General features: G+C 46.9%; 3 protein-coding genes and 1 long non-coding RNA gene across 12 annotated transcripts; 1 reads left to right on the forward strand and 3 right to left on the reverse strand.

Moving 5' to 3' along the window:
* Positions 1-34,331: 34,331 nt before the first annotated feature.
* RPL37A (ribosomal protein L37a) lies at positions 34,332-36,355 on the reverse strand. The gene is made up of 4 exons (XM_072741712.1): positions 36,064-36,355; positions 35,778-35,906; positions 35,496-35,578; positions 34,332-34,471 (listed from the first exon to the last, which is right to left on the reverse strand). The coding sequence occupies exons 1-4, from the start codon at positions 36,265-36,267 to the stop codon at positions 34,408-34,410; spliced, it is 480 nt and encodes a 159-aa protein (XP_072597813.1). The 5' UTR covers positions 36,268-36,355; the 3' UTR covers positions 34,332-34,407.
* Positions 36,356-38,571: 2,216 nt separating this feature from the next.
* SMARCAL1 (SNF2 related chromatin remodeling annealing helicase 1) lies at positions 38,572-101,113 on the reverse strand. 9 transcript variants are annotated; one of them, XR_011997863.1, is made up of 18 exons: positions 99,287-99,534; positions 96,525-97,414; positions 95,504-95,554; positions 91,572-91,805; positions 89,178-89,228; positions 84,157-84,343; positions 80,773-80,923; positions 79,011-79,169; positions 75,156-75,221; positions 68,405-68,545; positions 64,511-64,729; positions 58,570-58,640; positions 55,172-55,274; positions 49,982-50,164; positions 48,709-48,809; positions 47,659-47,755; positions 44,523-45,207; positions 38,572-41,896 (listed from the first exon to the last, which is right to left on the reverse strand). XR_011997863.1 is itself a non-coding variant. In XM_072741709.1 (18 exons), the coding sequence occupies exons 3-18, from the start codon at positions 97,354-97,356 to the stop codon at positions 44,968-44,970; spliced, it is 2,886 nt and encodes a 961-aa protein (XP_072597810.1). In that variant the 5' UTR covers positions 97,357-97,414; positions 97,821-97,855; positions 99,287-99,541; the 3' UTR covers positions 44,005-44,967. The 9 variants fall into 9 exon arrangements, 7 of the variants coding, with proteins under 7 accessions (XP_072597810.1, XP_072597811.1, XP_072597812.1 ...); XR_011997864.1 differs by having other exon boundaries at positions 38,572-41,907; XM_072741709.1 differs by lacking the exon at positions 38,572-41,896 and adding an exon at positions 97,821-97,855 and having other exon boundaries at positions 44,005-45,207; positions 99,287-99,541.
* A 22,493-nt stretch (positions 101,114-123,606) lies between these two features.
* Positions 123,607-133,224, reverse strand: LOC112922576 (uncharacterized). The gene is made up of 3 exons (XR_011997865.1): positions 132,963-133,224; positions 131,644-131,860; positions 123,607-128,275 (listed from the first exon to the last, which is right to left on the reverse strand). It is a non-coding gene; the product is annotated as an uncharacterized lncRNA (long non-coding RNA).
* Positions 133,225-134,372: 1,148 nt separating this feature from the next.
* On the forward strand, positions 134,373-243,236 carry MARCHF4 (membrane associated ring-CH-type finger 4). The gene is made up of 4 exons (XM_026002195.2): positions 134,373-135,246; positions 215,832-215,987; positions 222,177-222,369; positions 242,831-243,236. The coding sequence occupies exons 1-4, from the start codon at positions 134,719-134,721 to the stop codon at positions 243,196-243,198; spliced, it is 1,245 nt and encodes a 414-aa protein (XP_025857980.2). The 5' UTR covers positions 134,373-134,718; the 3' UTR covers positions 243,199-243,236.
* The last annotated feature ends 17,709 nt before the right edge of the window (positions 243,237-260,945 follow it).

Raw genomic sequence — 260,945 nt, forward strand, 5'->3', positions numbered from 1 at the left:
ATGTGCATGTTGGCCACGTCTGTGTCTTCCTCTGTGAGATTTCTGTGTCCATGTCTTTTGTACAGCTGCATAAAATTCCATTTGGACTGGAGAGGCTTTGGGAAAGACTCCTTCGGATGCCCACATCCATCTGCCTAAAATCTCACTGTAAGGAGGGCTGTGATGTTGCATTTTCATCTAGAAGCTCCAGGCCACCTTTCCTTTGACCCAGTCTCTTGAGATCTGTCAAGGTTGGGCAGGAAAAGTTTTAGAAAGGAGCTATTAAAAACTCAACCTCCAGTTGAATTCCAGTTGGAATCCAGACTTCAACACTCAGTAGCTGGTTAATCTAGGCAAATCCTTCAACCTCCCCATCTTTAAAATGGAGCCGTGGATATCTATCAGGCTGTTCCGATCAAACGCGTGAACCACTTAGCACCATGCCTGGCATGTAGCAAGAGCTCACCAGGCAGGAGCTAGGCTTTCTATTCTGTTTATAAAGATTATTAGGAGAAACTTGAAGAACCTAATTCTTGCTCCTTTCCAGCCCTTGAGCAGCTAGGAGTCTTGGAAAAAGAAGGAGACCTGGGTTCCAGGCCTAGCGCTAGCACCATAAACGGTGTGCTCTTTTTGGTTATCCCATTCCTCTCTGGGTTTCCGTTTTCCTGGTCTATACAGTGATGGAGGCTGCATGGGGATGAGCTGGGAGGCCTCTTCTTACATAGATGCTCATGAGTTTCTTTGTGTGGCTCCCAAGGTCTTCCACGACAAGACTTTCAGAGTCTCCTCCTATCGATCTGATTTTCAAAACTGGTTCCTGGGACAGTCCATACACCCAGGCATTTGCTGGGGTAGGGGTGGGGCCTCCTCACCGTTTCTGGGCATGGACACTTCATCTCCAGATGGGTGCTGCTGCCACCCCTTCACTTCCATCTAGGGCTCTTCCTGGGTTTCCCCAAATGCCATCCCTCCCGTGCTCCAGCCCCCCTCTGCCCTGACCCCTGATCGGTGTCTTCTCAGGTTTTTGTCTGCTGCCAAAATTCCTGGCTGCCTCAGCCAGGTAGAGAAGCAGTTTAGTTTGACCCGATCTGGCACTTTCTTAGAACCTCCCCTGTCTTTGGCACATTCCTTGTGTTTGGGCAGGACCCAGAGAGCTAGAGAATTCCTCTCCCTCCTTAGCGTGGGTCCTCGTGTTGGCATGCCAACAGCCCCAAATATTTAAAGCAATCATGAAAATGAGCTCAGAGTCCCATGCCAGCTCCTTGAAAGGAATTAGGCTAAAAACAGGACAAAGGAAGAGGTGAGGCCAAACGGAAAATGCCATGAAAGGCACTGCCCAACACGGCCAGGGCCCAGAACCCAGAACTCACAGGCTCCATTCATCTGCAGCCAGGCACTGTGCTAGGCACTGGGGAGGCAAAGCTAAATGAATTGTCATGCCCAACTTCAAGGAGCTTCCAGTCCAGCCGGGGAGGCTGCCCAAACAGGACATCATGGCACAGGATGGTAAGGACGGCCAAGATGCCACCAGAGATACAGTGGAGCCATCAAGGAGGGGGATTGGCCCAACTGGGGACGGTCAGCAATGCATCTCTATCCCTTGGCCGAGGCCTGACTTAGGACAGGCTTCCACCAGGGGTCAGGGCAGAGGACATGCTTCCAGGCAAAGGGGAAACAACAGACCCAAAAAGCGCAGAGCGAGAAACAGGGTGGAGAGAGGGATAAAGTGCTCATGCATAACTGCTTTGTAAACTGTGGAGTCCCAGCCTCTCTACCGGGCATGTTTATGCACATGTAACACACAGGACAGAGAATGGAATTAGACCCAGCCCTACAATTTAAGAGGTGAAAAAATGTTGACAGAGATGGACACTTGGATACACATAAACAGAAAGTCTGGAGCAGAAGGCCTTTATGAGCAGGGGCTTTGAGTGCGAGCCAATCCTCGCATGTGCAGGGGAGGGTGGTGGGGCTGAGTGCTCATACGGGAGCACCTTTCCTGTGATCCATCTTGCTGGATTGCTGGAGGGGAGATGGGATTTCCCAGGTCACTTGAGTGATGGAAGAGAGTCAGCTTGGCAGGCTGGGAGGGCTGGCAGTGCCCCAGGCACCTGGCACGGCTCAGGGGAAGGTGCCGAGGTCAAAGGCAGATGCCTGAGTGAGTTGTGATTAAGGGAGCCCCGGGGCCTCCTGGTTACTAGGAGGAGATGGGAGAGCTGGGGCGGGCCCGGTGCTCCTCCTGCCAGCACCTCAAAGTCCTCACAGGAGGAGTGGGGAGTGCCTTGGACCTGAATCTTGGGATGCTGGGTAGCCACAGGGCAGCCTCTTTTCGAAAGAAATGAGCAAAAGGGGGGGGGGGAGCCTGAGTGGCTCAGTTGGTTACGCATTTGACTCTTGGTTTTGGCTCCGGCGGTGATCTCAGGGTCATGAGCTTGAGCCTCAGGTCAGGCTCTGTGCTCAGCGGAGTCTACTTCTCCGTCTCCCTCTGTCCCTCCCCCTGCTGAGTGCTCTCTCTCTCTCTCTCTCTCTTTCTCTGACAAATAAATAAGTCTTAAAAAAGAAAAGAAATGAGCAGAATGCTCGTCAAGGGCTATAAAAAGGAAATCTATTATGACCAAGACATCCGCTAATAACAGTGGTGTTATCAGCATCATTGTCACCTTTATTTAGTGAAATGGCTCCAGCATTTGCTAAGCACCTACTGTACGCCCACCTCCAACAAGCCTCATAGGCACCTCATCTTCATGGGAACTTTAAGAGGTCACTATCCTTACCAACCCCCTTTGACAGAGGAGGAATGTCTTCTCGGGAGCCTGAAGGTCCAGGATTCCCTAAAACCCAGCAGTGTGTATTTAAAAAGTGGAAGGTGTTAGGGGCTGCATTGTGTCCCCCCAAATTCACGAGCTGAAGCTCTAAACCCTGGTACCTCAGAATGTCGCTGTATTTGGAGATAGAGTCTTGATCCAACGTTACTGGGTCCTAACAAGAGAATATTTGGATGCAGACAGCTGCAGAGGGTGGGCCCTATGAAGACGCAGAGACAAGCCCAGGGAGGAGTCCTCAGAGAAGCCAACCCTGTCAACACTTTGATCCCAGGCTTCCCGCCTCTGGAATAAGAGCCAGTGATTTCTGCAGTTGACGCACCCCCAGTCCCTGGTACTGGTTACGGTGCCCCGTGTGCAGTGGCCTGAGAAAGCCTCAGAGAAACTAGGAGAATCAAGTCCGGGACGAGCACGTGGTGCCCACACAGAGGAGCTGACCACCGTTGCCTTGTCCGTGGCCATGGGGACCCTGAGGACCCTTCAGCCTCCCCAGCTCTGAGGCCCCAGATGGTTTGGAGTCGGGCAGCGCAGCGCAATCAGTGGTTTCTTCCTTTACAAGATGCAGGTTTAACATCAAGGGGATCAAATATGAGACTTTAAAGAGATTAAAACATGAGACCTAAACAAAAATTAAAAAAAAAAAAGTAAGTAAATAAAAAAATAAAACACGAGACCTAACGCAAAGCCAAGCCATTATCATCTTGCCACTCCAGAGCCTTTATACAGCAAACCTCAATGAGACGTGGGGTCTACGGGGTCGATCAATATTTCTCAAAAAAGTCCATCATTGAAGGAAAAGGCAATGGGGTGCCTGGCTGGCTCAGTCAAGAGAACATCTGATGCTTGATCTTGGGGTTGTGGGTTCCAGTCCCATGTGGGGGGTAGAGATGACTTTAAAAAAAAATAAAAGCTTTAAAGGAAAAGCATAAACAGAGTCTTAAGTTTCCAGAAATTGATATAAGGCGAGTCAGAGCTTGGACCGGAAAGAGGGTTTTGAGAGTTCCGGTCAGGCCCTGACATAGGGCCAGTGGAGACTCAAGTCACCCTGGAGTCTGCAGTCAGCATGGAACTCACCAGACGTGCAGAGGCGTGAGGGCTCCACGTTACAGGACCGGGAGGCCTAGAGATGGGGGGACGCAGGGGCGGCTTCCTGAGTCTTTAAGAAAGTTGGGTTTCTGTGTGGAGAGCAGACTTTGAAATAGGTCTGGGCTACTGGGACAAAGAGGAGGCTAGTCAAAGACGGGGATCTGAGATGCTCTTGGAGGGGGTGCCCCGCGAGCTGGGCTCTTGAAGGAGGAAGGAGATGGACCCCAGAGGACAGAGGAAGGTGCCTTTTCCCAAGAAAAGTGGAGAGAGAAACTCAAGAAGGTTCAGTGGACAGGAGGCAGGAAATCTTCAACCAAGAGTTAAAGCTGGGACGGGGGACACCTGGGTGGCTCAGTGGTTGAGCATCTGCCTTCGGTTCAGGGGGTAATCCTGGGGTCCTGGGATCAAGTCCCACCATCAGGCTCCCTGCATGGAGCCTGCTTCTCCCTCCACCTGTGTTTCTGCCTATCTCTGTCTCTCATGAATAAATAAATAAAATCTTTAAGAAAAATTTATTAAAACTTAAAAGGAAGCTGGGAGGGAGCCCTGGGCAGCTCCGGAGTGGGGTGCGTGCACCTATGCACACATGTGGGAGTCCTGGGACTTGCAATGGCTTAGGGGGGGGTCACCTGGTCACACGTCTCCTGGGAGGAGGAGGGCTAAGGGATCCAGAGCTGACAGCAGCAGGATCTGGGGAGAGCGGGAGGGGACGGGGCCCCCCACAGGCACCTGCCGTGGGGACCGGGGAGCAGGGATAAAGGGTCGGGAGACAGAAGCCTGCTGGACTTTCCATCAGACCTACAGTGCCAAGTTGGGCCTCCAGCGATATCCACATGTCTCGTGTTGCTATTTTATCATTTCCACAGTGGGTGCCCTAAGCGGAGCACCCCATCTGCTCGCCGTGGGCCGAGGAAGGCAGGCCCGGTAGGCCCGGGCAGCAGCTGAGACCCACGCGCCCCGCCTTGTCCGAGCCTCACACCCTGATCCGTCCTGGGCTGGCCTTTCCCTTTTGCTTGGGCAGACAGGCAGTTCCAGGGTGACCGCGGAGGTCTTCGGGTCCCCCCCCACCCCCCCGCCGCCCTGGTCACCGCCAACGGTCCTCGTGTGTTGACAGGTTATGCAGTTCAAGGCAAGACGGCAGCAGGAGTCCGGGTCTCCACCCCGAGCTGGATGTTCAGTGACAGGGTTAGGAGGTGTCCCCCACACCCCGGCTCCCTCTGCACCTCCCAGGGGGCCGTGTCACGTAGGGAAAGCTCCTGACTCGGTGCCTGGCGCACAACAGCCACTCAAGAGACACTTTCAACAATAATCCTAAGGGTAGGGGGTGCCTGGTGGGCTGTCGGTGGTGCCTGCTGCTCTCCACCTCGGGGCCTCGAGGTCAAGCCCCCCGTGGGGGCGAAGAGCTGAGGTCAAGTAATCATGGTGATGGGGAACACCTCCAGCAGGCCAGGGTGATTGTAAGCACTTCCTGCGGATGACTGATTGAATCCTTCACGCCCCGTAAGGCAAATTCCCTGCTGCACGGAGGAGGCCACTGAGGCACGGGGAGGTTTGGTTACGCGCCCAGGGTCTGGAAGTGGGCAGATCTGGGATTCACACTCTGGCTCCAGAGGAGAGTTGAACTAATTGCTAATAAATGAACTAATTAAAAAGTTGATGTGTTGGTGGATGGATGGATGGCTGAGGGACCGGGATATGGAAACCACCAGAAATGCAGACCGAGTGACCCGATTATCAGTGGGGCAGGGACACCTAAGCGGCCCACTGACCACCTGAAGGCTGAGGGGTCTCCTCCGAGGGGCTGCCCCACACAGCCTACTCTCCCCTGACCCCGAAGGCCGCCTCCCCGGGACGCAGGGAGAGGGTATGGAAGGTCAGGGACTGGACAGGACCTAGAGATCACCAGCCCCTAATTTTATGTTTGAGGGAATTGAGACGAGAGCAGGGGTGTGAGCAGCTCAGGGTCCCACGGTGACCTCAGAGACACCCGCGTCCAGGCCAGCATCCCAAGAGCCTGGGGCCTCGGCCCCAGAAAGTCAAGTCTGGAGGTGGGAAGAGAAAGGGCAGGTGAAAAAGCAGGTGTGAAGAACTGAATACATCTCGTGGCAGATGTTTTACAACCGAGAGGGTCTTCCTTCGTCGCAAGGGAAGTTCCCAGTTCCCCGAGCCTAGGGCCGGCCCAGGCGTGTCCCTCCTCAGTCCTGCAGGAAGACATAGAGAGATCTCGGAGGGGACAGGACCCGTGTACGGAACGCACTCGCCGCGGGCCCAGCAGGCCACGGGCTGTTCCCCAAGCATGCCTGGAGCAGTCCACGTTCCCACCAATGGACATTTGCACCCCCACCCCTGCTCCTGCGCCCCCAACAGCACCTGGGGAAAGCCTCCCAGCTTCTCTCCGTGAAGCCACCGACCGTCACAGCCAGAATGGCCTTTCTGGGCTCCAGGGGATGCATCCTGGCTCCCGCACCAGCCAGGCCTGGTTATGAGTCTCCGTTCCAGGGCCTCCACACTCCCCATCTCCATATCCCCACTTATCAACGGGGGTGAATCCCAGCCCTCTCCTTGAGGGGTTCCAAACGTGGGATTAATGTAAGGACATGGAGAAGTTAGTGCAGTGCCTGGCACTTAGGAAATGGGGGGGCCTCAAGGGGCTGACAGCCAAAGGCTCTTGGACCCCAGCCCTGGAAGCAAGGACAGTGTCCTTCCCTTGAGAAAAGGGAGGGCTCTGGTCGGTGCACCTGGCATCCAGCACAGGGGTTTAGAGAGATAAAAAAGTGGAAGGGGTCACGGGAAACGAGGGGAGACCAGAACAATAACCCACCAGCTGAAGCCGGAGCCCATGTAATTAATTCATGGGCTACCCGTTCAGAATGGAATCGCTCTACCTTTATTTCCTTACCTGGTAGAATTAGGTTTGGCGATGAATTGTAGGAACTCCAAAATAACACTGGCTTAAACACAATAGATTTTTATTTATTTATTTATTTATTTATTTATTTATTTATTTATTTATTTATTTTAGTAAATAAAACTGGAATTACACCAAAAAAAAAGAAAGGAAAAAAAAAAAAGAAATGGGGTGGGGGGAGGGCCTGATTGCCTCCCTGGGCGGTCTTGCTCCTCATGCGGTTGTGATTTGTGGTTCCTTGGGTCTGCATCCTATCTCCCCTCCTAAGGAGATACCTACCCTGTTGGCGGGAACTGGGCCCAGTTCATCTTCCCACACCCGATTTGCCCTAAGCTCTGCCTGAAGTCGGCACCTGGTGAGCATGTGCTCAGTTGAAGTAAACTAGACACAAACAGGATTTCAACGTAGCCAAGAGCAGAGGCCTATAGCTTTTGGGAGAGGCCTGTGGTGCTGCCTTTCCACGTAGGCCTCAGAGGCTCTGGGTAGAAAGGGAGAGCGGGATATCACTGTTGGCTCCATTACGACTTCTCTTAGGGATGGTAAAAGCAGGAGCCACCACCTCCACCGAGGAAGGACTTCAAACCGTGCATGTCAGGTGCTTTGCACTCGCCGTCTCATTCAACGCTTACCAAAACCCTGTGAGGTAGACGCTATTACCCCTATTTACAGACGGGGAAATTGAGACTCAGAGAGCCTGTCACCTGACAAAGGTCAGGTGGCACACATGTGGCTGAGCTGGGCCTCAAACCTCAGGCTGTCTGACCCCCAAGTCCATAGTCTTCATGCCAGGGCCCCGAAAACTCCCTCTCCATGTGCCATGTGCCTGTCTCTGTAGGCTCAAGCTGAGAAGGGTTTTTACCCTCTGAAATAGTTGGGGGGTGTGGGGGAGGGCAAAAAAATCAAAAGGAGACTAATATTTTGTGACAGGCGAAAAGTATATGAAATTCAAATCTCAGTGTCTATAAATAAAGCTTTATTGCAATGCAGCTACATCTGTCCCCGTACGCATTCCCTGGCTGCCTTTGTGCTTTCACAGGAGACCTGGAATATTCGCAGGAGAGATTGCATGGGGCCTCCACGCCTGAAATGTTTACGATCCGGGTCTCTGCAGGAAAAGTCTGCCGACCCCTGTTCACTGCCACGCTGCCTCTTACAGGCAAACTTCCCGCAAGGGAAATGTCCCTTCCAGAAAAGTCGTGCTCCAGAAAGGCGCTCATCCCTGCGGCAGTCCAGCCTGTTTCTGCCTTGCCCTGTGCGTGCTGAGCCCGCCACGGGCTCCTATCACCCGGCTCCCAGCGCGACCTGCGAGGCAGAGCTGAGGGCAGCCTCCAGACTCCGCCAAGCAGGGACAGGCCGGAGCAAGCTTGCAGGAGAGGGAGAGGGATTTAGACTCAGAAGTCAGCTCCACGTCGTTAATGCCTTCACCCCCTCCCCTTGATTCATGGTTTCCTGTCACATCTTGTTCAGCTGTGAACATGCCCGGGCCCCACGCAGGGACAGGCAGGCCGGAACGCATGAAAGCTCGGGGGCCCCATGCCCGGGGGTGCTTGTCGGGCTTTGCCCTGGCCAGCCGGCAGAGGCCCATCAGCAGAGCCCTCCCTGGGGGCGCCTCAGGCCATCCCCTCCTGCTCCGAGCCTCAGTCTCCTCATCTGTAGCATGAGAGGGTAGCTTGGCTGCTCTCTTTTCCACCGGCCCCGCACACCTGCAGAAAGCAGGCCCTCCCCTTCACATTGCACAGACACTCCAGGACACCATTTGCCCCTCCATTCCCCCCACCCCCACGGGATTTTGCTGTTTGTGACATTCCTTCGTTCGGCAAGAATTTTTGAGCGCTGTGTGTCCAGCTCTGCAGGGCGTAGAGGAAGCGGGAGTAACGGAGAAGCTTTCCATTGGTTTCAGGACACAGAAAGTATGTACCAGGGGAGAAGCTACAGAACAATCCCAGAGGATTCAGGTTCCTTGGACAAAGGCCGAGTGCCAGTTATCTCTTCGGAATGTTCCAGGTGCTTTCGTATCCCTGCTTCTACTTAAGCCGAAACACGCCCCTGTGGCCCGAGCAACCTTAGACCCATTTTACAGATAAGGAAACGGAGACTGTGACGGGTTGCTTGAAATTAAGTGGCTGTTAAGGGGTGAGGCTAGGCTTTCAGTGCTGCTTCCAAAGCCTGTGTAGCTTGGAAGAACAGAGCTGCCCTCCTCCACCAGAGTGCAGTGGGTGCCTCGACGGATGCAGGGTGGGGACGTTAAGACAGGGGCAGAGGGAGAGGGAGACAGATGTTCATGCCCAGCATGGAGCTCAGCATGGGACTCGATCTCACAACCCTGAGATCATGACCTGAGCTAAAATCAGGAATCCGATGCCTGACCGACTGAGCCACCCAGGCGCCCCAAGAAGAAAAATCTTAACTGAGCCCTTACTCAGCAGTGGAAAGATCACTGGACCAGCGATCAAAAATTCTTCTAGACTCAGCTCTGCCTTTGAATGAACTACCCAGCCCTGGGTGGGATTTGCTTCCTCCCTGAGTCTCAGGTTCGCCGTGTGTAAAACTACGGTGGAGAAGCTGGATGAAGTGCTCCCAAGGTACCGCTCACCTTCCCCGCTTCCGCACAGATGCTGCTCTCAGGCGCGGGTTTCACTGTTCAGCCCTGGCTCTGAATCGCAAAGCTCAGCCCCGATGCATGTATCAGAACCTTAAAAAGGCAGAGAAACCCTGATAAAGCTCGGCTAGTGGAGCTCTGTGGGTTCAAACCGCAGACCAAGGTTTAAGGAAAGAATGGAGCCTAAACGTGTCCTCCCCTCCTAGCCCATCCTGCTTGGGCTCCGTGGAATTTGTTTTCCAAGAATAACTTGGGCTTCTGTTGAACTTGAGTTTTCTGAGCCAGGAACCAAGACAGGCATGTGGAAAAGGAGGCTGGGGTGGGGGGTGGTGGCAGAGGGCTGAGGCACGAAGGATGGGAAGGAAGGATTTAGGCAAAGCAGGGACCACAGCTCAAAAGAAGAAAGGAGGGCACCTGGCCAGCTCAGTGGGTAGAGCATGCGACTCTTGACCTTGGGGTGGTGGGCTTGAGCCATATGCTGGGTGTAGAGATTACTTAACAACAAAATCTTTAAAAAATAAAGAAAGAAAAGAAGAAAAGGAGGAAAGGAGGAAGGAAAAGAGGGAGGGAGGGGGAAAAGGGGAGGGGGGTCCCAAGGCCTTTTGAGGAAACAGTGAGGTCATCAGTTGACTTTGATGGGCATTAGCCAGCGGTGAAGAGGAAGACCCTGAGCATCTAAGCGTCCTGAATGCTGTCAGTGAATTAAAAATGTGACTTGACCCTCCAGGGGCTACAAACCACCTAACACCCAGATCTTGATTTCTTTTTCTTTTTCCTTTTTTTAAAATTTAAATGCAATTTGCCAACATATAGTATAACACCCAGTGCTCATCATGTCACGTGCCCTCCTTCCGCAGTGCCCATCACCCAGTCACCCCATCCCCTCACCCTCCTCCCCTTCTGCAACCCTTTGTTTGTTTCCCAGGGTCAGGAGTCTCTCATGGTTTGCCTTCCTCTCTAATTTTTTCCCACTCAGAAAATCTTGACTTCTAGATCTTGATTTCTGATATCATCCTCCAACACAAGGAACCAGGGCTCTTTGGAGAAATGGCTGATTCTAGGACTGTAGCAAAAATACATATATACACATTATGAACCTGGAACATCTTATAATGCCAAAAAATAAGGAAGTGCTAAAAAAAATATGTTTTAGAAATTTAAAAACCCGGGCAGTCCCGGTAGCTCAGCGGTTTAGCATCACCTTCAGCCCAGGGCATGATCCTGGAGACCCAGGATTGAGTCCCATGTCAAGCTCCCTGCTTGGAGCCTGCTTCTCCCTCTGCCTGTGTCTCTGCCTCTCTCTCTCTCTCTGTCCCTAATAAATAAATAAAATCTTAAAAAAAAAAAGTTTAAAAACCTGCATTCATAAGAGTATGTCAAAGGGACACAGGAACCACCTAAAAGAGTTCCCAATGGACAAAGCTGGAAAAACCTGAACAGCAATGTAAAGTGATAATGAGGTTCTCACCCAAACTGTAAAACAGCCACAAATCCAATCAGATATCAATATATATGGTATAAATATACAAATAAATACTTAAATGGGGAAGAAGAGAAAAATCTCTCTTAGAGAAGAATTCCAAGTGATTTTTGTAGATAATCCTCTCTCAAGAAGAGGGCAGCAGGGCCCCCACTCTGTAGGTGTGGGCTGTGCATAGTGACCTCCTTCCAAAGAGCACAGCACGCAAAAGGGGGAAAAGAGTAAGTGGAGAGTGAAGAAACTTGACACAGGCGGCTGCCTCGTCCCCGTGTCCTCACACGTCTCTTTCTCTTCCTATTAGGGCACTTGCTCTGTTGGATCAAGGTACAACCTCAGTTAACTTTCACCACCTTTTCAAAGCCCCTGTCTCGACATTCCCATCCCGGGCAGACACACGCGTCCAGTCCGTAGCACTTAGGTACCAACCCAACGACCTATGTTAAGTCTTGTGGGCTGGAAAATGAAGTGATGCCAGAAGGAAAAACCAGCAAGATACAGATTTTTAGGCAGAGATAAATTCGGGATAACACGACTGCAACAGCAAAGCATTGGAATAAAACCAAAGATTCATCAATAGGCTGTCTGGTTTAAATAAATTCTGGTAGATGCGTACGATGAAAACACCCCGCAGCTCTTACACAGCAGGAATGAGGGCGCTGTCTGTGTCATGCCGGGGAAATATTGCTGCGCTGTCTGGCTAAGTAAAGCATGTAGGTGAGCAGCTATTTAACTTGCAAAACTTTTGTGTAAAAAAGAAAAGGCGGAAAAAGTGTCTTCGCATTTTGTCATCTGTGCACAGAAAGTCTTGGGAAGGTTGTACAAGAAACTGACCTGTTGGCAGTTGAGAAGGGAGCGGAAATGGGGTGATGGGGAGCAGGGCAGGGGGGGAGGAATTCTGTTTCTCTGCTTCTGTCGCTTTATTATTTTATTTTATTTTATTTTATTTTATTTTATTTTATTTTATTTATTTTTTTAAAGATCTTATTTATTTATTCATGAGAGACACAGAGAGAGAGGCAGAGACACAGGCAGAGGGAGAAGCAGGCTCCACGCTGGGAGCCCGACTTGAGACCCATCCCAGGTCTCCAGGATCACACCCCTGGCTGCAGGCAGCACTGAACCACTGAGCCACCCGGGCTGCCCTGTCGCTTTACTTTTGAATCATGTGAATGTTGTACTTATTCAAAAAATAAATTGGGAAAGAAACCACCAAAAAACAAAATGAGATGATCTACAGAAAATTATTAACTTGAATAATAGTGAGATGCTATGTGGCGATGACGAAAGTCAAAGGCGCTGGGCAGATAATTAGAGTAGAAAAACGTCGCCAACCTCATTCAACTGCCTCCCACGAAGTAGAGCCGCGGTCGGGTTCCTACTGATTGATTGATTATTGGTCGCCCTTTAAATCTTACGGGCTGACAAGTGTTCTGATTTACTAAGTCTTGGTCTTGTTCTTAGTGACTCACTTGGGGTGGGACTTTTTCTTTTTACCTGTAGCCTTATTTCCGTTTGGTAGATCCTTCCTGTTCCTCTGCTCTTTTCCCCAGAATCTTTACTGATTATTTTGATTGCTGTGGGTGGGTTCTAGAAATGGCTTTTCTGGATTGAGGTGATTATCTGCATGGTTATATGTAATGTGAAGTTTTTTTTAATAAGCTCTACCTCCTGGTTTTTCTATGCATGGGTCACAGTGAATTTGCTTAATGATTTCTGTGGTTTGGGGAGGATACCTGGAAAGACTTGGATTTAAGTGGCTTCAAATAACCCACAGGAAACCAACAACTCTTCATGTTCTGTTCTGAGTATGAATTTGTTTGAATGACAGGTCTATATGCCCATCTGGACTTTTGTATTTTAAAATGTTCTTTAAAATTCCTGCGTGCTGTCTTTTATTATATATACTTCATCTGGTACCCAAATTTAATTGTACCCTTCTAAAAATTATTAGAATTGCCCTTGTCAAAAAATAAAATAAAAAATAAATCTTAAGGGCTGAGAAATAAAGTAATAATGGAGGGAAAAAAAACCAGCAGAACTATTCACAGATTTTTAGATGGAGAAGACACTGAAGGAGCTTCAGGCTCACCAAGCAAAAAGGAAGAGTCAGGGAAGGAGAGCGACTCGTGCAGGCTTGTTGGCAGGGCGGCCTGAAAGCTCCCAGGCCCCGGGCATTTGTGTTTTCGGAGCCTCTCCATCACGGCCCACATGTGCATCCGGATGCACCCACGCGGAGGAAATTCTGTCCACACAATCTCTACAGCATATTTCTAACTTTGCTTTTGAAGTGGTTTGACTACTAGTAACTTACTGAATGTACGTACGGTTGCTTCTGATTCCAGGGTATTTTGATAGTCCCGGGATTCCTGCGAAGTCAAAAAACCTCTGCTAAAAATTATTTGCGCAGGAAATCTGTGAATTCTACGTTTAATAGCTAATGGAGGTGACATAAGGAGAAGTTGTAATTAAACATGTAGGGGATCCCTGGGTGGCTCAGTGGTTTAGCACCTGCCTTTGGCCCAGGGTGCGATCCTGGAGTCCCGGGATCGAGTCCCACGTCGGGCTCCCTGCATGGAGCCTGCTTCTCCCTCCTCCTGTGTCTCTGTCTCTCTCTCTCTATATATATATATATGTCTATCATAAATAAATAAATAAATCTTTAAAAAAATAAAAAATAAACATGTATTAGTTTTGATCTTGCAGTTTCCTTTGCTATCATTTCTTCCTGAGACTTAGAAGTTCCCTAACCCCTGCGCAGCTCATAAGCAACAGGCCCTGTGAGCTAGTGGTGGAGGAGGTGGGAACCCACACTTATATCCCCCCAAACCAACGGGCCCCACGAACACCAGTCTCCCCTACTCTGACCACAGCCCCCCGAGCATTGGTTCGGTCAGACAGAGAAGTGGTTTCCTGCCTGCTTCCACTTACACAGATGCCGCTTGTGGGTGGCGGTGATGGGAGCCCAGGAGGCCCGGCCCCCTGCCCAGCCCTTCCCGAAAGAACCTGCCTCTGTCAGTGCCTCCCACCAAGCCTCCCGTGGACTCCACACATCACCCAGACCGCACAGAGCCCCCTTCCAAGGTTTCTCAGAAAGAATCACTGCTAAGTGAGACAAATGGGCAAGGGTGGTGCTCCTTAGGGGCTGACCCGGGCCCGGGTGGAAGGACGCTGAGAGTGTAAGCTGGGGACACAGAGCGGCCGCAAGCAAGCGGAGGCCAGCCAGGCCCTGGTTCTCAATGACAGCAAACCCAGCTCTCCTGCAGCCTCATTTTCATTTCCGCTGAGATTGGGGGTTGGGGAAGGGGGAGCACTTTGGACTAGGGGTGCAGTGCTGTGATATACTTGCAGATGAAGACGAGGCAGGATGGAAGCAGCCAGATGGCCAGGATGCAAAGCCTCCTAGGCATAGGGTCACAACTTCTTTCGCCCTTTAGGGACCTGAGAGAAGACTGCAAGGCAAGACACGGAGTCGGATTCTGTCTGTTGTACAGGATGTGGCAGAACAGGGATGGCCACGTGACGGCCTGTACTCCTACATCTCAGGGAGCACACAGGAGACAGAGCCACCCAGGCAGATGGGCACTGACCCCGGCCTTGGTACATACTAGCGTCAACACATTATTCATTGACCGCATCCACCATCCGTTTAATTAATTCCTGCATTTGCTCGATGCTTAGCCCATGGCTCCCAGACCTCTCCAGCGCAGGCCCCATGAGCGAGCAGAAAGCACGGGCCTTCGCTTAGCGCTCTAGTCAAGTACAACAACGGTGTTCCCAGCTAACACTTGTGGCTTCTCTCTGGCGCCAGGTATTTTGCTAAGCATCCACTCTTGTGTCATTGAAAATCTCTGAGCACCTCGCTGAGATGGGGATTGTTATTATCTGCATTTCGGAGATGCGGACGCTGAGGCCAGGAACGTTAAATATCTCCCCAACATCACACAGAGTCACAAAAACCCAGGTGGTGGGGTTTAAGCCACCCTCTGAGCCAGTGCCTCCTGCTGCCTTCTGACTTGTGATTGGTCTCACAGGCTAGCTGGGACCCGTGCTGATGCCCACCGTAGGATGAGAGAAGAACCTTCCAAAAAAAAAAAACCCCAAAAACAAAAAAACAAACAAACAAAAGAACCTTCCACTGGACTCGGAGTGTCGTTCATAAAGCACCTGTCCTCAGGGACACCCCGTCTCCATTCCAACCCGCTACCACTCACGCCCCCGTGGCGCCTTGGTACCGTGCAGCTGGCACTAACCTACTTACATCCTCCCCTTTGAGTCTCGCGACCACCCGATGAGGAGGCCGGGGCAGTCCTTTCCATCCTCTCTCAACACCATGGGGGAGATGAGCGTAACAGGAGGGAGGAGACTTGCCAAAGTCACTGCAAGCATTTGGGGGAGTTGGCGTTCTGGCCCAGTTGTCTAAAGCCAAAGCCATCAGCGATGTCATCACGGGGAGGGGAGGGAGACCTTCCAGGGTCGCTGGCTCTGTGGCTGGTCCTTCTCTCACCAGAGGTCGGGCAACAGCTCTCAGGGATGCTCCGTCCTGCCCGACGACAGCCATTCCTCCCCAGCCGAGACTCTCTCGTGGATCATCGGTTCCTTCTGGTCTTGCAGTTCCCACTATTGCCCTGATGCTCAAAGCACCAACATGCCCGTGGGGGGAGTGACCTGCCAGCCCCCTAATTCCTTCATCTTGAGAAAGTTCACTGTCTCTTTGGGACAGAAAGGAGACCACGGATGGGGGTGAGGGGCGGAGGGGGACTGCAGGCCGTCCAAAACTTCGTTATGGATCTGCAAGGTCGGTCCAGGGTGCTGCAGACAGACAGCGTGATGCCTTCAGGAAGTGGGAGGAGGAGGCCTCCATCTGCTGACATTTTCTTTGACATTCTCTTCTGCTTCCTGTCCCCCACCCTCGCCTGGACCACCTCATTCTTGTTGGTCTAGCAGTGTGAGAAGGACGCCAGGATTCAAGAGGGGGCATCCCGTGACCAGGGCGGGCTGCACGGGGCTTTCTTGACGGAGCGAGGTCCCTGTTGGAGGCAGTGGGGCTGCAAACGAGGCCAACTCTGCACCCAGGTCCTGAGAGTCAAAGGAATAATCCCAAAGGCTAAAACCTCAAAGAAGTCCATCAGTTTCCGGCACAGCTAGCTTGCCAGCTACCCGAAGTGACCGCCGGCAGATCGTGTATCCTCCCCAGATTCAGTGTCTTCAACTGCAAAATGAGGCTGGTGAGAGACCTACGTCCGCAGTATTGAGTGAAGACCCAATGAGACCATCAGAGTTCCTGTGAACTCCAAGCCAACAGAGAGATATCACTCCCCAGTCTCTAATCACCTGCACCCCTAATTGGCTGTTACACACAGATTGAGTATTAGATTCTACCCACAAATTGTTTTATTGGGAGAGACAAAAAGGCAACCCAAATTTTAAAGAAACCCAACGAAATATTAGCATGGAGAGCTGGCTGGGAGAGCCAGGGGCGCACTGAAGCCAACAGCAGTCTTGACAAAGAAATGCCAAGGTCTCTAACCTTTGCGCCCCACTTCAAGGGGCATTGGCCCCTGACCCACAGGTAACACAAATATTTTTTATTCCAATGTATTTCTTAGTTCAGTACACTCATCCATTTTCCCCGGGTCCTCTGCACATTTATCAGTATTGTGGCTGCCTTTTCAGCAGGAACCCTCGAATCTGAAGTCCGATGAAAATATCAGAGGCATTTGTTTAAAATGCCAGTTACTGGGTTCTAAGTCCAGAGACTCCGGCGTGGACCCTGCAAGTCTGCCCCTGTGGATGACCCCAGATCCATTCCTTCAGAAGCCCAGCTTCAGGTTCTGTTCGTCCCAAGGAGCTGAGCCTGTGCCATTTAACTGTATCACCAACGCCCAACACCAGGAAGATATTTGCCAATAAATCAGAAATACTGGTAAGGCTGACCAATTACTTCTTGAAGGATAGACTCCTTTGTCCCCACTATCATTGCACAACTTCAAGCTGTTGCAATATTCCAACCCCTCCTTAAGAATAAAATTCTGGCAATATCAGCCTTCCCATATTGGGTTTTTCTGACACCCTCAGGCTACGGTGAGTGACCCTTCTTTGTGGTTCTACAGCTTGCAGACCATGCCAGCCTTATCTTATATTCTATCTGTTGACTTTACTGTTAGTCTCCCCTGACTTGGAGGAGGCTTGCCCCTTTTCCTGAGGATGAGGGACTATGTCCCTCCTCTTCGTGTTGCCATCTGGACCAGTGATCAGTGCTAAATCAGCAGTGGGTAATGAATGAACCACAAAGGGTACTCAGGGGGATGGGTGGTAAACACTCTGGGATGGGAGAGGGAAGTGGGCCCTCTGTGATGTCCTATTACAAGCACCCTCTTGTTCTAGGATGAGCCACATAGCTGCAGGTGGTTGGTTTTCAAGGGATGGAGATTCTTTTTTAATTTACTTATTTACCTTAGAGGAGGGGAGCAGGGAGGGGGGCAGAGGGAGAAGGAAAGAGAGAATCTCAAGCAGACTCCCTCCTGAGCATGGAGCCTCACATGGGGCTCGATCTCACCACCTTGAGATCATGGCCTGAGCCAAAACTGAGAGTTAGATGCTTAATTTGACTGAGTCACCCAGGCGCCCCAAGGAATGGAGATTTTTTTACCTTGGCCATGGTCTAGGGATTTTGAGAAATTATTTCAAGGAGTGGGCATCAATAGATGTTCCTTTTGATGCCTAGTGAAGGGTCATTTCGTTCTTCATAACAATTTTGACATCTTAGAGCAGGTGTTTCAATTGGCTCATGTCAGAGGATCACTCACACTAAGATTAAATTTGTTTATGTAGCAGATCATCATGAGCTGTATTACTCCACCAATATCTGGTTACCTCCTGTAAGAGGATCGCGCTTACCCACATTGCTCAGCTGCCATATGGCCATGTGGCTTGCATTGGCCAGAAACAGAAATACGGGCAGAAATGATCAGAGTCACTTCCAGATGGATGCCGTAAGAGTAGGTTTGTGCTCCAAATGCCCAGGTCCAGAACAAGGATGATGATAGGAGCAGAGCCCCAAGCCAACCCACAATGGACAGAGTATGAGCAAGCAATGAACGTTTGTGCTGAGAGCCCTGGGAATTTGGGAGTTGTTACTGCCATGTAACCTGGATGCCCGCATGTCCCCCTTTTTTTTTTAATCAATGAAAATATTCACACACAACTAATCTGGTTTTGCGATTTTTAGGAAAAGAAAAGAGCTTTCTTAAAATATGCCTCCGGGGGCCTCAGTTTCTGTAAAGTGAGGAGGGAAATATAGCAAAATAATAACAACAATATAAAACGTTAATTGAATGCTTATCGTGTCAGGCTGAGCACTTTAGGTAAAGTATCTCATTTTGTCCTCACAACAAACCTAAGAGGTGGGTATTGGTATTTTCATTGTCCTCATTTATAGACAAGGGAACAGAGCTCTGGAGAACTTAGGAAGCTGCCCAGGGGAGTAAGGATACCAAGGATAATTAGAGATGTAATGCAAATGGTCTAGCACAACAGCCTGGTCTTTTAACCTCTATGTCACATCTGTGGGGTTCTGGTCTCTTAGCCTCTGTGTCATATCTGTGGGGTTGTTTCTAAGATCCTGTCCATTTGGACGTGCGCAGAGTCTGTGACATCACCATATGGTAACGGCTGTCGCCCTAGGTCTTCGATTTTGAAACCAAGACCCATTTTCACCACTGCCTGAATCTTAGAGTTAAGAAAATCATTTGTGCTGTGCTCTGAACGTCTTCAAGGGAAGCACAGGGTAAATGAAGTGGGTGCCCCAGTCCACAGAGGAGGAGGAGCCTCCCCCGGGGAGCAGGAGGTCCAGACGCTCTCCTGTCCAAAGCCACTGCCTTGCCGTGGGAGAAATGTGCTGCCAATACAGAGAGCCTTTCTGCTCTTGCTGCACTTTTATAGAGAATGAAATCACCAGAGAAGTGGTGGCCGGTTGGGGGGGGGGGTGGTGTCTCTCTTGGGAAGGCTAGGGCAGAGCCGGGTGGCCTCATCATGTGGCTCTGGACTCAGGTTTGCAGCCTCTTGTCCCAGGGAATTTTGTTCATTATATCCTACTAATCCTCACAATGGGCACTTCTCAGCCCCCTAAGGAGGGGACATGGGATAAGAATTTTCCCAAGAATGGAAGCCCCACTATTTTCATAGAATGGCATTGAGAGAACACACGCAAACTTCCCACGTCCTGTGTCCAGGTAGATCTAGTAAAAAACCAGACCTTCCTGCATCAATCTCTCTTCTTCTGTTAAACGAAAAGACTGTCTTTGGGAAGACATTCTTACTCTCCATGGCCCTTTCTCCTGATGATCTGGCTTTTGAGAGTTCAACTGATCTGAATAGAGACTAGTTCCTTCAGTGGGGTAGAAAGGTCAAACCAAGGGCATCTAGGGTCTCTCAGCCCCTGGGCACACATAAACAGCCACAAATAAACATTGTGATAAACAAATGTTTAGAGTTTAACATTTAAACAAATGTCTCTTCAATTTCTGTCCCTCTACTCAGCCACAACCAACTCTCCTCCTGCCCCCACTGTCAGTGTATACAACCTATGTAGGGATGAAGATGCCACCAAGTGTCATCAGCCACTTCGTTTTGACCCTCAGCAGCTCGGGCAAAAAGACACGGCTGAATTGCCATTGGGGTTTATCTCAGAATTTCCCTCTTCTGCTTTCTTCTCATCTTCCATTAGCTGAGTTCATGGAGGCTTGGTTCCATTTTGCCATCTCTAAAAGAGTAAAAATGTAAGAGGGACAAGATTGGAAATTTTTAGGGCCCTAAGCAATATAATTTGAGTAACCTGTGCTTTTCTGTGAGAAAGCGATCCACCAACAGCTGATGGCCAATGACATCAGCAGGTCAGCTCCCTCTCGGGCTCCTCGGACCACAACCCCAGTGCCCTCCATTCAGATGCTCCTTGTGATGCCTTCCTTTGGGCCACTAAATTTGTATTCCCTTCCCAGTGTCCTGCAGTGCTCCCCAGGACCCCCAGCTGATCTTGGCCCTGACTCATTGGTGCTGACTCAACAAAGAAAAGCAGACCCCTCAGGCAGCCGGATGGTGGACCTGGGCCAGAGCCTGCAGGAGTGGGCGGGAGGGCAAGCAGAGGCGGGAAACCCATCAATCAGCCTGTCACCAAGTCTTTGCCGAGCCCCCCTACCCCGCCCCAGGACTTGGTCCCATGCCGACCTGCACGGTGGGGTCCCACAAGAGGAAGGGGAGAAGACAGGAGTCTTTATTTTATTGCAACTAAAGATGCAAAGTTGGAGCTCTTCCCTTTTGGGGGTACCCAAGTAGACAACCCACCGTAGCTCCCAGGAGCAGGGTGTGAGGACTGCTCAGTAGAGCTGCGCAGTGGAGCTGTGGGGAAGGCTGGAGTGGGGCAGCCAGGGTAGGGCTTTGAAGCTGTGTTTGCGAGCTTTGGATGTAGGATTAAGATAATGTCTTTAGTGTCTGCTGTTCAGAAGAAAGAGAGAGGAAGCAAATGGAAATCATGGAGGGATTATAAAGCCCCCAAACTCACCCCCTTGGGATTGCTGTTGCCACCAGCCCACACTTCTCTCCAGCTGGGTGTGGACTCACCTCCTTTGAGTTAAACCATTGTCTTTAAATTGTCCCTGCTAAACTGAACCGACTCTGTCATTCTGAGAGTGACTCCTGAGCTCCATCTGTTCCCGGGATGGCACATACACAGAGGGGGGACACAGGCCGTGCGGGGCAAAGGGGCATGGGGGATGGCAGATACGGGAGGCTGTGCTTTAGAATCCAGAGCCCTGGGGCCTGGAATCCTGTCTCAACTACCAGTTGGGTAACTGAACTGGGGGCAGTGATTCAGTCCCTCGGAGGCCTGGTCTCCTCGTCTAGCCAAGAGGGATGCAGCAGTCCCGTCCCAGACCTTGCCAGAACGTCCCATGCACTTCCATTGGGGGACACTCAGTGGGCACCGAGTGCGGGAGAAAGGGAAGGAGCAAGCTGGCAGTGGGACGGCACCGGGCCATGTCGCTTTCTCTTTCTCCTGCTGCCGGACTGGAGCAAACCCCACCGCGGGCTCCCTCTGCCGTCCGTTCTCTGCGCTCACCGTCCTATAGAAACTAGGACAGGACAGGCCTCGGGTGGGGGTCGGGGCGCAGGAGGCGTGTGCCCTAACCTCATCACTGCAGGCCTGTTTGCTAACATTCCCTCCTGAAAGCGGTCTTTCCTCCCCTAGCTCCCCCGAAGGCTATGCTTTTGTCTCGTGCCCGGGTTGGGCCTCCCATCAGCACAGTCCTTCGCAGTCGGCTGCTCTCAGAGAAGCTGGCTCTTTATCTGAAAAAAAAAAAAAAAAATCCTCTGCAGTTCAGTTCAAGCCAGTAAACAACGGAGGGAAAGGTGGATAAGACCATTTCTAGGTCCAAAGCTCATCCCTCTTCTGCATATCATCCCTGTCTGAAGCGAGACGTAACCCGGACTTCTGGAAGCGTCTGCCTGGCCGTCTGTAAGATGGGAGAAACAATCGTCTGAAGCCCATGAGGCTGGTGTGGGAAGGCGGGGGGCCATGCAGGGGGAGACGAGGATCGACCATAGAAAGAGCAGGGTCAACACTAGCTTTGATCTGAAAGCACAGTGTATTCGAGTGACTGGAGGAAGTTCCGCACAGCTGGTGCTTAGAGAGGACACGGGACATGGCAATCGATTAGGCTGGAAAGGTAATCAGGGGTCGAGCCCCGGAGAGCCTCGTGACATCCGGTCCCACGGTTCCAGGGGGGCAGCACCGTCGCGAGGACTAACTGAGCTTCGGGCAGGCCGAGCCCCTAGAACACAGCCGGGCCCCAGCCAGGTGCGGCCTAGGCATTCCTAGCAGAGCCCCCCCCCCCTCCCCGCCCCATCACAACTTAGGAACTGAGGCAGGGACATTGACGAGTGGATGAGTTAAAGAAACAGGTGCTTGGGGCAAAGGAACATCAGGAAAGAGAAGAGCCTCATGTTACCCATATAATTGCAGCCTTTGCATCGTAGCAGATTACACCACTGCTTGTGTGTGCGTGCAACATGCACATGCACGTGCACACACACACGCACGTCCCTCTCCAGACGAAGTCCCTCTCCTGCTGGCTCCCTTCCAAGTCATACTTGCACCAAGCATCCCATTGGCTCTGCCCAGTGGTGGTGCCATTAGGGTGTCTCCCTGCATCACTGTAACCTTTTGACCCACTTTTTGGGGGGCCGCGCTCTCACTTAGCTTCCCGCATTGGTTCACATCTTCATTGCTCTAGTTACTCAATTACGAAGCCCGGTGTTTTGTGACAGTGTACTTCATACTACCCTCCTTTAAAAAGGACTGAACTTTTTAAAAGGACGAAAGAGTTCTCGGAGATTCTGAAAATGTGGTAGGAGACCTGCACCCCGCAGATTGAGGAGTGCCTGCTAAATTGAATCGCATTCATTGAAACATAGCTTAATGATGCATTACCAATGAAGAAATTTTGTTCTTACAAATGGTAAAAATAATTTTTAGAATAATTAGCAAAATGAAAATGCTAACATTTTCTCTTCAAGCTAGCAAATCCTAGAAAATACACCCAAGTCCATCTTAATTTTATATTAGTGGGTTGTGTGTCCCAAAAGACCTGTGATTATTAACTCCTTTTGGTTCTCTCTCTCTCTTGCTCTCTCTTTTTTTTTTTTTTTTTCTTTTTTTACCTTAGTCTGCTTGGTCACATTATGGCGTTCTGGAAATTTAAAAATAACTTGGTGCTTACTAAACGATAATTTTACACAAGCTCTTAACCATTTTTATATATGCCCTCAAGTCGAATCTTCCAAACCTTGCTTACTTGTCCGGGTATGGTCCTTTCTTCTCTACATTGCATCGCCCTCTAGCGCTATGTTCGATGCTTTGCAGACAATATGGGCTGACCAATTTGAAGGAATTTATATTATTTGTAGATGAGTACTTTTCTGGTTTACAGATTAGGTTCCCAAAGAATATATGGAAATCCTTGGGTTCCAGTGGCAAAGTGCACTATATAAACCTTCGAAAATATCTAAAGAACTATACATGACACCTTATGAAGGTTGTTTTCCACTCAAGACACAAAACAAATCATGAATATGGCTATATACATGCCAAATGATTAGTTTTCTCCCTGTTGACATTTGTAGGGATCTGTCAATGTTTAAAGAGAAACCAGAAAAAAAAATGGGACGTCAGGCTTTTAATACCAGAAAACAAACCATAGACCAAGGGGGTGGTTCTAGTTCAGACTGATCTTTTTCCTTAAATGATTAGCATCTATTTTACTTCGAGCTACTGAAACATTAGTGGTTTTATGTTTTTGCTTCATAGAAATATCTACTATTTAGAAATTAACTATTTTTTATATACTTTCTAGCTTATGTTGATTCCAACTTGAGGGGTCTTTTTGGTCAATTGGCATTGGCTTTGCGGAATTTATCAGTTCTTAATTTTCTCTGGTCAGTGTTTCTTTAAGTTCTTCAATTTTCTTCAATTTGTTCCTCAAGAAATTCGGAGCATCATCACCTAATTATGTAGTGTTTTGTATCTTCTCAATGGCCCAGAAATGCTGAAAAAATGCACACTTTTTTTTTTCTATACATTTAATGATACAGTAGTCTCTCCTTATCTGAAGTTTGGCTTCCCAGTTACCCAGGGTCAGCTGTGGTCTGGATGCAGCTCATCCTCCTCCTGACACAGGGTCAGAAGGTCAGTAGTAGCCTCGTGCTACCTCACAATACCTACGTCCTTCCCCTCACTGCCTCTCGTCAGGTAGACGTTTTAGCATCTTTTAGCATCTCACATCATCACAAGAAGGGTGAGTGCAGTGACCACATTCATCTAACTTTTATTACAGTGTATTGTTATAATTTTTCTATTTTATTGTTGTTAATCTCTTACTGTGTCTAATTTAGAAATTAAACTGAATTGCAGGTACAAACGTGTAGGAAGACAATTTATATAAGGCCCAGTACTACCCATGGTTTCAGGCACCCACTGGGGAGGAGGATCTTGTAAAGTGTCCCCCGCGGGCAAGGGGGGACTACTGTATACATGTCCCCCTTTGTCCCTAGCAATGCTTTCCCGCCTTCAAGTCCACTCTGTCAAATATTAATAAAGCTTTCGCTCCACCGATTAGTGTTTGCAAGTGATCTCTTTTTTCAACCCTTCTGTACCTTTAGTCTCTGTGTCTGTATCCTTGTACTACTTACGATTTCTTATTCTTTAGATCTGTCTTTCCTTGATCTTGTGTATGTAAACCAACTTGACCAACTTTAACTTTCAACTGAAGCATTTGGACTATTTTATGTGCTGTTATTACTGATGTATGTACAATGTATGCACATATATATGCTGCCTATGTGTAAACACTTAATCTACCGCCTTACTGTGTACTATTTGTCCTTCTAGTTCTTTCTTATCCCCCCATTGAGTGCCTTTTAATTGATTCCACAGTACTGTTAGTTATACATTATTTTCTATTCTTTTAATGATTACCGGAGATTACAACACATATTTGATTTGTAGTTTGACCCCTTCCCAAACAATGCAAGAACTGCATGACATTTTAACACTATTTACCCTCTTTCTTGACCTATATGCTGTTGCTCTGATACATTTTACTACTACCCCCAAATTATTATTATTATTATAATATATATATAAACAGTCTGTAGTTACTTGTATTTACTTACCGTTTTCCTTTTTGTTGACTTTCAGCCCTTCCTGCGTCTTCAAGTCTCCTCCTTTGATTATTACTTTCTGTCCAATGGGTGGGTCTGCAGTAATAAGAGCTCTGTGGTTTTTTTTTGTTTGAAATTGTATTTTATCTTCATATTTTAAGGATATGGATGCTGGATACAGAATTTGATGAACTTTGAAGATATAAATTGTCTTGTAGAGTCTGTTGTTAAGAAGTCAACTGCCTTAGGGACACCTGGATGGCTCGGTTGGTGGAGGACCCAACTCTTGATCTCAGCGTTGTGGGTTCAAGCCCTATGATGGGTGTAGAGATTTCTTAAAAAAAAAAAAAAGTCAGTTGCCTTAGTGCTTCTTCTCTCCTAGCTTCTTTTAAGATATTCCTTTTGTCTTTGGTATTCATAACACTGTGATAGTCTTAGGTGTGATTTTCTTTGTATTTATTTTGCCTAAGGCTTACAGGAATTCTTAAATCTGTGGCTTTCTATTTGTTTTTTATTGTTTTTGGAAAATTCTTAGCCATTATCGTCCCTGCTCTCTTTCTCCTTCTGGGACTCCAATTACACATGTATTAGAATTCTTCATTGCATTTCCTATGTCTCTTACACTTATTTGTTCCTTTCCTTTTTTTGTCCTCCTTTCTGGATATTTTCTTTTATCTTTCTAGTCACTGATTGTCTCTTAACCTGTATCTCATTTGCTGTTAAATCCATCCATGGAATTCTAATTTTAGTTATTAAAGAATAGTCTTTTTCTGTGATGGAATTCTTAATCTTGTCTCCTACTTCCTTGTCTATTATTAAGCAGTTGTTTTTAAGTTAGTGTCTAACAACTCTGTTATTTGGATACCCTCTGTATCTTTCTCAGTTTTCTATTGTTTCTCTTGATTTTTCTTTTCTTTTCTTTTCTTTTTTAATTATCTATACACTCAACTTTGGTCTCAAAATCACAACTGAGATCAAGAGCTACATGTTCTTCCAACTGAGCCAGCCAGGCGCCTCTTTTGGTTTTTTAAATGAAACTGTTTTGTCTCCTTGGTTATTTTTACGTGGGTGCCAGACACCATATATAAAAATGTATAGAGATAACTTTAAGTTTAGAGTATCTTTTCTTTCCCAGAGAGGATTTACATTTGCTTCTTGTAGGCAGCTAGGACACTAGTAATTCTAACTAACTAAATCTGATCATTAAGATGATTTGGAACTCATCTTCAATTCCCGTGAGGGCTTGTTTATTTCTTGTTCACTTGTCTCAGAGTGTCAGCTGCTGGGAGTCTTACTCCATAGTGGGATCTCACCAAATCAAAGGAAGAGCTAATACCAAGGCAAGAACCAGGGCAACTTGAGGAAATCTTAGAGATAGCAATTCGTAATCTGTTCCTTAGGACGCTTCCACCAAAAGACTCAATTCCAACTAGCCACCTCTCTGTGTGTTATGCTGCACAATCTATAAATTCCCAGAAGAAACAATTTGATCAGTTGTATCAGTTTGCATCATGTGACCATCTTTTGTGGTCAAAGAGGCCAGTTATTGGTAACTCCACTATAACCAACCCTGAATGGCAGAGGTAAGTTGCTCAAAAAAGGAGATTTGGGGAAACAAAAAAACCCACATCTTATTATAGAACATAAGAGGAAGGAATAATAGATGACAAAAAGACAGGGAACAGATTTGGAGGAGTATATGATTTCAGCTCAGGAAATGTCAGAACAGGTTATTGTGAAACATCTGATTTGGTCAGGGTCCTGGCACAAAACAGATGGGATACTCAAATCGGGTAATTGAGGGGAGCTGAATAAAGGGACCAAGGTCAACAATGTGGGCAAGGGTATGAGAAATCAGTAATAGATGAAGCCCTCCGTTAATAATGGGGAGCCAAAACCACCGTAGGCCTGCAGGAGAAAGGAGAGAAAAGAAGGTACTAAATCTCACAAAGAGTAGCTATAGACAGGGGAAAGAGCCACCTAACAGAGTTGTACTCTTCTTTCTAAGATTTTATTTATTTATTTGAAAGAGAGAGTGCACAAGTTGGGTAGGGGGAAAGGGCAGGGGGAGAAGAGGGCACCCTGTTGAGCAGAGAGCCCTACATGGGCCTCGATCCCAGCTTAATCCCAGCTTGATCCCAGGACCCTGGGATCATGAGCTGAGCAGAAGGCAGACTCTTAATGGCTCCCCATTATTATCGGTCCTAGAGAGCTCCATCTATTATTGATTTCTCGTAACCCGGCCCACATTGTTGACCTTGGTCCCTTTATTCACCAGGACCCCCAAGCTCTACTCTTCAGGCCATTATATTTGAAGCAACTCTGCAAGGAGCAGGGGAAATAGCAGGACTCCACTTTCTTCCCATCTGCCAAGTCTTCTGCTGGTGCCTCCCATTTACTGGACCTACCCAGAAGCCAGAAAAGGGAACCCATTGCTACAGCCCCTTTATGGCAGGGAGTCTCCTGGAGCACAGAGCTGGGTGGCAAAGGTGATATTTCTGGAGAAACTCCTTTCTAGTTTGTTGGTTCAATGGCATAAAGAGCCCAAAATGATCAGAGAACGATCTCAGGATTTCAATTTCAGTAGAATTAAGGTTGTGTCCCTGGAAGAAACATTACTTCCTTAGGCACTAAGACCTCCAAACTCAAGGTCACCAGCAAGAGGAGCAAAAATGCTTTCAGTAGGTCAATTGGCCTAATTCTCAGTGGTGTGAGTCTCACTCTCATCTCTTCATTTCTTTTCTTTTCTTTTTTTTTTTTTTTTTCCATCTCTTCATTTCTTGATCCATACATCCCGATTAAGGGAAAAAGCACCATATACTGTGTCTTTTAGGACAGTATCTAGCTTCATAATGAATTAACTCCCAGCTGGTTCTATAGCTAAGCCTTTGGCAAACGTAAGTCTATTAAGCAAGCTCTCTCTGGATAATGGGGCACATGGTAAAAATTATTTCCGTACGTGTGAGCCAGTTGATGTACTTTCTTTCCTTCCTTCACTGTCAAGAGACTAAACAATATGGGATACAGTGATGGATGAGGCTTTCTGCCAAGTCCGTGAATGGTGATGCTGGCAGACATACTGCAGGCAGGAAAGACAAATCCACACCCATAATACACATCTTTCCCTAAGAAGACAAAACCGCTGACTTTTGCATAATGGAAGGCAACTAATGTAATCACTTGGCTGAATGGTACCCCTAAGGAACCGGGCCACAGTAGGGCTCAGCACTAGCCTCCCTGGTTGCGGTTTGGTCCTCCAGCAGAGGCAGTAGCCGGGTCACCCTTGGTAAGGGGAGGTCCAGCTTTTCTGAGCTCAAACACAGGATCAATCTCTGTTATGATTTTGCTTCTGTGCCTAACGAACAAGCGTCAAGGTAGTGGCTGGGGAAAATAGAGGATAGACTGCACGGAAAGGGTTATCTATTTATCTGGCCTAGTGAGAGCAATATCCATATTTTCTGGTGGGCATTTACGTGGGATACAGATATCACCAACTCTACTTGTTCTACGAATTCTATCCACGTATCTTTTCCCTTAACATCTTTGTCACCAATCCTCGATTTTTGTTTTTCCCAGCTCTCTGACTAGGTGGCCACTGACCAAGTCCATTGTCTAGAGAAAGAAGACTCTGGAACGGGTTTAAGTTGTGGCCCAACTTGTTCTGCTACTCTTAGTCTCTATGACCTCGCAAATCTGAAAATTCCATTTGAAAATAGAATGCCATTGCATGCATCTGATTTTATTATTTTATAGATCAGGTGACGTCAAATCTATAATGGGAAGTTTCAGGTGCACAGAATATCTAGGATCTATGTTCAGGCGACCAGGGTCCAGTGGCAAACAAGAGGTACTTTTCAAATGGATAAGAGATGTTAGCAGAAATCACTAATCCCAAACTACTCGTGTACTCTCTTATCCTGCAGCATCCTGGGACATCTCTGCCTGCCATTAGCCCTCCCAGTATATTCAAATTTGAGAAGTTATAGACTAAGTAGCAAAGTGACTTGGACCTGCTCCAAAGTCCTTGCTTTCTCCAATATCCCCTCAAAACTGATAGCCTTACAGGTTACCTGGCACATGGGACAGAGAAGCACATCCAAATGTACTGTTTTGCCTCTGAAATCCAAACAGATCCAACATTATGTCCCTTTCTTAATTAGGGGTGTCTAAGGTGATGAAATTTGTCCATCACTTTAGAAAGGATATCCCAATGACCTTAACCACTATATGCATGTCTACTAAGGTCATCTTTGGTGATGATGTATGGTGACCACACTTCCTGCCTGACCTCTTAGTCCAATTACATCCTTACTGTAATGACAGGGAATATCTGAAATATCTGACTTGACAGTCCCAAAGTAAAATAATTAAAGGTTCCATACTACTATCGCAGGGTGCCTGCATGGCTCAGTTGCTTGGTTAAGCATCTGCCTTCAGCTCAGGTCATGATCCTTGGGTCCTGGGATGGAGCCCCACGTCGGCTCCCTGCTTAGTGGGGTGCCTGCCTTCTCCCTCTCCCTCTGACCCCACTTGTGTGCTCTCTCAAATAAATAAAATCTTTTAAAAAAAAGATTAAAAAAATACTGTTGTCCCTGTAATGTGAAGATAAGCTAATTTTGAGTACATTAGAATTAGGAATGATGGGAAACATTACTAGGTTAACAGCAGTATGTCAGGGCCAGACGTATTGAATTTCCTCCAATATAGACTATATTCAGAATCATAACCGAGATTGGTTATGATCATGAGACCGTTGCTCTTGACATTTTCAGTTGTTTGGTGGTACCATTAATCTGTGATTCCTGTTTTACTATCTTGGTGTATGTGCTGAAGTTCAATCTCTAGAGGTTTGCACCATTTGACACTTCCAAACCTAAGAGCCCTTCCTCTACTGGCCAAAGGACCACTGAAGGGACTTCACAAGTTACTAAGTGTATCTATCTCATTTATATCCCAAGTGGGTGTAAAAACCACAGGATGGGAGTCATCATCTCTTTTCCACGGATGGCTCCAGTCAAGACATCATCTAACATCTGGCCTCCATTCGCTCCTACCCTGAGCAAGACCAGAGGCCTCAGGTTTCCACGGGGGAAGAACTAGAGAACAACTTGCAGTATGTACTGTGGCCATGTCATCGTGTTCTCCCACGAGCTGCAATTTGCAAGGTGGTTTAGAGACAAAATCCCGTTGCTTTTAAATTAGATGGTTAAGACACAATCCAAATGATAATTCAAGTTTGATTTAAAGATACTTTTCCTCCTCAAATTATAGCCACTCCCATTTCCTCTCGGATTTCCCTGTTGTGTGTCATCTTCGTGGGACTGTCTACACAGGTGCCAGGGGATGGAAACGTAACCCCAATTAGGTCAATTAGAGGTTTTCTTCAGGTTATTCACTCGTAGTGTCAAAAAGAAAGAGAGACGTGATCTCCCCGCTGGGGAGATCTTAAGACTGTCTCTCAGCATCTGCCACTGATAACTGAAGAAAAGATGCCCTGGTTTCCTTCCCTTACCTAGTTGGTCTTTTTCTTCTATGAAGCACTCTATTACCCTCCAGTAAGATCTCTTGTGCTTTAATTAGCCTGAGTCAGTCTGTATTGCACACAAAGAGCTATAGCTGAAACAAGTTAGGAATTGGGGCAGCCCTGTGATCTGGGCAGCAGGGAGTCCATGAAATTTTCTGAAGCTTAGTGCTCCGCCTCAGTGTAACTCAGCTGCTGTATCTGAAGAGTTGACTGGTTCCGTTTACTCTGTCAGTTGTCCGTCCCTTTTTCTGTAGTGCTTGGGGCGATCCTTTTACGGTTCCTGTGCAAATGCAGTCAACCCTGAATTTATTTTCCCCACAGCCTGGAGTAAGCTGAAGAGCGGCTATAATTAAATTAACATATCTGTGTAAAGTTACTGCTTGAAACTTAGTGCAAACGTGCTACATACAACTTGACCCGTGTGATATGGGCCCACATGACAAGTTTGCGGGGACAATACAAACAGTACAAGTGGACTGAAGACAAAAGAGCAAAATAAACCTTGCCCCTACGTGGAGTATCACAAGAGCCTCCAAAAATGTAATCCTAAGGGAGCTCCAGGTTATGGGCACGTCATGTGGCCACACACACACACACACACACAGCGTGACATTGGCTTCCTATTTTCAAAGGTCCTGCTTTAGTCTTTCCTCTAGGACCCAGACTGTACCTTATGAGATTCCCCAGCCTGAAGCTCACGTCTTTTCCTCCTTCTACCGCAGGCAGTGTCCCTCCTGGGTCCTCCTGACCTAACATCCTCACTGAAACAGCATCGCTATCCTGGCACTCATCCCCTCTCCGAGATCCAGGATTCTACTTATCCTGGGTTTCTGGACCTTACCATTAATGAGTGTTCTGGAACCAAAATTACCTCACTTGTTTGAAAGAAACACTGTTGTTATCTATTTTACCAATGAAGAAAGTTGTCCAAGGTCACTCACTGGCTAGTAAGAAATCGAAACTCCTGCTTCTGACCCTAGCCCATGTCTTTAATCACTAAACGACACTGACTTCCTTGTTCTTATCCTTTCTACTTATTCCCAAATAAATGTTAGAAACATTCTGCTAAGCCCTGAAGACAAGTTAGCATACTGACTGGAACTGCCATACACATACAACCACATGTATACATTAGGTTACTTTGAAATACTCTTACCATATACTTTTCCAAACCAGGAATTTGTAAGTGTGATGAGGCATGTTGTCTCACCCGCTAGTGAGCTAGGACTGGCAATCACGTCTTGTCCCTAGTGCAGGGAGTGTTCAAGGTATGCTGATAAAATGAGTTCTCTCCCCCTACCCTCCTTCATTAGCTGAACCACAAAAATACCTGTGGTGTCAGCCATACCACCACGGTCCTGACACCACTCTCAGAGGCTCAGGCCTACAGGACTGACCATGGCATGACATGTATTTGACCTTTCACTTATTTTGGCTGATGTATCCCAAAACACACAATCCGTTTTCCTGCCCTGCTGTTCGATTTTGGCCCAAAGTGCTAGCCACAAGATAGCTTTTGGTTTTCCTGAGGAAGGTAGTAAAATAAAACAAAAAAACCCCAAAACTTTAACTTTGTACAGACTGCTTGGTCCGGCTGCTACATTTCAAAACTGCTGTCACAAATGCATTTCTTTTTTTTTATATAATAAATTTATTATTGGTGTTCAATTTACCAACATACAGAACACCTGGTGCTCATCCCGTCAAGTGCCCCCCTCAGTGCCCGTCACCCAGTCACCCCCACCCCCCGCCCTCCTCCCTTCCACCACCCCTAGTTCGTTTCCCAGTTAGGAGTCTTTATGTTCTGTCTCCCTTTCTGATATTTCCCAACATTTCTTTTCCCTTCCTTTATATTCCCTTTCACTATTATTTATATTCCCCAAATGAATGAGAACATACACTGTTTGTCCTTCTCCAATTGACTTACTGCACTCAGCATAATACCCTCCAGTTCCATCCACGTTGAAGCAAATGGTGGGTACACAAATGCATTTCTAATCTTAGTGGGGCCCTCCTAAAATCCCTTCCACCCCCAGATCTTGGTTCAGGCAGGATTTGATCTCTAGTCCTGTAAGTAGTGCCCATCCCTCATCTCCAGGCCCAAAATAGAACTTGCAATTAGATACGCTGTTTTGGCTTTCTGGCTATCTGCATTGATCACAGCACGGACAAAAAATATTCATGGTACAAGGAGACAACCCATCTACTGAGGAACACATGTCTTACTCACCTTTGAATCCTGACAGTCAAATGACTTAAAAACCAAAGGCTCTGAAAACAAGCCAGGGTTGCTACATAAGAGTAAAATGAAGGTGGGGATCTTTAGTCTATAAAGAGGCAAATTAAGAAACGTATCCTTGAGCTCATTAGAAGGCAGTCTAGCCAAGCGGGAAAAGCATGGACTAAGGAATGAGAAATCTAATTTCCAGTCTTACCCTCACCACCTACCATAACCTTGAGAAAGTCAGTATTTCCTACCCACAAAATATTTACTATTTTCATTAGCCTTCTAACTGGCCTCTATATCCCCCACTTACTCTTTTAACTATCATAAAAAAAAAAAAAAAAAAGGTTAAAATAGCAAAAATTTCTAGTATTATCAACCCTGCAGCCAACAATGCACGAGTTCAAATCCCAGCTCCATCGCATGTTATGTAACTTTCTCAGGTGTGTAAAGGGGGATATTATCTACATTTCATAAAGTTGTTGTGGGATTAAATGATACTCCGTGCTTGCACTGCTCATGCTCAACAAATGTTAATTACCCCACTTGCACAATTCTAATGGTTCTTTACCTACAGAATCACATCCAAATTCTTTAACAAAGCAACACAGACATCTTCCAAATAAGATCCCCAATTAGTAACCCTGGCTCCCATCACATACTCCATTTTACTATTGGGCATTCTTCTGCCACTGGAGCATGGGTAAAGCTGAACCACCTAACTACAGAGGCAGTTTGGCAAAGTTGGTACCTCTTAACCCCAGACACCTAATGTTTAACTCCCTGTGCGGATGCAACATCTAGGGATTCTGAAGCTCTATCAAGTATTTCCATGAAGCTGGAAATTGACAGTTTGTCAATCCTGGGCCTATTCCTACTACGTCATGACCCACAGTACTCACTGAGGTTTCACAGTACAGAATCGTTTACAGGCACCATTTTGTGACAAAAACGAGAGCCACACTTACTCATCGGATATTTAAGGAATCACACTAGGTACTGGGGATACATAATAAGCACAATTGTTTGGGGCAACAATAATACAAACCTAGTTACTGCTATGGGTCTAATAAGGGCTTGACACAGAACATGACCCTGAGGTAATGTTTGTGCCAGAGTCAATGTGGAAGTGAAGGGCAAAATGTGTGCACAGATGTTAAGCTAGTAACAGGCCAAAGAGTTATGGAAGAGAAGGGCAGCCCATGAAGACCCACAAAGGTTTTTACTATAAGAGCATAAGAAATCCAGGCTTTCATAAAAAATAAATAAATAAATAAAATCCATGTTTTCATACTAGATTTGCATTCCTAAAGAATTCCTTATCTTTGGAGTGTAGACATACCTGTTAGGAGGTTCCTAAGGATTCCTTAACCGTAGACTGTCAGAGAAAAGGTGAAATGGGAATTCAGAATACAGTCCTATTAAGTGGACTGAATAAAGGTAAAAAAATGTTCACCATCACCATTAACTATTCACAACTGGAATTCCTCCATGGAACCTCATGTTAAGTGCAACTGACCATCTATTATCAACTTGAGTAATTCAATCCTGCCCATCCTTCTGTGCAAACTGAAAAATGGGAGAATGGGGTAGACAATCTGCAAAATTTGTCCTAAAATTCTAATTGTTTCATATGATTTCCTGAAAATGCAGATAAAACGTGTAATCAAGACAAAACACCTGAATCTTAGGAGACTGTACAAATTATCCTATCTTTAGAAACAAATTAAGCATGATTTAAAAACAAAAGTCCTCACGGTATGAACTAATTTATCTCAAAAAAGTTGAATTGGCAAGGATACACCTATAGAAAGTGAAGACACGTACCAACCTCTAAGTCTTAAACTCTATGTCACTTATCATTGGACTACAAGCAAAAAAAAAAGTGTATTAGGATAACCCATCTCAGCATGCTTTTCCAAAAAAATTAGGATTTTTCATTTTCAAGTCTTTTGAGAAAGCAGAATGTGACGCAAATTGAAGTTCTAATTAAGAAATCTAACAAGCCCAAGTAATTTTATTATATAAATTAACCCATTTATTGTTTGCGAGCCATGTTTCAAATGGTGGAGCTTCTACTGGTCTTTCAACTCCTTCAGTCTTCTGATGGCAGACTTCACTGTGACAGCAGAAGTGGTGCTAGAAAGAAAAACAAAGTTGGTACCAACATAATTAGCTACACTAACATGTGAAATGGCAAATGAGTAAATCCTGCCTTATTTTTATGTCACAATCTTAACGATGACGGATGGCCTCTTTGAACAATTAGAGCCGCGTCTTCAGGCTCTTGCAGAATTAGGGAAGACCCATCTCATACATCTGATTTCTCAAACGGCATTGAAAATATGAGCAGGGAGGAATGAATGGTTCCAAGAGGCTGACCGAACCTCCTTAAAAGGGAATGGACAGGAGGTCGGAGAAACTGATGCATTCTCAGATGCTGTAATAAATGACAGGTATCGAAAAGGCAGTGTCAAAATAGATTAAGACTCAAGTATATTTTGGGAAAACAGCTACTAAAACGACTAGGGGGATCCCTGGGTGGCGCAGCGGTTTGACGCCTGCCTTTGGCCCAGGGCATGATCCTGAAGACCCGGGATCGAGTCCTGCATCAGGCTCCTTGCGTGGAGCCCGCTTCTCCCTCTGCCTGTGTCTCCCTGATGAAAAAATAAAATCTTAAAAAAAAAAATTCATATCAAAAGATTCAGGAACCTGGAAAACCCACAACCATCACGTATGGCGGGTTCGGGAGCCAGTTCACTGGACCAACACAACCGAGAGCGCAGGCTTGGGGGTCTGCTGCTCCCACCTCGCCCGTCCCAAGGCACATACCACGCACGGACCGAGGACCTCAACGCTCCCCGTGATCTTGCCCTGCTGCAGTTTTAAATCGACTAAAACTCCCAGTCTTCACCGCAGTAGCCTCACACGGGGGGGCTCGCACGCGGCACGGCGCACGCCTAGACCCCGGCCAGACCCCGGCCTAGACCCCAGCCTAGACCCCGGCCGCAGCAAGGCCGCCTCCGCCTTCCGGCTCGGCCAGGAGCCCCAGGATCAGAGCCCTTGGAGGCTTCAATTTCCAGAACTGGATGCCCCGTGGTCTGATGCTGATGGAGCGGACGTCCCCGCCCCCGCCCCAGGCCGCCCCCAGGCAGGGACTCACTTGTAGGTCCAGGCGCCCCCGGCCACGGTCTTCATGCACGAGCCGCAGTGCCAGATGCCCACCGCCCGCCTCTTCATCTTGGTCTGCAAAAGAGCAGCGGCGTCCGCCCGAGAACCTCCTGCCTCGGCCCCGGGGGGGGGGGGGGGGGGGGGCGGCGGGGCCGGCATCGTCGCGCGGCCAGTGGCCGGGGAGGTCCGAGGTCCGACGCCCCCGCCCGCCCCCGCCGGCTCCCCCTCGGCTCCCCCCGGGCTCCCCGACGGCCTCCGGGCCCCGAGGCCCCACCTTGCCGCAGAAGGAGCAGGTGTACTTGGCGTGCTGGCTGATCTCGATCTTCTTCACCATCTTCCTGAGCGAGGCCCCGTAGCGCGTCCCGTATTTGCCCACGATCCCGACCTTCTTGGTGCGCTTGGCCTGTTGGGCGGCGAGACACAAGCGGCGTCACCGGGACCAGCACCCGGGCCCACCCGGCTCCCGCCCGGGACGCGCCCCGCGCCGCCCCCGCCCCAAGAAAGGTCGGATGCGGCCGGATAGACCCGCAGGCCTCGCCCGCACCAAGGCGCGCGCTCACCATGTCGCCGCCAGCCAGGTCGCAGCCCAGAGAGGAAGAGACTCCGTGCGCAAGCGCGGTTGAGGCGGGCGGGCGGAAGCGGCGGACCGGAAACCCAGCTAGGCCCCGAGCTCTATGCTCCGGAGGCCTCCTCGCCCCGCGGCCTGCTGGGGAATGTAGTTTTTCGTTTGTTTGTTTGTGGGCGTTCGGAGCTGACGCTTTCATTGTTTAAGCAATAGGGGTTTGCACGGGGTTGCTGCTAGGGATGCAGGAAGGTCAGGCTCTTTCTCGACTCGCTGGCTTCTCGTACGATGAATGCTAAAAGGTGGAAATAGCAGACCAGTGTTTCTCGAAATTTAGTCACTCCAACACTGCGTTTCCAGTGTTTGCAGCTTTGGCCATTATCGACTGTTTTAGCATTTATTTTAAAAACTGAGTCACTTTTTTGAAAGACTTCACAAAAACGAAGCGTGGTCCTAAGCCAAGTCTATGGAGTCCGGGTCGAATGTGCTACGTGGGTGTTTTTCCTAATAGGCATTAAAACCCACACCTAAATACCCAAGTGAAAAATGTCCATCGATGAAGCTATGGATATTGACCCCCACAGAACATTTTAAAGACATTACAGAAATTCTCAAATATAGACAAAAGTAGAAAAAGCAATAAGATCTACAAAAGCACATCTTTTAAGGCATAATAACTACATCTTAGCTTTAAGAAATGCTTTATAAACTGACTTGGGGAGATTGCTTTTATGTACGAATTAAATTTTAAAAATATGCTCATTTTGGGACACCTGCGTGGCTCAGGGTGTGACCCCGGGGTCCCGGGATCGAGTCCCACGTCTGGCTCCCTGCATGGAGCCTCTGCGTGTGTCTCTGCCTCTCTGTGTCTCATGAATAAATGAATAAAATCTTAAAAATAAATATACATTTTCAGCAATTAAATTATATATTGTACTCCTTGGCATTACAGTCTTGCTTTTATATATTGAAAAAAATTAACCTCTCGTTAAAAACTGCAACAAGAATGACGCCTAGAAACACAGCGGTAAGTACCTTGTTTCACACACCACTGCAACTGTGCAAACACATCTCCCCACTGGGGGAATAGGATGTGCTCAAAATCTTCCAGTTCCACCACAGCCTCCATGTACCCTCTGCCCCTTTAGGGTGAAGAATGGTTCACCCTAAAGGGCTGAGGGAGCAAGTCTGTCCTCCCTCAGGAGAGAAGTGCACTGCATTTTGGGGATGATTTCTGGACACCTTTCCACCAGACTATGCCCTGCTTCTAGAAAACTATAAATTAAAGCGAAACATATTCCTACTGGTGCAAACAAATGGGACTGGTGGAAGAAGAGTTCAGAAACAAGCACTCCCGTGGTCCTCCTGTTCCTGTCTGTGCCTGCAGGCTGAGCAGGAGTGAGGTTCACTTGCCCCGGGTGACTGTACAAACACGGCCAGCGTTGCACTCACTGAAGTGAGTGCTTCTGGGCTGGCTAGAGCCTAGTTCAGATCATTTAGCAAATTTACCGCCTCCCACCCCATCCCCTGTGTAGCCGCTTACGTCTCTGCCCTTCAGGGAGTCTGAGAAAGAGCAAGGTAGAAAGCATGAGTAAGAAATGCAGTAGAGTGGCTGAAAATGAGACACTCCATAATAGGAAGAAATTGTTCATGCCCAGAGCAATTTTGTAAAGACTGAACAATTCTCTCTAAATGGCAAGCTTGAGGATGTACAAATAGCACTCATGAAATCAGCTCTGAGTGGCTTCAGAGAACTGTGCTTTACAAAGTTTCAATTTGTCTTATCTGTGGGCTAATAAATCTCCACCCCCATTAGAGGACCATCAGGTGTAGAGATTAACTGTAATATGTACCCATAAAAGTCTCGGCAAAAATCTCTGCTGAGTCACCCCTGCTCATCAGGAGCAATCAAAACTCACTTTCGCTCTCAGAAAAAGAAGTTGAAAGTTGCATCTAGAGGAGAGTTCTTTTAGCTGTTGAGCCAACCAGTTGTCTTTGGGGCATATGGAACACTTGATTCTTGAAAGAAATCTGAGGTGCAAGCATCATCCCCAATTTATCTCATGCTGGAGACCAAAAGGGCTTATCGTGGAGTCCCAGGCTCCATTGCTGTTCCTTCACTTTGTGCCCAAAGAGTTCTTGCTTGCCCTACACTGAAGTGCCTGGTGGCCAGACAAGAGTAAAGTTGCACACAATTTTAAGAGCCCTGCGGGCCAACCTCCACAAAAGGCAGTGGACCCAGCAAGGGGAAGGTGAACCCTGCCAAGGCCAAGTCCTAAACACCTACGAAAAATCAGGTGTCCAAAATAGATTCAATGCGTGGATTCATTCCTTCTTCTCTTCTCTCCACAAATTTACTTTAAATTCATCTTTCTAGTTGTTTGCTTTTTGTTTTAATGAACATTTCGCTGGGCACTGACACGGTAATGCATCCATCAGGATGGGAGCTGCTAAGTAACTCTTAGAAGAGATAGGGTCGATCAGTATGAAGCAATGGCCAAATATATTATGTAAAATGAATCATTTTTAATATAAAGAGTTTGATACAATTTTTGTAAGAACAATTCAATGTAAATTTATATGCGTTGGGAATAAAGTACAAAGGCTCCCTCCCAAATTGTTTATATTAGTTATTACCTGTAGGAAGTAGGGCTAGGAATAGGAAAGATGAGAATGTAGGGCTTTTATTTTTTTTACTTATACATCTTTTTTTATTTTTATTATCTTTAAACATTTTATTTGAGAGAGAATGAGAGAGTGCATGAGCATGAGCGGGAGGAGGGGCAGAAGGAGAGGGTCAAGGCACTCTGCCCCGAGCACAGAGACTGATGTGGGGTGCCAACCCAAGACCCTGAGATAAAATCAAGAGTCATCAGATGCTTAACTGCTTAACCAATGGAGCCACCGAGGCACTCTGATTAGTTAATTTTTACATCAAATTTTAATAGTGAAACGAAGGCACTTCAGAGCACTGGATGAAGCGACAATCTTTTCAGTAAGTGATGCTGAGAAACTGCATATTCATATGGAAAAAAAATTCACCTTGACCTTATCTCACTCCATGTACAAAAATAATCTGCAATTGGGTTGTAAATCTAAACATTAAAAGCAAACCAATAAAGCTTCTAGAACATATTCGCAATCTTGGAGTTATGGTTACGTGTTTATTTTGTAATATTTGTTAAGCTGTAATTGTGTTTTATGAACTCTCTTATGTCTGATATTTCACACTAAAAGGGAGGGTTGAAAACAAAGAAGAGAAGTGCCTGGCACTCCATAAATCAGATGAATGGGTTGGTGGGGGGGATGTGGGCAGAGGGTGTTACAAAATCAAGTAACTGTTGGCTGTCATAATATCCCAAGCACTGTGAGTCACAGGCTTCTCAATGTTTTCTGCTACGATTAGGAATCCACTTCCTTTGCTGGGACCTCACAGGAAAACACAAAACCAAAATACACAGGTATGAGAGAGGCTCCAACAAATTCTCTTTAAGCTTCCATGCCATTTTTTTTTAACCTTGTAATCCTCCACACAGTAAGAAGTGAGAGGATAAAGCAGGAAATAAGGTGGGACTTGTTTTCATCCCTTTTGCAGTTTAAATTTCACCTAAAAAAAGCTTCAGAGAGCATCAAGGTTCTGGGGCATCTGGGTGGCTCAGGTTGTGATCCCAGGGTCCTGGCTCAGTGGGGAGTCTGCTTCTCCCTCTGCCCCTCCACTTGCTCGTGCTCTAAGTAAATAAAGGCTTAGGAAGAAAGAGAGAGAGAAAGAAAGAGAGCAAGCAAGCATCAGGGTTCCAATAGGCAAGAATGCACAGACGAGGCAAAACCTAAGAGCCAGCAGTGAGGAGACGGCACCGCCAGCTCTGTTTCTTAGCTCTCCCTCTGACCTAGAAAAAGGCTTGTGGGAAGCCAAGAAGGAAAAGACATGATTTATTCAAGTACAAATGGATCAAGGCTAACAGGATCACTGTTCCCTCTAGGAGTCTTCCTGGTGCCAGCCCTAGAGGCAGGAATTAACCAGGGTCATTCAGGGAACGATGACCCTGGTGACGGCGGGGACCAGAAGTGGGATGAGATAGGCCCAGATTCCCAGAAAATACACTGGATGGTGGCAGGTGTGTGTCTGGACTGAGATATGAAGAAAAGAAGGTAAAGGAGTTAGTGCAGAAATCCTTCCTTAAGCCCAAAGGCATTCACTCTTGATAAGTAAGTCCCAGGGTCTTCTCTGAATCACACAGAAATGGTTGGGTGGTTCTCAACAAATTCTAGAGGTATATTTGGGATGGTATAACTTGGCATATACAGGCTTCGTGGTATAAATAAAATTTGCTTTGGAGGACCTCAAGGACATCTCAGAGAGAGCGAGTCTTTCTCCAAAGCAGCTGAAACTGAGGTTTAAGCAGAAGCTTCAGACGAAGGTTCAACAGGCCATATTTACTAAGACTACAGACGAATTGTGGTTTCAAATGTGCACACCGAGTCGCAAGGACCAAGGGCAAAGTCTCCCAATGGCAGACAAGGATCTGACACCTTGCTGATAGCAAGGGCCACTCTGTGTGGCAGGCCACGCAGTAAATACAGCAGAGATTTATTAATTCAACAATGGTCGGTGAGTCTCCTAAGCAACCCTGGATATATGTCTCAAAATCACTTGCACATTTTCCTTTATTATCCCTAGGGTAAGGAGGAACTATTAAGAGAAGTTAAGGAATGAGATGCTACGATCTCATTCTCTGAGACTCTAAAGAACTTGACCAAAGTCCAGCGGAGCCCATGACAAAGCTGTACCCAATCTTCTTTGCATGAGCAACAGGCAGGTGGCAGTCTCCGGAGAAGTCCACAGACTCACAGAAGAGGGCTTCCTAATGCTTCTCAAGCCATGTGATACGAGCAATGGGAGCAGAGGCTGTGCACAGGCTCTGGGGCAGGTGAGGAAGAGATGCTCCTTTCTATACCTCTCTCAGCATCTAAGGGTGATCCAAAACCTTTCTGCTTCCTGGGCCTTAACTCATTCCGCAGATTTTCCCCTAATGAAGTGATTGTATTGTTTCCATGAACGAGCCACCAAGATTGCAAAAATCATTACAAAAACCTCATGAGTAACGTTGAGGTAGGATTTTAGCATTTCTTTTCCTACAGATTCTGTCCCCGATTCTGTCCCCATTGGGGCCCCTCCCAGTAGGCCACCCAGTGCACAATCGACTGTGTCCTTTTCCGGATCTATGCTGATTGCTGTGTCCATTGCAGATTGATTTTGGAACTCCAAGGGCAGCAACCATCAAGTGATGTAGTTGGCTTTCCAGAGCACCCACTCCTGAGGGGACTTGGTACAACTTACTTGATGACACAGCAGCCATTGCTCTTAATTACTCTTAGACAAATATTTAAGTGGCTGTTTGGGACAAAGTTAGAGTAAACTTTAGAAGGACCCAATTACTTGTCCTCTGGAAGCTTCTGACAAGTCATAGCCACTATTATAAACAAACTGGTACAGCTAACAAAATTTAAAAATAAAACAGAGAGCTGAAGGTAATAAGACAGTGTAAGATGACTTCAGGTGACCTAGAGAGCCCAGGTGAGTACTCTCTCTCAGGCCTTTGACTGTTGATTTTCTCTAGGTATCACTTGTTCTTGTTTCAGGAGGTAATAGAGGAAAGCAAAGGCCTAGTCATGGAGATGTGGCACCACAGCAGAGCTCCTCACGGCAGGGCACACTGGCGGAATGCAGGCTCAGCTGCTCATCTCCACAATCCTTTCCAGAAAGCCAGGAGAAGCAACTCTTGCCCTTTAGATGTGGGTGTTCAGGCTGGATTTCCTGAGGAGCTCCGACCCTGCAGAGAAACTCACAGCAGATCGATACAGTGATTAATAGGAAGCTCAGTAACCAAATGCCAGGTTTGAGTGAGGAAGGCAGAGAGTCAGCCAGTTATGTCCCAAGGCCTAGGCTTCATACAGGACACGGCCCCAGGGTCCAGATCATACAAAGATGTCAGGATGCCCGACGGCTCCTGAGCAGCAGTGAAGGGGGTCGGGTGGCTCTCAGAGATTCCTCTCTCAGTTGGAGCTATCCAGAAGTCCAAGAGAGGAGACCGAAAGGCACAAGCAAATGGTGTGTTCCAGAGTCTCGTTCTGGTTTGAACAGTTAGCTGGGAGCCTGCAGGGAAGCCAGCTCAGGGTGACAGCCAGGGCCGAGCCCCTGAGGAAGGCAGGCACGAAATAAACTGCTCACAGACCCGCCAAAGCACCACGGAGCCTCGTGGTGTAGAAGTGTGTGCCTACCCTAGAGTGGGCTCTGGAGCGGTGGCCTGGCTGTAGTCCTGCAGTAGGTCCACTTCCTAGGTCAGACTCCCTTGGCTCGGGGTCTGCATCTGCACAATGAAGACCTGCCTACCTTCCTCCGAGATGCGGCTCACTGCATCAGTACATGTACAGTGTTTGGCCCGGTGCCTGGCACCTAGTCAACAGTACAAGAGTGAAAACCATCCAAGTCTAACAAACAAATGCACACACAGTCGTGCTGGAACGCAGACATGCTGCACTGCTGCCAGGAAAATTGGGCTACCTCTAAACCTTTGCTTAAACCCGGCCCACGGTCTATTGACAATACCAAGAAAGCAGCACCGCTTTCCTTTTTGAAACACTTTTTTAAAAAAATCCCCCTCCTGGACACCCATTTTGGTTTTCTTCTTCTCCTCCTTTACTGTTTGGTCTCCTTTTTCTCTTCCCAATCCTAAATGGTAGAGTGCCCTGGGGTCAGTTCGTTCAGCTTTCTTCCCCACCCCATGCCACCTTACCTGCTCAAGCTCCTCCAGCCCCATGACTATAAACACCGTTTATAACAGGTGAGGGCAAAATTCGCAGCTCTCGGTGTGACCTTCTCCTGCTGGAGACCCAAATCCTACAGCCTGTGGACTGAGACCAACTGGAAGATGTGGCCAAGTAGAAGCTATTTGCCTCCTGAAGCTGGGCAGGAAGCTTCAGTCCTTGACGGGGGAGCTGGGTGGGTTGCCTCCATCTCCAACCCAACGAGTCCATAACCAAACCCTTGATTTTGGCCTGATGCCCAACCCATCTACCCTTCCCCATCTTTTCATTTTTATTATTATTTTTTTTAATATCTCAGTCAATGGCACTACAGCTTTGCTCAAGCCAAATCCTAGGTCTAAGTATTGACTCCTCCGTCCTCTTCTCAAATGCCTCTTGGTCAATCCATCTCAAACTCACTCAGCTCTACAATCATCACGTACCCAATCCAAGCGCTTCTCACCTCCTTCACACTGCTGCTCCACTGGGCCACACCCCAGCATCACCCCATGGTCAGCTACAATGGCTCACCAGCCTCCTCTCAAACTATTCCCCCGACTACCCCTCCTGATCTATTTTCTACACATGAATGGGAGTGATCTTGGATTTTTAAATTCATTTTTTGAAGTGTTTTTTTTTTTTTTTTTAAAGAGAGAGCATGAACGACGGCAGGAGGAGCTAAAGGAGAAGGAGAATCTCAAGCGGACTCCATGCCAGTGTGGGGCCCAATGACAGGCTTGATCTCAGGACCTTGAGGTCACGACCTGAGCCAAAATCGAGAGTCAGACGCTTAACCGCCTGAGCCACCCAGGTGCCCCTGGAGGAATCTTTTAAAAATATAATCAGGTTGCCTCATATCCCTGTTCAAAACCAGTCAGCGGCTTCATATTCAAAATTAAATCATTCCTTACATGACCTCAGGGGTCCACATCATCTGGCCTCTGTCTGTCTCTTCAGTGACATCACCTCTAACGATGCCCCTCACCCCTCACCATTCTTTAGACCCGTGCTGCCCAACACAGGAGCCACCAGCCACAAGTGCACCTGAAACAAGCACGTGAGGTGTGCTCTCAGCATCAATACACACTGGGTTTTAAAGACTTAGCAGGGAAGGAAAAAAAGGGAGAACATAATAGCAAGTTTCTCAGGAAGTTTTTAATAGTGATTGTATGCTGAACTGAGTATTTTGAAGAAACTGAGTTGAAGAAAATATTACTAATTTCCATCCTTCATTTTTTAACACTTTTAGAAAATTAAAATCATGTCCATGGCTTGTGTCAGATTTCTACTGGGTGGTGCTGCTCTAAGCTAGGAGTTAGCCAATCATGCTTCTCAGGCCAAATCCTGCCCACTGCCTGCTTCTGGACGGCCGGTGGACTAAGCAGTTTTTACATGTTTTAGTGACTCAAAATGAATCAAAAGAATAAGGTTTTGTGACACACGAAAATTGTATGAATTTGAATTTCAGTGTCCGTAACAGAGTTTTACGGGAAAACAGCCATAATCATTTGTTTCTGGATTACCTACGGTTGTTTCTGCCCTACAGCAACAGAGTCGAGTCATTCCTACACAGACAACCTGGCCCGTAAAGTCAGATATGACTGCCTGACTATTTACAGAAAAAGCTTGCCCCCTCCCGCTCCAAACCCTTACCTCCGTAACTGCTCTCTTCTTCTTAGGATGTGTAACTATGACTTTTCCTACAGATAGAACTTCTGCAGAGGTACAAGCTTTCTTCTCTTTTGTTTGGTGAATGGCTGCCGGCACCTAGAACGCTGCCTGGCACATATCAGGTGCTCTATAAATATTTGTTGAACCAACAAATTTAAAAATCCGGATTTCAGAGGCTGCGTGGGAAGCATCTCGGTACTTAAAACGCCCCAACTGTCACTACTGCAGCCTGCTGTCTCTAGTCCTCAGCCAGAGAAGCCAAGGATAAGACCCTGCACACCCGCGCGGAAAGGCCAGAGAGGCAACTCCGACCCCCAGCCTGGTAACAGACGCCAGCACTGCTGTAACGTCGAGGATGGTGCAAGTAGAAACCAACACCTTATGTTAACGAGTTCCATGATTTTTAAATGCCTTTTTCCTCCCCCTCTTACAGGGGAAAGGTAAAGCTGTCAAAGTTATCAAAAAACTCAAATCTCCTTTTCTTCACGGGGCTGCCGGTCAACATGGTCCCGTCCGGCGTGTCTCCCAGGTCCTGGGAATCATTTCCAGGCGCACCCGAAGCACTTCTGGGGTCAGAGGATTCCGCGGCCTCCAGGAGCTCCAGGTCGCTTCCATCTTCCTCGAAGGACTGCTGGAAGAGGTCATAGATCTGCTGCTGCTTTGGGTCCTTCATCAGGGAGGGGAAACAAAAGGTGAAAGTTGGAGCGCGGCTCCAGCACCGACTCTTGCTCTGCCCGAGGCTGGGGTTGTGGGAGGACACAGACGGCTGCACATTGCACATCACTGGGTGCCCACGACTGCGCGTGCAGCCCACGCGGCCTTACCGCCTGGTGTCGTTTCTTCTCTGCTGCTCATGGGGTGAAGGAAAACCCCTTATGTTGGAAATGGCTTCTTCCTTCTAGCTTTCCAAATCGATACTGAACCAGCTCCCAAGCCCCCACTTCCTACAAAGCCCTTCTGTACTGAGGGTTTAGGTTGCAGTTCAACTGCCAACCCACATGCTCCACCACCGCTTGCACCTAATTTTCATAGTTAAGAAAACATGCACATACGTGACACACTGAGTAGAGTCCCCTGCCTGTTTCTGGCTACCTGAAATCTGCCAATGATCCAAAGGCCCATGAGCTGCCTCTGTGCTCTAAGGCCACGGTGTACTGTGAAAATCAGGCCCAGCAGTTCCAACTACAGCCCGTCATGGGCTCGCTATCACCCCTTAGCTGATCTGTCCCAAATGTGTATTCCCAACCTGACCATCTTTCATTCCTGGTGGGTTTTCAAACATCTCCATGGCCATCTTGGTTCCACTAAACTAAAGCTGTTTAGAAACCCAAACCATCTTTCCTCTCAATCCTACATCCTCAAGCCAGTAACTCTTTTCCAAAAGCCTAGTTTTGATGGTCTACCAAACATTCTTCTCCTCGTCTCCCTGGCTTGCCATCCCCAGGGCGTCCTATCTCCACACATCAACCTCACAGCAAGTCGGCCTCGCCCGTCTGTTCCCTCCACAATGTTCCACAGGCACAGTCTTTATTACCTGGGTCACAGCACCTGGTACCTGCATGGATTTGCAACGGCTCTCCTGTGCTTCCCACTGCGGGCCTCTTTCTGTTTCAGTCCCTGGCAGCTCTCTGCCTCGATGATTTCTGCCCCCTGGCTGTCCTTTAACAGGATTTTCTTGTCACATCTCACAATCCCCCCCCCCCCGCCCCCCCCCCGCCCCCCCCCCCCCCCGCCCCCGTATCTACCTCATCAGAGCTCCTCCCTGGCTTTTCAGCTCCTTCATCATCGGGTCTCAACCCAGCTGGTCTGTTTCCTCACTGCTCCTAACAGAAGCCTCCACGCATTGGTGACATGAGGCCTTTGAAACCTGGCCTGGGGAGCAGTCTTTTGAGAGCTCAATTACCCAATGAACCTGCACCTTACATTCCCTTGCCTTTCAGGATGCCAGCCTTCCTGACCAGACAAGGAGTGACATTAAAGGTCATTAAGGTCAACCTCACATGATCTTCACATCTTCCTCTAGAAATCTCATCAGCCTCTATCTGAACAACTGCAGGGTTAAGGAAATGCCTCCCCACAAGGCAGCCTGTTCCAAGTAAAATAACTGTTAACCTGCATTTGAGTATTTGAGTATGGTGGTGGCAATACTGTGCGCTAACGTGGAGCATGCTTGATTAATGGAAGCAAGGTCCAAGATCTGATTAGGATTTCACTTCCCCTCTGGGAAGGCATGCTGTCTTAGCGAGAATAACCTCTTGCTTTAATCTCCTGTTAGGAGGCAGCATTTTCTTTTTCTAATAGTTGATGAAATTTTCAGCTCTATTTTAATAAAAAAATAGATATTAATCAAAATAAATATTGATAAACTGCATTCATATTATCTTGTACTTTAGGCAGAAATTCTTAACTAAGAGTAAGTGAAGGTAAAGGCAGTAGGAATAAATGAGTTAGTTCTAAATAGACTCATTATTGAGTTTGAGAAGGTTAAGAATCCCTTAAAATTAAGTCTCCTTCTTTTCAAAGGGCATATAATAACAAAGTCTCTGTGAAAATATTTACCATTCAAGTGAATTAGAGTTCTTTAAAAAGCTTAAAAATAAGGTTGTTTCAAGTTAGCTTATTAACTGTTTATGAGGATAATTTATACTCTACATTTAAAAATATGATATTTGGGGTTTCTGGCTCAGCCAGAGGAGCATGCCAACTCTTGATCTGGGTGTCATGAGTTTAAGCCCCATGTTGGGTGTAGAGGTTACTTAAAATATGAATTAAAAAAAATAAAAATATGATCTCTAAGACTTATTTATCTCGATCATTACATTTGAAAGGAAGCATTTAGTTACTATATCAATGTAAATGAAAGATCAAATCCTCAGACTCTCTAGTCTTCCTGTCACTCAAAGATATTGCTGATTTTACTCAGACTCTGATTTTGGGCAGTTCCATGAGAAGGAGAAGACACTTGGTTTTCAGAGGAGCTACCTGAAGGCCACCATTCTGCATGAGGCTGAGTGAAATCCCCAGGAGTGATCCACTTCTCTTTCAGGACCCAAGGGCTGAGGAGACAACTCAACAGCTCCCCCCACCCCAGTGGCAAGGAGCCATTTGCTGGTGTTACCTTGTAGAAGTAATTAGTAGCTTCTGTCATTTCTGAAAAATTGGTCTCAGAAAGTCCGGCTTCACCCAGAACTCTAATCTTCTCTTGAATTAGGGGCCTGTTGGGGAGAAAAGAGCTGCGGTGAATACAAGCTGCACAGAACCAGCGGGATTAAAAACAGATCACCCTCCTAGTTTTTATGGGACTGAGGCATGCTGTTTCACTTCTTTGGAGCGCTCAAGGTACAAACACCCAACCTAAAATATTTCTCTCTTCTGTAAACCAATTTAGCGTTTGCATCATTAGGTTCAAAATTCTTTCTACTGGAAGATGTGGAGAAAATAGATGTCTCATTACAACAAAATTCTGAACCTGGTGCTGAAAATGGCCCCGCGGTTATGAGCTACCCAATGATCAAATCAACAAATCCAAAGATGTAGGAGTAGGGACAACCTACACGTGTGACAAAGGTAAGATCCCTTAGTCACAAGGCTGGAAACAGAAATGAGTAGTAGAAACTAATGAGGTAATCAAGAAACTTAGTATTAGGAAAGGGGTAAGTATGACTAGGAAGGAGCATTTGGATACTTTCTGCTTAGGTAACAGACATGAACCCCAGGGTTGAAAAATTTTACCCTAGTTCTAAGGAAGCCCCATGTGGCCCAGGGTGAGCCACTTCCTCCCAGTGGTCAGCTGCAGCACTGTATGATGGCCTTATTTTACCGATACGTGCCATGAAGGAGCAGAGGGCAGTATGACCATGTCTCAGCAGAGTCTTCATAGCTGGGACGGAGTGTCTTACAAGCAAACCTGCACATATACTTCTTCCCCCCTCCCTTGTCTCAGGACACTGGGAAAGGAGCCACATCCCCTTATCCCTCATGCACCCAGCAAGTCATGAGTGAATGCTGTGAAGAAGGCCCGACATGGTCATGGTGGAAGTGGGAGGGCATTACTCCTGGGTCTTCTGCATGGGTCTCTGAAGACATCAGCAAGAGCAGAAGCAGTTAGGGAGCGAAGGAAATACATCACAGGCGTCAACCCTTGCTTAACCCCAGTGGCCAGCCATACCAGAGGTAGTCATCAGCTGTGCCTTTCGCCACGAGGTAGTGGATGCTCACAGAGCTCGACTGTCCGATTCGGTGCACCCGGTCCTCAGCCTGAAGCAGCACCTGTGAGGTACAGGGATCAGGATGTGTGCAGGCCAAGGCCTGAAGGGGCTCAGTCCACCACAGTAGGCAGTCCCCTGCCTCCGAGCCCACCACACCCCTCTTCCGAAAGGACTTCACTCCATGACCCAAGTCAGCAGGCTGAGAACCTCTACCTTCAAGGAAGCTGTCACCTTACATAAGAGAGAATCAAACAAAACTAAAGTTCTGGGGTAATCTAGAATCTATAGCCAGACAGCTAGGGGCCGCAAGGAACGAACGGCAAGCTCTGACCTGCCAGGAGGCTATGCTGAAGGGCAAATGAAGGAAGCCTGGCACATTTCCATTCTTCTTGCCATGTAAGAAACCATTACCTTGTAAATAAGCAAACATATCACAACCAAGGGAGAGGCCCTATATGATTAAGGGTAGTGTGGTTCTTTAATATGGCGGTAAGCCCTACAATAGAGAGGCCCTATATGATTAGGGGTAGTGTGGTTCTTTAATATGTAGGTAAGCCCTACAAAGCCCAAAAGCATTGTTTCCATCCCATATGCTTTCAGCCTAGAAGTCTACGTGCCCTATGTGTGGCCAGTGACATATATCTGCTATCACAGCTCTCTGCTCATCAGATGAGGCCAGTGGACACAAAGACCACGTTCAGGGAACACCCAGAAAGGTCGCCTGTCATGGCTGCATCGACTAAGCAGCTTGCAATGATGGCTAACAGATGGCACAGGCTGGAAGCCCAGAGGCCTGGGCTGGGGTTGCTGTAGCTGCAGGCTCCCCTTTGGGGATAGCTGTGCATGTGAGCTCTCTGTGCCCCAATTTCCCCTCAGAGGGAGGACTCCTAAGATTCCTTCCAGCCTTCTAAAACTTCAATATTTCCTTCCATAACATGGAGTCGATACTCCTACTACTTAGGAGACTGCTGTGAAGATCTAATAAGTAGCCAACAGATATGCAAGGCTTCACTTCTTTTAAGACTGGTAACTGGGGGAAAAAAAAAAAAAAAAGACTGGTAATTGGGAAGTATAAAACATGTTTCTGAGGCCTAACAGAAATGGATGGAAGAAGACAAAACTGGTGCTAGGGAGAGCGCCCAGAGACCTACTCTGCCCAGACTGACGCTCTCGCTCCTTCTGCCCCACAGCCACACGCACACCCGGGGAATTCGAGTCCCCTGTGTCCCTTACCCCTGGATTCCAAAAGAGCTCAGCAAACACCACCAGGTCAGCCGAGGTGAAGGTGAGGCCCATGTTGGCAGCGGTGATGGACAGCACGGCCACAGCGTGCTTCTCGAACAGCTGGAACTGCTGGCACAGGTCCTCTCGGTCCGCCGAGGAGGTGGAGCCATCTATGTGGATGTGTGGCACGTGCTGCAGGGACAAGGGCGGGAAGTGAGGTGGGCTGCACCAGTGCCCGGGGCTCGGCAGCCGCGGCTCTGAGGACAGAGCCACGCTGCTGTTCTAAATCAGATCACAGGTCTGTCACTGCTTTCATAGCTTCTTGTCTTTTTGTTTCACACTGAGTTTTGTGTTGATGGGATTGTAGATGCACATTAGTTGAAGCAAAAATACAGAGATTCCTTGAACATCTGGCCCACTTTCTCCCAGTGGTAATATTTTGTTAAACTATAGTAAATCACAACCAGGATGCTGACTTTGATACAATGTACTGATCTCATGCCCATGTCCTCAGTTTTACTTAAACTCGCATGTGTGTGTTCTACAGTGTTATCACTGTGGGTTTCCACGTTATCTCCTTCATAGTCAAGACACTGAACAGCTACAGGAGCCTGGCAGGCTTGGTCGGTACAACAAGCGACCTGATCTTGGGGTTGCGAGTTCAAGACCCATGTTTGGCATAGGGCTTACTTGAAAGAAACAGGAAAAAAACAGACACTGAACAGTTCTAACACCACAGGGATCCTTATAGCCACACCCACCTCCCTTTGCTTCCTGCCCCACTCCCAGGTCCCTTTCACTTTAAGAATGTTGTATCAAAAACAACAACAACAACAAAAGAATGTTGTATCAATGGAGTCATAGAGTGGGCGACCTTTTGGGATGGGCTTTTTTTCACTCAGCATCATTCCCTGGAGATCTAACCAGGGCACTGCAAGTGGTGGTGGCTCATTCCTTTCTTACTCCTGAGTAGTATTCTGTGGTGTGGATGTACCACAGCGTGGCCTTTCACCTCTGGAAGGACACGTGGGTCGGTCCAGTTGGGGCTACAACAAATCAACCTGCGATGAACATTTGTATACAAGTTTCCATGTAAACACAAGTTTTCATGCCTCTGAGATGAATGCCAAGGAGCTGACTGCTGGGCTACATCTTCCTTACGTGTCCGATTTTTATTTTCTTTTAAGGGGCAATTATCTATTTTTTTCCCCCTAATGATAAAGACAAGCATTACAAAGGAAATACAAATATGGGGACTATTACCAATCTATTTTTGCGAGGCGCTCTCTTCTCGATGTGTACAATAACATTTATTTATTTTTATTTTTTGAATTTTTATTTATTTATTTATTTATTTTTATTTATTTATTTTTAAAAAGATTTTATTTATTTATTCATGAGAGACAGAGAGCAAGGCAGAGACACAGGCAGAGGGAGAAGCAGGCTCCCTGCAGGGAGCCTGATGTGGGACTCGATCCCAGGACCCCGGGATCACGACCTGGGCCGAAGGTAAATGCTCAACCACTGAGCCACCCAGGTGACCCGTTTATGATAATTTTTAAACACAAAGTTTTATATCCTGCTTTTCTCCAATAAACATTATATTGTAAATAAACTAAACTATTAAAGTTTTCTAAAACATCATTTTTAATGTCCAAATAATATTTCATTATGTGGCAATAGTATAATTTATCCATTCAAGTATTTCTTCATATTTGGGAGATTCTTTTTGGTTTTTTAAAGATTTACTTATTTATTTGCCAGAGAGAGAGGGAATATGAGGGGGGAGAGGGGCAGAAGGAAAGGGAAAGAGAATCTTCAAGCAGACTCCTTGCTGAGAGCAGAGACCAACACAGGGCTGGATCTCACCACCCTGAGATCATGACCTGAGCCGAAACCAAGAGTCAGACACTTAACTGACTGAGCCACGCAGGCACCCCTGAGGGAGTCTTCATCTTCACTGATAAAGGATGGGCTGGCGAATGTCCACCAATGGGTGAAAGGATAAAAACCATGGTATATGCATACAACAGAGTACTTACTCAGCAGTAGGAAGGAATGTACTGATGATACTTCAATAACATATATGAATCTCAAAATATGTTGAGAGAAACCAAATTAAAAAAAAAAAAGAGTACACACTGAATCATTCCTCATTTATATAAAGTTCTAAAAATGGAAATTAGAGTGACAGAGAACAGGTCTGTGGTGGCCTGGAGGTGGGTGGGCAGCGAGAAACAGGAGGGATTACAAAGGCACAAGGAAACCCCTGGGGCCAACAGCCATATTCACTATGAGCTCAAACTCACGACCCTGAAATCACAACCAGAGCTGAGACCAAGAGTCAGATGCTTACCGACTGTGCCACCTGGGCGCACCTTTGAGGTCTCGATTCTTTTTTTTTTTTTCCAAAGATTTTACTTATTTATTCATGTGAGACACAGAGAGAGAGAGGCAGAGACATAGGCAGAGGCAGAAGCAGGCTCCCTGCTATATTCAAGAGATCCGAGGCAATTAATTGGAGAACTATCAAAGCATTAGAGTCTGTACTCTAACCCTACTGTTAGGGTGCTTAAATTCCATATAAGTATACTAAAATAAGTTGCTATTTTTATGTACCAGCTATAATTAGTAAATACACAATGGGAAAAAGATCAAGTTCAAAGCAACATAGAAAGTACCTAATAGTAACGTCATCAAGAAGAGCATAGAAACCAATGAAGAACTGGAGAGACTTGGCCATGCTCCAGTGCAAAAACTGTAAACATTGTGATCCTTCCCAAATGAATTTGTAGGTTTAGCTCAGTTCAAATAAAACTCCCAATTGGGCATTTTAAGGGAACTTCATATTATTATGCTACAGGAGTTTCAAAAAATAATCAGGAGAGATATCTAAGGCAACTTGAAAAAAGAACAAAGTTGATAGACTTGTACCTCCAGATATTAAAATCTATTATAAAACTCAGCCATGCAGGTCCAAAAACTGGTAGTCAGATGGGTGGAATAGAATGGATAGCTCTCTTTAGTATTAATAACTCTTTTTATATTCTCTTGAATATAGTGACAGCTCTGATTTTTCCTTTTCAATAATTATAGCTTTTAATTCCATTGGCTGGCAACCTGCATGACATCATATACAAAATTCAAACCCAGGCGGATTAATGAACCACCTCTAAAATTTTCAGGACAAAAAATTATAGGAGAAAATCTTTATGACCTTGAGGAGGGACAGATTTTTTAAATCATTCATAAAAATTAAAAACCACATAGGAAAAACTAATAAGCTGGAAATGTGTTTCAGTTGTAACAAGTAAAAATTAAACATTATGTTCACTAAAACTTCAACAAAATGAAAAAAAGTTAGCTAATATCCATAATTTCAAAAGAGTATTTCCAAAGTGGTAAGAAAGAAACAAACCATCTAACAGAGAAACAGGCAAAATATTTACAGAAGAGAGCCAGAAATCACCCATAAATATATTAAAGGATACAACTGTTAGTGGCAGTCAGGGAAATGCAAATTAAAATAAGAAAGAGCACAGATTTCATTTCACTATATTGGCAAAAGTTTAAAGTCTGATAATACTAAGTGTTAATGAGCATGCAGAAGAGCAGAAATTCCCAAATGCTGCTGGTGGGATTATAAATTTGAATTGCCAGCGTGGGGAGAAATATGGCAATACCTGGTAGAGTTGAAGATGGGACTATCCAATGGTTATGCAAGATCATGCCTGGACATGTCCACACATGCATATGCATATCTGTACTCATATAATAGCAAAACTGTAAATGAAATCCCATATCCATCACCAGGAGAATGGATAAACTGTGCCACAGTGACCCAGTGAGATACTATTCTGCAGTTATGGTGAATGAGCTAATAGCCGTAATACTACATGGAAAAATCTCAAAAATAACATTGAGCGAAAAGGTAAATTTCAGGATACTCCCATATGCTGCCATTTCTGTAAGTTAAAATATACATCTAAGAGAAGACCATATATGAAGAATATGTACTTTTTTTTTTTTTTTTTTTTTTTTTTTAAGAATATGTACTTTTGAAGTAAAGTATGACAACGTGGAGGGAAGGACTGGGGACAGTGGTTACATCCGGGGAGGAGGACAGAGAATGAATTCAAGGGCTGCTGAGGGGCCTAAGTATGGTATTACTTAAAATATACACTTTGAAATAAATACAGCAAAATATTTAATTTATTTTATATAAAAATTAAAATAAGGTGCCTGCTGTATGTTTCTCTGTCCTCATCTCTATGTTTGAAATGTGACAGGGGTGCCTGGGTGGCTCAGTTGGTGAAATGAACAGTTCTTGATTTTGGCTTGAGCCATGACCTCAGAGTAATGGGATGGAGCCCTGTCTCAGGCTCTGTGCTCAGATTCTATTTCTCTCTCTCCCTCTGCCCCTCCCCCACTGCTCATATGCATGCTCTCTCTCTCTTAAAAAAAAAAAAAAAAAGAATCATTACATAAAATGTAATAAAAGATGAAGAAAGTCAAAAAGCAATTTATGGTCCAACTTTAACCAAAAATGAAAAGGGAGATGAAAATATGTGTTTCACTTTTCTAATTCTACAAGCTAGTGATGATTGGGCAGCATTTCCATGTGACGCGTTACAACTTCACAAGTTTTGTTTCTTAATTTGATGTGTTTAGTTTTAATGAACATCCTTGGAAATCTTTCTAGGTATTTTTCTAATAATAATAATAATAATAATATAATAATAATAATAATAGTAGTAGTAATAATGGCCATAAAACTCCGTACTGAAGTCTACACACTGCCAGGTATGATTATTAAAGCCACTTTGACGGTAATAAGGAAGAACAAAGGAAGAGAGGAGATATCCATATAAATACTTGTTTCCACACAAGAGAATTTCTGCTATTTCCTCTCTTGACCATCTTGTAATTACTACTTAGAGTCAGGAAAGATCCACTGGGAGATGTTGTTAAAGCGAGGCTCCGGGGTTATCTATAGGGACCAGGGAAGAAGTTAAAGGACACTGCTGGGAAGTATTTGGACTCCACTGTGCTTTTACAAGCAAGACAGCTTCTTTGGAAAGTCTGGAAACATCGTCTCACTTCTTTGGTTCAGATCTGTCCTCAACCTGCTCAGAACAACTCAGCAGCCGCCACACAAACTACAGAAGCATTGTATGTTGAATTTCGAAGGGAGCTTACCTTTTTCTCAAGCTCTCTTGTTACTGCACTCAGGACAACCTTATGGTGTGCGAACACCAGAAACTTCTCTCTTCCACTTTCCAGGAGGTCCAGGATATATTCACTGCATTTGACAACAACAGCACAATAAATTAAACATCTGCTTACCCAGCTGAAAGGACTCCATTGCATCTTTAGAAGACTCCTTTGAGGCAGCCCCCCCCCCCCATTTCCCTCCCTTTCTCTGAAAGCTGACCTCTGGCCTACCCCTCAGGCTAGGTCACCTGAATAGAAGGAGCAAAATTAGGAGCTGCGGGGAAGCCACCTGGTGCCGCCTCCAAGAAGAGTTCTTCCATTTTTTAAGTCCTCTCCCATAAGCAAATAAATCCAAGTATCGTTACGTTTTATGTGTCTCTGATATGTTACTGAGACTTTCTTACTCTCGGGGATCACAGAAGATAATTAACAGTTTTCACTTTTGCTGTAATGTGTTTTCAATACGAACCGAAATGCCGTCTAAGATCTGAAAATGCCTAGGCAGGGGATTAGGAGATTCCTGACAGTAATCAAATTTCTGGAAGTGTATTACTGAAACATTAAGTAATAGTACTGAAGAGACAGTCTGGGAACGCTCCCCAGGTCCCTCACACAGTAGACAGCAAGGACCCACGGTTATGTCAGTAGTAAGGGAATTTTTTTTTTCTGAGGCAAGGGAAGATGGAGTGAAGAGCCTTATTTGCTTGCTCTTTATTCTCCCCTTGATTTACTTTTCTCCTCCATCACTGTTTTTTCTTGATTTCCCACCCCCACCGTTAGCCATGGCCCAGAAGGCTGGCAGCTACCCCGGGAGCTGTTGGAGGTGGAGGGTATCACCCCAGCAGCAGCCTCTGTGGCTTCCCGGAGATTTATGCCCTGCAGAGGGTTCACAAGCCCAGGACAGGTCACTGTTCCCACAGGTGAAAACGGGAAGGTGAGTCTCCCTAGACACAAACAGTAGGTCCAGGATATATTCACTGCATTTGGCAAAAAGGACTTATTCTGCCTGAGGCCACCCTCACCCATGGGGGTGTCTGGGCATCAGAGAGACACTGCCCTCCTTGGAGAAGGACAAATCTCAAAGGTTTCCTGTCAGGCAGGTGGTGACCTGGCCTCTAAGCATCTAAGAATTATTTTCAAGCACCACTATGGCCAACCAGGGAATGGATTTGAGTTCAACTTGTGAATAGCTGGTACTAATAGAATCTACTTTAATTAGTTTGAGAGACATAAAATTTGCCATGATATAAGCAAGAAAGTTTATTGCTACAGCATCAGAAAGTCACGAGGCCATAAAATCAAGTTGGACAGCTCATTAACAACTGCGGGTCCTGGTTTTCCTAATTCCTCTCTTCCCTCTACATCTCAGATGTGGTTTTTTTTATTTCTATCCTTTCCATGTCCCTACGTTACCAGGCTGGAAATAATCTGCCTACCACAATACCACTGGCTTTTATATCAAAAGATGCCCATTAAAATTAAAACAAACAAACAGCAGCAAAAAAGGGAAGAAAAACAATTAGCAGAGGAAATTTGGGTTTCAAGATTTATAATCTAATTTCCACTTACTAGTTGTGTGACTCTGAGACCCAGAGATATACATGAGATTTACCCCATTACTGAATTTTAAAAATGAGGCCAATTTGACTTACTTGACTGATCTTACAAAGAGGCTGTAAGTGTGAAATGAGTTAGCAGATGTCAAAACTGGTTGGAAATTAGAAAGCACTATAGATTTATTACGGAATCTTGAAAAAGTATGCAGGCGCCCCTCCCCCGCCAAATATGGTTGAAATAATAACCCCCGAGGGGAGGTTGTCATGAGATGAGACTTTGGGAAGTGATAAGGTCACACAGGCAGAGTCCCCATGAATGAAATCAACATCCTGATCAGAGGACCCCCCCGACCCCCACAAAGAGCACCCTCGCCCCTCTGTCACGGGAGGACACGGAGAAGACGGCTGTCTGCAAGCCAGGAAGTGGGCCCTCACCAGACGCTACATTTGCTGGTGCCTTGATCTTGGGACTTCTGAGCCTCTAGAAGCGTAAGAAATAAACTTCTGTTGTTCAAGCCACCCTATCTAAAACGAGGCAGTACCAAAGTCTGCTTATGAGGTGGTGGAATGGCCAGATTTAACATTTCTAAGCAAATGGATGGTTCTGGGCCCAGCACTCCACAGACCCTGAATTTTGTAGGTTATGAGCGGAGAAGAGCGAGGGAAAAGGATCACACCCTTGCCATCTGTTACTCAGCAGCTTGTGAGAAATGGGCTGGTGGGGGCAATTCTGAGGAGTTTCTGAGAGGTAAGTTTCCAGGTTGTAAAACCACATCTGGAGTTCATTAGTCTCCTAACAGTCTCATAAATGAAAAGGGCAGCGCCCCGAGGGTGAGGAGAGCTGGCCAACATTCAGCAGTCTTTCTGGGGTGAGTAGGGGAAATCTTAGGTTGGAAGAATGTGGGGAACTCACTCTCTTACCGCATTTCGGGGTACAGAGGGAGAGGCCGGAGAGACTGGGGGGTCTGGAGGCTGAGTGAGAGGGTGGGGTAGCCTGTGTATATCTCAATTTATCCACAGATCTTGGTCCTCACAGCCAAGCTGGCACCGCTCAACCCACGCTAAATTCATTTTCATTGTAATTAAATCACTTGGACCATTATCCTGCCAGAGTCTCACATGAATGTTAAACAATAAAAAATCAGGCAAATGCACGTCATGAGAATTGCCTCAAGTTTCTACCACAGTGAATATGTGAACATGAGTGGGTTTTTCCTTTCTTTAAGAAAGGCAGACAATTTTTCAAGCCACTGAATACATTTAAGAATAGGAATTATGACTTCAGCCTTAGTTTATAAGACGGAAGGAAAACTAAGTGTGACAATGGCCACTTGCCCATATCTTTTGAACAAACTTTGACAGTTGCCTTTTTATGTAGGTGAATAATGGCTGAGACTTCATGTCTTTGGAAAATACCAGAGAATCCCCATAGGGCAGCCTTCCTGGTCTTCTGTGAAACCCCGACCTTGTGTCTACAGGCAAGTGACCAAAGGTTTCCTACTAAGGGGAAAAGTTCCCTTTAGCGTTTGGTCAGTCCTGCCCTCCTCATAAGTGGCAGCAGTGCCAGCTTACTTGGTTAAGACAGAATCTCTCGAGGACCGCACACTCAGGCTAGCAGTGCCCCAGTGACCGGCCTGCTTATGCCCCACGGGTGATGAGGCTACGCTGCCCTGAACTCTGTACTGAAGGCAGCTGTAATCCTAGTCTCTGATCATTTCTTGCAGAGCACTGAAGCTGTTCTGGTGGATTAAGGTAACAGGTGCTTCTTTTTAAAGATGAGAGAGAGACAGAGTGGGAGAGAGAAGTCGACACTTGGTGGCCACTTACATGACAGATGGGATTTTAGCTTCAGCTGTTCTGTTGAAGAAGAGAAGCAGAGCTTCTTTCTGCTGCTGTTTCTGTGGAAAGAGAAGTTTGGGGTTTAATGTCTCCCACTCTGTGAACCCTGGGATAAGCTGACATAATTACCACCGCTCTGAGCTCGACAAATCCTAACACCCGTTTTCAGAGCTGGGAGGCCCTGACTCATCCACTCAGTTTGGCCAAGCTGTGGGAACTGTAGAGACTCCATAGTCTGTCATCGGACACGTGGCATGGTAGGTACCCTATCACCTCCCAGGAACCGCCGTGAACAGCCAGTGAGACCAGGAACGTGAGAGCCCCCGGGAAAGGTGTCAGGCAGGGTTCCCCCATCCACACAGGCTCACATGATCAGCTGAAATGCACCGCCCCCCTTGGGAAGCTGTGTGAACCACGTCCTACAGTCTGCTTACAACTTGTTCCTTTTTGCCTCCCCCTTTTCCTCTGCCACATTGTGTCCATACCCAGATGACCAAGCTTACTCTGGTCCAAGACTTACTGAATCAATTCCAACTGACCCCAACTAGTCTATTCTAGTATCATCTCAAAACGGCCATTCACATGTTTTTTGGCCTCACTCCCACATAAGGTCACCGACCTCCTAGGAGAAGAAACCATGTTTTCTTTATAGTTGGCATCTAAAGAAATATTAATCGAGAATGCTAGCACAGGAGAGGCACAATATAGTTTCATCATATTATGAGATAACATTTACCATCACTCTGGGTCCCCAGAGATGACAGACACTCTTACCATCACTCTGGGGTGGCCCTCTCCTTCCACTGGCTAGAATGGATTACAGATGCTCCTAGATTTTTTTGTGCCCAGGCCCCGTGAGGCCAGTGACCGACACAATAGCTTCTTCAGGTAACAAAGAAGTGACCCCACAGTAATAACATCCATGGCCCTGACTTGTTAGTAACTCAGGAAAGCGGCCACAGCCTGGCTGTACCTCAAACAATCGACACCACAGACGGTGGGACAACCTGCCTGGTCAAAACAGCTTCCTGCCCCTTATCAGTATCTTTCCTCTAGGGCTTGATGAGAAAGAAGGACGATAACCTGGGGATGGGGGGGTTGGGCACTGACAGGGGAGCAGGGCCATGTCACTGTTGTGGCAGTGGTGGCCACCGTCCCTTCTGCCTTGTGACACAGGTCCAACTGAACCAACTTCCTGAGAACTCTTGTTGGAGATGCGACTCCAAGATGGTGTGTCTTCAACCTTCTCAGCTATAGACCCAGTGTAGACTCTGATGAAGCTCTGGACACACACCTTTCGCTTCTGGACAAAGAGCTCACGGCGTCCTGAGGTCCATTCACATCCCCTCAAAGGGTCCCTTGCGGCAGGCCAAGCCCTCTAACATAATGTAGACCCTGGCAGGATACGCCAAAGGGACAGAGCCGGACTTCCAGGCGCTGACCACCTCACCTGCTGTGGGCCTGCCTCAAGCAGAAGGCACCCTAGTTGTCCTGGCTTCACGCTGACTCCCGTGCCCTTTGGAGACCCCCACTGCTCCTGTCAGGTCCTTCCTTCCATTCCCACTCACTCACTCCACACCTGCTAAGCAGAGGGGGGAGGGCAGAACATGGACATGTGGCAGGGAGCACTCTGAGAAACCTTGCCTATTTGAGACTGGCCACCAGGAGCTGATGAGGTGTGGGGAGCAAACATTTTTATCACACTTGGTTTTGGGGGTTGGTCCACTGGGCACCTGCAGGGATGACCACCCATGCGCCCCAAAGCCTGCCAAGGGCGCCTATCCATCCCCATGTCCCAACGACTCACTCCTTCACATCCACCAAAGCCCTACGTAAACTGCTTTCTCAGTGTCGTTACTTAGAAGACTGAGCTGAAATAACCCAAACCTCCAACTCAAAATGATGCAAAATTGTAATACGGCCTTGGGACAATAACACCTACAGTGCTTTAAAACAACACTTAAGGGCAGCCCGGGTGGCTCAGCAGTTTAGTGCTGCCTTCGGCCCGGGGTGTGATCCTGGAGGCCTGGGATCGAGTCCCACGTTGGGCATCCTGCATGGAGCCTGCTTCTTCCTCTGCCTGTGTCTCTGCGCCTTTCTCTCTGTGTGTCCCTCATAAATAAATAAATAAATAAATAAATAAATAAATAAATAAATAAATAAATAAATAAAATCTTAAAAAAAAAATAAAAAATAAAACAACACTTAACAGCACAGAAAAATGTTCATGATGTGGTTTTGTAAACTGTTTTCTTCCCTACCTGACAGATGTTTACAGGGTACCCATTCATCTTTTAAAAATGTTATTTATATCTGTAAATGATATATATATTTATATGTATGTATACATAAATATTTTCAAGCAAAATACATGTACATTTTACAGAAAAATGACTCAAATGATACATGCCAACATTTTATGATATAAAAGATGAGTAATTCTTCTTTACAGCATAGTACTAAGAAACACTAAATTGATGTTATTTTTAAGAACTTTTCTACAGTATTTTTAATGCAGGAGAGATCAAGAGTTTGATCTTAAGAAAAGCCCAAACCTCTCCAAAACGGAGTAGACACAATACTAGTCCATTAATGATCTTCCTTCTTTTGCCGGTCGTGGGCCAGGAAATTTTAAATAACCTGCATTCTTTGTTCCTGGACTTTTACTAAATTAGATCCACTGGGGTTTTGAATTTATTATTTTTTTTAATGTTGGAATTGGAATGTATTGTCAAACGGCAGAAGGGTGAACTGATACTGTCACCAGGAAGTCTGCACGGACTTGTTCCATTTTTCTGCTCCTGGTCTTGCTGATCAAAAAATTACTATAGACAAAAGAGGATTAGAGTCAGCTTTTCTTAGCCTGTGAAGAGATATCTATTATTTCAGCTGAAAATAAGAAAAAGCTTTCCTTGTACATTATATTTTATAAATGGGCTGCTTCGCCTTGGCTTCTGTGATTTAAAGCTTTTTAAAAAATGGCTTCTCCCACAGGGGAAGACGTGAGGGAGCAAAGAATCACTTCTTGACAGGTTGGCAGTGCTTTGCTGGAACCACCATAATGCACAGCATGCAGGGAAACTTCGTGCTACAAGTAACTTAAAAGTGGGAGGGGCGACGTTCTTAGACTCACAGGCCATCCTTACTTGCCTAAGACCATAAAACCACAATCCCCCATTTTAACTTTTTCAACTCAGGATTTGGAAGAGATGTCAATGGCCACCTGGTCCCACTCCCGGCTGACACTGGCTCCCCTTCCTGAATTAAGGGAGGGTATTGCCTTGGATCAGATCCACAGTTGCCAGATGTACCACATAAGTGGCTTTGGAGTAAGAAAGCTTCTGGCAGACTAAAGGGCCAAGCTCCTAAGTTCATTTTCTTCTTGAATGTTCCATCATAAAAATGAATTTACGTTAAAGAACAGAAAAGGGAACCAATTTATCAAGGATTTATCTTGTTATGGGAAAGAATCTAGTATCTGGCCTCAGCGTCTTACTGCAGGTCATCTGTACCAACTCAATTTCTCTCTTTTAGGGACAAACTCCTAATTTTCCTAAGATGCCAAGGAAACAAAGCAACTCCCAAGCACTGGACCTGAGAAGAGCTCTAGGTTCTTTCTCTGCTGGATTCTTGAATTACACTGCAGCCTAGGTTTTGCATAATTTGCACAACAGTGTTAAGACTCTGGGGTGAAGAAGTAGGGAGACCAATCACCCAACAGGATGGACTCAGAGCAACTGACACAGCCCTTAGGTACATTTCCAGCACCAGGCATATGAGGCAAGTCATGACTCCCCTCTTTAGGCAAGAAGATATTAAAACATCCCAAAGAACTTAAGGGATTTACACAGCTACTGCAAGTTATAAAAATACCCAACATTCCTGATTTCCATAGTTTAGCCTACTAAATTTCACATTATTGCCTGTGAACTCAGAAATCAAAACTCCAAGCTGCATCTGAAATCATCTTTAGAAAGAGCCCCCTAAAGTAAGGCGAGGGACTACATAACCTGGCAAAAAAATTCCCAAATGTTATTAAATCTTGCTGCACTAAGTTAAAAATTCCCATACTTCTTTTTCTTTTTAGCCATATTGCACAATTTACAGTTGCCCCTTGGCCACTCAATGCGCTGTCCCTCCTCGATTCAAATGCCCACTGACCACTTTTTCTGTTGTCTACATGGGCTGTTCTCTGCCTGGTTTGGGAGGGGGACCAGGTACAGGTGAAGAGGTTCTCCGGGAGAATTCCACAAAATACCGATAGGCTTACTTCCACCACACACACGAGGAACTAAAACGCAAAACATAAACACTCAGATCTTTGCACCTAAAAACATCCTACATCTGAATTTTCCCATTAATATATTTGCCATACTTGTTCATTGGTTTTCTTGCTGGCAGAATTCACTCGTGGGCAGCAGTTAGTAGACATTAAAGATTTAAGAGAATTGTAAGAAAAAGCTTAAAACTGAGAAAGAGAATTTCCACTTAGGGGTGCCTGGGTGGCTCAGTCTGTTGAGCAGCTGACTCTTGATTTTGGCTCAGGTCTTGTGAGATCAAGCTCCATGATGGGCTCTGCACTCAGTGAGTCTGCTTCCAATTCTCATTCTACTTCTCCCTCTGTGCCTGCCCCCAGCATGCTCTCCTTCTCTAATAAGTAAATAAATAAATAATAAATAAATCTTAAAAAAGGGGGGGGGAGATTTCCATTCACTGAATTAAAGCTAACTGACAGTGATTTTAGTAACAGAGCATCTGCTTCTGCTCATGTTCCGCTGAAATACAGGTGGAGGACCATTGGTCTGTATGTGTATCCACATCGATGTTAGAGAACTTTGTTGGAAAATCCACAGCAAAAAGATTATGGCTGCTCATTTCCTCCAGACTACCCAGATTATTACATACATGTACAGCAGAAATTAAATACAGCTCAACAACATACTACACTCTTGTTTCTTAAGAGTTACCCACTGGTCTTACTCTTAATGTGGTAAAATAACACACACACAAAAAAACATGCATCGGTCTCTTGTCATTCCTATTTATTTTGTGCTCTCCCAGAAGGCTGGGATCTCATCTTGATCTAAGTTTCTTTATGCAGGATAATAACAAGCCCAGATAATGCTTTATGATAATGTCAAAAAATGTCAACGACTGTTATTTTCTTGGCAATGAAAACTGCAGGGTTTTATCCCAAAAGGACAGAAGTGGAGCTGGTGTAAATTATTTTACAGCACTTAGCGCAGTGTGACACTAAAGGCAGATAGGAAAGTGTTTTGAAAAGATAAAACCAACATAGTGGAAAGACCTTAAAATATAGGGGTAACAGGCTCGGTTACAGCCTCAGGTCTGCCATGGAGCCACTGTAAGACTGAGTAAATCACATTCTCTGCGGGCCTTAGTTTCCCTTTCTGTAAAATGGGGATGCCAACTTCTTGCCAACCGTAAGTAACTGTTAATAAGGATTAAGGGTTAAGAGGATTTGAAAACTCTACTTTTGTCATATGTCAATTTGTTATTTGGACTAAAAGAGGGTTAACATACGCATCAAATACACCTAGAACTAGCTTCTGTTACTAGACTAACAGTTACTAGACATTCTCAAAATATACTAAATAAATATAAATCCCAACTCTCTTTGAGGTATTCAGAACATACATCACCATTCTGCAGTTGCCATGGGGTTTATTTTTATGACCAACTGTCAACAGTGATCTGATCTACACGTGTATAAAACCACAAATTAGTAAGAGATTTTGGAAGCAGACAAGGTAGGCTGAGAAATGGCATGGGCTCAGCGTCCTTGCCCAGGAGCGTGGGAAGAGGTCACAGCCCAGCAAGCTCAGAGAACCCTGGGTAACCCCTGCAGGCCCACTCCCGAGAAGGAACAGCTCAAATTCCCAATCCCCATCTCAAGCCCCAGACTCACAGTTTTGTCCATGGTGGTCATTTCCTTGGCCGCGGCGTCCAGGGCGGCTCTGGCCCTGGTGCTGATCCGGCCGGGGACAATGATGACCATCTTGCGCTGCTTGGGTGGGAGCTGAGCGAGGACATCACACTTGAGGCGTCGCAGCATGACCGCTTCCTCCAGCAGGAGCTTCAGCTCGCCCAGGTTGGAGGAGCCCGAATAGTCCCATCCCCAGGGCTGCTGTGGAGAGAGAACCAGGCCACAGTGCCCGTTAGGTTCTCCCAGGGTCACGTTAACCAGGGTGGGACCTCAACCTGCTCACAACTTTCTCTTCCCGTGGCTTTGCTCAGAGAACTTCAAGTGGCTCTAAAGGATGAATAAAACCTCATAGGATAGAGATGGGAACAAAGAAGGAAAAGAGAAAAAGAAAGTCAGGAATAAAGCAACTAAAAACCACTATCTCGGCATTCTACATGCCAAACTTCCGAGCAGCAAATGCAAGATGCTGAGAGGGCTGGTGTCCGTTACATTTAAAATCAAACAAGACACTCAGCTTGTCAGACTATTCCTGTATTCTAAACAATGAAATCACATCTTCCCTGGGGCTTATCCTAGAGTCCACTGCACATTGTAACAAGTCCCGTGTTCAGTAATATCTCTGCTTGAGGAGATGCATTGAGATTTAAGAGGCTGCTGTTCATTTAAAACAGGCTATCCCGGCACGGCCGGGAGCAGTGAGATGAACGCAGCGTTGCTGCAGTTGGTGGAACTAAAGGGAGGAATCCAAAGCACAAGCTTTTGCCAGCCTGGCTGAGACCAGAGGCAGGTTTCATGGTACCCAAGCGGTCCTTCATAAAAATGGTTTCTTCAGTTTGTAGTTCATGGGAGGCAATGAGCAAGAATATCTATTCCCGGTCCCACAACTAGAGAAGATGTCAAAATGAAAACCGTACCCTTCACTAACACTTACTCGAAATAGAACTGACATCTACAGTCCCGCAGAAAATGCAGGAACCAGGGTGTCTGCTGCCTTATGTTTCCTAGCTGCTTGTCTCCCTTCCTGCCTCAACCTCCCCTGGGTCATGAGCCACCTTAGGTAGAAGGTAGGCTTGTTCATTTTCAAGGGCCAGTGGACCTAGTCTCTGATTGTAAAGACGTGGCGGGTGTCCTATAAACCTCTACTAAATACAGAATAGGAAGAGATGGTCAAAGGCAGAGAAGTAAAATGATCAAAAACGGCTTCTTCTTTAAAAAAAATACTCTGAAATCAACTGGCAGTTCTCGGCAAATGCCTTCATGCAATGGGGTTGAAAATTAACTCAGCAAGGGGCATTTTCTTCAGTGGCTTTTCTCAATGCAAGAAGCTGGTCAGTTTAAAAAAAAAAAAAAAAGAAAAAGAAAAAGAAAAGAAAAGCAGCCCTACCCTATGGGCTGCATTAAATGAAAATCATGCTGGGAACAAGCAGATACCATAATTAATTTGGATATCATGCTCCTGTGCCAGCTTTTAAGCTTGTAGGTTAAAATCAGTAATACCAAAGATTTAAAATCCAAAAATTATGGAAAATTGTGGAAAATTAACAATCCAACGAGCTTTTATTGAAAATTTACCAAGGAGCAGGCCCTAGACGAGGTGAAAGGATAAGAAGGCATGGTCTATGTTTGTCTTCTCGGGTGTTAGTGGGTGGGGGGCACAGTGAGAAGGAGAGAAAGGATGAATTTAATAAGGATGGCATGAGGACTGGGGAGATGGTGGATGGAGACTGGGGACACAAGAAGGGGCAGCCTAGGGGTAAAGCTGACGAATTCTGTCTTCAGCCCCTACCATCACTGGCTAAACATTACACCATGAGCCCAGATAGTCCAAGAAGAGAAGATCCTTCCCAGAAAGTAGGTCATTTGCAAATAGGACAGAGGCACAAATCACTCATGAAGAGTTTTGAGGGATCATGACAACCGTGCAGATTCTAATCTGGATTGGTCCATGGGGAAAGTGCACTGCAGATTTTGTTAAGGAAGTGTATGGCTTTAAATACATTTAATAACAGAAATTTCTTGCCTCAATAAGCAGCTAAAAATGGTTTGCAATTAACTTTGCAAAGCACTACAATTTACATTATAAGTACTTTGTTTAAACGTAAGTGGATATTTTTAAAGTACTTGAAAAGTTTTTTGAAAAAAGTATTTAAAAACTAAGGCAGACAATCTTATTTACATCACAAACTTGCATAGCAAGGCTTTTTCCTCAAGATGGCATGCGTAATGAGTAAGCAACAGCCATTTCTCCGAAGTGTCAGCATCTTCGATGCAAATAGTAGCTCAGTATATTTGCCATTTGATCACGAAACAGGACTCCTTAAGGTCTGAACTAATGAGGTCGCAGAGTCGGGCTGGAGCCTCTGTAGCAGGTGCGTGCCACCCGCAAGAAAGCAGTCAGGCGTAGCTCTGGTTGTGGCATCAAGGTTTACGAAGTTACAGCAGAACAGTTGGGGAAAAGGAGAAGTGATCGACACTTGAGAGAGGGGTCAGGGTTTGCTGTTCTAATTCAGGGCCACGTGGGCCCCCGTGGGAGCAGAGTTTAGGAGTTTTAGAAGTCTGACCTTGCCAGACGAAGGCCTGCTGCTGAAAGATAAATTCATTGCCCCGGCAGTTTCAAAGATAGAGATGAGAAAGAAAAATTGGTAAATCTTTCCTTCTTGCAGTTTTTCTACTGTGGAAGTTCCAGAGCCCGGGTCAGAGAGAGCTCAGCTACTAGGGGGTGTGGGAAGAAGATGTCAGCCAGCCCGACCTGCCTCCCAACCGTCCTGGTCAGCAAGGTTGCCAACCGGGCCTCCCGCTTTCTGTCCCCCGTGGCCAACCAAGACCCGGGCACACCAGCAAACAGAGGAGTGGTGTCCTACTGGCGGGCGCCACGACCACAGACAAGAAGAGAGAGGACATCATGGAGGCTCCGCTCAGGAGCCTCCTCTCTGGAGGAGGACAGTGCCCCATGCTCAGCTGGCTGGATCAGACTGATGAACACTGATGGATTCAGTGGCCCACCAGGAGGACTGGTGAATGATAGAACTTAAACATCAGGAAAATGTCAAGTTTCTCACTTAGAAAAGTAACCCATTTTGGTATATGTTATCTTCCAGTCATATATGAAAGACAGGAGAGGGGAGGGACAGAGGAAGAGAGAGGGGGAGAAAGAGAGAAGGAATGAATGAATGAATGAATGAATGATGGGGAAAATTTTGCATCCTGCTTTTTTCCCAACACTCTTGTATTTCCCCATGTCATTAAATAAATTTTTCAGCTAAAAAAAATCGAGGTTTTAGAAGTCCAGGTTTTGACTGCAATGGCACTTGCATTTACAAGCTCCTTCTGCCGTTTCTGGGAGACTGAAGGTTTGCAGGCTGTAGCCCCAGAGGCACCTGCCCCATTGGCACCGTATGTCCACTGATAATCTGTAGGTCAGAGGCTTCTGGCCTAATGAGCAGGCACATTTCACTGTCACGAGTGGACATTCTGACTGTTGAGAACCCACCGAGGTAGCTCTAGATCACATTCCCCGCTCCACCTGTTTCGAGGCCTCTGTTGTCTTTTCCCCAGCTCCACCCCTAGCTCACCTCCCTAGCTCACCTCCGTGCCCTTCTCAGAGCTCTATGCAAATATGTATCAGCCACGGTCCCCTCACTGGGAAACACTACCCTGGAATCACTATAAGCGCAGAAACTAGGAGGGACTGTCCTTATCCTCAAGGACATTTGAAGGTCAGAACTAGCGGCAAAGCAGGCCGAAAATCTGGATCTGGCTCCCTGGGCAGTGTGCTTCTGATCATACCATGGCCAAAGAGAAGCAACAAAAATCTAAGGGTCAAAATCAGGGTGAGGGCCAGGTGGGGAGGAGAGAAGGAGAGAAGAGAATAAATACCCGCTTGGCATCACAGTAGCGAAGTCCAAAAGCATGAAACTGAGGGAAGAAAGTTGGCCTGACCCCGATGATCTGGGTGTAGAGCTCTGCGGGCCGGGACATGGCTGGTGTGCCGGACAGCAGGATCACTCTCTTCGCAACCTGGAAGACAGAGAGCCAAAGGTGCTGAGAGCACACAGACGAGCACATAGGGAATATCCCAAATGTCTTGCTGGGATCAGAGCTGGATGCCCCACCCCCTGGAATGTTGTACCCCTGAGAGCACCGTCACTACCTGGGCACCCTGACCGCTGGCAGTTCTCCAGTTTACTCCTCTGGAAACCCAGGGAGATCTAGTTCCCAAAGACACTACAGGTTGGTCTCACTCCAGATTCCAGTGTGGCCCATACCTGGGAAATCTAAGCAGAGGTACTGTGGCCAGAGAAGAGGAGCATGTTCTGAGAACCTCACGGTGTGACTCATGTAAACAGTTGGGACACCACCGCCTAGGCTGCCCTTGTCACAAGTCCCTACATCAGGACTTAGCACGTTATACTGAATTCCACCTTTTCCGTCTCCCTTCCTAGACTACAAGTGTCTTGAGATCAGAGCTGTGTTCATCTTTACCTTCTGTAGCATGGTGCCTGCGACAAGGTAAGCAATCAGCAAATGTTCACTGTAGGCTGGAAACTATACAGCTAACCAGGGTCCCTAGGAAGATAGAATTAACTCAAAGAATTCAGCATTGGAAGAGGAAGTGGGACTGGTGGAGAGAGCAACAGCTCTGACCCTCTCCTAGAGGGAATCTCTGATATCCAAGTTGAACTCCCTGGTCAGATAATGACACTGAGGACCAACCCCTTCTCATGGCCACGAGAAAAAGTCAGGGGCACCAGCACACACAAGCCTCTACCCGATTTTCTTTGGAGGGAAAAAAGACAGTCACTAACTCAGCTGCACAATGCTTTGAGCCCAGGGCTCCCTGACTTCACTCATTTTGCAGTTAATAAGGACTTTATAAAGCAGGACCTATGTCCATTTACCCTAAATTCAGCCCAGGTCTGCAGCAGCCTGCTCAGCAGTGCAGAGGATAGAAATAAATGGTGGATTCCAATGATGGACTCCGGGTTCCTCATAGGCCTGACACCAGGTTAACCCGAGGAGACGTGACCGAAATACCCACGTCTTACTAAGGTGGGAAAGAGGATGAGAATAAAGGAGACACTCCCACTGTATTAGGCCACGGAATGGCCCCAAAATTCCTGGAGGTAAAAATCCACCTGGGCCCTGGGAAGGAAGCCTACCAGGGAGCTCAGTTGTCTAGAAACACCTTGTTAACCACTGTAACCTTGAGTTAACAAGGGGAGCATAAGGCAATGGCATGCAATAAATTACCAAGTGGAGGAAATTAGGTTTTCAAATGGATAAGCTGCCTCATAAAAATAAATAAATAAAGGTACAACACAGGGAAGAAAAATGATTCTTTGTAAATATACAGTATATACAACTCTCAAGATGCACTTTTGCCCTCTCAGTGATTGCCAATACCTAATTCCATTATGACAGGAGAGCTATGAATTTCTCCAGCTATAATTTTCCACAGTTCAATTACCCAGGCTCCTAATTTCCTGCACGGTTTAATGCAGACTCATTAAAATAACAATGAGCTTCTTGAATGACGTCTGTAGCATCACTTGCCTTGGCTCAAGACCATTTCAATGAAATGGGGAAAATGAGAAGTCTTATCAGTAAGAGAAAATCGCCCTATCATCCCAAACCTAATGCCCACATTGCCGCTGTTGTCCTGGGATGGAGCCTGGGCAGAGACAGCTCACAGATCAGGTGATGGAAAATAACTCCCAGGTTCTCGGTTGGGTATTTACAGGACGGAGTTAATTCAGAGCCCATTCTCCCAAATACTGTCCAGACAAGCGGTGATGACACCGTCGAAAATGGACATTTGTGGGTGTTTAAAAAGCAGAGGCAGCATTATGGAGGAAGAGAAAGGCCAGCTCTGAAAAGAAGGCAGAAGAGCGTTTTATCTGTTCTGGAATGATTTAGCCTGCTCCCTGTCAACACTGTCACCCATGCAGCCTTTAATCCTGCCCAACTGCACAGGATTTATGGGTCACCCTCCACCTCGGAGAGCCTCCAATTTAGGAAAACAGAAATGAATAAAACTAGATACATCAACACTAAACTGAACACTTCAGAGTCAACTCCTCCGGCTAACGAAAGAGAATGGCACCCAAGAAACCCATAGTGGAGCAACGTAAAAAAATAATTTCTTTGTGATGTCTGAGAGAAATTTTGTCATAGGAACAGACACTGCCGGGGCAGATCACCTTCAAAGACCGAAGTACCATACGTCATGGCCAAAGCCTGGCTAAAAATCCATCAAAAGGGAACAAATCTATTACGATAGATTTATACAATACTCTTTGTAAGAATGAGGCCGAGTCATCTGAAATGAGGTGGGATGATTTCTAAGACATACTATTATGAGAAAAAAGGTAGGAGCAAAACAGTGGTTGTACAACACTCTAGGGAGGGAGGAAAGAAACACACGCACCCATGCTTACCTCAGCACAGACTAAATTTTACGAGTAAACCCGAGAGTCTGGTAACTCTGGCTACCTTTGGGGACAGAAATCAAGGAGTCAGGGGCCCAGAGGTGGGAGAGTTACTTTTCACCATACGCACTTTTGAATATATCATCTACTTAAACTCCTTTAATGAGAAAGGAAAAGGAAAAAGCTCATACATTTTAGGCCACTACTCTCACCTCATCTAACCAATCAACAGAAATGTAAAAGGAGGGGGACCTGGGTGGTTCAGTGGTGGAGCGTCTGCCTTCGGCTCAGGTCGTGAACCTGGGGTCCTGGGATCGAGTCCCGCATCAGGCTCCCTGCATGAAGCCTGCTTCTCCCTCTGCCTGTGTCTCTGCCTCTCTCTCTGTGTCTCTCATGAATAAATACGTAAAATCTTAAAAAAAAAAAAATTAAAAGGACTCTACTCACAGAAAAAGAGAAATTGCTATTCATTAGGGAGGGATGGTGGGATTCTGAGGGCTTTTTCCCTCTAAAGAAATAACTGAACATTGGTCTGACAATAAAAAGCACTATAAATCAAAGACAAACTCAAACACATACCTCACTGCTCTAAAGCAAGAGATTGACAACCTTCAAGTTAGAGTCTCATGGAAAGGACTGTGGGATTTGGGTCAAGCGGGAATAAAGACCGTTATGCCTGGCCACACTGGCCTTCAGAAGCAACCATTGAAAAGTGACATTTTGACCCAGTAACTCTGTGTAGGAATTTGTCCTAACAGGTCAAAGTACACAAGGTACAAGTACATGATGATGGTCACCTGCAGAATTATCTCTAAGAGCAAAACGATGTCCAACAGTAAGGGTTAAATTATGGGATGCGCCCATTTGCCAGAAGGATCTAGAGTCATTAAAAATTATGACTTTGCCCTACAACGGACATGTTAACGGTGGTTTTTCTCTGTTGAAGGGAATTAAGGTGATTCGAATCTTGTTCTTTTAGCTTTCTGTCTTGCCTCCTTTAACACATGTGTACATCAAAAATATAACTACCTTGCTTAGTCACTCAAACCAATAGTGCTGTGGGGGAAGAAAGATGTCACACTTCCCAGGGAATAACGACACCATGTTTTCTACAACCTAAGCCACACGCGCCCCGCGTGTGCCTGCTGTCACTGCTCACGAGCCCCACATTTCCGGGAAACGATCTGACGTGGCTATCTCACACACTGCAGGATATAACCTAATTACCTATCATGCACGTTTGCCGAACGTGTCTCGAGATTTTAATTATGAGACTACAGTTCTAGGAGATGTGCTGGTTAGAGGAACAATCAAGTGGTACTAAATTAGGCCCTTATGTGGCTTTTCAAAGGCATATTTTACTTCTTTCAATTTTCCTCTTGTTCTGAAAATATTTAGATTCACCTTCTTGGAGTATCTAGATCAGTGGTTCTGATCAGAGATGGGGAGGAGTGATCTGCCCCTCCCAGGGCATGTTTGGCAACGACTGGAGGTAATTTCGGTTGTCACTACTGGTGGGATCAACTGGCAATTAGTGTGTAGAGGCCAGGGATGCCACAAAACCTCCTACGGCACACACAGGACGGCTCTGCACAGCAAAGAATGACCCAGCCCAAAGAGTCAGTAGTGCTGAGACTGAGAGACTCTCATCTAGATGAAAATACAGCAGAGGGATGAAAGGTCATAATGAAAGTGCATAATGCCTCAGCCCCACCTCCAAACTTACCACCAGTCCAGAATCCTGTGAAGTGAACATTACAGATAAGAGGGACTTCAAGACACCTCCACAAACAGCAGGCTCTGTTTGTGGGTCCTATCTTTAAGTGTTAACTCATCCAAGTCCTATAGCAAACGCAAAGTAATCTATGCTAGTTAACAGCTTAAATATTTCTCTTAAATGTGTCAATTTGAAATATCCCCATACTAAAGACAGAAATACTGCTTCAGGGCAACCCTGGTGGCTCAGTGGTTTAGCGCAGCCTTCAGCCCAGGAAGTGATCCTGGAGACCTGGGATTGAGTCCCGCGTCGGGCTCCCTGCATGGAGCCTGCTTCTCTCTTTGCCTGTGTCTCTGCCTCTCTCTCTCTCTCTGTGTGTCTCATGATTAAATAAATAAAATCTTTAAAAAAAAAAAAAAAAAAAAAAGAAAAGATTTAAATACTGCTTTAAAAGGTCTGGCCCAGAAGCATATATTTTGGAAACAAGTATGTAGTCCAGCTTGCCTGGCTGGGCAACAACTGCATGAACAAGATGGTTGCTCAGAAGCTTTCCTACTGGGGAGCCTGTGTGGCCTCAGTTAAGTGTCTGCCTTCCACTCAGGTCATAATCCCCAGGTCCTGGGGATCAGGTCCTGGGAGGGAGCCCTGCATCGGGCTCCCTGCTCAGTGGGTGCGTGCTTCTCCCTCTCCCTCTGCCCCTCCCCCTGCTCATGCTCTCTTTTTCACTCTCTAATAAAGAAAACTTTTTTTCCCATCTTCTTTAAAAAGAAGTTTTCCTACTGTACCTGTAATGATACAGCCTATCTATTGCAAAGCTTCTTCTGTCTAAGCAATCAGGGGCACAGATTTAATCCTAACACATATCTCACTGCTCTAAAGCAAGAGATTGACAACCTTCAAGTTAGGGTCTCATGGAAAGGACTGTGGGATTCGGGTCAAGCGGGAGGGAATAAAGACGGTTATGCCTGGCCACACTGGCCTTCAGAAGCAACCATTGAAAAGTGACATTTTGACCCAGTAACTCTGTGTAGGAATTTGTCCTAGTATTAGGACATTACAGTATGGCTGTAATACTAGAACCGCAGTACAAAGATCTGTTAACATGTTTCAAAAGAAAATATATTGCAGCTTCCCAAAAGAAGGGTCATTGCCCTGGGAAGAAACATTTAAGTGTGTCCATAAATATTTATAGGTAATGTGAGCAGAGGATCAGGATTTTTAAGTTTGGAGCACAGGGCATAATCCTGCTTTGGAAGACACATCCTGTTACTTGTTATTCTTAAGACAAAACAAAACTTGAAACGAGCAGACAGTTGTGCTTTATGAGGAGTTGGAAAAATTAAGTTAATTTTCGAATGTTAGGACGCCTGGGTGTCTCAGAGGTTGAGCATCTGCTTTCAGCCCGGCATGACCCCAGGGTCCTGGGATCCAGTCCCACATTGGGCTCCCTGCATGGAGCCTGCTTCTCCCTCTGCCTGTGTCTCTCCCTCTCTCTGTGTCTTTCATAAATAAATAAAATTAAAAGAAAAAAATTTCTCAAGTGTTAATAAGTTTCACCAGCATTTAGCATATTTGTTTTCCCTAGTTTAAGTACAATTTAAAGCTTCCTTTTAAGCAACAAATGCTGCAGTTGGAAAGTGCTGGCACAACACAAAGGCTGCTTTAATAAAGCACAAGACAAACATATACTTTTGTTTGCTCAGTCTACATAAACCAAAGTAGATTCTCCCCTGTGGGAGATTTCTATCTGGTTATAAGAGAAAAAGCTACTTCCTAATAGTACTAGTTTCCCCCAATATTAAAAAAAAGCTCACCATAGAAAAATGGAAGGAAATTTGGGGGCCTCCCACTGTCTGGGATAGGAGGGCTGGAAGTGTGGGCCAAGCTACACTATGTCCACATCCTGCCTGCTCTGAAGCCAGGGCTCAACCAGAGCGGTCAGGCCTCAGTTGAGACCATCACAGTATGGGGTGTGGATGGCTGACCCTCTCGTTAGCAAAACAGGCTTAGGGTGGCCCCCGGGAAAGGGCATCAGCTTCGGAGGCACACCTCAGCTTTCCCAACGCTTCTTGAGGATACCCGATGGCCTGGTCCCAAGCCTGGATGGCTCATCTCCCTTGGTTCTTAGCACCATGAGAGCTCTGCCCCGACCAGTGACTGAGAAGACAGGTGGTTTCTCCTGAGCTGTTCAGAGGGCATGCTGCTGGCGGCTCCCCTCTGCCTTGTCCAGGAACCCGAGGAGGACCTACAGGGCAGTCCCCATCCAGCCTGTGACCTTCAATATTCAATAGGCCTTCATCTTTGCGAGACAGAAATGATTGCCTCAAGCACCAGTTCCTTAGCAGAAGTTAAAGAAAAACGAGCCTGGCACTGGAGGCCTACCTTCAACGGCCGACGTCAATGCCTGGACCCTGTGCAAGATACAGCAGGACCCCAAGGCCGAGTGCGCTCAAGCTCCCAGCCTATTCTCCACAGGACTCACCTTGAGGAGGGGCATGGCTGCGCGGCAGCGGGCAGTCTTTATATTCTTGAGGAAGTGAGACTCATCCTGAAAAGAAACAGTGACACAGGTGAACAAGGCCAAATCCTGAATGGAGACAGAGCCCATGTGAAGCTTGACCCTGGCACGGCATCACATTGAGGACGCCTCCCTTAGCAGTTTCTTGTTCAAGGAGACAGCTGTGGGCCTTGGTGAGGACCCAGATTCTGGTGCTGCTTCCCCATGTATTCTGGGCGAGTCATCTTTACAGGACAGTTTTCTAACTGCTAAGCAGGATTAGGGACTCTCTGCCCGGCTCCCCTCTCAGGTGGCACTGAACGAACTGCTGAGGGGTGGTTTACTGGTCAGCAAGACGCGCCTCACGTCTGCACAGCGTGATGCCAGAGCGACTGTCAGGTTTACAACATGGAGTTTGATTTATTTATAGCTCTGCATTCTAGCATAAGTAAACTAGAATATGTCATATTTTCTGCTCTTTTTTTTAAAAAAAAAAAAGATTTTATCTTTTTTTAAGATTTATTTATTTGGGAAAGAAAGAGTGTGCAAGAAGGGGGGAAGGGCAGAAGGGGAGGGAGAGAGAAACTCAAGCAGATTCCATGCTGAGTGTGGAGCCCGATGCGGGGCTCGATCTTACGACCCTAAGAGCAGACCTGAGCCGAAAACAAGACTGTGCCACCCGGTGCCCCAAAGTTTTACTTTTAAGTAATCTCTACACCCAACATGGGGTGCAAACTCACAATCCTGAAATCAAGAGTCACATGCTCTACCAACTGAGCCAGTCAGGTACCCATATCGTATTTTCTAAAGCCAAATGAATAACTAATACAATCTTAGTATCTGGGGCAGAAATTTCTATTTTGGTACACATTCAAATTACTTGCTCCATACCTGAGCAACCATGGCTCTATAGTGCTAGTTTCTCCATAAATAAAATGGGTAAAACACCACTACCTAACTTGTCAGGTTGCTCTAAGTCTTACTGGGCTAGAACACACATAAAGCCCTTCGAACAGTCCTGCCACTTAACTCAGCACTCAGTGGTATTGGCCACCCCACGATGGAGATCCCAGGGGATCCCGGCTCTATCTCTAGAGGTGATCTGTAAGAAACCTCCCGTTCCATTTCAGCTATGATGAACCAAAACAGACCTCAAAAGCACAATGGAGGGCAGTGCGAGATGAACCCACAAATGTCAGAGTATCTACTCCTGGAAACCCAGGGTGTAACACTCGTACTCCTGTCTGACGATGAGCCCACATGACAGCCAGGAAGGAAAGGGTTTATAGTGAGAAACAGCAGGAAGAACAGAGGATGCGGAAGGGAATGGATCCTTTCAACCAATGGGCTAAAATGTACCATTATTATAACTAACCACAAGGAATGGCTTACACGTGAATTCTCTTAGACATCTTAGAGCTGACACTTTATTCCTTCCTATAACGTTTCTCTGAAGTCAGAAGACAAGGCTCTTAAATAACTGAAGACAAACCAACATGGGTGGTGAGCAGCTTGCCAAAAATCATATGGCAGGTTGCAGTGTTGAGTCAGAAACAGAAGCACATGAATTCCAAAGCCAGATGCAGTCCAGCTTTGATCAATGACGCCCCATCCTGCTGGCTTCGCGCCTGTGGGCAAATCATGGGACACCACTCTCCTCGTCAGTTCCCGCAGTGGTGAAATGGGACATAATGTCTGCCTTAGGGGCCACTGGGACAATGGGCAATTACATCTAATGTACCTGACACAGGAGAGCACTCAAGAAACGAGGGCATTATTCTTCCTACATGCTGTAGAACCATCACCATCATCCCGGGGTACTTCTTTTCATGTTTTCATTTCACATGTATACTAACAGTTTTTCAAAGCACACTTGAATTTGTGCCAAACCAGAGATGACTCCCCCAAAGACTCATTACCCTTCCAGCTGTGGACACATATAAACATTTAAGTTTGCTTACGCTAAGAATAAGAACATGGTATGGTTCTCACATCCGAGTCATGAGACTAGATCACTGAGGCCAGCAACTGTGTCTTCTTCCCTTCTCTGAGCTCCCAATACTTGGTTCACACAACTGTGAAAGCACTAACGTGTATTCTAATTACCTACACATGTTGTCTGTCCTGTGGGACTGTGGTATCTCGGAGCACGGGGTGAACTTTCCTCCACACCCTCAGTGCACAGCACTGTACAGGGTGTGAGGCTGGTGCTCAACGGTTGGCCAGACACGTGGATGAACGAGCCTCCCCCTACAGCCAGCCCCATGCTGAGAAAGCCCCAGGCTCTGCTGCAATCGTGTTGACTTTTCTGGGCCTCTTCAAAAACGCATTCCTTTCTCTCCTTTCTAGCTAAGATATGCACTGCACATTCTGAGCATCAGGATTTGGGAAGCCACTGTCAGCAGAGGATCCTGTTTTTAAGAGAAGGAAAAATACCACGGGCTTTTAAAATTCACATGTCTGAATAAAGAACCTTTCGTGTCATCCAAAGGCACTGGGTTCCCATTTTTCCAAGAGGAAAAACCAGGATAAACCTCCACTGAAAATCATCCACTGTGCTCTGTGGCCCTGAATGTCTATTATTGGTGACCTGTACCAGGGGTCGGGGGGCTGCATGCCTTTTCCTAATCTTTATTTGTAAGCCAGGTTTATTATTTATTTTAATTAAATAATAATCTTTATTTGTAAGCCTGAGTTCCGCCAGCTGGCTGCCACCAGGTCTCTCTGGACTTTCCTTACAGACGACTTGAGTAATGAAAAGAAGGGAAGCCAGTTAAATGAAAGATATTGTTATACCTGGGAGCAGAACTTGAGTAAAGCCTACTTAAGGAAAACAAAACAAAATTCAACTAAAAAAACAAAAAAAAAAAGGGCAGCCAGGGTGGCGCAGCGGTTTAGCGCCGCCTGCAGCCGAGGGTGTGATCCTGGAGACCCTGGATCGAGTCCCACATCAGGCTCTCTCTGTATGATGCCTGCTTCTCCTCTGCCTCTCTCTCTGTGTCTCTGTGAATGAATAAATAAAATCTAAAAAAAAAAAAAAAAAATTCAACTAGAGTGAAAAGTACAGCTGGCCCTTGGATGCCACAGGGGCTAGGGGTGCGCAGCCCCCCAATCTTGTGCAGTCAGAAGTCTGCACATACTTTTGATTCCCCCAAAATTTAACTCCTCACCCAGCAGCCTTACTGATAACTTAGTCAATTAATGCGTATTTTGTATGTTACAGGATTACTTACTGTATTCTTCCAATAAAGTAAGCTAGAGAAAAATTGTGAAGAAAATCATAAGGAAAACACATTTACTGTACTGTGCCATATTTATTGAAAAAAAAAAAACAAACTTGCCTATGAGTGGGCCCATGCAGTTCAAACCCATGATGGTCAAGGGTCAGCTCTACTTTTTTGGGGTGGGGGAGGAGGGAGTGTCTTTATATTGGTTGGGGAAGAAAAACTTCCTATTTGAACTGTGTGCCTGAGCCACTTGGACAAGAGCGCACTGGATGAAGGTACATGCCGCTGCTGTCCAGGCCGGCGGACCGGATGTCCACGCTGGTCTCCAGTCATGACCTCACGCCGGAGAGACGGGCTGCAAACCCCCAGCTCAGGCCTATAAATGCCACTTTTCAAAGAGCTCCCCGGGAGATTCTAATATGCAGCCGGGATGGAGAACTGCTATTTGAGATGAGTGAAATGTCGGTTTCCCGCAAGATAAAGACAGTGATTTTCTATTCTCCTAGAAACAGAGGGAGGCTCCGGGAGATCACGGACATGAAAGTTCTCAGGGCTTTTAAGAAGAAAGTTTCCCCAGAGACGAAGTACTTAAAGACTTTGCCAAGTCACTTACGATGATGACAACTTTAAAAGGGGTTTTTAGCTGTTTTTCTAACTTGCTCAGAAGGTCAAAACTGACAATGTTGACCAAGCCAGCTGTCAGGCGGTCCTTGCCGGTCACCACGACATTGATGCGCTCCGGGCTCAGAGATGGCAGCCACCGAAGGAAGGCCTGGGGAGGACAGGGGAGAATGAAACCTGGGGGATGCGGCCGGCAGCGGCCAGCTGAGACCCCAGCCCGCCCACCAACGGCACAATCTCAGTGGACAACGTGAATGCCCCCCAAGAAGCGAACTCGGCGCCTTTCTCTCCACATCCGCTGTATTTGCTGGTGCCCTTGGGCCCACGAACAGTGATCACCTCCACTGCGCTCCTACCATCCGCTCCTTCACTTTCCACTCACACGACACTGGCTGCCTCTAAGCAGGCGCGTGTTGGCAGTCACTGTGGTGTCTGGATCTCAGGACTCAAATCTCCAACAGACGCTGCAAGTTTCTGCAGCGAGAGAATGACTCTTTCCAAGAGGAAGTTTATAAAGGAATTTTTAGCAATCCCGGGAGATACCAAAGATACTGATAATGACAAAGGTACGTATTGCCTGCTCTCTCCAGACATCGTGCCATCCCTAGCCCAAGCCAGGGCCTAGAGCCAATGCAAGGCCACCAGGTGCCCGTGTGTCAGCGGCTGGGTCCCGGGGCTCACATTCTGGTGATGGCAAGGCCTGGTTCTTCCTCCAGTTTCGGTCCTGCTCATAACTGACTACCTGATTTTTTTTTTTTTTTTTGAGATTTTCTGAGGGTGCTGTGGGAACCTAACACACACCAAATAAATATGTGTTCAACTGTTTGCTTCTGGAGGCAGGGGCGGAATTCAGGTCACAAGGACAGGAAAAAAAAATGAGGTATTGTTATGATGCACATTTTTACAGTTTTGCTTTCTCTTTAGCTGGAAGGGCATGGCCCGGCACCAGGCTGACCAGCTACAGGCAGAGTCGCCTCTTCTCCACAAGTGGCTAGGGTGGGGGCTTAGTAAGAAGCCAACGTGTGAGGCGACAGACAGCTGCTGTGAGTAGCAGAGAGCTGGGAAAAGCTACAGACGGTGAATGAGGTCTCCTCTCTCCACCAAGTTTGCTTCTAGGTGTGTTTATTGATCTCACAGGACAACTCTGACCCCTGGATTTATGATAAACAAAGCTCACGGCCAAATGCTAACAGAGTGTTCACGTCCGGTTCCTCAGCCATAAAGGTACCTGGTTGACAGTGAGCATCCTGCCCACGCCACCATCTGCAGGGTAACAAACCCTGAGCCAACCACTCAGGAGATGCCCCTTCAAGGTCCTATAATGCTTCCAACTGCCAGTGAGCCTGCTGCTTCCCCTCACTGAGGTTCGGTCTGTCATCTGTAAGTGGGGTTAACGTTGACTGTGTCTCCTCGCACAGCTGCTGCAGGATTCAGGGAAATAAAGGAGGCAGTCATTTTGGAACATGAGTGTGCTACAGGTGAGGGGTGTTAGCGGCAGGGGCACACGAGGTGCTCAGGAAGGGTCTGCTGCCAGATGGAGGCAAGTCTGAGCTCATAACGCCTCTTCCCTAAAGGTATAACCTGATTCTAGTTCAGAAAACCAGGCGCCTGGCCTCAGAAGGCCACCTCCTCTCCCTTCCTCCTTCAGCTGACCCGGGATCTTTTAAAGCTCCCCGGGCCCATCCCCAAGTTGTTATCTGATTGCTTCGATGCTGAGGACACTTCCTGAAAATCACCACAGACAGAGAACTGACCTGCTCCCAGGTGAAGCGCACAGATGATGGTACCACCACCAGGAGCGGCCACTCCTTCTGGTAATAGGCCGCAATGCAGATGGCTTGGATGGTCTTCCCCAGGCCCATGTCGTCAGCAAGCAGCAGGCGGCCTCTCTTCGCTATTGCAAAACTGAAAGCAGACGAGGGGAGGACAGTGGCATGGCACATCTATCGGGGGCGGTGGCTAACCCGCCATCAGGCCACCATGTAAAGCGATACGCGTCACTGGATGTGGGCCACCGCAGTATGCGCCACAGGCCCTGCTCCCCCAGAGAGAGAAGACAGGAGCCAATTAGGGGACGACATTACAGTAATATTAATAACACCGAAGAGTCAAAATAGGGACAATGTGGAACGGTGGTCAAAAGGCAGAGAGGCTCTAGAAGACGACCGGGTCACGGAAGCCAAGGGAGGAAGCTTCCAAGAGAGGCGGCCCCCTCAGCCCAGGGCAGATGAGACCTGGGACAGTAAGAGAGGGGCAGGCTGGCAAACCGCCCCTGAATAGGGCCTGGGAGGGGCGCCCTGGTTCACCTGAGAGGTTGGCCTGGAGGGGAAGGGAAGAAAGATGGTGGCATCGAAATCAGGTTTTCTCGAGGTCAGAGAGGACATTTATGCACAGGGGCAAAGAGAAGGTGCAGGCCATGACAGAGGACACCACAGAAGCAGACAGGCTGAGGGGACGACAGTGCCAGGGTGTCTACCAGGGAGCACCAGCCTCAGCGGCTTCTCCTCCACCAGCAGCCCTCAGGGTCCCTCAGGCCTCCAGCGCGACAAGTCCTGCTGATGCCTTGGGAAGAAGGGCACGTTCTTCTACTCTCCGGATGCCCGACTGGCCTGGGGGGCATCCCAGGTCCATGCTTTGCAGCTGGAGTGATCTCACCCCCCCCGGTGCCTCAGCTGTGAGATGGGAATAAAAGGCCCTGCCCCGGAGGCTGTCGTCAGGGTTGAACAGAGTTCACGTGTAAAGAAGGCACTGACAGCAGTGCCTGGCACCTTCCTAAGTGCTGGGGAAGTGTTTCTCTTATAACCACTATTCCAGAAGAAGAGAAAAATAATCAAGATGAACACTAAAGACGACTTGCTTGACTCACAAATGAATCAGTGAAAAGGGAAAAGGATCCCAAGTGCCAGACGTCTGGTCTCTTGCTCCAAACACCAGCCCTCTTTCATGTGAATTCTGGAAAAACTGATCATTTGCTCAGAAAACTGCCAATAAGCCCATCAACTAGCTCTTTTTCTTTCCTTCTCACAGAGCCAAGGCTGCAAGTCCAGCCTCTGATCGGCACTGGGTATGGCTGACGACCATTCCAGGCTGCATGGTCCTGAGTTGCCTGGAAGTGGCATTCCTGCCCTTCCAAAGCCAGCGCTCAGCAAAGGTGGAAAAGTGAGTGGCGCGCCTACAGGTGGCAAGAGCCAGCTTTCCCAGGCTACGCAGACAACACACGTCATGCCATGGCACCGCTCTACCCCTCAGCGGCCACGGTGGCCTACCGGGGGAGCAGCTTCCCCTCCACTCCCCCCGGGGCCACGGCCACGATATGCCTTCAGTGGCACAGAAGGGAGCCCAGTGAGGTGCCACCCCACCTCTCTGACAGATCCGGCCTCTTCTTGCCACACCTGCTTTGGTTAAATCTTCTGGACTACTTCCAGGTCCAACCCTCCACACAGATGGATGGGGAAGGCAAGGGTGAAAAGATTCACTTTTTTAACCTCACTTTTGAGTTTACAAAACTGACGGCCAGGGCGGCAGGGGCACCTAAGCAACAAGCCATGGAGAGGACCTGCTCCAGCCATTCACAACGTCCCTATGGTTTGGTCCATCCGGGCAATCTCAAAGCAGAACAGATCCTTGAATTTCGTGATCTTTCCTTTTGTCCCTGCCTTGAAGTAGCCCAACCAAGGAGCAAAGTGGCCAAAAATGGGAACACAGGAAACGCCTCCATAACAAAGAAACACAGAGCTGGTATAACAGAAGTCCTGCACTCCTCATCACAAAACATGGATTTCAGCTCCAGTTCCACTCCTGGAAGCTGAGTGGCTTCAGGCAGATGACTGCCTTCCTGGGTCACCTGTTAAAAGGGACCTTTTAGATATTAGAGGAACTGGATTTATACCAACGAGATTTTGCTCCCTAAATTTAAGGGTGTTTTCACTGTAGATCTTATAAAACCAACATGGAACTGACAGCCCTTTTTCCTCAACACCAAAATCCTCCTCTTCAGAGAATGAAAGTCAAAATCTGGATTTAACTAGAAAGTTCTTGAGAAACACTGCAAGTACCACTAGCGTTTTAGAGCCATAGGGGAAAAGATGGAAGCTACTGGCCAGGCTCTGGTTCTGGCACACAGAAGCAGACAGATAACAAAGCGTGTGATCGAAGACAGATGGAACTGGGAGGGAAACTGAGGGAAAGGGTGTGAGCAGAGCTGGGGCCACGGGAAGGCGGGGAGGTGTGACTGTGCCCAAGTCGCGGAACACAATCCTGTCAGAGACAGCCTTTCCCAACCCTCAGGAGCAGGTGGCCTGTGGGCAGGCTGTCTCTCCGTTCACCGGGTCCCTTCCCCCGAGGCCATAGCCCCAACCACACGCCGAATGACAGATGAAGCTCTTACTGTCTCTGGACGGCCATCCCGACCGCCTCTTTCCTCTCCTTGACCGCCAGTATTTTCATTAAAAGGCAAGTTCAAACCTGTCATTTGGCCTCTCCCAAGAAGCTCTGGAGAACAGGACAGGTTACCACATGGGCTTCTCTTTTGTTTATAAGACCACCCTGACTTTCTTGGAAAACCCTCACCTCCCACTCTCAGTTCAAGTAACTCAGTTGGAGGGGGGGGGGGGGAAGCTATCAGCTGGCGCCAGGGGTAGGCCTGTCACCCAGTCTCACCAGTTAGACCCCGAGCCCCCAGGCCACAACGACTGGTCCCGGCATCGGTGCCAGATTTCAGGTCCCACAGCGTGGGGCCCACCAGGTAAGAGATGCTTCCATTGGTCTGCTAAACTGATGGACGCAAGCCCTGGCCGCCACACCTGAGCACAGCAGGCTGAGAACAACGCAAACTGAAGAGAAATCCGAGCCGCCAGCGCGGAGACTTCTGATGAGATCTTTGGAGAGCCTTGGCTCTCCACACACACCAAACAATCTCTTTTCTTGAACCTGAGTTGGGTTTCTGCACACCTGCAATCCAGAGTCCTGATTAACTCATGGAATTTGAAATCATCAGGCTTTGCTTACAGCACACCTGGCTGTCTAATGCCCAGATGTATCTAAATGTCCAAGAGAGATGAGGGTTCTTAAAAGAGGGAGCATCTGAACCCAGTCTATACTGAATGATTGTGAGCCAAGGGGAAGACCAGAGAACCTACTTGACTCCTGCTCTCTGGAAGGGCAGCAGACTGGACACGAGCTTGGGGTCCACTCCAGAAAGGTCAGCCTCGGGGATGGGTTGTGTGAGGCAGGGAGATGTCTTCTCTAGCTGTGACGCGAACGCCAGGGTGAGGGTCTTGGGCAGAGGATCCAGCTGAACTTGTGGAAGGCAGCGCACCCTCAGGACTAGAAGGAAGGATAGACGTATGTGAACTGGAGGGACAGGCCCACGAGGGCTAAGGACAGTGAAGGGGCTTTGAAACATGGAGCTCAGTGGCTGGATTTCTGCCGTGTGGCACCTTCTCAAAAACGTACCTGGAGAGAAAACCAAGGGTTGACAGTCGTGTCCTGAGCAAGTACATAAACCCAGAGAGCTGGTTTCCCCGCTCTACTCCTAACTTTCTGCAAATAAAGAGGGAGATCACTAATGCCAGATTGATCTTCTACACTACACAGACCCCAGGAAGAACTGCAAATGTTTCTGTGATTGATTTTTTTAACCTAAAGCAATTTTTAAAAAATTACCTTAGGATTCTTGTTCAAATAAATAATGACCCGCGTTCTTAAAAATCAGCCCAGAAAGACCCATAAAAAAGGCAACACAGAGAATGGATGAATCTCGTTTCCATTCTCTTGATGTTCTCTTAGGTTCTGATGTTCGAGAGTCAACAACTTCATGTTACCAGCTGCTGATCAGCAAGGGACCGGTGCTGTGCTCTGTTCAGAGAAGCTGTGAGGCGTTTCCAAGAAGTATCAGGAGGACAGGAGGGCTGTTTACAAACAATAGCAATGACAAAGGACAGAGTCCATGCTAAGGCCGTGAGGCCACCACGTAATAAAATACAAGTGCCCCTGCACCCTTGTGACCCTCTCTGTAAGAGGACACTGACCTCCCCTTGAGAGGGGAGTTTTACAGCAGTGATGTCAGTGGTGAAGCAGCTAACAAATGCCTTGGTCTGGAGGGGACCTGAGAGCACCCCACATATCCCTGAAAGCAGGTGTTGGCAAGCTAACACCCGTGGGCGAAACCTATTTTTGTAAGGAAAGTGTGACGGGAACACAGCCGTGAGCATTTGTTTACGAACTACCCATGGCTGCTGGCTTGCCACTTGGGCAGATTAGACAGGAGATGGCACAGCCCACAAGTAACCTTGAGTCTTTATTATCTGGCCCTTTATAAAAACAATTTACCAACCTCTGCTAAGCTCAGATTCTAAACTAAGAGTGACCATTCCTCTAACTCTTTCAATTAAAGCTCGTATTTAGGGGTCTTTCCTTCCATCTGTGCAGTTCCAGACCCCCTCCTAATATAACTGATGGGGAAACCTCTCTTCCATTCATACCCATTACCTCAAGTGGGAAAAATTACTTGGTATCTCTATAAAATGAAAGCAAATTAATTTTAATGACTTCCCCCTTTTTTTTTTTTTTATGACTTCCCCTTTTGAAGGCATGTAGCCTCGCCTGACTTTAAAATTAAGAGGGTAAGAAAAAGTCCCTTTATTTGATAAAGGAACAGGAAAAAAAAATAAACCAGAGATAATACAAATAAAACAGGTAATTCTGGGGGTGAGAGAGAGACCAGTTAAAAATGAGACAACAGGCCTAGGCATCCCCGGTGGTAGGATTACCATCTAGGTAGGCTGTTGTCCTATGGGTTGTAGCTTTCGAGATGTCCTTCCCTTTTACCATTGTCCTTTGAAAAATCTAAATGGAAGAATAACTACTGTTTGCAGATCTTTGGCTGCTCTGTCTTTTACGTTTTCACAGGCACCCTGGGAGTCCCTGTAACCCTCCAAAGAGGGTTGTTTTCAGGAACCTGGTAAAAGGAACTAAAGAAGAAATTGGGGTATATTTAATTTCTAAGCAGTATTATTTGAAACCTTAAGGTTGCTGGTTCTGTATTCCATATGGCCGTGTGTTTTCTCCGTATCCTCACAAGGTATTACAAGGCTTTTGCCACAGCATCAATCGGCTACCACTACAAATATTGATCTGAACATGGAGGGCTTGAGCCATCTCCTGCTACCTTAAATTGCTTTACATTCTCAATATATTTAAATCCACTTCCATTTTGCACTAAATGTATATACCAGTTATTTCTGGAAACAGTTTGCGCGAACAGAATCACCAGGATAAGAAATTAGGTAAGGTTGGCAGCTTTAATATAAAAGAGACTTCCCATATTGATGGAAAAATACATTTTATGCCTCCAAATTAAATCTGAACATGCTGATTTCTGCACACTTCAGGTGACTGAGCACCCCACGTGCTTTCAGAAACCATTTTCATTTTAATCCTGGTGATCGCCAGCACTCAAATACCTGATGGAAGCTAAGAAAAGGCTGATGATCCGGCTGGTGTGAAATGTGGTGCTTTGTAAGCATTATGTTCTTTCAGCCGTTCAAGAGGAAAAATCAACCTCCACTCTGTCTCCCACCAACTACAGCCTCCATAATCCTATGCTGCTAGTTCAGCCAAGTGGCTCTGTTTCCGAGAAAGCCCTCCAGTTCACTGATGTCCTTTCCAGGTGCTGGAAGATGACAGGAATGTGCTGTCTGGCCTCATGAGTCATCTAGAAATCGTTTCTGTAAAAGAGCTCTTTGGCAGAATGCTACTGAGCCACACGGCAGAGAGATTTTAATGTTTTCAAATAGCAGCTGACAAGACAAGATCAGTGAGGGGGATGCAGAACCCTTCTGGACTGTGACAGCCCGGGGAAAACAAAAGGCCTTTTGCCAATTTCACTGTGGGCAACAGGCCTCAAGGCACTGAGAAAAGAGGGAGGAGGGATGCTCTGAGATTCACCTTATCTGGAGAAAATAATCGTCGCCACGTCATCAGTAAGCATTCGTATGCTCAGGTCTTACTGTCATTTCTCAACGGGTTTCATGTGCACACATGTTCACTAGCTCAGGGTCAGTAACCTAACTTCGCACCAGAAGAACAAGACCCCAGGGGTGTGCGGAGAGGCGCAGAGTCCCCAGGTTTACAGTCTGTTAACGTGGAATCGGGGCTAAGCCGGGTTATTGGGCAGAGCCTTGTCTCCTCAGCTTCTTGCTCACGGGTCTGGCTTCTGCATTTCCAAATGGGTCGTGTTACAAACTCAGCATCACCAGTGGGGCCTGAGCTCTGCCTCTGACTTTATTATGACCTTGCAGTGCTTCCGGTAGGGAAAACAACAGCTTCCTTTCTCTGGGTTCAAGCTTTTCACAACCTATGAAATGGGGAGAATCTGTTTTATCTTCCATAAGACACTGTCTCGACAAGCTAGCGCATACAACAGCAACCTAATTCTAGAATTAGGGCTAGTTAATAACTCCAGATCCGTGGAGTCATTCATATCAAATGCAAAATTTCATTTGTGGCCATCATGTGCATTTTTCTGGGTGAAGAAACCATCGTCTTCCTCAGATGTTTCAAAAAGTCTATGGCCCATACAAGGTTTGGGACCATTATAGGTTACCTCTGTCATCACGACATGGTATCATGTCGCGAATCACTGTTTTTCATTATAATCCTCTGCTAATGCTGTCTGCATCCTGCTTCATGTCGATCCACAAAAATCAAAGCCTTTATGGCTAACATATTTATGTGCTTTTCTGTGGTTGAAAAATAAGAGAGCAAGGGGGAAACACTCAGCCCTATTGCTCATCAAAAATTCAGCTTTGGCCAAAGAGTTTGCTGCGAATCACAAGGTCCCAACAGCAGCAGCCACAGGACCTTGGCTCATCAGGCATCCTTTCTGCCTCAGCCAGTGTTTGCTGATACTAAATAAGAATCTCATTACGTTCAAACTTAACCTTGCGTTTGCAGCAAGTCTTTCTGCAAGGAATCAAAGGCACTTCCCTTCTATTTAATTTCTGTCAGTAGAGCAGATACAACTGAAGACCCTGTCCTTCACTGAAAGGACAGGGGGACCCAAAATGTTGAATCGTCTACCTGATGTCACCTTATAAGTCACATGAGGAGACAGAAGGAAAAAACCCAGCTCCTCCCTCTTACTGACAGCTCTGGCCTGCTGGGCAAGATGGGCAACGACTCGGAGCTCCTCGGCTGGGGCATGTCTCTCCTGGCCTGACTGGGACCAGCACTGGCCGGGAGGCCTGATGAGTCCTCCGGGGACCAAGCAGGAAGAAAGTAAGTGGTGCCAGCTGCAGACCCACTGCAGGCGTGTGACAGCTTGGAAGATGGGTGACAGATGGGTGTTCCGGGACAGGCTGAGCTATGCCCACGTCCCTTTCTCAGGCATGCTAGAATTTACTGCCCCACCCATGCAGAGCACAGAGAGGAATGGGGAGCCCAAACTGGCTTGTCCTTCCTATACTTCTACCTGGACACACAGCCCTTCCCCTGGTCAGTCCCCAAAGTGCTTATTAAATGCTTGCACGCCCGGGCCTATTATGAAGCCCATAACCACTCAATCCCTCTGACCTTCATTTATCATCTAAACGTAAACCAAGAGCCTGTTCTCAGAGAATCTACAGTGGCCCCCCTCTATGCTAAGCAACCTAGCTCACCTCTGATTTCCAGAGTCCGCATCTAATAATTCTGTCACAGGCCTCAGGAATTTGACTAGTCCTGCCACAGTCTGATGGAAGAGGGGGCCCTGCGTCTGCCTGGGCAACTGTAAAGCCACCATCTCAGCAGACAGGGATGTGGCTGTCTGGAAATATCTTCCCCTTCACTTGTCCAGTACATAGGCATGTAGAATTACCACAGGTGGGGAGTTGGGGTGGGGAGTGTCTTCCTTTAAAATACATTAAATTTGGGCAGCCCAGGTGGCTCAGTGGTTTAGCGCCTGCCTTCAGCCCAGAGCATGATCTTAGAGACCCGGGATCGAGTCCCACGTCAGGATCCCTGCATGGAGACTGCTTCTCCCACTGCCTGTAACTCTCTCTCTCATGAATAAATAAGTAAAATCTTTTAAAAAAAAATAAAATAAAATACATTAAATTTAAGGCAGATAACAAAAGCTTAACCCTAGTATGATATAAAACAAGCAAGGTAGGCATCTCACTTAGTTTATTGTGCTCTTCCAAGAGAAAGTTCCATTTCCTCGTCTTGACATCTGCAACGACAAGAAACAAACAAGCAAGCGTGACACACTGCCCTCCTCCTATGTCATTACACATATCCATTCGTTCCCTGGTTTCGTAAATCCCCAGTAAATTAGGACGACCTGGCTGGGCCTGTGCCTGGTGCTGGGGAAATCGAAATGGAGAGCGCCTGCCCTTGACGCTTTCAGAGAATTCAGGGAGAGGAGACAAGCAGACCCGGCAACGATACCGTGCTACTAAGGGGGTGACAGAGGGTCCTACCGGGACCACAGACACGTGACAGGTCAGAAATGCCCTCCATTTCCAAGATAGGGATAATAATAGCAGCTTACATTTATTCATGCCTTACTTTAAGCCAGGCGTGGGGCCAAGAGACTCACGAGCGCCATCCCTCTGCTCCTCGCGACCCTAAAAGCTGGGCCCTATTATTAGTTCCCTTTTATAGGTGGGAATGAGCTGCACGTGGTCAGAGTGGTTGAACCACCTACATTCAAATCCCGGTTCTGCCCCTTCCTAGCTGTGTGACCTTGGGCAAGTCATTGTAACTTCTCTGTGCCTCAATTCCCACACGTGAAAACTGAGGACATGACAGCCCCTGCCTCAAAAAGTTTATAATGGGGCGCCTGGGCGGCTCAGTCAGTTAAGATTCACTCCTCCCCTCTCCCCCCAATAAATTAAAAAATAAATAAAATGCTTATGAACGTGTATCTGGTAAACAATGAGATCTCAAAAGAAAGCTAGGGATGATAAATGATTATTATTGTTGTTAGTAGTATGATGCTGTCTGCTGATTAGTAGAGTGTAGCATCCACTACGCCCAATACTGACCAACGATGAGCATCTCAGTACTCGACACTGGCTAAGTTCTTCGAGAGTTTCCCTATCAATCTACCTTCTGAGAAAGTCATGGAAGTTTCAAATAGATAAATGCCTTCTGGACACCAGAAGTCAACTCTTCTCTGATCACCGAGAAAGCCAGGTGGCCTGGGAATGAGCAGCATACACACAGTGAGTGGGTGTCGGGGCAAAAGGCAAGGCAGCCCAGTGTAATCTGACAAATCAAAGGCCGACAGACTACTCCTGGCGTGGGAACAGTACCGGAGACTCTTCCTGACAACAGCTGGACCTTGTAGCTACGGCAAGAAAATCCAATCATGGCTTCTGGATGTCTGAGTGTGGGCAGGGCTGGGTGTCAATATTTTAGCCGTTCACATTCCCAGAACTGCAGACCATGTCAGGAGCGTGATTTCAAAGGTCACACGGTGCAGAATGCACACAGGCCATCTGTACTGGCCTATTAAGAGCTACTCTAAACCGAAGCTGAAAATCCAAGGGAGCGGGAGAGGCAAAGAACCCTGGGCCTCGTGTGAGCGGCTCGTCTCATCAGCTCAGGCCAGGCCCCTGTACATCTCACGTAAATCCTACTCAGCAGGCTGTCGTTGAGCCAAAACTCTAGGGCAGCCTGGGTGGCTCCGTTGGTTTAGCGCCACCTTCAGCCCAGGGACTGACCCCGGGGTTCTGGGATCGAGTCCCACATTGGGCTCCCTGCATGGAGCCTGCTTCTCCTCCTGCCTGTGTCTCTGCCTCTCTCTCTCTGTGTCTCTCATGAATAAATAAATAAAATCTTTAAAAAAAAGAAACTCCATCCATCTAAGGGATAAAAACATAACAGCTGGCATCACCCTCCTCTTGAAGGAGCCCCAAACCCTGATGAAAGCTCACGGAGCAAATTCTATAGAGGCTGCTTCCATGACACCCCCTGAACGTGATGTCTGAAAAACATGAGGTTTTAAGGCTCTGCTTTCCACTTACCTAAGGAAAAGACTAAAACCATTTCAAGGATGGAAAAACATCAATCCATAAAAGCCACGTGGTTTTGTAAAACAACGTGGCCCAAGCTGAGAATGAAACCCAGCAGTTCACAATTCTAAAACAACTTCTGCTCCTTATTCTGACAGGACACGTTTTGAAGAGCCTCAAAAAAATAGAGAACTGCTCTGCTTTGGCCAGTGGTTTTCAATTCTGGCTGATTATTAGACTTAAAAATACCAATGCCCAGGCCCACCTCGAACTAATTAAGTCAGGACCTCTCGGTGGGCACCAGGCATCAGTGATCATTCTGGGAGTGGGGCTTGGCAATCTGTTTTAATAAACCCTCCAGGCAGTTTGGATGCAGGCTTGTCTGACAACCATCGACTCGGTCTACCCAAGGGCATTTATTTTTATGGCATCTGCCTGTTTTTCAAGCTCTCCTAAGGACAAACATCATTTCTCAACATTCAAACAGAGAGAAAAATAACCTGCTCTGAGATCACAGATCACTAGGCAGAACCAGGCAAGAGCCAATTACTTGCCGTAACTTCTGGAATCCATCTGCTTAAATAGCGCAACCAGAGCTTCAGAGTAGCCGATGTCTGCCTCAAAGCGGGCCCGGGAGATGAGCACGCATTGCCCTTTGACAAAGGCCAGGGAGGGAGCTGAAGGCAGGCAGGTCTGGGCCGTGCCACCTGCGGAGGGTGACTCCCTGCTGTGCCCGGCCCCTTCCAAAGGCTGCAGGGTGACCGTGGGGAGCCTCTGGGCTGCTTTCACTGCGGAAGAAAAGGACAAGAATGTGACAAGGTGGATGACTTTCCCACGGGGAGGGAAGAAGCATGGTTAGATTAGGAAAGCTTGCAAGTGTGCTTTCACTGGGGCATTGGGAATTCCAGTATTTACTGAATTTACCGCTCCTTAGGTGTTCAAATTACAAAACCTGTGACTCAGAAATGAACAGAAGGAGGGGTCTCACCAAGATTCGCGAACTTTACAGATAATTGCTGCTGCTGTGATTGAGAAGCCACTGATGTCAACGGCCCAGAAATCACTCCCCCAACCTGACTGCCAGGTCACTGCTCTGCTACTGCTTGGAGGGCCAGGCAAAGAGACACAGACCTGTCAGCCCACCAATGCAGTTTAGAGCCTTATTTTATCTGTTACATTAAGTTTCATATATTAAGCAGATTTCATTTTAAAAACTGAACTGTCAAAAAAAATCCAAACAGAATTGAAAGGCAAAACTACTCAATAAAGATTTTTGCAAGAAATAGAAGAGCCAGCACTTGAGAAAAATACTAGGACCACAAAACGTAAGAAGACAGAGATGTCATGAACTCACGAGGGGAGAAATGAGTAACAAACATCTGGCAAAACATTCAATTTCACAGGTAATCAGAGAAATAAAGTAAAATCCGAGAAGCAGAAATTTTACTCAACAAATTTGCAAAATTGAAACAAAAAACAGGTATCTACACACTGCTAGCTGGAAATAAAACCTTCTGAGGAACAACTTACTAACCTAGAACACGAATCCTAAACAGTGATCATAATGATTCCACTTCCAGGAATCTGCCCAAACTAACAACTGAAAATAAATACAAAGATTTATGGAGAAAGGTATCCCTTACAAGCTGCTTTAATACTGGGAAAACCAAGAACAAAAAACAAGTTAGACAAAAAGGAAATGATTTAAGCCCTTTATGACACATGTATACCACGGAATGTTATATAGCCTCTGTTTTTGTTTGTTTGTTTTTTACGGAGAAGTTTTAGAAAAGACAAAAATACAAAAACCAGTATTAAGTTGGACAGTATGAAATCATTTTTTTAGGGGTCAAAATGGTCTAATTATGAATACGTGTATTGTCATTGCTCAGAATTAGCAGCTAACGTTCAGCACGAAAATAAAAATGCTTCTGGCGAGCCTGGGTTGCTCGTTAGTTGAACATCTGCCTTTGGCTCAGGTCATGATCCCAGGTCTTGGGATGGAGCCCCCTACCTCCTTGCTCATTGGGGAGTCTGCTACTCCCTTTCCTGCTGCCCCTTCCCCCCACTCATGCTCTCACTCTCTCAAATAAATCAAGTCTTTTAAAAGAAATAAAATAACAATGCTTCTGCTAGGACACTAATTAAAAAAATCAAGATAAAAATTATATCACACAGTTAAAACGTATATATTTTAACGCACAGAAAAAAGGCTGGAAGGAGCAAAGCCAAACGTTAATAGTGGTTGACTGAGTAAGGAGATTATGGGGGAAGAGCTGGTGCTCTTTGCAGGATGATATACTTTGCACATGTTCTACGATGTATGCGTGGAAGGGTTAAAAAGGCAAAATCCACAGGCATGCCTAAAGCAAAATGACAAACACAGTCTTTACACGTTACACTGATAAAAAGGATAACCTGCTATAAAGGCACATCATAAACCTATCTGAAAATTAAAGAACAAAGACAGGATAGCTACATTTGTGCTGAGCAAGGCCTAACCCGGTGCCACTGAATCTGTACACATGAAACAATTGTAACACCGTGTGTCAACTGTACTGCAAGAGGGAGATAAGAGCAATGATAAATGCACAAATCCACAGTCATTGCATGAGTGTTCAAGGGACATCTCAGTAGGTAGCAAGCTGCGCAAGTGTGCAAAACACTAGTAAGGACACAGAGGAGCTAAATAACTCATAATAAAGTTCATCTAAAAGCTATATAGAGAATTTTGTGCCCAATAACCAGTTTTTCAAAAAAGATGTGGGGCATTACAAAAAGCAACCATGCCACACAGAAAACCAAAATCAATCTGCAAAAGCAAAAGTTATCCAAGTCACCATGCATTGTGAGTACGAGAGTAAAAAGATGGTAATACAAACAAAACCATGGACATGGAAATCACTGGATTAAAATGAGCAAAAATGAGAAACCCAAGTGTTGAAAGCTGCCATCTCAGCTCAGAGTACCGGCTTTCCCCCTCCCAACACCTAACAAAGGGATTAAAATAATACAAATAAGCCCCCTCACTCAGCCCCCACCCCTACCCAGGGACCAAAGCTCAGCAGCAACTACCAAGGACAGGGACACCACCCAATGCCATGCACTTAAAGAAATGGACACCAGGGAGGGACATAGGAAACTGTGCAGGGGGCTGTCCCATCACTCCTCCCCCAGAAACTAAGCTGGTGACTCCAGAAAATTCTACTCCAGGGCCCACACCTGCAAAGAAATGACCTTGTCATGCATCTTCACCTTTCCCCTTTTCAAACTGGGTGGGGAAAGAGGGAACACCTTCCTGGCTGTGGGAAGAGAGGGAAACGGGAGGCCAGAACAGCCAGGGCTGACGTGCTGGCAAAGTAAGGGCTCGGGGCACCAAGAGGTGATGAAAACCTTGGCAAGAGAGTCAACAAGATCTCGGAAGACAGAGTGGTGCCCTTGAGGGCGCGGACAGCGGACCAAACTGGGTTAATGGGGTCCACTGGAGTCTGCCCAGAGCAACGCCCTCTCCTTGCACACTCAAGTTAACTGAACGTGTGGAGTGCTGTGAGGATGTGTGCTATCGCCGAGCTGTCCCTTTCAGGGCAGCACAGCTGCCTGTCACAGCTGGAGCCAGCAGTCCAGGGGGAACATGCACTCCTCCGTCAGGCTGTCTGCATCTGAATCCCAGATGTACGACTCATTAGCTGTGTGACCCGATTTTAGTAACTCATCCTCTCTGGGCCTGTTTCCCATCTATAAAATGGTTGCTGTGAGAAGTAGGGGAGTTAGCATACACAAGTACACCTCGCTTTACTGCTCTTTGCTGTGTGGCAGATATTGAGCTGTTTTTACAAGTTGAAGGTTTGCAGCAACCCTGCATGGAGTGAGTCTACCGGTGCCGTCTTCCCAAAAGCATGTGCTCATGTCCTGCCTGTGTCACACTTTGCTAATTCTTGCAATATTTCAAACTGTTTCATTATTATTGCATTTGTTATGGTGACCTGTGATCAGTGATTACAACTGATTACAACTTGTGGAAAGCTTGGGTGATGGTTATAATGCTTTAGCAATAAAGTACCTTTATATTAAGGTTTCTACATTGCCTTCTCAGACACAATGCTACTGCACACCTAACAGACTACAACAGAGTGTAAATGTAACTTTTACAAGCACTGGGAAACCAAAAAGTTCACCTGAGTCACTCTGCTGTGATATCTGCTTTACTGTGGTGGTCCAGAGCCAAACCCACAGTATCCCCACAGTGTGCCTGGACAAGGGGCTCAGCACCACCCAGCAGAGGCTGTTACAAAAGTGCTAGCTTTTGTAAACACGGAGACCTTTACCCAAGGAGTTGCCTCAATATGGTGGCCATTAGTGAGAAGGGAGAGAACTGGGGTAGTGCCCTAAACGCCATCTGAATCCTAAGCTGGACCACATCTGCTGCTCTAGGAGCTTTTCAACACCAGTATTTCCCTGCATGCAGGGCAATGACACGTTTACTTACTCAGGGCACCATAGTCCGTCATGCTGAAGTTCCACGTCTTGGTGGCAGGATCTGAAATTAGACAAAAGTACTTGGTTTGCCCCTAATGAGACTGATGACTGTTGTTCTGGGTTGTACTGAGCCATTCAGTAAACCCTTGTTTAATGAATGAATGAGGGGCCCTTGAGTGGCTCAGCTGGTTAAGCACTTGCCTTTGGCCCAGATCATGATCCTGGAATCCTGGGATCGAGCCCCGCATCAGGCTCCCGCTCAGAGAGGAGTCTGCTTCTCCCTCTGCTCCTACCTTATGCTCTTGCGTGCATGCACGCACGCGCTCTCTCTCTCTCTCTAATGAATAAATAACATCTTTTTCTTTAAAAAAATGAATTAATGTGTGCTCAGTTCACAACAGCTGAGAACTCCTACAAATGTACAAAATCTCAGTGGAGGACAAATAGCAAATACAAATGAGGACGGTGCTTTTACTCCATATAGTGGAATTCGAGGGCCCTGGGATGTTATGACCTGGTCTAAGAGGGCTGAGGACAGAGGTGGGACTAGAATCCAAGTTCTCTGGGACCCACTGTAGTCAGGCAAAGCAGAACAAGGAGCACACTCTCTGAGCTGCTGCAGAACTAGCACATCCTGGCTCTGCCTTTCCAGAGGAACCAACTCGAGCATGTTACCTCACCTTACTGAGTCAGTTCTGCTGCCTTTAAAATGGAAGTAACATCTACTGATCTCAAAAAACTGTTGTTACACTTAAGTGCTACAACACAAACAAAGCACCCGGCAGGGGGACTGGCCTCTCAGTAAATACTCATCCATTCTCCATATGGCTATGTGGCAGCCCTGAAGTTTGGCAGCTGTTTGAAGGAACGTCTATTACAAAAAGAAACATGAGCTAAAACCAAAATTTTCAACAACTGGACGGACAGAATGTGCCAATGCACTCTCCTCATATTTATGAGAAACTGGTAGATTAAAAGAGACTCTAAAAATAGAATAGACCATGTGAAGAACAAGACCAAAGCCTCATTACCATAACTTCTGCTGGGTAGGCTCTTAAAAACCGCAATGAGCTCTTCATTGTACCCGATCTTCACCTGGAAACGATCCCCACTCCTTATGCACGTTCCCCTCTGGGAGCTTACTGCTTTGGGGGTGGCCGCGGGTCCCAATTTCTGTGAGAGTCTTCCTTCCGTCCTGGGTGTCACACTCCCTGAGCCACAGTGGACACCAGCAATGTTCTGCCCCGACGTGGAGGGCCTCACCGCCTTGGCCTCCAACCCGGGATCACTGGGTGACTGTCCAAAGGCAGAAGCTGGTGTCTTCTGGAAACTCTTGGCTTTGGCCAAAGACTCAGGAGTTGGGTTAGCAAAGGGTGTGGATCTGGCCTCGAGGGAAGCCTGAAGATGACCTTGACCTAAGGCACAACCCAAGAGTTGTTGATCGGGGACCTCTGGAGGGCTTTGCGCCAAGGGAGGAGAGATGCCCGTGAGAATCATTTGACCTGATGAGCTGTGGCTCAGGCAGGCTGCGGTCACATCTTCTTGCCTCTTCCAGGTCCTCTCTGTCTGCTCTGGAGCACTCAGGTGAAAACTGTGGCAATGATGAGGTCTTTGGCCATCACTAGATGAACTACTGAGATTCTGCTGCATGAAAATGACACCATGGTTCACTGGCTTAGAAGGATCCCCGGGGAGATTTGGGGGCAGGCCCTGTCTGGACTGGGAAGAGCTGGTGGCAATGCAGGAGCCAGAGCCTGAGCTCTGATGCTGTTCTGCTAATAATTTCTCAGCTCTACGGGCCAGAGCCTTTTGCCGGTTCTCTTCAATTTTTTTCCTCTGCTCCTCTGTAAGAGGCAAGGACATTTTAACAGGGAAATGCTTATGCAGGGACGTCAATCTTTAATCAGAAACTTGGCAAAAGCTGAGGAAGGAAAAACAATATTGAAACAAACATTAAATATATTTATTTTTTTCATGTTCCTACCTTGATTTTAACAAGCTTTCCTCCAGGGAATACACAATTTGCACAATCAAGGGATATGTTAAAGTTTCTTTGACAATTAAACACACACACCCCCACAGGGATGGTACCATATACTACAACAAAGACCCTCACGCAAAAGCAAAAGACGAGGGGAGACTGGATCCAAACCTAAAAAGGTATTTTAGCTGCAGTATTATTCTCCCTGTCATCCCCCAGCCAACCTAATTGAACAGATCCCAAGGAAGTTATGCAGTGCACCCTAATCTATCGGGTAATCGGGTAATGAGTAGGACGACGTTTCAAACCAGAAGAGACAAGAGATTAGACCAAAACAGCCACATACCATGGTGTGACACTCGCTAACAGACCCCTGCCAAGCTGGAAGAAGGAAAGAACCATTAGCCTCACACAGACTGCACACTAAATTCACCCCTTACACTCCTTCCTTATTGTTATTCCTGGCAAACCCATCTGTTGGTGGCCAGGTGCAAGGCACAAAGCAGTTAGCCTTGGTGCCTGCCTTCCAAAGTGCACCACCGTGGAGCAACTGTGACTTTTTTGGAAAAATAAGCAAAAAACAAAACAAAACAACAACAAAAAAAGTAACGCGTGCTCACTGAACAGATTCAGATGCTACAAAAAGATGTAGGGGCGCCTGGGTGGCTCAGTCGGTTGAGAAGTTGAGCATCAGCCTGTGGCTCAGGTCCTGGGATCAATCCCCACAACAGGCTCTCTGCTCTCTAGGGAGACTGTTTCCCCCAACCCCCACCCCTCTCCTGCGCTCTCTCAAATAAAATCTTAAAAGAAAAAAAAAGTACAATTATTTTGTAATCTCCCCACCCCATCAAGAAGCTCGGTTGGGGGTTTGGAGTAGTTTAGAGTGCTTTTTTTATTTTTCTACTCATACCCATAGATACGTGCCACATATTTAGGGGATATGTGTATTTATTGCAAAAAAAAAAAAAAAAAAGATCATTATATACATTGTTTTGTTTCCTGATTTTTTTTCAGATTCATTTACTCCGGACACTTTCCTATGAACACAGCACAACTTTTCACAGTATTCTAGAACCGAGGAGCTGGACCCCAGTGTCTCCGGCTCGGTTCGGACTAAGCCTCCATCCAACCTCCTGCCGTGCGCTGTGCACAGTGAGGGCGCGGGGGGCGCTCCGGGAGTGGGGGCTCGAAGCTGCCCTTGCTGCTGGAGGCCCCGGGGCCCCCGCACCCCCAGACCCTGCAGGCCACGGCCGGGTGCGCCGCCTCCACCAGGCAGGGGCGGCGAGGCCAGGGCAGCAGGTGCCCGCGCCCCGCCGCGACCCCGGCTGCTCCGGATCCTGCGCGCGCACCTCCCGCGACCCCCCCCGCCCCCCCCCCCCGCCGGCTGCTCCGGATCCTGCGCGCGCACCTCCTGCGACCCCCCCCCGCCCCCCCCCGCCGGCTGCTCCGGATCCTGCGCGCGCACCTCCCGCGACCCCCCCCCCCCCCCGCCCCGCCGGCTGCTCCGGATCCTGCGCGCGCACCTCCCGCGATCCCCCCCCCCGCCCCCCCCCCGCCGGCTGCTCCGGATCCTGCGCGCGCACCTCTCGCGACACACACACACACACACCGCCCCCCCCCTCCGGATCCTGCGCGCGCACCTCCCGCGACCCCCCCCCCCCCCCCCGGATCCTGCGCACGCACCTCCCGCGGGCCCGGCTGCAGGGCGGCGCCAAGCCCCACTCCCACCCCTGTCATCTGCACTTGGATTCACCCTTCCCCTCGGCCCGCTCCCTCTCCCACGCGGGCATTTGGTCCCGTCCGCCTTCTCACCCGTCGAGGCGCGGCCCCCCGGGCCCCAGGCGCGTCTCCAGGGTCCCCAGCCAGGCTCCCCTTCCGGGTGGGCGGTGAGGAGCGGGTATCCCAGCAGTTCGCCCGCTTTACTGCCGCGCCTGGGCCCGGAGGGGGAGGGGCCAGCCCCCCCTTCCCCGCAGAACTACGTTTCCCAGCGGGCAACGCGGCCGCAGTTACGTTTCACAAAGTGCGAGTGATGCGCCGGGAGACGGGACCCGTGCTGCAAGGTCTTCCGGGACCTGTAGTGCGGGCCGGGAGCCTGGCGAAAATTAGGCGCTACGCGACGACGTGGGTGGGGCGGGGCTTGGAGTGATGCAGCCTGGGAATTGTAGTCTTCGTCCCCCAAAGGTTTGGCCAAACACCTGTAGAAACCCTGGAACGTTGAGGTTTCCCAAGCTGGAGTCTCGCGGTCCCGGCTGTCTTAAGGGGGCGTCCCAGACAGCGAGGCTGACTTGGTAGCTCTTAAATAAAAATCATCTCCTGGAGCATCTGTTCTAGGTATTGATTACCTATCAATTGAAGCCCCAAATCATTTTCCCAGCTCCTACCTGAGCATCCCGGACTAAGAATTAGCATCATCATCGTCATCGTCCTCATCGGTTGTTGTGCTGACCATCTGATGCGGGTTATCTTATTTGATCCTCGCGGTAACCTTATGGAACATGTGTTATTCGCACCCCCATTTTATAGGTGGGAAAACTGAGACAGCTCTTAGCTAACTTTTTCCTTTGTTAGGCTCTTTGTGATTCCGAAGTCCCCTTTCTTCAGCTTAGTGATTACTAAACTGGCATTATCAGTCGGTTTTCCCCATTTCCGAGCACCAGTACCCCTTTCCTCGCATAGTTGACTCAGTTACTACGTATCGGTGGTAAATACAGAATTTCTGTGTCGTCAGTGTACACAAATGTTGCTCTTCAGTTTTCAAACATGGCTCACCTAATGGCAAAGAGGCAGATCTCTGTGTAAGGATTTGGAAAACTGGCCGAGATGTAACGTTATGAAAAAAGAAAGCACAGCGATTTGTATAGGTTGAGCCATTAAAAAAAAAAAAAAAAGGGCAGGTAGCCAGGCTGGCTTACCTATAAAAATGCATGTAAACTCATAGAAAAAAGGTTTTGAAAAGGAAACCCCAAAACTCACCAAACTGCTCAGGATCGGGGTAGGATGGGACCCACTCTCCTTTTTAATCTATATTTTCCCGAATTAATTTGGATTTTCTTATAATACCCATATGGAACCTATGTGACTTTTGAAACACAAAATCATTTTTGAAACATGTAATCAGGGCAGCCCGGGTGGCTCAGCGGTTTAGCACCGCCTTCAGCCCAGGGTATGATCCTGGAGTCCTGGGGTCGAGTCCCGCATCGGGCTCCCTGCATGGGGCCTGCTTCTCCCTCTGCCTCTGTGTCTGCCTCTCTCTCTCTCTCTCTCTCTCTCTCTAATAAATAAAATATTTAAAAAAAAAAAAAAGAAACATGTAATCATTTTTTCTTAACTGACACACACATTGGCCTGTCTTAGCCCACTTCAGGGACACCAAGTACTAGAAAGTGTGCAAATTTCACTCTCCCTCTTTGATGGCCAGGTAAGCACGGTGACTATGGCTCCATTTTCTTGGCTGCGAAGTTAAGGTAGACAACAGCACGGCCTTGCTAAATCTCCTTGTTGTGGTGAGGATCAAAGCAAGACGACAGAAGTGCTCGGTGAACTGTGAAATCCCAGAACAGATGCCAGATTGATGTTGCCGTTATTTGAGGTAAATCTTCTTGGTCTTTCATTTCTCTACACCCAGCATGAACTTTCCTACTATACAGATGAACAGAAATTAATGAACACCTTTCCCTGCCCTGCCTGTCCCCTAACAGAGTCCATTAATTTGCTAAGAAAGTTGGGCACTGTGCTCTTCATCTGTGTCTGCCCCCAATTTATATGAGTGACTTCACTCTGTTGTGCTCAATCATCTCACCTGGAAAATGACATATTGCCCTTTGATACCTCCAAAGAGGGCATATGGGCCAGTGGAACTCGGATCCTAGATTTGCTGTAGATTCATGGATCTTATCCTTCCAAGTCCCAATCGGTCGGTCTGGAATTGGACTAGAAGTTGCAAATACCTTTCTAGAAAAATTCTAAAAATGGGTAGTTGAAATAAGAATTAAGAAAAAAAAAAAAAAGATGAGGTTCTGGGTGGCTCATTGAATTAAGTGTCTGTCTTTGGCTCAGATCATGATCCTGGGGTTCTGGGATCGAGCCCCGCATAGGGCTCCCTGCTCTGAGGGCAAATCTCTTTCTCCCTCTGCCTCCCCTCCTTCCACTCATGCTCTGTCTCTCGCTTTCTCGCTCTCTCAAATAAAATCTTTTGAAAAAAAAGAATTTAGCAAAAAAGAAAGAAAGAAACAGAAAGAAAGAAAGAAAGAAAGAAAGAAAGAAAGAAAGAAAGAAAGAAAAATCATCTTTGGAAAGTAGTATAATCAGATACCACTTAATATTCACATCTGCTTTGCCAACAGCATCATTATATCGAGGCCTCTCGATATGCAAGGCTTCCCCTCCCCCCATGCTGCTGAGGTTCTTGAGGCGACTTATGTGAAAATTCACTCATTAAAAGCTTTGAAGGCCTGGAGGAGAGCGCATGATCCCAGGGATGGAAGGAGAAGAGAGGATAGTTGAGGCAGTTGAGCTCTAGCTGAACTTGACCTCCCTGGCAGCTAACACCAAAAAGTCAAAAAGTAGTGCTAGGCCTTCAAGCAAAGAGCACGCAGCTGAAGCTCCCAAGCACGGGGCAGCTGGGCAGCGCCAAAGTGATTGGAAGCCTCGCCTGGCCACCTTAGAAACACCCAAACAAAAGGACAATGTAATGAGTATCTTGTAAAATTTAAAAAAAAATGTTTTAATGATTAATATAATTACGTTTAATGACTTAATTATTAGTAATTGTATAAAATGATTTGAGAGTTTTTAATATTTACCTGGTTTTCTTTAGTAAAGCGATGATGGTTACAAATACTTTTATTTACCAAAATAGAAAATTGTGTTGCTCTGAAAGAAAAATCCAAGAATGTTTCATCTGTGCAATCTGTGCAATGTTTCATCTGTGCAATCCAAAAAGCCGGCAGACACCATTGTCAGCGAGTAAGATCTATTACTGGCTCTCCAAAAGTTTGCAACATCTGGAGGATGGAAGGCAAAGAGTTAAAATTATCAGATTTAGCCAAGGTCCTCGGTATTTCTCTCAAATGTTGCACGGGACTCCTTACACTTAAAAAAAAAAAAAAGTAGGTGTTGTTTATCTGAAATTCAGATTTAACTGGGTGTCTTGTATCTTATCTGACAACCATAAAGACAGTCCACTCGTGTTATTAGTTAGGCTTAACTGAGCTGCAAACAAACATACATTGATACATAGATGATTTACAGATCTATCGATACGTCGAATCTGAAAGCAAGAAGAGGCTTAGGAGCCTACGTAGTTTCCCAGGGGAGGACACTGAGGTCAGATCAGCCTTTGTGTGTTGTAAAAATGCCCCCAGAGAAGTGAGCTTGCCTGATGTCACAGACCAGGGATGGAGACAGGGATGGAAAGGGGAACCTCAGTCCCAGTGCGGGGCTCTCTCTAGACACTAGGTACATAATTGTTGCACGCTTGCCCTTCCCTGATGGTATGTGTGGGACCCTACAACGATCCCCCAGAGAGGCCTTGACAGCTCTTTGGGGAGAGAGCTTTTGACAGCCTCCTAAAGGGCATGTCATCGCTGAAGTTAATTACACCTCGAGCGCTGTGATAAGCTCCTGAAGCAGATGCAAGACTTTGGGTGGATAAGGAGGCTGTTGGCGCTGCCAGTCGGCAAAGGCATTTACATATCCAAGCACAGAGGAGCTATGTGAAGGTTTATAAGCCAAGAAATTCACCTTCCTTAGCGGTTGTTCCGTTCTGATGGACTTAATTGCTCTGAGTCTGACAGTTCGGTTTTTCTCCCTACTGGGTCTGCCTTTCCCTGGCTCTCCTCTCCCCCCAGAACTTTAAATGTATTGCAAAGACAGAAACTCCAGGATTATTTCTAGGCTGTGCATTCCATATTTTGGTGTGAGTATTCTCCAAGCATCTTAATTTCTCCTAACTGTTTGGTCTTGGTGGCTGTGATTATTTCACAAGCCTCTCTCTCAAATCTGGCACATTCTCTGCCCAGGATGGCTTTGTATATCCTTTGCCAAAAGCATCCCCCTCAACACCCTCGTCCAGTTTTTTTAGACCTGTAAAATTTCACTTTCTCCGTTCCTCTAAAATCCCAAATTCCACTGTATTTATCCATCCATTCATATATATATATATATATATACATTTAGCAACAATTCAGGGACCTATGATGGACCACATACAGTGCAAAGGCACTGGGGTTGCTGTGGTGAATAAGAACCTGAATGTGTCACCCTTTCTCCAAAAAGCTTACAGTCTATTTGGGGAGGCAGATAAAGAAAAAGAAAGAAAGAAAGAAAAGAAAGAAAGAAAGAAAGAAAGAAAGAAAGAAAGAAAGAAAGAAAGAAAGAAAAAACAAAGGACAGAAAACAAATAAAGAAAATGATAAGGGCCAGAAGGGTTCAAGTAGAGAGTGAACAGGGAACTATTACTATTCAGAGTGGTTAGAGAGGGCCTGGGTTTGGAGGGAGGGGCAGGCATTAACCTTGAGGCCCAAAGGAGGAGTGGAGCAGCTCTGCAGATGTCAGAGCAAGGAGGGTTCTGAAGCAGAGGCAAAGGCCAGCACCACTGCACCCAGATGAGAGAGAACTGGGCCCGTTTGCAGAGGTGAAGGGAGGCCATTGTGGCTGCAGGACAGTGTGAGGCAGAGGGCTGGAGAGACGGGTAGGGCAGATCACTTCAGGGACCCGCAGGCCATGGTGAGAAGCTTTGGATTTGGTTCCAATAACAGGAGGAAGCCACTGGAGGATTCATGCGGCAAGGGTGTGATCCGATGAGTGTCTTGAGAAGATTGCTCCCTGCCTCTGAGTGGAGCATGCCCTGGAGGAAGGCAAGTGTGCCAACAGGAAGGCCTTTTCAAAAGCCATGGCAGGGGTCCAGAGAAGAGATGACGCTGGCCTGGCTGGATGCTCACGTTGGAAAGCTGCCTGGAGGGAGACTCCAGCACCATCTCTCCTTCTCAAGGAGCCCGAATGTCTGAGGCCGAAGCACACCCACACTCAGAGCTCCATTGCTCACCTCCCACTGACAGCAATAGCTGTGAGGTTGGCTTGGAAAATCAGGGTAGTATACGGAACTCTCTTAGGGACTGTTGTTTTTTCTGTAGCTTCCTTGCAGGCGTATGAATTGGAACAATTATGTGCTTTCATGATTATTCATGGAAAATGGGGGCAAAGAGGAGCTAAGTAGCTTCTTCGAGGATATAAGCAACACCAGGGTAAGCGGAATCTGAGCTGTCCTACTTCCTACTCCTTCATCACTATGCTCCTCCATGGGTCCTGCAATGAGAGGACAGCCACCACACTTTGTTCAGGGTTCTACTCTTGCTGTAGTTTCATCCCTCCCGTGGGAAATGGCTCATGTGATGACACCCCCTGTGCTTCTACCGATGTGCAAATGTAACGTTGGATTGCCATGGGCCTGGTGCAATGTCCCTGAGGGCCCACAAGGTGGCGAATAATAGTCCGTGAGAGCTGGCCCGCGGTGGTCCTGTTACCTGTCCCCTCTGGGTACCTGTCCCCTCTGTCTGGGTCCCTTTTTACACTTTGCTTTTCCATGTTTGTGCTCGTCTTTTCCTAAGTCTTTCTTTTTCATTTTATGTTACATGTATTTGCTTCTTATCCTCCTCTTTTTATTTCTGCGCCTCTAATCCCATATGCAGTCTGCCCACACCACAGAACAAAAGCTTATTTTCAGTAGTTTGTGCTATGGGTTGAATTGCTTCCCGGGTTTCAGTTCTCGGAGAGAGTAAGTGGAACACTGTACACGCCCTTCCCCTCACCTCCCCCCTACTCTCATTTGTTTGAGTCTTGCTTACATGGTTGTCTGTTGCCTCCTCGGCTTCAATAGAAAAAAAGAAAGGGGATCCACTCCTGACCCAACTAAAACATCGCACAAATACAAGGTGCTCCAACTTTTTTATTTTATTTTATTTATTTATTCATGAGAGACATACAGAGAGAGAGAGAGAGAGAGAGAGGCGCAGAGACATAGGCAGAGGGAGAAGCAGGCTCCATGCAGGGAGCCTGACGGTCCTCCAATTGTTGAAGAAGTTCAAGAATAGGGCGAAATTTAAGAGGCCTTGGAGGCTGCATCCTGCCTCCACAGTAGCCAAGATGGCATCTAAAGGACCAGCCAGGGGCGTCTGATGGCTCAGTGGTTGAGCAGCTGCCTTGATCCTGGGGTCCTGGGATTAAGTCCCACATCAGGCTCCCTTCGGGGAGCCTATGTCTCTGCCTCTCTCTCTGTGTCTCTCATGAATAAATAAATAAAATGTTTTTTAAAAAAGAAAGAAAGGACCACCCAAAGTGTGGAGTTCTTGTGGATTTGGGGAAAAGCCTTCCTTCCCTTATCCCAGTATTTTAGCTCTTACTGTCAGAAGATTCTCCTAAGTATTCAATCCAATTCTCTGCAAGTTCACATTTGTTCTTTCCGCAGGAGGAAGATAGATGGAAGGAACCGCTAGCTATTTTATATTCTGTTGACCCGAGGGCCTTGCAACCATTCCTTCCATGGAGCACGCGACGCGCTGCAGGTTGGGGCAGCCGGGTGGTGAGGACGCAGGGTTGGCTATCTGCTGCAAACAGAACCATCTGTGCCTGCATTAGACGGGGACCCACGCAGACTAAATCAGAGAGAAGGGGCAGTGCCATTCATCATGAAGGTGAATTACCCTAATTGAGTGGTTAAGAGCATGAATGCTTTCTAGGTAGTTTACAGTAAGGACCTCCTACTCCTGGACGCAGTAATAGAAAACCACGGCCCCATCAGATCCATTTGGGAAAGAGCATTAGCATCCAATCCACTCACTTCCTTGGTTCTCCAGCACTTGTTTTCGGGAAATCAGCTCTCTCTCAGCAATCAGTTCAATATTATTCTAGTTTTTATTTTCGGTTTCCCTCGTAAGCTTCTGAAAGATCAGGGCCTCTCTTCTTAACCTACTGGTACGGCAAGCGATGTGTCGTCCAGTATGTGTTACACACTCAAGGCTTTTAGCCTTCGGGGGTACAAGCCTCTGCTTCTAATTGATGAAAGTGAATCCGTATCTTCTGCTACCCCTGCTTCCATTCCACAGACAGCTCCGGAGCTCCTGCTCCGCGCCCCCTCCAGCGTGCTGCAAGCACATCCTTCTCTGCTTGTAAATAAACGAAACAGTTATCTGCTTTTGGAAAAATTTAGAAGGCCCGTTTCGGGCTGTCAGTTGGAGAGATGGCATTTTAAAATATTAATTAAAATAACTATATACTTTTTGAATAGTCAGCAGTCACATGATTCAAACTCCATACACCTGCATGAGTACATACAGGGAAATGTTTTTCTGGCCGGAGGCAGATTTAACGTAAACTTCGGGGACTCTGGTTTGCATAGGCCCCTTCTTAGGGCCTGCACCTAATTCTGTGTTCATGATCTTGCATTATTTTCTCTCTCTCTCTCTCTCTCTTTTTTTTAAGATTTTATTTATTTATTCATGAGAGACACAGAGAGAGAGAGAGGCGGAGACACAGGCAGAGGGAGAAGCAGGCTCCATGGAAGGAGCCCGACGTGGGACTTGATCCTGGGTCTCCAGGATCATGTGCTAGGCTGAAGGCAGGCGCTTAACTGCTGAGCCATCCAGGGATCCCTATTTTCTCTTTAAAACCTTCCCTGGCCCCCCCAGATTGTTTGGACTTCAGTGCCTCCAAAACTGGACTCTGCCTCTGCCCCCATTTCTGTCTCATGACCACCCCATTCCCTTCCCAACCAGCAATCCACGTCAGCAGTTTCTTGCATATTTGTCTCGGTATATTTTACACACATTTAAGTAAAAACATGTTTATCCCTCCTTCCTTTTATGAAAGTGGTGGCTATATGCGGTTCTGCACTTTGCTTGTTGCAGTCGTTTCGAAGCGAGTTAATTTCTTTGCAGTTTGGTTTCGCCCTCTGTGAAATGGAAATCATTGTACCAACCCCGGAGAGTTCCTGTCACCATTAACTGAGATCATGTAAAGCCCTTAGCCCAGTGCCTGGAACATAGTAAATGATCAGTGGGGGTGAGTTATGATTCCATTGTTACTCCTGAAAATACCCAACAAAGCTACAATAGTGGAAACAGTGTGGAACTGATAACACAATAGCAGGTGGATGAGCTGAAACAAGACGTCTCTGCAACTTTGTGTTATTTGTGTGCCAGATGCTGTTGTCCATGGGTGGAATACAAACCCCAAAGAGAAAAATGTTGTCTCAAGGAGCTTAGAGTCCAGGAGAAGAGAAAAGACTTGTGTCCAAAGTGCAATAGAGGGGATCCCTGGGTGGCGCAGCGGTTTGGCGCCTGCCTTTGGCCCAGGGCACGATCCTGGAGACCCGGGATCGAATCCCACGTCGGGCTCCCGGTGCATGGAACCTGCTTCTCCCTCTGCCTGTGTCTCTGCCTCTCTCTCTCTCTCATAAATAAATAAATAAATAAATAAATAAATAAATAAATAAACAAAGTGCAATAGAAAAAGAACAAATTGCTACAGGGACTGGCTAGGAGGTGTTTGTCCACTAGAGTCCCGGGGGCAGAAGAGCCAGCGTAGAACCAAGAAGGCTAAGCCGATGCAGTGCTATCTGAACTGGCCTTTGAAGAATAAGCAGGGGTTTGACCTCCAGAAATAAAGGGAAAAAATGGTAGTCATAAGGATGATCCAATCTAATGGAATCACAAGCGCTGAGGAAAATTTGGTAATTAAATGAAATATGTTTGATTTTTTAAAAAAGATTTTATTTATTCATTCACGAGAGACACAGAGTGAGAGATAGACAGAGACACAGGCAGAGGCAAAAGCAGACTCCATGCAGGGAGCCCGATGTGGGACTTGATCCTGGGCCTCCAGGGTTGCGCCCTGGGCCGAAGGCAGGCGCTCAACCACTGAGCCACCCGGGCGTCCCTAAATGAAATATGTTTAAAAGAGAGAGTTGCAGGCAGTTTCTGGGCTGACATGATCTTTGGGGTCCTTAGAAAAAATCTGAAGCAGTAAGGGAGGTCTGGGAGTGCCTTGGTGGGGGGTGATACGTGGGGTTTGATTTCATTTGACATCTCAGTCCCTCCACTACAATTTAAATTGGGGGGAGGGTAGCATCAATATTACCTAAACGCATCCCTCATGAACAAACTCAGAGTCTAAATCTTAAGCTAACACTTTATCAATACCATGTTCTAATTACATATGAGGCTTTGAAAGTCTGCTGCTGAATGATAATTGCTGTAAAGCAGATTTTAGTCACAGGGACTTATACATAATAATCGCACAGATGAAATAGGGGGCTTATTAGTGTCATCTGATTGCAACTGCGGATCTTGACAGCGCCTAGAACGATGGGCTCCCCCAACACTCCTCCTGCCACTGCCCCTTTATATCAAGGGGTAAAAGTGACACTACATTTGCCAAATGGCCCATAGGCCCTCCAACCACACCCCAAGGCCAGACAGGGCTTTGGGGAAGCTGAGTGCCAAGGTCTGTGTTAGATAAAATGCTTGACCTTAGAAATTCAAAAGCCCTATGGCTAAGTCAGCTTCCAGAGCAGTGCAGACCCCAAAGAGGAATTGGTTCCTCACTGCTCTGTGATTAGATCAAACATGTTTGAGACCTGAAGAGGGAGGAGCCCCTCTAGCCGGCCCCCCCAGCACGTGTAGAGTGGGTTTCTTCTTTCTGTCTGGCGCCTCTTTATCCAGCTACTTCTCTCTGTCTAGATCTCCCCTGGCCCCCCCAGACCTCACCCAAGCAGTGTATGCTCTTGGGTGATCAGCAAGTCATTTAGGGAAAAGCCTTTTAATTAAGAGGAGAGCGACAGATTATTAAATCAGAGTCATTTATTACCCTGCCATCTGGCCAGCACTCCTCCTGGCCCCTCTTTTGCTCTAAGCCTGCACAGACATAAAAAGAGACAAAGAGAATGAACAGAGAGAGGGCCTATCTCTGCCTGAACTTGGGAAAGGCCCGCCTAGCCCTTCCTGAAAGCAGGGGACAGCTCTAGGAGGATTTCTCAGGGTCTTTTCCACACTGTGGAAGCCGGGTCTTGGTTTTCCTCACCTGCAAAATGGGAACAGTAAGGCCTGCATCCATGCTCATGGGATGCCTGGCACATGGATGGCTTGGTGGAGGCGCCTGGGAAATGTAAGTTAACTCTGGAGCCAGTGCGTTAGGAGTTTAATTCTGAAGGTAGGTAATAATGATGGGGGGCAGCTGCAGTGGTGTCAGGGGGGCAGGAGTGAGGCAACAAAATGTTTCTTCCTAGTTAAGCCCTCATTGGTTCTTCTTCTGTTGTGACCCACAGGGGCAGTCCTTGGCTCCCTGAATGTCAGCGAGCTCAGGAAATGCATGCTCACCTCTTGTCCAGATCCCCTCCTTGCCTGGATGTCAGGACAGTGACCCTAAGGGAAATGCAGCTGGAGACTTCTGGGTCTGGTTTGGGCCTAACAAGGGGCCCAGCAGACACTTACAGAGAGGCCAGCACCAGAAGACGATGAAACAGACACTAATTCCTAATAAAATCACTGGAACCGGACAGCTACACAGGGAGGCTAATACAGGCAGCATGTTGGAGACTCAGTTATCACAGGCAGCATTGCCGTCAGTGATGTGACTTTGCAAAAACAGTGGACAACTCCTGGTAAAGCACTGAGCAAATAAAGTCCATTCTTCCTATAATTTGCCTAGCAGTCCCAGCTTTAGTGTGTACTGGGCGCCTACGAAAAACCATTTTAAAAATGCCTTTGGAGTACGTGTAAAACAGCATTAACAACAACAACAAAAAAAACAGCATTAACATTTTAAAGATCGGCTCTGTAACTACGTGGTGGGACATGGGAAATTTGTGTGGAGCGTGCGGTGCAGCACATGCAGGGTTGTCTCACAGATTGCAGGAGGTCAAGCTGCACCTGTGCACTTCCCTACCTATGCCCACCCTCTCTGTGCCACGAGCAGGGGCCCTACAGATCCCTGAGCCAACGCCCCAGACAGGCCACACTTTACCCAAGTGCCCTCTAGAGGGGTCATCCTGCGCTAGACTAAGTATTAGAGCATGAGTCAAATTAATTAAATGCAAAATGTGACTCAAAGTAAATAAAATGTAAAAAAAAAAAAAAAAGAAAAAGAAAACAGACGTTTAAATGTAAAAAAAAAAAAAACACCTTGAAACAATCAAGAAAATTTGAACTAGATACTAAGATGGTATGAAAGAATTGCTGTTGATTTGGCTCAGTATAATAACGAAATAATTACTCATTATTGAATAATGAAATAACAAAAGTGAATATTGAAATACTGAAAAATGAAGTAATTTCATGTCAGAATACCAACAAGCGTGCATGCAAGAATACAAAAAAGCAAATCAATCTCAGGTTAAAATCTCAGTAGTGATGATCGGAGTACGGTGTGTCTATGAGCTTTATAGAAACTGTTTCTTGGGGTGTCACTCTTCTCTGGAAGCTTCCTTCATATGACACAAAGGTAAGCCCTCGGTTGTGGAGCTTGGATCACTGACCTCCACCTCCGCCCACCCCAAGTGACTGTTGTAGGTGGGGCTGGGGCACACCTGACCCGGTTCAAGCCCATCAGATCCCCTTTCACAGGAACTTGGCATTTTGAACTAAGAGATGGGGAGTTTGGGGTGTGAGAGATGAAAAGCGACTCCTAGTGAAAAGTCATATCCTTCCCCCAAATTCCATTTCTTTGTGCCCAAGCACAAAGAAAGACTGTGTTAAAGATTCTTTCATTCTGGGGACAAGTGACAACCAGGAGGAGATTAGCCGACTACCACAGATTAGGTCCCTTGGAAGTTACAGCTGGAGAATCACTAGCTTCTTCAATTTAGTTATATTTAGATAAACCCTGTAAAGAGTTTTGGGTTGAACTTGGCAAATCATCTGTCTTTGCATATGTTAGAAATTATCATTTAAATAGAATAGCTGTGGTAGCCAGCCTCCAAAAGGGCTGCTGGGTACTCCCCTTCCTGTTTATTCTCCTCCTTTATCAAACAGGGCTGATCTGTGTCACCAGCACAATATTGCAAAATACTGGGTGTGGAACGTGACTTCTCAGGCCAGGTCAGAGAAGGCATTGAGGCTTTCCCCTTGCCTGTCCTGGGTCACTCACTGGGGTTGCAGAGGTGGGAGGCCAGTCTCTGTGTCCCAAGGACACTCCAGCTACCCCATGTGAAGAGATGTCTGTGCTGAGCAGCCTCCTGGCACGCTGCTGCCTCAGATACTTTGCATTTGTGGATTTTTCCCCCTGGAATCCCTCTTCTCCCAGACGCACAGTGACGACTTGCTCCCTGACCTCTTTCAAGGCTTGCTTCAAAACTTACCTTCTCTGTGAAACCTTCCCTGATCACTGTATTTAAAATTAAAAATCTTTCCCTCGCTTGGCAATTCCCTCTCCCCTCCTCTGCTTTGTTTCTTCCATAACCCTTATTGTCATTTATATCTTATTTATCCATCTTCGTTATCTTTAGCTCCAGAAGGATAAGGATATTTGTGGGTTTGTTCCTTGCATCCTTTGGGTCTAGAAGCTTTTCAATAACTGCGTGTTACGTGAATGAATAAATGAATTGATCTAGTTAATTTAAAAATGAAACACATTATTAGGGGTTCCTCATAGAAAAATTAGAGACTATAATAAGCCTTAAGAATGAAATAAGAACTATCATCTGGAAATACCCAGTGCTAACATTTATTATGGATCTATCCTGACTCTTCTCTTTGATGCCCTCTGTGTTATAAGCAGTGGAAATCCACTTCAGCTGGCTCCAACACAGGAATATTTATCAAAGGCTGCCATGGACTCCAGAGAAACCAATAGGGCACACAATATCTCTGGGCCTGAAGGGAACTAAATCTCAACAGACACCAAAACTGTTCTCTCTGGCTCCAAGGGGCCTGGCAATCCTCCTCCCAGGGCATCTCTGCTTCATCTGTCCACCTGCTTCCATCTTCTGTCTCCGAAGACCACTTTCCTTTGCTCACTCATTAGTTCACATGTGGTCCTCATATCTGCTCCGCAGCCTCTATGATTTTTCAGCCTCACTGGCTCCATCTTTCATTGTCCCAATTCCAAGTTCCCAGAAGACCGCCAGCTGACTCCAGGGAGCTTTATCTGGTAGACAGGGTCACAAATCGGTATTCGTTTGCCAGGGCAGTCATAGCAAAGCACCATAAACTAAGGGAGTAACCAATAGAAATTCCTTGTCTCATAGTTCTGCAGGCCAGAAGTCCAAGATCAAGATGATAGTTGGGCCAGTCCCTTCCGAGGGCCTGCATGGAGGGTTTGTACCATGCCTCTATCCTAACTTCACATGGTTTCCTGGGACCTTTGGCATTCCGTGACTTCTGCTGTATCACCACAGTCTCTGCTTCATCCTCTCGTGGTGCTCCCCTTGTGGGTACATGTTTGTATCTAAATTTCCCCTTTCCATAAGGACACAGTCCTATTGGATTAGGGTCCACCTTAGTGACCTCAACTTCACTTTGTCATCTAGAAAGATTCTATTTCCTAAAGAAGGTCACATTCACAGATACTGGAGGCTAGGATTTCAGTATCTTTTGAGGAAACACAGTTCAACCCATGCTTGTCATATGGAAATAGTAGATTTGCACCTTCAAATGGCTATAGTGGAAACAATGACCTTTTTCTGGTACCAATGTTGTTTTCTATGTAAATATATATTTTTTTCATGCAAAAAATGGAACGATACTGCATGTTTTTCCTTTAACAATGTACTTTGAAAATGTCCTCATGTCAATAGCACATTTTACTTTGTTTTCAATGGCGGCATTATATTACACTATGCAAACATATCATAATTTATTTAAGCAACCTCTTATTGTTAGATTTCTTCCAATTTTTTGTTATTTTGTTTTGCAGTGAATATCTTTGTTTTGAAGTCTTTGTGCACACTGATAATTATTTCCTTAGGATAAATTGCTGGAAACAGAATTAGTGGTTCAAAGAATATGACATTTTAAAAGCTTTTGATATATTTTATCAAGTTGATTTCCAGGAAGTTTGTTACGAATTTCTGTCTCCCCAACATCTTTGCCAGTATCCAGCAGCATACTTTTGGTCAGCCAAAGTCAACGAGATTATAAAACATCCTATAATGGTTTTAGTTTCTATTTTTGGAATGAAATTGAAGTATTTCTGTGTATTTATTGGTCGTGTGCATTTCTTGTTTGGGGAAATTGTCAATTCATTCGATTTGTCTACTTTTCTATTGGATTTATTTGTTCTTATTTATTTGTATTAATTTTCTACCTTAGAAAAATTAACCTATTCTATGTTGTAGCTATTCTTTATACGGCCTGAGTTTTATTTTCTGTCTTATTTGTAATGCTTTTGAAATACAAACGTTTGAACTCTATCAAAATTTGTGTCACTGGATTCCTTCAATCCTCTTATGCTCAGAATTTCACTATCTATGGGGGAGACAAACAATCATGTATATTTCCTTTTATTTTTTTCTCCAAGTGGTTTCTATTTTTACATTAAAAGTGCTGATGTGTATGCTCTCGTTACCTCTGGTAGATTGATATGGCTACAAATCCTTCACCACTCTTACCTCTGAGAAGTGGAGTCTAATTCATCTTCTCTTGAATCTGGCTTTAGTGACTTGATTGTCCAACAGAATTGATGGTAGAATTGATGTCCTGGGAGTTCTGAAGCAAGGTTATACCCTTGTTGCACTGGCTCATAAAATCCCCAGTCTCCAGGTAAGAAGTCTGACTATCTTAAAAGCCACCTTGCTGGAGAGGTTATGTATAAGCACTTGACCGTCCTAGCTGAGCCCAGAATTCTAGCCATTGGCCCCAGGACAAACTCAGTATCATCAAGTAACTCTGTCAACACTAAATGGAGCAAAAGAACCACCCAGCCAAGCCCTGACCAAGTTCTGGCCCCATAAGCCCACGAGATATAATGTGTACAATTGTTAGTTTTAAGCCACTACATTCATCGTAGAGTAGTTTGTTATGCAAGAGTAGATAATCGGAACATTACCTCTTACCTGCAGTATCCTTACAGAAGCTGTGAGATGCAGGTAAAAGCACTAGAGTGATAGGGAAATAAGAGTCAGGAGCAAGGGTATTTTCATCAGTTGGTAATGACTGATGATATTAAAAGTAGCAAGGTTTATCGTTGACACGTACTTTGAGGCAGGAAAAAAAGGCAAATCAATCCCAACTTGAGCGTATTAAAAAAAAAAAAAAAGCATTTCTTCAATAATTAAAATCCATGGGACATTTTTAATGTACCATACACAGTGCTAAGTTTCTGACACAGATTTTTTTCATTTAATCCCCAATGGACTCCCTGTGAGTAGCTGCTGTTATTGCCCCATTTTATAGACAAGGAAATGAGGCTTTGAGGGTTTCAATAACAGGCCTATTTAGGATCTGAGTCCTTCTGTCTGAGACTGCACGCTTGGCCACAAGGCTAACCTCATTTCCAGGGTGAGGCTCTGATATCAACTTGCAGAAAGTGTCCCTTTTCTAAGGGACAGGTCTGGACACCGGATCCTATCAGATCCTCCTTCCCTCCAGATCCTACCATTTAGATGTTCCTAAGTCTCTAAAATCAGGGGGGTGAGCCAGATACTTTCCAACCTTTTTTTTTTTTTTTTTTTTTTCCAGATCATGCAAACCGGTGGTTCCTAAACTTTAGCCACGGGCCTGGCAACGTGGACAATACAAAGGAAAATGAGTGAGCCTGAGATTCAGAGTGCCTTTTTTTTTTTACCCAGGGCCCTCTGTTTCCAGACACCTGGACTGATGGGGTAAAGTCACTTCATCAGGAAGCACCCTGAAGGGAGGGTTCATGTCCAATTCATCCCTATATCCCTAGAACCTGACACAATGCCCAGCGCCTCAGGATGTGTTTGATGCTATAAAAGAAAGTGTCCTGAGCTGAGACCCTCACCCTCTCAGACCACTCTGAGGGCTTCCCAGAGTATTGCCTCACCCACTGCTCAGGAACAGGTCCAAGAGGTTATTTCATTCTGCTTTACCCGCAAGCCACTGCCTCAGCGACAGACTTCCATGGCATTCCTACTGGGGACTGGGGTCCTGCGACTGCCACTGTTTCTACTTCTCAGGCCTCAAGGAAGGGGACACGGCTCACTGCTCTGAGGCTGGGTCCCAAACGGGTGTCAGCTGCTTCCCTCAGCCGTGACAGCAGCATTGGAATCAGGTTTTATATCTTAAGGAGAACTTTCTATAAGTCTGGGATTAATGAAAGGAAATTGTGAACACTGAGAATCATTAAAAACTATGGGCCCCTTTCAGGCTTATCCTTTAAATGCATTTCCTTGTGTGGCTCCTGGCTGGCCTCTGTTGACAAAAGGCCATTGACTCACACCAGAAATATCCTGGGACTGCTCTTGGTCTTGAGGTACCAGCTGAAGGTACACTCTGAGGAGCACAAATAATGCTTTTTTCTTCCCAATGGAGGTTCCTCCTCCTCACAGTCTTATAGCTAACAACTGATTAAAGTCTTGGCAGGACAACTGACAACTGGAGTGTCCATCTGCTTCAAGGGCAAGCCATTCCCCAGCCCCCCACGTCCCCCACCCCCTGCCACCAGGGTGTGTCTGGCCCAGATAAGACAATCTGCAGAATGGTCTGACATTAATCTGCGCCTTCAACTGGGTTCTCCAGTCTTATCCATGTGCACCTTGTAAATGAGTGCATGAATTATCTGACCAAAACCAAAGCACCCACCCCGATTCCAACCAATCAGCTCGACAGCAAGCATCTTCTTAAATATTCAGAAAGCTTCCCCTTCACACCAGAGCTTATAAATTCTTAGCACAACCCCCAACCCCGTCAATGCTATCCTCCCCTCCTCTGGCCATTGCCTGTTTCCCAAGCCCAAGACCATTAATCACTCTGCTGCCTGCCAGGCCCTTTCTGTCAGCAACCGTTCCCTTTGACCCTCCTTGTCCATCTTTCTCCCTCGCCCCAGCCTCTGACAGAACAGAGTGGAGGCTCACACCTGTCGGAATGGGGTGAACAAAATCAATCAACAGGATTATGAATCTCTCCCACTGCCCCTTCCTACCCTCCACCATTTTCTCCTTCTACTTCTTAGGAGCATGCCAGGATTTTAAATTTCCTTCTGGGATTGGCCAAAGGGAAGTGATAGCAAGAGGAAATGAGAAAGGATTCGGGGGGAAAACAAGAACAACAGTAATTGGAGCACCCTGCAGAACTCTGGAAACATCCTGATAGCCGGCTACAGCCAGCACATGGAAAAGTTCCCCAACCTGGACCCAGATTCCCACAGGGGAAGAAACCTAAATAGGAATGAGAGGCGGAATATGATACTTTGCTTGTCAGCATCTTCACCTTATTTTTGTTAAAACCTGCTGCCTAATTTCTTCAAAGCTCTGGTCATATGGGCATGAATGAATTGAGTGACTGGTGTCTCAGTAGGAGCCAAAATTATAAAGTAGGCCAGTCTCATCTTCTCCAAGCTCCTGGCAGTATTAGCTCTTTGTGCTAAAAGGAGCAGACACAAGGGCCTCCCTTCCACTCCCAGGAAACCTGCTTTAACGGTGACCTGCTGGGAAACATGCTCCATCCTTTGTCATCTAAAACCTTCGAGACTCTAATGGCAGGAATTGCAGGCCCGATAAGAAGGGAGGGTGTCATAGGCAGGTGGGTAGAGGAGATATTTTTAGGCAGCCAGAACCTCAGAGAACCCATCAAATCACAGAGGCCCGCCCACTCCACCTGTGTCAGCTTTAAACTTGGATTGAATTTTTGGTGGCACAAAAGATTCTGTGCCTCCTGCCACTGGGAGGGCCCGTTCTCCCACTCTGCTGTCTCCAGTTATTCCACCCTCCAGCATCCAGCTGGCTCTGGCTCAGCCTGAAGGAGGGCAAGCAGTTGGACCAGCTTCACCAGACTGGCCTTTTATCCCAGCAGAGGGTGAAGGTCCAGGCCGCCCCAGGGTTTCCCTGCTGCCTGCCAGGTCCTTTCTGTCAGCAACAGTTCCCTCTGACCCTCCAAAAGGGCTGCTGACACAGCTGCTCCAGATTCTAAAGTACATGTGCTTAGGGTGCCACTGACTGAGAATATTTGGATGGTGGGAGAGTAGTTTCTAGCACTATGGGAAAGCCCAGCCAAGTCCCTAGTCTCTGCAAAGACCATTTTGGAAAATGAGACCCAATATCTGGTAGGTGAAGTGATGGAGGACGAATAGGGGTAGAGCAGTCAGGATATGTGGCTTCTGGTCCTGGCTCTGCCACTCAGGAACTGTGAGACCTTGGTCATCATTCCCCCTCCCTGACCCTCAGTCTCCTCCTGTGCAAAAATGAAAAAAAGTCAGATAGAGTGTATCTAAGTTTACTTTTAACTCCTTCCTTTTATGGATCCAACATCATTCAATTTGATCAAATACCTACATGGAGCATACAGGCAAAATCTATGAGGAGTCCGTGGAATTTGAAATTGTGAGAAGTTGTCCATATTCGAGGGCCATACTTTGCTTAATTTTATTAATATTTGCGCAGGAATTTTTTTTATACTTGGGAAAGGTGGGCTGGAGAGGTTGGGAAGTACCTTATTCTATTTTACTTGCTGGTATATACGCAGCCAAAAGGTTCAGATTAATTTGGGTGGACTGTTATCGTAAGTACTCATATCTCTTGTTTACTATGAGGTGACTTTCTGATGCTGAAGGCTCTATTCTTCTTCCATCTGTATCAGTTAGATCATTTTTTATTGCAAGGGACAGAAAACCCAACTCTAATGGACTAAACCAAGCAAGGAAAATGTATTGTCTCAAATGTCTGAACCATTGTCCCTGAAATACATTTCTTCTCTCAGCTCTGCATCCTCTGTATTTTCTCAAGTCTTAGGTAGAATCTTCCTTTGTGATCACAAAAGAACATCTAGACACTCTCAGAGTCATATATATCCATATTAAAATCTTCATTGGCTGGGATAATTTGAGCTGCAAACAACAGAAAATCTGAGTAAAACTTAGCTTAATCAATAAGGAAGATTTTCTCTTTACACAACAAGAAATCCAAAGATGTAGTGAGATCCAGTTAATTAAGTGCCTCAACAATGTCATCGAGGAGACAAGTTTTTCTACTCCTTTATTTTCAGTATCAATTTTTCTCTCAGAATGCCCCCCCCACATGGTCACACAATGGCTATTGGAATTCCAAGTGTCCTATCTAGACATTGCAATGTGCAGCAAAAGAAGTAAAGCTACCTCTTCCTCCAGGTTTTTTCTTCAGGAAAGGAAATGTTTCCAGAATCTCCTAGAAGACTTCTCATATTTTATGGAATAGAATTGTTCCACTCGCCCATTTTTCAACCAACCACTGACAAGTGGAATACAATTATCATGTTAACTTAGACTGATTGTTTCCAACTAGAGAAGATGTTGTCCCACAGGGATCATTTGACAATATCCAAAGACATTTTGAGCCCTGCAGTGGGCTAGTGGGTAGAGGACAGGGATGATGCTAAGCATCCTACAGTATACAGGGCACAGCTCTCACAACAATGTACTATCTCATCCAAGATGTCAGTAGGCCTGAGATTGAAAAACCTTGGCTTAGACAATTATCTAGAGTGAAATGGTTAGTAAAGAATCAACCACAATGTCTTCTACAATATTCTATCTGGAAAACAACAGTTTTTGTCCCAACAGTTCTTTCTTCTTTTTCTTTAAAGATTTTATTTATTTATTCATGAGAGAGACAAAAAGAGAGGCAGAGACACAGGCAGAGGGAGAAGCAGACTCCTGGCAGGCAATCCTACACAGGACTCCATCCCAGGACCCCGGGATCACGACCTGAGCCAAAGGCAGAAATTCAACCACTGAGCCACCCAGGCATCCCTGTCCCAACATTTCTAAGAAAATCTCATTGTAATGTCCATCTCTGAACCTATCACTGTGTACAGAAGAATGAGGTGCAATGATTGGTTTAAGTCTAGGTCATATGTTCCACCTCTGAGCTAGGATGAGTCAACCTTACCTGAAGCTGAGAGTAGGGGAAGAAAGGGTGATGCTGCAGAGAGAGCCGGGGACAGTAATCAAGATGAGGCAAATAGATGCTGGGCAGCGAAAACAACAGATGCCCACCACCCACACTCCTCTCATCAAGAGACTTCAGAGGCAAGAACTGTGTTTGTACTTGGACTCAAAATAGCAACAGCAGCAGTGGGAGGTCAATGGGACTGTCTAGGAAGACTCTGGACTAGTGCCAGTGAATTCTTCATTGGACATGGTAGGTAGATGTCCTGTGGCTTTAATTACCTCCATCCCAGCAGCACTTTTCACCTAAGGAGATGCTCAGTCAGCCTGGCAAAGTGAAAGCAGGAGAGGCAGAGAAGGGGGAGGGAGTGGAGGAGGTGGTAGCTAAGAAGTATTCAGAGAGAGGGAGAGCTGGGATGCTCTGTGTGTCCCGAACCTCAGATGACTTTTCTGCCCTGGAACTGGGCTCTATGAACTGCATCACCCAGGCCCCCTCCTCTGGTTTATGGTTGGGTTTGGCCAGTGGTTGGCATCACCATGAGATGAACGGGAGGGAGGAGAGATTCAGATATTTATTCCTACGGATTCTTCCTTGCTGTCATGGTACTTATAGTGGCTACATTTCAATATGACCAATGCTTTGACCAATGCTTCCAGTCCCTGCCAACATTTGTACCCAATTGTCTAAGCAAGCAGAAAGTGTGCTAACAATGTTGTATTTGAAAATGCTACCTACCTTTTCTTGAACACTTATGTCAGACACTATGCCAAGCACTTTATATGTTTTACTTCACTTAATTTGCACAACAAACTTATGGGTTAAATACTATTATTGTTCCTATTTTATAGCTGAGGGAACTGAGGCTCAGATAGTTAAGTAACAAGATGAAACAGCTGGTAGCTATAGTTATTAATACCAGTGGTCATCAATATTTTGGATTCTCTTCCCCCTCGTGGATATATGAAAAACTGTATTTCCCACCTCCCTTTGCAATTTGGGAAGGTCTTTGACTAGTGTTCTCAATGGGTTGTGACTTCAAGTGACAAGGCATTTCTGTGCTGACATATTTCAGAGCTGGCATGTGATCTTCAATCCTGATTCCTCTGCCTCTGCAGTCATGGTAGCATGTATTGAGATGGGATGCCATAGGATTAAAGCAGCCTGCAGTGCTGAGCACTGCATGAAGGCAGCTGCCCTGCAGAGTCACTCAGACCTGCAGTGACTCGGTGGGAAGGCAAAATAAACTTTTATTGTGTTAAGAAACTGGAAATATGGTGCTATTTGTTACTGCAGCATAACCTAGCCTTGCTAACTGAAACAGTGGAGGAGCTGGGATCAAATAAGTCTTTCTGAACCAATAGGCTTTCTGAACCAAATAAGTTTTCCTTAACTGCTGGACAATACTGCTTCTGCCTCTTTATCCAAGAAGACTTCTTAGAAGTTGTCACTCTAGGGACACCTGGATGGCTCAGCTATTGAGCATCTGCCTCCTGCTCAGGGCCTGATCCTGGTCCAGAGATCAAGTCCCGCATCGGGCTCCCTGTGAGGATCCTGCTTCTCCCTCTGCCTATAGCTCTGCCTCTCTGTGTGTCCATCATGAATAAATAAATAAATAAAATCTTAAAAAAAAAAAAGAAGAAGTTGTCACTCTGGAAAGGAGAGAGAAAGGAGACATAAGAAAGGAATGTGATACTCATGAGCCCTCTTAGTATAGGAATAAAAGAGGCAGGAAAGATATTAGTAGAAAATCATGCCTGTCTTTCCTTTGGTCATTATATCAATAAAAAAAATAATAGAGAAAATAAAAGGATTCCTTGGAAAAATGTTTATAACTAGGGCCTCTGGCATTTTTACACATGGCCAGGGAATTAATTGTGGCTGCTCCTCATTGGAAATAATTTTGCAGCCCATCTCTAGGGAAGCATAAATGGGAATGCTGTCTGCTTTGGAAGAGAAGCTCCAAGCTATAGCCCTTCTGCCTGCAAGCAGGATAGAACCTCCATTCCTGTCACTGTCTCCCTGTGTTGCTTTTCTCCTTCTTGGCTCAATAAAGACAATTTGTTGGTTTAAGACTGTTTATTAATCTCGGCTGGCTTCTTCTTTCAGCCTTCTTTTGCCTGCCATTCCGAAATCCCAAGATTGACAGGCCATGTCTTTGTTTTGGAAAGAACCCAGGTAATGATGCCAGGGTCCCCATATCTAAAGGCACTTTGTGTAATAAATCACAGTCCCTCAAGGTTACTAGGAAACCTGAGTTTAAGGGGATTACATTGGAAACCAAGATGCTAAAATGACCTTGTTTTCTCCACTGAAGAAGATAATTCTACTGTGGGGGGGTGGGTGGGGGTGGGGAAAGGGTTGACAAGGAAGGTGGCACCAATTGCCCACATATTCCTATACCTATGGTGAGAACATGGACCACCCAGTCTTCCCCATATTCCCAAGCATGTGTATATGGATCCCCAAACTGGGAACAACTATGAGAGGATTTGCTAATTAGCATCATGTTTACACATTTATTGTCAACTATAATTACTTGTTTATTAGAACAGAGGCTTCCCTGTTTATTACAGTCATTATGGTTTGTCAGTAAGAGATAATGTGCTTGAATTTCACAAGTACGTGTGAATTGCACAAATCTTGCCAGTCCTAGCTAGGACCAACTTTCAATGAAAATGCTCAGAGAAGATAATTTTCAAGGAGGCATGCAATCTTATTTTAGCTGATAAAAAGTTATCCTGCCCAACAGAACTGCAAACTGTCTCCTAAGCAAGGAATCTGCAGCAAGCCCCCTCCTAATTAGCAGTAATCTATGTTTCTGGTCTGTAGTGTTAATGCGAGGCACTGTGCTTGGCACTTACTTGATAAGTGTGCTCCTGCCCACTCCCGTTACACCTTCTAAGGTAGAGAATCCATGGTCTCATTTTCTAGATAAGAAAACTAAGGCTCAGAGACGTCAAATGAATTGCCCTGAGAGTCATGCCTAGGAGCAGCATCCAGGCCTTTCTTACTACAACGCCCATGCTTTGTTCATTCTATACACACACACTGCTCACATGCATGTTACCCACATAAGTGAATTGGAAGAGAATGTTGTCTGGGCTCTTTTTTCTGGGGCAGATGACTGCTGTGGTGTATACAAAGGGGAATTTCTGGGTGACAGGACCATGAGGTAGAGTCTCAAGACTAGAAAAGCAGAGCAGAGGTGTGCCAGCATGTTAATGTAAGGGAATTGGTGATGGGAAGAGATTGTAGTGTTTGCTAAGAATATTAGAAAACATGATGCCGAGCTGGAAATTTGAAAACCCAAAATATATTCATTTGGCTATTATGGATAGGGTTGGACAACCAGGACAATAAATTCACTGGTTAGGTTTCTGATTATATATAAACCTTTTCGGTTTTGCTCATGCTTGTGTGGGGGGGGTGGGGCAGAAGTTGCAGCATATAAAGAGTGCTACACATTGAGGGGCCTTGGCCTATATCAGCACAAGGAATTTGGGGTCACTACAATCATAATGGGAGTAGCCAACTGTTACTGAGAGTTTGCTATGTGCCAGACACCATGTCAAGTGTTTTACATTAATGTTCTTATTTAATGTTTATATCATGCTGCAAGGTTGGTTTTATTTTGTGTAGAGGTGAGGAAATAGTCACAGAAGGGTTAAGTAAGGTGGCCAGGGTCACATGACCAGGAACTACCAAATTCAGGACTCAGTGTCCCACCTTATCGGCACTAACAGAATTCTGAGACACACCCATACACTAAGTACCCTTTATTATCCTGACTCCGGTTTATGAGAAAGCATCCTGGACTTCAAGAGGCAAATTTGTGGGTTTTTTCTTTTTTTCTTTTTAAGATTTTATTTATTTATTCATGAGAGACACACAGAGAAAGACGGGCAGAGACACAGGCAGAGGGAGAACCAGGCTCCATGCAGGGAGCCTGATGTGGGACTGGATCCTGGGACTCTGGATCACGCCCTGGGCCGAAGGCAGGTGCTAAACTGCTGAGCCACCCAGGGATCCCTAAATTTGTGTTTTCTTACTTTCTTATACTGAGGTATTTACTTATACACAATAAAGCACACAAATCTTACATGGATAGCTTAACAGATTTTTACACAATTAAATACTCATACAACGGCTCTCTATACTCGTAGCTATATCTAATCTGAAAAGTTTAGCAATGATAAATATTGCAAGAAGTAAAGGTACAATTTAAAAATTTCCAGGTAATATTGTTTAGAATATAGTGATACAGCATGCACCTGGGTGACATTACATGCATCTTCTTGGTATAATTTACAGAGCTCAGGTCTTCCCTATTTTGGAGGATACATGAATCCAGACACTCGGGATGTAGGAGGTGTAAGGTGGCATAAATCAGAATACTAAGGGGCTTTCCCCAGTTTATACTAATTCTGTTTCACATCTCACGCACAGATAAACTTTTGTGCTCTCCACATAGGGGAGACAACATATCCTGTGAATTCCCCAGGAGAAGGAGGGTATATAAATTCGAGGTTTTATTATTGCTATGTATGTATCTAAAAATCAATATTTCTATCTGTCTGGCTATCGATCTACATGTGCACGCAAGCCATTTAAAATAGGCTCTTTTTTAAAGCCATGTTGCATTAAGTGAGTTCTCTGTTAAAATGGGTTATATGCACATGGTTAAAGTTTGCGGGGTGTGGGGATCATTGTACATGTGTGAACTGGGTGGGGGGTTAGTGGTGTAAGTGCAGATTATATTTCTGTTTAGGATTACATTTGTATGTGTACATCTCAGAAGCCTATGATTCCATGCATAGCCACAGGTCAGTGGAATAAGACAATATGTTCCCACAGAGGGTTGGTTGGTGAAGGGCTTGGTCCCCACAAAGGACAAAAGCCTTCACGTTCTGGGGCCAGATGTGGGGTGGACACATCAAAGGCACATCCAGGGGAGCTTGGGGAATCTTCAGCTGAGACCACTTCCTTCTTTGTCCAAAGATGACTCTGGGCAGGTAACTGCCCTCTCAGCACAACTGAGAAGCAGATTCTGCTTTCCATGTCCACTGTCTCATTGCAGGCTTTTTGAATATTTAATAATACAATTTGCCTTCCCAGAAACAGAGCTTGGAGAAGCCTGAACAGTTATTGGTACAGGAGGTGAGCAAGAGGGCTGTGATGATATGGAGCAGGCTGGCCAGTCACTCCCCTCCAGGAGCATCCTCAAACTGTAAACCCCAGCAGATGGCTCTGAGCTGAGGATGTGGCAGGGAAAGGAGACCATGCAGGTGGTTTCAGGCACCAGTCAGGAGGCTTAGAGAGGAAGAGGAAGTGCTGAGCTGGTATCAAGTGACCATGGCATGTGGTGAGAGGGAAACCAGAGACTTATTTTCCACTAACGTATAAGAGCTTGGCTCAAATTCAGGCTACTGCAGTGTATTTCACTGAATGGCAAAGCTGAAATGAACCACATCACTCTTCTGATCCCGAGCTAACGTTTTACTGACTGGAAAACTGAGACCCAGAGTACAACCCATCTCTGAAATCGCACAGTTGATTAGTGGCCAAGCTGTTTATATAACCCAAGAGTCTGTTTCCATTCTTGGAATGGTTAGGTTATGCTGCAGTAACAAATAGCACCATATTTCCAGTTTCTTAACACAATAAAAGTTTATTTTGCCTTCCCACCAAGTCAGTGCAGGTCTGAGTGACTCTGCAGGGCAGCTGCCTTCATGCAGTGCTCAGCAGTGTAGGCTGCTTTAATCCTATGGCATCCCATCTCAACACATGCTACCATGACTGCAGAGGCAGAGGAATCAGGATTGAAGATCACATGCCAGCTCTGAAATGTGTCAGCCCAGAAGTGACTCGTCACTTAAAATTACAACCCATTGAGAACACTACTCACTATGCATTTCTCACCCTCCCCACTTGCAAAGGGAGGTGGGAAATACAGTTTTCCATGTATCCAGGAAGGGGAAGAGAATCCAAAATACTGATGGCCACTGGTATTAATGACCTAGTCACTTACCAGCTGTTTGATCTTGGGCAAGTTGCTTAATTCTCTGAGCATTCAGTGTCCTCTTCTATAAAATGAGAAAGATGGTAATTTCTAACCCATAAATTTTATGATGCAGATTAAATGAGATAAGGCATACAAAATGCTTGGCACAGGGTCTGGCATCTTGTAAATATTCAAGAAATGGTCGACCTCTAGTTCTTTCCCTATTGGACAACCAGAGTGACCTTTTAAAAATAGAAATCTATTACTCAAAATCCTTCAGTGGCCTCACAGTTCACTTAGAATTAAATGCAATCTCTCTCACCATTATTATGGTCTCTACATGATTTAACTCTTGTCCTCCTCTCTGGTTTCATCTTCCATCATCTCTTCTCATTCCTTAGTCTCCCGTTACTTTGGCCTTCTCGCTGTTCCCCTAACAAGCTGCATCATTCCTGCCTCAAGCTCTGTGCCTGCTCCTTCTCTAACTGGAACACTGCCTTCAGATCTTCATAGCATTAGCTCTTCCTGCCTTAGGTCTAAATTCAGGAAACCTTCCTTGCCCTCAGCATCTATTTCCCTCCAGTCTACACACAGGCTAGTGGGTCATTCCCTATCACATTGTCCTGTTTAGCTTCTATTATTATTATTGTTGTTATTATTATTATTATTATTAAGTAGGCCCCATGTCCATGTGGAGTCCAACATGGGGCTTGAACTCATGACCCTAAGATCAAGTTGGTTGCTTAAGGGACTGAGCTACTTAGTAGCCCCATCACCTGTTTAGTGTCTTTCTAGGACTTATCACCATATGAAATTAACTAATTACCTGCCTATGTCTCTGTTTTCCACACTAGGATGTGAACTTTGTGAGAGCAAGGCCTTCTATCTTGCTCCCTATTGTATCTCTGTCACTGAGAATGATCCAGGACTCCAGTGGTGAACGCACAAATCTCTGATTAGCACCTTTTCCATATAATTATGTTGCCTCTTTTTGATATTTATTTGGAGCTTGCTCTTTCCTCACTCATGTCTGGAGAAGAATATCAACTCCTAGCAGCGGAGTGGCTATCCTGGCTATCCTGCCCTTGTAGCAGCTGGTAACTGGAGGGTGGAAGTCTGACTTTGAGCTTTATCTTCTAAACCAGCTTCTCCACAGTGGAACTCAAGTACTACCTGTTTTGCAATTGCCCAAGGAACTAGTGGAAAATACATATCCCAAGTCTATAATAGACAAAGAAATCAGAATCTCTGGAGATAAGAGTCTACTGGGAAATCTGCACTTTCGATAAGCACCACAGGTCATCTTAGAGGCATACTTAGGCTTCGAGGAGCTCTCTTAGGTCTCAAGTTCACTCCACCAATTAAGCATACAAAATACTTTTACTTTTTCCTGGTGAATTGGCACATTTATACTTTCATTGTCTTGTGAATTATCAAACTCTCATGTGAGGTTGAGTAGAGTGCCTTGGGGCACAGAAAACATGGGCACAATGACTGATGTTCTCAGAGCCCCTATATATGTGTTATCAATTGCTGTGTAAGAAATTACCCCCAAACTTAGTGTGTTTCTCACACCTGGCACACCTTTTTGTTCAGTAGAAACTCTTTGAGAAGGATGGGCTAGGGTGACCCGAGTCAGGGGCAGAAATAGAAGAGAAAATTAAGGGCTCCTGGGTGGCTCAGTCAGTTAAGTGTCTGCCATTGTCTCAGGTCATTATCCCAGGGTCCTGGGATCAAGTCCCACATTGATCTCACTGCTCCTTGGAGAGCCTTCTTCTCCCTCTCCCTCTGCCTGCCATTCCCCCTGCTTGTGCGCTTGTGCTCTGTCTGTCAAATAAATAGATACAATATTAAAAAAAAATAAGAAGAGAAAATTGAAATCCATTTCAAATGACCACTTACCAGTGGCTCAGTGAAAGGCTTAGATAAGGAGGAGCCTGGGCTATTGGTTAAGATGAGGCTGTAATAATTGCTCTAGATTCTTGTGATCCACTATTGAAAGAGGTCTATGGCTTGGAATTTTCACTTTGTTGATGGTAATGATGGTCACAATCCATTGAACAAGTAAGTATTGAGCACCTACTATGTACTGTCTCTGACATAGGCATATGGGAATGAAATGCCCCCCCCCAAAAGAAAAAAAAATCTCTGTCCCACAGAGCTTAAATTCTAGAAGAGGAAATGGAAGAAAATGATGCTAGCTAGCATCTCTCTTCCTGTCTGAAACATTTCCTTTTCATGAGGGGCTTAGTCTCCCAAGTCTTCAGGTTCAGTGAAGATTCCCAAAATTTTATTTCTTCCAAGGTTTACAGATGGATATCTACTCAAATACTCATGGACTTCCTTACATTCTGAGAAATGGACTCTGGTTAAGAGGTAGATGTTTCTGTATGTGTGTTGGGGTGGGGGCTGTGATAAGGTACAGAGGGCTTAAAACAACTACGTTTATCTCATAGTTTACGTAGGTCAGGAATTCAAGCACAGCTAAGCTGTGTCTTCTGGCTCAGCTTCTTTCATGAGGCTGTAGCCAAAATGTTGGCCAGAGCTATAGTCATCTCAAGGCTCAACTGGGGAAGGATTCGTTTCCAAGCTCACTCATATCGTTGTTGGCCAGATTTGGTTCCTCATGAGCTGTTGGACTAAGGGCCTTGGTCCCTTGCTGGTTGTTGGCTGGAGGCTATCCTCAGTTCCCTGCCACATAGGCTTCTCCATAGCACAGCTCACAACATGGGAGCTGGTTTCCATCAGAGTAGGCAAGTGAGAAGAGCTGGAGAGAAAATGAAAGCAAGCTGAAAGTCAGTCTCTTTTAAGCTGATCTCTGAAGTGATATGCCATCACTTTTGCTGTATTCTATTTACTAGAAGCAAGTCACTAGGTCCAGCCCACAAAAGGAGAGGATTACACAAGGGCTTGACTACCAAGAGATGGGGATCATTGTGAAAGCTTTTATTTTATTTTTTATTTTTTAAAAAGATTTTATTTATTTATTTACTCATAGGAGACACAGAAAGAGAGAGAGGGAGAGGCAGAGACCTAGGCAGAGAGAGAAGCAGCCTCCATGCAAGGACCCCGATGTGGGACTCTATCCTGGATCCTGGGATCACGCCCTGAGCCAAAGGCAGACGCTCAACCACTGAGCCACCTAGGCGTCCCCATTGCGAACCCTTTTAGAAGCCACCTTCTACTGCCTTAGCCTGACTTTTGAGCATGGGACACAATATGGCAGACAGATAATAACTGTGTGGGGATTCTATGTGACATGAAAAAATAATTTAAAAGGCATTGTTGTGTCTTAAAGAAGAGCATAGACTTTATGGTGAGAGAGGTCTATCAGCTTTGGTGTTAGAATCACAGGTTTGGTGTTCACCAAATGCAACATCTTAGACTTAGTTTCTCTGAGCCTCAGTTTTCTTACCCCAAAAATGTGGGGAAAACCTACTACCTAATGAGTTTTGAAAATAAATAAATCACTTGGGTAAGGCATTTGTTAAAATGCATATTCTCAGTTTCTCCCGAAGAAATTCTTATTCAGTAGACTTAGGTGGCACCTAAGAATTTCTATATTTAATAAATGCACAGTGTTTCTAGTATGTATGAAGAAGGTGTGTGGCTTAGTACATGGTAGCTATTAATAATTTCCATAACTGTAATTCTGCAATTATTCTTGAGCAACTATACATTTGAAGAGATTCGACTGATTGAGTGGAAAGCAAACTGTACTGAGGATCAGAAGATGTAGAAGTTTTAGCCCTTGTCTGACAATTACTTTACCGTGAGATCTTGGGCACAGAGCCACCTGCTCTTTCTGGACCTCTTCCCCCACCTCCCACCCCCACCCCCACCCCTAGCCTCTGTAAAATGTCTTCTATCCTGAGTACTGTCTGTCTAGATAAAGAAGAAACAACAGCAGTTAGCATGGGATCACTTTAGGACTCCCCTAATTGGAGAAGCAAATGCAATGGCCACCATAATAAGTCTTTTCTGAAATCTTCATCTCCTAATATTTATTCCTGAAGACTATTACTTGGAGCCTCTCATTCTTCTACCCTTCTAATTCACATGATCCCAGCATCTCTGTATTTAATGAAATATATCTGAAAAACAACCTTGTTTAAAAGAATAAATCTATTAAGGAGCTGAGAACTTTCTGGCATGAAATGAAAAATATTGATTGGTTTTCACCTGTTAGCAATGAAATCCCATCCAGTTAATTAACCTGCTCAGAGATAAAGTTTATTACTGCCCTTCACCTTCAGCTCCAAATCTTTAAAACCATTAAAACAAGTAACTGGTCAATGAGTAAATCTTCTCCCAGTTTGGCATTCAGGGCCTTCTGTGGTCTGGCTCCAGCCTACCTTTCAGACTTGACTTCCAGCTACTTAATTTCAAGCACCTACTACTCCAGTCAAATGGAAGAACTAAAATATTCAGCATCCCCTCCTCTGAATTCTACATATCTTAACCCAGTTTGTATGTCACTTTTTGAAAAAGGCTTTCTTGGAGCTCTGGTGTCTCCGCTTCTCCTCACCATCCCCAATTGCTGCCAAGCCATAAACATAGTTACCTCCTTATTTTAAACATTCCCCAAACTTTTTATACCTTTGTAGCATTCATTATTTTGTACCTTGTATTATGATTATGTACATATTTATAGTTTTAGACCCTTGAGGATGCAATTCCAACCAATCCATTTTTGTGTTGCCATCCTCCAACACAATGCCTTGCCTGTGATTGGTGTTCAGTAAAATATTTTTTGAATACTTGAATGGAGACCCATTGATCTAACATTTTCTTTGCTGTGGCTTTTACGCGTGAGGCTCAAAACCATTGTTTCATCAACAGCATAAGGAGACTCTAACTCAGTGAGGTGCTTTTCAGGATTATATTCAAAACAGAGTCCTGAAGCCTTCCAGTCTTTCTGAAGACAGCCCATTGTTGCTCCCTGTCCTTAGCAGCTTTCTGTTTCTAGAAATCTTTTTCCTTTCCATGGAAGGGTTGGGAAAGACAGTCTTATGGATATCACTACTTCCCCTAACTCTGAGTATAGGTTTCATATGGCTCTTCTATCTCCTGCCCCAAATCACTTGCATGACACACTTGAAACTAGTATTTTATAAGTAGTATTTTACAAGACACTGAAGTTCAACTTTAGTTAAAGCAGATATTCAGTTATATATGAGAGCACGCTCATGAATGTGTTTAGGTTGTAGGGGAGAAATAGGGTAGCTTCACTGAAACAAAGAGGCCGTTTTTCCATTCAGCATTCATTTTCTTGATCACCCACTAGGCTTTAGGTGCTGTGCTATATGCTAATGATACAAACGTAAATACTGGTCCTTGCCTTCAAGGAGCTGTGTGTCTTATAGAGGGAGATGAATATATGATGAGATCATTGTTACAGAGTGTAATTTGCACAATGTCAGAGTCAGGCATAGGGTGATGTGGTGCACAGAGAATTTTCTTTGAGAGCAGATGGATTTTCGCAACAAAGAAATTCTCTTTTGCAGCAGAGTGGGTGTGCTGATATCAGTAATACACATATTATTTTGTAGTTATTTTTGTAGTATCCTCTTCCAACCACTTACCTTGGGCCAGGTGTCAGCATCCATGGTGGGTGCCAAGGCGTGATTCATACAAGCAGCTACCCTGGCTTAATCAAGACCCAGACTTAGGTCCTTGCTCCTTAGAGCTTGTAGGAATAAATCGTTCAAGGAGATGGCAGCAAAGGGGTAGTTTTCTTATGATTCATAGGGCTGAACTTCATGCCAGTGATATTTTGGTGCAGAGATTTTGCATGCTTTTCTGTCTATGGCTCCAATATTTCTAAAGGCATTACCACAGCTGTGTAGATGATTCATTGGGATAGTTTGCCCAAGTCTATGACCCTGGAGGTGTGTATGCATTGGAGGGGGAGAGAGGTTATGAAGAAATGCAAGAAAGTAAGCTTAAGTTTTAAATGACCAAAGTCTACAGCTGTAAGTACTAAGTATTTGTATAGACCACTTTAAGTTTTCTTTATTTTGCTTTTCACATTTGGGGACACCTTTCTACTCTCCAGAAACTCCTTGAGAAGGATGAGGTAGAGTGAGATGAGTCAGAAACAGAAAGAAGAAATTAAAATCCATTTCAAATTACCTCTTGTCAGCAGCTCTGTGAAAGGCTTGGAGGGCGGGAGGGCTGGAGCTATAGGTTAGGACGGGGCTGTAATATTGCTCTGGGTTCTTACGATTCACAGTTGGAAGAAGTCTATAGCTTGGAGTAATGATGACTTTGGCGATGGTGATGGTGGCCATATTCCACTCAACAAATATGTATTGAGCACGTATGATGTGCCACCTACTGACCTGGGCACCTAGGATTAAAATCGACCAAAACAACAAAAACAAACAAACAAACAAACAAAACAGTCCTGCCCTTTGGAGCTTATATTCTGGATGAAACTGGCAAAAATGGTGCTGGCATCCCCCTCCCTCTTGGAAGCATCCCCCCCCCCCCCGCCCCCGCTGAGTTCTTAGTCACGAGGGACTTAGTCTCCACCGAGTCCCAGCGTCAGTGAGAGAATCACAAAACTTTATCTTTTCCAGAGCCTGCAGATTCATATCTGCTTAAAATGCTTATGAGCAGGAAAATGGACTCTGGCTGAGATGTAGAAGGCTCTGGGTGTGCGCGTTGAGAGGGCTGGTGGTAGTGCACAGTGGAAAGAAATTCTGCGACCTTTACTATCCGCACGGATACTTTCCGGCTGGGGGGAAATGTACCCTGAATTGCTCCCTTCCACCCCACTTGCCTTTCTCTCTTTCTCGCTCCCCCCTCCCTTCCTCCCTAAATCCCTCCCTAGCCTCCTTCCTCCCTTTCTCTTGGTCCCTCCCCATCCCCTTCCCTCGGGCGGGCGGTTCTCCTCCTCTCCCTCCTCTCCCTCTCCCTCTCCCTCTCCCTCTCTCCCTCTCCCTCTCCCTCTCCTCTTTCCCTCTTGGCCCCCTTCCCTCCTCCATCCCTCCGCGGCGTCTGCGTCAGGCCCCTACTTGCGTGACGCGCGGGGTCTGGGTGGGAGCTGTCCACCGGCCCGGGGTGCTGAATGCAGCGGCGGCGGCCGCGGCGGCGGCGGCGGCGGAGGTAGCCGAGCGCCTTCTCCGCTGCAAGAACCTTGTTTCCCCCCCTCGGACGGTCAGCTCAGCGCCCCGCCACCTCCCTTCCAGCACCACCCCTTTGGGACCCGAGCCAGGGGGGCAGCATCGCGGCGGCGGGTGCTGAGCAACGGCGGAAGACGAGACAACACCTGGCAGCAGCCTGGGAGCTGATTTGCTTCCTCTCGCCTTTTATCAGACACAGATTTATATACTCGGCGTTGGGGAGCCGCGAGGACCCAGCCGGAGCCAGGTGCTGGCTGTCTCCCACCTCGGCCACACCGCTCGTCCCCCTCCCCACCTGCAACTGGCACCGCAAACAAGCCTTACCTCGTTGCATCTGCGGGGAGGTAGCAACAGCCGAGCCCAACCAGCCGGAGGCAGCGGAGAGGAGGGAGGGGCGTGGGGGGTGCAGAGAGCCGACCAGGCCGCCCCTGGTGGGGGGAGCGGGCGCAGAGCTGCGGCGAGGACCCGCAGCCGCCCTCCTCCCGCACCCGCACCCCTGCAGAACAGAAGCACTCTTCCCTGATTATCTGAGAACCGAATCATCATTCCTCTTCCACTAGTTTTATTTCATTTTTTTTCATTGCCCCCCCCTCCCCGGCCGCCCCCACCCTACGCCTGCCTCGCCTCTGGTTGCATGGCAGCGCGGCCCGGGCGCGGGGGCTCAGAGCCTGCCCCCAGGGAAGGAGGAGGAGGAGGAGGAGGATCATGAAGCCGGGAGTCGCGGCCGCGCCGGACGGCGAGCAGCAGCCGGAGGACGAGCCGGAGCAGCCCCCGCCCCGGGGACACCGGGACGCCGAGCAGCAGCCGCTGCCGCCGCCACAGCAGCATCGGCGGGCGCGGGCGGACCCGGAGCAGCAGCAGGAGGGCGACCAGGGCCCAGGAGCGGAGGAGAAGGCGAGGCCGCTCACCCGCCCGCATCTGCCCTTCCCCCGGCCTTTGCCCCTCGCCCCGAGGGACCTTTGATGGAGCCACGGCGAAGGGGCCGCGGATCTGCCGACTGCCGCAGGGGTGGGCCGGGGGCCGAGACCATGTAACCCGCCTCTCCTCTCCCTCCTCTCCCCACACGCCCCTTCTCTACCCCCTCTGCCTCCCGGCCCCTGCACACACACCCTTCCTCTCGCCAGGATCTTAATGCTCAGGAAGGAAGCGGCTCTTCAAGGGTTAAAGGATCTTCCCCTCTTCCCCTCCCTTTCTATCCCCCTCCCAGCCCGTTATTTTCCTACTTCTATTCCCCTAATTGGCTTTTTCCTCTTCTGTGCAGCCTTTTGGCTGCAGAGGCAAAGCACAAGCCCCTCGCCCAATTTCACCTGCAATCCTCCCTCCCCCATCCAACTGCTCTCTTAAAAGCAACTCTGGTGCTTCTGGGGATTAATTGCCCCAGTTTTCTGCCCAGGAGAATTAAAACTTCTCCCAACCTCCTCTCCTCCCCACTGTAACCCCCGCCCCCCCCCACCACCACCACCACCACAACCCATCTCCTGCTACCTGAGGAAAACTCTCTTTTCTCTCTGCACATGCAGTACCCAATTTTTTACGGAGCTGTTTTGCCCTAAGCCAAGCTCAGTCCACTCCAAATTCGACTTACAATCTTCCCCACCCTTTTATACAAAACACAAGAGATTTTCCACTGCCTAGGAATTTGAGAAGAACCCAAAAATCTTCTCCTGGGAAACTTTCTGACAACTCGATCTTGATCTCAAGGCCCCAACAGCACCTCCCTCCACATTTTTTTTTTTTAATTCCCTCCTCCGACCAGTGTGCCCAAGTCAAAGGCAACAAGGAGACACCCTGAGCAAAGCTAAGGTTGGTGGGGGGGTAAGGGGGAGGCAAGAAAACCTTTGTTGTTGTTGTGTTGTCGTCGGGCTTTCCAGGGAGAGTTCAGAGCCAGTGACTCACAGTTCTCAGTCTTGGGGGCAACTGATTTGCTACTCTGAGGGGGTGTAAGGGGAGCCAGTGAGAAAGCAGATTCCCCCCCCCCCACAACACAGCTTTGCTGTGGACCCCCCTCAAAACCATTCTACTATCTTCCTCTGAAAAGACTCCAGCTGCCCCTCCTGGGCTCTCTGCTTCCACTGGGCACATGCTGATGCCCCTGAGTGGGCTGCTCTGGTGGTGGTGGTGCTGCTGCTGTTGCTGCTGTGCCTGGTACCGCTGTGGATTGTGTGCCCCGGCTCCCCAGATGTTGCGCCACCAGGGTCTCCTCAAGTGCCGCTGCCGCATGCTCTTCAATGACCTGAAGGTTTTCCTACTGCGGCGCCCCCCTCCAGCGCCCCTGCCCATGCACGGCGACCCCCAGCCCCCCAGTTTGGCCGCCAACAACAACACCCTTCCGGCTCTGGGTGCCGGGGGGTGGGCAGGCTGGAGGGGCCCTCGAGAAGGGGTGGGCAGGGAGACCACTCCTCTGCCACCTGCACCACCTTTGCCACCTTCTTCTGTGGAAGATGACTGGGGTGGCCCAGCCACAGAGCCACCCACCTCGCTGCTCAGCAGTGCCTCCTCAGATGACTTCTGTAAGGGGAAGGCTGAGGATTGCTACTCACTGGGCAGCAGCCTGGACAGTGGCATGAGGACCCCACTATGCCGCATCTGCTTCCAGGGGCCGGAACAGGTGAGACCCTTTTTCCCTTTTCCCGCTGCCTTATGGTGTCTCCAGGTCTGGCAGATTACTACTCGCCTGCTCGCCCTGGGGAACCGTTGTGCTGTCTCTGGTGTGAGGAATATACATTTAAAGGGCTCCTCCTTGATGTTTCTGGTGGTTAAGTTTGCCCGAAAGGTGTCTGGTTCCTGGTAGAGCCTGTTTGGTGGCTCAGTGGTACCCCCAGCTTTTGCATTTTCTTCCCAATGCTAGCGTCCTCAAGTCCATCCAGAAATTCCATGAGTATCCTCAGAATAGAAGATTCAGAAGTCGAAAGTGATAAAATGAAGGAACTCGGTGGCCAAAGATATCTTTTTATCTGATTTGTTGTCACTGACATTTCTCCCTGCCCATTTTCAGTCCCCGATTCAAACTTCTTCCCTCTTCAGAGGAAAATGTGCAGAGACCGTCTCCTCTTTCCCTACACAGCAAGCCTGACCTTATTATTTCACGTCGAGCTACCCCCTTCCCAATTAACACTGACATCCTCAGCAGTATGTTTTAGTCAGTGAGGAAGAAATGGGAAGAGATTCTAGGTCCAAGAAGCCTCTACAGTTTGCTAAGACACTTCTTGACCGACTCAGGTTTTTCCTAGGAAAACAAATACATAAGCAGGTTGAGAATGGGTTTAAAGGATATGGAGAAGGAAGTAGGGAATCTTGTCATATCTACTCCCCTTCTCAGGCCTGAAGCAACTTAGAATATCCCCGAAACTCTCCCCATCCAGGATGGGGGATGCCAACTACAATCATGGACCAGTCTTCCTAAGTCTGAAGGTCCTCCCTCTCTGTTCATTCAGATTTTTGCAGATAGCCTCACCCCACCACTTCCAGCTCCACTTCCAATCTAGTGTCTGCTAGAGGCTGGAGACAGCATGTGGACATTCTCCTAGAGTCATGAATTATGGCAACACTTCCCACAGAATCCCAGATAGAAAAGACTCACCTGAAAATCTGAGTTAGTGATGCTGGAGAAAGAACATTAGATTGCACCTCGGTCAGAGTTCTGTGGTTGCATCAGCCACCTTTTCAGTAACTTCCCAGAAGTGGAGGGAAGACTTCTGGGTGCTTCTTGAACAAGCGGCAGAGCAGTAGGATGCCATGCCGGTGATCCCGAGGGGCTCTGGCTCTTGCTGAGGCTTTGCTCTGCAAGAGACAAGCATAGCTGACATTTTCATTCATTTTATCTCTGCTCTGAACGAGCAATGTACTTCAGGGACAGATGATGACTCGGGTCACAGCCTGGGCATTATGAGAGGAGGTGACATAGATCTCAGTGTGAATAGATGATTCTGAGGGACTAAGGGCTGGGTTCCTCCTTCTTGTGACTAAGGTTACTGAAGTCTCAAATGAAGTCCTCCCCGAGGTGAGGACTCTTGTTAGGTGAGGAGGTCCAGGGCACCTGCCTGCTCATTGTCCTTCCAGCTGTTCTCTCCACTTCCATTGGTGGGCACAAGGTGGAGTGGCTTGGCTGAGAGCAAGAGTGAGGCCTCACTTTGGGGCGCTCCTGGTCAGCATTTTGCCCTGGTAGGGAGACTAATCTTTTCTAAAATAAAGAATTAGCTAGCTTCTGAACTTCTTAAGCTGTTTTCTCCCATATGGGTTGGCTTAGGTCTGCATGTCACAGGGGCTGCTGGGACTGTGGCTTCTGGCAAAAACACCCTTGTCTCTAGAAAACAGCAGGACTTGGAGCCTGTTCTGGATGGTATTTCACTGTGTGAACTTCAAATCGGTTTATGCCTCTGGGCCCCTTTTGCAACTTCTGTGATTTAGAGGCACCTTTTTCTGTCCTCCTTTTTTCCTTGTAAGTGTGTTGGGAGAATTCAGAAGATAATGAGCCTGAAAACATCTTGAAAGGGATTAAAATATAATGGCAGGTATTTTGGAATGGAAAAGCAGTATTTTGTTGAAAAGAAGAAGAAGAAGAAAGGGATCATTAGGAATATTGTGAAATGCCTGCACGTGATTCAGCATCTGGGCAGAGGTTAGGAGCCTTCCTTTCTTGTTCATTCTTTTAATGAAAGGTGTGTCTTAAATAAAGCACTGAATAAAAAGAGCTAACACCAATAAAAGGAATGGGCTCTAGTATTATGTGGAAGGAACAGGGGCATCGTGTTGGCATTAAGACTGGACTGGGTCGAGCACTTCCTGCATATGATGACTATATTTGCGGGGGTTGCATTATTCGTGCAGAAGCCTGGAGATTTTTAATGAGATTGTGCTATAGTAGTAATAAGAGTAGCATGTGTTCGATGTGAACATATTTTCCCATTTTTTAACATAATTTTCTTCACAGGATTTCAGTGAGGAAGGGCAACAAAGGGGAGATGGGGAAAACCCTCCAGAGTAAGAAGAGAGAGACAGAAATACAAATAGAAAGTGAAGACCTGAGATGTCAGTATTTTATTTTCTCTTCAGGGAGTAAGCGCTCCAGCAATTGTGCACATGTGGCTCTGAAGGGAGGGCAGTCTGCAATCTCAGTAGCTGAATGTCTTGGACTTTTCTTTGCCCAAACAAAGGAACCAAACAGCTCCCTAGTCATTTGCCTGCTGCTCCAGGGGCTAAAAGACTGCCCCAAATGAAGATTTGATCTCTTCCTGACAAGAGCTTGTATAGGATAAGGGGCAACTGGGAGGGTCCAACTAATTCCAGTTTTCGCATGTGCCTATGGTGGACTTTACACTCATTCATTCATGCATGCATTTACTTTAAAAATGTTTATTAGGCACCTACAGTGTGTCGGATGCTGTTCCAGGCACTGAATATCCAGGAGTGAACAAGTGAGGCCTCTGCACTCCTGAAGCTGACATTCTAGTAGAGATGCAGAAACGTACCAGTAGACTACTAGACAAATAGAGCGATTTCATATGGTGTTGAGTACCCTGATGAAAGTCAAGCAGGATAATGAGTCAGACCAGAATGAAAGGGAGGGTTTGGGAAAGATGCAGCTACATTAGAAAGAGTGATCAGGGACAGCCTTCCCAAGAATGTGCCATCTGAGCTGGCCCCTCTGCGATGAGAAGGACCCACTGATATGCAGGCCTGGGGGAAAAGCATTCCAGGTGGAGGAAATAGCAGGTTCAAAGACCTAAGTGTGAACGAGCTTAGTGTGTTTGAGAAACAGAAGAGAAGACAGGAGGAGGCAGACGGATGGTGTGTGAATAAATGCTTTGAGAGCCAACTTGGCTCCATGCTGGAAAGCTGACTGAGTAGCCACTCCCCTCCTCTCAGCCATTCATTCAGGCTGGACAGGGGTCAAGGATCCGTGGAAGTGTAGAACAAGAGCCCAGCTGGCAGCTCTTCTCTCTCTCTCTTTCTGGCTGAAGATGCACTGGTTCTCTTCGACGGACCGTGGTGGGTAAGCTGAGATCTCTGAAGCCAGATGGCCCCAGTTTGAGGCCTGGACAAGTGGCACAGCTTCTCTGTGCTTCATGTTCTTCCTTTGCAAGAAGGGATAATAATGATAGGCCCCAACTGATGGTCATTCTGAGCATCAGATCAGCCAACATGGTTAGAGCCATGCTGTCACAGTGTCTTGCTGTTACTATCTCAGAGGCAAGACAGTGCTCCTCCTGCCTCATTTAAAAGGAACAGTGTGCCCCAGCTCCCAGTCTAGTCCCTGGCAGGACTGCTGTGACAGTGGTCTGGTGGTGGTAGCAGATTGCCTCTTGTGCACTCACAATCCTCTAGGCTCAGAGCGCTGCTCCTCTGTTTCCATCATCAAAAGTCTTTATTAAGTAAGTGCCTACCTATACCTGCTGCTCTGCCGAGCAGGGTCTGGAGACACAGGGCTGATGTGGCCCTGCCCTCCAGGAGTTTCCCAATCTAACCCAGACATCAGAGAAGCTGATGGAGATCAAGAACACACAGACAGTGGGTTGCAGGTGAATTCTAGTAATATCGGATACAAGAAAAAAAAATGTGTGCTTAAAAGCAGCTAGTGTGTAGGGTGCCATTTCAGAGAGACAGGTCGGGGGGAATGTGCTACCTTTCCCCCAATTAGTCAGAGAAGGTTTCTCTGTTGCTGCTGAAGACCAAGTGAAAAGCAATAGATGTTGGCCTGGGAGTTTAGACAGCTGGAAACAGAAGAGCTGTGAGACACGTGGATAACTTGACAAAGAGGTGAAACCATCTCCTAGTCAGGGTCAGCGGTGGAGCACATAGAGGTGCAACAAGGATGAGATGCATGGTGGCAGTGGGGGGGGGGTTGCAGAGAGGCACCTTTTTTGGACCTAACGGAAAAGAGGAAATGAGTCTGGAAGAGATTAACAGGTTGGCCTGCCTCCCTTATTCTTCCTGGGGTTCACTTCCATGGAGCTCCGTGTTCAGAAGGGGCAAGCGTAGTGTGAAATAGTGTAGTCATTGTTTGGGGTCCTGAGAGAGTAAGGGAAGAGCTTTGTAGCGCTCAGGGGAACCTGGAGATCCCAACATGCAACGAGAGTCCTGGGAATGATCAAGTAGAGCATTTTAGGAGAGACTCACACTGTGTATTCATCTTCTTAGTACTATGGTCCAATTTTACATTTGTGTATGTGTGTATGATCATTTAGTTAATATCAGCCTCCATGAAGAATGGACCCATCCCTAACACTTATGGACTCTAGAGGAAGAGTATAGATAGAGGCACACATGCCATAAGCCAAAATATTTAAAAGTAATAAGTCCAGCCAATGAACTGTTAAGTAAAATAAATTTTATCTTCCTACCCTGGCAAACAAAATGTCAAAACAACTTGGGAGACAGGTTTGAATTTGGAATTATTGGATTCCTTAGAATTCTACGCTAGCCAAACGGGGGTATCCGGCCCTTGATCTACAGGGACCACTTTGATTCTCTTTCCAATCTGGCTACATCTGGCACCAGGTTGGGACTTTGTGCATTGACACTCTAGCTGGCTTTCTCAGGTTCTGTCCATACCACCCCTAAACAGCTGTGCCTTTGCCCTTCTTCCTTTGAACTTGAGGAAGAGAAATCTTGAATGTTCTAAGAGCAGGCTCATGTCTGAATACAAAAGAATTCTGGGGTCCCAGGGAATCAGGGCATGTTCTAGAAAAGGGACATAGCTCCTTGACCTCACAGATTTCCTATGGGAAGGACATAGCTGAAGAAGGGCCAGAGTGGGACCTTCTATGGTGAGGGATCTTCTTGCCTGGATCTGAGGGAGGCACTGCAAAGGGACTATAAGCTCCCCAAGTTGAGTGTTTGTTCAACATTGGGTCATCAGCTCTCAATCTGTTGCCTGGCATGTGTTTCATATTCTTAATTTTTTGTTAAATGAATGATCCTTTAGAGCTCATCCAGTGGGCAGCTCCACAGGTAGGGGGATTGGGGAGAGGAGACTATAAAGAAGAAAAATATTTGCTAGGGAGGCCTGGGTGGCTCAGTGGTTGATCGTCTGCCTTTGGCTCAGGGTGTGATCCCAGGGTTTTGCGATTGAATCCCACACTGGGATCCCCACATGGGGGCTTGATCTCCCTCTACCTATGTCTCTGCCTCTCTCTGTGTCTCTCGTGAATAAATAAATAAAATCTTTATTAAAAAGTACTTGCTGGCATCAACTGCTGAAAGTGAGCTGTGCAGAAGGGGCACACCTGTTCTGTGGAATCACAAAGGGCAGTGCCTTGGCCAATAATGAAATCTTTAGGGAAGTCCCTTTTGGTTTTGATATTAGAAAGAACTTTCTATCAAAGCTGTCCCAAGAGAGTATAGGCTGCCTTAGAAAGGGGGCTCAAATGGGTGATTGGAACTAGTGATCCTCAAGATCCTTTCTGAGCTTGAAAGTTGGGGTTCATTACAATGAGGATGCTTGAAGGCCCAGAGACATTTTTTTCATCCAAGCGAAAAGAGATGAACTTGCATCCCTTTTCAATTCGAGGGGCCATCTCATCCCAGTATCTAATCCCAGTGTATGCAATCCATGGCCCGTACAAGTGTGTCTTCAGCAGAAATCACAAAGAATAGTCTGTCCTGCGTTCACAGAATTCCTAAGTTGTTGGCAATCGCGCGTTTACAGCAGGCACAACCGCAGTAGGAAAGCAGCATGCCATGAACCAGAGGCAACAGATGCCATCGTGGACTAAGGATGCAGAACCATCCCAGAAAAGGGGAAACCCAGTTACCCATCCCTGCCCCCCACCCAGAGTCGTGAGCGGATATTGTCATTTCCCCAATCTGGGGTTTCCCATTTCTACTTTGTCAGTCCTAGTCTTGTTTACACTGAAAGCTCCAAGGACCCTTTCCCCACCCAGAGTTCTCACCAGTGCTCTCGTTCTTTGTTGGGAGGTTGATGTAAGGATGCTCAACCTCCACCATCAGGCCCCTGGCTGCTTTCCAGATTTAACTATCCATCTTTCACATGCACATCCATGCACAGGAATAAAAGCATCGCGTGCACCTGTCTCAGTTTCACAGACAGAATTAAGGACTGGAGGAAGAGAGGCACCTGGTGTCTTGACAATTATGGAGCGATTCTCACCTCAATTGTCTGTGGATCCTCTACACGGTATTCATTTTGCAGTCGTCCTTCCTCACTTGCCAGCCTGCATCTGCTTGCGAGGTGTTGGTAACTTATTGGGTGTGGCTTCTAGCTTAGCTGAGCCCCCTATATAGAAAAGTACTTAATAAGGCTGATAGGGCAGGAGTAAAATATGGATTTCTAAAGAGCCTGGGAGGAGAAAGGCCAGATACTGGGATTCTCTCTCTCTCTCTCTCTCTCTCTCCTCTCAACCACCGCCCTCTTCTTTTCCAGCTGGTGTGTTGGAGAAGCCCAGCTGTGGCCTGTGAGTTGGGGGAGGGGGAGGGGAGGGGGGAGGGGCTACTCGAAGGAGTGTGGGAATGAGCGAGCTGCTTCTTGTTTGCTGGGAAGGAAGCCAAGTTGGAAGTGAGCCCGGATGTAAAGGAGCTGGCAAGTGAATACTGTGTGGCCTGAGCTGCACACCATCCCCCTTCTGAGATGTGTCATATGTAAGATAGAGTCCATGTGTGTATTACATAGAGTACACATTTGATACCTCCCTCTGCGTATGTTAAAAGTAAAAAAGGGGGTGCACGTGGGACTGACTGCCTCGGAACAAAATAGGCAAAATTGACTTAGTGACAATTTGAGTTCCAGGTAGATGCAAACTGTCAGCAAAAAAGAAGATCTGCAGATATAGGCTCTATCAAACTCCACAATTCAAGCCCTCAAGGGGGAAGGGGGACACATGGGCCCCAGTCTTGGACGCAGTTCATCGCCCTCAAGACCATTTCTTCAGGGGTCCCGCTCAGAGATGTTGAAGTAGATAGATCCAATTCGTTTCCTTCTTTACGGAAAGGTCACTTCGGTCGCGGTTGAAGTCAATCAACGTCAATTTCTCCAAAAGAAGCCTCTTAAAGCCACCCTAGTGGCTAGCATATGACTCTGCATATAGTAGGAGCTCAAAATTTATTTATCCTTTACTCTCCTTGCTGGCACATGTTCATTCCGGACTAATAGAGTTATCTTTGGTACCTGGTGTACACAAGATAGAAGGTATATTTGTGTGTGTGTGTGTGTGTGTGTACATGTGCACATATGTGTGTATGTCTGTATTCAAATTAAAAATGCCAAGCGAGGGGGATATGGATGTTCCCCTGAGACCCTCTCCACCCCATCCAACCTCCTTTTCAGATTCTGTAATAACAAATAGTGTGATTCTTATCCTAGTAATCATAGTGATCAGTGTCCTGGCTTGAGTCCACTTGGCCAGTAGCAGACCCGTTCTTGTTCTCTTGCTGAACGATGGGAAGAACACAGGCTTTGAAGCCATGAAAGACATGAATTTAAATCCCAATTTGGGCTCTTCCCAGCTGGGTGATCTTGGGCAAGTTACTTCATCTCCCTGGGCCTTGATTTCATTGTTTATAAAACAGCGGTAAAATACTCAGTTTGAACACTTACCCTAAGTGGTGGACATGCTGTATTAAAGTTCTAGGCACACAGTAGCTGTTCATTAGATGGGAGTGATATTTACCCCCATTCTGTCGCTGTGGCTCAGAGACCTAGAGTGGGGTCCCCGGATCATGCTGCTACCTCTCACTACAGCCTTAAAAAATCAGATGCTCTGGGATCCCTGGGTGGCGCAGCGGTTTGGCGCCTGCCTTTAACCCAGGGCGCGATCCTGGAGACCCGGGATCGAATCCCACGTCGGGCTCCCGGTGCATGAAGCCTGCTTCTCCCTCTGCCTGTGTCTCTGCCTCTCTCTCTCTCTCTGTGACTATAATAAAATAAATAAAAATTTAAAAAAAAATCAGATGCTCTGAGTTAGGTTGTGCTTTGAGCACAGTAAACCCCCTGCTGTTTTCATGCCTGACATCAGGGACACGTGTGCAGATCCAGTGTGTCTGTTTAGCTGACTTCCTGCCTCTGTATTGCCTGATTCAGTTCAACCTCCCTACTCTCCTGTCCAGGTCTCTCACCTCCAACATAGTTGTCTTTATCTATCTCCATCACCGCTATGTTCCCGACAGACCTTTATTAAGCAGCACTCTCTTCTTGACAGAAACTGTAAAGAAAGACACTTTCCTGGACTCGGAGTCCCTAGAGGCCAGGAGCACACAGAGGAACATGTAGAGGAAGTAGCAGAAGAAATGCTTGCCTAACATGTGACAGCAAGGTGTTTGTGTTCAGGGTCATCCCTAGACTAGCATTTCCGAAAGCCTGGGATGAGAGGGATACCCCAGACAGACAGGATGTTAAATAATGTTGATTATCAAGTGAGAACGTTGTTCCCTTTTCAGTTTGTCCTCATACCTTATGAGTATGTCTAGGAGAAAATCTCATTGGAGTGATAATATGTCTTTAACACCTTTCTAACACTTGTCAATCTCCTTTGTAAACAAAGAGAAGGCGTCAGGCTCTGAGTCTTTGGACATACAATGATATCTAGCTAGAATTTGTTAATCTTGTTCTGTTTGCAGTTGTGTGTATCTATTCTTTTATTAATAGATTTTTAAAAGATTTTATTTATTTATTCATGAGAGACACAGAGAGAGAGGCAGAGAGAGGGGCAGAGGGAGAAGCAGGCTTCCCGCAAAGAGTCCGATGCGGGACTCAATCCCAGGACCCCAGGATCATGCCCTGAGCTGATGGCAGACGTTCAACCACTGAGCCACCCAGGCCTCCCAATAGATTATATTTTAAAGCAGGTTTAGGTTTGAAGCAAAACTAGGTGAAAGTACAGAGTGCTCATATAGTCACCAACCTTCCACCCCAAACTCATCCTGCATGAGAGCGGATGGATTTGTTACAATGGATGAACCAACCCTGACATGTCATTATCACCCAAAGTCCATAGTTTACACTGGGGTTCACTCTTGGTGTTTTATGTTTGAAGCGTTCTGACAGGTGGATAATGGCACGTATCTACCATATATGGTATCCTTAGAGTTTCACGGCTTAAAAATCCCCTGGGCTCCACCCATTTATCCTTCTGCTCCCACCCCCGAACTCCTGGTTCTATAGCCTGGCCTCTGCCAGAATGTTATATAGTTGGAATCATACAGTGTGTAGCCTTTTCAGACGGGCTCCTTTCACTTGGGAATATGCACTTACAGTTCCTCCGTGTCTTTTTGTACCTCGATAGCACATTTCTGTTTAGCGCTGATAATATTCTATCATATAGACATAGTCTATTCCTACTTTGGTAAACGACATGAGTTTTTTATGTGTGGTAGTGACAAAAGTCTCCTTTAGAATTTATTGAAGTAAAAACGTTAACATTTTGAGAAAAATGTTAAGTATGAAGTAAATAAAGTATAGATGGTACATGCATACATTTAAAAGTATACGTGACTGAAGTTTGGGTGGCACTGACCAGGGCTGCATGCTTTATAATAGTTCTGAAACATTTGCAGGTACCAAGAAGTGCCCCGAGAAGGAGGTAAATGCTCATTCCCAGGCCATGGTCCCAGGGTAGTGCCCTGGAACCTACATTTTCAACCCCTGGCTTTGACAATTCTAATGCAGGTGATTCAAGAATACCGTATTAAGCAGCGGTTTGGAGAGGCAACCAAAAGGGGGTGGGGAAGAGAGGCCTACCCGCAGACCCAAGGTTCCCAGACATACAACAAACAGGACGGTGGGCACTGGAGGTGGAGAGAGGGCACAGGACCATGCAACCAGGAAGGAAGTGACATGTGTCACTCAGGGCAGAGGCAGGAAGGGATACCTGTTGCATCTCTCTCTTTCCCTGCCTCAGAGATCTGAGAGCTACAAGTCTCAAACGGGACAGCCGCAAGATGGAAAAAGCTAACACACACAGGACTGTAACACGAGGGAGATGCCAACTTTGATTATATTAAGACACTGAGACTTGGAGGTTTGTCTGCTGCCCAGCTAATGTTAATTTCCCTGGCTAATACAACCATTAATTCACACTCCTGATTTATGTTCAGAGAGTACTCTTGAGCAGAATCCAATCAGGGGCCTCACTCAGGAAGCCCCAGAGTCCCAAGGCAAGGAAGTAGAAAATACCCAGCTTGCCGCCCCATAGCTCACTGAGTACCCTCAATGACACACATCAGCTCACAAATGACACATCGTTTTTACCTACAGCTCATTGGCTGGATCCAGAAATATGGCTCTACCTAATAGCAGTAGGGATGGGGAGTATCATTCTCCTGGACACCTGGAAAGAGAGAAACCTCAGGAATGGTGAGCTCTAGACGTCTCTCCCTCAACAGTATTAGTACTTCTCTCTTAGGGTTGTGAGAAAGGTAAATGAGAGAACATATGTTGAACATGGAGAACACCGCTTGACCCTCACTGAGAACTCCGGAAATACTAGTAGTTTTGTTACTATCTCCTGAGTTATTAAAGGAAGAGGTTGTACTCAGAGATATCCAAGCCTCTTCTAGTTCCGCAGTCCTCTTCATGCCATGTCAGGTGGAGGAGCAGTACCGGGGGCTGGCATTCCAAATCCCCCGTCTGCCAACAGCAATCTTCCTAGAAGAATGAACTTAGAACTGGGCCTTAAAAACCCAATCAGGGAAAGAATTTGGAAAATAAGACAATGAAGACTGTTCCAGGTGTAGGAATAATGGAAGTAAGGATCAGAGGTGCTTTTGCAGAAAATTAGCATGATGGCTAAGAACACGGGGCCTACATAGCCAAGGGGAACTGCTCTCAAATCCCAGTGTTGCTGTGTAGTAGCGGTATGACATTGGGCATATCACTTGCAGACCCAGAATCTTCATTTTCTCCACTATAGAATGGAAATGATAATAATACTCTCTGTCCCAGAGGTTGCTGTGAGGTTCAAGTGATATAACCCAAGGAAAACTCATAGTGGGGAATGCAAACATATGAAATATTTGCAAGTGTCCAATAAACATTAGCTCTTGATGTTGTTATCTGCCTTCGCCCACTTTCTGTTGTCTTCTTCAAACTTTCTTTGAAAATTTCTGCCTTGGTGTGAGTGTGAATGTGACTGCTGATCTCTGGAGGCACTGCCAAGACATCATCAGGGTAGATGAAACTAAATATACCCAAGCACGGCTGGTAGGCTAAGGGAAAATCATCTTACAGATATACATGCTTTTTAAAAAAATGTATATGGAAGCCATTGTGATGAACAAAATCAAAAGCATCCTTCACTTTAGCGTAGCATCTTGTCAATAAGTATATTCTCAATCAACAGATACGCAAAGCACTATTCAACTCGAGGGTTTATGAAAGTGACACATTAAAAGGGAGTTAAGTTAAGGGACATTCTATAAAACAACTAGCCAGTACTTTCCCAAAGTGTCAGGGTCATGAAGAATGAAGAACAATGAAGGAAATGTCCCAGACTAGAGGAGTCTAACAAGATACGACAATAAGTACAGTGTGTGATCTGAATTGGATTCTGCACCAGGTAAAGGACATTAGTGGAACAGTTGGTGACACTTGAATAAGGCGTGTAAACTAGTTAGCAATATCGTATCGATGTTAAGTTCCTGGTTTTGGTCATTGGTCTATAAGACATTAACCTTTGGGAAATTTGGTCAACCAAAATTGGTCACAATTGTCCCAAGGTCAATGGGAACTCTTTGTGCTATATTTGCAAGTTTTTTTTTTAAGTTTCTCATTTTTGTTTTTTTTTAAATTTTATTTATTTATTCATGAGAGACAGAGAGAGAGAGAGACAGAGAGAGGCAGAGATACAGGCAGAAGGAGGAGTAGGCTCCATGCAGGGAGCCCAAGGGGAACTCGATCCTGGGTCTCCAGGATCACGCCCTGGGCCAAAGGCAAGCGCTAAACTGCTGAGCCACCCAGGCTGCCCTATTTTTGCAAGTTTTTAAATAAATCTCAGATTACTGCAAAATAAAAAGTTAAAAAATAAAAATAATTTCAGTGGGGGTGTTTACTTATACTTGGAAAAAATTGGGACTTACTAGTGAACAAACAAGACCATAGGTTTGGTGGTTATAAAAACCTCATTTACAGTTTGGGTTCTAGAACTTCCTAGCTGTGGGCTTTGGGCAAATTACTTAAAACCTTTGAAGTTAAGAGTCTTCTGTCTGCACCATGGAGCAAATAAAAAAATACTTCATAGCATGGTTGCAAGAATTTGGGTAGACAACGCTTACTGCAGTGCATGAAGGGGCACCCCATAAACGTGAGCTCTGTGTCTGGGCTCTCCTTCACCTCTATCCCAGGAGGGTGTTAAACACACCTCACACATTTCCCTGGGTGTAAGCACTATGTGCTAAGTGCTTTAAGATTGACAGGGTGACACCTGAGCCATGAAAGTGTTGAGTGGGCAATAAAGTTTTCTCAATATGGGATCTTAAGCATATAAACAGAGCAAAACAATCATAAGCAAAAACAGCATTGGCCATTATGCAGTGTTCTTCAACAGTTTTTAACCTAACACCCCAAAAGGAGTGATTTGACGCATTGAGTGTGGGCCATATATTTTGATACATCCTGTGGCGATCCCTCCAGGAGCCACAGAATTAAGTCTCCGTAGGGCAATGTGCTTCTTGAGGAAGTAAAGCTTTCTAGTACTGGGGCTCTGAGTTCTCCAATGTGTTTAGAAAACAGCTGCCCAAACCAGGCAGCTGCAGGTGAATGAGAGCAGGTATGCGTTGGATGCAAAGGTGTCTGTGTGTGGAAGGGAGTGAGAACGCTGAGGACGTAAGGGGAGTGGGGGTGTGTGTGCATGTGAAATATGACTATTTAATTCAGAAGAAAAGGGCATTTGAAGGTGTTGATCCTTTTGCAGCTCCAGCCTTTTGCACACCTTTGTTCCAGCGAGAGCCCAGGGGTCTAGTCTTCGCAAAGTCAGGACTGATGTTTTACGTAATACTTGCTGCCTTGTTTCTTGCTTTGGACACTCATTAAGTGTTTGCTATTAAAAAAAATCAGTTTGGGGCTATGGAGGAGTATATGATAGGATTTCAAAGGTGCTTCCTTTCCTGAAAAAAAACACATAGAGAGAGGTTCTTCATGATTTAAATTAATTTCCATCTTTCCTATGAATGTAAAGAAAGTAAAAAAGTAAAAAAGTGTTTATCTGGCATGATAGGTGGAATTTGCTTCCAAACAATCCAGTGACTACAGAGAATACAAGCTGGATGATGTGTTTAAAAGTGCTGAGGTTGGGTAATCAGTTTATTGTACTATTTTCTCTACTTAAAATTTTTATTACATTACATTTTGTCTATACTTCTATATTTTATGACTACGTATTTCATATATTTTCCTCTTCTTTGTATGGGGTTGAAAGTTCCCCTAATAAAAAGGTATGATATACTATTTGCTATAAAAAGACCGTTATTGAATAGGTTTTACAAAAGGGGAGGTGGAGTTAGCTGAGGGTGGACAAGACAGGTTTGGGCACAATAATGGTGGGGACCCAAGTCATAGGTAGACAGAACTTGAGTATGTCTCACCAGGTACTTCATTAGACTTGCTCAGTGAGGGGAATACATTTGATGACCTCTCAAAGGATCTTCCATCCCCAAAGGTCATAACTTAAAGATGAAAATGTCTTGTCATCCATTTCCTTTCTGGTCCACCTGGTCTGATGGCAGCAAAAGGGTCAGTGTGACCATGGACTCAGCACAGCTGGGTGCCAGGCTCTGGAAACACAGAGCCAAGGTGGAGCCCTCAGAGTCTAGTGTGAGAAGCAACCGCAGGCAACATGATGAGTTCCTTGAACTGGGGCTGCATCCATGGTGCTGAAGGACCACACAAGAGGGGTGACCAGTGATGCCTGAGAAAATGGGACAAGGATTGCAAGAAGAGCTTATCTTTGAGTGGACAAATAGGGATGAGAAGGAGGAATGCTCCCAGGGGAAGTGTATGCCAAAGTCTAGCAGTACAAGGTCTACCTCATTCTCCTCATTAGAAACATATTCCTTTCCACATGGCCTAATCCTCTCTCCCTCTCATTGCTTTTCAAATTGCCCTGCTATGTTTTAAGACCCAGCATAGCTTTCCTCAGAGAGCTGGCTGGATTAACGTGTGGGCAGGGTGCAGAGAGGGGAGGGGTGGTTTACTCCTCTCTAGAAAGGACTCTCAATGCTGGCTTCTCTGGGCCTGGCTCTAATGGCCTTTCTGTAATAAGAGCCTCATGGTCTGGCTGTGCTTGCGAGCCACCTGCCTGGGAATAGTAATGCCACAGACACTCACATGGTTAACTGAACTGGTTTTTTTTTTTTATCTGGAAGCTTCAGGAGAGTCTGGAAGGACCCTTGGGGTCCAGGAACTTCCTTACCCTCCAATTCATGCAGAAGCACTAGCTCATATTCCTGCAGTAAGGAGGGAAGAGTAGACATTATTTTCCTAATTTTTAGAAGGAGAAACCAGGATTCAGAGAGGTGAGGTGTTGTGCTCAAGGTAGAAGGACATCTTGAAACTGGAGTCTCCTATTTTCAGAATGAGAAATACCAGTAAATATCTTCCCGGAGATAAAAAAAAAATCCCGGAGGAAGTCATTCATCCTCCTCCCCCCCCCCTTCAGCCATGATAATGCTCATTCATTCACTTCCTAACACATTCTTATCTTGTAGTAAAGTCTTAATTTACCAGAACATTTGGAGAATGGAGGGAGAATGGGCAGGAATATGGTCAGCTCACAGTTAATTTCATTTCCTAGTGTATTTGGGGATAGCCCTATAATTTCTATTTCAACTTTTATTGTTGAGAATCTTTGCAAAACGTGTCCACCTTGCAGTGTGTTTGAACATTGCCCAAATTTCTTTTATGTTGAAGGATTGTTGTTTAACACTAGGCTCTGTGATTATAAGAAGGCTAAGGGAATGAAGTTCTAGCTTCACAGATCACAGACACCTTGCAGAAGTTGGTGAGTGGATTTTATTGAAACTGTGATATCAACTTGTTTCATCTTCCTCCTGCAACAGAAGAGTGAAGTTTCTAGTTCATTCATTCAGCAAATATTTATTGAGGAGCTGCTTTATTACTAGAACTGTGCTGAGGATTCTAGATATGCCAGTGAACTGGAACCTGGCTCCTGTCCTCCAGGAGCTTAGCAGCCCAGTAACTGCAGGTGGGGTGATAACAACGCAGGATGATAAGGCTTGTTGTGCCAAGTGCAGTGGTGTACAGGCTTGACGATCAGGGAGGCCTTCTCGAAAGAGGAGGTGTATGCGCTGAGGTTGGCCAAGATAAGAGAGTAAAAGAGCACTCCAGGCAGAAGTAGGAGCTTTTCCAAAAAACTTGGAGGGAGGAAATAGTGTTTGCATTCCCAGGAGGAATGGAGAAGCCCAGTGTGCTTCAAGACACAGGCATTCACTCATCCTCCTTTCTTTGTGTCCTCTGGTGAATCAAGTTGGCTGCTTCCCTAGAGTGTCAACTGTGGAAGCTGTGAGTCTTGCTCAGCTTGGGGCTTCATCTGTGGCAGCCTTGGCCTAGTCCAGCCTGGCTTCCACCAGGAAGCTGCCTCACTTAGCGCACTTGAGGAAGGGGACACAGTCCCCCCACCCGCACTGTGGGTGGCCACCGTAGTAACCACCACCTCATGTTGCTGGGGAGTACAGCAGGTTGGCAAAGGGGGTGTAGAAGCCACCAAACTGCAAACATGTGGAGGTCCACATTTCATTACAGTTGGTAAATAGTGTGTCATTCAAGGCCCAAGCATACTTCCATCTCAGCTCTCTAACTGTCCAGAGCACCCCCCCCCAAAAAAATGTGGTCAGTATATGCTGGCTCTATAGTATTTCCAGACCTTAATCTTCTCCAGCTCTCCCACCTTTTGGTGCTTGCTCCCATCTGTGGAGATTAGGAAGATACAACCATGGTACTAAGTTTGCCTTTTTTTTCCCCCTGTTAAATCATCATCCCTTGGTTGCCATCAGCATGATCGCTACCTACTCTCATGATAGAAAATGTTAACAGGATTTGTTGCTTATAGAAAAGTATTTTGGGAGAAAGGATGTACCTGCATTTTGGGGATCAAGGGAATCAAGATCCAAAGAGGTTACATGGTATTTCTGCGCCACTGTTATGCACACACTGGGCTCGCTGTAGATAATACAGCCAAACAAAACAGACAAGGCCTCAGCTGTCATGGAGCTTACAGCCTAGAGGTGAAATCTAGCGGCATTACAGGCCCCAGGTCATGCTAGTGATCCTAGTAGGTCTTGGCCATACTGGGAAAACTGCTCTAGCTTCTTGGCATAGTTCTGTTTGTTGCTCTTGCTTTTCTGCTCCTGGATAATGCTAATTTCTTGATCAAATTTCTAGTCCCTTCTCCCTGCATTTCTGCTTCAAATAGGCACAAGAGGTCCTTTCCCTCCCTTGGTGATGTCTGGCATGAAGCAGAACTAGGAGTGGTAGCAGCGATATCTGTTTTATGCCTGTTGTTGCTCTATAAACCTCTCCAGACGCCGAGCAAATAATTAAGAGTGAAGACAGAACTTTAGCTGTTACGCTCCAGGAATGTAATAGAGTCTTTGAGGACAAAACTATGGAATAGAGGTTACCATCTCTTACTCTCCTTATGGATGAGGAGGCAGATTCAGAAAGGTCAGGTTAGTGTGTTGGTTTGTAGAGATGGAGTTTAAATTCTGGGCTCCTAGCTCCTGGCTCCAGTATTTTTTTTTTAAGGTTTATTCATTTATTTGAAAGAGAGATAGCATGAGTGTGCAAATGGGGAAAGGTGCAGAGGGCGAGGGAGAGAGAAAATCTTAAGCAGACTCCCTGCTAAGAGCAGAGTCCTATGTGGGGCTTGATCTCAGGACCCTGAGATCCTGACCTGAGCTGAAATCAAGAGTTGGATGCTTAAATGACTGAGCCTCCTGGGTGCCCCTCCAGTGCTCTTTCTACTATTTAATTAAAAATAATTAAATTCAGGGGCACTTGGGTGGCTTAGGCGGTTAAGCATCTGCCTTCGGCACAGGTCATGATCCCAGGGTCCTGGGATAAGGCCCTGAGTCAGGCTCCTTGCTCAGGGGGAGGTCTGCTTCTCCCTCTTCCTTACCCCCTGCTCGTGTGTGCTCTCTCTCACTCTCTCTCAAAAAGATAAATACAATCCTTTAAAAAATAATTAAATTCTGTAGTTATTTGTTAAGCAACAATGATGTGCCTATCATGGTGCCGACCCTCGGAATGCAGAGACATAAACGTGGCTCCTTCTGTCAGTGACCTTTCAGTCTGACAAAAAAGATAATCATGTGAGGGAACTGTCATAAAAATAATGGTGGACAGATGTTCTGGTTACAGCGTGGGCAGAAAAGAGGGAAGGGTCAGGTCAGCTTGAGTGAATCAGAGGTAGGCAGCCTCTAGCCAGTGCTAGGGGAATGGGCAAGAGTTCACCAGAGCCCCATGGGGGAAGGAGCACCCCAGCACTTGCAAAGGTGAGGTGGTGTGGCATGGGAAAGGAGTACAGGTGAGGAGGGTCAGGAGACAAGACGGCGAGGACCAGAGGGCCTTGAGCATGTCCAGTGTGTTGCGTCCATGAAAGCTGCTCCTCTCAGTAAGGAGGCAGAGAAACATCCAGACCACCCCCACAGCCACAAAATGGGCTCTGAGCAGTTCGCTCCCCTGCTTCTTACTGACATGGGAAAAACGCTAAATGCCCTCTGTACGGTGACAACCCAAGACTGTTGGGATTTGGACCTAACCTCTCCTTCCAGCCCCCAGCCTCCAGCCTCACCACCCCGACGTTCCCTCAGCCACTCCAGCCAATCTCCACTGCCTGCCATTTTCCATTCCCTAAACATACCCCGTGGCTCTCTGCCTTGTGGTTTCCATTCAGAGGCTTTGTTTCCCCTGCGACATCTTTCCCTTCATCCTTCACCACCACTCTGAACCCTAACCACCTCCAAGCCCTACCCCACCTGTCACCTCCCCCGTGAGGACTCCCTCCTGTGTTGCATCTCATCCTGGCTATGCTCCCATAGCATGCACTCACCACTGGCTGCCTGCCCTGTTACCACCATTGACCTTCATGTCCCTTCCCCAGTGGCAGGTGAGCTCAGGAGAGCTGGTGCCACACCATAGTTCACTGCTGTATCACTCACTGTGTCTAGCAGTCGCAGGGGTTCAGAAAAAGCAATGTCATTAACAGAATCCGCCTCAATTAGGTGTTTGAATGCTTTCATGGAGCCACTCATGCTAATGTGGGTGCCGTGGTCTGAATTTTGCTTCCCTCTAATTCACATGTTGAAGCCCCAACCTTCTATGTGATGATATGTGGAGATGGGTCTCTAGGGGGAGTAAGAGGGTTAGGCGAGGTCATGAGGGTGGGGCTGTCATGATGGGATTCGTGCCCTTATAGGAAGACACCAGAGAATTGCTGGCTCTGCCTCCACCATGTGAGGACACAGCAAGAGGCTGGCTGTCTGCCAGCCAGGGTTTCCTCACCAGAAACCCAACCACAGGCACCCTGATCTTGGCCTTCTAGTTTCCAGAACTATGAGAAACAAATGTCTGTTGTTTAAGCCTCCAATCTGTGGTTTTTTGTTATGGCAGTTGAGCAGACTAATACCGCGGGGGAGAGGAGATCTATAAAGTGTGTTTTTAACCATCTCAGTGGCTGGCACCTCACCCTCCCTGTCATTCCGTCAACACAGTCAGTTCTGCTTCTGAGACTGGGAATCTGCCAATGAGCAGTCAGACATGCCCCTGCCCGTGAGGAACTTACCTTCTCGTTGTCAGAGGCAGAAACCCGGGGACACCAAATAGGTGGAATTGAGGGACGTTCAGCAAACAACCAATCTATGGTGTTTGGGGATTTCAAGATCCTGGAAGAGGAGAGAAAGATTGAGGAACTGTTGCTGATGGCAGGAGACCAGAGATGAACAACACAAAACACAGTGTGGGAGCCTGGAACCCAAACCAAATATGCTCTTGGGAAAACCGTGGAAGTTTGAGTGGGGTCTTCCATTTGGTGATAGTATTTAGCATAATTTCTGGTTCTCGTAGTTGTAGGGTGAATGTGTGTACGATGTCAGCATTGGGAGGGACTCAATGAGGGACACCCAGCAAGATTTAGATTCTCTATAAATCTAAAAGGAGTTGAAAATAAAAAGTTAAAGGAGAAAAAAAGAAACGTGAGCATAGCCCTCAGTTCCTCTTTTCCTCTGCCCTCTCTCCATCATGGGCATTTTTCTTTTTTCCTCTTTTTAAGTAGGTTCCATGTTGGTGGTGGAGCCCAACGTGGGACTTCAACTCACGACCCTAAGCTCAAGACCTGAGCTGAGACCAAGAGTCACTCAACCAACTGAGCCACCTGGGTGCCCCTTCATGGGCATTTTTCAATCAACATATTCTTCTCTTGCTTTTACTTCTGAACATCTCTCCAATCGAGCTGTTTCTCTGGGCTTAGACTGCTACCACCGCCGTCTAAACCTCTGTCTTCACTCCTGTTCTCTACAGAATTGCAGGGATTCTTTACCCACATTGGCTTCAAACTCGGGACCACCTCCCGGCTCCTTGACCTACTTTACAAGGCCAGCGAGCCTCTGCCTCCCTCTCTAGATTCTCCCGTGGCCTAACCTCACCTCTCGCCTTCCTTATCTTTCCTAGAGATACTGACCTTCTTTCCAGTTCAAAGAAGCTTCCATGCTCTTTTGATCCTGTGCAAAACCCCATGCCTTCTGCTCAGAAGGCTCTCTGCCCCCTCACATTTGCACGTCTCCCCTCACCTGATCAGCATTTCCCATCCTTCAGAAGTCCCCAGTTCCTATATGGGTCGAGTGCTCTTCCTATAAGCTTTGCAGATCTGTGCACTCACCCCACGGATCATAGCATCCACCCCACTGTGCTGTCATTGCTCCTGTATTCCTCCCTAGACTGTAATCCCCATGAGGGCAGGTGTCGTGTCTACATGGGTCCTATTGCTTCCCAGCGTCTTGCACAGAGGTCGACATATTGAGGACACTCAGTGGATTTTTGTTGAATGGATGAACCAACATTTCTAAGCATTAATCTTATGCATCAAAACCCTACCCCCCAAGCAATGTGTGTTCACGAGGGGAGTGGTAGGTACCAAAGAAACATATCTTAACCTTCGGTGGTATGTGCGTGTGTGCCTGTGTAGATCCACAACCACCTCCTAAGCTTTCCTGGTGTAATCTGAAACCAGCTCACATACGCAGAGGGCGGGGAGAGGCTGAAGAAAGAAGCAGGCCACCCCAGCGTTGGTAGGTGGCAACTTTAATACTAGCAAAGGGGACTTACATATGAGGCTTGTGTTGGGTGGCAGCAAGGTGAATGGATCCCCACACCCGCCCTGCAAATCTTAAAAGCTTATAAAGAGGCCCTACTTGGGTTCAGCCACGTATACTATGCAGGTGTTTTCACCCCCAACGCTCTGTCCTTGGAGCAGGGAAAGCAAGTGGAACCCACATTTCAAGGACAGGGAAAGGGATGACGAGCCTCTGAGTGCTTGGTTCCAGCTCACAGGTCAATGGGCAGTCATGCATTTTTGATCACATTCCCCAACTTTCTGTGTGTGTGTGTGTGTGTGTGTGTGTGTGTCTAGAGTGTGTGGGGTAAAGTCAGTTCTGAATGCTACCTGACATAGGGTGGCCAACCATTCCAGCTTCCTAGAGGACTGATGAATTTCCCACAGAGCAGGACTCTAGTGCTGAACCGGGAACAGCCCCAGCTGGACCTGGACCATCGGTCAGCTACAGCAGTGCGCCAACGAATTGCCACGTCCAGGGACGATACCTCAGATACTCGGTGTCTGCTTCCCATATGTCGACAACCACTTGTTGATTGGCTGGTAGATGCCTGTCTTCACACTCGAGGAGAAAGCGGCCATCAGCTGTTTGCCAGGCTGCTGAGAGTCGAGGAGGTGTGATCTCTGAGACCCTCCCATTAGATGTTACACAGGGCAGAGGGGACAGCTTCAGTTAGGTTCCTAGCACAGAGCTTCTCGGACTTGAAAAGACGAATGAGCCGTGGAAAGTCCCTGCTGAACTGCAGCATCTGATTCCGCACGTCCTGGACCCTGACGATCTACATTTCTACACGTTCCCAGGTCAAGGCTGATGCTCCCGGTCCACAGAGCCCACTCTGAGTGCAAGGGACTCTGGTTCTCATCTTAGCTCTCACATTAGAATTATCCGGGGTGTGGCTGGGGGGGGGCACTCTACAGATGCCCAGTCACTAACCCAGACTAATTACGTCAGTCCCTAGGATGGGAACAGGCATCAGTATTTTTAACTCTTCCCCGGGTGATTCCAATGTGCAGACAAGGTTTGCAAATCCCTATTGGGGGGGGGGGGGTGGGGAGAAAGAGAAAAATCCTGCTGATGATAAGAGCTGATTGATTGGTCCAGATGGGCTAGGCTGTGCTGTCAAGTGATTTATTGGAAGTGGAGTCAGAAATCTAAAAGAGGGAGCTTATTTTGGAAAGCCTAGAGGCAAGATTCTTTAAAAAAAAAATCAGGGCATGATGGTTTGTGTTCTTTGGCCGTTTAGCTAGAAATCAACAACATTCCCTGAACCCCTGGGGTGATGGAGCTCAGTGCCCAACCCTGGGGAGAGGGGGCTCTGCTCTGCAAGCAGCTGATAGGAGAGGGCGGAGGTCTTCTGAGACCCACACCAAGCGGTTTCATGGATGAGTCGTCTACACTGGTCTTCCAACTAGTCAGAATTTCTCTCATTTCCTTGCTTGTTGCTGTTTCCGAGAAGCTGTTCCAAACATCGCCCATTCTCGTCCAGTTGCCAACCTCATTCTGAGCAGATGAACTTGCCTCCTCCTTTACTGAGAAATGTGGGGTCAGCCCTTCACCTCCCATCATCGCCCCACTTCCACCTGTCATCATTCCCTCTTCGCTCCTGCAAACATCCGTCTTTACCTAGTGTCTCCCACTCCCTCCTGTCTGCCTCCTTCCCAAAACGATGACACCTGGTGCCGTTTGTCCCAGCTCAGGCCATCACCTTCAGTCTCCCACTGGGACTTCCAATCACCCATTGCCACCTGCCCCGGCACACAAGCTCTCGGACACTCCAATCCCGTCCTGTGCGCTGGCCCCGCGTGTGGACACCCAGGCCTGCCAAGGTCTCTAATATCCCTCGAAGGTGTAGTGCTCTTTCACCCCCTCACATGCACTTCCCTTGTGCTGTCTGGTTTCCCCTCCACCAATGACTAAAAATATTCCTTGGAAAGTCCCCGATGACCGAATTCTGAAACCCAGTGGCCGCTTAGCAGCCTCCCTCCATGGTTCCTCTGCCTGTTAGACACCCTCAGTTCTCCCCTCCTTGCCTCTGGGCTTTCCCCTCCGGGGGTCTGTCTCTGGTAACGCTTGCCTCGGTGGGTGCAGTGGGTGCGCAGGAGCCCTGGCTCGTCCTCCCTCCACCCTGCTTCTGGTGAAGACTTGTCCAACCGGGCCTGCCCTGCAGGTGCGCTCAGGAGGTCGCCTGCAAGACTGCGCTGCAGCCAGCCTTCCCTTTCCCCACCCCCTGCCCCACTGCGAAATACACGGAGGTTCCGAGTAACATTGGGTAAGGGTGGGAAGGGTAAGTATTGTTAAATGTATATTTTTGCTGCAGTTTAGTTGAAAAAAAAGAAAGAAAGAAAGCCGAGAAGCTTCTGTTCTACTCCGTCTTTCTGTCCTGCCAACCCGGGAAGTGAAAACGACATTCCCACACCTCTGCAACATTTCTGAAATCACAGCGAGACCATCTTCTGCGAACTGAGCCCTCCTGCCAAATTCCCTACACGGCTGATGGGTCCTCCCGGGCTCCCATGCCTGCAGCCTGCAGCCTGGGGCTGCTGCCTCTCCCTCTCCCTGGGCGCACACCCCCATGCGCAGGAGCCAGGCACTAGGCCCCGCACTAGGCCCCGCTCGGAAGACTTCAGCATCCACCCCCTCCCCTGCATTTCCCCTGCCTTCCGCTGCCGGCTAGAGATCTTTCTATTCAGACCCAGAATGTTTCAATAGACTTCTAACTACTGTCCCTACATCCAGTTACAATCCCGAGCTGCTGTGTTGTGGGCTGTAGGGCCTCGGGAATGTCGTTGGACATCTCTGAGCTGCAGGGTCATTACCTGCGAAGTAGGAATATTTAACATTTCTCTCCCATGCTGTTCTCAGGATTCATTAAGCTGGATGAAGGATTATAAACAGTCTGGCAAGGGTTAGGAACTCAGATATTAGCTGCCAGTCTCCTAATTCATCACGCATCCTGCTATCAAATCTTCTATGGCTCCCTACTGCCCACTGAATAAATACCTCAGCTCCGCTCCTACCCCTAAGAGTCCTTCAATCTGGCCACAGCCTTCCATTTAACCTTCACTTTCTACTAGGCCCTGTTTTTCTGGACAGTGGGACAAGAAATTCCTTTCACAGACATGCACATTCCTGCCCTCGTGTTCTTTTCCTGGGCAGTTCCATCTGCTCGACTGGTTCCCCCACCCCCACCCCCCAAGTGTCCACCTATCTCTTCTTGCTGGCGTTCCAGTGCCATCTTGCAGCGGGGGAAGACGAGAGCCTTCCCAGCCCCTGGTGGCCCCACTGGGGACTGTGGAAGCTGACCTGGTTCGACCCAGGGGTGCAGGTCTTAGAGGACAGGTGCGCTGCTGCACGTGCGAACCAGCTGCCAAGGCCCAAGACAGAGAAGAAGGTGCCATGTGGATCTTCCCACAGGCATGTGGAAAATAAAACAGCCCTCTCCCCAACTGTCCTTGCAGGGTCCCCAGCTCCCCCACCACGTCCCAGATTCGCTCCTCCTCTGAGTAGGAATAAGCTCCAGAGTCTCTCTAACTTGGATGCTCCCATTCCCACTTCTAAGGGGACATCGGTGCCCCTTCCCTGCTGCCCCCATAGCGTAGCCTCCTAGGCCAGTCACAGCCACCTCAGCTCCCTTGCTGGTCCTTCTGCAGGTCTGCCCCTCAGCCCTGCTCATCTCTTTTGACAAGACAGGTGCGGACCAGAGCACCAGAACATGTGTGCACAAAAGGGGGGTCCTTTCTCCTATTCAGGGGCAGCCCTGGGTTCAACCAGCCACTCTCCCTTGTGCCAGACAGGTGCCCTGGTGACTCCTGTCCCCTTGGTCCTTCTCATCTGTCAGCTGGAGGGAATAACACGAACCTTATGGGTGGTTGTGAGGATTAACTGAAGTTATACCCTGTAAAGCCCAGCCCAGTTCCTGGTGTCCTAAGGCCACCAGGGCTTAAACTGAGGGCTCTCTGGGGGTGTGTGGACAAAGGTACATTGTCTTCGACCAAGGCTGGGTGTATAATTTATTTTTTATAAAAATCATATGCACACATACCCTAGAAGTGACTCTTCTTGAAAAATTGTTAGATTGGGAAACCCAGAATCTATTGGGCCTCATCTTCCCAGTTATGGGCCATTGCTAAGTGGTGGTGGCCCCTGACTGTGGGCAGTTTGCTATCGTCCTTCCCTAGCCCCCTGACCTGACCCTCCGTTATATGGCTGATATTTAATATTGCTGAAATATTGCGATGTTTGAGTGCTGGCTGGTGACCGCCTGCTGTCTGGGGCTCTATCATCCCTACTGGCCCAGCCCTTCCCTTGGGCTTAATGTTCCCTGATCTCACCCAGTAACGAAAGGGTTAATGCACAGCGCAGTAGAGCACCTCTGGGACTCCTGTCAGGCTGCGGGGCAGCTGACCGGTCGGTGTTTGTGCAGGTCCAGTTATTATTTTGCGCAACCTCACGGCCCCGATGTACTAGAGCCTGTGCCACACGCTCACCCCTCAGTCCCCAGCATTGAGCAGAGGCCCCAGCACGCAGTAGGCATTGACTGGCTGACTGAGGGACTCTGCTTTATCTTCGCAAAAATGTTGGTTTCCTCTTGTTAAAGGACAAAAATTCAAATGAGTCAATTTGAAGATTTAGCTGGCGGATCTAACTAGGCAATTCGTGAATCCCAACCAGCCGGGAGAGGGGAGCTAGCTGCAAGGAGTTGCACAAAATGAAAGGGTTTTATAGGAAGGAGGGTGGGGCAAGAGAGTTACTGGGCCAAAGCAAGGAAAAAGTCACCTTCCCTTAGGGGGAAGGGCAGGGGGTCTTATTGGGTGGATTATCTCCTCTTCCAGGAGGGGCCCGGTGGAGAGGGCCTATGTGAAGTCCTATCTGACTGGTCAGGACCTACCTTTCTTGGGGGTGAGGGGAGGTTGAAGCTGCAATTAGGTTTAGGTCTTTAACCCCAATTTGGTGATTTGGCCTAAGCAACGCCATTTGGGGCCTGTGATTTTCATTTTAACGCTCTCTTCTCCCTTTCTCTCCCCTCCTTGGGAAGCTAAGAGGAAACTGGGTCATCTGGGATCCTGCCCTTTTCCTCAGCTCTCCCTCCCAGTCCCCCGAGTCCACACCCAGTTTTCTGGGGGGTGGGCTGGGTTGGGGCAGGTAGGGCCCCCGGGGGTAGGGCCCCACGGCTCTCAGCAGCAGGCAGCCCCTTCCAGAAGCCAGAGGCAGAAGAATACAGATGGTGCCTTCTGCCTTGTGGGCAGCCGGAATGTAGTCATGCACGAGAGACCGTGGGTGTAATCAAAACCATTTTATTTCTCAGACAATAGAAACAAACAGAACAGCAATCTCAGTCGGGACGGAGAAGGACCAGCAGGGAGCACACAGATCGGAGGGACTGCAAAATGGTATAAATTAATGAAAATGATTCTGCTGGCACTTCGCACTGCCTGCCTGCCTCCTTGGAAGGGTTCTAGCAACCGCTTTCCTGGGGCCCAGGCACTGGGGGGCCAGGCACTCTGGGAGGGCTAACGCTGGAGGATTTGACAGCAGGAGGGAGTGTCAGTAGAATGGGGGACAGGTCGAGGGATTGACAGAGAAGAGCTGTTCACAGCCCAGACACAGAGGAGCAGGGGTCCAAGCTGGGGAACCAGGAGGCTTCCAGGTGAGGCCTGTGCTGCTCCTGCTGGCGGGGTGACCTTGGACAAGTTGCCTCCCCTCTCGGGGCCTTGGTTTTCATATCACCGGGTAGACTGGCGAGGGGAGGTTGCAGGTCTCTGCAGCCCCGCTATTCTGTGGCCCCTGACACTGTTTCACGCAGCCCCCCGCCCTCTTTCCTCTGCTGAAATGAGTTAGCTTCTGTGTTTCTCTCCTACAGCTGGGAGCGTGTCCTTAAAGCCAAGGACCACTTCCTTTCTCTTCTTGATCACGAGGTCCTAAGAGCTTGGAGTGTGCTGAGTCTCTGCTGGAATGATGGAAAGATGGACAGAGGGACAGCCTTGAGGACAGCCAAGACTTGTTGCGGGCAGGAGCCCCCTGGGCTCCTTACAAAGGAAGGGGGGGTCAGACTAGGAGATCACAGGCTTTGAAGGGCTGCGGTGGGGTTCATTACACTCAGCCCGATCCCCCGCCTGGAAGCCCCCCTCTGTCTTCCTTTTCCTCCCCCACAGCTACTGTCAGGGTGAAGGCTGCCAGGGGAAGAGCTCTGAGGGCATCGGGCCGGAGTTCCCGGCTGCCAGGCCTTCAAAATCATTTGAGGTGTTGTATTTGTGCTACCCGCAGACACCAAAACAACAGCCCACAGATGGGAAAGCCAGCCCCCACCCCCACCAGCCCACCCAGAGGTCCCTCCTCTTGGCCATGGAAGCTGGTACCCAGAATCCGGGGTAGTGTGACCAAGGGGCCGCGTGCTTGCTGAGATGCCCGGGGGTGGGGTGGGGGGGATGGTCTGAGCCCCCGGCTCACCCTCCTGACTTCCCCTATTCCTTCATCTGGGGCGCGGGGCCTGGGTGCGTGGGAGGCCTGGAAATTTGGCTTCTCCACCGCCCCCCACGCCCCACTCCAAGGGGAAGAGGGAGATGCTGGGGGCAGGGGGCCAGCAGCCTCCAGATTTAAGGAGTTGTTTTCAAATCACGCCAGCAGGAGGGCCCAGGTGAGGGTGGAAATTAAGTGCACGCACCCCCCCCCCCCGGCTCCCCAGTCCCCAGTCACCCGCAGAGTCCAGAGTCAGGGGTGGTGATGGGGCCTCCCCAGAGCACCTCCCTGCGATGCCTCGAGATGCCAGCTTTATGCTTGAGAGACCCCGATAATACCCAAAGCCCCGAGGCAGGCCTGCCCCAAGGTGGGCAAATGCATGACCCAAAGAGCAGATGGATGAATGACCAGGAGGGCAGATGAGGATTTGACAAGGGCTGCAGGACCGCCAGGCTCGGGTGCTCATGCCCCAGCAAACACTCTTCTCCCGCAGAGCAGCTAAGAGAGTAAAAGAAGGAGGGGGGTGGGGATGAAAGAATGAATGGATTTTATATTTTGACATATTTACTAAGAAACGTGGAAGCTGCTTAGCACCTGCTAATTAGAATCAGAGCAACCTGAATTCCCAGTGATGTGCACATGCCAAGGGAGAGGAGGTGGAAGGATGGGTGGATTTCCCAAAGGGGATCATGGGCTTCTCCCCGTGGAGGATGGAGGGCTGGATGTAGAAGGCGGGAGGGTGGGGATGAGGAACCCCAGAAGGGCAAGGTCATTTCACATCTTGGCATCACCTGTGACAGGCCAAGCACTCTCTTCTCTCACAGATGCCAGCATGATGGGTCTGCTGATGGGGAGCACCAGGGAGAGGGTCTCGGTGACCCCCTTGGTGACCAGGTCTATCCTTGCAAGTATAGCTCAGGAACTGTAGTACTAAAGGTCAAAGGACTGGTCCAAGGTCACCCTTGTGTTCCTCATGCTTCACTGTCCCCTTTCTGGAGACTCTCTCCAATCACCCTGCTCCGGGCTATCCAACCCAGACTGCAGAGCGGTTGGAGACACAGGCCCTGGACTCACACTGCCAAGATCCTCAAAAGCTGCCTTCCTCCACTTGCTGGCTGTGGCTTTGGGAAAGTTACTTTGTTCTCTGGGCCTCAGCTTCTTGTCTCGTAAATGAGAGATAATAACAGCACCCACTTCGCAGGGTTCTTGTGAGCCTTGAACAGATGAGCCATTTGAAGACCCTGACACGTTGTAAATGTGCCATGGATGTGGGTTATCATCTTTGAAGCCTTTGGAGTCCAAAGGCCATGAGCATCTTCCAATGAATAGCTGTGTGACGGCATGGATCAGGGGGTGTTCAGGCAAAAAGAACCCGTGCTGGTTAGTTCAGGAGGGAACTAGTTACGGTGGTGCTGGTGGAGCTCTAAGTTTAGCAGGAGATGCTGAGGCAGAGCTGGGAAACAATGTCATAAGGTGGTACCGTCCCTAAGCTGGAGGGACAGAGGAAGGGGGCAGGTTCCTGGAAGCTTCTTGGTGGGATCTGGGACCCCAGAGGAGGAGTTGCATGGGGCCTGGGGTGCTGGAACTAAGAAGGCGACACAGCGACCACTGATGTTGCTCCCTGAAGCTGGGAGGGAATGAGGATGGACCCTCGCTTCTCCCTAACTCCCACGCTTCAACCTCCCACTTGGCTGAACCAGTTGGCAACAGAGCCTCGGAAGTGTGGTTTACAGGGGTTGGGGCCCTGTGACATAGGGCAGAACCGGGCAAGGCAAGGAGTGACCCACACAGGGCCATGGGGCACATGACTTACCCTACAATAGTGTTTTAAAACAGCTTAAGAAAAAGTGGGGAAAGCGAGAGGAGGCTTGACGGTTGACCTGGTGTGACCATTGTGAGCCTCCTGTGGGCTAAGGCTGACCGAGCCCCTGCGGTTGTAGCCAAGTATTCAGTAGGTGCAGGTTCCTTCTTTCTCGTACCAACTCCTACATCTTCTGGAAGGCGCTGCTGACCTCTGTGACCTTATGCCACCTGACTCATGCTTAAAAGTTGAGCACTTATCACAGTGCCATGCATTTGGGATCAGATATCTGTTTCTTCCACTAGAGGATGAGCTCCTAGGAGTGACTTCCTCCTCTTGGCATCCCTTGCTCCTGAAAGGGCCTGTCATTCAGTCATTATGGGAGGAAAGCTTTGTAGGTCGACATGCAACATGTAAATGTTCAAAACATTCTCCAAGCCAACGTTCCCCAGCTAGGCTGGAGCTCATGGGATACGAATTTCTAGAAGTAGTGAGTCACTGACAGAATTTGAGTGGAGAGAAAGAAAAGACAAGAAGAGAGGCATGAAGTTCAAGGAAGGTGGGAAGCATGACATTTTGGAGAAAGACATTGGGACTCCTTCAAGTCACACATGTTCTGAGGATCGCCAGGTCTCCCAGCTTCTAAGCTGGTGGGTGATTAAAAACTTTAGCTTTTTTTTTTTTTCCTTTATAAACAAATAACACATGTTAATGGTAGAAAATTTGGAGAAGTCAGGTAAGCAAAACAAAGAAAATAAAAATTATGTGTAATGCCAAGCCCCAAAATAACCACAGTAAATAGTTTGGAGTTTATCCACTCAGTCATACACATATGGCTTTTTTTTTTTTCTTACTGAGAGTAATATCAATCTGTTTTGCAACCTATTTTTTTTTAAAGATTTTATTTATTTATTTGAGAGAGAGAGAGAGAGAGAGAGAGAGTATGCATGCAGAAGGATGGGCAGAGGGACAGGGAGAGAGACTCCTGAAGCAGACTTCCTGATGAGCATGGACCCTGACACAGGGGGTGGGGTGGGGGGTGGGGGTTCCATCCCAGGACCCCGAGATCGTGGCCTGGGCCAAAATCCAGAATTAGAGGCTTAACTGACTGAGCCCTGAGGTGCCTCTGTTTTGCAACCTGTTTTTTTTTTTTTTTTTTTTTAGAACTTAACAATAATGTTTGAACCACTTCCCAAGACTTTAAAGAGCATTATACCAGTCTGCTGTAGATATTCACTTGGTTTATTTAACCCACCCCCTCTTATTGAAATTTTTCCTTGTCTTTAATGTCTTACTGTACTGGAAAATCATATGAGTAAATCCAGATAGCCTAATCCTTTTGCACATTGTCATTTCTTTGGGATAATTTCCTAGAAGTGGAATTACTGGTCAAAGCACATGCACATTTTTACAGCTTTTAAGAAGGATCACCAAATTGCTTTCTAGAAAAGTTTTTTCCCCCCTTTTAATTATTTGCATTCCTATTTGCTGTAGAGGAAATGGTTCTGGGTAAACTTACCAACACTGAATTGATCTGATGTTATTTTGCCAAAAATCAATTAATCAAATGACCCATTCATAAAATGGCCAGTTAGGTAGATGATAGGTAGGTAGATAGATAGATGGATAGGGCAAGCCAAAGCCAACTCATTAAATGGCCTATTAACAGAATAAATAATTTAACAAATATACTGATTAACATTGTCATAAAGCAATTTATATTGCATGAGAATATTTTCCTTTGCCTGTGGAGTTGGGCATCATGTGTGAGTGGACTGGTCCCAATTTGTCCTCACAGCAGCAGTTTAAGAACTTCTCAGTTTGTTGAAATGATGGAGTTTTGTGTTTGAGAGTGTTTTTAACTTTTTGTTTATTTCTTTTTAAGTAAACTCTACACCTCACAAGGGGCTAGAGCTCACGACCAAGGGACATCAAGGGTCACAGGCTCTACCGACTGAGCCAGCCAGGCACCCTTGAGAGTATCTAATAATCAAAAAAGCGTATTTCCTCATTAGACACTAGCTTGTTGGCATCGTGACTAGGAATCCTCCTGTTTTTACTGGTTTCTGCTGAGATCCTTTTTACATCACTTTCTGTTGCTACACTTTTAACATTTTTATGAGACTTCAGCTCATTTCTCAATTGATCCTTTGGTTGATTTCAGCAACCAGTAAACAAAATTTCATAAGTAATAGGGGTATGACTGTCCCTTTTTGTTCCCCTGTTAGATTAAAATTACCTATATAATTTTTAGGACTGGTCACTTCTTATCCATCCTCAATAATTGTATATTGATGGCTAATGTCCATCATATTCGAGGCATTCATCACACTGTTCATTCTCTTCTGAATTCTTGTTCTCTTTCCGCTGCTTGCCCTTTCATGTCTAGCCTTCCACAAACTTCTAACCAAGCCATCACATTCCAGTCACTCCATGTTAGAAACCCACATCCCAAGATTTCTTGCTAGGTGGGACTGTGTCCTCTGATTTCTTTGGGATGCTGGGGACTCTCTTTCAAACTTTTTCAATGGTATCCACTTTCAGCACTCATTTGCCAATCCCCCAAACTGCATATCAGCCTTAATACATTCCTAGCAGTTAAACTTTTACATTTTAGCTCTTCCCCTGTGATGAGTTTGTTTTGGACCCTTGTGCATGTCATGTTCTATTTTTCCAACCTTTCATCATTTGGGGGCCTTCTTTCATCAGCCCCTCAAATGGCACATCAGCTTTGATTTTGAATTTCTGGAATTAATGGTTGCAGTTGTTTCTGCCTTTTTCTTGCTTAGCCCATCTTCTGGTGTTCATAAGACTTGGGGCCGATGACCGTTTGTTTTTTTTTTTTGTTTGTTTTGTTTTGTTTTGTTTTTGTTTTTTGTTTTTTGTTTTTTTCCCGATGACCGTTTGGCTCTGTTGTCAGCAATTCCAGATTTATGGCATATGTATAGCAGATTTTGTGGTTCTGCTCTATCACTGATATCTTCTTTTATGTGTTTTGACCAATTTTGTCTTGAATTGTGAACAATATAGATTTTCTGCAAATTGCTACCAAGCCGATAGATATTCCTGTTTATTTTTTCTGATATAAATCATACATCATTACTAGGAATAACACATAGCCATTCGAACGGTGGGAGCAGCTCCGAAGCTTCCATCCCCAAGCCAATCCTCACAATACTCCAGGATCCACAGGTTACTTTATGGTGAATCTGGTCAATTTGTTGATTTATTGGGCTCACTGGCTATCTAGAAAGTCCATGTTTTAGCGAATTCTTTTCTGACAAAACAGCCTGTTTCCTTGCGAAAGGCCTATTTCCTTGCATCCTTGCCAACTATATTAGTTTTCTATTGCTGCTGTAACAAATTGCTACAAACGTCTTAGCTATAAATAGCACACATTTATTTTCTTACAGTTCTGTGGTTTCCAGGTCCAGTATGGGTCTGTCTCATCAGACTAAAATGAAGATGTTGGCACATTGCGTTCCCTCCTGGAGGCCTGAGGAGGCAATTTGTTTCTGTTCATTTGGGTTGTTGGCAGAAGTCAATTCCTTGTGATTATAGGACTGAGGGCCCAGTTCTCTTGCTGGCTGTAAACTGAGGGTCCTCTCAGGAACTAGAAGCCACTACCTTCCTGAGCTCGTGGGCCACCTTCCTCATCTTCAGCAGCAGTAGTTAGTACTCCTGTTGACCCTCTATGACCCTGGTTGGGCCCTCGTCTTCCGCTTTGAGGGCGGGTAGGATTAGACCCAGCCCAGCAGAGTGATCTAGGATAATCTCTTTAATTTTATGTCGGCTGACTAGGAACCCCGCCTCCCTTCTGTCATGTAATATAACAAATTCTCAGGTGCCTTAGTTTAGTATATGGATATCTTTGGGGGGCTGTAATCTGCCTGCCATTCCAACATTAGCTATTATTGTTAACAAAGAAAATCACCTCAGCTTGGCTTATTCCAAGCCTAGATTTAGGGGAATGGGACAGAGGACCAAGGGTTGCTCTGGCGCTGTGTCACAAAAACATTTCCCCCCAAGTCCTGGGTGGAAGTGATTTCAGGTGTGGTCTGTTCCTAAGTCCAACGAGGGCTCTGCTTGCAGTAATGCAGGAGGGATGGCCTAGGGACCATCTAGGTGTCTCCAGAGGCCAGGCAACCTAAATATAGCAGAATATGGAGGGAGGAGAACAGGTGAGAAGAAAGCTGGAGCATTTTAAAGAAAACGGGGTCAAAAGAAATCATCTTAGAGCTGAGAGAAATGTGTAAGGTAGGAGGAACTGAGGAACTGAATTTATGATTCATGTCCCTGGCAACTGCTGGGACAAATGGTATGCACGCTCCTCTGGGTAGAGACGACCAGGCAGTGTCCATAGTTGTTGTACCGATTCACACTCCCTCCCCGGTGAGGAAGATGCAGCACACCTCCAGCGCTCGGACTTGTATGTTGTCTTAAATTTGGCTAATCCAGTGGGATCACACGGTATGTCATGTGGCCTTAAACTATTTTTTCCATGATCATTGAAGCTGAGCACTTTTTCATAAATGTATTGGCCCTTAGGCCGTCTTCTTTTGCAAAATACCCATTCAAGCCTTTCCACCCCCTCCCCTTGTTCTCCCCTTGTTCCCCTCCCCAGTGTCTCCCTCTCTCTCTCTCTCTCTCTTTCTCTCTTTCTCTTGATTTGTCAGATTTCTTTACAGGTTCTGGATTTAAGCCCTTTGTCATATATGTATTTTGTGTTTGTCATATATGTGTTTGAAAATATCATCACCTGTTCTGAGAGTTGCTTTTTTACTCTCTAAATTAAGTCTTTGGATAAACTGATTTATCCAAAGTTCTTAATTTCACCATATCCTCCCCCCACCATGGTTAATGCTATTGACGTGCTGTATAAGAAAACTTCACCCATCCCCCAAATCATGAAAATATTCTTCCTTGTTTTCTTCTAGAAGGTTTATAGATTTTATTTCCACACTTAGAACTGCAATCCATCTAGACCTAATGTCTGTGTGTGAGATGAGTTCAAGATTCCCTTTGTTTTTTCAAGTGGATATGCAACTGGTGTCACACCATTTATTGAGTAGAACCATCTGCCCCCCGCCCTCCTGCCCTATGGCCCTACAATTTTAAATTTGTCATAAATCAAGCAATCATGGATTTGTCCTGTTTGTGGACACCTTTCCACTAGTCTCTTTGAATCAGTTCAATACCACATTGAATTAATTCCAGTGGCTCCATCATTAGTCTTGATGCCTGCTGTTGCAAACAACTTTGTTCTTCAAGATCGTATTGGTTATTCTTGGCCCTTTGCATCTCCGCATACATTTTAGAATCCACATATCAATTTCCACAGAAAAGACAGAATTTTGATTGGTATTGTGTTGAATACGTAGATGTTCTTAGGAGGATGAACATCCTTATATTTTATTAAGTTTTTCTTGGCAAAATTTCATAGTTATCAGTATAAAGTTCTTGCATGTCTTTCACAAGATTTCTTTTTAAATATCCGATATCCTCGATGCTGTGTTAAATAAGATCATTCTAAATGTTTTACTTTCTGTTTACCACTGATGTACGAATTGATTTCTATTAGCCCTAAAAACCAATAAATTTTTCCAGATCATTTTAAAATATAATAACTTATAGATTATTTTTTCTTATGAGTGTGATCATACTGACTACAAATAATGGCAACTTGTTTTTTTTCTAATTCTTATGCAAATTTATATCTTTTCTTCATTTATTGAAGTGGTTAAGACTTCCAGGAGAGAAGAAATAGAAATAAAGGTAGCGAGCATTTTTGTCTCATTTCTGACTTCAGAAGAAAATCTTTTAATAGTTCTCCATTAAGTACTATTTTTGCATTTGAGTTTTTGTAGATATTCTCTAAAAGATGTGGAAATTCTCTTCTCGTTCTAGTTCCCGAGGAACTCTAATCATTAATGGATGTTAAGGCCTATTAAATCTTTTCTTCTTTATCTAGTGAGATGACCAGATGATTTTTCTTCTTTATGAATAAAAAAACATGCTTATTATGTTTATGAAATGAGTTACATTGCCTGGCTTTCATTTGTTGAACAGTTTCTGAATAAATCTACTTGGTCCTAGTGTGTTGTTCTTTTTAGCAATCACTGGATGCCTGGATGTATTTTGTTGGGATTTTTGTGTCATGTTCATGAAAGAGATTGACCAGAAATTTTTTTTTTCTTTTAATGTCGGATTTTAGTATCAAACCTACTTCATGAATGTAGTACTTTTTTTTCTTCTTTCTTTGTTTCTTTGTTTATGTATTATTGGTATTATTTCTTTCTTAAATATTTGAGCTAATTCCAATGAAGCCATTTAGGCCTAGAGTTTTCTTTGTATGAAGATTTTTAGCCATTTATTTAGTAGATATAGAGATACTAGATTTTTTCTTTTATGTTAGTTTTATAAGTTGTACTTTTCTGAAAAGTTGTGTATTCCACCTGAATTTTCTAAAACTTTTAGTCCTGGGATTTTTAATATTCTGTTACTAACTTTTTAATGTTTTAAAGGTCTGTGGTGAACTTAACCTATTAGGGATAGTTTGTGCTTTGCCTCTTTTTGTCTTGATGGGTCTTGCCAGAGGTCTATCCATTTTATTATTCTTTTCAAAGACCCAATTTTTGGCTTTGTTGGTCTTCTATAATGTGCATTTGTTTTCTGCTTCATTAACCTCTGATCTTATTTTTATGATTCTCTTCCTTTTACTTACTTTGGGTTTAATTTGCTGTTCTATTTCTAAATTATTCAGTTGAATGCTTAGATTACTGATTTTTTTTTAGCCTTTCTGTTTTCCAATATAAATGTATAAGGCTCTAAGTAAAGCTGTGATTATATCACATCTTTTTGATATGTCACACTTCTATCAATAAGAATGGAAATTTCCATGTGATTTCTTCTTTGACCCATGGGTTAGTTAGAAGTTATTACTTAATCTTTAAACATTTGGTGATATTCTAGTCATTTTTTTGTTCTTGATTTCTGGTTTAATTGGACATGCTCAGAGAAAATTGAATGATTTTAGTTCTTCGAATCTTCTTAGAATTTGTCTTTTAGCACAATATATGTTCAAACTTGGAAAATTTCATGTGCATTTGATAAGAATGTACATGTTGTCATAAGTATGGGCAGTGTTTTACCTCGACCTGTAGTTCAAATTTGTCATTTTGTTTTTCCAGATCTTTCATATTCTTATTGATTTTTTTGGTCTGCTTATTCTATCTGTTATTAAGAGAGGTGTGTTATGGTTTCCCCTTGTGACTTTATTTCTCCTTTTAGTTCTGTCCATTTTTGCTTTATACATTTTAAGTTACACATAAGTCATACATAAATTAAGAATTGTTATATATTCCTGATTGGTTGGTCTTTTTTATCATTATAAAATGTCTCTAGTAGTGCTTCATGCTGTAAAATCTACTGTGGCTGGTATCGGCATAGCTACCTACCGTTTTCTTTTGGCTAGTGTTGACATCCTATTACTTTTCATCCTTTGCTTTCAATCTTTTATGTCATTATATTTAAGGAACATATAATTAGGTTTTTATTTTTAAGTCCACTCTGATAATGTTTGTATACATTTCAAAAGATTTTCTTTTTAAGCAATCTCTATACCCCACACGGGACTCAGACTTACAACCTCGAGATCAAGAGTTGCATACTCTACGACTGAGCCAGCCAGATGCCCCTGATAACATTTATATTTTAACTAAAGTATGTCTTCTAGTTATATTTAATATAATTACTTATATAAGCTGGATTTCTATCTACTATATTCCCATTGTTTTCTGTTTGTCCTACCTGATTTATGTTTTTTCCCCCTCTCCTTTCTTGTCTTCATTTGTATTAATCCAGTATTTCCCCCGTCTTTCAGCCTTTTAGTTCTATACCCTATTATTTTCCTAGTGGTCAACTTTACTTACTGTAGTCTTATATGAACTGGTACTTTTCCTGTTTTTGAGACAATGCCAATAAGACTTGTCAGATCTTAGAACATTTAAACCTCTTAACCACTATCTTAGTCAGTTTGGGCTGCTAGAACAAGATATTACAGACAAGATATCATAGACTGGGTAGCTTACATGCAACAGAAACTTATTTCTCAAATTTTTGGAGGCTGAGAGTCTGAGATAGGGCGCCAGTGTGGATGGCTTCTGGTGAGAACCCTCTTGCAGGTTGCAGATGGCTGTGTTCTTGTTGTACCCTACATGGCAGATAGAGGGCAAGAGGACTCCCCCGGGGCGGGGGTCCCTTTCCTAAAGCACTAAATCCAGTCATAAGGGCTGCACACTCATCACCTGATTATCATCTTCTAACACCATCGCATTGGGGGTTAGAATTTCAATATATGAGTTTGGGTGGGGGATAAACATCCATTGGAAGTATTGGGGCCATTTTTATTTTTATCACGGATTTAAATCCTACAAATATTTTAAACCCCATAAAATATCATTGTTACTGTTTTGTGCGGTCAATATTCAGTTTTCTTTATCCGCATATTTACTCTTTGAATGGTCCCTCATCTCTTCCTGCATTTTTCCATCAACGACTGAGAAACTGTGGGTGGCCACCTAGCCACTGAGACGTGGCCAAGGGCTCTTGCTGCCCTGGAATCAAAGCTGGGACATAGGAGGGGACCAGTGAAACAGGACCATCTCCCTACTGCGTAGACTGAACTACTCATTTAATATTTCTGAGCCTCAGTTTCTTCATCTCATAAAACCCAAATATGTCAGGGCACCAGGGTGGCTCAGTGGTTAAGCGTCTGCCTTTGGGTCAAGTCATGATCCCGGTGTCCTGGGATCAAGTGCCATATTGGGCTTCCTGCGGGGAGCCTGCTTCTCCCTCTGCCTATGTCTCTGCCTCTCTCTCTCTGTCTCTCATGAATAAACAAATAAAATCTTAAAAAAAAAACCAACCAAATATGTCTTACAGGTATATTCAAGGTTAAATGAAATAGTAAACGTAGAAACACTGTATAAATTCTAAAGCAGAGACTGTAAACTGACCCATGACCTACGGGCTGGAGCTGAGCAGTACTCCTATGTGTACCTACCCTCCACCCCCAATTCTCAAGACATACCCATGTGCCCTCATGTTGCTGAGTTTACGCATCTCTGCCCATGTCTCCCTCTAAGGCCCTTGCTAAGGCATTATCAATATTAGTTGTTACTACTCATTTAAAAGTCAGAGATGCACAAGGACAGTGTTTTCTGGTGTTAAGTGTTGCCAAATGCCGCAACAGGTGACTGAGGGCGGTTGTAGAAACACTTTCCTTTGAGACCTAAAAATAAGACAGATTTATGCACAGCCTCTCCTGGCTGCAGGGGAAGGGGCAAAATGACTGCACTAAGTTCCTTCCAGGTTTTAAATTGGTCTGGGGGTGGGGAGGAGCTATTTTAGAAACAGTATGTTGGAGGGAGAGAGGGTGGAGATTTTTTATAGATGAATTATATATTGTAATATAAGTCAACGTTTGGGAAGCAAAACGTTTCACTAAATAGACAACAGAAAGAGCACGTCCACTTTGTCAAAAAGATGCATGGGTTTGTCAAGACTCATTGAACTGTCTACTTAAAATCTGTGATTTCCAGTGTATGTGAATTATATTCAATTTTAAAAGGCACACAGTAAAAAGAGAATTTTAAAGGGGAGGCATGGGGTATATTATAATTCTAACTTGTATGAGGCCCTTACACCATAGTAAGTACATTATGTGGATTAATTGGATTATTTTATCCTCAGAAAAACTATTTATTTATTTATTTATTTATTTATTTATTTATTTATTCTCAGAAAACCTCCTAAGGTAGGTCTTGTCAATGTCCCCATTTGGCCAGGTTTTGACACTGACATTTAGGGTGAGGAAACAACCTACCAACTTCTCCAGCTGGTAACTGGAAGAGTCAAGTCTTGGACTCCACATTGAAGGGCTAGAGTGACCAGATTCCCGTCTGCTCGATTCTATGTTCTAATCATTTGGATGATTGCAAAGAAGGAGAAAATTAATTACTGTAAGCTTGAGGAGACAGAAACGATGTGATTGTAACTTACTGAAGTACCAATTTCAACATCTGTTGATGAACACACTTTACTTGTTCAATTTTAGGTACAATCATTTAGAAAACCCAGGCTGCTCAAGAGTTACCATTGGGAAAGGGCACCCTGAAGCATTGGTAGCTGTTTGCCAAGGAAAATTATGACTTCTTTGGCTCTAATAGTAAATAGCTTTGTTTTCTGACAGGACATCTCATGACAAGACGTTTTACCCTTACAGAAAATACTCTGACCTACCCAGGAAGGTCATCTGCATATCCCAGGACCAGGGGTTCTTCATTTGAGCATCTGTCGCTAAGAACCCTCCTTGTAGAAAACGTGTTCATGTACACCTATGTGTAAAATAATTCTGCAGTTTCAGGAAGCTCAGAGATCCCTGACGCTCATTCACGGACCCCCCCCCCCCCAAATTAAAAACCTTTGCTCTAAACCAGAATGGAGCCAGGTTCCTGGGACCAAACCGACCTTCAGCTTCTCTGATTATTCCAGGCACCTCATTGCCAATCACCTGGTGTTCATTTTCTTCTTTCCTAATGGTTTGAGGCCCACCTCTTGGTTTCTCCTTGTCTACTATAAACACATTTCTCCTTGTTACTAGTTCTGGTAAACACATTCCAAGGACAAGCTGGTTTTGCTGGTTCTCATTCTTGTTACTCCCTTTAGACTTCTCTAGTCATCTTTGGTGATTTATTTACCTTTATTCACCAAGACACACACACACACACACACACAACCTCTGAGTATGCATCATTGTGCACAACACTTTTATCCTCCAGTCCCTCCTTGTTTCACAGCTGTCTCAGTTTCAGAGACTTGTAGAGCAGAGGTCTGGCCACAGGTCTACTGTGTACAGATGTGACAGTTGTTCACTGGTCAAGGGTGTCTGGTTTGAGTTCAGGGGAGCTGATCCTCAAATAGAAATTTAGCCAATGCTGTACTCCTCAAGCCAGGTGTCTTGGCCTGAGTTGGCTCTTCCTGGAGGAATGGGTGTCTTTTTCTGGCTCAAACAAATGCAGTATATAAGATAACGGCAGTCCTGCCTGATTAGCAGTGTCCCCAAGGAGTCCAGAAGCCTGATATACCAGAGAATAAAATACCAACGTCTCCATTCTGGTTTTGTATCACCAAGTCACCTTGTCTCTTCTTTCTCCTCAATGAATAAAACTCTCAGTGTTCCCAGGGCTCCATTCGCTTGGAAAAATGAGACCTGAAGGATCCATTTCCTGTATTGTCCCATCTCCATTTCATGGGATTCAGGTTTCTGTCATGGCAAGCTAAGAGGGAGAGAGGATAGGAATGGCTGGATAATTCTATTAGCATTTTCCCTCTTTTTCTGCCTACTTGCTCCCTAGTCATCATTCATATCTTGGCTCAAGTATCACTTTTTCAAGGACAGACCAGACTTCTCTTTTAGGCTTTTCTAGCACCACATAGCTCTCTTGCATTGGACTTGCCACCCTTGCAATGTCATATTATTTTGGATATTATTGTAGATAGACATAAGCGTCATGAGAATGGGGATCGTTCTGTTTGTGTTTATTATTTGTTGCCTGGCACGTGGTAGGTATTTAATTAAATATTTGTTTGAAGGGCTGAATGAATGGGAAGTACTTGGTCCAGGTTGTGAGAAGACTTGGGGTTTTGACTGGGGAGTCAAGGCCCTCATACCAACACCAGGAAGGCCATTTCCTATATTAAATGACCCTCTTGTCTCACCCCAGCTTTCTATTTGGAACTTTTAGTGTATTACAGCTCTAACATCTTAACATCTTTGCTTCTCTGCACTCTTAGCCAACTTCAGAGAAATTTTTCAAAATCTTACTTAAAGGAAAGGAGGCTATACTATACACCCTTAGCTGCTCAAAAAGTCTATTTAGTGCGGTGGCTAAAATCACGGGCTTTGGAATCTGATAGAGGTAGGTTTTCAACCTGGGTTCTCCACTTGCTGGCTGTGTGATTTTGAACAAAAATGGTTTAATGTCTCTTAGCCTAAGTTACTTCGATCTGCAATATGAGATAACGCTGTCTTCCTTGTAGGATTAAATCAGTTATGGAATATGTGTATCAGAGAACTTGACCCATAGTAGATGTTCAATCAGTAGATACTTTTATTACTAAGTAAATTGGATGCTTATAAGAGAAGTAGAGAATTAAGCAATTAAGCTCCCATAGGAACTGGCCATAAAAAGCTAAAATGTGACATGTGCCTTTCTTATTTATTTCCCAGAAAACATCACAGGAACAATACCATAAGTTGATATAATTTATGGATTTGTTTAATGTTGAGTCCTTTGTGTTCTCAGAACCTACTTTTATGTTTTACAATGGTCTGAGGTTCTAAGCAGATTTTTCATTCTCTCCCTAACATAGCCCAGCCTACTAGGGAGATGAAGAAGAACTTAAGGAAGACATTGACAACTTGTGCATTCAGAGGGGCTTCCAGATTGGATGAGCATGTTGGTGGTACCAGGCAGCCAACTTGTGTTTCCCAAAAGGCCAGTAGAAGGTCTTTAGGCCTCATAGTACTTCTCTAGCTGTTGAGTTCTCTACAGGCATGGCTAATTTGAAACCCTGAGGATGGAGTACAGAAACTAGGATTATACTGACCTGGATTCAGCAAGGGCCTGGGGAGTTTCTTATTCTCCTGCTCCAGGAGAAACGTGTAACCCATCTCAAGAGGTCCACTGAGTCCATGAGCATCTATGAGAGTCCAACATGCATTTGTGTGCAACTCCAAGTACTAGAGATGCAGGAGCACCATCCTGCCCCTGAGGTGGTGGATTCATTTCAAGGAAAACTCATAATATACTCTGTAGGCATTGCAGCAATCACAAATTCGTTGTTTGAAAAGAAAATAAGTTCCATCATTCCATCTCTCTAATGTGATTACTTGTATTTTTGTATGTTCCTTTTCTAATGCCTTTGTTTTTAACAATCACTAAAGAAGAATCACTGTTTTAATACTTTTTCTTAGTCACATCACGAAAGTTTTGGGGAGGAAAATCCCTTAAGTTGAAGTGCTTCCTACTAGCTAATTCAAAGTTCCACCCATGACCAACAAGGCCCTGAGGGATGAAGCCCCTGACCCACTCTCTGATGTCATTTTCTGCCATTCTCCTATTCACGGAGGCCTTCATAAGGCTTTTTGCTCACCCCAGACTGCTCCTACCTCAGCACTTGTGAACTTGTACCCCTCTGTTCCTCCTGATATTCACACAGTTCATTCCCTTACTTCATTCTGTCACTGCTCACATTTCATCTCCTTAGAGAGGCCTTCCTTGATTTCCCACTATTAGCTTCTATTACTCTCTGTCCCTTTATCCAGACGTAATTATCTTCACAGCACTTATGACCACTGACATACGTATCTTAAAGTACCTGTTTATGGTCTATCTCTTCCCATTGGACTGAATCACCTGAGAGCAATGGTACTGCCTGGTTTTTTCACTGCTGTGTCTCCAGCACCTAGAGCCATGGGTGGCCTGACAGGCACACATCTGACTCCTGATTGAAGCATCTGGATTTTGCTCAATGCAGGTGGTGGGGAACTACCTGTCTCCCTTGGTATAACATTTTTCTAGGGATGAGCTGCTCAGATGTAAGCACTAACTTGCAGAGTCTGGAGATTAAAAACATAGAGACTACTCTGCTTTCTCTGGGTAGTTGTAGTGACTTTCCTGCTGTGAGGAGGGAAGACGTTCTGATGAACAACACCTTACCATTTCTGCAGCTTGCATCCCAAGTCAGCTGGCAAGGGCTGGTTGCTTTTGCTTAGCAAAATCTTTTCTTTCGCCTGGTAATATCTATTACTGCTACTGCTACTACTACTACTGTAGTAAGAACACTAGACATGAGAGCATCCCTTTAAAATTTGAAGTGCACCATACAGTATTTTAACCATACGTGCTGTGTTGTACAACAGATCTCTAGGACGTACAGTCTTGCATTCCTGAAACTATACCCATTGAATAGTAACTTTCCATTTCCCCCTTCTCTCAGCCCCTGACCACCTCTATTCTACTCTCTGTCCCTATGAGTTTGACTATTTTAGATACCTCATATAAGTGGAATCAGGTCGTATTTGTCTTTCTGTGAGTGGCTTATTTCACGTAGCTTAATGTCCTCTAGGTTCATCCAGTTGTCATATATGTCAGGATGTTCTTTTTTTTTTAAGGTTGAATAGTATTTCACCATATGTATATACCACATTTTCTTAATAGGGTTAACTATTGATAGGCATTTATGTTGTTTCCATGTCTCAACTATTGTGAATAATGTGGCAATGAACATGCAAATACAGATATCTCTATGAGTTCCTGATATTAATTCTTTTGGATATACACCCCAAAGTGGGATTGCTGGATCTATGGTAGTTCTATTTTTAATTTCTTGGGGAACCCCCAAACTGGTTTCCATAAGAGCCGCACCATTTTACATTCCCACCAACAGCATACAAAGATTACAATTTTTCTAAAATTGCTTTGATTTGCATTTCCCTAATGATTAGAGATTTTGGGCATCTTCTTATATTCCAGTTGGCCATTTGTATGTCTTCTTTGGAAAAATGTCTATTCAAGTCCTTTGCCCATTTTTCAGTCAGATTATTAGGGTTTTTTATTTTCTCTACTGCACTACAAGAGTTTTCACATGCTTTGGATATTAACCCCTTCTAAGACATTTGGTTTGCAAGTATTTTTTCCCATACTGTAGGTGGCCTTTCCACTCTGTCGATTATTTGCTGTGCAGAGCTTTTCAGTTTGATGTAATCCCACTTGTCTAGTTTTGCTTCTCTTGCCTGTGCTTTTAGTGTCATACCCAAGAAATCATTGCCAAGTCCAATATCATGTTTTCTCCCCATGTTTTCTTCTAGAAGTTTTATAGTTTCTGGTCTTACATTTAAATCTTCAATCCATTTTGAACAGATTTTTGTCTGTGGTATAAGATGAGGTTCAGTCATTCTTTTACATTGTGGCCAACCAGTTTTCCCCAGTATACTACTTGTCAAAACACTATCCTTCCCTCATTGTGTGTTCTTGTTATCTCTTTTGAAGATGACCATATATACATGAGTTTATTTCTGGACTCTATTCTGATCCATTGGTCTGTATATCTGATTTTATGCTGGTGCCATATTGTTTTAATTACTGTAGCTTTGCAATATATTTTGAGATCAGGAAGTTGATGGCTCCATCAGAAGGAGTTGTTCTTTTTTCTCAAGATTGTTTTGGATTTGCAGGATCTTTTGTGGTTCTCTATGAATTTTAAGATTGTCTTTTCTATTTCTGTAAAAACATGCCATCAGGATTTTGATAGAGATTGCAGTGAATCTGTAGATTGCTTTGAGTACTATGGACATTGAAACACTATCAAGTCTTCTCATCTATTAGCAGTAATCTTTCCACTTGTTTGCATCTTCTTTAATTTCTTTCACAGTAGTTTTTAGGTTTTTCTGGAGTTTGTTTGTTTGTTTGTTTGTTTTGGCAATTTTAACACGTGCTTCCTTTACCTACTCAGTGTCACTGCTGGAGCGATGGCTGAGATTTTTCCTGTGTCTTCCATCATCACCAACTGCCCCGCAATTGCAGAATTCGCTGGAGAGTCAACGTATCCATTGTTCCCTCTTCCATTCGTATCCTTCAGCCATCACCACACGACCTGGTCATATCCTTTCTCTCCTTTCTTTGCCTGTGGAGAATCGTAAAAAGAATTTGCTTTAAAAGGAACAGAAAGCTGATATACATCAGAGCCCAAACTGGCTCCTCATTGGAGGGGGAAAGGTGTTTGGTGACCACAGGAACTGGATTTGATGTTTTAGGGCCCAACATCCCTGCTGCACTTCCTTGACAAGACATGATGAAAGCTAACTACACACAAAACATTCCCATTACCCTAGAAACTCCTATGGAGATGAGAAAATAACACTGCCCACCAATGGGGCAAAGATAGAGATTCTAAAACCCATAGATAATCTCTAAAACTTCATCCTGGCTGATGTTCTCACGTTTTTACTCTATCCAACCCCTCTTTCATCTTTCTGCAGAGCCATGAGCAAAGTGTGGCATGTTCCCCTCTGCCCTGTCCATGCTCTGGGAGCAACTACAATAAGGAAGGAGTAGCCAGTAGGGGGAAACCGGAAAATATCCGCCATACATCATACCTACACCCCCAGGCCATTATTAACATGGATAATTTAGATCTAATCACATAGTAAAAATGTCCACTCCCTAAAATAACGGTTTAGTACTGGTGATACATTTCTCCTGTACTTCTAGGGTAGTAGTTCTCAGCTGAAGTATAAAAACCATCAGGGAGTGGGATGGGAGAGCAGTCAATGAAAATGCAGGTTCCTGATTCTACCCCTGGAATACCCGATTCAGGAGGTCTGGGGGTGGGGTCAGGTGATTTCAATGGAGGTGGCTTTCTACAGGCCACATTTTGCGAAAAACTGAGCTAAATGCTCTGAAACAGGGGCACCTGGGTGGCTCAGTTGGTTAAGTGTCTGCCTTCAGCTCAGGCCATGATCCCAGAGTCCTGGGATGGAACTCCACATCGGACTCCCTGCTCTGCTCAGTGGGGAGCCTGCTTCTCCCTCTCCCTCTCTCTGACACCCCCACCCCCACTTGTGCTCTCTCTCTCTCTCTCTGTCAAGCAAATAAATAAAATCTTTAAAAAAATGCTCTCAAACATTATCTCCTAATTCAGACATCATTCTGAGGCTCTCTAAGGATAATTAGACAATATTAACAAAAGCTAAGACTGCATTAAAAAAAAAAGACCTTCAGGAGACCTAAGAGCATTTGCTTTAACCCTTCAGGAGCCAGCCAGAGATTGGAGGCAGGTATTGGGCAGTGTTTGTCCAATGCTAAGATGCTAATGTGCACATGAATCACCTTGTTCAAGGATCTTTGTTAAATGCAGATTCTGATTCAGTGGGCCTGAGGTGGAACCTGTACCTAATTCTCAGTGTTCTAGTTAACCTCAGTTTTATCTCCTATGAAATGTGTATAATATATCTCACCTCACAGAGGAGTTATGATGGGAAAGAACTCTGCAAGTTGTAAAGTGTTATTTGCAACAATGATCATGATAGTTGTTCAAATTTAAAATATAGTTGAAGCATATCTAAGCCCAGGGATCTGAGTTTACTTCCCGATGTTCATCAAATCTCCATATTCATCTGCCTAATTAGTACTTCTTGAAGAAGAGGGAATATGGCCTGACAGCCCCTTAGTCCTCTCTCTAACCCTCCTTGGGATGCCCTGAGCACTGAGTGGATGCCAGCCTTAGTGGAGAGCTCTAAATGTCCCCATGCCTCAGACCATCCAAATCTCTGGCGGCGAGACTCAGACATTGCATTTCCCGAAGCTCCTCAGGTGATTGCATTAGGCAGCCTGAATTGAGAACCGCTGTCTGGGAACTTGCTAGAAATCAGAATCTCAGGCCCTGCTCCAGACCTACGGAGCCAAATCTGCATTCGAATGGGATCCCCCTGCAAGTTGTCCACACATTGGAGACTCTGCTACAGGGCAAGTGTCCAGCCAGTGCTTTACCAGAGTTCAGGTCCTATATAAAGACACCAATTACAGATTATGGCTTGGTGGGGAACACTCACATCCGGCATGTACTGAACAGAGTCAGAAGCCACTCCTGCCTGGGTTAGCTGGGGCTCCAGTAGCTAGAGTGAGACAGCTCCCATCCCCATCCTTCCTTCCAGGCAGGCGTCCTCCCCACCCCACCCCATCCCATCCCTCACTCTCTACCCCTCTTGGATGCTTCCCATGTGCTCAGCAACTAGTCTCTCAAACATGTCCATCCTATCGTCTGCACTGGGATCCTCAAAGTGGTGCACAGAACACTGGCTCTGAACCACCCTTGGTGCTTTTCTAAAATGCAGATTTCTGAGCGGCACCCATGACTTGCAAGGGGTGGGACCAGCAGCACGGAGCTCTAGGAGAGCTTCCGCTTCAGTTTTCAGAGCTTGTGTCACATGCTTTTCTTCCTTGCTCTAAGGATATGCCTTTGGGGTGTGTCTCTCCTCTGTTCCTCCGACCGTTGCCCCCTAGCTCCCCAACATTCTCCAGGGCTGCATATTTCTTTCCTCCAAGAATGCGTTTTCCTTCTTCCACCATGCAATACTTTTTCTGAGAAATTCCCCTTTTATCTGTATCTTGAGTCAGAGAACTGCTCTGTTGTGCAAGGTTTTGCAATCCTTGGCATTTTTGTTTTTCATGTTCGAGAAGGATTTGGGGGAGACTAGGGCCTCCTTTACAAGGGAGTGAGCAGACAGGGAGCCCACAACGGGAAGCACAATTAAGAGCGTTCCCAGCAGGAAGGCTGCTCTCCGGGAAGCACAGAGAGCTGTCAGGACAAGTGACCTTTCTAATCACGCCTGACATTTCACAGCCTCGAAGGCGGAAGGGCTGCCCTTATTCCGGAGGCGTTGTGTCGCACTGTGTCACCCCAGACACCTGCGTCTGAGGCTCTGGTGACTTAGCTTCCAACCGGGCAATGAATCAGAGCGCGCAAAGGGCTTTGTTTCCCAGGAAAAGAGAAAACATTGAGCAGGGGGCTTAGCGGATGGGGTGACTGTGTCTAAACTGGGGATACAACGGGATTGGAGAAGGATATTGCCTCCCCGAGGGCTTAGCCCTGCTCAGGTGATGCTGATCAAACAGACCCGAAGAAGCGAAACAGACAGGATCATCTTCCAGCCCTTTCTGGCCCAAGGGGACTGCAGTGACTCACTTCTCACCCACCACAAATCAAAGCTTTATTTCTTTCTTATGAAAAAGAGTAACGCATGCTGGTTCTAAAATGACCATACGACATATAGTATCACAAAGAAAGTCAAAATTACGTGGAGTCCCGTCAGTCAGAGATAACAGTAGTTAATGCTTTAAAGACATTTCTATGCACATATAATTTTTAAAACAAAATACAATGCTGTCATAAGTATTGTTTTGTAACCTAGATCTTTCACTGAGCATCTTGAACACAATTCCATGACAACCAAACATACATTCTGAAATCATGACCAAGATCATTCTTAATGATTTCCCTGTATTCCATTGTATCAACGAATCTCTGCAGGTTGCCTCTGGCTTTTAAGCATGAAGAATACACTATAATGAAGAGCCTCATTGTTAACCCTTCTGAAGGAACTGAGGATATTTCCTTATGACAAATTTCTAGGCCAAGAACTGCTGATTGGAAACCTATGCATATCTTTAGGACTTTCGCTCCCTCTCCTCTAGAAGGGTTAGAGCAACGTACATCTCCCCCAGCAAGAGAGCAAATGCGTCTCTTTATTCCTCTCAATTTCGCTCACCCATCTTTCCCAATTTCATAAGTGAAAACTGGTATCCAGATCATTGTTTTTATGTGCATTTCTCTATGTAATAGAGGGGTTCTTAACAGTTTTTCCTCTACCTATCAACCATTTGTGTTTCTCTGTTTTGTGAATTCCCTTGACCTTCCCTGCCCCCGTCTTTGGGAGCATTAAGCTTTCTGATACTTGGTTTTGAGGACTTTCTAGACAGTAAAGATAGTAACCGTCATATAGGTTATAATCATTTTCCTTCATTGATCATCGGTCGTTAGGTGCTTTCTGCCCTAAAGAAGTTAAACATTCTGATGCTGAACTCCTGTGTTTCTAGCTTTTCTGAAAAGGGTGTCTGTATTCCACGGTTATAAAAATATTTATCTGCATTTTCTTCTTGTGTGTCTTAGCTCTCTCAACTCTCATGGTCTTTTGACAGCTGTCTCCTGCCCGGAGTGACCTTCCCTAGCTCTGCAACTGGGTGGCGCCTTCCCATTCCTCAAGAGTAGACATCTCAGAGAAAAGCTTTTCCTTGTTTGGTTATGGAACCTGAAGAAGGTTCTCCTAGGGCCTGCTTTTCTTTCTCTTAGCACCCCCTTGTTCTCTTTCATGAGCTTTATCAAGAGTCGCAGTTACATTTTTGACTTGTCTACTTACTCAATATTTGCAACTAGAGTGTAGACTCTGTGGAGGACAGAAACGTCTGTTTTGTATTCCCAGCACCTGACCTGATGTCTAACCTAGATACACGGGAGACGTTCGTTAGAAGTTGTTGAATGTTAAATTCATCTAGAATTTATTTTGGCATAAGGTTTGAACTAGAGCTCTAATTTAAGTGTTCCTAAATAGTATTTTGTGTGATTACAACGCACAACTATAATGCAGATTGGTTTTCTTATAATCCCCATTTCGCATGGAAACCAGAAGTAAAACCTAGGAAGCAGGAGGGGGGAAGGATCCGTGGCTCTCATTATCGTGCCTCTCCAGCCCCACCGGCTCCTCTCTCTGCAATGACTTCCATTTCTCCGTTATTGCGTCGGCCCTAAGTGCTTCCCATCATGCTTATTTCAGGGCTCAGCCCAGAGTGGGTCCTTAATTAATGGTATTTACTGACTGATTCAAATCATCTAAATGGCAGGGGCATCATTTGATGTGTTTCATACAATATTCACATCAGCCTCTGGGAGCCCAGAACAATCTCCGCCCCCTCCACGCCCTCAGGAACTGGATTTCTCGACACCCTTTCCACATCTAGGGATCACATCGAACAGTTGTGAATGAAGACGAAGGAGATGGGTAGATAGTCAGAGACAGCCAGTGAGAGGGAAATGAAAACCACCACCCTCCTCCCTGCTTACATGTGCTTTTAGTTTTTCAGTGTTATCTCATGCCACATGTCATTCATTGCTCCTTCAAAACTGACCTGTGCACTTTTCAAGGAGCAAATGGCATGCAATAAGAAGAAAGAAAGAAAGAAGAAAGAAAGAAAGAAAGAAAGAAAGAAAGAAAGAAAGAAAGAAAAGGAAAGAAAGAGGAAAACAAACAAGGAAAACTGACCTGTGGAGTAGCTATGGCAGGTTTACGATCAGGCCTAAGGAGGCCATAGCTTTTAGTATTTAAAGTCTGGTATCAGGAAAGTTTTCCGAATTTATGAAAGTAATACACCGGGTGTAAAACAATGAAAGCAGTCACCAAAGAATTGGTTTTACTTTAAAACTGTTGTAATGAACCTAAGAGTGTTCAACATTACTGATAATCAAGGAAAAGCAACCTAAAGGAGCAATTAGATACCATTTACCTCTGAAAAAAAATAGAAGTCACAAGACAGGAACTAATTTTACTCCATTTAAAAATTGTTTTATTAAACCTAAGAAATTTTCTACTTTACAAATAATCAAAGGATACATCTTGGAACCACAGTTAGATATCATTTGTTCCTAATAAATTGATTGCCATATAAGAAATTTTAGGTAATGCTGAGCAGATTGTGGTAAGAGGAGTGTTCATAAACTATGGATGGAGAATAAATGGATACAAGGTTTCTGAAGTGCAATTTGCCAAAAAGAAGCAAGAGCCTTACAAATAAATGTCTCTATTGCTTTCTAATCTTACTTCTACAATGGCATCTTCTAGTAAAATGCTCATATCATGTGGTTATTTATTGAAGTAAAAGTGTGAGAAAACCAATGTTTGACAATAAGGACATGACTCAGGCACAGTATGGACTATTCCGGAATCATTACCAATAATGTTGATTAATGACATTGGGTATGTTCCTAAATCTAAAAAGTACCCCAACTTTGATTCCAGATTTCATTTTTAAATTATATTTATATTTTTATAGGAGGATGATTAGAAGAGAAATAATAAAGTAGTAAGAGTGTTCATCTCTAGGAGGTAGGATTAAAGGAAAGCTTTTGTTTTCTTCTTACTATTTCCCCAATTCTTTATAATCCATTATATTACCTTTTCTATTTAAAAGTAGTCTTCCCACCTCTTCCCCCTTCCCCTTCCTTGGTGATGATAATGTGGCCTTTTTTTTGTTTTTGTTTTTTTTAATTGGAATTCAATTTGCCAACAAATTGCCAACATGTAGCATATCACCCAGTGCTCATCCCGTCAAGTGCCCCCCTCAATGCCCGTCACCCAGTCACCCCATCCCCCTCACCTCCCTTTCCACCACCCCTTGTTCATTTCCCAGAGTTAGGAGTCTCTCGTGTTCTGTCTCCCTCCCTGATATTTTCACTCATTTTCTCTCCTTTCCCCTTTATTCCCTTTCACTATTTTTTATATTCCCCAAATGAATGAGACCATACAATGTCCTTCTCCAATTGACTTATTTCACTCAGCATAATACCCTCCAGTTCCATCCACATTGAAGAAAATGGTGAGGTATTTGTCGTTTCTAATGGCTGAGGAATATTGCAGATAACATGGCCTTTGACTACATTCATCGAAGTATGGAATCCAGAAAAGAGAAGTAAGAGCTCTCCTATGTGCCTTTCTTGTCACTCTTAAGAGCATATACCTACAGAAGTGGGTTAATAAAAGGGTGACATGATGAAGGGACTTGAAACCACGTGACATGAAAGAGGGCTGGGTACAGGGGCAGTGTCAGGAAGCCAGCCTGGGTGTCTATATGTACCTGAAGGTTATGATGAAGCAAAGAGAATAAATGCCTCTGTGTCTCGCCAGAAAGCAAGACCAATGCCTGGAAATGACAACCAGCTGTGGGTTCACTATAAGACAGAACTTTGTAATGATTGGAACTGTCTCAAAGTCAAAGAGGAGTCTTGGTGAGGAGGGATATTCACTGCAAGGTCAAGGCTGGGTGACCACCTGATGGTAAAGTTGAGAGGGGTTTGGAATCACTTGAGTGCTTGAATGGTGGTACTGGTTAGGTACCCTGCAAGGTCCTATCTAGGCCAATGATTCTGGGCTTTGCCCATCATAAAATGGGGAGAAGAGTCCTGGAGATGTGTCATTCCCCTTTCTCTCTGCTGGTTCCTCAACTCAATTCCAAGCAGGGAGGCACCAAAGCCATTTGAGATGCATGGGGATTGGATGGAGAGGGGCTTGAGGATCTGGGAAATGGAGCTATAGCAGCACTCTCGGGTGTAAGTGACAGAAGACCAACTAAAACTGTATTAAGCAAAATAGAAAATACATTAACCGAAAAACCAGGGAAGCCGACGTGAATGGAACAGGGTACAGCATGCTTGGAACCAAGGGGTTTTATCTAGCAATTTTGATTTCAATTAGTTTTTAAAATTTAATACCAGTAAAGTTTTTTTTTTCTAATTTCCATAGTACTTACAGGCTAACTCAAATTATATAAATGGCAGGAGAATTAGATTTCAATTTCTATACTTTGGTCCATGTAGTGGAATCTGTCTGCATCATGACATCAGCCTCTTCATGGAGTCGGGGCTGGGGAGGGCAGGATGGTCTCTGACATCTTGGAGTTTGTGTTGTACTCAGAACTCATGATCTCTAAGATCCTTCTTCAAAACTTAAGTAAAATCCTTAGGAAGGCCTCCTTAGATGGTTTGGGTCATGTGACTCATTCCCAAAACAATCACTGTGTCCCAGACTAGATGTCCCCTGATTGGCTGGCCTGGGTTACATGCACATGCCTGGAACCTGGGTGTGGTGGAGGCAAGTTAGCCTTACGTGGACCATGTGGGTTGAGCAGGAAATGGAAAGGAGAGTGTCCTGTGTCCACCATAGGGAGTTCTCTCTTATTTTAAAAATATTTTGGAAAAGGAGACCTACCAGCTGCCACAGAAATCTATTTCCTGTCCAAACCATCTGGTAATTCTTACCTCTCTTCTAGCTTGAATTCCTTCTGCTATAATTTCCACCCATCTTGCTCTGTTCCATCTTCAGGGTAGATTTAGATCAAAACCTCTTTCCTCACAGACACACCGTGAGGATTAATTAGGTTTTCCAGAAACCATCTGTAAAGTGCCATGGGATCTTCAGAACCAGATGCTTTGTAAAGATATGTTGCCATTAGAATCAACTCTTCATTTTTTGTGCTTATGGGGGATGGAGGTGAGGATGGATCAAAAGGCAAGGAAACTGGAAGTTTACAAATAGTGTTGAGACTTCACTTTGCCATGATAACTATCCTTTTCCTTCTCCAAATACTATGCCTCTGGCATTCATCGGGAGTAAACACAAGGAACAGCCATGAGAGATTTGAATGCCCATACCCTTCTCTGAAAGGAATAGGAGAAGGTGAGAACAGGGGGGCAGAAGTGGCTGAGCAGGTTGTATAATCCAAACCCAACAGGATCAGCGCCCCGAGGATTAGCACCTGGCTATGTTGAGTGGTTTTCCTTTTTTTGGCTCGGCTTAATGAGCTATGAATGATATATCACTGTCTGGGCAGCATGCAGACATCATAGTCTGGGCTCCACCATCAACCTGCAAAGTCCCTTTCTGAGGACTGTTAGGGACAAATGCTAGGAAGCACAGTGCTTAGTGGGGGTCATAACACAAAGTTCAGGGAGCAAAGTGCAGGCTTGGCTCACAAGTCACACTTCAGATAGGCCTGGGCACACGGTAGGGCTCTCCCATCCAGTCTGCTTATGTGGTTACACGGCCCATCATCACCCCGCAGGATGGCTGACACTGTGGGAACAGTGTCCAAGGCTGTTGAGGGTAGCAAGGTCTGGAGTCCAGGACAGGAGGTCCATGTGCCTGGCTTTATTTCTTTAAAAAAAATACCCTCCCCAACTTTTAATCTTAAAAACATTGAAACACATAGAAAATTTGAAAGAATGGTACAATGAACACTCATATATCCTTTATCCAAATTCATCATTTTGACACATTGTACTCTCTCTACGTGGATAGATGGATAGATATCTAGATAAGGAGATGGACATTGAGACACTGAGGTGATAGATAACCTACAGAGAGCTTTAGCTAGATAAGCCATATATATGTAGGAGATACATAATGTACATAGAGGGTGTGTGTGTGTGTGTGTGTGTACATGTGTGTGCATTTTACACACACATATATATGTATGTATATCAAAAACTTTCCCCTAAGCCGCTTGAGAGTAAGTTGCAGACTCCAAAGTACTTTACCCCTAAATATGTCTTCATGAATCTCCTAAGAGCATACTCTCCTATAAAAGCAGTTATTACACCCGAGAATTTAGAATCAATACAATGCCAAGAGCTAATATACAATCTCTATTCAAATACCCCCAACAGTCCCCATAATGTCGTTTAAGCTGACATTTTTTTCTATCTAGCTCCCTACCTTTGTCTATTGTCACCACACTGACACTTTTGGAGAGTGAGGGGTCCAGACCCATTGTTTTGCAGACTGTTTCTGAATTTGGATCTGTTTGATCATTTCCATATGATTAGAGTCGAGTTAAATGCGTGAATTCTGCAGTGTGACCTTTAGCAAGTTACTCAGTGACGCAGAGCCTCAATTTACTGATAACGTTACATACTTTGTAGGGTCGTTATGAGAACCAAGAGAGATAATATCTAAAGTTCTTAGCACAGGAACTGACAAAAATAAGCACCTAAAAATTGTTTGCTCTATGATTAGCATCATCATTGACATCACCATCCCGAGCTTGATAGACCTTGTTCCCAAACAGGTTTTCATCTCCCTGGGAAACTTCTGGAGCCCCTAGCCCCCTTCTTCTCATCTGCAAATGAGGAAGATGCTCTGAATAACTGACTGAGCCATTGTGAGAGTCAAATAAGAAATATGATCGCACAGTGCAAGCTGGACTATGATATAAGAATGTAAGGAAGCAGTATTATTATTTTCTTCATTTGCTTACTTGAAAATCACCCTCTTTTGTAGCAGAAAAACCCAAAGTGTGGGCTAAGATGAAATAAGCATCTTTTAAAAACCTAGCTCCTGTGTTTAGCTAGTGCAATAGTTCTTAAGGTTTTTTATCAGCAGAACTTAATTTTTAAATTAAATTCATGAAAACCCAGTATGTAAAGTAGATGAAGATAAAGCTACCTTGAGTGAAGTTGGGTTGGAGATGGAGTACTCAGGAGCCTTGGTCACCTCTGCAGAGACCCCAGGCTCCGGACCCCAGCCACCATGATAGTAGGGCCTTCTCAGGTGGACTTGCTCATAGTCATTTCATCCTTTGTCACCTCCTTCTTCATCCTGGCCCATATCTGCCCAGGAATGGTATTAACTATCCACCCCAATGGCAATTTACTCAGTTCAGTATTAGTCATTATTAATTGCTTATAAATATCTTTCCTTGGAAGTAGTACTCAAGGCCTTGCTCTCAGGAGACAGACAGGGACAGGTCACATGATGAGGCGCCCGAGATGTCTGTGGGCAGAGTGGCTCCCAGCCTAAGTGTCACTGGCATCTGCATGTTTCCCATCTGAGCCCGAGGCTGAATGTTCCTCTAGTCCTGTTTTGTCTGCAAACCAACAAACCTCATTCCTAGTGAGCAGGACTCCTCCATCAGATAACATGCTCATGCACTTGCTGCTCATGTCAGAGCAGCGCCATATGGTGGGACAGAAAACTGACCTCAACTCAGCTCCTACCGCATGCTGGCCAGGCCACCTATTTCTCTATTAATTTTCACAAGGAACTTGTTCAGGGGCTCCCAGCCATGGCAGAGTGGAATTCAAACCAAGGTCCTTTAGACCCCAAAGACTATGCATTTCCATCCTGAGGGTCATGGGCCAATGTATTTTCTCAGGACTTGTAGAAATAGTCTGTGCCACGTGGTTTGGATGGATTACGGCAACAGGCCTCTCCTTCCCGCCTTTTAACATCGCGTGAGACAAAGTATTAATGATATTAGCTAATGCTTATTTGCAGCCTATGTACCAAGGGCTGTTAGTGCTTTCTGTGTATTAACTCATGTAATTCTCCCCACAACTACATGAGGTAAGTACTATTCATTTGGCAGCTAAGGACACTGAGAGTTTCAGCGACTTGTACAGAGCAATGTCACACTGCTAGTGCAATCAAGTGAATGGTTGTGTTCCCCCCGCAAATCCATATGTTGGAAGTCCTAACCCCAAGGTGATGGTATGAGAAGGGGGCGCCTTGGGAGGTAATTAGGTCATGAGGATAGAGTCCTCATGAATGGGATTAGAGCTCTTAAAAGAGAGTATAGGAGTTTGCTCATCTCTTCCATCATGTGAGGACCACTGAGAAGATAGCCAGCTATAAACCAGGGACAAGACTCTCACCAGACACTGAATCTGCTTGGTGCCTTAATCTTAGGCTTCTCAGCTTTCTAGAACTATGAGAAATAGGTTTTTGCTGTAGGCAAGCCATCCAATCTAGGACATTCTGTTATAGCAGCCTGAAAGGACTAAGACAGCTAGCAAGTGGCAGAGCTGATTTGCACCCTGGGTAGCCTACCTCTAAGAGCTAGGCTTTTAACAATTATGTGAAAGCTGAACAAGGGTTAATTGCTAGCTCCAATTTACTGACAAGGAAGCTGGGAGGTTTACAGGGGTTGGATGACCGGCCCAGGATCACATGGCATTCACTACAGGACAATGTGCTGGGTTCCCAGGACAATGTGGAAAAGAGGCCAAAACTTGGCCTATGAAATAAAAGTAGACTTCCACTGGTTGGAGTCAGGGCAAGACTAGCAAAACATGAGCTGCAAAAATAGACTGGGTATACCCAAGGGTAGAAGTCTGGAGACAAATTTAAAGTCAAGACCAAAAATAAAATAAAGTCAAGACCAGGAATAGTCGACAAGAAGACAAAGCATGGTATCTAGGGCCAGCATATTTATTCCAGGTAAATTCCTAGGGTAGGGAGTGAGGGTGAAATCCTGGTGGGGACTCTTTTAAGGGCCTGTGATCATCCCACCTTTTGGTTAGTCTAAAATTTCCAAGACTTGCAAGGTGCAGAATTACAGTTAACCATTAACAGCTGGGGCCATATTTGGAAGTCAGTCCTCTGACTCCGATCAAGCCTGAAGCCACATTGGGAAGACTGCATGTGGGACACTGTGGGGTGGGGATGCTCCCGGAGCAGGATGGTCAGCTGGGCTGACAGTATGGCTGCTGGGGAGTCTGGAACTTTCATCGGGCCAATGAGGGAGACCTTGCTTCCTTTGCTGCCCCTTCCTCACGTGACCGTCTTTCTTACCGAGATGTATATAAGAATGTTCATAGTAATTCCAAGCTAGAAACAACCCCAAATTGTGTCACTGTTGTGATGTGTTCATACAGTGCAACATTCCACTGCAATGAAATGCTCGAATTACTGCTTTGGGAGGTAAGGCTATATTAACAGCCATAACCCACTGATAACCATGTTCTGCTAAGTCCCCATCCAGCCCTGGCTCGGGTAGGAGTGCACCGGGTCAAGCTGAGCCTCGCTGGACTCGGGCAAGAACACAGGGTGTCAGGAATGCAATTGCTGAGCCAGCAAGGGAAGGCTGGCCAGGCAGGGCCTAGTTAGGGCCAGAGAGCCGGTGTGAAAGGGCCTGTCCATTGGACAAGTTGAGAGAGACAAGGAAGGACTGGGTACCTGAGGGGCACAGTGAATTAAGCAGAGCAGGATGCCCTTGCCATTGGCCAGAAAGGGTGGTTTGGAAAAGACAAGCCCTTTGCCCACAGTGCGTGAGGTGAGCTCGGAGTGGGGGGCAGCGGGGGGCGGTCATGGCTGCTTTTAAAAGGGAACTGCTGTGACCATTAACAGTATATCTAGGTAAGACTTCTGTCTTAGTCAGGCTGCTATAGGAGAATGCCCTCAACTGGGTATCCTATAAACAATAAATATTTATTTTTCATGGTTCTGGAGCCTGGCAAGTCGGTGATCAAGGGGCCAGCAGATGCAGTGTCTAGTGAGGAACTGCCTTCTGGTGCATAGATGTATCCTCAAATGATGGAAAGGGTTAAGGACCTCTCTGTGGTCTTTTCTAAAATGGCATCAATCCCATTCATGAGGAATCCCATCTCATGACCAATGGCACCACCACCTAAACACCATCACATTGAGAGTTAGGCTGCAACATACGAATTTGGAGGTGGGACCCAAACATTCGTTCTATAGCAGCCTCCGCGTTGCAAAGACCCAAATTCTAAATTTTAGACCAACTATTGTTTAAGTTGCAGGCTGCCTGGGTACTGTCTCTGTGAGTCAAGAAGAGCTCTGAGAGCCAATCGGCAAAATCTTTCAGTAGTGTCACATGGTCCCCGGAGTCAGCGCGGCCACGTAGATTGTGCACTGCATGACCCCGAGAGCCCCACTCACATAGTCTAGGAGGGGAGTAGTGCCTTCTGGAATTGCGCTGTGTCTCTGACCTACACAACGATGTGCTGCAGCCCTGCCTGTAAGGTCTGGTCCCTCCCTCCCTCTCCCCTGCCCTACATGGTTCTCCTTCACTCTGTGTTCTGGCTAACCTGACTCTTTTAATCCCTTCTGTTTGCTGTGGTGGATTAAAGATGGCCACAAACTCTTTGACAATCTCATTGAGGGACAGGGCCCAGGTTCCCACTCCTTGAAGTGGCTTTACAACTGCTTTGGCTAATGGAATACAATAGAAGTGATATGGCGCTGGTTTCCGGTGGAGGCCTTAAGGAACTAGGAGCTTCCACTTTTGGCCAGTTGGAGCACTCTCTTTGGGAGCATGGGGCTGCCATAGACGAAGTCCAACTACTCTGAGGCTGGCATGTTGGAATGGCCACATGTGGGCCAATGGTCTCCACCATGGCCAGCTTCCGGTCATCCTCGCCAAAGCTCCAGATGTGTGAGGGAAGCTATCGTGGGCCTTCCAGATCAGCTCATTTGCCAACTCAGCACCACGAGTGGCCTCCATCAATGCCACATGGAGCAGAAGAAGTGCCCAGCCAAGCAAGCATGGACCACATTTCTGACCCACACAATTGTGAGATTGGTTAAAAAAAAAATGGTGGTTATTTTAAGCCACTGTGTTTTGGGATGGGTTGCTAGGTAGGAATTAATAACAGGAACCCTTGCTGTGTTCTCTCCTGCCACCAGACCCCAGAACTTGCTGTCCCTTTCCTCTCATCTTCATATAGTTAGTGCCTGTCTTTCATCCCTCAGCCTGCATATGGCTCCGTTGGGGTGGCCTCCCGTTGGGGGACACCAAGTCCCCTTCTTCACAGTGCTCGTCAGAGCAGCAGCTTTATTTATTTTAATAATCATGCTTGCATGATTATTTCATGAGTGTTTGTCTCTCGTGCTAGGCCATAGGCAGGGGCCGGGTCTGTTTCACCCGCTTACCATATCCCCTAGAACTTCGCATGGCACTTGGCACATAATGGGCACCAACAAGTATTTCATGAATGGATGGGGGAGCGGATACATGAAAAGGTGATCCTCTTCCTCCATCATGTTGAGTGAAGCCTGTTTTCAGTCGAGCTACCACAGACCACGTGTGCTCAGGAGAAAGACCAGGTGGGTGGGGATCTGGAATCTCCTCCTATTGTGTCACTGAAGACAGTCCAGTCCCCCTTTTACTTATTTTACATACTGGCCCTCCTCACAGGATACATTCGAAGAAAAGTTTCTGGCTACTTAGAAAATAAAAAAGTATGTTTGGGAAAAAAATTATGTTTGGAAACCACTATCCTAGACCCGTCCCTTCCATTCAGCTCTTCCTTGCTCCTTTCCATCTCTTCTTCTCTTCTTTTTTCCTCACAGGAAACTTCCACAGAGCTAATGCCTGGCAAGGGTATAAAAATAGAAACTCCCCTCCCTCCATTTCCTTTCCTTCCCATCCCCCTGTAATTTGTTATAAAAAAGGAAACTGTCTGGATGTGCTCCGCTGAAAAGACATGCTCTTCCTCACTAAGTAAAACAACATGCCGATGTACTCCCCCAGCCCAGGGGTCAGGGCCCTGGGTGTCACTGCGAGTGGCAGGCTGACGGGCCCGGGCTCCTGTGCAGGTGGGACCCGTTCACTCACACACACACACTCACCACCACCACCACCACCAGTACCACCACCAGTACCACCAGTACCACCTGGCCATCTCATCCAGGTTTCCGGCTGGAATCGGGTGGCTCTCTTGGATGTGACCGTGTCGGGGCCCACCTAAGGTGCTGCCAACCGGAGCTCCTCCCAGGTGCTTCCCAGGATGGCTGTGGGATGCACCTGCGGGAGAGGGAGGAAAGGATGAGTGATGTTGCTCCTGGGGGGTGAGGCCTGCAGTCCAACACAGTCTGGTGTGCTTCATTAGAAGCGCGAAGGGTACGTGTAAGCGTGTGAGAGACAGACAGACATGTATACACTCAGAGATGTATGTGCAACCAGGAGACTCAATATAATTATAAATGAAGGGACAGCTACTGTGATACAATAGAAACAACGAAGACTTTTAATACCCAAAAGCTGAGTTTTCAATTTCCAGGTTCATTGTAGAGCTGCGGTACAACGGTGGGCCGAGGACCTCACTCCTTTAGCTTCAGTTCACTGATGTATAAACGAGGATCATAATACTCACCGCTCAGCGCTGTTGTAACTTCAATGAGGTCATATTTATTCGATGCCTGTATGCACTCGGCAGTTAGCCCTCCCTTGCTCTTGTGTGGGAGGGCATCTTCCCTCTGATGATGTCTACGAACGCTCAGTACAAGAAGACTGATAGCGGCCGAAACTGCCCTCAGTAAAAATGATAATTTATTAAAATCTGGCGGAAGATCACAGCTTGAGAAAATTCAGATTGGCAAATTTTGATCCAGGAAAAATTAAATCTGGAAGGAATTTAAAGGCCACAAAATAAAACTTTCAATGACGGAAGCTATAATTAGCGAATTCTAACATGGACCCAAAACCAACTAATCGAATGGTTACCACACATTTTACTTATAAAATGAATTATCCCAGTGAGAAGTTTCGAAAACATTAAATGACAAATAGAAAAAAACGGGTAACAGTTTAACTGCTGCGTATTAAAAAAGATCGATTGAAAAGTAAATTGGTTCAACGGAATGTTCTTTGGAAAATACATTCTCAAGGAGTGTGTATCAATGCATATATAATTCCCATGAAAACTTTGCACGTGTAAACACGGAATCAAAATGTGTTTGGGGCCCAAATGGTGAAACTGAAATAATCTCGACCCCAATCATGATGATGATGACCATCACGAAAAATGTTCAGGTGAGGGGCACCTGGGTGGCTCAGTGGTTGAGCGTCTGCCTTTGGCTCAGGGTGTAATCCTGGGTCCTGGGATCGAGTCCCACATCGGGCTCCCCATAGGCAGCCTGGTTCTCCCTCTGCCTGTGTCTCTGCCTCTCTCTGTGTCCCTCATGAATAAATACATAAAATCTTAAAAAAATAATGTTTAGATGAGGGTGGGTGTGGTGTGGTTAGGTAGATGTGTTAGGATGTCCTGATAAGAAGGAAGTGCTTACATAGAGGACATGCTGGGATACGGTTTGCATGGCCCCTTGCCTCTTTCTTCTTTAGGGTTATGCTGTGGCATTACTCTGAGGGGCTCAGACTAAATGGAAAGGATGGGTACAGGAGACGGCTGGCAACAACCAGCCCTTAATTCCCTTCTATGCGACCAAACCACCCAGAACAGCCCCCAGCAGAAGTTCCTCAATCCCCACATGGGCTCATGATAACTGGGCTGAGAGGTGGGAAGCCAAAATTCACAGAATTGGAGCTCTTTGCCATAGAGTCTGAATGTTTATACGTGGATGCCTGTCAGCTTGGCTGGGGCCATGAGGGGCCTGCCCATCCATTCCACTACTTTTCACTATTTTTCTTGGTGAGTCTTTTGGTAGCTCCTAGGCACCCCATGTTGGCTTTTTTGGGGGGATGCAGAGAGGAGGTGGGGGGGTGCAGGGGCAGAGGGAGAGAGAGAATCGTAAGCAGGTTGCACATCCAGCACGGAGCCCGATGCGGGGCTCTAGCACACAACCCCGAGATCATGACCTAAGCCAAAATCAAGAGTCGGATGTTTGACTGACTGAGCCACCCAGGCTCCTCCCACGTTGGCTTTTTAAACTCATGTTCCCCTCCTGTTCTCTGCCCCTGTTCCCATTGTTCTTGCCTCTGGTGCTGTTGTCTGAGGGTTAGAGTCAGGACAAGAAAAGTGATGCTGATGGTGAGTTGAGATAGATATTTATCCCCGAAGGGGCAGGCGGGACCTGGGATGAGGGAAATTGCAGAGGTGATAGGCAAGGGCACGCAGGCCAGGTACCATCACCACGTGAACATTCAGATACAGAGTACACAACCTTGAGCTTACATCTGCCTTGCTCCTTTCCCTCTCTGCACACTGATACAGATGCACGTGTCGTACAATATCATTGTCCAATGTCTTGCAATGCCTCTTCACCATGCCTTGCACAAAGCCCTGTTCTCCTGCAGCTTGCAATCTATTATTTATCATTTCTCTAGCAAGCAAACACTGGTTGAAACTATTACAAAATACAATGGGTAGCCTTTAAGGTAGTGAGCTCCCTGTCACTGAGAGGCTGGTGAATCATAAGGAATAACACAGGGGATGCTTGCATGCCGAGCTGAATGGCTCCCATGGAGTTTGTGAGTGTTTTCCACTCATTGAGGGGCAAAGACAGACTTGATCGGTGGGTATTTAAAGAGCAAAGACAAAACAACAGAACAAAAACATAAATAGGTGGTATTGACCTTCCATCATGTACCTGTCAGGAGTAATCCATGCCCTTTGTTGGATGGGGGTGCAGGGAGCAGTAGGAGTGGGAGGGAAGGGGCAACCACCTTAGGAGGAATTTTGCCCCGACTTCCCTGCAAGGTTGTGCTGAGGGAAGTCCGGAACCTTGATTTAATGACCTTTTTTAGTCTGGGTGGCCCTCTTTTGAAAAGGTAAAACTTTTGGGCCAAGAAAACTTGTGAGAAACCAAGATAGAGACCAGAAAGCTGATCTATGTTTACAGTGGAAGACCCTGCACCTAGAGCGCTTATGTGCCCACGTCCAAGGAGCTCGTTCTAGGATCTCACGTAGCTGAGCAGCCAAACCAAAGATAAGCTTGTTACGTGGTAATGCAGGCATGAGGAAGGAATCGGATGCTCTGTAAAAATAATTTGGGGCAAGCAGTAGGAATCTATCCTTCTCCACTCTAGGGATGAGCCCTTCTCATTACTCTGAGGACTCCCATGGGTACATGCTTCTCCCTCTGCTGTACAGCCCTAAACTCTCTCTGGATCCTCTGCTCCAAGGTTCTGGGATGGGCAGGGAGGCGGTTGCCAGCAGTTGGTGGCACCACTCCAGGGGACCTCCTCATCTGCCCATGCAGTGTGCTTACCTCAGTCACAAAGAGCTCCAGCTACCCTACCTTTGGCCTAGTTCACCTTCAAGCAACTCCTGGAGCCTCACACTGTTTTGCATCTCTAGAGCCTCTGTATAAATTGTAGAATCTTAAAAAAATCAGAAACTATCAGAGACTGGTAGAGATTATTTAACCCGACATCCCCATTTAAATAATGAGAGAACAGAGGCCTAGGAAAAAAAAAAAAAAAAAAAGGAAACAGACATGTCCAAGGAGCAAAAGGAGTGGCCAGGACTCAAAGCCAGGCTTTCCTCTAACTTACCCCCAGAGCTCCGTCATCTCTTACCCCATCAGGGATGCACCCCCGTGGGCATCTGCATGCTCTGAGGCACTAGCTTTGCCACCTGTAGCCTTCCCCCCAGTCATGTGGCCCAGCCATGTTGTTCAATCCCTTGGGCAGCAGAGAAAGCCCTCCACTGGCTTGGTCAGTCTCTTACAGACGCAGGAAATGCGAGAAAGATCTTCCTTTGAAAGGGTGATCTGATTTGTGCAACCAATTACTTCTCTAAAAGGCTGTCCTGATCATTTCCCCAACGTTCATGGTCCAATTGGGAGAAGTTAGGTTCAGGAGCTTACGTACCCAACTGTGATCTAGGGACCAGGTTTGGAGAGGGGAAGGACCATTTCCAACAACGGGAGGCCTATTTTGTCTTCTAAAGGCAGGAATTCATGCGACCTTACTTGGGCCCTTTTCCCCAAAGGTCCAGGACTTCTGTCTGCTGTTTTTAGGTAATGAAGTTCTCACCATTTCAAAGAAGATGCTGTGTATTGGCCATTTCTTTTATCCTGGCTATTTTCATTTCTATGTTCTGAGCTTCCACCATAAAGATGTCGTATTCCCCGGTAAGGAGATGGGAAGCAGGAATGAGAGGAGCACAGTGAGGACAGAAGTGGAATTGAGGTTTTGGGCTTGCTTTGGTTTTAGGAGCTTGTCTTCACATCTCTGTAAAATTATAAAATTCCAGTTTTAATGGTCTCCTTCAATGCATCTCTCCTATCCTAACTGAATTTTTGATAAACTTCTAATAAAAAATTGATAATAAAAATCAAAATACACAATGAAAATAAAACTGTTCAGTAGTTATAAATGATGTCTAATTGCTTTAAGTTTTAAAGATTCATGAAGTAGCTTCCTTGAGAATTTGGGATTTTTATCAAGCTCTCATCTCACAAAACAGTTTTCTGAAAACATTGACTCTGCTTGTAATATTTTTTTGGTTTTCTGCTTTACTTTTTGCCTGCAGGTTCATTATGCCACTAGGTTAACAGAGCACGATGGTGGGTCACGACCCTCCCTTTTACTAGAAGTCATCACGAAACCACATTTATTGAGTCTCTGCATTATTTTAAGCGCTTTAAATTTTATTATTCTTTTCAACAGTCCTATTAAATAAGCCCTGCTATGTCCTCATTTTATTGGCAAGGAAACTAAGCTATGAGAGGTTAAATAACTCGCCCGAGAGTCTCCGAAAACCACAACATGCATCACTGTATGTTTATGCTAACAAGTTGACATTGTCTTGTTTTCATAGACACATCCGCTGACCTACACATCATCCTGTCATCCCACGATCCATGTGTGTCCCAGCTAGCACCGTGGCAGAAAATGCACACATTGCCACGAGGACATATTTTCCTCAAACATTATCACATTAATTTATTTGAGTGCAAAAAAAAATGTTAACATCGCTCTGAAACAACAGCACAGGAATGCTGTGCCATTGGTTCAAACTACACGAATGGACCAATGGACACACACACGAATGGACCAATGGACCCATGTGCGCACACACACACACACACACACACACTGGGGGATTGAGCTTATAGGGACAGCTCTCTGAGGTAGAGGGTCCTGGTTTTCTTGGCCATGCAAGTGACACTAACCATGTAGTACATGAAAGTCAGTGGGAGGGCACAGGGATGGACAGGTTTACAGGCCTGATGCTCCTGTGCTGACCACACCAAGTATAGTGTGTGCGAGAGTCCTTGACCCTGGCAGGAGTCCAGCCCTGGAACTGGACCAGTGGTGTGGCTGCTGGGTTGAGCCCTGAATGTGGCTGGTCTTTCCTGCCATGTACCTCTTCAGGGCTTTTCCCCCCGAAGCTTCTCTCACCTGCTGCAGGGGAGAGGACCAACTCTTTCATGCACCTCCTGCCATGATGCTTTCACAGCCAATTAAAATTCTATTCCATTCCCAGCAAGGGAGCTGGCAGCCTTGGGTCTCCCCAGCAGGATGGACTGGCTGCAATTAATGTCTCTTCTGGAGCCTGATTAGCTAAGGAGAGGCCAGGATACTTATGCTACCCCCAAGGCCACCTATAAATTAGGAAATGGTGGTTCCCCATCTTGTTGCCTCTCTCCGGAGTCATCAGTTAATGTAAATATGTTAACCCTTTCTTTTTCACGTTTGATATTGGAGCCTGGTCAGGAAGCCAAGAGGTCATCTCTCCATTGGGCAGTCCCACGAACACAGGAGATACCCCCTGACTCCTCAACTATCCAGGTTCCAGATGATTGGAATGAATTGAGGGCCTATGTATTGTGTTAGCCATAGGCTGGGAGCTGGAGATTCAACAGAAAACACCGGCATAATATTTAGTGTTATTATGTTGAAGCTTTGGACGTAGAAGCTAATGCATAGAAATAATGCATTTAAGGGAAAAAAGAGAAAGTCCAAGTGATGGAAAAGGAGAAGAGAAGGAAATGAACACATATGGAGGGTTTATAGTGTGCCAGACATTATACATATATTACAGCAAGGAATCCTACAAAAGCTCTACAGTTTTACAGATGACGGAAGTAAGGCCCAGCGAGGTTAAGGAAATTGTCCAAGGCCATAGGGCTAATGGGATAGATTGATTCTACTAATGGCCCTAGATCCTTATGCTTCCCTATGGTCACTTCCTGTTGGTAATGCCCGCTCACATCGAGTCTGGAGCAGGCTACGTGACGTGGCCAACGGGACAGTAGCAAACTTGATATGTGCAAAGGCTTGAAAAGTGCCTGCACATCTGGGCCTACCCTCTCTTGCTTCCGGCATTGTGTGACAATCCCAGGCAGTCCTACTGGATGATAAAAGACATGTAAGCAGAGGGGCACCCGTCCTAGATCACCCAGCCTCTGGCCAACTCATATATGTAGGAGCAAGCCCAGCCAAGCTCGGCCAAACCAGATCAGCAGACCTACTCTACCAACCTGTAGACTTGCGTTAAATAATAAAAGGTTGTTATTTTATGCCACTGATTTCGGGGTACGTAGGCAGGAGCATAGATAGCAGCTGGGACTAACTGACCCAGCTAGTAAACGGCAGAGCTAGAAGTGGTTTGATCTTAAAGCAAGCCTGTGCATTGTCCATTCATTGTGAATAGGTAGGAAAAGGCTGCAATTGTAGCAGGGAAAATAAGGGCAGATGACACCTTAAACAGCAAAGCCACCAGTCACGCAAGTATCACTATATCCGGTGAGTGTATGTGCTCATACTTAGCTACCTAAAGGGGCAATCATCCGGGTGAGGGGTCTTAACTGTGGGACCCGTTAGCCCCAGCTATCTTAGCCTTGTAGCTCACCATCCCAGAGACGAAGCTATAACTGAGACTCTTGACAAGAATACTCAGAGTCATCCCTGTCATTATCCATCAGGTCCTTGGGGAAGGAAAAGCACCCCCTACCCAGCACCCAGGCTAAGATTCTGTATCCTCCAGCAGGCTAGTGCCCACTGTTCTCCTTCATGGCTGATACTCTCCTCCGAGATTGCCTCAGTTATCTTGCTGCAAATTCTGGACTTGACTCTACCCCAGTCCTGCAGTCACCACCTGCTCGCCCTCCATAGAGGAAATAAGGGACCAGGCTACGTGTGTTTTCTGAGCCTCTTTTCTCAGGGTCACAGCCATGTTGACCATACTGACCATTGCCCATGAGAATGTCTTGACCTTGAATATGAGGCAGTGACAGGAGGTCCTGACACCCTATAATGATACGGGTGGAAAATAGGTCATCTTGTGGAAGACCAGTTTGGTGACAGGACCAATAGCCTTAAAAATACCCATGCCCTTTGAGTTAGAAATCCATTCCAGGACTGTCTTTTTTTTTTTTTAATTAATTATTTATTTATTTGAGAGAGAGAGAGAGAGCATGGGTTGGAGGAGAGGCTGAAGGAGAGAATATCCAACAGACTCCCCACCAAGTGCAAAGCCCAACACGGGGCTTGATCTCACAACCCTGAGATCACAATCTGAGCCAAAATCAAAATCTGGATGCTTAACCCACTGAGCCACCTAGGAGCCCCTCCAGGACTATCTTTTAAGGAAATAATCATGAATGTGAACCATGAAATCACAGATCACCGTAAGAAATTTTTCATGACATAGTGTAAATAGAAAGATTTAAGTTAAGTAGTAGGTGTATGTTACGTTCCTAATTTGGAGGAAACTATGTCTATGTGTGGGGGGGGCATAGTTATGAGGAAAATTTTAGAAGACATATAATAAATCTCTATATATATTTTTTCTTTTTTTTCTACATATTTTTATGTGACCTTTTCTCCCCCAGCTTCTGGACATGAGGATCCTTGGCTGTCTGGGACATAGCAGGAAAACTTACCTTAAGAACTTCAGCAATTGATGAAGGTCTAGCAAAAAGTGGCCGAAATGATTCCCGACATGAGAATAGGATTAAAAATAGGATGTTTCACTGATGGACGACTGCTGAGGGGAAGATGAATATGGTTTTAAACAATCACTAAATCTAAGGGGAGGAGCAACATGGATTTGGATCACCAAATCCCAGAAAATGACTGAAATCCCAGAAGAGCCTTGATTGTTTGCCTAACCACCTTGTCATCTGAAAAAGGTTAAAGGCAAATAAGAGGAAGTGGTATTTTACATACCAGGCACTAATTAAATGAAATGCAGGCAAAAAAATTAAAGAATAACCCCATGGCAAAAGCTGAGAGTCTAGATGGGTTTGAGGAAGCATGTCCTGGTGCGTGTGTATCACGGGCAGGTGGTATCTTGGGGTCTCAGCACCAGAGCCCAGAGCCGCTGCTCTCAACCAGGGCCACTGAACAGCTCCTAAATGAAGGAGACTATGGGCTCTAGAGCCTCAATCTTTTGGAGGGAAACACCGCTGGTGCCTAAATATGCCCCCAACCCTGAGTGCAGAAGTCTGGGCTGTCCTATGAACTTTGGACTTGTTCTTTACTGGTTTTCTTGTTCTTTCTTTCTTTCTTTCTTTCTTTCTTTCTTTCTTTCTTTCTATTTCTTTCTTTCTTTCTTTTTCTTTTTTCTGTGATTTCTTTCTATTTATTTGAGAGAAACAGAGAGAAAGAGAGAGCACAAGTGGGGGGGGCAGAGGAAGAGGGAGAAAGGGGCTCCCTGCTGAACATGGAGCCAGACCCCAGGACCCTGGGATCATGACCTGAGCCAAAGGCAGATGCTTAACCGACTAAGTCACCCAGGTGCCCCTATACTGGTTGTCATACATGGATCTGAAAGGGCCCTGGTAAGCTTTGGGGTCCCCTTTCCTGGCATTATCTCTGTACAGAAGCTCCCTCATATGTCAGGGTGGGGAACAGGCCCTCTGACCGGAGGCTGGGGGACAAAGCGAAGGGCCATTGAAGACCACCCCCTTCCCCAGCCCCAGAAATAAGGAATATAGAATTCTTTCAAACAAAAAGTAAAATTGCCAAGATGACAGAAGCTACAACTACTTGGAGCAGCTTAGCAGAAGCTTGGAGTCAACAGACCGGAGTCTATTCACACGCCATAGTAATTCAAATTCTACTTAGCGTGCTTATTCCTGACGGGGAAGCGGAGCCAAGACTTCAGGAATAGTATGCTTCCTTGAGAGGTGTGAAGAGAACTGGGCTGAGCTTTCAGCAGACTCTGGAATGGGTATCGCCCTGTGAGAGGCATCGGTCCGGCAGGGGTAGAGGCCCTGAACCTTTCCCAGTGAGAGGGTGCCCCACCGCACCCTCCTAGGGAAGTCCACTGCCCTCCCTGGGCTTTAGGCTTTTCAGTCTGCAGGGAGGATAATCGGAACGAAGCTTGTCACAAAGAAAGAGTGCAAGTCCCATACAGAGAAAGAGCTGAAAAGGATGTCAGTGTTTACTCTTTATAAAGCCGGCAGAGGAAATTATAGGGCAGGAATCTCTTTTCCCTGTCTTACTTCCCTTCTCTTGCTAAGCTCTTCGTGACACAGATCATTCTAGCCTCTCTGCTTCCACTTCCCCTCGTTTCTGTGCCTCCAAGGGCATCACAAAGCCCTCGGTTGGCCCTGTGAACACACCTTCGCGGCCTTGCCTGAAAGGGGGTGGTGGTGGAGAGGAGGGATGGCTGCAAACCCCCGGTGGCTCAATGCCTTGCCATTTACCCCATCACAGGAGGTAGGAGCACAGACAAGTGACAAAGAAGGCGTGAGAGGGCTCCTAAGAGATGCTGAGGCCAGCAGGTGGAGGTGAGCCGGGGTATCTATGTCTCTCTTCCCTCCTCCGAAATAGTAGGGCAGTTAGCAGCACCTGGGGGCTCCTGGCCTTCATCACTCTGGTATCACCTTGCAGCCATTATCCAGGCTCCCGGGCAGCCAGAGTACCCACAAGTTGCAGACTGATGAGTTTCATTCACAAGGTGGTAAAGAGGTGCTCAGTAAGGTAGCCAACCGCAGGGTCCCCACAATCGTCCAAAGTGGGCAAGAGGGGCATCCGCCCCCTGCCACCTTTGCTTAGGATGTGGAGGCCCTGCAAGGCTGGGTGGATTCAGGAGCGACAATAAGCAGTGACCTACAGAGGGCACCCACTGTGTGTCGGGGTTCTAAATACTTCTTGTTGTGCGCTATTTCACTGAATCTTGAGGAGACCCTGGGGAGGCAGGAAGGGTCTTTTGGTCCGCTTTACCTCCCAGCAAGGATTCAAACCAGCCCGTCTGTGTCCCCTGGCCCTGGGAGCATGCTAGCCTGCCTTGTGTGTGGTGAGTGGATGCTGACGACGGGACTGGGGCTCAGAGTGGGTAGTAACTAGCACAATGTCCTTCACCCACTGAGTGGAAGACCTGGGATTCGGACCCAGCAGTCAAAGCCAGCATATGGGGCTCAGCACACTGTAAGAGTTCGATATGTGTTAGCTATTGGTATTTGTTTTTATCTCTGTATACATAAGAGTCTCAGACTGATGCAGAAGACAGAAGGCTTGCTAAAAAGTATCTGGTCCAGGGCTTTGCAACACGAGTCTTAGCCAACCTTGCTTCAAGAGAGGAAGAGAGGGTCCACATGGAATCAGAATGTCTGGAGCAAAGCCTGGGTATCCTCATAACGAGCTTCTAGGTGGTTCTGATGTATGCTGAAATTCTGAGAACCAAGGAATCAAGGCCTGGATGGCTTATAGCCAAGGTCACCACCCAGAGGGCGGCGGAGCTGGGTTTGGCACCCAGGAAAGACTCAGCTTTTTTGCTTTGTAGGAGCCAGCCCCACAGAAGGTTCTAAGAGCCTAGAGTTGTGATTCCAAACGTCCGTGAAGTACAACACATCGTCATAGTTCATTTGCACTTGTGACATCTGCTGTATCCGCTCAACGCAGAGTGATATATTAATTACTGTGATGGAAGATTAATTTCTGTAGAATTTCACCACAACCCCTTCCAGGAACTCAAAGGTTTTGCACAACTGGAGCTGGAGGCGTCTGTCTGCCTGCATGCAGGGAGTTAGGAGGGCTGACCCCAGGGGGCAACTGGTACTTGCCCTTTAACTTGCCATTGACTTGTCCCCTTGGCTTGGCCTGACTTGCGGGGAAGAAAGAGGACACGGTGACCTGGAATCTCTACACTTTCAACCTGGCGGCCTGGAACCCTGGAACCGGGCTCAGCCGGCTGCCGTATGCAAATTGCCCAGGTCTGGCCATCGAAATTACATTTTTCTATTGAGTCAGGCAGAGGACTGAGGGCAGATGAGCCTTTCATTTTAGCTCTTTGGTAACGATGGTGATGGCCATGATGAGTTACACAGAAAGACAAACGGACAGTATATTGCGCATTTAGGTCATTAGACACACAGATATGATTATGAATATACACATAAGATATGACCTTCTTTCTCTCTGCCAGCCCTCGTGTAGCGCGGCTTGTTTATTATGCAGACCATGTTTGACTTTATGGAATTGGATGTTATTTAAATTCAATTATTGTGAGGTTAAGTTCTTCTTTCTAGTACCAGTTGAGTAAATTTAGAGGCAGTTAGAGGAAATAGGTACATTTGTCTTGTACCAGTTAAATTATAAAGGGAAAAAGCATTGCAGGAATAAAATAATTGTTATGAAAATGAAAAACCATGGTTTGAAGGGTTGGGTTTGGGTTTGGTGTTTGTTTTCCTTGTCTCTGTGTATCCCTTTGATTGAACTGATGAATAGGCAGGCTGGAGATTTTTTCATGAAGAGGGAGGCAAATATATGTGTGTGTGTGTGTGTGTGTGTGTGTGTGTGTGTGTGTGTTTAAGTAAGCTGCTGGTATGAGAGCAGAACTAGAAATAATTATGTGGTTAATTAGATTTAGTGTAGATAACTATAGCTCATTAAGGCCTTAAATCTTTATTCTTTTCTTCTACTTAGTAATAGAGTTCTTTCTTTTTAAAATCAGATTATCCTGCAACAATTCCTTATTTTCTTGTGCAAGTGGTGACAAGGTTTAGCCCTGGTGCCCCTGAGAGGGGAAGTGAGAAGCTGGCCCAGCATGGCTGGGAAGGGGACATGGCAAATTCCCTGGATGAGTGACAAAGCGAAAAGACTGGCCTCAAAGGGCTCCAAGCAGAAAACAAAGAACTGCCCATACACCTGATGCAATATGCAGAGAATTCAGAATTGCCTGTATTCTGGGGCTGTGGGCTCTCTGAAGTCATCTTGCCCATCAACCTGCCTCCATAGATAAGGGGAAACTTGCTTTATCACCCTCCAGGGCAGCGGGAGTCACACCCTCTCCTATTTATCTCTCTACCACAACCTTTGCAGGTAAGAAGGTCTTCATGATAGGTCATTTCTCTTGATCTAATACCAGGATACGTTGGGTCTCTGGAAACAAGAAATCGTTGCCTGGCCTCCTGCAGGAAGAAGACTCCTGGAATCTTCTAGGTTTTCCTTCAAGGCACTGGCCCCATCCGTGCTCCTGCTTTGTCTCCTTCCTCCTCAGCCCTCCCCCCACCAATCCAGATCACAGCTACACAAATAGTTGGTCCGTATCATGGACCAGGTTGGTTCAGTCTATAAGTCTATAGAGTTGGAAGGATGTGTTGCTGATGAGCCTTACTGTTAGTTGATCCCCCAAATCTGTGAAGTGCAGGGAGTGGTACAAAAAAGTTCTTTACTTTCTCTGTCAAGTCAACTATCCATTCTCAGACTACCCAGGATGGATACTGGGGAGTCCCCACTTTCTTTGGTACCCCTCCCTTTTCCTACCCACGCTCACTTCTTATTCTTCGCCACAGTCCAACGAACTATTTCTACTCCTATGTCCATTCTTTCCCACCCGAGGACACACGGGGTCCGGGTCTACCCTGGAGGGGAAATTCTGATTTTAAGGCTTTAGGTCCTCTGTGTCTTCATGTAGAACATCTGTAAGGCAACTGTAGGGACGCCTGGGTGGCTCAGCGGTTGAGCATCTGCTTTCGGCCCAGGGCGTGATCCCAGGATCCAGGGATGAGTCCCACATCGGGCTCCCCGTAGGGAGCCTGCTTCTCCCTCTGCCCGTGTCTCTGCCTCTCTCTGTGTGTGTCTTTCATGAATAAATAAAGTCTTTAAAAAAATAATAAGGCAACTGTAACTTTCCTTATTAATCCAGACTGCATTTCGGAGAAAACTTTAATGCATTACCTAGCTTACAAAAATCTCTGTCTCTTAATTTTGACTTAACAAATAGCAGATGGGAGGGATCTGCCAAAGGTTGGAGTGTGAGGAGGAGGTGAGGGGGAAGTTAGCCTGTCCTCCAGCAAGACCACAGCAGTGAATTCCCAATGAACCCTGCCTGCAATTGGCTTCAAAGGAGAGGGGCAAAGGGAGAGAAAATAATGTTTCTGCCTTTGTGTTTGTGTGTTCCTACGGGAGCCAGCAAGGTCAGCTCTCTACTGGGAGCTGGAAAGGTCAAGGTCTGCTGAACAGGCTGCTGGGGGCAGGAGAAGAGGGGAAGGGCCGGTGACACTAGAGCACCCAGAGATGCTGTGGGGATAGCCTGATGGACAGAACTGGCTTCAGAGCCTTGCTTGGCCTTTCTCTTGAGGAAGTAACAGCCTCTTTGAGTGGGTTTCTGTATATGTAAAACAGGAGAAGTAATTATTAGCCTCATTTGGTTATTGAGGCAGTAGGTGGGAGAATGTCAATGAAAGCATTTTGTTAGAATTGTGAAATGTTTGTAACATTAGGATTATTAACAGGAGAGTGTTATATAAAGGGTGAAGGGAGGAGAGAAACCAATCAACGTTTGAAGTAGGTGAGAAGGTGAGCTCTGCTAACACCCCTCTTATCACCCCTTACCTGTGAGCCAGCATTTGCCGAGCGCCTACTGTGTGCCGGGCATGGTGCTAAATATATTCCCTGACTACCCTCCTCCCCTCGTCTCACAGATGAGCTCTTTCGTTTAAGAGAAAGGACCCTCAGTGCTCCCAGCAACCATACCTTATTTCTCTAGTCTAATCACTCATGAACTCTCCCACAGGACTATTTCACACCGGTTCTCAGAACTCCACCACCCCTTCCCTCACCTCCATTCTCAGCCCGTGACTTTGCTTCTTATTTCACGTAGAAAATGAAGAAATGAAGAACAACTCCTCAAATCCAAGGTTAGTTCTCACCCAACCTGACCCATCACCAGCATTTGACAAGGCTGATGGCTCCTCCTTTGTGAAACCCTTTGTCTTCATGTTTGGCCATTGGAGCATCGTGTTCCTTTCTTATCTCACTGACCATCCCTCTCGGCCTCTTCACCGGGTGCTTTCCCATCTCCCACGCTCCAACATGCTGGTGTCCTCCAGGGAGCAGCCCTCGTGTAACCTCCCTTTTCCTACCCACACTTGCTCCTTTGGTGATTTCACCAAGCTCATAGCTTTAAACACCATCTGTGTATCAGTGACTCTCAAATATATGTCTTGAACTGGGACCTCTCCCCGGAACTCCAGACTAGTACCTATTGCAGTCTATTTAGTAGGCATCTCGAGTTGACATGTCCAAAACTGGACCCCCAGTCTGCTGTCCAAAACTTGCTCTTCCCTCGGACTTTCCCGTCTCAGGTGAGAGCAAGTCTCCATCCTTCTTATGGCTCAGGACAGAATCAGCAGCATCCTTGATTTTTTTTTTCTCACTCTCATCCACCCATCTAATCCATCAGCAAATCTTATTATCTGTATTATCTTATTATCTGCTTTCTTTTTTTAAAGATTTTATTTATTTATTCATGAGAGACACACAGGCAGAGGGAGAAGCAGGCTCCCTATGGGGAGCCTGATGTGGGACTTGATCCTGGGACTCCAGGATCATGCCCTGGGCCGAAGGGAGGTGCTCAACCGTTGAGCCACTCAGGCGTCCCATGTCTAGTCTGTTTTCAAGACAGCAGGTGAAGTGATTCTGTCAAACATGGTCTGATCATGCCACTCTCCTCTCAAAACTCTCATGACTCCCCATCTCATTCACAGTAAGTGCCAATTCCTTAAAATGGCCCATGGGCAAGCCTCTCTTGATCTGTCCCTCATCCTTCATCCTTATTCTATCTTTGACCTCATCTCCTAATCCCCTTTCCCTCACTCACTAGAACCCCGGACCCACCAGCCTCTTTGGTGTCCCTACACCATGCCAGGCATGCTTCTGTCTCCGGGCCTTTGCATGGAAAAGTCCAGCGCCCAGAGAGATATCTGCATGATTGGCTCCTTGACCTTCGTCAAGTTTTCGCTCAACTGTCCCCATTGGGTGAAGCCATTCATAGCCATCCTGTTTAGAATCTCACCCTGCCCTTTCCTGGTATTCTATTTTCCTTTTTCCTGCTCATGTTTTCTCCATAGCACATGATAGCACCTTAGGTACTTCTAGTTTGTTTATATTCTTTATTGTCTGTGTCTCTCTACTAGTGAATTTGGTCAGTTCCATTCACTGCTGTATATCCTTATCGCCTAGAACAGAACCTGGAACATACTAGATGAATACTTGATGAACAAAGGAATGACTGAATGAGGCGCAGAGAAGTTAAGCCACTTTTCCCAAGGTCACACAGATTATAAGAGCCTGGATACACCCCACACTTCCTAAGGTTAGAGTCCAAGCCCTTAACCACCACATTGGTGTCAATAAAGGAAGATGCCCCCAAAGTGCTCCCCAAGGCGAGGGTTTCTATCATTTCCTTTGTTCTGATCTTCTGGAACTGCAAACCGCAGCACGGCTGGAGTCTTTGCGTCACTAGACTGTATTTGTTTCTCTCTGCTCAGTGGCAGGGATGCCTGGGGCCGGTGTGGGTGGAAGGGGAAGTCTTGGCTTACCTGCCACTGCCATGGCAACCAGGTAACCTAAGGACTCCAGAAGCAAGTCCTTTCAGATTGAGAGGGGGAAGAATTGAAGCAAGTTGGAAATAAACAGAAAGAAATCTGTGAATGGAGAAATCACTGGAGTCTTGCACCTGCAGCTTGCTGTGTCATTGGCAGTGAGGAGAATCCATCCTGTTCTCTTCCCCACCCACCCGCTCAGCCACCGCCAAGGACTACAGATCAACTTGTCCTGCCTCCTGCCTCTAGAACGACCCCACTTGACCCCTCCGAGAGACCTGTGCTCTTCTGCTCAGCATCCCCAGGGGAGAAGAGCCCCTAGTGCTCTCAGCATCCCCCTGGTAACACAGAGGACAGTCCTGGGCCACAAGTCAGCAGATCTATAGTTCTGAGCCCTTATCCACTTCACAAGGGCAGACTCACCTCTCTCAGAGGCTCAGTTTACCTTTTACCTAAGACATGGCTTCTTCCTTCCTTATTTGCTACTAGGAGAATAAAACAGAGCTGTAGTAGGAAAAAACTATGAAATTAAAGTCCTCATGGAAACGTGAGTTAGGATTATAATACTTACGCAAGAGGATTTACTTGTGCTGGGCACTGTATCCAGCACTTGTGTGTGGGCATGATATCACTCAATCCTCACAGACACCCTTGGAGGAGGCAAGACTTGCCTACAACAGAGAGATAAAGAAGCCTCAGAGAGGTTGAGAGATTTGCCCAAGTTTGCACAACTGATTAGTGTGAAGAGACACGCAAACCTCAGGAGTCCTGAAAACCACTCTCTTCATCCCTCCCCCTCACCATGCCCCTTGGATGCCAGGGGATTAGAGAAGACCCGAGTTTTCTTGCCTTAGCCATTCCCTGGGCCCCAAAGCTCCAAGCAGATCATTGAGGAGTGTCTGGTGCCTTTTGCATTTAATGAGCCCCTTTGATCTGTGGGGTTTGCTGAGCTCTGCAGACAAGATGGTAATAATCCCCCTGCCCAAGGGCTGGAGCTTCAGGAGCTGGGCTGGAGGGGCTCATCCTCTGCCACCCCTGGGTGCCCCTCTGGTTGGCAGCCACACCTTACTGCACACCTGTGATGTGCTGAGCTCCACGGGACACGCCGGAGCAGCTCGAACCCCAGAAGACACGGAGAACCAGTGCCCAACTCTAGGTGGTGGTGCAAGGAGAAGAGACAGGCCTGCAGCTGGCAGGCGCGAGAGACTCAGCGGAGGGGCCAGGAGGGTGGCGGGCACAGGCATGGGTGTGGGAGGGACAGCGGGGACTGAGTTCACAGGAGGGATGAACAGAGAGGGGGTGGGGGGTGAGAAGCTTGGGGTCTGCTGTCAGAAAGACCAGGCTTTCCATTCGGGCCATGCCACCCCCTGGCTGAGTGACTTTGAGCTGGTCATTGAACCTTTCTTTCTTTCTGCTTTCTTTCTTTCTTTTCTTTCTTTCTTTCTTTCTTTCTTTCTTTCTTTCTTTCTTTCTTTCTAAATAGAATTTATTTATTTGACACAGAGAGAGAGACAGCACATGCGAGCATGGGAAGGGGCAGAGGGAGAAGCAGACTCCCTGTTGAGCAGGGGGCCCGATGTGGGGCTCGATCCCAGGACCCCAGGATCATGACCTGAGCTGAAGGCAGACGCTCAACCACTGAGCCACCCGGGGGCCTGAGCCTTTCTCTTCTTACACTCAGAGATGTTCACCACTTCAGTTTCCCTGCTCCGACACTTCAGCCTTTAACAGAGTTGACTGCAAAGCTCATCTTCATTAAGTCTAACCCACCCGCCTGGCCGCTGGCTCTTTTCCACTTCTGCTCTTGAAGAAGCATAGGTCTGACCAAAGATGGTAAAACGTCCACAGTGAGGCCTCCTAGAAGCCTTAAACATAAAGAAGATTATAGCCCTTCTCCCAAATGTACATAAAAACATACCAAATCATAAAATACAAAACTTATGTAAATGCCAAGGTTAAAATAACATCTTTCCAGATTTACTTTTTTTTTTTTTTTTTTTGCTAAAATCCTGGATTGCTTCCTTCATCAACGTTAAACTTTTCCAACGCTTTTGGTGTCCTTGCTTTCTAATCTTTGTAGCACCTGCAGTGAGTTCCTATTCTGCTTTTTGGGGTGTCTGGTTCCGGGGGAAAGTGGGGGACGAGGAGCCCCTGGGGAGTCAGCACATCTTAGGCACAGGGACCAGGCCAGGTCATGCTCTCCCCTTCCCCAGGTAAGTATGGGGAGATCTGGGGCTCCTGTGAGTGCTGGTGGTCACACATCCAGAGCCACTCTGGAGAGCCTGGGTCTTATCAACTGTGCCCAGCCTACAGCTCTTGCTCCCCTGTCTCCTGGCTGCTGCTTGGAAGCAAGGGGTGCAGCCTTCTCTGTCACTTGGCAGCGTTGCCAGGGACCGGAAGTAATGTCTCTTACTTCATTGGCAATTTGACATGGCTGCTTAACAACCCGATTAATCAAACCCAGCTCATCCTGTTAGAATTAATGAGCCTAGGAAATGCTGCCATGAATAATGAGGACTTGTGCCCCTCCCCCAGCACCTCTCCCTGCCTCACCCCCTCCTATTTCTTTCTCTGAGCCACATAGCAACTACTCACTACCAAGGGCCCTTAGACCTGGAAGGGTGTGGCGAGTGCCCAACAACGTGGGCATCTCCTGCCTCTTCTACTCTCCCAGGCACCACAGCTGCTCACCCGGAGCCATGTCCTCGGGGGGCAAAACTTCTTGTTCATCAAACAGATATGAGTGCATTTTGCCGTCTATGTTGCAAGCAGGGTCTGTTTCAGGCACTGTACTAGGTGCTAAGGATGCAAAGATGGATAAGATACTGCCCCTGTGAAGGGTCATGATGCAATAACCCAGAGACAAATGGGGGAAGTGCTACAACAGTGGGTATGGAAGGGAGGGAGCTACAGTGAAGGGGACCTGTCAATACTGGAAGAGCAGAGCGGGGAACTGGGAAGGGTTATATGGGGATGAGGCACTCTCAGCATTTCTGCCACCAAGTTCCTTCATGACACGTATATACATGAGACGGGCACTGAGCAGGGTGCTGGGGTCTGGAGGCTCACAAATGGACATGGTTCCCATTCTCATGCAGTGGGCATCTCACCCCTGTTCCTCAAGACAGTGCAGGGAACCTCAGCAGACACTTGATTAATTTTTTCATTTATTCATTCAAACACAGATGTTGTGGAGGGCCTTCAGGGAGTAGGGCTAGGTACTGAGGGGGACGGGTCCAATGATCAGCAGCCCCTCATCCCTGCCTTTCAGGGATTTTCTGACCGGTAGACAGATCCTTATATGGATGCACTCAGTACTCTAACAGGAGTATGACCAAGGTGCTCAGCACAAGGCGCTTGCAGGCATGCTTATCAAAGCACGGAGCTCAAACTGGAGAAGTCTGGGGTGACTCCCTGTAGGAGGTGGCACTGGAACTATGATGGAGATGAGAAGCAGTTTGACAGGCAGACCAGGTACCAAAGAGTATTCTAGACCTCATTCAGGCCAAGGTGTGGTCTTTGAGTGATAGGGGTTAAATTGGAAGGGAAAGAGGATTCTGTGCATCTTTGGAGGAAACAGCTGGTTCTACGGTCTACGGTGAAGAGCATGATTAAGTATGTGTTGTATATGTCAGGTGCTCCTGCGCTTACTTACCCAAAATTGGAAGCAAGATGTGGTTTCCTGAATGGTGGAGTCTCCAGATTAGCAGAGTCCCGGTATAAGTGGCCAAATCGCAAACACACCAGCGTGGGGCTCAGGGACATCTTCTGGGTCCTTTGACAGGAGAGAGATGGAAGGGCCAGATCCACAAGAAATGAGTTGGGGGTGGGGAGTGAAGGCATAGGGAGTAAGGAGAATGGGAACCCTGGGGTGGTCAGAAGAGAGCACAGGTCGGGGAGGTGGGTCGGTGGGATTCAGCAAGCAGAAACCCTGGACTCTGAGCTGGGAGAGAGAAGACAACACAGAGGGAGAAGGAGGAGAAGGGGAGGGAGAGAAAGGAAAGGGGTTGTGGAGGCTCACAGAGGCCCATGTCAGGCCTGGTGGGAAGCTGAAGCAGACTGGCCTCAGTCATGGTCACTGACATGTGGTCACGGAGTGTCCTGGAAGCTAAGCCCATTTCTGCAGTCCACTCACTCACAAGGAGCTTCAGATCCCACCATCTAGCTGGGCCAGGTCCTCTGCCTCCCTGCTTCCAGACCTGCCCCAGACTAGGCTTCATAGCCTCTCCCAGCCAGGCCCAAAGGACATGCCTGGAGGGATACGTGTCCCACCTCTTAGGTGCCCAGGATTCAGGCCTGCCCCTACCTGCCAAGCTCTTGTCACTCAGGGACCCAGGGCAGGAGGCTTCACAGAGGGACATAGGACCCCATCCATGTGCTGGCCTGTAGGTGTGTACAAAGTCTCTAGAGCAGAGCTCCAAACTCAGGCAGAACGACCTCACAACATATTTAAAAGACCTGCCTTTGTTATTGATATTTCACTATTGGGACATTTTACATAAAAACTGCCACCTAGATTCCCACATGTACAGTGTGATGGAGCCAGGGGTGGCTGTGCCTTTAACTTGGGGTCTGGGCCTTAGATTGGCCCCAGGCCCTACTAGCTGCTTTGTGTCACTCACATCGTCTGCCTGGCTCTGAGGGCATCTGAGGTTGAGACGCCTTCACAGAGAAGTCCGTCAGGCTGATAGAGGGCTTTGGATGGCAGAGGACTTCCATGAAAATCAACCCACTCATTTTCACTGGCACCCTAGGACTTGGGCAGCACCCAGTGGGAGCAGAGGCTCTGAAATGTTAGTTGAGTCCACTGAAGCTGCCTGGCTCCCCTGTCCCCTGTGGATTCTGGTGCTTCCCAACAAAGACAGTGACTGGTTTAAGTGGTGTGGTCTGTCCTACCTGGGTGGCCCAAACCATCACTCCAGTGGCCACCTATCCACGAGACTCCAGACCAGGAACTCATCACCCTCTGTCTCTCTTGCTATAGGGGGAGCTGTTGAGCCCGTGCCGCTGTGATGGCTCGGTCAAGTGCACGCACCAGCCTTGCCTCATCAAGTGGATCAGTGAGCGGGGCTGCTGGAGCTGCGAGCTGTGCTACTACAAGTACCACGTTATCGCCATAAGCACAAAAAACCCTCTGCAGGTATGACCGGCACAGGAGAATGGTTGCCCCTTAGAGTCTGGGGCAATCTGGAGAAAAGGAGCAAGATGGCAAGGGGGCACGATCGCAGTGGCAGGAGGGCAGACGGGATGAGAGGACTCTTGTGTGTTCTCCTCAGCAAGAAGAGAAAGGGATGGGGACAAAGAGGAAAGATTTAGAAGGAAATCTCTGTGGAAAATTAGATGGTAGACAGGATCAGTGAGCTAAGGGATGGATGGATGGATGGATGGATGGATGGATGGATGGATGGATTGATGTGTGGATGGATGTGTGGATGGGTGGATGGATGGATGGATGGATGGATGAATGGATGGATATGTGGATGGATGGACGGATGGATGGATGTGTGGATGGACGGATGAATGGATGGATGGATGGATGGATGGATGGGTGAATGGATGGATGGATGGATGGATGGATGGATGGATGTGTTGATGGATGGGTGGGGATGGATGGATGGATGGGTGAATGGATGGATGGATGGATGGATGGATGGATGTGTGGATGGATGGTTGTGTGGATGGATGTGTGGATGGATGGTTGTGTGGATGGATGTGTGGATGGATGGACGGATGGATGGATGAGTGGATGGATGGATGTGTGGATGGATGGATGGATGGATGGATGGATGGATGGATGGATGTGTGGATGGATAGGTGGATGGATGAATGGATGGATGGATGGATGGTTGTGTGGATGGATGTGTGGATGGATGGACGGATGGATGGATGAGTGGATGGATGGATGTGTGGATGGATGGATGGATGGATGGATGGATGGATGTGTGGATGGATGGACGGATGGATGGATGGATGTGTGGATGGATGGATGGATGGATGGATGGATGGATGGATGTGTGGATGGATGGATGGACGGATGGATGGATGTGTGGATGGATGGATGTGTGGATGGATGGATGTGTGGATGGATGGATGTGTGGATGGATGGACGGATGGATGGATGGATGTGTGGATGGATGTGTGGATGGATGGATGGATGTGTGGATGGATGGATGTGTTGATGGTTGGATGGGTGAGTGGGTGGGTGGGTAGAGGGATGGATGGGTGGATGGAAGCAGAAAGGAAAGAAAGAAAGGAGGAAGAGGAGGAAGGAAGGAAAAGAAAAGAAAGAGGGACAGACTAAAGGGCAGATGAAAGCAGGATGAAAAAACCTCCGAGGGTAGGAGGTGTGGGGGAAGACCTGAGGGAAAGTTAAGGGTGGGCAAAGAAGAACTAAGGAGGAGGAAAGTCAACGGCCCATCCCAAACTTTAAGGTGCATTCAGTTCACCTGGATCTTGCTAAAATGAAGACTGTGACTCAGGAGTCTGGGGCAAGGCCTGAGATGCTGCATTTCCAACAACCTGCGGTGCTACTGATGCTGCTGGTCCATGGACCACACTCCTCGTGATAAGGGACCAGAGCAAAATGGAGACGAGACAGGAGAGGGAGGCGGTGAGAAACAGAGCGGAAGGAAGAAGGACAGGGAGGGACAAGAAGGCCGAGGGCAGAGCGGCCAGGCTGAGGTGGGGCCCGCTGCGTGGACTCCCCGGACTCGGATGGGGCTGCACCCCGTCCTGCCCTGGCCACCCGCCCTGCCCTGACGCATCCCGCACCCACAGCCCTGCCCCACCTCATAAATCCTCCAAGCCCAGCAGCTCTCCCTGCGAGGCGCACCCACACGCGGAGAGCACTAAGCTTCTCAAAATACCTCCACACACGCACGGCCAGCCAGTGAAGCTGCGCATAACCAGTGAGCCAGCAGGCCAGTGGCCTGGCACAGTTGCCTCGCGCCTCCCTGCCCGGGGTGGGGGGGGAGGGGGGCCCCAGGAGGGGCGGTGGTGTGTGTGACTGTGGGGATGGGGTTGGGGCCTTCGCACCGAGGGGCAGCTGGAATCCCGGAGCTGCAGGGTCCAGGGCATCTTATGTTAAACACTGTGGAGGTTTACATGAGGCGCTGCCAGGAGTGAGTGTGCGTGTGCACGTGTGTGTGTGAGTGTGTGTGTGGTGCATGTGTGAGTGTGCACGTGTGTGCGTGTGTGAGGGCCGGCACATGCATGTGGGCCAGCAGGGGGCAGCATTTCTGGAAGGAGGCACCAGAACTCGCAGGCACCCCAGCCACCCCGATGTCCTTGAAGGGCTCAGAGTAAGAGGCGCCTCTCCCTGTGCTGGTTCCATGTTTAGTCATTCATTGCAAATCTTAAAATAGTGGTGTCACGAGACTGCTGACTCCACGCCCTTTGGGGTGCATTAACTCTCTTCTCAGCTCATTCAAGTCTTGGAAACGGTCAGAGTCCAGATGCGCAGGCCCATCCTGAAATACCCCCTTGGCTCATAAACAGGCGCCGGACCTCGAGCTCATAAGATGAAAAACCATTTAGGGACAATTCTTTTCCTGGGAGAGAGAGAGAGGAGAAAGAGAGAAAGCAAGAAAGCAAGAAAGAAAGCAAGAAAGAAAGCAAGAAAGAAAGAAAAAGAAAGAGAGAAAGAAAGAGAGAGAAAGAGAAACAGCAAAAGAGAAAGAAAGGAAAGGAAAGGAAAGGAAAGGAAAGGAAAGGAAAGGAAAGGGAAAGGGAAAGAGAGAAAGAAAAAGAAAGAAAAAGAAAGAAAAAGAAAAAGAAAAAGAAAAAGAAAAAGAAAAAGAAAAAAAAGAAAAAAAAGAAAAAGAAAAAGAAGAAAAAGAAAAAGAAGGTCATTCTGGTCTCTTAAGGACACCGAGCAACTGGCCGCGTGGACAATATTGGTCTATTGGCGTCGCCACTAACCAGTGTTCAGTGCAGGGTCCTAGGCCCGGCCCGCCCGTGGCCCCCAGTGCCCGCAGCCTCTGGTAGGTGGCGGCCGCCTGTCCCCGCCGCTCCCGGGCCTCGAGGCCACAGCCCAGGGCGGCCGCCTGCAGTGTCCCCCGCACCCCGCAAGCAGGTGGGCGGCGGCTGAGCGCGGGCTCCCTCCGCTGTCAGGGCCAGGAGGTGCGGCCCAGGCCTGGGGTCCCCCCACCCCGGGGCCAAGCCGCACACACAGCGAGCGGGCCGGTCTGTTCCTAGAAGAGCCGTCCAGGAAGGGATGTCGGGGTGGCGGCTGCGGCTGCTCCTCACCTCCTCTGCCACCGCCGAGTCGCAGTCCTAGGTGTTTCCTAGGGGACCGTCGCTCTGCATGTCACTGAACCCTGAAGGCAGCGCCATGCGGCGGGCATGGTCCTGATGCCCAGGCTACAGACGAAACAGGGGGCACAGGCTGCCCACGGGCACCTTGGCGGGTGGCCTGGCACACCGGGCCTGGGTGCTCCCACCTATGGGCATGGGCGCCGCTGGGACACCCCACCCAGTGCTCAGACACCCTGAAGAGTGGACGTGAGGGCAGCTGGTCCCCTGCAGAGTTCTTTCATCCCACCGCTGCAGTCCTCTAGGGAGGGGGAAGGACCAGCCGCTTCCAGTTTAGGAGAGGCAGCAGTGACAGTCCTCGTGGCCCACGGACGTCTCCCAGGTGATACTGCACCAGCAGGAGCAGCACCGCCCGGTCGGGATGCTGGCGCCGTCCTGGCTCAGTGGCCCTTCCCGACGTCAGAGGAAACACCCAGGGCTGGTGCTGCAGTGCAGGAGGCCAGGACATGGGGTGCGGGCCGGGGTCCTCACTGTGCTGCAGCCAGGACCTCATCTGGAATGAAGCCTGGCTGGAGGTGAACGCTTCCCCTCCTGGCCCCCCTTTGAGATTTGAGGGCTCCCTGGTTCTCCGCAGCTCTGTCCCCCGCACCTTTCCCAGAGGCTCGGGGGGGACAGGCAGGACGGGAGTCGCCTACAGCAGCCCAGCCTGCTTCATTGCATCATGCTTCACACTGTAGTCCGGCCCGCTCTCGTCCTGCAGCTGGCTTGGGGGCCTCGGGACTAGGGTGGCTTTAGGGATTGCGGACGCGGGCCTTCCTGGGCCTTCGGATTTGGGGGTTTTGAAGCCTGGAGCAGGAGAAAGGGAAGGTTACTGATGACCCAGGGGTGAAAACAAAAAGCGCAGGGGCATCTAGGTGGCTCAGTGGTGGAGCTTCTGCCTTTGGCTCAGGTGCCGGGATCGAGTCCCACGTCGGGCTCCCCGCAGGGAGCCTGCTTCTCCCTCTGCCTGTGTCTCTGTCTCTCTCAAGAATAAATAAATAAAATCTTTAAAAACCAAAAATCAAGAAGCTCAGCCAGGAACCCTCTTCTCAGACTGAGGGGCAGGCTCTGGAGAAAGCACGTGTGGTACAGTATTGGGTGGGAGTCTGTCGGGCCAGGCCACCTTCTAGAAAATTCCCTCGTGTGCAACCCCAGGCTGGGGGAGGCAGTGCCAATTGCCTGCAATGGGACACTCTGTGTACAGGGAAAGGTAAAGGCTTGTGTCCCACATCTGGACCAGCGAGTGAGACGGTGCCAGTTCCTTCGGAGCCGCTGGCCAGTCCTCCAGGACCCGGAATCACTGCTCCCCTCCACGCCGTTTCGTGCAGAATAAGGACTCGCTATTGGCAGATGGAAAGTTGTGTGCTTTTCCCGGGGAGTTCAGGCTGAAACACCCGCCGGGGCTTTCCTCTGCAGGGTTTCACATGGAGTCCTTAGAATCACAAGAATGTCCTGCCCTCCACCTTCCCAGATCAGATCCTGTCACTTCCCTGCTACAAACTATTCCAGAGCATCACGGTTACTCTTAGGACACAGCCAAAATTCTTCAAGTTTGCACATGTTCTTCTTATTTTCCCAGCTGCCTCACCCACGCTCCCATGTGCTCTCTTTGCTCCACCCATTCTGGTCTTCTCCCAGGTTTTTATACTCCCTACACTCTTCTTCTGCCACAGGACCTTTGCACATGCTTTCTCCTATGCCTCGAGCACTCTTCCCTCCTCTCTTGGCCTAAACTCTTACTCAACTCAAGCATTGCTTCTGACCAGTTGAATCCTCCCGTCAAAGGCTCTCATAGTTCCATGTACCTCCCTCACCAACACCTGATGAACTGCAGTTGTAAATAATTATTTGATCACCTGTGTTCCCTAGATTATAAATTCCGTGAGGACAGAAATCTGTTTTTGTTTACTAGCAGAGGACATATTTGTTGAGTGAGGACATAAATAAATCCCAAACTAAAAATCCAACTCCTGGCTCATTTAGGCCTGTGCTTCTGAGAATCATAGAATTGCAGAATTGAAACCTACCCACACCCCAGCCTTCAGTCCATCCATCGATACTGCTGTGAGCATGATGCTTTTTCTGTTAAAAAAAAAAAATGAAATCTCAGTGTCCGTATATAATCAGTAAATTATACTGTGTTTCTTATCTCTCCCCCACATCCCGTGTCCTCTCCTTGTCTGTTGAATTCATAATCTCTAGCATTTATATTAAGTGACGTGCCAGGTGGTGTAGAAAATAAGCAAAAGAGGGATCCCTGGGTGGCGCAGCAGTTTGGCACCTGCCTTTGGCCCAGGGCGCGATCCTGGAGACCCGGGATCGAATCCCACGTTGGGCTCCCGGTGCATGGAGCCTGCTTCTCCCTCTGCCTGTGTCTCTGCCTCTCTCTCTGTGTGTGACTATCATAAATAAATTTAAAAAAATAAAAAAAAAAAAGAAAATAAGCAAAAGAAAGGCCTGCGCCCTATTAGTGTGAAGATAAACAGTGTTGCTCCGAAAAAGAATATTCTGGGCCCCACACTGGCTCTGCACTTTCACTTTCCCCTTTTCATTTCTCTGGCTGTATCGTGATCAGTGATAAAGGCCTTCCTTCCCAACCACGGCTGCCCAGAACCTTCTCCCTACAATAGTTTCTGACCATTTGGTGTGATATAGGTTTCCTCCACATTGAAAGTACAAAATAGGGATCCCTGGGTGGCGCAGCGGTTTGGCGCCTGCCTTTGGCCCAGGGCGCGATCCTGGAGACCCGGGATCGAATCCCACATCGGGCTCCCGGTGCATGGAGCCTGCTTCTCCCTCTGCCTGTGTCTCTGCCTCTCTCTCTCTCTTTCTGTGACTATCATAAATAAATAAAAAATTAAAAAAAAAAAAAAAGAAAGTACAAAATAAAACTCGGAAACTTGTGAGGATAGCCACGTAATGCAAGTTAAAAAGCCTTGTATTAAATCCCGAGCCCGAAGGAAGAGGAATGGGGATGGGGTGGAAATGGGGTCAGGGCACCCGAGCCACCGCTAACCTGTCCTTCTCTTCTTTGCAGTGGCAGGCCATCTCTCTGACAGTCATTGAGAAGGTTCAGATTGCAGCTGCCATCTTGGGTTCCCTCTTCCTCATCGCCAGTATCTCTTGGCTTATCTGGTCAACCTTCAGCCCCTCAGCAAAATGGCAGCGCCAAGACCTCCTCTTCCAGATCTGCTATGGGATGTATGGATTCATGGATGTGGTGTGCATAGGTGGGTCTGGGGGCTTGTTTCTGTGGGAAGTGGGGAGCCACGAGCTGGCGAGTTAGACAAACCTACAGGGTCCCTCCTTCTGGAAGGGCAGGTCCCAAGCTCAGACTTGTAGGCTCGAGAGGAGCCAGCGCCTTCGACACAAGGGGAGAGTGGAGCGGGGGAGGAGACAGGCCAAGGAAGGAAGACCCCCATCTTTCCCAAGCAAATCTAGTCTTGCCCAGTTGAGGCTGAGGCTGAGGAGGCTTGCCTCCCAGAAGACTTGAGGAAGGTCAGTCCGTCTGCCTCGAGTGGGGGGTGGAGGCCCGCTCCTCTGCTGTGTTGCCAACTCCAGGGTTGCCAAACCATGACAAGGGGTGGCTACGCCTCTGGCTCCATTGTCTTCCCGGCAGAACGCCCAGAAACAGCCATGACGACAGCTGCCCCCCCCACGACCCCACCTCTTTCGGCTTCCACGAGCCTATTACAATGCCCCAGATCTCCCTAGTCTAGTGGTTTGCCAACCGTGTGTAGTCCTGGAGTTCCATATGCAGCTTCGGGAACCGATTTTGGGAGCGGGCCATGGGATGCAGCACAGACAGGCTCCAGATCCTCGCCCTTGCTTCACCTTGACTTTCTGTACTTTTGCCCATTTACCTATGTTTCTGCTCTAGGTAAGATTTTGGTTTAAAGTCTTTGGTGTCTTAGAGAAAAAAAAAATTGGAAACCCGCCCCTTCAATGCCTGCCTGTTCCCTTACACCATTCCCAAATCTGTGTTCTTTCCTCTTCTTTTATGTTAGGTCGATTGGGGAAGGGCCGGGTCTTCTTGTTTTTTTTTTTGTTTGTTTTTTGTTTTTTTGTTTTTCCAACCAATGCTTATGGTTTTCAAGTCTGGAGTTGTCACTGGGGGAACCGAGGTCGTGGTTTTCTCGCAATGACATGAAGCCTGTCTAAGCGCTGGTCAGACATCCTCACCTGGAACTCTCGGGTTATCCCCTGGGCCATGACGCTGACCGCACCGAAGCGCCACAGTTGTCATCTCTGGGCTTTCGTTTGTATGTCATATCAACTACGTGCACTGCTCCTTTTGGCAGGAAAACATCTCTTAGCTAGAGTTTGGCTGGGAGGATGCTACATGAATTTCCTTGGGACTCTTTAATATTAGGAGTCAGAGAGGCCTGGGGACTTGCATGCTGATCACAGCAGCCAGAGAGCAGAGATGCTGGCACTTGGATACTTGTGTAAGCCTCTTGCAGCCTCTCCCTGTAGCTAAACCGACACATCAACCCGGAGTTCCAGAGCCTTTTTTTAAATTTATTTATTTATGTATGTATTTATGTATTTATTTATTTTTTCAGAGCCTTTTTAAAGGCAGCCTTTTGTGGCACCTAGACAAGACTGCCCAGGTTTGGAGAACTGTGAATGGGGAGGAATTTGACTTTGAGCATTCTAATTTAGTTCTCCCTCCACCAGTATTCCTTCCTACCCCGCTGAGGCCGGGGTTCTTGCTGCCAGGACCCAGGTGTGTCTCCATATGGAGGTGTGCGGCTCTGGCATGGAGGGGGGCAGCAGCGGACAGCCTGTAGGAACCTCTCCAGCTGCCCTTCATTCTCCTTCAGGCAGGCTTTGGCTTGGTCTCTGATGTGTGCTTCTGTGAGACTTGCTTTCCCGTCACGTGGTGTATTAGTCAGCTTTGGCTGCGGTAACAGGCACCTCCAGAACTGCAGTGCCTCACAACAACAAGCATTTATTTCCCACTGATGGGTCTGCATGACAGCTGTGGCTCAGCGGGGCTTGGCTCGGCTTAGCTTCTGAGTGTGCGTTGGGTTCCAGCCTGCTCTGAGTGTCTCCTCGTGCTGGGGCCCAGGCCAAAGGGGCAGGGGCTGCTGGGGTATACTCTTCTAGCCAGTTACAGAGGCACTAGAGAACTGGGGGAAACTTGCAGAGCCTCTGGAAGCTTCTGCTCAGTACTGACACACTGTCCCTTCTGCCCCCAGCCCGTGGGCCAATGCAAGTCATCAATGAGCCCAACATCAACGTGGGGGTGGGCCAGGAAAGCGTACTCCTCCTCCTCTGGATGGAGCATGGGAGGGAAAGAGGAGCGTAAATACCACCTACCATTCAGGGCCTCATAGATTTGAAGACTGAGGGAAGTGAACATAAAAGAGACCATGTGATCAACCTGTTGATCAACCTACAACTCCTGTTCTGAAAGTTGAGAGAATTGGTGCCCCGAGAAGGGGAGTAAGTGATCTGCTCGAGATTGCTTAGCTGGGATTGGAAGCAAGGTTTCCTGATGGCAGCCCAGTGCTCTTTCCAATGTCCTCTTGCATCAGACAACAGGCGTCTTCAGTGTCACTTATGGGATATCTGCAGATGCCACCTGCAACTTTGAGTGCTCCTGGGCCCACTTGGAGGAAAAGCCCTTAAGTAGGCCTGCTCCCTGCGGCTCTGAGCCACCCAGCACCCCTGCTTGGGCCTTCCTGGTGCCCTGGTCTTTCCTGCTTATAGAGTCTCCCTCGGAGTCGGGCTCCACAGAACCATCCCATCCTCTCTGTCTCTTTCTTGGCTCCTCTCCATCTGCCTCCCTCCAACCCACTTCTATCTCTTGAATTCTTTCTCTGCTTACTCTTCAAATATATATGGCACTCGGTCACCCAAGTTCTGGGAAGAAGCACAGTGAGCCAAATATTAAGTTTCCGAATTGCTTTCTTTCCTTCCAAGTTTTTAGGAAAACATAATTTCCCAGGATGCAAAGCCACACCATGATCTATCCAATCTGCTCGACAAGCCAGTGACGGCCTGGAGACTGCCACTGGACAGGAGGGGGATGTACAGGGACCATAAGTGCTTTTGGTGCTGCCCAAAAGTACTCAGATATATTTATATTTAGACTAGCTCACCCTTAAAGAATTTAGACTGCTCTATCATTTTGTTGATTATAACTGGAGCTAATTCAGTGTCTGAGCATTTCTCAGCGGCAATGATTTTCTTCCCATTTTTCAGATGGTGAAACTGATACTGAAAGATTTGTCTTAGGCCGCCTCAGGCAGCAGAGCAGGACTCTCAGTCCAGTGTTTCCTAGGAGAGGTTGCCCCTAGGAGAAAATTCTGGGAGACAAAATTAAAAAAAAAAAAAAGAGTAATATGTGATCTAGAGAAGAGAACGGAAGATGATGGACAATAGTTGAAATGCATAAAAAAGTTTGTGTGATGGTTGGTTGCATTGATGGTGATTTTGATATTGGTGATAATAATCAGTAGTGATGATGGTGGCTTTAAGGGTGAAGTTCAGGTATTAGTCATTTCTCTTCTGCAGTGTCCTGGACAGTTGAGGGGAAGATACCCAGGACTGCAGACGTGGTTATAAAGTATCAGCCTTTGAGGGGCTCTCTGGTAGGGACAATAAGGTGGAGCCTGGAATGTCTACCTGCAGTGTGTTTACTTTTAGGCTCAACTGGTCATTTAGAGTCACAGAACTACCAGAGAGTACACTTGTCACTAGATTCACTTTGAGGAATTTAGGACAGGAACCACACACGGCCTCCGCAAGGCAGGTCCTGGTGAGTCCTTGCTGCACTCCATATCCTAGTTCAGGGATAGTCCCTCAGCCCCCAGATGAGACCCACAATTGTGGGTACAGGATCCACCTTGACGTAGTTTCCCCACAGAAGTCATGCACAGTTAGAAGTGTCACTGTACTCAGGGAAGCTCAAAGCTACTGCCTCCCATCAGGCATTCACAGTAAAGCACCCGCCAATCAGGGTTACCTCCAACCGAGGGGATGTTGTAACACAGCTGACACTCCACCTTTGTCAGAATTCCAGGGAAACAAGTCGGAATGCCAGCCCAGGGTCTAGTTTGTTTTGAGAGAAGGAGCAAGCAAGTCATGTAAGTGTACCATCACCTCTATCCTACTACCTCCTGTCCATGAATCTCAATTTCTGGCCACACAACTCTGTTTCACTGAACCAATGAGAGGCAGAGGAGCTGGAACAGGGAAAGAGACCTCGCTGGGTGGGCCAGAAGGAAACGTATGTGATCTTCTTCCTGCAAGAAAATGAATAACATAGACAAGAGAGTCACAGGGTGGCACCTATATTGCTGTTGAGGTGGTCATCAGTTTTAAAACTCAGTCAGTTAGCTTATTCCTATAGGAAAAGGGAAGTTTCCCTTCCAGAAGTGCTAAGAGAGTGGAAGAACATGCTGTGAAAGAGTGGGCAGGGGAAGGTAGAAAGTAGGTAGAGCTGATAATGGGAAAGGTGAGTATTCTTAAGAAATGTTGATTGACAAAAAAAATGTTAAATGAAAGAAATCCATATCCATAGTCCCAAACTCCTTGGGTGGTTGGAGCAATTCAGTACCTGGGTAGAAATTTGTCACCAGAAGAAGGAAAATGAGTCTAGCCCTGTGTTAGCTCAAAAGGCTGAAGAAGAAAGGAATAAGACCATCTGTTAAAATGAATCTTTGGACTTACTCTGTTTTTCAGACACCAGGAACAATCTGTCTACTCCCTAAGACTATTAAATAGCCTCAGATAGTAAAGACTCTGAGTAAATGTGAAATATATATCGTCAAAGGGCACCTAAGTGGCTCAGTGGTTGAGCGTTTGCCTTTGGCCCAGGTTGTCATCCTGGGGTCCTGGGATCAAGTCCCGCATTGGGCTCCCTGCAGGGAGCTTACTTCTCCCTCTGCCTGTGTCTTTGCCTCTCTCTCTGTCTCTCTCTCTCTCTCTCTCTCTCTCTCTGTGTCTCTCATGAATGAATGAGTGAATGAATGAATGAATGAATGAATAAATAAATAAAGCTTTAAGTAATCCTTAAAACTAGACTTGGCTTTTATCAGAATAGTGTTCTAAGGGAAAACTCATGACGGTGAGGATACAAAGGGACACTCCACTGGGTGCCAGCATCAGCCCAGCAGATATTCTCTTCCATGAAGCCAAGACAATACAGAGTCTGGGACATGGTCACCTTGCTGCCCATGCAGCCACATCACCTCCATCCACGGCTATGTCTGCCTGGCTGACGTCCAGGAAAAGGCCTTTGGTTCTCACCAAAGAATTTTGCCTGAAGTGGGTCCCAGGAGGGTCTGGGTTCTCTGTTGGATGCAGCATGGGTCCAGGGTTGTGGACAACGGCTCTAGACTTTGCTACATCAGAAGGTTGTACATTTTGGGATACCAGCTGCCCCTATAGATTAAATATCTCTTGGGTAGAGTCCTACTAACTTCCTAGGTCAATCCGTGCCACTGTGAAAACCAAAACTAGGTTGCTGTGGGCAGAACAAACCACCAAACTCCTGCAAGGGCAGAGAAGAATTGAGAAAGGGTGCAATAATCCTAAAAGATGAGCAGGGTAAGTATTATGATCCATATTTAACAGGTGAGGAAAGGTCTAAAGTAACTGTGCTCCAGGTCATGTAGCTAAGCAAATGGCAGAGCCGAGAATTAGACCAAAAACCTTGGACTTCAATTCCAGGGCACTTTCTACTGCTTATTTTATCTCTGATTGCTCTGTGAAATTGCAAAAGCAGAGCCTGGATGGGGAGGCTGGTTGAAGGGAAATTGGTCCCCTAATACCTTGACCCATAGGGTAATGGCTGAGCAATAAGAAATTTAGCAAGGCTTAGCTGCTCCTGTCCTGTATTCAGGGTCTTGGAGGTTAGCCATGGTTGTACCCCCCTTTTGATCAGTGCTATTCTGACACCAGCTGAGAGGGAGGCTCAAGAAATTGGGGTGCAAACTTGGGTGGTTTGTCTCCCTGTGAGACACTCTGGTGGAAGGAACTTAGGGTAGGGGACGCTACATCTCCTGGTTAACATGAACTCAGGGAATTCATTCAGTCACTAAAAAATGTTTGTTGAAAGGCCACTCCCAATAAGAGTCACTTGCTCTTAAGGATCTTATATTTTACCTAGGAGGCAAATTAATCATTTATCTCAGTGATAAGAGCTGGACACAGAGATGAGTGAGCACAGGAAAAGACTGAGGGGGAAGGGGCTCAGGATGGTCTTATCCATTCCTTCAGTAGCATTTCCTGGCTGTCTGGTTTTGTTCTTGAAACTAGAGAACTTTAATAAAGTAATGAATGAAACGAAGTCCTTGCCCTCAAGGAGCTCCCAGACCACAAATAAATCACAGCACAGTGGGGGCCAGTATAAGATTCAGAGAAAGGTGGAACAGAACAGAGAGCAGTCAGCTCCCTCTTGGAGGAGTCCAGGAGGGCTTTTTGAAGGAAGGAGCTCTATCCTTCAGCTATTTTCAAAAGACAGGTCAAAGTTTGTCCAGAAAAAAAAGGAAAAGAACATTTCAGGCAGAGAGACTAGCATATGTAGAGGCACAGAAATTTGAGAGAACCAGGTACACTTGGGAAACTTGGAGCGGGTTTGTGTGGCTCAGTGTCAAGAGCCAGAGGGAAGGTGGGTGATGGGCCACAGGGAAGTGGCAGTTGGCAGGAGCCAAATCCCACAGTATCATGAATCATGTGCTGGGCAGTTCAGACTTCGTCCTGTTGGTGATGGGGAGGCATTGATAAGATTTTATATCGGAAAGAAGTGTGGTCAGATGTATGTGTGTTTTATTTTTTTTTAAGATTTTATTTATTTAGTCATGAGAGACACAGAAAGAGAGGCAGAGACACAGGTAGAGGGAGAAGCAGGCCCCACACAGGGAGCCTGATATAGGACTCGATCCCGGGACCCCGGGATGATGCCCTGGGCCGAAGGCAGACACTCAACCGCTGAGTCACCCAGGGATCCCTGTATGTGTGCTTTAAACAGGTAACTCTGGGGACACCTGGGTGGCCCAGTGGTTGAGCATTTGCCTTCAGCTCAAGGCATGGTCCCGGAGTCCTGGGATTGAGTCTGACATCGGGCTCCCCGCATGGAGCCTGCTTCTCCTCCCTCTTGCCTGTGTCTCTGTGTCTCTCTGTCTGTGTCTCTTGTGAATAAATAAATTAAAATCTTTAAGAAAATAATAAAATAAAGAGATAACTCTGGCACCTGTGGGGAGGATGGACCAGAGCTGGAAAGACTAGAGGCGGGGGGTGTGGGGCAGTTGGAAAATGCTCACAATAGTCTGAACCAAAGGAAAAGAAATGCAAAACAGTGCAGTGGGGAAGAAGTATATCGGATGACCTTGAGAAGTGCTTAGGATGTGCATGGGATAGGACTGGATGAACTTCTTTGAAGCAAGTAGGAACACCAGGGTCTGGCTTGAGTGGGGATACCAGAGCCGAGCATGAGACTAGGGTTGGCCATAGAAGAAGCAAAGGGGAACCAATGGTAAGTCTTTGGCAAAAGCACCAAACAAAAGGACCATCCCAAGCCTAAAATCCGGGCAGTGAGGTAAGAGTTCCCACGCAAAGAGTTTGCAGTAGAAGAGAAGCAAGAGACAAGGAGTACATTATGGGCTGCAAAGAGGAGAAGGCGCTGCCCCTCTTTGTGGGGGTAGAAGGAAGGAAAGGGCCTTTTATGGCCTCCCATTCAGACAGGAAGATTTTGAGGGCATTGGACCAGTTCTGATGAGGATCGGTGACTAATGAGAAGGAGGGGAGGTAAGGAAAGGTTTCTGTAGGCAGCTGGATAATGAAACTTGAACACAGGTTTGGAGGTCAACAACAAGAGGTGGGTAAAGCCGTGGGTTTTGACAAGGGAACTTAGGAGGAGCATTCAAAGAGTAGGTGGCTAAGGATGGAAACCTGGGAAACATACATTTGAAAGATGGATGAAGACAGAGAATGAGAAAAACAGGAGGGAATGAGTCACAAAATCCAGGATTTGGGATTTTGTGGATTTATGGAGTGGCAGGAGTGTGCTACGTAAGGGTCTGGACCACATATTGCTCAGTTTCTTACTAACGTTGGGACCTCGAGTGATTTGCACAGCCGCTCTCTGCTTCCCTTTTCTCATCCAGGAAATGGGATAATAATACCATCTCCAGAGTGTTGTTGAGAGGCTTGAATGAGGTGGCATGTGTAAAGGAGCGGGCCAGTCATAATTACCAGGGACCGGGCTGGGAGGCACTTGATGGGGGAAGATTCCCCTTATTCCCCAATAAAGGTTTGCTGACACTGTTAAAACCAGAAGCCAGTCACGGCCTAGAGAGCCTGACCCCAGGTCCTCACATAACTGAGACTCTGCCCTTATATGGAGCAGTGCCTCTTCTTGAAGGCTTTTAGTTCCCTCACCCGTGTCCCCTCCATGAGAAGATTTGATTACATAGAATGTCCTCACGCCACCTGCCTCCTCTTCCGTCATCTCTAATGACGCTGTCTGCCCCAGCTCAGAAGCTGACAGAGCTTCCCAGCAAACAAATGGGACAGTCTCTGCTCCAGTGGGTCAAGTTATTAGGATTTAACAAGAGCAAATTAATTAAGGTCTTTGGCACCAAAAACATTTTTTTTTTTTCCACTCCGCAGACCAGAGAGACTGGCCACCAAAAAGTCAAATCTGCAAAAATGAGGACCTCATCCTTATCATGTTTGGTTTTTTACTTACGAGTGGGATGTGGTCAGGGAAAGGAAGGAGAGTGTTTCCGAGATTGTTCCAAATCTCTAAAACAGTGGAGTATGGTAATTCACGGAGTTATAGAAAATCTTGTGTGAAAGCTTCCTCTGTGTGCTGTTCATTGAGGTTCTTTCCTATAATTTAGAGATACCTGGTGCCTGCCCTCGGAGATAAAGGAATTCAAATTCTAATTTATAGTAAGTGGGCAAAGGGGGAGGGAGGAGCAGCAGGACTACAAAAACATCATTTTTCAAACTTCATTTTAATTCACGTTAACTAAAAAACACTTAGATGGCACAAAGATGCCATGAAAGAAAGATCCTTCCTTTCTTCCTCCCCTTGGGCTAGAAATGACCTCATCTGTCAAATCTTTTCATTCCCTGACTAATAAACTGAAAATATGGAGGAGGAGCCTGGTGCCATAGAAGAGACTAGGGAGTAGAAAATGTAGGTCTGAAGACTGGATTAGCCCCTTCTTCTCTGACCTTGGGCAAGATACTTCTTCTTTGTATAGTTCGGTTAAGTCATCTATAGAGTGAGACAGTTGAACCTGATAACTTGCAAGGTACTTCTAGGTCTGACATTCTAGGATTTTGAAGTCATTTCTATTGTGAGAAGATGTCATAATTCTCAGGGGTTGGTCACTGTGGCCATGCGGGGGATTCTCAAGAAGGTTCGGCTAGACCGAACAGCTGATGAGGGTCAGCCACGTAGATGGACAAGGTGATGCTCAGGCTGTGTTCCATTAAGTGCATATGGATTATCCAACTTTCCAGATTAACTGTTAACTCATGCTCCACCTACCCCCTGCCTCCCCCAACAGGGGCTTCCTATGCAAGGCCACCTCTGTCCACCGCTGAGCTGCTAGGTGCTCAGTAAGTGCAGATGACTGATTTGGAAGCGGACACACCAAGTGAGCACTGTCCCCCTCAATGGAGACCCTTTGGGAGGCAATTCACTTACTCCGGTGTGTGACAGGCCTCAAAATAGTTTAGGAGCACCTCTTGGGAACTGTCTTTAGTGCCTACAGCATGGTCTTTGGGACACTAGTAGTGGCAAATCACGGTCTTCGGGAGTGGCATGTCTGTCTGTTGACAGTGGGTCTAGGGCTAGAAAAAGCCCCAATCTGGTAAATAAGGTGGATACTTGAGCCAAGTAATATATTTTGGTGAGGACATGAGACATTTCATTGAACCCAAAGCTGCTTTTGTCTTGTGGCCTCTACCCTAGCACTGCAGGTATTTAGTTAGGGTAACTTTAGCAGATATATATATATATAATATCTCACTGATTTAATGAAGCAGAGGCTGCTGGTCATTGGGTGGTTCTCCTCCACGCAGAGATTCAGGGACCTAGGCTCCCGTTTTGTGGCCACAGTTCCCTGGGCTTTTGTTCCCTGGGCTTTTGAATCTTTTATCTCCAGCTAATAGAAAATAAAAGCAAGCGTGGACAAAGCACCCGCGCGCGCAAACACACACACACACACACACACACACACACACAATTTTCCCCTCAATACCTGTTCTTAAACTTTGGCCCGACTCATCTCACATGCAGCGCTGGTCACCTGGCTCCCTGTGGGTGCAAAGAGCTGGAACGTCATTCCTTCTCTGGCAACTCTGTACTAAGGAAGAGAAGAATGGGGTTTTGGTGGACAGTTAGTCGTATCTGTTACTGGCTATGTCATTGAGAAATTTCCACAAGTGCTCTGCACTAGAATACTCTAAGAAAGAATACCCTAGTTCCCAAGGGCACTCTTTAAAAAAAAAATATTTATTTATTTATTTATTTATCTATTTATTTATTTGACACAGAGAGAGGAGAGAGCGCAAGCAGGGGAACAGGAGAGGGAGAAGCAGGGTCCCTGAGGAGCAGGGAGCCCGATGCCAGGCTCAATCCCTGGGATCATGACCTGAGCCAATCACAGATGCTTAACCAACTGAGCCACCCAGGCATCCCCAAGGGTAGTTTTTTAAAATCCTGGGATTTTTAAACTCTTTTAGATATAGAATTTTGGCACATTTATTTAAATAAGCTAATTTGTAATTTTAACGTAACTCCTTTAAGATGAAGTCATGTGAAACTTATTTCGTAATAATGATAATAAAATAATAACAAAAATTTATTATTTGTTACGTACCAAACGCTGTAAAAAGTGCTTTATGTGCATTATCTTATTTACTCCCTACAACCTTAGGATGTGGAAACTATTAAATGCCCATTTTCCTGATTAAAAAAAAAATTGAGGCTAAAAGGTAAATCACCCAGTCACACAGCTAGAACCGAGTTTCATCTGATTTCAAAGCCCACATCCTTAGCCACTCTGTTGTAACACCGTAACACATATGTTAAAGTGCATAACACAAACGACATCTTATTTGCGAATTGAAATAGAAATTGTAGGGATGCCTGGATGGCTCAGTGGTTAAGCTCTGCTTGCAGCTCAGGGCATGATCCTGGAGTTCAGGGATCCAGTCCTGCATCGGGTTCCCTGAGGTGAGCCTGCTTCTTCCTTTGCTTGTGTCTCTACCTCTCTCTGTGTGTCTCTCATGAATAAATAAATACTACCTTTTTTTAAAAAAAAAAAAAAAAGAAATTGTATACTCATACATACAGACTATAAAAAAATTATCTCCTCCATAGCTTTTCTCTCTGGGGGAGCACACGACCTGGAGCACGAATGAGGAAAGAGCTCAGGCACATGGCACATGTTCTGTTTCAGATGAACCTAAATTTATGTCCCACTACATGTGCAAGTTGTGTGTCTTTGGGTAAGACAGCAAGTCTCTCTGAGCTCAGTTTTCTCTTCTGTCGAGTGGAGATCGATAATACGACCTACCTCATGGGATTTCTGTGAGATGTAGACTACATTTGCAAAGGCCTTTTAGAGTGACCGAAACATAGCAAGCATTCAGCAGGTCCTGGCTACCATCAACATGACCATCATCACCATGACCTTCATCGCCATCAGCCAGAGTGGCTGACAGATGCAATTCTGTCTTTGTCTGTCCAGATGGTGAGAGCTCTGAGCTTTGTAGAGAACCCATACAGAAAACATCCACAGCATCTTGGGGCATAGCTTCACCCGCACACGTCCAGGAACGGACCCCTCACTTAGACCAATGCAGGGATATTTGGGGCTCCAGGAATACTTCTCTTCTCTACTTCTCTGTCCTACTGAGTTAAGCTCGTTCATTCCAAGGAGTCTTCATGCTCTTAATGATTTTCTAGCCCAGGTCTTTTCACGGGTCCCCGAGATGCCTTGAGTGGGCAGAGTGACCGGGATGGCTCTGATGGGCTTGACCAAGGTCAACCAGTCCAGCAAGGACCCTGCTGGGAAGGGAATTCTAATTGAAGTCACCTCCAAGGGGACAGACATCAACGGGACCAAAACACAAAGGGGAGGTGGCCTTGCCTCACCTACATTGAAAGCTTTCTGTGTCCCCTGCTCTTGGGTCTTTATTGCTGAAAGAGTAACCCAAACCAAGACCCAAAGCAATTGAGTCAAGGTGAGCCTGCTCAAAGGAGGTGATGGATCCACATCTCACCACTCCTCAGCAGGTGCCCCCAGAAGTGTGGCCTGGCTCTACTTGCAAGGGGCAGGAGGCTGTAACCGTGGAGAACACTGGGTAGCTGGGTGGCACTGCCAATGCCATCTCACGACAGCACCTCTAACCGACCCCCCCACCTCAAAGTAGCTGGGTAGATTGATTTCTTTCCAACACTTGCCTGCTAAGTTCTTTAGTGCAGGTTCTGAGAGGGCCGGGCCTTAGCACCTGGAAGATGAGCTTGGCAGTGGTGGGGCTTCAGGGTTAAGTCTGACCTCGGGGGATGCTGCAAGCGGGGAGCATCCCTCCACGGGCACTTGCTGAAGGCCCTTGGTAATGGGAGAGGAGGCGGGATTGGGGGCTTGTCACCACATCTGCAGAATCAGCTGGCCCCCAGAGCTCCTTTCAGCCCCAGCATCTTATTCATCTATAAACAATGACTCAGATTGAGGACTGGGAAGGACAGTGAGGAGTCAGAAGAACAGGTGCTTGCGCTGGGAATGGGGTTGGCCCTAAAGAAGGAGGAAAAGATGTGCGTGGGCTTTTTCTGTCCTGTAATTTCCACCCTAGCCCCCACAATAATCAATATCATGTGGCTTTGAGTGTTAAAATGTGTCCCAGGCATAGCACAGGGAGCAGCATGCAGGACTCGTTACCTCCTTCAATCTCATAACAACCCTATAAGGAAGGAGGTATGAGTCCCAATTTCCTGAAGAAAATACTGAGGCTCAGGACGAGGAAGTGACTTGCCTGACTCCACGGGCCTATAAGGGGCAGACACTCGGAATGGTCAGTGAGTGCTCATTGGTGAGGTGCCTCTGAACTGTGAGACCCAAAGTCCTCTGGGTCTAGCAGAAGAAGTATCCATTTCTTTAGTTGCCTTACATATTCACGCCTGTCACATTTGGAACTAGAGTATCTTTTTAAATTACCTCATAGCTCTTGGGGCACCTGGGGGGCTCAGTCGGTTGAGTGTCTGACTCTTGGTTTTAGCTCAGGTCATGAGCTCAGGGTGGTGAGATGGAGCCCCATGTTGGGCTCTGTGCTTAGTGGGGAGTCTGCTTGTTCTATCTCTCTCTCCTTCTCTAAAAAAATAAATAAACACATCTTTAAAAAATTACCTTTCTTTCTTTGACCAAAATTTAGAGCCTTCCATGAGGCAGTAGGCCAGGATAAGGACCATGTTCTAGGCAGTGCTACTCAGGTGTGGTCCCCACACAGGCAGCATCAGCATCATCCCAGAGCGGCTTAGAAATGCAAACCCATAGGCCTCATCCAAGACCTACTGATTCAGACTCTTTGGAGGTAGAGTCCGGGGATGATCTGCATTAACCAGCTCCTTGGCTGGTTGTGATGTGTGCTAAACTGCTGTAGAGTTGTCTGTAACTTTTTTTTGCCACTTAAATCAGGATGCCAGCAGGTGATGAGGGGTGGAAAGGAGGATTTGGGCATTCCTGAGGGGGCCAGAGGCCTCTCTGCAGACTTCTAAGTTAGCCTTGGCCTCTTAAGAACCAGCCTTTTTTGGTCTCACAGGTACTCAGAGAAGCACATAGTAGGTACTCAGGAAATATGACCTACGTAGAATTAAGTCATATCTCATTGCTTTGGACACAGCAAGAGCCAATGGCCAAAATGGGACAGGTGAAAATAGGCAAGTTGAAGAGGTGGGCAGGATTGGGATGCTAATCCCAACCCAGGACTGAGGCCTCCCTGACAGCGCTGGGTCAGTGGTGAGTTAGGGGAGGCGGAGCCAAGCAGGCAGGACCACCCACTCCCAGTGGCCACCTTCCCCCCTCCTCCTGGGCTGACCAAAGGGCCACTCCAACTGGAGGCCAGTGGGGAGAGACACGATGACAAGCAAAGTGTTCTGACCCTTACAGAACCTCCAGCGATGTGGGGAAGAGTTCCCCCAGAGCTGGAGAGACGTCAGGGAGCTGAAGGTGGCAATTCTTCTGGAACTGGATTTCCCACAAATACAGCCCAGGCTTGGGCTCTTTGTAAGTGGTTATGAGGTCACTGTGAAATGAAATAGGAAACCCCAGACAAGAACTCAATCAAAACGTACCGGGTTTCCCATATTGCCATGCGTCCCAGTGGCCCATCTTCTATTGCTTCTCTGCCTCCCTTTGCCAAGAGCTTTTTTCCCTCCTAACTTCAGCCTCTCATTCCATCTCCTGCCGTGTCCAACCCTCTTCCTTCTCTCCCATCTCTTCAACTTGCCTATTTTCACCTGTCCCATTTGGAAGAGCCCCGTGCATCTTCCTCCACTTTTGTTTTTTTGTTTTGTTTTGTTTTTATGCTGCCACTGGAGGAGTCAATAAGTCATTTGTCGAGCGGGAAGCAGAGGGACAGCTAAGGGGAGTGGATGCGAATGAGGCAGTTTGTGCTTTTCCCATTTTTGCTAAACAAGCATTATCTACAAACACAGGTGCACCTTTCCCCCTTCAGCCATCTATCCATTAAAGTGGTTTAATTACTTCCTGAACACTAGACAGATAATTAGAAGGCGGTGTTCAGACCAAAAATTTAAGCCACCCTCTTCAATCAGGGTAAAATTGCCTGATCAAGAAGCTAATTAAGAATCAAGTGTAGTGGCTCTTATTGGAAAGAGTTAGTTTGGGGCTTCAAAAGATCCTACCTCTCTCTCCCTGAGGCCCCCCGATCTCCTCCAGCATCACCAAGGCCTCGTTAAATTCCTGCTACTGTGTCGGCTGCCCAACCCTCAACCATACCTGGGCCTCTGTCCCCGAGGGGCTTACGGTCCAGGGAAAGAGCAGTGCGGTGTTCAAATAGGCTTGTGGAAGTAATGGACCCAGGACACGTATTCACAAGGTGGACGGAAGTGACTGGGGGAGGGTGACAAGACAGGGGGCAGAGAGAGGAGGTCTCCTTGTCCAGGATGAGGCAAGTCATACAAGGGGTCCAGGGGTGGGCTCCTGGAGATTTATGAGCCTCTAAATTCATCCGTGTGGTCTTTGTTCTGGGTAGATGGTCCTTAGCCCTCATCAAGTCCTCAAAGGGGCACATGACCCAGAAGATCAGGAACACATGGGCCACAGGGAGACTGTCTCTCGACCAAATCCTTGCAAACTTGTTGCCAGAGCACCGTCTCAGGAGCTGTTACACTAGAGCAAGAGTGGCAGTGGGTGGCTATCTTGTCTCCTACAGTCACAGTGTGTTCAAGGTTGGAGAAGCTTTGAGATGTTTCCATCCCGTGTCTTTTGCTTGACATTGAGGAGGCTGGAGTGACTCATCGCTGTTTGCTCCTGTGAGTCAGCTCGTCCCCCGCCCCACCCCCCAGAGGCCAGGCCAGCAGCCACCCCTCTCCACTGGCAGTTGCTGCAGGGTGAATGCCCAGTCTTCGCACCCCCCATCACAGGGCCCAGCCTCCCAGACCACCCTCACGACATGGACAGTCACCACTTTCCTATTTCGTGTTTCCCTTCACTGGCCCCATCTTCCCAGCCCTTCGTCTGGACCTCATGGTCCATCACTAGCAACTTCTTCTGTGAGTGTTCCTTTCTCTGTCTTCCGAGGACACTGTTTCTTGCTGACTCAAGTGGCAGCTGCTCTTTCTCCTGGATTCTACGAGGCCTGGAGTTGAGGTCTACATCCTCCTTGTCCCCATTACCACTTCCAAACCGCCTCTCTTCCTTCATCCTTCAGAAGCTCCAGCCCCTTTGAAGTGCATGCCATCATATGTGACCGCACCCCCTTTCCCTTCTTGATGCTCTTGGCTGCTGGCTGCCCACTCCCTCCTCTCATTCCGGGGGGCACCTGGTTCATGCACTGGCTCCCACATTCCTGTCTTCAGCGTCTCTACGATCAGTGGCTCTCAGTAGGGGTGTTACCATCCCCTACACTCCTCTATGCACTTTGGAAATCTTTGAGGGTTTTGTTTTGTTTTCTAATGTACTTGTGCCCCAGAATTTGTATTGAAATTTATATTGTCTGGTCATCAATGACTTCCCCTGTGTTTTGCTTTACATTATCTGTTTAGGGCATTATATTCATTTAGTTTTTTTAAAAAAGAAACCACAGTAGCTTATATTATCTTAGGAATTTCACTTCAGGATATGAAAGGGGATATTAAAGTATATTTATGATACAAGGAGTCTGATGGCATTGAGGATGGTTGATGCAGATAATCTGTCCAACTCCTTGGCTACCACCTCATCACTCCACAGGTCTTTTCCTTAACCCACCCCCGCCTCTTCTCAAGGGGACGTTCCCTAGACCTCATCATCACCAAGAACCACACCACTTCCAGAGTCTGGATTTAAACATCTTACTCTCTGAGCATCACCCCCCAGCTCCATCCTTGTAGTTCACAGACTCCAGCAATTCTGTAACTTCTAAGAGACCCACTAGCATTGACCCTATCACTTTCCATTTTTCCTTATCCCTTTTGTGTATTGCTTGCCTCCTCCCCAGCCGAGTCTCCGTGGGCCAGTGTGATAACCACTCCCTCGGAAGCATCCGTAATTCTCATGCCCTCTCTTGCCCATCTCACTTGCCTGGAATAAGTCTATACTGATTAAACTCAACTTTCTCACTCCATAGGTGCATCTGGCAAGCAGGTGAAGGTATGGAGAGAAACCACACAACTCATGTCAAATTTGTGGCCACAAATCCCAAATGGACGCTGAACACTGTCAGACAATTTTTTTAAAAGATTTTATTTATTTATTCATGACAGACACACAGAGAGAGCCAGAGACCCAGGCAGAGGGAGAAGCAGGTTCCATGCAGGGAAACTGATGTGGGACTCGATCCCGGGACTCCGGGACCCCACCCTGAGCCAAAGGCAGGTGTTCAACCGCTGAGCCACCCAAGAGTCCCACTGTCAGACAATTCTTTGCTGATTTGTAAATTCAGTCTCCCACTTTCCAAGATAATCACTTCCCACTTTTTCTTCTCTCCACAAATCTTTAACACTTCCTCCCGTATCCCTTCCATCTTAGCTCATGACATCATGGAGGAGAAAGAGGCTCCTGGAGGAGAACTAGTTGATTTTCACATCATCCTCCCTCCGCCTGTGCCTATTAAGCCAATGGCCACTCCTCATTCCACCTGACCCACCCTTTGAGAGTTAGCACACTTTGTTTCTTGAAACACTTTCTTCTCCAGACTTCTGGGTCTACACACGTGGCTGGTCTTGCTTCTATACTACTCACTGCTCCTTCAGAGCCTCATTTACTGGCTCTACCTCCACCAAACCTCTATATATGAGAAGGCCCAGAAATCTGTCATTGGCCTTCTTCTCCTGTCTACCTTCTCTTCCCAGGAGACCTGGAACATTCTTAAGGCTTCAGATTCTACCTCTACACTGATGGCTCCTACCTCCAGGCCAGACTCCTCCTTAACCTCAGACTCATATGTCCAGCTGCCTAACTGGACCTTCCAGTGAGATCTCTATCAGATACCTTAAATCACCATAACCAAAATATAACTATTAACCACTGTGATAGGCTGAATAATGGCCCCCAAAGACATCTAGGTCCTAATCCCTAGAGATTTTTAATATTATCTTGTGTGGCAAAAGGGACTTGCAGATGTGACTAATTTAAGAATGTTGAAATAGGAAGAGAATCCTGGATTATTTGGGTGGGCTCAATGGAACCACAAGCGTTCTTTTTTTTTTTTTAATTTTATTTATTTATTTATTTTTTATTTATTTTATTTATTTTTATTTATTTTTTAATTTTAATTTTTATTTATTTATGATAGGCACACAGTGAGAGAGAGAGAGAGGCAGAGACACAGGCAGAGGGAGAAGCAGGCTCCATGCACCGGGAGCCCGACGTGGGATTCGATCCTGGGTCTCCAGGATCGCGCCCTGGGCCAAAGGCAGGCGCTAAACCGCTGGGCCACCCAGGGATCCCCACAAGCGTTCTTATAAGAAAGAGGCAGAGAGAGACACTGACAGAAGAGTAGGGGATGTGACATTGGAACAAAGAGGTTGGAGTGATGTAGGCAAGAGACAGGGACCGCAGGTGACTTCTAGAAGCTTAAAGGCAAGGAGATGGATTCTCCTCTCAAAGCCACCAGAAAGAACCAGCCCTCTGACACCTTCAATTTAGACTCCTGTCTCCAAAACTGTAAGAGAATTCAGGTGTGTTGTTGTTTTAAGCCACCAAATGTGTGGTCATTTGTTGTAGCAGCAATAGGAAGCTAATGCAGTCATGACCACTGCCACACAAGTCCATACCATTAGTAAATGGCAGCAGCACCCAAAGCTCATAAGTTGTCCAGATTTTTCTCTTGACTCATGCCTTACCTGTCAGCAAGCCTGTGAGCTACCTCTACATATGTCCCGACCACACGATTTCTCATGTAACCCGCTACAACCCTAGTCTAGGCCACCAGGCCTTCCTGCTCGAATCACTACATCACTTCCTGCTTAGTCGCCTGCTCCTATTTTTTTCCCTCATTGGTTTAGTGTTCCACAGGAGCCAGAAGGAACGTTCTGAAGGGTGAAGCAGATCACAACACCCCCCACCCAACTAAAACCCTTCAGTGGCTTCCCATTACAATCGGAATAAAATAAATATCCCTTGCCATGGCCTATAAGGCCTCATCATATTGGCCTCCCCCCGCCCCATCTCTCTTTGTACTTGCCACTCATCGCTACACCCTGGCCGCACTGACACGCTTTCTGACCCGTGTGCATTCTGTGCCCACCCCCTGGCCTTCGCACTTGCAGCTCCTATCACTGACATGCTCTCTCTCTAGATCTTTGCAGGGTCCCCTCCTTCTCATCATCTGTATATCAATGTAAATATCTCCCCCAAAGGGCCTTTCCTGCCACCCTCAGTGTCTGCCGCCAGTGCCTATTTAACCCTATTTTCTCTTCCTCGTAGCATGTGTCAGCACCTGACATAGTCTTATGGGTTTGGTTATGTGTCTGCTGTGTTAAGTTATGTTATTTATTATGCCCTACAATGCCCTACAATGGGTAAACAGCTACACAAACTGTGGTACATAAATACCATGGAATGTGACACAGTAATAAAAAGGAATTCCTACATGCAAAAACATGAATGCATCTCAAGGAAGTTATATGGGGGTGGTGGGGGAGGGGGGATAAATCCCCCAAAGTCATAACCTGTATGATTCCATTAAAAATGATAAAATTATAGAGATGGAGAAAAGATTAGTGATTGCCAAGGTTTAGGGATTGGAAGGGAGGTGGGGGGGGGGGTCAGTGTCCATAGAAGGCTAAGCGTTAATTTTAAAAGGACAGCACGATGGAGAACTTAGTGGTGATGAAATAGTTCTGTTATCTTGACTATAGTTGTGATTACACAAATCTATGCGTGATAAAATTACACCCACACTCTGCTAATATCAAATTCCTGGTTTTGGGTATTATAACTATTTAAGATGTAACCATCGGGGAATAAAAATAACTATCAGATACGAAATAAACTTCTAAAGGATTCCTTAGGGGAAATGAAACAGCCGTCTATTAAACTTACTTAAAATAAGTCTGTTTGCTCTGTTATGTTTTTAACATAACACATTATGTTAATTAACGTATTTATCAATATTACTAACATATTTAACAATATTACTAACATATTTAACAATGCCTAGTTCTCCACTAGAACCTAAGCTGTCGGCGGGCAGGACTCAGGCCGTCCTGCTCCCTGCACGTGCCCTGGCGCCAGGCGCATCCACAGCAGGTGCACGGTTAACCTTTATCTGCCTGGTTGTCTGGCTTCTTTCTGACTCGACCCTGCTTCTGGGGAGTATAACCCCGTTGAACTTCTCTCTCCCAGGGGTGTATTTCAGTAGCCCTGGGCTATTTGTAGGGTAGCAAAGGGTTAACCAGTCGAATTCCAGACATTGTTTGGCAAGTATAGGGTGCCCACGGGTATCGCTCGTGGAGCCTTGAAAGCACACGCTTCATTCACCCTCTGCTAAGGGCCAGGCACCCTGGCTGCATGGTAGAGGGAGGAGAGTCTATTATGCCTCAGTGGATGAGGATTTGGGGTTTTGTCAAGAAATGGGAGGGGCGGAGGAGAGGTAGGCACTCAACCATTTCGTGGACTAGGTATGGAGGCCTTCCACCTCCTACTTCTTCTTTTTTTTTTTTTTTTTTAAGATTTTGTTTATTTATTCATGAGAGACAGAGAGACAGAGACATGGGCAGAGGGAGAAGCAGGCTCCATGCAGGGAGCCCAATGCGGGACTCGATCCTGGGCCCTGGGATCAGGCCTTGAGTCAAAGGCAGACGCTCAAGGAATACAGGGCTGGGGACCTGGGGCTCGGGGCTCAAAGGGAGGCTTGCAAGGAGCAAAGCAACCACCACACGTCCACGGTGCCCCAGCGGCGACCTCAGCGTGTCGGGACAGGGAGACTGGTTTCTGGCAGTGGCTTCCTGCTCTCACTGGGCCTCTGCTTTTCTGTCTCCCTGCTGCCCAGGCCTCATCGTGCACGAGGGACCCTCCGTGTACCGCATCTTTAAGCGGTGGCAGGCCGTCAACCAGCAGTGGAAAGTGCTGAACTATGACAAGACGAAAGACCTGGAGGATCAAAAGTCGGGAGGCAGGACAAACCCCCGGACGTCCTCGTCCACCCAGGCCAACGCCCCGGCGTCAGGAGAGGAGGCCGTGGGCACCCCTGGCGCCGAGGAAGGCCCTACCCGGGCGGCCAGCCACCCCCCAGGCCCCCTGTCCGACCACCACTGTGCTTACACCATCCTGCACATCTTGAGTCACCTACGGCCTCATGAACAGCGGAGCCCCCAGGGCGGGAGCCGGGAGCTCGTCATGAGGGTCACGACGGTGTGAGACGAGCCACCGGCAGCGAGGCCGTGACCGTGCACGGGGGGAGGCCGGGCCGGGAAGGGGCGCCGCCTGGGGCGCAGGTGTGGGGAGGCCAGCGGCCCCCGGGGGGGCCGCGGAGTGGAGGGCAGGCGGGGGGTGGTGGGCCTGGAGGGGGCCTGGAGGGGGCCTGGAGGGGGCCTGGAGGCAGGGTCAGAGCTGGAGCCAGCGAGGCGGGTGTCCAGAGCGGTTTCAGGATTCCCATCGGCGACCCCAGTCCTCGACGAGAGCGACCAACCCCGGTGCAAACTCGACAAGGAAGCGCAGCGCAGCCGGAACCTAACGAATCGGCGGGACAAACATCCCAGAGGGGCCCAGCACCCAACACCCCCCAGGAGACGTGGGGGACAAACATCCCAGAGGGGCCCAGCACCCAACACCCCCCGGGAGATGTGGGGGCACAAGCATCCCAGAAAGACCCAGCACCCAGCACCCCCCAGGGAGATGTGGGGGCACAAACATCCTAGAGGGTCCCAGCACCCAGCACCCCCCGGGGAGACGTGGGGGACAAACATCCCAGAGGGACCCAGCACCCAACACCCCCCGGGGAGACGTGGGGGACAAACATCCCAGAGGAGCCCAGCACCCAACACCCCCCAGGGAGACGTGGGGGGCTCGGGGGCGGGCGAAGCCAGCCAGCTGGTGGTGGTGGTGCCGGCGTGTGCACGGGAGCTGGGAGGAAAAGTGCAAAGGGTGTGCGAAGGGAAAGCCCCGTGGCCTGCCTGGTTTCCCCTCCAGTTTGGGTTCCTTTCTCCTTGGGCTGTGTTGGGCAGTGGTGGGGAGGGAAGGGATGGGTGGGGGCCCGGCGAGGATGACCGGCGGCACCTGCGTGGGCCCCCGGGCTCATCCGGGTGGGCAGGCTTCCTGGCTCGGGTGGCCTTAGGGACTCCGGGCCGCGTGCGGGGGGCGGGGGCGGTGTTGGGGCGAGCCCCCCGGACGCAGGGTGACTTCGGCTTCTTTTCAGAACTCCCAATTTTGGAGGGGCTCCGAGGGGGCTTAGGTTTGGAGTTGGGTGTCTTTGTGTGCCCTTGTTACTTTATTTTATGGTGGTTTTGGCTGGAAGATGTTTACAAGAAACACAAACGCAACTGGAGAAAAGTACGGATTTCGGGGGGTGGGTGTGTATCCCAAGCAGGGCCGCGGGCTGCGGGGGGTGCAGCCTTCAGAGCTGTCCATCCACAAGTGGCCTCCCAGCGCCCCAACCCTCCCCGAGGCCAGGGCGCGCTCAGTGTCAGGCCTTCTCCCGCTTTGGTGCAAGCAGAGACCCAAGGACCCCCCTCCCACCCAAGGGTCTCCCGGGAGAGCTGCCGCAGCGGACAGACAGACAGACGGAGGCAGTGGGCGGGGTGTCCCCCAGGGAGTGGAGTGAGACCAATCTAAGTATTGGGCAGTCATCCCTCCGTGCTACACGCCCCGGTCCCTCCCGTGCAGCGAGGCAGGGCGCGGGGACCCTGGGGACCCTGGCAGGGAGGCCACGGCGGGTGGGCACCTGCAGAGTTTCTCATTGTCAATGCACAACGGCCCGCGCCATCCATGGGTGTGAAAGGGACACTGTCAAGTACTTTTTTAAACTAGTTTTTAGGGTTTTTTAAAACTCTCTGTTGTTTGTATTATTCTCTTAAAAGCTTGAAAATAAAATTTCTTTCCCTATCATTCGTGTCCTCTTCCATATGTGAGTTTGCCCTTCCGGTGTCCAGCTCGGCCTCCGCAGCATACCCTGGACTTGCCCCTCTTCTTCATGTGCTCCGCCCCTAGTGTCTTCTGTGCAAGAAATCCTTTCTCCCTGAGGGTACAGATGGGGCAGGTGTGTGTGTGTGTGTGTGTGTGTGTGTGTGTGTGTGTGTGTGACAACTGGTGGCAAAGCACGGGCCCTCCTGGCCTCTCGCCGGCTCCCTAGCATATAGATTCCTTCAAGTCAAAGAAAGGGGAACAACCCCCAAACCCTAAGTTTCTGCCCAGGACTCCCAGAAGCAGAGACCATTAGTGCTCGAGGAAATTGGGAGAGATTTTTACCCCATCGGGTCATTTCAGAGAAGCTGAGAGAACCACAGGCGAGAGCTGTGTTAGGACGTCGTCCTCCTGACAGTTTTCTGTTGAATATCAGAAAAACAAACCCAGTTGGGGGTGGGGGGCCCTGAGAGAGGGCTCGCACGTATCACCAGGCACCAGACCCTTCCTCCCTCGGCCTCAGGCCAGCAGTCGGTCAGGCAATGTCCTCAGTGGGATGTGCGTGTGCTTAGGAAGGTTCCTCCCCTAATGAAGGTCCCAACGCAGCAGGTCAGGAAAGAAATAATAATTGGTGAGAGACCAAAAAACACATGCAAGGAAAACCTACAAGCAAGGTAAAACCATCAGAAAGTGCAAGTAACCTATGTAGGGTAAAGGTGTCTATTTCTCCAGGCCTTCTAGGAACGGGCCATTCGGTTTAATTCAATATTTATGGAAAATACACATGTGTTAGTTAGACTACGTATTTCCGAGAAAAAAAAATCAGAATACAACAAAATATGCATGTCACCAAAACTACAGGGGCCAGCCATCATGCCATCTTTTTCGGTGATTCACAGGACACTTCAGAATCTTATGGTCATTTAGGGTCATTCAGAATGTGCTTTACTGAATGAGAGGTGATTGATGAGAACTTCTGACGGCAACTGGAGTTTACTGGGGCTCGTTTACTGCCAGGACCCTCAGCAGTCCCTGGCACACAGTTGGTGCTTAATAAATATTCTGAATGAGGGGCACCTGGGTGGCTCAGTCAGTTGAGCATCTGATTCTTGATTTCAACTCAGGACATGATCTCAGGGTCATGAGATTGAGCCCCACACTGGGCTCCACGCTCAGCAAGGCGTCTACTTGAGACTCTTCTTCTTCCTCTGCCCCTCCCCCCTTCAAATAAATAAATAAATCTTAAAAAAAAAAAAAAAACATCTGAATGAGTAAAACACTCCCAGAAGAGCACGGGAGTACCTTCGGCATGCTGGGAAATGCCTCCTCTTCTGTCAACTCACACTCTAGCTCCCAAGAGCAATCACAGAGTAGAAAAGAAATGTCAACTTTTAGTTTCTCTACCCAATAGGATGGTCAGTTCCCTGTGTCTTGGGAAATGGAACTTATGGGTACAAAAATGAATGGATTGGGTTTTTATATTTTATAGGCATCTCTCGGGAGCGAGAAGAAGGGCACCCTGACAACCAGAGGCCATTGCCCCTTCTGAATGTGCAAATCGCCCTTCAAACCAGCAGACAAATGTCTAGATTTCAGAGAATTCGCTGCATATCATCTGTAAGTATGGCCCCAGGCCTGGGACAAAGGACTAGCTAAGACCCGGTGCTCTCAGTGTGTGCCAGGCTCCGAATTAACTACTGTACATGTATCGACACACTTGGTACTCCGACAACTGATGAAGCAGATATCATTATTATTATCTTCGTTTTACAGATGTGGACACTGAGGCAAAAGGGTGAAGTAACCAGGCCATAAACATATGGAATTCAATCCCAGGCAATCCACCACAGGACAACTGACACCAATTTAAGGGAAATCTGGGTCAGCCCAATGTGGGGAGGTCATCACGGTGGAGGTCTACAGAAAAATTTTGGAAGTTGGGGAAATAGGGAGTAAATAATTATAAACTATTTCCCTACCAAAAAAACCCCAAACCAACCAACCAACCAACCAACCAACCAACCAACCAACCAACCAAAAACTCATAAACCTAAGAGTAGCTAACAATTTTTGATGCTGTCCAGATAATATGCTGGCTGAATGGATGCCTGTATAATAGAAAGTTGGCTATATCTGAGTCCTGGGGAATTCTGAGAGGACAATGGGCACAGTTTAACCACATTTTTATGGACAAAGGCCCATAAAACATCACAGAGTATTCTCTTTCTATGGGGAAAAAAAAAAAAGTAAAAAAAAAAATCCGATTTGGAAATTAGACTTTTGGTCCTGGATCCAAGGGAATGGTGCAGAGTGATGGGACTGGGGGCTCTGGTCATAGCCATGAAATTTAGGAGGACCCCACAATTTTGAGCCTTGTTCCTATCTGTCAAATATCAAATCTGTCACCATCTTACAGCACAGAAAATCATAGAATTTTTTTAGTCTCTATGAAATAATCTGCTGCTTTGTTATTTTGCACACTGGATCCAAGGGCTCATAGCGGAGGGTAGGGGCATGGCTTGCATACAACAATAACCGATTCCTAAGAGTAACGATGTACTTTATAAACAGAATTCATGATGTTGGGGAGGTAAGAAAGCCAGGGGGCAGGGGAAACACATTTTGCATTATTCTTCCTCACCTTGTCTCAATTACCCTGTTCCCTAGTAACAAGCAATTGAGTGATTTTCACCTGCAAGGGTCTGAGGCTATAGCAGTGATGCAATGGCCCTAAGACCATCCCCCGCTACACACCTCCACCCACCCTATTGGCAGAAGGACAGGTGGGAACTGGGAGGGGCTTGGGGAGCCAAGGACAATTAGATGACTCTCCAGGATGACTCTTAGTGATCTGAGTCCAGGGTCTGGGCTGCGTTGGGTTGGTGGCCAGCTGGTTAGCTAAGAACCCACTTGTGGCACCAGAGGGAACCCCAAGTCCTTCTTCATGCTGCCTCTTGCCCTAGGCATCTCCTATCTACTCCTCAGCCAGCCCAATGTGGGAACAGGAATCCAGAGCAAAGACTTTCTTCCTGCCCAGGCCCCAGCCCGATGCGAACAGCTGTCCTCAGTACCCTCTTGACCTCTGGCTGCCAGGGAGAGCACCTCCTCTTTATATAGGCCACCCATAACCAGGTGCTAACCACCTCACAATCACACTCAATTTTGACCCAAAGCCTCAGTAGATAATCAGGGAAGAAGAGGAGCCATGATCAGGGGTGATTTGGGGAAGAAAGGAGACTCAGGCTTACCCCGTGCCTGTGCCCTCTTAATTTGAGAGGGAAAAGTCCTGGAAGCAGAGTGACCTCAATGCCCCTGGTGCTGGTCCAGGTCTCATGCTCTGTATGCCCCAGAGGTCTTGCCGGTGAGGAAAGGCGAGGTACACAGCACCGCCAGGGCATTCTCATTCCGGGGGGGGGAGGGGGTCCCCTCTGATGGAGGGGCAGTCATCTGCTTCTGAATCTGTTAGATAAAGAAGCAGATACTCAGGTTCTGCTTCTGACAATACAGCCCTTTCCCCCAATCACTTTTGGGGGGAATAATAAAAAGAGCTAAGTGCATAGCATGTTCCATATGTCAAGACTCACCTCAAGCTTTTTGTGTATAACTCGTTTAATTCCCCCAAAACCACCCTACAGGTTGAGAACTACTACAATATCTATTTTTCAGGTGAGAAAACTGAGGCCCAGAGAAGTTCGGTGCATGGCCCGAGGTCATGCAGCCATACACGGCCCTGCTGGAATTTATACCTCAGCAGCCTGGTGCCAAATGTTGGGCTATAAATGGGTACATCATACGGCCTCTCAGGAAAGTGGGACTGTGTGTAAAAGGTTTGCCTCGATTTGAGGGGCATTGGAGGGAAATGAATGGGCCCTGTGCCATCTGGGCCACCTGCCCCTCAAAGTCAGCTAATGTCTGCTCGAACGTCCCCAACCCCCACCCTACAGGAAGGCTGATGCCCTCAGCCTTCATCAATTGGATCTTAAAATTTGTTCCAGTTGCTTCCTATTCCAATTTTCAGAGTCTCCTTAATTCAGGGTTTCTGTTCTGTCTTACGGTGATTCCTCCACTGTAACCGTAGGTTAAACTCAGCCCAAATGTCGGACAGGGTTCCCCCTCCTAGGTTTTTCCTCCCACCCAATGCCTTATCACTGATACTTGTGTGTATTATAGCTTTACTGGGAATTTGATGGTAATTTGAAGATTATTCATATAAAAAACCAGTAGTGAGAAACTGCTACATGGAAGGTTCTAACCAGGTGGACGTCTCCAATGCCAACCAGATACAACTGTCTTCAAGGATCTCACCGTCTGGTTACGGGACTCTGGTAAGAGGCTCCGCATTTCTCATCAAAAGCTTTGCTCATGAAAGAGCCTGACAAGCTTACTCTTACTAACTATGAAAAGGTAAATTAGCAATATTCCCTCTCCTGGGGAACTGGCATTTTTAAGAGGAGATCATTTTTAAGCCAGAGGAATAACTCCGTAAGTAGTGGAAGGAGGCCTATTGACTGAGCTGCTCTTTGGATTTCCTCAGGAAGACTGACGCTCTGATAATAGGTGGAGACGAGCAGAAGAGGAGGGTCTGTCTCAGGCCCTCTGAGCTCTGTAATGTCGCTTGGTTTGAGCAGCCCTTTTTATGTAGAAGCTGGATTTGGGGTATCACGACTCTGTCCCAGCCAGTGGCCATTCCAAGGGGTGACTTGTTCAGAGGGGGACCCTCTACCCCTCCAACACAGGCTGCTGTGTCTTTTCAAAAAAAGAGATGTCTCAGGGCACCTGGGTGGCTCAGTCAGTTAAGTGTCCGACTCTTGATTTCGACTCGGGTCAGGATCTCAGGGTCATGGGCTTGAACCCTGAATTGGGCTTCGCGCTCAGCATTGAGTCTGCTTGGGATTCTGTCTCTACCTCTCCCTTTGCCCCTCCCCCAGGTCCCTGTCATGCACAATAAATAAATAAATAGATAGATAGATAGATAGATAGATAAATAAATAAATAAATAAATAAATAAATAAATAAATAAATATTCTTAAAAAGAGAGAGAGAGATGTGGACGTTCTGGAGTTGCTGCTTTGCCGAGCAGTGGAGAGGCTACACCTGCCTAGTGAATCATGGTGACATTATTGTAAGAACCAGTCCCCCTCTTCAAAACCTCAAGGTTGAGGCATTATTAGCTCATGTTGTCCATTATTCCTCAAGTCATTTTGGTGGACACATGTTGCTTTTTCAGCCAGTGCACCCAAACCCCCTTTCCCCAATACCTATAGTTTTGGTAGGGCTGAACCCCTAAACCCACTCTAACCATAGCAGTGGGACTGTGACTCGGGGCTTGGTAACCAATGTATCTTATGTGTCAGTCCACAGGGGTTAGGTCAGAAATGGGCATGTGCCCAAAGCCAAGCCAAGTCTTCCAAGGGATTTTTCCATCAGAGCCAGTGGGAGATGCTGTTTCTCTCCACGATGGTCGTTAAGAACTTGGGAGTCTGGGAAAATGAAAGACCCCACTTTCTGCAGGGGAAGCCCCTGTCTTCAGAGCAAGGTCAAACAAAGATACGCAGCACAAAGAGCAGGAGAGAACCACCCTGACTCCTGGATCCATGACTGAGCCTATTCCTTCACTAGATTTCCCAGGACATTTACTGATAAATTGGATTTTTGTTTACATTAATCTAAGCTACATTTATGTCATTTGCAACTAAAAAAAATAGATGAATACAAAGATTTCCATGCATCCCATGACAAAGCTTAGGCTTAAATCTATGGCACGTTGGTTGAGGGGCCAAAGGAATTAGAAAGAGCTGCTTCCCTCTCCTATTGCTTAGGGTCCCAAGTTTGCATTACGACAGCGTTTACAACTATTATTCTCCCTTAATTATCTGTATGAATCTGTTCAGGAGCATCCAATGATTAAGTAAGAAGATAATATGCACAGACGTGCATGCAGAGTGTCCTTTTAAATAGTATCATTTGAAAAATTTGTTAAGATTGCTTTGGTGGACAGGCACCTGGAAGGCTCAGTGGTTGAGCATCTGCCTTGGGCTCAGGGCTTAATCCCGGGGTCCTGGGATCGAGTCCCACATCTGGCTTCCCTCAGGGAGCCTGCTTCTCCCTCTATGTCTCTGCCCCTCACTGTGTGTCTCTCATGAATAAATAAATAAAATCTTTAAAAAAACAACCAAACAAAGATTGCTTTGGGGGAGACAATGAAAGGACCTAAAGAGAAAAGCAAGCGGCCTTTAATTAAGCTCTGACTTCAGGCCTTAGGAATGGGAAGGACCCAGTTATGAGGCTACAGAACAGAGCCAGGGTACCAGGATTCATGGCAGAAGGTGGGAGGCAAAGCTGGGAGCAAGATCTCGACCCAGTGGCCAAAGCCAAAGGGGCTCCCATTATCCTTGGCGTTGACCATGCAGATGGTATGGACGCCCACATGTGCCTCCTCATTGCTGGCACTATTGCTCTTACTGGATTAAGAACACCCTAATTCTGGACTTTATGGGGACCTACAGAAGCAGCCAGAACCAAGTCAGAATCTCTTCCCTCATGCACAAATAACTTAGCTTTTCAGGGCTCTGCTTTCTTCACTTTTAAAATAGAGAGAGAGAGATAATTTGTCTCTCAGGATCTTTATAATATCAAAGATAATGCATGTAAAATTGGCAGTGAATGAATTACTGCATCCTCATTTTATTGTTTAACAGAATAATAGGAAAGTTGGAGCATTACCATAATGTATAAAAAGCAAGGTTAGATCAAAGCAAATATGGGTACCTGTCACCAATACTGTGTCTCATTTCGGTTTTCACTCAACTCCGTGTAAGAGATAGATACCCGACTAGCAGGAGCTTAAAGAATTAAAGGTTGATTTATTTATTTTCTGTAATGAGATGTCCGGAGTAGGTGGCTGCTGCTCAGTGATGCCACAAGTGGCCCGGGCTCGCTCTTTCTGCTCTGGCATCCTTAGCATGTTTGTCGCTCGTGGCTGTACCCTCACAATCTCAAGTGGCCAACTGTAGCTCGAAGCAAGAGAGAAAGGAGAAGGGGCGGCCCTGGTCACATCCGTCCTTCATATCGGGAAAGCAAAAGCTCTCCCAGAACCATGTATCTACTCCTGGAGGCTTCCGTGTGCGTGTGTGCATGTGTGTGTGTGTGTGTGTGTGTGGCCAGAAATGTGTCACTAGTTAGTCTTAGCTGCAGGAGGAGCTGGGAAAGTGGTCACTTGTCCTTTTCAGCTCCTGCTGTGGACGGCACCAAGGGAAAAGTAGAGGAGGACGGATGGTGTGTAGGGTGGCCAGGTCGTCGGCCCTACCCTGTGCGTAAGCAGATAAATTAGCTTGCTGCTTTGGCGGGCCATTTGGTAGTATTCTGTTGAATTCAACATGCACATACCCTTCAAACCCAGGGATTCTATTTCTTTGGAATTCTCCGACAGAGAGAGAGAGAGAGAGAAGCAGATGTTGCCTTCTCAAGGAGCTTGGGAAAGGAGGATCAGGGTGGTATCGTTGTAATAATGAAACAAATTGGGAAAAAAACTAAGTGTCTGTCAACACGGGAGTGATGAAGTGTGAGATGCTGAAACCGTGGGATATCATCCAAGTGGAGAGAATGTCATAGGCCCTGAAGGACTGACAAGGACGGAGCTCAAAGTCATGCTGTCGACCAGAAAACATAAGCTGCAAAGCGACAGGCACGGTGACGACAAAAGTGTAGGAGAACCAAAAAAGGAACCCCACCCTCACTTCAGTTTAAAAATGCCATGTCCCAAAAGAATGTGGAAGGGACACCACCCGGCTGATGGGGCTTGTTTCTGGGAGAAGACGAGGTTGGGAATGTGAAGAATAAACCTTCCCTCTGCATTGGTTGCATTTTAACAGTAAGGATGAATTCTTGTAATATTTGTGTAGTTTTTAAAATTATTGAATATTATATAGAATTAAATTTCAAATAACCTTCAAAAACAAAGATTAGAAGCTTTCTAGAGGGACCCCTGGGTGGCTCAGTGGTTGAGTGTCTGCCTTCAGCTCAGGCCCTGACCCTGGGGTCCTGGGATCGAGTCCTGCATCAGGCTCCCTGCATGGAGCCTGCTTCTCCCTCTGCCTCTCTCTCTCTCTGTCTCTCTCATGAATAAATAAATAAACTCTTAAAAAAAAAAAAAAGAAGAAGCTTTCTAGAAAACAGCTGCCTTGTGGTTGGAGGAAATCCTTGCTCCTCTCTCCTGAGAACTTTGCTTTGGAGGAGCTGTGCCCCACAGGGGCGTGGAGAGAGGATCCCAAGGGCCTTCCAAGCTTCTGTGTCTCGGTGGTTCCATGATAAGAGAAGTCTGAGTGTGAGGAGATTTGCAATTCCAAGTTTATCTGCTGACCCAGTGGAGGGCGAAGGCAGGGAGGAGGACCTCAAGTTGGATTCGGGAGTAGCCTCCCCCACTCTCACTTTGGCCAGGGGCCTCCAGACCAGAGGTTTCCTGGAGAAGCCTCTGCAGCAGCCAGAGACCTTGGCTTTTTGGTGCCACACACACAGGACAGAAGAGCCTGGCTGGCTGAGAGGCGGAGCAGCCGGGCATCGGCGAGAGCGGCCTCCTGCCTTGGCCCAGCGCTGCCCAGACGAAGCTGCAGCAGCACCAGCAGCATCCAGGCTGCTGGCAGTTGGTTCTTGCCCCTTCTCTCTGCCCCTTCTCTTCTCCCCTCTCCCAGATCTCCCCCGGCCAGAGTTTTCCAGAAGCAGCCAGACTCTGCCTTCTACTAACAGATGATGGTGGACTGAGTGTCTGAAGCCAGTGCCCCCCACCCCCAGCCCCAGTGCCCATGCCAGGCCACAGCCCTCGGAGCCCATGGGCTCTGCTCCCCCAGCCAGTCCCCCCCACCCCACCCCGGGGACGGTGAGCTGGCCACAGTCGCTGAAGGCACCGCGCCCGGCCACGTGCTGCGAGCCTCCCAGGCGTCGGGCCTGCCACATGTGACTTGGGAAAGTCACTCAAGGAGACTTACATGGAGCGAAGCTGGCAGCGAAGCAGGGAGGGCTGCCCCGGCCCGGCCCGAGCGGATGGAGAGCAGAGAGCAGCAGGCACACGCGACACCCGCAGCGCCGCCCCCGGGGGAAGGCACCTGTCCGGCCTGTTCTTTCCGGGCGGGTTTGGACATTGTCACTGCAAAATCGTGAACCGCTCATAATCGAGTTAGCAAACGAGCCCCCATCACAGCCCACCCTCGGCGGCCTCGGTGCCCCTCGGTGCCCCTGGGTGCGCCGCCTCTCTGGCTGGAAGGAAGGCGCTCCTGGTGCGCTCGGGCCTGAACCGTGCGGAGGGCGCGTGGCCGGCTCGGAGCGCAGCTTTCCCCGGGAAGCCTCCCCCGCTGCCTCTCCGTCCTCCCCCAGCCTTGGGGACCAATCGTGGGTTTCCCTGGGTCCTCACCTCCTTTTGCTCCTACCATCCTGAGAGCGGTGATTCCACCCATTTATAAAACAGCGATCCGATCCGCAGGCTGATCCCATGGTCCGCCCTGAGGGCGCCTTTAAGGGCAGGGACCCCGATCCGCTCAGCTCTCCCTTCCGCTGGGAAGTGCTCACTGAAGACACGGAGCAATCACTTATTCGCTGCATAACTTTGTCGGGGCCTGAATGTAACAGGCATTGTACTGGGCAGTGATGTCAACAAGGTAAAGACCCTGAGCTCATTGGCCTCCCGGAGTCTCACAGCCCGGGAGGGGAAGTCGGCCGTACAGACAGATCACCCTAGTGAAGAGTTACGGGTGCAACCATGCCAGGTATGTGCAAGGTAGCAGGGAGCGTGTGAAGGAGAGGAGGCTCATACCTACGTGAGCAGGTTAGGGACGTCTCCAAAAAAAAGAGGTGATGCTAACCTGGTGCATTAGTTCGGGTCCACGCAAGGAGAGGGTTAGACAGTCGCGGATTGGCTGGTGCAGGGAGCAGAAGGTCTGAGGCAAGGGCCCTCAGACCACAGTGTGCAGGCCCCACACCAGTGAGGAAAGGAGGATGGGGAGGAAGGGTCTCAGGCGTGGGTAGTTCCCAGAAAGGTTTGGCCAGACCAGTGAGGAGTCCTTGAGCCCAAACTGCCTGCTGGAGGAATCTCAGACCTCGTCGGACGGGGCTGCCTTGGCGACCCACTGTGCCCAGCTGCCGGCTTGGAGCAGCTTGTGGGAGTCACTGCCTGGGCAGGGACGTCGTGGCACACCTAGTGGGGCAGCTTCTGGGGGCCCCGTCAGTTATGCTTCGCGCCGCAGGGGATGTGACTGGCACATTTTCTTTGCATTTGAGTATCAACGGGCATATAGGCAAAGCTGTGTGGGAGGGGACGCAAGGGAAAATGCTCCAGGGTGATGCACCTGCATAAGCAAAGACCCCAAAGCATGGAACCGTGTGGCTCACTCGTGGCCCGTAGGAGTTGGGCACAAAGGCCCTGTCGGCCAGGGGTGGGGAGGGATGATGAAGCAAGAGATGGGGTGGGCTGGGTGGCAGCAGATGCAGCATGAGGGGGTCACTAAATGTGGGTGGTGGGGAGTCACTGAAGATCAGGGGGTATCAGAGCAGATGGGGAGCTTGCCAAGAGGCTCTGGTAGCCACGTGGAGGAGAGCTCAGGGGAGGCAGGCGGGTAGGAGGCCCAGGCAAACATTTGGGAGCCCTGGACTAAGCGGGGTGGGGAAGGAGAGGGAGAGGGGGTGAAGTCCCTGCCTTCTGCTCTGTGGGGAGATGGAAATGAAGCAGCTACTATAACTCCTTGCAACTCAACAGTTTCCATTAGGTGAAAAGATGCCCTGGGGGCACCTGGGCAGCTCAGTGGCTGAGCATCTGCCATCAGCTCAGGGCGTGATCCTGGGGTCCTGGGATCGAGTCCGCATCGGGCTCCCTAAGGGGAGCCTGCTTCTCCCTCTGCCTGTGTCTCTGCCTCTCTCTGTGCATCTCTCAGGAATAAATAAATAAAATATTTTTTAAAAAAGATTTCCTGATATATTATTACCAAGGAGAAAAAGTCTCTCCCCAGCATCCCGGTCTGTGCAAACACGGGAACACTTGCCCCAACACCGGCTGGTGTAAGCAGGCGTGAATGCAACTCAGCTCCCAGTGGGAGCGCGAATCCCCAGGGGGCGAGGCCATCCCTTCTCGCTCCACTCATTTTCAGGGCCAGATGGTGTTTGCCTCGTTGACTTTCACCACCGATGTCATCTTGTGTGCTGGGTTTTCACAGGTCGCTACATTTCGTTTATTGCAATCCATTCCGCCACTTGCCCCACTTTTGCTCTCCGTGTCACGCTCATCATGATGGCAGGGAGAGGCCTGGAGCTCTCCGCTGGTAGACATTTTCAGGGAACAGAGCAAATCGAGTTTCCATAGCTCAGCACCCCAGCCCCCACTGCACCTGAGCCCACCGCCTGGCTCTGGAGAAACGTGGTGGTGGCAGCCCTGACACCAGTAAGCTCAGGTTTGTTTTATTTTTGTTTGTTCTTTTAAAAACACAGCAAATATAATTCTCAATGGGGAAGCACTGGGAGCCTTTCCCCTAAGATCAGGAACAAGACAGGGATGTCCACTCTCACCACTGCTATTCAACATAGTATTAGAAGTCCTCGCCTCAGCAATCAGACAACAAAAAGACATTAAAGGCATTCAAATTGGCAAAGAAGAAGTCAAACTCTCCCTCTTCACCGATAACATGATGCTGTACATAGAAAACCCAAAAGCCTCCACCCCAAGATTGCTAGAACTCATACAGCAATTCAGCAATGCGGCAGGATACAAAATCAATGCCCAGAAATCAGTGGCATTTCTATACACTAACAATGAGACTGAAGAAAGAGAAATTAAGGAGTCAATCCCATTTACAATTGCACCCAAAAGCATAAGATACCTAGGAATAAACCTAACCAAAGAGGTAAAGGATCTATACCCTAAAAACTATAGAACACTTCTGAAAGAAATTGTGGAAGACACAAAGAGACGGAAAAATATTCCATGCTCATGGATTGGCAGAATTAATATTGTGAAAATGTCAATGTTACCCAGGGCAATGTACACGTTTAATGCAATCCCTATCAAAATACCATGGACTTTCTTCAGAGAGTTAGAACCAATTATTTTAAGATTTGTGTGGAATCAGAAAAGACCCCGAATAGCCAGGGGAATTTTAACAAAGAAAACCATAGCTGGGGGCATCACAATGCCAGATTTCAGGTTGTACTACAAAGCTGTGGTCATCAAGACAGTGTGGTACTGACACAAAAACAGACACATAGATCAATAAACAGAATAGAGAACCCAGAAGTGGACCCTCAACTTTATGGTCAACAAATATTTGATAAAGGAGGAAAGACTATCCACTGGAAGAAAGACAGTCTCTTCACTAAATGGTGCTGGGAAAATTGGACATCCACATGCAGAAGAATGAAACTGGACCACTCTCTTTCACCATACACAAAGATAAACTCAAAATGGATGAGAGATCTAAATGTGAGACAAGATTCCATCAAAATCCTAGAGGAGAACACAGGCAACACCCTTTTTGAACTCGGCCACAGTAACTTCTTGCAAGATACATCCACGAAGGCAAAAGAAACAAAAGCAAAAATGAACTATTGGGACTTCATCAAGATAAGAAGCTTTTGCACAGCAAAGGATACAGTCAACAAAACTAAAAGACAACCTACAGGATGGGAGAAGATATTTGCAAATGACATATCAGATAAAGGGCTAGTTTCCAAGATCTATAAAGAACTTATGAAACTCAACAGCAAAGAAACAAACAATCCAGTCATGAAACGGGCAAAAGACATGAAGAGAAATCTCACAGAGGAAGACACAGACATGGCCAACACGCACATGAGAAAATGCTCCGCATCACTTGCCATCAGGGAAATACAAATCAAAACCACAATGAGATACCACCTCACACCAGTGAGAATGGGGAAAATTAACAAGACAGGAAACCACAAATGTTGGAGAGGATGTGGAGAAAGGGGAACCCTCTTGCACTGTTGGTGGGAATGTGAACTGGTGCAGCCACTCTGGAAAACTGTGTGGAGGTTCCTCAGAGAGTTAAAAACAGGCCTGCCCTACAGCCCAGCAATTGCACTGTTGGGGATTTACCCCAAAGATTCAGATGCAGTGAAACGCCGGGACACCTGCACCCCGATGTTTCTACCAGCAATGTCCACAATAGCCAAACTGTGGAAGGAGCCTCGGTGCCCATCAAAAGATGATGGATAAAGAAGATGTGGTCTATGTATACAATGGAATATTCTTCAGCCATTAGAAATGATGAATACCCACCATTTGCTTCAATGTGGATGGAACTGGAGGGTATTATGCTGAGTGAAATAAGTCAATCGGAGAAGGACAAACAGTGTATGTTCTCATTCATTTGGGGAATATAAATAATAGTGAAAGGGAGTAGAAGGGAAGGGAGAAGAAATGTGTGGGAAATATCAGAAAGGGAGACAGAACAAAGACTCCTAACCCTGGGAAACGAACTAGGGGTGGTGGAAGGGGAGGAGGGCGGGGCGTGGGGGTGACTGGGTGACGGGCACTGAGGGGGGCACTTGACAGGATGAGCACTGGGTGTTATTCTGTATGTTGGCAAAATGAACACCGATAAAAAATAAATTTATTATAAAAAAATAAATAAAATAAAAATAAAAACACTGCTGCTGAAGCAAGAGGGCCAGGCTGCCAAGAACAGCCACGACCCCAAGGATGCCCTTGGGCCCAACCTACTTCCTCTGTCCAAGCTCTCTGTTACCATCTTGTATGAAGCTAAGTCTTAAAAGCAACTTCAAGGACGTGCCCCATCCAGGTGCTCTGTTTGGTCCCCAGCAAAGACAATCAGCAAATCCACCTGCTTTCCACGGGGCCCCCAGGCCTCAAGTGCCTACCCCCAAATCAAAAGGCTCCATCCTCTTTCTAGTCAACCAACATCCTCTCCCACTCTTCAAATTCAGTTCTACTTTCTGCTAGAAGCCACGTTTCCAGCAGTCCCTGTTACCTGCACCTACTCTCTGTGGCTGGTTATTAACTTGATTTGGTCTGAGTTCCCTTGAATAGTAGGTGCTTCTGTTGTGTCATTTTCACCATTCTCAGACCCTCAAGAGTGGGAATGAAGCTTCCTTGCTCCTTTGTGTCTCCAAACGTCTGGCGAGTGGTGGGTTGTCAGCACGTGGCTGCACGGACTTGCAAGGCCTGGCTTCTAGGTCTCCTCTAGCTCTGGTCTGAGTTCTCAGGCCAGCGCTTGGCCCTGTCCACTCAAGGGAAGGACCAGCTTCTGCTCGCCCACGTGCCTTCTCAGGGCTGGGGTACAATACGCGTGACCAGTGAAGTGCTCTGAGAGCTTAAGAAGAAATAGGACAGAGAGACTCATGGCCATTTTCAGAAAGTGATCTACACTAGGGAAAAAAAAAAAATCCTGTCTTACATGTTTCTTATATATTCATCATTTTTTAAAAAAAGATTTTATTTATTCATGAGAGACACAGAGAGAGAGGCAGAGACACAGGCAGAGGGAGAAGCAGGCTTCTTGCAGGAAGCCTGACGTGGGACTCGATCCTAGGACTCTGGGATCACACCCTGAGCCGAAGGCAGATGCTCAACCGCTGAGCCACCCAGCCGTCCCATTTTCATCATTTTTGTATACACTGGTCCTTCTTATTTGGCTCCGCCGCTTGCCTTTGTCAGCCCTCCTCCCTATGAGTATTTATGACATTATGTAACTATCTCACATTTGAATTTAATCGACTCTAAGTGTGTTGTTCAAAATATTTTACTGACTAGCACATGGTTCCCTGGGCTTTGACTCTACACTTGAGTAGCGGTGGTGGTGGCGGTGATTACGTGTGCGTATGTTAGTGGAACTGAAAGAAACAATCCAGCAAATGCCAACTGGCAGCCTCTCTGGATCAATAATATTAACGATTTCAGAGACTTCCAAAGAGCTATTGCCAACTCTTTTGGCTTTTTTCAATACCATTATCACTATTACAAGGACACCCCAAGGCCCTTTTACTTAAAGACATGACAAAATGCCCTGAGTGAGAGTACAGATGATTTTTGTCTTCAAGGGCTTCAACTTCAATGCTTCTTTGAGGGGTGAGTGGCTGAAGCCAGGCTTGACCTTAACGTGAGGTCAAGGTTTCAGAGAGAGTGATGGCAGCGTCTTCTGAGAGCTCATTTTTTTGATAGTTGCCATGTGACCACTTACTCTGCCTCACCCTGAGAATTTCCACTTGTCTGTACAAACACGTGCTTTAAAAAAAAACCTAGGGGTTCACTGGCAAAATGAGGTAGGGTTTAAATGCCCAGGCTGGCACAGACATTCTGGTTCAACACTCCGCTCTGCCATTTATTGGGTGTGTGTTCTCCTGGGCCCTCCATTCCTTGGGGGCTTGTCCCCTGTTCCATGGGGTGTGGGAGTGGGAGGGCCTAATGATGAATGACAGCTGAGAATCTGTGCGGGTCATTCACTGTAGGGGCAGGGGAGCCACAGGGAGGGCATATGGCCCAAGTGAGAAGATAAAGGCCCGAGAAATCTATGGAAATCATTTATTCATTCGTCCATGTGACCCACATTTCTTGAGGGCCTACTCTGGGTCAGGCATTACTCTAGATTCCAGACCAAGGCTATGCAACAGAAATTTAATGTGAGCCACATATGTAATTCCAAATTTTCCGGTAGCCACATGAAAAAAGTAAGGGGAAACACGTGAAATTAATTTTAATATGTTTTCATTGACCCGCTATATCCCAGGTATTATCATTTCAACATGTAATCAATATATAGAGTATGAATGCAATATTCTTTTTTAAAAAATTTTTTATTTATTTACTTGACAGAGAGAGAGACAGAGAACACAAACAAGGGGAGCATGAGAAGGAGAAGTAGGCTCCCTGGGAGCCCAACACGGGGCTCGATCCCAGGACCCTGAGACCAGGACCTGAGCTGAAGGCAGATGCTTAACCGACTGAGCCACCCAGGCGCCCCTGAATGAGATACCCTATGTGCTCACTTTCATCCTGACGCTTGGAAATCTAGGGCATGTCTTACTCTTACGGC

This window comes from Vulpes vulpes, chromosome 16, assembly GCF_048418805.1.
Source record: "Vulpes vulpes isolate BD-2025 chromosome 16, VulVul3, whole genome shotgun sequence".
Taxonomy (NCBI): domain Eukaryota; kingdom Metazoa; phylum Chordata; class Mammalia; order Carnivora; family Canidae; genus Vulpes; species Vulpes vulpes.

Bases quoted from the DNA above. Each gene is read 5' to 3' on its own strand.
- MARCHF4 (XM_026002195.2), top strand. From the start codon at position 134,719: ATGCTGATGCCCCTGAGTGGGCTGCTCTGGTGGTGGTGGTGCTGCTGC. The intron at 135,247-215,831 runs GTGAGACCCTTT...CTCTTGCTATAG, and splicing joins GCTTCCAGGGGCCGGAACAG to GGGGAGCTGTTGAGCCCGTG. The intron at 215,988-222,176 runs GTATGACCGGCA...TCTTCTTTGCAG, and splicing joins GCACAAAAAACCCTCTGCAG to TGGCAGGCCATCTCTCTGAC.
- SMARCAL1 (XM_026002194.2), bottom strand. From the start codon at position 97,356: ATGTCCTTGCCTCTTACAGAGGAGCAGAGGAAAAAAATTGAAGAGAAC. The intron at 84,344-89,177 runs GTGAGATGCCTA...CCTTCCTTCTAG, and splicing joins GGAAGAGCACAATAAACTAA to TCCTGAGGGTGCGCTGCCTT. The intron at 48,810-49,981 runs GTAAGGGACACA...TGTACCTCACAG, and splicing joins AGCTCTTTTGGAATCCAGGG to GTGCTGCTTCAGGCTGAGGA.
- RPL37A (XM_072741712.1), bottom strand. From the start codon at position 36,267: ATGAAAGCGTCAGCTCCGAACGCCCACAAACAAACAAACGAAAAACTA. The intron at 35,579-35,777 runs GTGGGGCCTCGG...GCTCTTTTGCAG, and splicing joins CCTGCTCCTTCTGCGGCAAG to ACCAAGATGAAGAGGCGGGC. The intron at 34,472-35,495 runs GTGAGTCCCTGC...TTTTCTTTCTAG, and splicing joins GGGGGCGCCTGGACCTACAA to CACCACTTCTGCTGTCACAG.